The following is a 288,358-nucleotide window of genomic DNA, read 5'->3' as shown; positions in this document are numbered from 1 at the left end:
ATTTCTGCCTAATGATTCGGAAGTAATATTTGATAGTGAACCAAAATGTTGAGAAAGAGTGAACTTTAAAATCGAGAATTACATAATAATTTTCGGAAACTTAACACAACAAATATACAAATATGACTGGCGTAAGACAGCACTATATATAAAACCGACAGCGTTGTAGAGCTACACTTGCGGAGAAAAAAATAACTGCCAGTGTAACTATAGAGGAGAGGTTGCAGTACTGGTTATGGCAACGATCCCGAGGACTGGAAGAGGAACACTCTTAGGGCCTGTACTGTGACGGGGTGCATCTGTTAAGAATATCTCTGTTTTAGCGAACACGTATTGGAAGCTTAGTTAATTAATCACGAGCGCAACTAGACACATTTCACAAACGACCGAGACGATGGCTAGAAAATTACGAGCCATCGCAGTGCGCTTGAACGAGACGTGACAGCAGATCGGTTGTCTAAATGTTGCAGTGAGATAAAATGCTTAACTACACTTAGCCTAGTTCCACCTACGGATCCACTCAGTAGCTGGAACTTTTTGCGAAAAAGTTCCGTCTATAAAAACTGTAACTGAGAGCCACATATCCCTAAAATAAATCGAACAGTACTTTCGAGATTTCAGCTGGAACGGTGCTACACATATTATTGCTGGAACTATGTCCCGGATATTTCAAGTGGAACGCCATTTCGGTTAACTTTCGCGGCTACGTTGCTCTCTATCGAGTAGAGCTGACTTGTGGATATCTTATTCTCGCTTTCTAGTTTCGTATGGTGTTTTAAATTTATTCTTCGGAGTAAAGTGCGCGAACTGCATAACTTTAAAAAAAGGATCCGATCAACGTACAAGCAAACTTGAGCAGCAGGCGAACAAAGAAAGATTATATGGAACAATTTTTTTGCTGATCTTTGAATCAATTTGTTGTACCGATCATGCCCCACCGCCGCCCCCTACCTCCTTTTCAACCTAAAGAAAGATAGAAAAGTTGACAGACGGGAAGTTGGAAGGAAGTTCGCAGCTCGGTTGGTCTGCGGTTGAGCCCTTTGGTGAAATGCATAGCGCAAGTAGACGAGCCGTTGTCGTCACCGGTGGCCCCGTCAGAGAGAAGGGAAGGAAGGCGTCACGTTGGCGTTCAAGGAAGAGGGAAAGGGGGCGAAAAAATAATGAAGTAAACAAAGGAAAGAACAAAAAGGTAAAATCAAGCCACAAAAAAAAAGTCGAGAATAAATATTTTGCTAAAGGTACAAGCATACAGAGGAATGAACTTAAGTTCGTATATACACAGCGGCGTTTCCGGGCAAAGTTCGAGCGTGGTGCGTTGTCGGTGTATGTGCACGTCTGTATCGTCCGTATATACATTCGCTGACGTGCGCGTAGACGTCTGTCTTCCCGGCGAGCGGATTTCGGAAAAAGAGTGGAAATGTCCTGCATACGTAAAAAAAACCCGCCGCCATGACGGCGAGGGAGTGAAGGGGCCGACAAGATTTCAGTTTATTCTTTTCGTTTTTTTTACTCTTGCTTTTTTTGCCCGCCGCGACGGAGGAGCAGGGTTCGACAGCCGCGGGCGTTCTCTCACACTTCCTTCCCGTTTCCGACGTATTGACTTATTCACGTCCTTTCACACTTGTCGCGAAGCGCTCTGCGCGAACCGAGGTAAAAAAAAGCAAATAAAAACAGCGTAAAGTGCAAAACAACTTGCGCGTCGGTTTTTGATTGCATGCGGAGGTTACGATATGCTCATAGATGCGCCAGGTGCTTATATCCGCACCCCGCTCAGTTCAGCAGAAGTAAAGCGTTTCGCTATCAGGCGATTTTCTCCGCGACATGCGCTGTCGTCTTCGTATGACTTGCATGCTTGTCCATGACAGTATTACCCTGGTACGCCACAGGAAAAAAGTGAAACGGGATCAGGCTAGTGGTTGCTACCTAATATGCATAGAGTGGTCGAAGTCAGTCAATTCAGTCGAGTCGAATCAAGTCAGGTCAGTCAGTCACTCAAGTCAAGTCAGTCAAGTCAATTCAATGGAGTGAAGTAAGTCAACTCAGTCAAGTCAGTCAGTTCAGTCGAGTCAAGTCTGTCAAGTCAGTCAGTCAGTCAGTCAGTCAGTCAGTCAGTCAGTCAGTCAGTCAGTCAGTCAGTCAGTCAGTCAGTCAGTCAGTCAGTCAGTCAGTCAGTCAGTCAGTCAGTCAAGATTTAGTAAAGCGATCAGATGCTCATGTTGTCCATCCAAATGACTGTTAGCGAGACCACAGCGCCCTCCACATTGTTACTCTAGATACGCGACGGCTGCCACTCTGTTCGCGACGGCCTCGCTCCCTCGCTTGTTCGGCTATGTACCAGTCCGCTGTCCTTTACTTCTTGGGGAATCGTTATTTGTTTTTATTTTCTTCTTTTTTCCTTCTGTCTTCTCTTCCTTCTTTTTTCGTTTCTTCTTTCGTTCATACCTTCCTTCCTTCCTTCCTTCCTTTCTTTCTTCCTTCCTTCCTTCCTTCCTTCCTTCCTTCCTTCCTTCCTTCCTTCCTTCCTTCCTTCCTTCCTTCCTTCCTTCCTTCCTTCCTTCCTTCCTTCCATTCTTCCTTCCTTCCCTCCTTCATTCCTTCCTTCCTTTTTCATTTCTTGCTTTCTCTCTTTTCGTTGCATCCTTCTTGCTTTCTCCCTTTATTCATTTTCCCCTCCTTTTTATTTCTCTCCCTCTCACTTTCTTCTTTCTATCTTTTCTTGGCGCTACACCAAATTAATCGAGAAAGGAGGCTGTGGCGCAACCCATGCTCGGCTTGATCCAGTGGGCAGGCCTGTGCACTTTCCTTTTCTTTCTTCCTGGCAACAACAGACAGACAGACACAGTACATCCCACAGTAAGTGCACTGACATCGCTCAATCTGCTTAAAATTCTTTCCGACAGCTTCTTTGGCCTTTTTGTTATAAGTACCAATAAGCAATACGACGAAACCGCATTATCTGTCTGTCTGTTTGATATGTGGCCATTGTCTTTGAGGTAGCTCCCCACTCTTTTTTATGGGAGGTTTCTTTGCAGGCAGACCACATACAGTGCATTGCGGACAGCGCACTCCATTCCCGAAGACGCGCTTTTCTGAAACGCTCATCTACTCGTCGCACCAGCGCGGCAAGGTGAGAGCGTTTACGAGAGGGTTGGAAGGAGAACTTGAGGCGTTTTTTTCAGTATATGCTGTACGTATGCGGGCAGGGCCTCTTCAAGGACAGTCACCGCGCTACACGACGGGCCACCTCGACGTTTCTAAGGAAGAGCCAATCTCACAAACTGGCGCAAGAACTATGCGGCGTTCGAAGCTAGCTTCTGCACTCGACGAACCGAACGTAAGCGACGTATGCGTCTAGACTAGACTCTGGCGAAAATACGTGGAACCCGCCACGGTGGCTAAGTGGTTAAGGCGCTCGTCTACTGATCCGGAGTACCCGGGTTCGAACCAGGCCGCAGCGGCCGCCTTTCCATGGAGGCGAAACGCAAAAGGCGCTCGTATGCTGTGCGATGTCAGTGCACGTTGAAGATCCCCGGTGGCCGTTTTTTGTCCGCAGACCTCCACTACGGCACGTTTTTTTTCTCCTCACAGTCCCTCATTTGCCCCCTTCCCTTAGGGCGCGGTTCAGGTGTCCGCCGATATGTGAGACAGATACTGCACCATTTCCTTTCCCCCAAACCAATTTTCATTTTAACAACATGATCCGGAGTTCCCGGGTTCGAACCCGACCGCGGCGGCTGCGTTTTTATGAAGGAAAAACGCTAAGGCGCCCGTGTGCTGTGCGATGTCAGTGCACGTTAAAGATCCCCAGGTGGTCGAAAATATTCCGGAGCCCTCCACTACGGCACCTCATCCTTCCTTTCTTTCACTCCCTCATTTATCCCTTCCCTTATGGCGCGGTTCAGGTGTCCAACGATATATGAGACAGATACTGTGCCATTTCCTTTCCGCAGAAACCAATTATTATTATTATTTCTCAATACCTTTCATTCCCTCTCTTTCTTGCATTCTTCATTTTCGTCGTTCCTTTTTCTGTCGTTCTTCCTTCTTCCTGTCATTCTTTACCTTTTCTTTCTTTCTCCCTTCATTCTTCTCTTCAGTGCTTCCTTTCTTTCTTTCCTTTTGTCTTTCTGCCTTCTTTCCTTCTCCCTTTCTTTCTTTCTTTACTGCTTTCTTCCTTTTCTATTCTCTCTTTGCCTCTCAGCGAAGGCCTCGACGCAAGAATCCTCGGCAAGCCCTTTCGGTCGCGAACCGGCGAACGGGGACCCAGCCGTCCGACCCGAGGACATAAATCGGCGGCTCGCGATAAGCGCGCGCGCACCCGGGAGATGAGACGGCATCCGGAGACCCAGAGTGAGAAAGAGGGAGAGAGTGCGTCGTATAGTAGCGAGTGGCCTTCGCGCAGAGAAGCAGCGCGCATCCACGACGGGCCGCGGCCCCTGTTGCTGCTCGCCAAGACTCGAGGACCACGAACAAGTAGAGACTTTTCTCTCCTCGAGCGCTCTTCGCGGGATAGTTGGACTTGCGCCTCACGCAGACGCGTGGGCGCTTCCGAACCCGAAGGATGCCGCTGCCGCAGTGCGGGCCTGCTTACCATCTACCCCCCCCCCCCCCCCTCCTCTTACCTCTTTTTTCTCCTTCGACCACTGCCTTCCAGTCTCATTTTTCTATTACCCTTCTTATCTCTACTTTCTTAATTTTTATTTCCTTCTCTGTCTTAAGCGACGTTGCGGTTCTTTCTGTCGCGGTGGTGTCGGCAGTTACGCGAGGTATGTTGCTTCTTCGCTTTCGTTGCTTTCTGCTCTCCCCTTTGCGAAAGGCTTAGCATGGCCGCCTTAGTTGCTTGCATCGCTACGTACAGTGTGCGCGCTGCACCTTTGACTTCTCACTCTTTCCCGTGTGCAGCGTGCAGGGTTCGAACCCGACCGCGGCGGCTGCATTTTTATGGAGAAAAACGCTAAGGTGCCCGTGTGCTGTGCGATGTCAGTGCACGTTAAAGGCCCCCAGGTGGTCGAAATTATTCCGGAGCCCACCACTACGGCCCCTCTTCTTCCTTTCTTCTTTCACTCCCTCCTTTATTCCTTCCCTTACGGCGCAGTTCAGGTGTCCAACGATATATGAGACAGATACTGCGCCATTTCCTTTCCCCAAAAACCAATTATTATTATTATTATTATTATTATTATTATTATTATTATTATTATTATTATTATTATTATTATTATTATTATTATTATGTTCGGCTCGCGCTGCGCATGCGCATAGCGGCGCTGATGACGCAGCTATCACTGCACTGTGCAGCAGGTATCGGCCATGAACACGCTCCCGTGTCCCTGTCAACATCTGGAGAGAGAGAGAGAAACTTTATTGGCGCCAATAATTGGTCGATTCAGCGGGACCCGGGTGTCTTCATGTTGAAGTTCCGAGTCTTCCAAGGGTGGTGCCCTTATTCCAGGGCCCCATTGAGTCTTGCTACCTCATACGCATGCTGGACCAGTCCTTTTTGGACCGCCAGCACGCTGCTGGTGAGCAGGCTCTCCCACTGTTCCGCATTGGGCTCTTTTAGTTTATGGAATGAATAATTGTTTTTACACTCCCATGTAATATGGTATAAAGCTGAAGCTCTCAGCGTCGTTTCGTCAGTTAAAACGTGGAGGTCATGTGGCTCCCAGCGATTGTTTGCTGCTATGAGTGATAGCGCTTTCAGTCAGAAGCATGCCGCAAAAACAAAAAATAACATGAAAGCGTTTCAGTCGAGTTCCTATAAAAATATTAACATCAGGTTTAAAGTCAGGCAGAAGGAAGAGCGAAGTGTTTAAACTAATCTGAATTATGTTGTTTGCTAGTCACGACAAGGAATGCATGATATTTAAAAAGTTGATTCGTTCTTCTAGGTCAATCGGGCCTAATTGCAAATTTCAGAGGAGGAGGAGGAAACAGATCTTGAGTCATGTAGCTTCTGGGTCACGCCTAGAGTTTCGAGATATTTTAGAAAACGCGCTTTGTTCGTTTCTTTTTTTAAGAGGTACGGTTATAGGCGAATGCAAGGTATGAGAACGCATTGTGGTGGGGCGTATATAAAACGAATTCGAAGCGAAAGTGTGACAGAACAGCTAAAGCTGTTTGCCGCGGTCGGGTTCGAACCCGGAGTACAACACTGGGACCTTTAATGTGCACTGACATCGCACAGCATACGGGCGCCTTTTAGCGTTTCGCCTCCATCGAAACGCAGCCGCCGCGGTGGGGTTCGAACCCGGAGTACCCGGGTTCTAACCCGACCGCGGCGGGAGAAACGCTAAAAGTCACCTGTGTGCTGTGCGATGTCAGTGCCCATTAAAGATCCCCAGGTGGTCTAAGTTATTCCGGAGCCCTCCACTACGGCACCCCTAAGCTTTCTTCCTTTCGTCTCTTAGTACATCCTTTATCCCTTCTCTTAAGGCGCGGTTCAGGTGTCAAACGATACATGAGATAGATACTGCGCCATTTTCTTTCCTCAAAAACCAACTGTCGATTTTAAAGCGAGAAACAGCTTTAGCTGTTTTGTCGCACCTTTGCTTGCCGCTGTTTGTCGCTGTTGTGAACACTGTGTGCTGAGAGTGCCTTGAATCATATCACTGTAAAGTACGCATAGGAGGGGGCAGTAAATTACTTCTCACTCAAGAACCAATTTTATTTGTACTTCGTCAGACTTGAAAATGCATTATAGACGCATAGGACATGACTTCGGAGAAAGACTGTTTGCCTCTTCGTACTAATCAATCAGTGATCACTGAGTGCGGATTAATAATGTGTCTCTATTCGTGTTGCTTTGGGTTGTACGTAAGCGCAATAAATATCACATGAACGAACATCACCAACAATAATGCTGCGCTATATAATTGTGAGCTTGACTTTCGTACAGTACTCTCAAAAACGTATGTCGCTCACACACCAACCAGGCTGTGATCACTCAAGTTACTAACAACGAAGAATGGGGGTCGGGGGGGGTTTAGACTGGGAACTGTTCCAGCATTATCGTGCTTACCACGGTCATGAATTGCACAGCGTTGGCATCTCACGAATATTTGCCATCCAATTGCGGACAATTTCCCCTTTTGTTCACGGTCAGTGTATTAAATAGATACCGTGTTTGCAGAAGCGCAACCGCAAACGAACAAGATATGAACGCCCACCGACTCCGCAAACCTACATTTAGCTCAGTGAATTATTACTTCGCATTTTTAGAATCGAACATTCTCCACGTTGCGTTCGTGTATGCTGCTTTTCAATAACGCTTTACAGCGAAATGAGATGTCCCACACCACTAAGCAGCAGCGCAATGCTGACTTCCCAGCGTCAACAGCAACATTGAGAAGTGTGTCTTCCGCCCTGAGCTTTCGCACATTTTCCTACTAACAGCTCAGCTGTGGATATTTTCGTCACATCACTGCTATTGTCGTGCCCTTGTTGCTTTTGTCTACCAACGTCCATCGACCTACAGCCTCAGAAATTCTGCAGGTTCAGAAGTTCATTATGATCGCCCTTTCACATTTCAGCATCAGACTTAACATCCAGGAGAATTCTGACCTAAAAGAAACCTCGACAACATGACGTGAGTCATCGAATGTTGTTTTACCACCTCGGGAGATCAAAAAGACCCTCTCTGTCCGCGGTACCGACGCTGGCCACCAGCTCCCTTTCCCTCATTTTCCGGCACGCAGTATTCGTTACCCGCGCACTCAGTGACGTGTAGCGGTGACTACAGGGACGTATAGGGTTATCTAAAACCCCCCACAGCTCCCGTCTCTGCCTACCAACACCGAGATATAGTTCTAAGCGACAGTCTTTCACTCCCATGTGAGCAAGTAGGCACGCCACATGGGCCCTTGCCCTCAACAGTCAGTCTTTCCCGCATGACCTCAAACCGGAAACGGCGTTTCTCCGCGCACTGCACCTCCTCCCCATCCTCATAACCCAGCTGAAAAAAAAAGCAAAAAGTAGAAAGTAGTGAGAAAGGAGGGAAAGAAAATCATCGGTACGGACAGGACCGAAGCGATATCGGAGGGGGTAAGCGAGGGGAATAAAAAAGGAATAGAAATCAAGCAAAGTACATAGCTGGTTGCCTGAGGGGCGCCTGGATCGGCGCGCTTCCGACGTGGCCCAAGCCACCCGGGGGGTAAAATGTGGCGTGGTGGCGCGGCTACGCGCGTACACGCTGTACTCGCAACGATGGCTTGCCGCGATTCAGCAGAAGGTGGGGAGGAGGGTCAGAGAGGAGGTAGGCGACGCGCCGGTTTCATTCAGAAAAACGCAGCCGCAGCCACCGCTTCGCTCTGCCACGTAGTACGCTCGTACGCGGCCGCCTGTATATCGACTAGCACGGCCGTCGCCGGCTAGGCGGTCTTCTTGGTTGGGCAACCGCTCCTTGAGCGGCAAAGGCTTGCCAGACTAGGGACGCATTTATTTCATTCTCTCCTCGTTCTTTCATTTGCTCGTTTCTCCGCTGGCCTCGTTGTTGAATGAGGCAATCGGTATGCCTTGCTCCGTCGTAGAGCGCATGGACTGTGTGCGGAATGGATGGGGAATGGCGCGAGAAAAAAATGACTGAGTATTGAGTGAAGTTTTGGTGTAGGCTGGTTTGCACCTGGAAGGAACATTATAACAGTTGAAACTCGTTACAACGAAGTTAAGGGGGCCCGGCGATTACTTCGTTATAGCCGTAGCTTCGTTACAGTTCGTGCTGCCCATAATTTCCAAGGGGAATTGTCATTCCTTCGTTATATCTAATATTTCGTTATAAACCGCTTCTATATAACGGGTTCTGCTGTACTGAGAATCAATACGGAAATGAGGAGAAAGGTTCACAATCGAGGTACAACGTCCCATCATGGTTAAGCCGAGTCATCGATCACAGGAGAACTCCAATGTAGAAGAAATGTCTGCGAGTGAAATGCCGATATGGGCCTTGGTGGTATATGCAGCATGAGCGAAATGTTGACGTGCGCTGGTTGCTGTATACATGACTGGTATAATAGGAGTTTCAAGGCGAATAAAAGCGCAGAAAATAAATAAGACACACGTATACACAACACACGTACGGCGGCCGTGCATCGTACACTTGTCTGTTTAGTCGTCCGTACCTTTATTCTATCTGAACCACATATTTCATGAGGTTTTAAGTACGGCCATCGGGAATGACACGTGAATGGGTTAAGCGGCTAAGGACGATTGAAAAACAAAGCTACGGTACAATTTAACTTGACGTGTGATTAATTTCGGGCTTCATCTTACAACTCATCATGATAGAACCTTGGTAAGTGAACATCAAGCGCTCCGTCTACTGTGCGTTTCAAGGATTCCTAGAGCACCGGGATTGCAGCTGTACTATATAATGGAGGTCTGGCACTGCCCCTGTTGAGTACCTGCGATATGTACTATGCCGGAGACGCTGCCCTCCTAACGAAGGCTCTAAAAGGGGAAACAGGAAAATTATTCTGCCTCTCCAAACAAGTGTTCTTGCTGAACGTTTATCCACAGAGGAAGTCATATCCTAGATGCGCAGGACGTCGACAAAACCTAAAGAATAGTCACGTGATATGTTGATCACTGAGTGTAGCGAAATACAGGACTGCCACAAAGACGTTGAAAAAGAGGTCCAAATGACAGAGCTCGTGGTTGCCTTTTATACTGCATGTATATTTGCAGCCGCGCTGTTTTTCACAAGGGTACTTTCATACAATCCAGCTCTATACGAGACCTCAATGCTCTCTGTGATCAGCGCTTGTGTGGTAATGGCGACAATTATAAAGTCTGAATCACAGTCTGAATCAACAGTAAGCGAATGAAGTAAAAATACAAGGATAATTGCCGGGCAAGTTTCTCTAGGAAGGAAAATAACATCAGAATGCGACCAGTTTCATGAAGAGAGAGCTAGGACTTCGGTGCTTTCCTCATGGCCGTTTTGTCTGAGTATCGCGTTTTTTCCCTCCCCACTTCGCCTCCCGACTGTAGGCAGATATCCGTCAATTCCTTACTCTTGCACTTTGCCGCTGCAACCCCACGCATCATAGAAAGACTGCTGAGTTAAAGGGCCTTCCCATTTGTTGCCTGCGGCAACGTCTCTTGTGAGCATTGTGGCACACGAGAACGTCTAGACTTCTTCAGCTTCTTCGACGGCGAAGAACTAATAGTGACAACTGCTTCACACTCCCTCCGCCGTAGAAAGATCACTGTCGGCCAGACAGACCGCAGACCTGAATTACGTGACCAGACAGAAACAACATTATTGCAAAGAACTTGTTAACCCGGGCCGGCGCTGGGCTCAGTGGGACCTCCAAGGCCGAGCTAACCCGCGCTTCCAACAGAGAGGCGGCGTATATAGTCGCCTCCGCACGCAGACCTCAGAAAACACAGGCCAGGATTTTCAGAATGGTCGAAACCCGATCCATTCTAAGCCCCCACAGATTATCCTTAATCACAAATATGGCATATTATTTGGCGATGTGAGGGCAAGCCTCCACCACGTACGTTCCTGCCATTCCCTTCGAGGAAAGCGGGAACGGACAACGTGATCAGAAGCATCGCTTATCCTCACTGCCCGGCAGGCCGTCACGTGATCCCCACACTGGCGACGTCATTGAGTTCCGCTGTCACTACTACAACTACTACTAAGGCGCCAAGGATGACAATGACGAGTATACGCGCGGCAGGATTTAGCAAAACAGCTGCTTCCTCCAAATCAAAAAGCACACGAGCGCCCTCTGCCGGTCATTGTCCAGGGGCCGTTGGCCATGCACTCTGGAGTGAGCAACACAGCCAGGGAAAAAAAGGCGGGGGTGGCGTGGACCCATATAGTGCTCCTCGCGGCGAAACTAATTTGCGTCGGCGTGCGTTACTCTGCGGCCGAAAACCGAGCATGACGGCTCTATACTTCACACTAGCTTCTTCTAGGAAGCGGGGTGGCCAGCATCGCTAAATGAGAACGTCCTGCAGCGAGGGAGGAACAGCCGCACCCCCCCCCCCCTCCCCTCGCCGCCTTCCCTGCCATGAGCGAGCAACGAGTGCTGCGGAGCGGACAGCTACACAGCGCCTCCACTTTATAAAGCTTTCGCGGCACGCTCGCTGCTAATTCGCGCACATCCCGTATATGGCGGCATTCGTATTCTCGCGCCGCACACCCTGCCTTTTTTCTTTCTTTCCTTAATTGTTTTCCGCACGCCCGTTTCTGCCAGGCTTGTTTTCCTAGTATACATGCGAGCGGTATTGCACGCGTCGCTGAACTCCATGTGCGTCTTTGTGATACACGCCACTCCTCCTTAGGGATATCGTAGGCCGCGTAAGCCTATTGTTGCAGGCATCTGCGCATGCGCGTTTGCGTGGCTGTGTGTGTGTCTGGTCTTGGTTAACCACGTCCAGGCGGAAACTCGTCGCTATTGCGGTTTAGTATACAGGGCTGTTTCATGTCCCCCTTCTTTGTCGAGTACTCTCGAGCTTATTAGTGGCCAGCGCTTATTATTTTCACCGTCACACACACCTGGGAGGAATACGTGGAGTGGTCTGTCTTATTCCCCCTCTATCACAACCGCGTGAAGACTCATGCGAAGCGCGTTTCGAAGAGGCATGGCGCTGGGCGCGCGGTGAGGAGAGATTCGCCGCGGGGTATTAGGGGTGCGTGGGCAGAAGCCTCGCCGGTCGCCGAGCCTCCGCCGAGTTCTGCGCCGCGCCGCGGAGCTACGTGGTGCTATGCATTCTTTAGAGACGCCCTGGTCTTTTTGTCTTGGCGCACCGTTCATTCTTTGCTTCTTATTGTTCCCCCGCCGCAGGGGAGTAATTTGTCTCTTCTCGTTGTTTTGTGCGGCTTTCTCGCGAGGGCAGATTTATGGGAACTTCGCATCTTATTTATTCTTTAGGGGCAAGCGAATGGGGCGGGGGTGAGGGGGTGCTTTGGTTGAAGGTATAGCAAGGGGTGGCAGTCAATTTACATAATGCAGTGATGAATAAATTTATTTGAAAGGAAGACCTGAGGTCACTGATGATCGTCGCTAGTAGCGCTTGGGAGTGTGAAGCATGTTGGCTAAAGTTGCAAAAAGGAGGATCGAACAAGGGAGCAACTAAAGAAAACCCAGGATTTTTTACTTATATGTGTTACCCAAGTCATTTACTGATTTATACAGAATGACAGGCCTTCTTGTACACATGCACGCATAAACATCTTGCAACCGTTGTCTCCTCCGGCTGATATTATGCAGGCATTGAAAGAGACTAGACTGTCAAAGTCTGACGGTTGCTTCGTCTTATCGAATGAACTGTGCAAAGCAACGTGATTCGCTAAAAAAAATAGTGTTACTGTGTTGTCCCTTGCGTAAATTTCTAATTTAGTACGGAGCGGTTTCGCCAGCTTATAAAAAACTTTTTTAGACAGGCTGCAGATTGTCCATAGACTTCCGTCTATATAGTTTATGGACTTTCTATAGATGAATCCTATATACTAATTTATAGGCAATTCAAATCCTATAGACAGTCTACAGATGGTCTAGATTTATAGCCATACACTTTTAGTAAACTATTTTCTATAGGCAGTCTGCACACTATAAATAGACAAAAGGAAATACTTTTATGAAGACAGTAGAGTTTATAAGTCTATAGACTGTCTATAGACGCATTTTACATGTGCACGCTCGTTCTCTGAATTCAGCATGTTTGCTTCCGTGTGAGGTACGATGAAGGAAATGCGTTGACAGCGTTACAGCGATGATGAGGTTTCCGGCTTCGCGAAGGACGAACAAGTCGTAACTCGCAGCGGTGAGCAGTGAATAAGGCGTATCAAGAGTTAGTGCTAACGGCTGCACCTCACACTAAGGTGACTCCGTAACAGCCAAGAGTTTTGATGGGTTAGGGCACGGTGGCGTACGCAGTGACGTCAGTGCGAACATCTAATTTGTTCGACCACAAACAAAAGAGAAGACCACGGAGATAAAATGTTGTCCTTGAAAACTGTAATGCCCGTAACAACGAAGCGCCTGGACTCCATATGCTGCGTAACCCTGGGGCTTTCCCATAGTGGGTTCTCGTTGTCTTGGTTTTTTTTCTTTTTAGTAATGGACGATGGTGTTTTGGGGCTCCAGTAAATATTGTATGCAGAGCTGTACAAAACGTGTTGATGCTTGCGCTACCCGAATAGTGATTGTGTAAGGAGCCTTTTTGAGGAGACGCAAGGGAAGGAGGGAGATTACGCCCTCCTTCACACCTGGAAGCAAAAGATCTATGGGAGAACAGCACTGGACTTCCATTTTTTTCGACCGAAAATGTTAAACAATGGCGCTGTGAAAATTGGCCTTCCCCGCTTAAACCAGCCCACCAAGAGTTGCTGGTTACTCACTAGGATACGCGAATGCTGAGTCAGATGCGTGGCACAGTTCAATGGCTCTTTTACTTCCCCTAGCGCCCTGGTGTCGCGACACTTATAAGTAATGGTGACGTAGGGTCCTGCGCGTCTTCCACGCCTTTAATTAGTAACGAAGTAATCTTGGTGTAGGACCTTCTTACGACAGTGGTGGATTGTAGCCTGGCAGTCGGGGCTCTGTCGCGATGTCTACATCTTGTGGTTCGTCTCCATCTAGATACGAAGAGATGCGGGACCACAGCGGTGGTGCTGCTCTTAGGCGTTGCAATGATTGTTGCCGTCAACAAATATTTTACGGTGGCAGCTGTATGCGGAACGTTTAACAAAATAACGACGTCGTTGCCGTTGTTGCTTGCGTCATACCCTTACCCCACCTACTGCTACTAAGCACCCCGACTGAAATAGGTATTTCTCACCGCCTCAGTGTCGTTGAAATTAGCAATGCCACAAGAAAACACTTTGCCCAGACGAAGACAAGTACTCTTGTCGAAATGCTGGGCAAGAACCCTGATGCTCCCCCCTACGCCTCCCTTGTTCACTTTTTTTTTTCTGTAGTCAAAAAACCCATCTTCCTGCCCTATTTCCACAACGGCAAACGTCATGTAAATGTTCTTTAGTTCCTGCCAGCGGGCATGATGGATTGAAGCCAAATGAAATGCTTCGCGCTGTTTTCGGCTATGCTTCTATCATCCTACAGGTTTATGTAACTGGTGTAGGCATGGCTATGGTCCTCTATTCCGTCCATTAGAGTACTCTCTGCGGAGAAAGGTGTTAGCCGTTAATGTCACCGCTCAACACCTGGGCGGTCGTTTTTATGGAGGAAAAACGCTAAGGCGCCCGTGTGCTGTGCGATGTCAGTGCACGTTAAAGATCCCCAGGTGGTCGAAATTATTCCGGAGCCCTCCACTACGGCACCTCTCTCTTCCTTTCTTCTTTCACTCCCTCCTTTATCCCTTCCCTTACGGCGCGGTTCAGGTGTCCAACGATATATGAGACAGATACTGCGCCATTTCCTTTCCCCCAAAACCAATTATTATTATTATTATTATTATTATTATTATTAACACCTGGGGCATCAGTGAACTGTGACGGAAGATTTACAACCGCTGCTGTTATGAAGCCTTGTGCACAAAGGTTTGTTTGTTCAGTGTACTATACTTCGGTGACTCGCAGCTTCTAAAGTGCAATGAAAGCGGGTCCCATTAGTGATAGCCAGGATGCCGTACGGTGGGCGTTCTCAGTTTCAAATTCACAGACACTGCTCCGGGAGTGCCATGAGAAAGTAGAAAAAGCTCGGGAACAGCACAAGGCGCCACATAATGCGCTGCAGCTCAAATATGCTCGAAACGCTACTTTGTTAATACCAATTTCATTTGTTCGCCGCATTAAACACTTTAACTTAGTCCGCCCATGTACACCAAGCAAATAATTCTGCTGTTTGTGGGAAGCAGCGTAACAGCACTACCATGGCGAAAACCCAAATGACGGATGATAAAGGAATAATCGTATAAAACACGGTGTTTATAGAGCGCAGGGGTGCCTACACTGTCCAGTTCCCTTTTTCCACAGGTGCTTATGTTCTTTGACTGGTTCCATATTTAAGACGTATGTAAACTAGCCCGCTTAAACTTTCGTCTCAATCACCCACCATAACTGAGTCATCGACAGACACCAAAATAATCTACACCCGGGCCGTATACGCAAAGGGCGCCGTTGCTCTCTACTGAAAGGTCTGCAGAGCCAGAAACCGGAGCGGAAATCGTCGACAGTAATATGACCCAAGGAGAGCGCAAGGCATCGAACGAAGCCTTTTTTTTCCATCCGCTCCTGTCTGCGACAATGGATAACGTCCTTCGCCTTGCTGATGCTAATTACCCTGACCGTGCACCCTTTGCTTCTTCTAGAGCAGGGACACGCCCCTGGCTGCCGGCTGTGCAAGGCCACTTCTGCCTGTCCAGGAGGTCCGCTGCCGGACGAAGCACGGGAAAAGAAAGAACCACATCTCGCTACCAACGCGCCGTGCACCCGCGGCAGTCGTCCGGTAAAGCGCGGTCATCGCGGGCAGCAGCGAAGAAGGCAAGAAACAAAATGGCGCGGTTACTAAGTGCGTCCCGCCCCGCCCCCCTACCGGGCGGAAGCAACGGGGGGTCTCCGCTCGTTGTGAGGAGGGGGCGCCCTGAGATACATATGGCACGAAGAAAGAATGAAGGAAGGAGGACGTTTGTACCCGTAAAAGAAGGCCTCCGGCCCAGGCTGGAAGAAAAAGAACGTGGAGCGATGATGATGATGCACGTGCTCGCGCTGTAGGGTTACTGCGAGCGGAGCGCAGTGGTGCTACCACGTAGTCCGGAGTAGAAGGAGGAAGAATAGAGAGAGGAAGAAGAAAAGAGGTGTGCCATTTGCATATTTCAATTAGCGCGGCTGCTTATTGCCTAGCCGCAGCAGCGGTCAGGAGGAGGCGAGGCCCAGCTAATCACCGGGACGCCCACGCCAGCTACATGACGCTCCCTGCCCCTTTGTATCTTTCCTTTTTTTTCTGTCTTCTATCTCTCATGGCCTGCGGGGAGTTCTCGGCGGGCAGCCAGCGCTGGCTTCCTAGGTGTGGGAGTTTCCTCCCATTTCCCTCTTCTTTTCTGTACCTCTCTCTTTCTAGGCGATTCCCGGTTGCGCATTCAAGCAGCCAGACGTCGCTGTGAAGACCGGGAGGCGGCGAGAGGCCAGAAACGAGCTCGCGGCCGTCAATGAAATTCTCGCAATGCATGCTATGAATGAAGAATTGGGAATGAAGAATTGGGAGTGGCGAATAGATTGGCGAATGTAGTACATAGTAAAAGCCTATCGCCATCGTTGCGTAATACGAACGCACATGGCCGAACGCAGGCACGAAGCAGAGCGGATAGTGAGTTTCTAAATATGATCAAGAGCTAGTTGCTTAAGAGACTCGCGTATGGTTACGCATGCGCTGAAGAATGGGCGACAGGTTTTCTTACACAGTCAGAGAAACGACACAAGTTTTTTTTTTTCAGTCCGAAAGCCGCTTTATCCTTTAATTAAAACTACGTCCGAAGGGTACGATTAAGAGGCTGCAGCTGGCGGCATTTTCTGGAACGATGTGACCATTTAGAGAATCTCAGATTTCCTTGTTTACGGGTGGCGGAAGACCGCAGTTGTGAGTTTAGCATCCTGTTACGACGTAATGGGTGCTTTTGCAGACAGACAATGTATGCCTCTCCGTCCTGCTCATGTCTTGTTATCGAAGCGTTTCGTAGGCAGTGCCTCGAAGACAATCAGTTGACCTTCTTATAATGTTTGAGGGACGCTTCGGACAGCTCTATTAAATTGCTGCTCTCACTAAAAATTCCTTACCTGACTCTCAGTTCAGGCCATGATCTTGTTTTTCCGGGAGGAAAAGACGCATTTTTTTGTCGAGACGCAGAAGCGTAGAATGATGGGCCAGCTAGTGAATATTGCTGATATGTTTAGGGCAATCTCCCAATGTGGAGTAGGACAACCTCGATTTCTTCTCGGCGTCTCTTCAGACTTTTTCGCCGGCCTGTAACAATTTGGGCCAATAGAAGCACAGGTCTTTGCTCCCCCTGATAGTTTAACTTTGCCGTATCAACGTCGGCCGGACTATTCCGCATTCAACAGCAACAGGGAGGTCAAGTGGCCCGATGGCATGGCGCAGCGCAACCAATCACTGACATACAGTTATTGTTTGCCGTCATGGTGAGTAAGCACGGACAACGCTTTTCCCATACACCTCTGACAAATGAGGTGCAGTGGTCATAACTCGTTTCTCGGCTGCGCTTTGACCAGCGAAATAAACAGAAAAAAAAACACCCCACCGAGACGGAAGAGCAGGAAAAGAGCTCACAGTGCAGTCGTTTGTCACGCAGCGAATAATGTGATTTTCGGCGCACACGTCTGAGGTTCAACCGCTCTTCTAAGTTATATGGGGCAGATGCGAGTTACGTCGTGACCGCTTTCTTGTGCTTTCGTGGTTGTTGCATTGTTGTGGCGGGACTTTGGCGATTTTTTACGACGAACAGTAAACTCTAAACAGAAAGAACTAAAAAGGCAATAAGCCGTCCTCTTGCGCACTCTTTCAAAAGGACAGTTTACTCCGTTGCACATTTTTGTTTAAAGTGTAGGGGGCGGTGCGTCTATAACCATCTCAATCCGACAAATCGTTCGGCCGCACGTCGATGTGCCTCACCGTTTAGTGCGTTGCCCCCTCCGCGCTCGCTTCACACAGTCTTTAGTGTAGCTGGCGCTATCTACGGAGCCTTCTTGTAACAAGACGTGCCAAGCAAGAACGTTCAATTAAAAAAAAAAGTTTTTTTCTAAGGCGAATTTCTAACGTTGCAAGCGTGCATTTGTGCTAGAAATATGCCTACATAATATTAGCAATACACTTTGCTCTAAGAAAAATATTAGTAAGTGCAACTCGGGGAAATATTTCGCTGCTTCGGAATAGAAGGCATGTTTCGGTTCCGTAGCTTTCACTTCACTACCAGAAGAAGTTGTCACGGTGTATAGTTGGGGCCCTTCGTTCTCGGGTTTTTTTTTTTTCAGAAATTTTGGGGGGATAAAATTCGGCCATTTTTTTTAGTTCAAGTTATGGTACGAATCGAGTTATTCAGCACAAATTCCCATAGTTAGCTTTTCTTCGTGTCCTTTTATTTTTCAACAGCGCTTCTTTTTTGCACGCGACACGAAATGCCCTATCTTTTCCCTGAGGATTTCGTAAAAAAAGAACATGCAAATGACAGTTTGCGCAGAAAAAAGCTGTTCACCAAATTACGATTTTTTCATCTACTTCTATTATTTTCTCGCCTAAGATGTTAATCTCCTACGCAGCACTTCGCGCACATGCGAAACCTGCCTTCCTTGTACACTGCGCATGTAGTCATTAAACAACACAGCTAATGTTTTAAGCGGGCAGGAGTCCTGGAGCGGGACGTTGTTAGCGTGGGTAGCGCTTGATACGTGATACCCTAAAAATGCCTGGTCAGTACCCTTGTTCTGGCGTCTCGCGTCTAAGAGTTGCTTTTCTAACTTATCTTCAAATTAAGTCATGTCATGAATGGTAAGCGTTAAGAGATACACAAGATTAGCAGCTGGATTAACACACATCTGGAAAAAATAGACACACAATGTCACCTAATCTTCGAGTGGTGTCTTCAGCTTTGTTCAGGAAGACGTACTGTCGTGAGAAAACGTGGTATACTCCGCTCGGCGCGTGGCGAAGCGAGCGAAAACTGCATCCCAATGCCATCTACAGGTGACGTCTGTGGTCGAGACAGGCGATCAGGAACCCTTCCTAATCTGCAGGCATGTCGCCTGACTCGCTTGGTTGCAACGCCCTGCAGCACGCCGAAATGCCGAGCATCGCCGCTGTAGGAGCGATCCAGGGAGCAAAAATTTCGTGCAGTCATGGAGCGGCGCGCCAGCAGATATCTACCGAAAGTGCAACGAAAACAAAAAGAAAACTAAGCGGAAGATCCCTGGGTCGCTCCTACAGCGGCGATGCTCGGCATTTCGGCGTGCTGCAGGGCGTTGCAACCAAGCGAGTCAGGCGACATGCCTGCAGATTAGAAGGGTTCCTGATCGCCTGTCTCGACCACAGACGTCGCCTGTAGATGGCATTGCGATGCAGTCTTCGCTCGCTCCGCCACGCGCCGAGCGGAGTATACCACTTTTGCTCACGAGAGTACGTTCTCAATGCCCTTTCATATATACGTATATCTTTACGAGACGCTCAGTCCTTAGCGCCCAGTCCCTTGATTGACAGATTAGTCAGTCAAGTGCTGGAGCAAAGTTGCATCGGCTGACTTTGAAGTCATTCACCAGGTAGGTGACCAGTGCCTAGACGAGTGAGCTTAGCGCGCCTGTCTGGTTGTCTCACGGATAAAAAGAATTAAAAATATCATTACGAAGGAAGTGATATTATTTTTAATATTCTATCGAAAACCGCTGCACATAATTTGCGAGGTTAGTGTGTAGTGCTTAACAACGAAACGTCGCAAGCAAAACAGGTCTGACGGCACAGAGGATATCATCTCTCCATGCATGCCAGACAAGGACAAGACACAGCGCATTCCATTACATAGTTCACTGCCATAGATCCACCGAGGTCCGGTATGTTTGGGGCTGGAAAACAGCCTAGATGTATTTAATCCACTGAAACTTATACCAAGCAAGAAGAGGTCGGAGAATCAGTGGATAAAATCAAAAATTCGTTACGTTCGGTAGGGTGAGAAACTGAACAGTACTAAATACCAACCTCGGAGGATCAATGAGCTCTGTGTGCTGAACGAGAGTGAAGGGGTTCGATTTTGGTGTCATTTTAATCACGGCGAAATGCAAACGAAAAACACGCCCTTGCAGTGAGATTTTGGTGCACGATATGGAAATACATACGGCGCAAATTAATCCGCAGCCCTCCACTATGGCGATCCTCATGGCCGTAGTGTCTGTGAACAAAGAAATTATATTGGAAATTTGGGCTATAAGCTGTTAGACGTTCATGAAACAAAAGCAGTGCAAGGTGTGCACGTATAAGGCGAAGAAAATAAGAGGGAAGTTTAGCGTTGTCACGTTATTCTTCGCTTGCTTTTCTCTGGCTTTATTGTATGGGACGAGATGGAGCAGGAGGAGGAGAAAAGATTTATTGCTGCACTGTACTACATTGGGAATAGGAGGTTGGGATGGTTGTTGCGCTGGGTGGCAGTCCCTATTCCGGGACGCCGTTGGCTGACATAACCATAACCATAGCTCATAACCAGCACTGAAATTACTTTCTTCGTCCCATAATACACCGATACTAGTTATGGGACGAGAAAAGTAATTTCATTGCTGGTTATGACCAATTACTAGCATTGAGATTCACAGGTGACAAAGTGACGTCTGTCATCGGGTTTAATCGAATAGGAAGGTGAGAACTATTTGGTATAATGTTCAATGTTCAGGCGTACAGACTTTCACGCAGCGTTCCTCAACCTCAACGTCTGGTATGCAAGTATACTACTTAAAAAGTAATTCACGAAGCTTGGTGGGACAAGAGGGATATGTCAATGATGAGTGCTCTTGCGGTGCCAGAATCTTCTATCAGTCACCTGGGTTGTGACACTTGATGATTCTGGGGGAATATAGCAGCTCCAAGAAAAGCATTACATTGTTCTTAAGCACTTACGCCAAGTTTTTCACACCTACAACCTTACCCCTGGGACCATCGGCTCGCCCCACCTACCACCTGCCAACTACAGCTAACAGAACGAGCTTATAAGCTTAAAGCTTGGCAAGCTTCGCGAAAGAAACCCGGACACATCAACATGCGTACAAACGACAAGCACTATAAGCGTTGCCTTCTTCCTGACTCTCCTAAGCTAAGACTTTCAAGAACCTTTACTGCAGCTACAAACCCATCACGTCCATGATGTGCTCTAGAAACGCCCTTCCTTTGAGAATTCCAAAAGCTCTAGCCCCAGGTCGTAAGCCGGTGCGCCCGTTATACCAGGCAGAGGAGTCTACTACACGCGCTGTACCCAGCGTTTTTTTTTCTACCTTTTCCGCCGTCTCAACCCCGACTAAGGCCAAAGACGAATCAGCCTGAAACATAGGCAACTGAGTCCTACCAGCAGTCGTTAAAGAATAAAAACTAAACATGGAAATACAAGAAAGGATGACCACAGCAGCAAGCACAACTAGATGACATTTCGACTTTCAAGCGGCGGAGAACTTGTTTTACAATCACAGCCGTGCCAACCACAACTGGAACTGCATACATTTCCCACGTCATTAATCTTATCAATCCCGGCACCAAACAAGTATTTTTCCTGAACCCCCCTCTACTCGCCGTTTTCTTCACGTCTATCCCACACCACTATGTGTTACATGCGTACACTAAGGTGCAATTCGTTTTCAAACCGCTAGACGGCGCTGCAGTTCATTTCTGCTGCCTCGATGCGCGCGCCCCCTACGTCGGCTGCGCCGTGCTCAGCGCGATGCGAGGCGAATCGCGCAGCCTCGCGCGGAAGCACGCGCCCCCGGCCAACAGGGGGCGCGCGTGGGAGTGCGGGCAACGGTGGCCGGCCGCGTCGGGCTCCCCGCAGAGAGCCGCACCTGTGTCCAGCCTCCCTCGCAACGAGATGCGCTGCGTTGCGCTGAGCGGCGCGAAGATGACCCCAGCGCTCGCACCGCACTCTAGCTGAAGCGAGGGGGGAAGGGGGGGAGGGGGGGGGTCTGTACGACCATGCGTTAAGACGGACGGCAAGGCCGTCGCGGTTGCAGCAGCAGCCCGAGCAGTTTTGGTTGTGGTGGTGGTGGTGGCCCGTGTAGTATATGAACCAGACAAGAGGAAGGCAAACTGGTTTACGCAACCGCTGTGGTTGCTCTGCAGATGCGGTCGGGGGGTAGGCAGAGGCGCCCCCTTTTTGCTCGGTTCACGAGAAAATCCTTTCCGCGTGGACTGTTGTTCCTACGATGACTCACGCCACCGCCAGCACCTGTGTGCGAGCAGCGTCTGGTCGGCGGGAGACAGGTTGGCGCTGTTGTACAGGTGGAGAAGAATAGAAAGGAGACAGAAAAGCGCGCGCTTTCTTGTTGCGAGACGGCTTGGCGCCGGTTTCTGGCGAAGTCTACGCAGCTGCACGAAACGGAAGGATCTTGTCGATCTTGTCCGGCTGCCCGTACTCTAAATACTTTGTGTGTTCGAAGAGAGCAGCTCCGTGAACTGCCACATGCATGTTTTCAGCCCAGGCGAGCCCTCTTGCGGTAGGTAGGTAAACTCTTTTATTGCGCCCAAAAACAGGGGACCAGTCAAAGGACCGGTTGCGCTGACTGCTAATTCACTAGAAAAACTCCGCAAGCGAAATTCTTTTTGGAATTTTTGTTCTATCTTCGTTACGGCAGTAATCGCACAGCCCGCTTTTATTGCGCGAATGTGTTTGCTGCGTTATCTGCTGCAGCGTTTTAGTGTAGCGTCACCACATACCGTTATTGCATGCCGCTACCGCAGACGGCTGTGGTTGTGCCAACTGCACATCCGCGAATGAGCGCTTTGCGGCTTATGTAGACTAGTCACAGCTGAAACCCTAGCGCTTATAGGAAAGTAAGATTTCTGGCGTCGTGTGCAACTAGGGCCATTATTTTTGGAGCAAAATCCGGTTTTACCCCATTCCCGTGTACCCCAAACATGTCTCTTAATCATCGGGTTAAACACGATTTTATCCGAAAATGCGCCTTCTATAGAACGCATAATTTTCTCATGCACAAAACGGTAAATCCCGTGCGGAAATTGGCAGACATCTATCTTTTGCTTATTTATGAGGTCTCTTCCCAGTTAACTGATGATTTTAAATCGTTTATATTGCTTTATATTCAAGCACTCTAAGACGAATAAGCATGTATACAAGAGTAAAGAGAGAGTAGACTGTCCTCTAGAGCACTCCCTTAGGGAGTGGGCTAGGGTGTAGGGCCCAAGTTTCGAAGTAGATTTCGATCACTAAATATACGAAGTGCTAACTCTTACACGGATGGTGGAACCAGCTAAACTGACGCAGGGCAATAAAAAGAAGCACACATACAACTCTTGTCCTGCGACAGCTTCTCTGGTTTCACCATCTGTGAATTATGAACTAGGTGGCCCAGCAATTTACTATATTGGGCTAACTCTTAGTAACAAGGATTCATTCCTACTACAAAGCATAGTAACTTGACGCAGTTAGCAACGGGGGGAGGCTTTTAAACGCGGCACCAAAGGCCTGGAGGTTAGCGAATAGAGGACACTGAGACCTCGGTTAAAATCTTCGTAACTGCTAGAACTTCCCATGTTTTGAAGAGGGAATTTATTTCTGTTGCCAACCAAAAGATGGATTCTGTATTTTTAAGGATAGAAACTTACCCCAGGGCATTTTTTAATTTATTGAAGACAATCATTGTCTTTGGGGACGTGACTAAACGCAGGAAACTGCAGCCTGACGTGGTCACGCCACCCTGTGGGAAGCAGCGGTTGACACTCATGTACAGATAAATAAGAAACTCATAACCCCTTAAAGGAAGGGCGCTAAAGGACAGTACTCCCTCGTTGCCCCTTTCATGCTTACAGTGCTAGGTGGCTTAATTCGAGGTCAAGTTAGAAAAATATCCTCTAGCCGACCCATGAAAAATAGCCTTTAGAAAAATGCGATCCGCATTCGCGGGAATTCACTGCGCATGCGCAGGTCACCCTGACGCCACCAGATGGCGCCAGGGGCCGGCCAGCTGCGCGCATGCCGGCTACCGCTACCGGACCAATGAGCGCGTGCGCAGTGATGGCGCGGAAGCAGATTGCCCTACGCTAAACCTCTAAAATATACGACACTCAGTGAAAGAGAGCAGTGTGCTCCGTCTGACGTGACATTCCGCCCCATCCAACTGCATGATCTTAGTTCGGCCGGAGAAGAACGAAGAGTTTGACGCGGAGGATACTTGTAAAGTACAGCCGATGGAACGATGCGTTTTAAAAAAAAATCCATTGCATTTAGGTGATTTACAACGAATTTATTTGGGACGTTTTATATATTATAACTGCAATTGGAAAGGATAGTGTCTTTTTGTTTTGCCTACAGAGGCTATTCTACCCTACACAGCTAATCCCACTGGCCATCCCTACGACACAAGCTGCTACAACACCAAATCACGGTTGGTTTTACAGAGATTTATGTTTCTGTCCCTTTCCGCTGCAAACTTTGTTCATACTGTATTTTTTTATATACCCAGGCCGAGGGGCGCAAAGCACTGGGGTTCGTACACCTGAGGGCGTAGCGGTGGAACCAGTTTCGACGACACGTAGGAAATGGAGGGGGTGATTCACTCTGTCAGCTGGTAATTTGCCCAACGCCTTCCTCGCGCCGGGGTGACGCGTACGCGAACCGGCGAATTGTTTCTTCCCGAGCAGCTCCCTCGTCGTCGTCTTTGTGGCGTGGGCGAGGCACCGCCAACACCGGCCGCCCGGGCATGTCGGCTCCGAGACAGCCTCACAGCGCCGACCCTGATACGTCTCGCTGACGTCTCGGAGTGCGGGATCAGATTTCGATCAGTGAGAGCCCGGCTTTGTTACCTGCGCGCTCAAAGACAAAAGTGGGTAGAAACTGTACTAACTGCACCGTTTAGGTCTCGCGATGAATACTTAGTCTGTGCGGAGACCGTACCTGTTGCTTGGTCGTTCTTTGAGTGACTACTAGTTGTGTTTTATTGGACAAAGGCAGCTATGGCTATCATGCGCCAAGAACAAGGTATATACGAAAAGATCTTCAAGGAAATTTACACAACTGTGAAAAGTCATCGGTAGTGTAGAGGGTCGAAAAGCTTAGTACTAGCTACCTGGTGATCATATAAAAAAGAAATTTTAGAACTGGCCACTTGTAAAAACTTTAAAGAGGGTTGGGTGACCTCAGCAGCTATCCTTGGCTGTGCAAGAATCTCGAGGCCCCCAAAGAAACAAATAAATACCTCAGCCTTCTTCGAGAGACTACTAGTGTCCGTGCAGTTGGTAGTAGTAGTAGCTACAGTATCAGTAGCAGTAGTAGTAGCAGTAGTAGTAGTAGTAGTAGTAGTAGTAGACTTAATCCATATAAATGATGCCACGGTTAGTTCATGACTTTCAACTGCACTTAGGTGGCCAGAGTATGGGGCGTGCTCTAAAAAATCACGAAAAAAAATTTGCAGTGTAGCGAGCGCGCGTTGTGACGAATATGTAGGGACTTCCTTAAAAAACAACGTTTATTTTGCTAAATGCTGTGTTTAGCGGCAGGCCATTTCGTGAAAACGCTTTATCTGGTCTTGTAATTACCTCCCAGCGAAAGCTAGCGAGATGAAGGCACCGTGGGCTAGCGGAAGAAGCAGAAACAGCAGCAGAAGCAGAAGCAAGTAACAAGCTTCGCGCAACAACACGCTGCCGACGTTCCTTGGCCTAAATATTTCTCCGGGCTACGTTGCAGCTGCCCACCGTTCCGCTTCCGACCGTCAGGATGCCTGACAGCCCCCCCCCCCCCCCCCCCCCCCGCCATCCTTCTCCAGACAGCGCCAACCAACTTTCATACCGGGAACAATGGCTACGAAGCCGCGCCGCTGCCCGCTTCAACGCAATCAGCGCGGGCTATGGCGCTCGGTGTGTGACCTACAACTCGCGATACGTGGTCGCTGTTTGCCTCAGAAAGCTCTACTCTTAATTCGATGAGCAGTGCTCTGGCAGTGTCCCCGGATCAAGGGAGTAATAACGGTGAAATAATTCCTTTAATATGGGGACACCGAACATTACTCCGTAACTAGTTATTACGAAATCTTAAGTCTGACGAAAACTCGTCTGGTCGGGTAGAAGATTCATGACTGAAGAAAAAGGAACGCCGACCAAAAGGTTGTTGTTTAAAACGAAGACGTTTCGGCTTCCATACAGAAGCCTTCAAGGCTTCCGTATGGAAGCCGAAACGTCTTTGTTTTAAGCAACTACCTTTTGGTCGGCGTTCCTTTTTCTTCAGTCATCAACTAGTTATTACTCGTTACTATTCACCAGACCGTAGCTGTGTCTGTTCAAAGAAAAGCTAAACAGCCTTTTCAAACTCTTCGAATTTACAGAAATATTTGTCTTCTTCTGGGACTCCAACCCGACTCCGGGACTCGTGACCGGGCCAGTCGCTCTGCGAACAAGAACAGGACAGCTGCAGCCGATGGAAGGGGAGGTTGCATTAATTAGAAACTCGACGGAGGAACGCTATTGATTTCACAGTGGTGATGTTAGCAGGAGGGCAGTAATGAACAATTACCCCCTTTTATCAAACGGAGTGCTCTAGAGGACACCTTACTCCTTTTTTTATTCCTTTCTGTTTAGAGTGTGGGTTTCTTGTCAGGGGTTTTTTTTTTTCGTGGATTTTTCGCTCACTGTCAGCGACGCCGGCTTTTCTGCGACATGGGCTTCATAACGCTATCGCTTTAATATCTCGGGAGATCGGACAACTAAAAATGACGTCTGTTAAAGAACACAGAAAGCCACCTCCTCGCCGAGCACTGTGAACGCTCTGACCACAAGATCGCCTTCTAAGAAGCACGCACGTTGGCTGTGATACTTAATCCGTTTAAGAGACGTCATGTCGAGTCACGGCACATTCTACTCAGGCGACGGGAAACATGACTCCGGGAACACTCCCCTCGGCGCATGTTAATGGCCGTCGCCACGCACGTGATAAACAAAGGGAAAGCGTAGGCCGCTCACTGCTGCGACTTGCTCGCCTCCCGGCAACCCTTGAAGAGGGGAACGAGTTAGTCCCGAAACGTTGGGCTCAAAATAAAGCACTGGTTGATGTGACTATTTCTCAACCCTGCGAATCCGGAAATAAGCGCGAAAACACTCGTACAGGTGTGACGGTGGCGCTTCCAGAGTGAGGCCGCACTGACCACGCTTGGCGGGGGAAAATACACGACATCCCCGTCACGCGGCGAAGGAGGCTTTGTCCTAGCTCACAGTGCGACTTCCCGCACGTGGCGCTGTAAGGGTTCCCCAAAACAATTCCAAGGTGTGTGAAGACCATTGCATTCAGTTTCCTTTTGGAACTTGAGCAACACGCTTTACCTTCACCAAGGTCATCATTGATGGGACGAAATTTCAAAACACCGAAGACAAAGCTGAAGATTGGGAACGTAATCAGGGAGTGTGGCAGGCACAGACGAACTGTGGCGACGGTAAAGGCAGTTTGTCCGATCAGGATTTCGCCTAGTGATTTCGGGGCGGGAACCCAATCAGTCCCTACACCGGCACTGAGGACTGTAGACAGTCCTATAGGGCGAGGGCGACCTCGGCTAGACGGTTGATGGATATATTGCACAGTGCGCATCTTGAGAGAGGCTAATGAAGGTTTCACTACGATCGTCAATCGCCACTGCTTCTAAAACTTCTCGTGTTAGCCCGTCATTTTTTTTTTCGCTGGGTTTTTTTATATATATACAAGCAGGGGGCGCATCAGTTCGGCGCACAGTGCTTGCAATGTTGAGGCAAGTTTCTGCCCGAAACGTTACTGACCGATCTTGCGTGCTCAATTGAGCACATTGCAACATTACAGGCATTGTGTACTATTATGCACATTAAGCAATTGTCCCGTCTTCGATCTCCAAGTTAACTGGACCCCTTTCCTTCCCTCTTCCAATCTATCAGACTACATACTATTTCCACTGCTTTTCCCGTCAAAACTTTCCTGTATCCAGTAATTAACCGCTTGTGTCTTGGCCACTCCCCCGTAGTGGGTATGTGCCAGCAACGTCTGAGGCCTGCCTTCCTTCCTTCCTTCCTTCCTTCCTTCCTTCCTTCCTTCCTTCCTTCCTCCCTTCCTTCCTTCCTTCCTTCCTTCCTTCCTTCCTTCCTTCCTTCCTTCCTTCCTTCCTTCCTTCCTTCCTTCCTTCCTTCCTTCCTTCCTTCCTTCCTTCCTTCCTTCCTTCCTTCCTTCCTTCCTTCCTTCCTTCCTTCCTTCCTTCCTTCCTTCCTTCCTTCCTTCCTTCCTTCCTTCCTTCCTTCCTTCCTTCCTTCCTTCCTTCCTTCCTTCCTTCCTTCCTTCCTTCCTTCCTTCCTTCCTTCCTTCCTTCCTCATTAAAGCACCGACCCGTCTGCCAATTGCACACTCTCCAGCGCGACAAAAGGAAATTTCAAACCATGCCAACGTCGCACAAAGTGTATGGCCTTTGACGTCGCGTCTAACATTTGGGCATCGCACTTCCGTTGATACATTCGCACATATTGAAATAGCTTTCCGCCAAAACAAAAAAAAAATTGAGCGAACACTTAAACTGCGTCTTAAGGGTATAACGCGATAGCGTAATGAGTTTATTCCCATACATGCAGAAGGTCACTCTCTACTTCACATTCACAGGTCCCTGGGAGTCCTCATACCTCTCCTGGCGCAGTGGTGCAGCGGTTAAGCGACGCCCCACTGCCCTGCAATGGCAGGTGCTCCAAGCAATGGGTGGGCCTTGTGCGGACCAGGTTGATCTTGCCGAGTGACCAATCATTATTTTAAGTGCCACCGGCCACGGTAGGCAGTTTGCTCACTATCCGGTAGGCGAGTTGTGATGGCACCGCAAGGTCACCTGACCTAGGTGGCTCATCTACCGCCTAGGTTGCTCTCTATAGCACCACCTGCCAGAGTCATGCTCGGCATTTTTCGCACACCAGGCCGACAATTTCGACGCCGACGACGCCAACGCAGGATTTTCTGCGTAACCGGCATTTAACGCGGTCGCGTTAAAAATAGCGCAGAAACCCCACTCCTTGAGGCTATCTTTTTCAGATTGTGCCAAACCCATGTATTATGTTTTATATGTATGATGTTATGCCGTTGTATCTATCACAATGTTATATTTTTCAATGCTTTGTACAGCTTCTCTCAATTGGGCATTTATTTACCTTGCGACCACAGTGATGACGGTCGGAAATTTGTTGCTTGGAAGCAAATACAACACACAATAATGTGCTGCAGTATACCTATCCCATCTATAGCTTGACCATTTAAGTGCTTAATTCACCTTTACGGACCAAAGCAACACAGCTGAGGAATACCGCAGTGAGGTGAAGAGGGAAGTCGAATTAGTCCCGTATTAACGTAAATCAGCTCGAGTTCTTTAACCCGCACTAAAAAGTTATGGCGATGCTAGCGACCTTAAGAGTAGAATGTGGCAGCATTAGAAGAAAATTGGTGAAATTGGCTTTTGGGGTAAAGGAAATGGCGCAGTATCTGTCTCACATATCGGCGGACACATGAACCTCGTCGTAAGAGAAGGGATAAAGGAGGGAGTGAAATAATAAAGGAAGAAAGTGCTGCCGTGGTGGAGGTCTCCGGTATTAATTTCTACCACCTGGGGATCTTTAATGTGCACTGACATCGCACAGCACACGGGCGCCTTAGCGTTTTTCCTCCATAAAAACGCAGCCGCCGCGGTCGGGTTCGAACCCGGGAACTCCGGATCAGTAGTCGAGCGCCCTAACGACTGATCCAGGTTCCTCCTACATGCTTGTGTGCCTGTGTCAGTTCTTGCAGCGCATATACAATGTTGTCCCTGTCATCGTATTTTTATTTTCACACACGTAATAATGCCCTGAGTAAGTTAGCCGAAAACTTGTTGCAACCTGCTTGTCTCACCCGTTCCCCGCTGAACACTCGGTCCTTGTTTGTCAGCTTTAAATTTTCGCGCCGTGGTCACGGGACCTTGTGACGCACATCATCCCCTTGTGCAATCAGCGAATTTTCTGACAGACACAAGACACGAAATCGCATTATGTGAAGTGTCACGAAGGGAAGGTGGCAAGAGAATTTAATTTAACTGAATTAATCTAATTGCCAGCCGGCACGGTGGGCAGGTTGTGATGGCGTCAGGTCAAGTGACCACTCTCACCCAATCAGCGACTTTTGCGACAGACACAGGATACGAAATCGCATGATGTGAAGTCTATTGTTGAGGTAACCAAACTACCCGAGTTATTAGCGTAATTACTGGGCAACTCTCCGACTGAGTACAAATGGCGGAGGCATAACTAGTTCCCACTCAGCGACAAGCCTATCAATGTACTTCAACGGGGGCCAGCCACGCTCTAGACACGCGTCCATGCGTTCGCCGCTAGAGGCGCCAAACGACCGTCTAAACTTGCAGCGTGACTTCGCCTCCGAGCGTGTGGAGCGTTTAACTGCCTCTGCTGCGCCAAAGAGAACAACGGTGGTAGCTGTTCCCGCGCGGGACTTCTTCTTTCTCGTCAACTTATTGTTTTCCTTTGTTGTTGTTCCTACTATATGTGTGCGCGCACATGGAGGCTCGGACACATCCACGCACTGGCGGACACACGCGTGGCCGGCCCATTTGCAGGCGATGAAGAGCACTTTCCGCATGGCTGAGCTCCACCGCACACGCGCATTCTGATTCCGTACGCGCGCAGCCCGCTGTATTAGCGCCGCCTGTATGGCGTACCGTCCTCTCGGACGAGGTACGCTTGTGTTTAGCCGCCACTGCATCAAATGGAGTGGCAGTCGTCCGGTACGCACACTGGAGCTTATTAGGTGTTGGCTGACCTACGCGTCGTCGCGTACTGCTCTGCATGCGTTCTCCACATGGGGCGTAATAGTGGCCTGGTTTTCGTTGCCTGCACACCCGTTTGACTCAGTTGGAGCACTGCGATAGTTATTATATACGCTTTTCTTTGAATTCCAGAAACTGGAGATCTGTGTCTGTAAATCACGCAGCCATATGTCGCTTTTCGACACACTTTTTCACCCGGAAAAATCTATACCTTCATTTCCTCGGATACAATTATTATTACGTCACCTGCGACGTAATCTTGAAAATCGTTTTGAACGAGGTTTGGTTGGCTCTAAAATACAGAACACCTCTCATCTTCTCGGCTTGGCCATGGTAGCTTGGCTCGCGCTACAAGCCGCCAATTGAGCTAGCGTATTTGTGCAGGGGGCGGCAGAAAGTTAGGTGGGCGGATGAGATTAAGAATTTTGCGGGGATATGGCGGCCGCAGCTGGCAAAATACAGGGCTAATTGGAGAGGCATTGGAGAGGCCTGTGCCCTGCAGTGGGCGTAGTCAGGCTGATGATGATGATGATGATGAGTGACATGACGCCAGCTACGTACACAGATTATATTACTGGTACCAGCTGGCACGAGAACGATGCTGTCTGCAGAAGCCTTCTCTTTGTTTAAGCCTTATTGTAAACAACTCATTTAAAAAAAGGAGCAGTCTTACTAAAGACCTCTTTACTTTTCCTTTAAAGGGCCCCTGAGGACGGCTGCATGGAATTATTTTTCACAGCAAAACACAAATGTGTGGCTCTTTCTAGGTGTCCTAACGTTTGTCCGACATCAAAAGACGCATTTAGGATCGAGAAATTTGAATTTAAAAATTTTCTCGCCACTCGATTCAAACTTGTGACGTTTACAACAAGAAGGACTGGTGGCCGCCGGTTTGGAGTGGATGGTGGTGCAGCATGGCCTCTTGGATCCGCACTTAAATTCGGTGTCGAGGCACGTAGTTTACTTGCGAAATCGGCCGCTGATGACGCCGCCTGTGCTTGGCTGTTTAGTCTTTTCTACCGTAGCTCCATTTTCAGTGAGTGGCCTCTCTATTGTTAGCATGCATTAGTATTTCAACAGCGGCCAACTTCAACTCGTCTTCACTGTTCGTCTGACAAAAAATAATATTTCCCCACTGTGTGACGCTATCCACTAGAATTTGTGTGATGCGACGGGTGGGTAAAACGAAACATGTGACTTTCACTGCGCTTTGTGAAAGTTCCTCGTAAACGTACCCAGAAATTCTGGACAAGAGCATATTCCAACGTGAAATAGTTTATAAACGCAATTTTTTTCATATAAAAAAGAATTTGACTACAACAATCAATATATCTGCAGATCACCCCTCGGCCGGTATGCATTTTTTTGCTATTAATGCTTTTGCTATGGTCGAAAACGTTCCCCCGCGATTTTGTGGCAGACTTAACTACTCGACGCGAGCGATGAACAATCTTTAAAACAAAGATTTTTCTACGCGTCGTAAGAATGGACCATTATTTTCAATATCAAATATCACAGATTTATCAAAGATTTAACAAAGATTTCTCAAAGATTTGCTTCAAAATTAAAAACTGATGTGCAAGAATCTTCTACTTGTGGGGGAGAACAATACGTTTTAGGACCCTCGTTTTAGAGTTCTCTTAAAGTGAAAGCGTAGAGTTCGAGAGCAGGTACACTTGCAGTTCAGCTTGCCGTTGTGCGATGTGACGTATATAGCAGGGCCTCTATGAGACCATTCCAAATGCAGATGATGGATTTGGAGTGAAAACTGGTGTGAACATTAGCTGCAAAAAAACAGTGTTCGGCTGGACAGTAAAAAAACAAACAATGCAGGTAGAGCCTGACACTATCCTCCGAACCAAACCTTTGTGCAAGATAGCCCATACCCACCGCGGTGGCTCAGTGGTTAGCGCATTTGGCCGCTGAGCCAGAGGACGAATTATCAAGTCCCTGTCGCGGCGGTCGCGCGGTGACGGAGGTGAATTCCGTAAGACGCTCGTGTGTCCTGAGCGATGCCAGTGCAGGTTTCTTAAAGAACTCGGGGGGGGAGGGGGGTGAAATTAACCTGGAACTATCCACTCCTGTCTATACCTCGTGCCAGGACCCGGTTGCGGCATCGTCAGCTGAGCGTGAGGATGCGGATTAAAGCTCCCTGTGTGCTGCGCAACGTCAGAGCACAGTAATTATATCCAGGTGGTCGAAATTATTCCGCAGCTCTCCACCGCGGCATCTCTTCCTCTCTTCTTTTACTCGCACCTTCATCTCTTCCCTCACGACAGGGTTGGGGTGACCATTGAGTAGTGAGAAAGTTATCCCGCCTTTCATTCTTAATGAACTGTTATTAGCATACCAACAACCGCAAGGACCATCGGCTTCGGGATACGACAAAACGACAAACTAGGAAACAGTACGAATCACAACAGCACAGGAAACACCGCACAACAGCAAAACAGCAGAGGGACAAAAGGGTGCGGCAATAAAACAGCGCACAATAAAAATGACGCAGCCGTTTAATTATCACTATGCGATAGCAATGCTGAAGTATTAAGCCTTCTCTTATAATTCTTATCTTCTCCTGGTATTATATTATACACTTTCTCAAATACTACATTGCTCGTTACAGGTTCTTGGTTCGATTTTGCTAAGAAAAGTGCTGAGCAGTTTTGCTTTGATTTTGGCTGAATCATTTTTAGTAAGTTTAATTTATTCTGAGGCGTTCGCAGTCATTTTCGTTTTTGGTGAGCCATTATTAGCTACTGTTAGTTATTACTAGTGTTACAAAGTCTTTCTTCAACGATAATTTTTCTAAGGAATGAGGAGAAGGGTTACGCGGAAGCCGCTTTCCGTTCTATATTCCTCCACTTTACAAGTGTACGATGTTCCTCCCTTCACTATACCACCCGCCAGCCGTGGCAGATGGTGTGTGTACAACACTATACACCGGACGACGCCTCTTGTTTACGATGAGGCTTTAATGCTAGCGCATTAAAGCAGGCCGCACAGTAGAGCACAGTGAAAAACAACACAGGACTGCGCGTCTGCAGAACTGCACCGAAGACAAGACAGCAGTGCGACAAAATCTCCCAACACAGAAGAATAGTATTTTGGAACGAGTTCAGATGGTGAATGAACCACTACCAACGCGAGGATTCTCGCATTCAGCATCCGCCACAAAGATTTGCCTCTAACCGCCCGCCGATTGTTTGGAGGTTTTCTGAAAATTCAAGGGCACGGCATCAGGATGCTCAAAGTGTGCGTTCTGAATGGCGAGACTGGTTCCATTAGGACGCCTGTTCCTGCGACTAAAGCTTGCAGTTCCATCGAAGCAATACTTCACCATGCCAGGCAGATGGGCGCAGTTCGTAACCGCTGAGCTACCACCGTGAGCGCCGTGTAAAACCCAATTAAGGAAGGGCCAGTAAATGGGGAAGAAAGAGACATCACCGAACCTATCGCTTAAAGATATTTGTGAACAGGAGGGCGGCCTGCAGTTCATGCCACTCGAGAGGGCGGTCGCTGTGGAAAACGAATGACAACCAGGAATTACGCTCCGATAAATAAGGTTTGTAATAGGTTTTACAGCGAGAAGCAGTTATGGGGAAACCACCCGCGATGGACTTCACGCCCTCCTTGACAACACAGCTACAACACAACACGAGCGCTCCTCGCGCGCCCACCACTTCGTCTCATTTGTAGTTCACAAAGCAGGTCGCGCGGTGCTAGGCTGTTAATGCTCAGGTTGCCGGTTGAGCGTCGGTGCTGATACAGCAGGATCACGGTACTAGGCCCACAGCACCACCAACCAAGCATCATCGCCAGATGAACGCAGGTTATGTTCGGACGTCTCGCAAGCATAAGAGGGAAGCATACGGCCTAGTTGTCACCTTGTCCGTATGCCGACGTTTGCAGATAAGGGCAGTTGGAAAACAGCCGTGGCGCACTAGGCAGCGGCGCGGACCCACGCGATTTTTAACGCGATTGCCGCTAAGGCGGTGGTGCTGCGGTCGCTTTAGGATGGGCGCGGACGGTGGCTCGCTTGCGTACACAAATGTAGTTAAGGAATACAAATGTAGATTTCGCTTGATCTCGTTTGTACTAATGAAACAAGACGGCTTAGAAGCATTCATAACCATAACTTTAGACGGGCACGTTAAAGACGCGTTGGCAGATGGCTGCTCGTCTCGCCGTGAGTTTCTTGCTGTCCAAACTTTCAGGGAACCGATATAGTGAGGGAATGCTGTACTCCACTATGGAAGCTTAAAAGCTCGTTGTCCGGGCTTCTTTAATCCCATCTGGATGCATACCAAGGCAAGTTAGTTTCGTTAGCCTCCAAGCAGCCGGTTTTGCCGGCTTCTAAAGGTCACACTTAGTATTTAGCGCAGTGATTTTAAGAAGTAAATGGGAGTTTGCACACAGGTCGAGGCTGCCAAATTCAGTAGGTGCTTCAATTACTTCTGAGAATGTCAATCCTTGAATCATTTATTCATTAACACAACTGTTGAAGGAAGCCTAGGGAAAATATAATTTTCTGCTGCAGTCGGTGCTGCAAGGTGAGCACAAAATGGGCCCGCACTTCGCCAAATTTAGTGCTGTTACTGCAACTTCAGCCATGACGAAGCGGACCTGCAAACTACATTGCACAGCCGCATATTACCCACCGGAAGAATTTACTGAACCCAAACTTCACCGGGCCAAGCAGCACGTCGTGTTTCTTCGAGTTCACCATGTGGAACCACGGAAGAAAAGGCTTTCAGTTTCGGCCGAGATCTACACCCAAAAGCTGAGCGTCCTGCCCACTCGTACCACACGTGTAGAGCGCACGCGAACTTATCAATGCGTAGACGAAATGCAAGCAGTGAACAACAAAAGCAAGCGAGGCTAGAGGCAGCCGCAACCAGCGCAGACGATGCGAGGCGCGAGCCAGCGTAGACCAGTTATGCAGCGAATTGAACACGAGACCAAGCGCAGCCAACGGGCGCGGTATAACGGACGTGGTACTGACACAGCTTTAGCGATATCGCGCTCGCGTCTGAGATTAAAGCGGCAAAGGAAGTGGGGTCGCATCCCCGGAGCAAGTTTTCCAACTGTGCTTATCTAAAAACGTTGCCGCATACCAAAGGAAGTACGGAATCTCTACTCGTACTTGCCGCGTGCTGCTTGCTGACCATTATCAAACGCTGGCGTGAAAAGCGCGAGGGAACCTTAAATTCTGCTCTAACAGCCGAGGGCAGGTTGACGGACACATGCCATCCTTGCACTCACTTTCGATGCCGGTGGCCTGGCTCGGAGTTATAGCCCTACAGCAGTCGTCGGTCGGGTGCGAGTGTAACGGCTTCTAGGCGTCTGCAGGGGACTGCGAAGACGACCGCAACCTACTGGCAATGGGCATTCACGTCCAGAAGCACTGCCGCTAGTGCGGCGAAAATAAGACCTCGTCGCCGGCACCAAGAAAGACACACTGACCGCTGCGTTTTCCATGCGCAAAACATGGCCGCCTGTGCACGCGCGTTGCTATCGCCGAAAGGGAACTGCGGCGGGGAACGGTGACAGCGCATCTCGCCGCGCCGCTGCTTCCATGGGCAGACGGCGCGTCACCGTGTTTCCTGCGGCCAGACTTATCTCTTTTTGATTTCGTTGCCTGCCTCTGGCCCGGCTAGATGAAGTGATACGAGGCGTTTTTTTAGACGTGAAAGTTTCGCCGTGCATGCGTATGCTCGAGCTTGACGCTTTTAGTTCCTCTTGTCTCCTGCACTATATTATAAGCGGAATGAAAGCATATATGAATCATTTTCGCATCCATTTGTGTTAATTCAATTGGATAACAAGCTCTAAGTTACGTACAATGAACGAAGCGCCTTCAAAGACCATAGGAGACAGCTGGGCATAATGCACCAAACGGCGAGCCACTATATGTTCTATTTTTCAAAGTTCTTCTTCAGTGACACTGTAGACTGGCCGGGCTAAAAACTCTTCTCCCGTTTCTCTTATTTTCTTGACTTAGTGCTTTTGCTAACATCTCTGTAGCGGGTTCACCGTCCTAAATGCAGGTGGGTGGCTCTACGGCTGAGCTGTTCGCAACTGGTAGCAATCCCCGAGCAACAAGTCGGTGAGCACAAAGGAGTGTCTCACCTCTGAGCTCGCGAGGACATCAAAACCTTCTTTTGCTCAGAAGACATGAAGTACAGTGGTAGATACAGAGAGGCTGCACGTTAGCCGAGACCCAAAAAGGAGCCGACGATTACGCTTCTAGGCAATGCAATTTTTGAGCACAGTTGCTGCGGTATTTCAACCATAGGTGGTAGCAGGCGGAGCGCGCAGTGCCGAACGCAGGTGGACATGGGCTTCGGCAGCGCGCACAGCCCGTTTTCGAAATTGCTAATATTTAATTTTCAATCAGTTCGACCACCTGTAGATATTAAACGTGCACTAACATCGCACAGAACACGGATGTCTTTTATGTCTTGCCTGCATCGAAACGCAGCCGCTGCGGCCGGAACTGAACACGATTCTTCTCACTCAGTAGCCGAGCCACCGCGGTGAGTCAGTTCGTCAAAGGTGGTGTGCATGCCAAGAAAGCGGTGGATCGAGATACCTTACTGCCGCAGAGGAATTCTCCCGGCAAAGGTGGGGCCCTCAGTCCAGGGCCCCAGTGGCCTTTGCCGTCTTACGAGCTCCGTTGATCAGTTTGAGCTGTTCTTCATGCTTCAAGCAAGACAGCGCAGCCTCCCACTGCCCTGGTGTTGTGTTGCGTACTGACGCTGCCTCTGTTTTTTGACAGGCTCATGTAACATGGTAAAGCGTTGGTTGTTCCCCGCATAGCGGGAATTTATTGTCATATGTTGTCTGACAGAAGCGTTTGGCTACCCGCCGCGGTGGCTCACTAGTTACAGCGCTCAGCTGCTGACCCGAAAGACGCGGGTTCGATCCCGGCGGCGGCGGCGGATTTTCTATGAAGGCGGAATTCTAGAGGCCCGTGTACTGTTCGATGTCAGTGCACGTTAAAGAACCCCAGGTAGTCTAAATTTCCGGAACCCTTCACTACAGCGTCCCTCATAGCCTGAGTCGCTTTGGGACTTTAGACCCCAATAAACCAAACCAGAAGAGTTTGGCCATGAGGGCGTGAACAGATTAATAATAATAATAATAATAATAATAATAATAATAATAATTGGTTTTTGGGGAAAGGAAATGGCGCAGTATCTGTCTCATACATCGGCGGACACCTGAACCGCGCCGTAAGGGAAGGGATAAAGGAGGGAGTGAAAGAAGAAAGGAAGAAAGAGGAGCCGTAGTGCAGGGCTCCGGAATAATTTCGACCACCTGGGGATCTTTAACGTGCACTGACATCGCACAGCACACGGGCGCCTTAGCGTTTTGCCTCCATGAAAACGCAGCCGCCGCGGTCGGGTTCGAACTCGAGAACTCGGGATCAGTGAACAGATTCCCCAAACTCAGTTTTCGTTGCCTTGCAGACCAACGCACTCATTTTGCGGCGCGGATCTCTGGTGATTTTCTGGTTCAGAATATATTACAGAGGAGGCGCGAGGGATCCGAGATGCTTGTAAGTATAAGGATGTGTGTCTCACATAGTTCTCGTTGTCTGTTATATACTCGCCGCATCATGCTCTTGTCATCTAATGTACTTTATTTACCTTTATGTGAGCACCCAGAAGCGTACGCCCTGCTGCACCTTGCTCAAAGATTTCAGCCCACCTTTCTAATAGTTTGAACGAATGAAAACTTTAGTGGGTTCCGGAATTTAGTGGGTGGTCGTCCTTAGACTGGAATCGCAATAGCTTGGGCTGCCTCTCGGGCTTTAGTGAGCTGTTTTCGCTGCTCAGAGAGACTGCTACACTAGAGAATTGAGACTTAGTTTTGCGGAAAGGAATTAAGGGCACGTTAAAGATTCCCAGACGGTCCGGAGTCCTCCACTACGTCAACAACACGCAAAGGTAGAATAATGTTCAATCGATAGGCATGCAACAAGAACTAGCTACCAGATACCACAAGAAGGACGTACCACGAGAAATTCGGAAACAGGTAAATAGAGCACCACTACCTAGAAATCTGCACCCGGAACACCACGTAGAGAGAAGGAAATACAGGGCTAACTACCTACAAAAAGCGTATGGGAGCATACCACACGTCTTATAAACGGACGTCGCCGAGTATGAGAGAAAATATGCGATCGCAATAGCAAACATAGATAACGAGCAAGTACCACAATTTGGGAAACTCACGCAGAAGAAGCGGAGGAGGTAGTAATAGCTATAGCCACCAAGGCAAACAGTAGCAACCAGAAACCTAATAGTCATAACAGATTCACAATCGGCATGTAGGAATTACATTAGGGAAAGAATCTCGCGTAGAGCACCCAACATACTGCGGAGAGGAACACACCATTTGTCACAAAGAACAATAATATGAGCCTCTGGATACGACATTATCCGAGGAAACAATGGCGCACACTTCGCACCACGAGGAATGGCAAGCCGGGCAACGCCAGAGGGGCGAAAACCAGGGGCTGATTGATGCCGTACTACCATGTATTACAGTGTTAAAAATTAGCGAGAATGTACATATCTTTATAAGCTCTTTCCAAATATCATTATAAATATGCGGATTTAATTATTGTGCCTGGAGACATGAAGTTAGAGTTCACGAAATATGCCTCATCGTCACCCGCCTATTCAAATAATTCCAACTTCTGTTTTCTAAAGACCGCCTTCAGTGACAACAGACGCCTTTAGCTGATTTTTCGTCCCGAACAACGGCTCTGTCTTCCGAGAACTCATGGAATTACTTCACCACATTCTGTTGATTCTTAACATCACCGGAAACAGCTTAGGTAAGACTACCAATGGTCGCTGGTAGTCCGCCTCTTGCGTACATGGAGAGAGCTCATCACGGATTGGACGACGAATTTGGTTGGAATCTGTGTCGGCGCAGACATTTGTAAAATGTGCTACTCGATCGTGCGCTGGTGGAGCACTGTTAAGCCGGATGGGAGAGAGAAGCTGAAGGTTCAAAGTATATGTCAGTCCTCCCACCTATCGACTAACTTTGTAACTCACGTCCCAGTGGCGCGAGATGTATTCTTACTTTCCGGACATGCCTTGCGTGGTTTAAAGCAGTAATAAAAATCGGTGCATGCGTTGTGCAAGGTCCTCTCTCAATCCTTTCAGTATAGAGTGATGCTCGAGAGCAGAGCTCATCGCTGACTCATCGCAGAACACAATAAAATCAATCTAAATAGAGTTCAGAGCACGGCGAAATCCGCCGCGTGCAACGGAATACGGGTCTCGGATAAACTTTAAGGTCCTAATGTTTGGGTCCCCTAATATTTTGATGGAATACGTATAGGTAGACTTGGAGAGCACTTATATGCGTAGAGAAACAGGACAATGAACGACATAAGAACGATTGAATCAGTTTATTATAGAAAAGCAAGGCCTCAAGCCATTGTCTTCGAATATGAGATAGGGGTATGGCATTTGGGGAGCATTTACACTTGTGAATTTGTGAGTCGTTCCATGTATTGGAGTTTATAGGTCATAAGGCGGAGCTTCCATCGGTAAGCGAAGCTCCACACTTTCATTAAGGAGTCAACAGGATTTTTCGGGGAGGTACATTCCTATATTGACCAACATGTCAAAGTTCCGACCTGAACAGTAAATGTCGGAGTAGAGCGAATTAACGAACGAGGCAGATGAGGACAGATGACATCGGTCAAGTATAGGGGTTGTTATCCCATTCTTGTACTCGGTCCTTCGCGGTGCATATGCCGGGAAAACCATGACAAGGGCAAGGTACCCGAAGTCGTCGGAGACGACGCCGCTCCGTAGGATCAAACTGGGCGCACCGCCGGCTCGCAGCATGCAAGGCTGTCGGCGGTGGCCGAATGGCTTACACGACGGCAGCGCAACCGGCGGCCCTCTCATCAGGCTCCCCGAGCACGCCTCTGATCGACGATCGCACTTTGGGCCCAGATTGCGTCCAGAGAAGTCTGTCCCTTTCCCCTCTCTTCTCTTCTCTTCTCCCCACTCTTCCCTCCAACACCCTTCTTCCATTCAGTGCGGCAGCTTGCTGGAAACTCTCATTCGCGCTCTGTGCCATCGCAGGCGCAAGCGATGTCGTTGTCTCTTTTTGTTGTTTTCTTCACGTCTACGAAAGAACGGTACGGCGTATGCTCGTCCGCTTGACATTGCGAAATAAAGAAAATAAAAAAAGCAATACTAGCCTCAAAGGACAGCAAGACAAAATGCGCCGCACTGTTTTTTAGGTGCAAGAGAACTAAATAAACAGAAGGACCGGAGAGCAGCTATTCATGAGGGAAAAAATTTCGTCTTTCATCCTGTTAAACTGAAAACTATGCTTGTGGATATAGTTCGTTTCATTTGTGTTTGATTTCACCCAGCTTAGTTTTCTTGCCAGTGGGTTTGCTGCAGCGTATATAGATTTTCTCCTGACTTCATTTCGTTCCATCTCCTTTTGTTTCGTATACTTTGCACTGCACCATATATACTGGAGGCTCTGAGGCAATCTTCCCTTCCTATTGTTCTTTTTTCTCTTCATATCTTTTTTTCTTTTTAACATTATTTGCTTAGTTTGTTTCTCCGTTGCTGCCATGCACAGCCTTACACAATGCTCCTGTAGGTTTTGATGGATATACTGAATGAATAAAATGAAAGTGAAGTGTGGGAGGAGATCAACCGCTGGAAAGCGCAACCAGCAAAGTAAGATAAATATAAAGGCCTTATAATTAAGAAAATGCCTATTAAATAGAAAAAAGAAGCAAATAAAAAGATAGCGGAAATGACTTATTGCATATAACGGTGGTGTGAAGAAGAAAGGTAATTACTCGGGTGTAAGGTAAAATTGGGGCATAAATCACCGCACACGCGGATTCGAGGATGAGATACCACACCAACCGTGCGGAATATGGGTCAGGAGAAAAAATAACAAACCAGAAACAAAGCGCGGTGATTAGAGAACGGTTCCCCGCGTGAGTGGCATCGTTTTCATTCTCAACATGCACGCACGAAGTGCTCTGTTGAAACGCTATAAATCTGGGAGGGCAGCAAACTTGAAAACGAGAGAGAAAGAAAGAGGCAGATGAACTGCGCTGAAAAATGGCGTCATTCACGGAACGACACAGATTTCCATGAAATGAAAAGAGAAACAAAAAAAAAACAAGAGAAGGCAGGAACGTAAACACGGTAAGAACACTTCGCCAACCAACCCGCGAACGAGCGCAGCACTTCGGGTGGAGAGAACGAATAATGAATGAAAGAGGGGAGCGAAAGAAAGGACAAGGGAAGAAGCGACCGCGAGCTTCCTTACGGTCAGCGCAGGTATTGAGCTCGCGCATATGCACGGCCTGTTTCGCACGGCGGCGGAGGCGATGAGCGGCTGTCCCGGCGGGGGGCTGAGCGAAGCCTCTTCCGTATGCCGGTCACGAAAACGGCGAACGGCTGTGGTGCAGGTGTGCGCCACCGCCAAGTGCCGAGAAGTAGCGGGGACATGAACGTTGCGCTGCGACGTTCAGCGCCTTACTGCGGCGATGTGGTGAACTACATCGGCCGTGCACGAGGGAAGCATTGAAGTTAAGGGATGAGAGGAAAGGGGAGGGGAGAAAGGGGAAGGAGGGTTTACATTTTAGTATTATGCGGTGTGCTGTAGCAATACGCTAGGTTTTACGCTCTGAACATGCGCTATGAGAGACGCCGCATATTCGAGGGCTACGGTTAATTTCCGATCAAATGGGGCTTTATAGCGTACGCACATCGCGCAGCACACAGGCGTTCTTTCATTCTGGCTCGATCGAAGTGCTGGCTGCCGCTGCCGGGACTCCATTTCGTTCACTGTGCTGAGAAGGCGGACGCTGAAGGCACTGAGCCACCGCAGCGGCTCTAATCCTGAAAATTATATTTCCGAATAGCGGCGCTCCTAAACGACATATGCGCCGTAGCGAAAGCAGTCACGATATTTTCAGACGGTTGAAGAATAATAATAATATTAATTGGTTTTTTGGGGAAAAGAAATGGCGCAGTATCTGTCTCATATATCGTTGGACACCTGAACCGCGCCGTAAGGGAAGGGATAAAGGAGGGAGTGAAAGAAGAAAGGAAGAGAGAGGTGCCGTAGTGGAGGGCTCCGGAATAATTTCGACCACCTGGGGATCTTTAACGTGCACTGACATCGCACAGCACACGGGCGCCTTAGCGTTTTTCCTCCATAAAAACGCAGCCGCCGCGGTCGGGTTCGAACCCGGGAACTCCGGATCAGTAGTCGAGCGCACTAACCACTGAGCCACCGAGGCGGGGCTACGGTTGAATAAGAAATGAGCTTTGGAGTATTGGCAAAGATCGATTCATTTTAGATAGTTCGGACCCAAAAGCAACGCTAGTTCCGCATGTGAAACGCTTCGCGATAGCTTGCGAACTTATGCCTGCTAATAAATAACCAAGCTATATGTTTATTACAAGGCCTGATATTTTCATCGCCACTGGGCAGTAGCGACGTCACTGATTATTCACTAGATGACGTCACAGACGATAACAGTGCGGCAGCATCACATGCGTTAAAATGCACTCCATACTCTACTTGCCAGTTTGACAGAGGCCAGTGGTACTGTTTTTAGCGAGCGGTTCGTAACTGCATGTTCGCGCCCGTCTGTCAATTCAAGAAACTTCCTATGACGCCAGAGGTGACAGCTAGAAAGAATTTGACAGCCTTGTATTTGATCGCTCCAAAATATCCTGTTATTTCGTGGTCTTTGTTAGGTATAAAGACTACACTGACCAACAGATAGCTACTCTCGGGACCAGCGTCAGCACGGGCTTAGCGCCGCAAACCTATTAGCCAGACTGCTCGTGCTGGAGCAGAAACAGCTGATAAATGCTGCAAGGTGCGAAAGACTGTGAGTGGGCTTTTTGTTAGGTATAAAGACTACACTGACCAACAGATAGCTACTCTCGGGACCATCGTCAGCACAGGCTTAGCGCCGCAAACCTATTGGCCAGACTGCTCGTGCTGGAGCAGAAACAGCTGATAAATGCTTCAAGGTGCAAAAGTCTGAGTGGGCTTTTTTGCAGCTGTCCAGAATCGAGGCCCACAGCGGCGGCCAGACAACAAAGCCCGCAAGTGCTGAGCTGATATGGCTTCTTGCCTATGCGTCCTCAATGCGCATCCTATTATCCACGATTAAAAAAAATGCCCTCCTCAGCAAACACCCTCCGTGTCAACTGGAGAACGTTGCGGCGTTCGAAACACGCGAGAAACCGATCAGGTCGTCACGTGTTGTGTAACAAAGGGAACTAAAGCCGGCAATCGGGTTTTCCACATGTTGGGCGAAACGCATCGTTTCGCGCTCGGGATTTATGCACCCCTGTGCCTGCATCGCCGAAACGAGGTTTTGATTAGTTGGCGGAACAAGAAGCAAACAGCACGCAGGATATAGGGCGGAAGGGAAACAAGTCATTCAGATTCGTTTATTTAAGAGCTTGAGACTCACGCTCGAACCTCGTCGGTTATATTCATTCAAGCCGCTAATCATCACTTTGTCCTGGTCTGCCCTGCTTTTCTTCATGGGAGTGAAGGGACGCACGCTTACAAAAATTTATTTACACTGTCTACAGACTATACATATTCTTTTTGTGTAGAAAAACTATAGACTTTCTATAAACAAATTCTATAGACAGTCTATAGACGATATATAGATTTATGTCCATACACTTTTAGTAGACTTTCGTCTATAGGCAGTGTATAGACTAAGAGTAGATAAAAGGAAATATCTATAAGAAGGCAATAAAGGTCATATGTAGTCTATAGACCACTTTTATAATGGTCGAACGACTTGGCTTTGAACGTTTCAGGTTATTTGTGTACACTTGTGTGTCCTCACTCCGTGAAGTCTGCTTTCATAGCAAGCAAAGGAGACGGTGGTTAAAACTTATATGGTCACATGAAAACTGGACGTGAGCGACTGTTCTTACAGCCCAGCTGTTAAGGGCCCTGACCTTCTGTCGGGCGTCAGTGTCGGTGTAGCAGGCCGTCGGCGTGCATGGCGAGAACAACCACACGTGACAGGAAAGGGAGGAGGGTTAGCGTGGAAGGAGGAAGGTGTCTATGGCGGAGTGGAGAGCCGGAGCGGAGGGTAGAGCGGAGCGGAGTATGGTGGAAAGCGGAGCGGAGCCCTATCTGCGGCGACTGCTGCAGCAGTCGCCGCAGGCTTGTAGCGCCGGTTTGGAATGGAGTGCTATTCTAAAAATGAGTACGTGTGAAAAAATAAAGCTTTATATATAACTGTACACATATGCAGTGTGGGGGAAAGGGGGGGGGGGGCCTCTTCTCCTTTAGCCTCATCCTACTACCTTTAAACACATACAGGTCTCTCTGCAATTGTTTGTTTCACCATATCGCGAAATGAGAGTACTTCAACAGCCGCGGTAAAAAAAATCACATTACTAAGACTCGTAATCGTGCAGTGAGCATTTCCTGTTTCATTATTCATGCATCCCGCATGTCAGTCTATTATGAATACTTCCAGACAATGACATCGCGCATATACACACGCAAGAAGCAGACCAGAGACATGCGCTCCTAACAACTTATGTATGTGAGAAATAAACTTGTTTTAGTAGCACATGTATCTGGTCTCTTTCTCACGTAGATGTAAGTTTGCGGTTTCACTGTCTCGCAGTTAGGTACTACCATAGTCGTTCAATGAAACGCTGTGGTAAGACCCTCAAAATGTTTGCTCAAAACGTATTTTATATATGTTTGTGTTACTTGTTTATCAGTAGCTCTGTACGTGCTTTCGATCAATTATGTATGCTTAATCTACTGAGAATATTGTTCTGAATATACACTACTATTACAGCAGACATTCTTTCTACGATTCTTTTGTACTTTATAACTGTTCATAAAAGCTGTATAATTAGGTTCATTGTTTTAGGAAGCAAATGCGGAAGCATGTATTGAGGTGTGTAGCCCATCCTTGGGGTATAGTGCACAGGGGGTAACAACGACCCCGTCAAACCATTGAATGCCGTTTCTGCTTTGTTCTGCTCCCACATTGTCGCCTACCGCTCGAATCCTTGGGTTTCTAGCATGCTGCGGCAGCCGTGAAGCTGCAGTCGTTTCGTCTTAGTCTTTCGCGATGCCACATGAGATTCGTTAGCCCTCCTAGACGATTTCAAGGATATTTAAGGATTTGAGGAACTGCATTCGAAGGAGACAATAACGCGACAAACTCGATCATAAACGTGGCTAGGCGATGAGAACTATGCGAGCTTAAGTCACTACGCGACTGCTGCCGACTGCATATCGTGTGTATGACAACGCTGCTATTCGTCCTTTCTGCGTCCGAGTCTTACCAACCTAATGCGAAGAACGGACGATAATGTTCAAACAGCCTCATGATTCACATTCCAGGAAACATCGTGTAATTTTGCCATTATGCCTCCGCAGCACTATTATTATGTTCTATTTATCACACGCACTAGCCGTGCCCATGAAAGGGGTACACCAGAACGAGAGGGGAATTTGTTGGCTCCTGAAATTTTAAACCATATGTCACCTGCGACATCTGTTTTGCACTTGACAAGATACTTTGAAAATTCTTCGCGACAACATTGTCACTGTGATTGATTGAGCGTGCTTCTTCTCCGCTGTTTCTTTTTTTCTGTGCTGCTTCAATCCCATGTGAACTCGAACCTGTTATTGCCGCTAAGTGAGGCCAACAGTATGCATTAAATCAATAAAAAAAGTGATTACAGTAACTGAATTGAAATAAATAAATAAACTAACTAGTACTGTGTAAAGTCTTCTCTCCTGCTCTAGTCTTCGGCGCGTGCCATGAGATCGGACATCAGATGGAGAGGTGGCTGACTGCCCGAATAGCCGGCTATACCTTCTCTCTGTTGCATTAGCTGATAAGAAATTGGCTTGTGGAAGCATCGGGGTAGGAATTTCTGTACAGGTTCAACCAGGATTGCCGAAAAGTGTCTTTCTGCACGCTTTTTCACTGCTTTCAGCTTCACTCAAAGAGCGTGTGTTTTAGACTATGCTGCGCATGCACAGTGGATGCCTGATTGAAATATGCTAGCACAGCCCAGCAGAAATATCACTGCGCCCAAAAAGGCAAATGTGGAAAGGTCTATTCATGCCACCACAAACAAGAAGCGAGACTTGTCAAAAGATTTCAGAACAGGACTTCGGAGCTGCATCTCGCAGCCCATAAGTTCTGCGACTTTCTTTTTTATGATGACCTTTAAATTCTTATTTGAAACGCGCGAAGCAATGGAGACAACAGCGAAGACGTTACACAATGCAGGCGCTGACTGCCAACAGATTTTTTATTCAAAGAAAAGGAATGCAGATAGACGTCAGTCAGATAGACGTCAATTTACAAGGAAATTATTCCTTCTGGTTTTGCAGAGAAGACACTGTTATTTAATTTTACAAGGCACAATATATAAATGAGGAAAAGACCCGTTCCGATTCCTGCCGTGCAAGGCAAGGTTGAAAGACACCGTGCCTTTCAATGACATGAGGAGTTCTGCTAGCCACTCATTAATACGTGCATCAGCCGACGCATTTCGCGCCACATGAGAGGAGGACTTAGCACTCTATACCTGCTTACATTATGCAAGTTTTTTCTACGGACAGCTAATATGAACTGGTGGGCAAGTTGGTCAGACGTAATTCTTAGTAAACCATGCAGCGCAACGGCATGAGGCAAAAGAAGACGGAACGAGACACTGAGTTGAACTAACAACAAATAGCTTATTCAGGATGCCAATGCTTATATACAAGGCAGCATCCCCCCTGGAAAAAAGCACACAGAAAAGCATAGACGGAAGGCAAAACAATGGGCTCAGTGTTCTGCGTATTTTCGGTAATGCTGGCGTGTGCATAAGCAATGGCATCTTGAATAAACTACTGTATCTATTAGTTCAAAGCTGTGTCTGGTTCCGTCTTTTCTTCTTGGCATTGGGCCATTGCCTTGGTTCACTAAGAATTGTGGACACAAATGCAACCATTCCTGGCACTGTCATCTTCGCACTATAGCCTGCGGCTATTCGCTTCGAATTCGCTTATACCCTAAAATTCATTATTGCCCATATGTCTACCCTTCCAAGCGAGTGCGAGAATAAACACTGAGGACAGATTAAAGAGGGCCCGCATTAACAGATCATCGCATTCTAACCACAATGGTGATACTTTATTTAAAAATTAAGTTATTTTAAGCTAGAAAAACCTAACAAATAAAGAACAACTGCCGCCACAAGCGACCAATATCACAAGTAATTTCTCAGAGTTTTTTTGGGACCGGATCCTAGAGGCTAGGCTACTCCACCATTAACTTCAAAGCGAGCAGGGAGTCGTTTTTAGTATAGAGATCATAAGTTTAAACATACGGGCGGGGGATATTTAAATGCGCTTCTCTCGTCAATAAAGGCAAATGTTTTCCTACCGGACAAATATTTAGCATACGCATAAAGTGACAGAATCAAATTTGAGAACAAACAATGGTTGAAGTTATCCTCAGTTTCAGGACCCTTTAAAAAAAGAAAGATGGAAACCAAGAAGTAGGTCTCTACGGAACGAATAGATAGGCTAATATGCATAGCTTCCGCACCTGGGAAAGACTCAACCAGCAGCGGAGCACCTTTATGGGAAAATAATAAGGTGATGAAAGAAAAAAAGAGATCACCGTGAACCAGGAGACTAAATCCTCAATTTTCTGTGAATTCGCTTTCGAATACACACCCGCTTTCTAGTGCCCTTTGCTTCGGTGCTGTAGACGTATAACTACAAACCAAGAGAACAGCCATGGTGTACCAGGAGACGGCAAAGGAGGGGCAAGGGTGGCTTCGCAGCAAAGAGGGGGAATTCCCCCGTCCTGCATGCATGCAGCGGCCGCGGTTTTATACGAGAGAAGAATGGGACAGAGATGAAAGAGGGGATGACGCTGTTACGAGGTGAGGTAAGAGGTCGATCGAAGCGGAATGAGTGAGACCGCACCCAACCGTGATGGTATAGAAGAGCCGAAAAGGATGGTGAGGAGGACCTGGAAGGGGTTTGCAGAGGGAGGTTTGTGTGCGTCTGTGTGTGTACGGGGGGGTTCCATAATTTCAGTTAAATGGGAAAGAAAAGAGCGGAAAGAAGCGCTCCGTGGCGGCTCGATGGCTCGTGCCACGGCGGCCGGCAACACTCTTCTTCTCGGCTTGGCTCGCGTGCGTCGCGTGACACGCGAACGCCACGCGATGGGGGAGAAAGAGAGAGAGGAGGAAGAGCGAGGATCCCTCACGCACCCAAACGCTCTGCATCGCGAACCACTGCAGGCCACGCGCGCGGCTCACGAGGCGGCACAGCACACGCCGTCGTGTTTACACACATACTGAGAGCTCTGTGCCGGCGCTGTCACGCCGCCCCCCTCCCTCCCCTGTTGCGAAATTGAGGAGGAGAGAAACGCCGCACAATTGAAGGATGGAAAGAGAGTAAGAAAGGAGACGTGTTTTTTGGCCAAGTCACGACGGCAGCCCGGGTATACGATGTACCTTTCGGGTCTGCGATGTATCTCTGGAGGATGTCCTTACTGCTGCGATGCTTTGGTTAGGGGCTGTTTGGTTCCCATTTGAACACAAGACGTCGAAACTGGGAGACAAGGAGAGTATAAAGCACTGAGCAACAGAGCAGATCAATGTGCTTGGGTTTTCTGCAGTTTGGTGCTATAGTCGATCATAGGACGACGGCGTAACAAAAGTCAAGGACACGCAAACGCACAAATGAACTGTGGAGATTCTCGGGTTGCCTCTTAGCGAAGCATGTTGGAGAGATGCACCTAAAATTGTTCGAAAACTGCGAAGCTACAAGTCATTCTTTAATAATCTTCCTGCGTTTCCAAGCGCTTTCTCTGTGCTGAAGGAATCTTTCTTAGCAAAGGACCCCTCTTGGCAGTAGCAGTAACAGCAACCACAGCCGCATTGTCCCTTGGAAAATGCTCTCCTTTCAGGCTCTTGTTAAAGAAACCGAACAACTGAAAGCCCGACCGTGCGAGGTCAAGTACTATAAGGCTAGTGCATTAACAGTTCAAAGCTGCGGACTTTGATCGCTTCCGGTAATGGACATGCTGGGTGGCTGGGTATGGTAAGGGCGAGTCCTTGACGGTACTCGTGCTACGCAGCGGGTTCTGTGGACATTTAACGCTATCTTCTTTCTTAAACGGTTTGAGTGATACTCGTTAAAGCACGATATTGATTGGTTGCCTTTTCATGAGGCAGTCTACCTAGAAACTTTTCCGAGACTGAAGACAAAGGTCAAGACACTGCCTCGTCGTCACCCGGCCCTCACAACCGCGCAGCTTTGATCATCTTCTGCGCAAGACAGAGACAAAAACCGTAATATCCCGGGCTTGGAGGAGTGTCGCTATCTGTATCCCTTCGATTTCAATACCCGCGCCCCTCACAGGGAGCGCTGGCCATGTGTTGAATCCCTAGGAAGACTAGGATAGGATAGGATAGGACACACTTTATTGCTCTAACAAGGCCTTTCGGCCAGACAGAGGTCTTCATCTTCAAACAGATGTCTCCCTCCGTCTTGAAGATGTCGGCGCTACTATTCCAGGGCACCGCTGAGTTTGGCCGCTCTCTGGGCATGGATGACTAATCCTCTTTGGAGGATTGGGCTGCCGCTTGAGAGCACACTCTCCCACTGCTCCGCACTCGGATTTTCTTAGCCATGGAATGCCTTATTTCCGTCACATTGCCAAGTAATATGGTATAGGGTGGGTGTTGCACCGCACCATGGGCAGATGACCCTGTATCGGTTCGGGAACATTTTGCTAAGGATGTGTAAATTGGGAAGGTTCCGGTCTGCAGCTTCCGCCAGTAAACTGCTTCTTGTTGATTTAATTTTTTTGTTGCGAGGAGAATACTTTAGTCTCGTCCCTCTGTAATAATTTAGAATGTCAGAGTACGTCGGGATTACCGCCAAGAAGTCCTCCGGGTCTTCCTTCAAGAGTGCTCGGTTAGTGTACTCGCGATCGAGCGACTCTATCGACCCTTTGGTTGCCTTCTATCTCGGTATGTCCCGGTATCCAGAAAATGGTGTGTCTAATGTGATCTTTGGGTAGGCCTGCGCGGAGGAGGATTTGGAGCGCTTTATGACCTATTCTGACGTTAATGTAGTTACAGCATGCCTTTTTCGAACCTGTGAGAATTGTTAAGGACTTATTCGGGCGATAACCCTCCGCGGCCGCTAGAGCAACAGCCATTTTCTCTCCCTCGGTTACCGCGCAGTCCCGTGCCGACGCGCAAGTGATCTCCTTTTAGTCTGAGCCGATTACTGTCGCGACGACTTTTTGCTCCGTTGTTCCCCGTCTCCAGGGTACATCGCGGCGTCCGTGTAGACTGTGTTCGCGTTGACTGCCAAGTATTTTTCTACATATTTCGCTCAGGCGTTCCGCCTAGATGCATGCAATTTTGGATCCATATCCTTGGGGAGCGAGCTTATTTTGAATGTGCTGCAGAAATTATCAGGCAGGCTCGCTGTTCTCTGCTCTGCTCTTAGCGTTGCTTGATGTCCCAGTATTATGAGGAGCGCTCTGCCAGTGGTCGTCTGCTGGAGCCTGTCTCGTTGTGACTCTAGTTGCGCTTCTTTGAGTTCCTCAAACGAGTTTCAATCAATCAATCAATCAGGTTTATTTCACATCAAGGATGTGGGGAGCGGGGACAAAAAGCCTATAGAGGCTTGACGGAGGTCCCCGCCCCCTACAGCAACTACATTGTGCACAAAAACCCACAATCACACAACGGTACATTATATGTTATGCCTGTGACATTTAAAACAAAAGCACATTGCATCGAAAATAAAACACGTTCAGGGCATCAAAAAACACATAACCATCAAACATATCACGTAAAGAGGGAAGGCATAAAAGCAGGCTGAGTTAGTACACTAAAGAAAGAAACCATATGCTGTTACTCTTCACTAATTACAGTTTTTCACAAATTGTTTAAAATGGACGGGACATTATAGGACAGCATTTGTCTGCCGTAGTTAGTTCGCGTTCGCGGTAAATACCAGTTGTCTCCGATGCGCATATTGTAGGGACGTTCTCTGCATGTTAGTCGAGACAAATCAGCGAGAAATGCAGTTCCTTGATTATTATTTGATGTGTACTTTTTGCGGAGCATGACAGAGTACAATTGCACAATAGGTACAATGTGTAATGCCTCAAAGACAGGTTTGGTGTGTACATCATTTGGGATGTTGTTAATTGCACGAACTGCTTTTTTCTGTAGTGCATGGAGTTTTGTAATATTGGAGACAGTGGTTGTACCCCAGACTAAGAAACAATAAGTTATAACACTGGTGAACAAAGAGTCGTACAAAAGTTTTTTTATGCATTGTGGAAAGTAGTACCGAAACTTGGACAGGATACCTACTACTCTTGAAATTTTGGCAACTGTATTATCAACATGAACATCCCAAGATAAGTTCTCGTGGAATGTGACACCAAGGCTTTTAACGGAAGAGGAGACGTGTATTTTTGATGAACCGATCGATAACGTTAACTCAGAAACAGACTTATTACGGGGTCTAAAAAGCACAGCTTTTGTTTTGCTTATATTGATATTCAGCGAATTGGAAAGTGACCAGTGGTGTAGCGAACGTAGGCACCTCGTAGCATTTACTTCCAGACTCGATACACATGGTGCCCTGAAAAATAGGCTGGTGTCATCAGCGTAGATAACAAAAGTTGTGTTAGGGTCAATGTTTACAATATCATTAATGTAGAGATTAAAAAGTAGCGGTCCGAGTATGCTACCCTGGGGTACGCCGGCAGCAATATGCTTGGGGTCAGATAGTGTGTTATCAATCACAACCTGCTGAAAACGGGCCTCTAAATATGATTTAATGATACTATAAAAACAACCTCGGAAGCCATATCTGTCTAGTTTTAGTAATAAGGTTTCGTGATTAACGCGATCGAACGCCTTAGAAAAATCTATAAAAATGCCTAGTGTTAGTTCTTTGTGTTCGAAAGATTCTAAAATCTGCTCCTTCTGTGTTAGAAGAGCGGTCTCAGTGGAGTGTAATTTCCTAAATCCATGCTGACTGGGTGTGATCAACTTATGCTTTTCGCAAAAACCTAGAATCCTGCTATGTAACAGCTTTTCTAAACATTTGGAAAATAACGGGAGTATAGATATCGGACGGTAATTGGATAAATTGTTAGTATCCCCTCCTTTATGAATTACGATGACCCTTGCAGTTTGCATCCTACTAGGAAAGGTGCCCTGGGCGAAACAGCAGTTAAAGACATGGTCTAAGATAGGACAAAGGACATCAACTGCATGTTTGAACGGTAGGATCTGGAACCCATCCACGTCCTTCGAAGTCCGAGGGCCAGCAGCTTCTCCGTCGATGTGGTGGCTGGCAGGTGGAGAGCTGTCTTGTAGGCTTTCCTCACGATGGCGTCGGCTTGGTCTCTTTCGCCCTTGTTGGTGTTGTAGTACGGGAGGGAGTACGTGACTCGGCTGATCACGAGGCTTCTGACCAGCTTTATCGTGTCTCCCTCCCTCATACCGCTTCTTTGCGATTCTCGGGTGATCATTCGGGTGACCTGCGTTGTTTCTTGTTTGAGGAGGCCGATTGCGTGTGTACATCGCTGGTTGGTTTGCACCCGCATTCCCAACACACTAATTATTTCTTTCTCCGGTATTTTTTGCCCTTCGAGGATGACGTTGAGGTCTTCCTCCGATCGCCTTCCTCGGCTGATTCTCAAGAGCTCAGAGTTTTCCGCTGAACAGGTGAGGCGTCTTATGTTGACGTATTCTTCTACGCACGTTGCTGCTGCTTGTAGGCGTTCTTTTTTTTTTTTTGGCTAAGCGAGCCTTGGTTGGCCGAGACCGCGTTATATCGTCGGCATATATGGTGTGTTGTATGCCTTCGATGTTTTCCAGTTTACGGGCCAATCCTATCATTGCGATGTTAAACAAAATCGGTGAAATGAGAGATCCCTGCGGGGTTCCTTTGTTGGGGGCGTGGAACTGGTCACTTCGCAGGTCTCCTAATCCCACTGTTCTCGTGCGATTTGAGAGGAATGCCTTCACATAACTGTGTATTTTCTTGCCTATGTTTAGACCGTCCAGCCCTTCCAGGATGGCTGCGTGGCTAACGTTGACTAACTGTTCTTCATCTACCAGGTTCTGGTAATCATCGTTTTAGGCACTTCATTTACGCTGAAATACAGAGTTGTACTCCTTCTCCTCTTTATGACTTTTCTAGAAGATGCTGATGCTTTCGAAATATTCTCGCTGTGGAGGTCTAGAATGCTTTTCAAACTTTGTTGTTATTGGACACCAAGAACATAAGCCCGGGCGATGAGAAAAAAATAGGAATACCTAGGAAAATAATATTTCGCTCTTCGTATTGAAAACTACCTGGCCCAGCACGGGACTCTGGGTCATGTCTTATTGTTGAGAACTCCGGCGCGAAGATTGTGCTCAGACAGCGTTCTTATCAGCACTTCGAAGTTTTGACACTTCGATAATTGCATAGTTCCTCACGAAGTCAACAAGTAACGAACGCAGATAAGATGTGCAAAGTTTAAGAGGCGGTGGCGGGTAGAATTCTACTGCGAAAAAACCTCTCAACTGCAATGGCGCTCTTGTTGAACGGCTATAACTTTCGAAGATTGAAGTGAGTGTTGGCAATTAGGTTCAAGCGAATACCGCACACAATATACCTGTTAACTGCCCAATTATGCGAAAGAGCAACTACGCGTAAGTTAGCTTGTTCAGCAAACAAAGAGGTGCTCTCTTTGACATACATGACGGAAGCGAACAGTCACCGGAACCAAGCTGGAATACGGGATGTCTTTTTTCTAAAATTGTGGTTTTCATCAATAGGAGATTATTAAAAGAAGAAGAAAAAACAACTACTTGCCGCCGGCGGGATCCGAACCCACGACCTCAAAATTTCGGTCAGGTGCCCAAGTGAACTTGTGCACATGCTGGACGGTTTATTTGAACACCTCAAGCAGCGCGGCTCATCATGCTTCAAAGGTAACCTCTAACGCGCCATACATTAAAGACAGTGATGGCTTCGGAACTGTAACGTGTTGCTGAAAAGAATGTATTTAAGCAATGCACCGACAGCGGTCCCCAGACGAATGCTCCTGTTTAAAACTGCTCCTACGTTTGGGCCAGTGGAATATGAACTAGTTCATTATATCTAGAAATAATTCCTTCGTACATGAGTTAATGAAACGTGAAGGTAGAGAGGAGAGCAAAGACAAAGCCAATTCCTTATTCTCGGCGGACACTTGAACCATGCCAGCAGGTGAGGGCCAATGAGGTTGTACGGAGGTACGGAGGTAGAGGAAGGAGGTTCGAGATTTTAATCCAAATTTGAAGCCTAGGTACTAAGATGTGAAGTTTTTCGTTGCTTGTTTTATTTATTACGGGATCAGCGGCGGTGATGTGCGATATATGGGACTATGAAGGACGCCATAGTGGAGGGCTCCGGGTCACTTTAGACCATCTGCATTTTTCTAACGTTTTCTAACAGAGTTTTCGCACATCACATGGGCGTGTTTACCTTCCGCCTCCACTTTCACCTCGGCGGCCTGGATTCGATTGCGCGACCTTTGGATAAGCAACTGAACGCCAAAGCAAATGAGTCACCGCAGCCGGCCATTTCACGATTAGCATAGCAGGGAATGCAGTACTGGAATCGGCGAAAGAAGACACTTTAGCAAAGCGCTAGAGAGACACCGCGGAGCTATTATCGAAATCGATGTAGCACTCAAGGAGCCGATATGCAAGCAAAAAAGACTCAATCAGGGGACAATGACAAATCAAGAGATAATCCTGTCCTCCGTCAGTCGTTACAGATAGGGGGAGCTGCGTAAAGCACGCGAAGCAAATGCTAGTGTGCAGCGGCGATAAAAACTGAGGACTACATGGGCAGGATTCCGTGCCGTGGCAAAAAGAACGGCGAGGGCGAACAAGCACGTGGTGTCCGATAAACATAAAGTATGTCGAAAGAAAAGAACCAGAAAGTTCAAATCGCCACGAAGTTGCTTTGAAGCGCGGTTGACTCGTTTCTGCACTCATTGCATCTTTCGTCCGCTATACAAGAGCTGGCGCTAATGAATACCACCGCGAGACTAACAACGCTGAGCGGCCACCAGCACGTCTCAAACGCACTCGGTGTCCATTTCTTATTGTTTTTATATTTTCCTCCTTGCCCATCTCCAACGTCACGAGCACTGGATGGCCGCAGTGGGCCCCATCTCGGCGTCTCCAAGTGCACGCACGCACGCGCGACCGGACCTCAATCCTCTTTCGCCGCTGCCCCTGAGCGACCCGGCAATTATTGCTTCGGCGTATAGTGCGTTCCCTATTTTCCCCCTCTCTGTTCAGTACGTGACGACGCGGTCTGTTTTAGCGCATCGTTTCGGAGTCGCTGCGACCGAGTACCAGCCCGCTTGCAAAACAAGAGGATGCAAAAGGTAGAGGGGACGGTGACAAGGGTGGAAAGTCAGGGTTGCCTGGAGCCGCGATTCTGAGTGGGAAAAAAGCAAAGTAAGAATTGAGAAAGAAAGATAGAAAAAAGATGAAACTGGCGAATGTTGCATCGCTGTCGGGAAAGTGGGAATAGAGGGAGAGCAAGGGGATCGGGAACTCTACAGCGGCGGCGGCTGCGGTGTGCAGCTGGCCGCGGGCTGACGCTGGCGTCGGGAAAAAAAGGCAGACAGGGAGCGCGCGCGCCGCAGCTGGCGACTGCAGCTCCCCGCGCTCCGCTCGCGCGCCTACAACATTTAGTAGCTCGAGTCTCTCACCATTCTCCCCCCCTTTTTCCCCTCTTGTTCAGCGGCGGTGGCCTTTAATTTGGCTGATGGGTCGCCGCCACGCGGTCGGTGGCGAGCGTCATGCTAACCTCGCTCTCCTTCGCATCTCCACTGTGACTCCCAACTTTTCCTTCCTCCTCGCCAGTCTCCCGTTTTCCCTAACACAACGGCAGAGGCCGCAGCCACTTCGGCGGCGGTCGGCGGCTACAGGCTGACTTCGGCGGCGTGCAGTCGGCGAGAGACCACGTGGATCGCTTGCTCGCGCTTTTGGCGGCGCGTGCGCTGAGCACGCGCCACTGACGCGTCCAGCGCAGGTGATCGCCAGGGCCGCGTGGCATATGCCGGACGACAGGGATGACTTTCGGCTTAATAGAGGAGGGGATGATAGGAAGCGTGAGGTACGCGGCTAGGCTAGGGTGTGGGGTGGCGAGGAGAACGCGGGATCTGATGATGAGGTCCGGGGGAGAGAACTTGGGGAAAATAAACAGAAAGTGAAGGGAAGCAGAGCGTCGTGTTTTGCGGAGTGGGCGATGCGTGCCGAATGCGGGCATGCGTTGACTCGTTTCGACCACTCCGTCACGCTTGAGAGTTTCATTCCCAAATTGAGCTTTACAGTTTCCTGGTGTCACGAGAACGTAGCTATTGAACGCAGGCCTGAGAGGCATGCGGCAGCTAGCGCCACTGTGCCTCCTGTGGACTTATCTAGTTATAACTGGGCACGTCTTTATAAACAAAGGCGCTTACTTGGTCCGGTTGGTACATTTACAGCCATGATTCATAAGGAATGCAATTCTAATAACAATGTAATTTTTGTTCTTTTTTTTTCTAGCAGGAGTTTTAGGAACGTGTGCATTTGCTGAGAATTTTTGAATTTCCAGATATTGATAGCTAGCTGGAACAGCCTTATTTCTAGTCAGTCTTTTTGAGGCGCTTCAAGAAAAGGATCACGAGTTTTCTTCTTCGACTAATCTGAAACCAAAGTTTTTGTCCTTTGTTATAACAGATGCATGTCGTTTTTATTTGAATAGTGCGCAAGACCGCACAAGACGAAATCGGACATCATGCACCAACTCGCTAACCACTCAATACTTTCGTTGGTCGAGTATATTGGTCGACGAGTATGTAAATTAGGAAATACAATTATGTTATATATTGTACCGATCAAACGGTGCCCGCGTATGTGCACGGCTTAAGTTGGTTTATGGGGGTTTAACGTCCCAAAGCGACTCAGTCTTTGAGGGACGCCGTAGTGAAGGGCTCCAGAAATTTCGACCACCTGGGGTTCTTTTACGTGCACTGACATCGCACAGCACACGGGCCTCTAGAATTTCGCCTCCATCGAAATTCGACCGCCGCGGCCGGGATCGAACCCGCGTCTTTCGGGCCGGCAGCCGAGCGCCATAACCACTCAGCCACCGCGGCGGCTGTGCACGGCTTAAGAGTGTGCAAAGGTTCACTACAGTCACCACAATTAATGCGTAAAACTAGAAACTTACAAGATCAGCTTATCTATAGGCTTCAAAGTATGACCTAAATTAGGTCGCGTACAGCCCTAATGCATCTATAACGCCTAGATAAAAATTATGAAAGTGAATGGTAATAACTTCGTCTTTTTTGGCGATAAAACTAGAATGCGACAGAATCAGCCTTATATTAAACACCAATTACTCAATCGGTTAGATCCAGGGACATCATCGATTTTAATGCCGCGCGCCTTTTAACGTCATATATTTACGGCGACTAAACAGCATGCACTCCTATAAGCCTAGCAACGTTAAAAATCAAAAGCAATTTTATGATATTTAACGTTTCGCCGTTGAAACTCTGCGGCGGGGAAAGCTTAAAACAACGCGATAATTTAGTGCACCCTTCATTTACCGTTAACCGGATAAGCAGTAGTGAATCCACGAGAAATTGATTGTGAAGTGAGCAGTCACCGCACCGAGGACGTCGCTTTGTTATCTTACTCTTTCAGGCTTTAAGGGCTTGCGTCGGACACTGATCCCAAATCCAAAACGCTCTTTGGTATCTGCGCATGCGCGTTGGTGACCCGCCATTCCTTTGGTTCTCCAAAGCGATAAGGGCTATTTTAAATCTGTAGCGACCATTGACTGAACACTAATCCCCTTGCTGCACGGCATCCATTGTGAACTCTACTTTTCAAACTTTGTTTCGAAGCCTCCAGAGCTGTTTTTCACGATGTCAGTGATGTCGCACACATTTTAAATCACTGCTGGACACAATGGTAGAGCCATTTCGTGCCAAGAAATAAGAGCCACTTTTCAAAGGAAAAAATAAAAACGGACTTCTTGAAATTTTTTGGCGCGCCTAGGAAGCGCCATCTGGCGCTGTAACTTTTCTGTTATCACACAATATACGGTATTACTAAAACACACCATTGCTGATTTCACGTTGCGGAAACAGCTTCGGATCCTTAGGAAAGGAACTCGGTAGTCACAAATGTATATTTTTTAGAAATATGGCTGAAATTCCGTGAGCATGGAAGGTCACGGCGTGCGAGAATTCCTAAAGATTTTTAGCCATTCACGTTTGTGTTTTGAAAGCGGGTGTTCAAAATATACGCGGGCAAATTTTAAGGATTTTCTTGATAGATCATAATACTTAAGCGAAGGCGATAAGTTTCTTTTTACATCGGCCGTCAACATAAATGCTATTGGCGCCGTTGAAGAGTAGCCACTAAATGCGTAGTTCCGGATGCCGCTTTTTTGCTTTCCCTTTCAAATAAGCTGCTTGCCACCTGCCGCCGCCACCAGAAGCAATCGTTCGAAGCGTACAGTGCGCAACATCCAGTCTAAACAGTTCCCAAACGGATCGCTTCACAGACCCGGACCCCGCTGTGTACACGCACCGCAGTTTACACGCATGATCCTCGAGTAAACTGAACGCGTCGTCTTCAGACCCTTTTATACAGCATCGTCTCAAAGAAACCACGATGCTGATTTCGGGAACTGCACACGAACCGCGCTGCTGTCATTACATCGCGCATCATCGTTCAATAAACCAATCTGACGCGGGTATTACACAATTGCACGACACACAGGCAACTTCAGGCACAAAGCCGCCACTGCGGAGCTAACCTCGCTTGCACGCGCCCGCTGTCGATGCTACTGCCGGCGATCGCGAGAGTGCGTGTCTATAAAAGCTGACCGAAGGGGCGCTAGAGGGCGCGCGCACGCGCGTGAAGCTGCACTTTCCGGCCCATTGGCGTCTGTCAGCAGCGCGTGTTTCGACTGCGGATGAGGAGCGGCTCGCTCGCCTGAGCCGCTTACGGGGCATCGGCCCAGACTTGCACGCCGAGCGGGGCTCAAGCAACGATGGCTTCGCCGCTGCTTCTTCGCAGTACGCGTGTGAGATCCGCACATTCGCGCGGCAGCCCTCCTTTGTTCATTTTTTCGCAACGTTTGTTGCCTCTAGTAGTTTTATTTTTCGCTTCTCTCCGAATCCAGTTGTCTGGCGCACGCGACAGGACTGGCGCATGCGACAGGATTGGAGCTTTGGAGCTCGGCCTCGCGCAGGCGTTCGCGCTGATCGCGCTGCCATTGCGCATTATGAAAGGCATCGAAGCTGGGCCCCACCTACCGGAATGCCCACCTGGCAATACTATACGGCTCAGCTCAGTTAAAAGCTCGTTTCATGCAGAGACTGAAGTGGCAGAGGTAGATGACGTCCAGCTTGACTTCTTCGCAGAGTGCGGGACGAGAGGTGCTTGCCCTCACCTTAAGCAAGTGAAAGATAAAAAAGACGCCTATGCTCGTTGATGTCGCCCAAATGGACACACTACTTCCACTAAGACACATTTCTGAAGCTCCCGAAGCTATTCTCACCCTCGTTGTCAGTGCCGGCGCTGCGTTTTCAGAATCGCCGTTCGTGTTCTTGGTAGACGCGCCCGAGGCAACACGGCTTTTTGCCTGCCTTGAAGATGACGCTGAGGTCACGGGCATGGCGGTCGCTAGACTCATTTCCTTTCTGTTTTGCTGCTGTAGCTACATCACGCCCCCGCCTGCACCCATCAGGACACAATGACAACCCGCAAGTAATAATAACACAGCCGCGAATTCTCGAGACTGAATGTGCGTGTGTGTTGGGATGCGAGGAAGGGGGGTGGATGTCCCTGCAACGTCAGCTTCTAAGTGGAGCGTCGAGGCGCCCCAACAGAGCGACAGGTCGTCGTCACCGCAGCAGCAGCAGACACCGTCCTTCGGCCCCGCGAAAAAAAAAGCACGAGTAGGGGGCGCGGCGTTCCCGAAGGTGCGGCACGCGCGCACTCCGGTGGGCCACCGCAGTCATTGTCCTTGCCCTCGACCAACGCCGCTGCCATCGCCGCCCACGCGTCGGCAGGGTCGTACGTCGCCGACCGCTCGCGTTGCCGCGGCGCCCGGCAGCGACGTCGCGAGTCGTCAAGACGAATAGCGTAGTCCCATCAATTGCGTGCTGCACTGTGGAAAGCCCTCGCGGTCGGGGACCTGACCCAATCGTGTTGCGACGCCAACGACGATCGAATGTGTTGTGCTGCTTCGAAATGAAACAAGCAGTGGGATTCAACTTGTCTCTGTCTCCCGCTGTCCGATTAGCGCCGCTGCCGAGGCTTAACGTCACTCTCTCTGCGATTGGCACCGCCTGTCCGATTTGATTACGGATGAAGAAAAAGAAAGGGGCTTTGGCACCGCGGAGACACGTGGCAGCTATGCTATGAGGACCGAACTAGCAGCACCATGTGGCTCCCCACCTTCAGCCATGCTGCACCTAACTGTTCGGGGGACACGAAATCATGGGGCCAAGTGCAGCGCGCTGTGCAGTGGCGTATATTTACGTGTACGCGCGCCGCGGGCACAGCGACGGCAATCGGCTTAATGCGGGCCACGCGGCCGCCCCATCGTCGCCGCTATTAGGCGACCACCGCGTCGTGCGCCGTGAGCGTGGCATCTCTTTTCTGTCGGGAGCGCAAACACACACACGCATACACAGACACGTTCGTATTCACCCTTGCTCTTCTTTTTTCCCTCTCTCGTTTTAATGCGCGCCTCCAAAAGCGCGCTCTTCCGCGGTGACGGCGGTCGTGGCGCCTAATGGCGGCTGCAGCGTCTGTCTCGGGCGGGAACCGAGGGGGACCTCCGGAAATGCCGCTTCGCCGGTGGCCGCCCGCAGCGCCACCCCCCGATCGACGACGACGACCGCGTGGTCGACGACGTCTTCCGTTCTCGCCATCCCCCCGTGCCTTCCTCATCCTGCTCTTTCTCTTGCCCCCTCCCCTTTCTTTCTTTGCGCGCGCTCTCGGCAGCCCCAACGGCAACGCCATCAGAATCACATTACGTCGAGTGGCGAACGCACTGCCGCTGGAGCGCTGTCCCTCCCCCTCACCTTATCCGCCCCTACACCAACCCCTACCGCGCATTTCTTGTTCCCGCCTACCCTTTTGTCCCCATTGTTCGGCGCGTATCGTGCTGCCCTGGATGACCGAGGGCTTTGGTGGGCAACGCTTGCCTCCTCTATTTGAGCACTTAGCTTTGCTCTGCTTTGCCTCGCCACGTGTATAGACGGGAGAACCGCTTCTAAAGCTAGAGATATCTTGGAAAAGAAAAGAAAGCTCACTGGGCCCTCGTCAAAACAGGGTGTTTGTTTTAACGTGTTGGTTGGTTGGTTGGTAAACCTTTATTGAACAGTCGAGGGGCGGAAGGCTCGAGATCTAGAGGTCGCGGATGCGGCAGTTAAGAAAGGCTTTCGTTATTTATGCATTACCTCAAATTTGGCACAGATAAGTAACTTTCATGCTGATTTGAACACTGCAGAAGCACTGCTTTCGTTGTAAAAATTAAGCAAACGGTTAGAGCAGGTAAGGCTTATCTAAGCGACAGCTCCGGCGAATCTTTGCTCCTCAGTCGTTCTGCCTTGACAACAGCAGCAGCACGCAGTATATTTCGGCTCAATATACAGCTGGATCTTGACAAGTTCGGTTAGCCCGTTTGGGACGTCATGCCCGCTGCAAGGCTCCTGTTTAGGCAGGGTCCGGTATCTTCGTTGCGTCTGAGGCACTCAGTCTCGCTCACTGGCTTTGGTTTACTCAAGCGGCTTATTTTTTCTAGCTCGACACGTCAGTACAGCGAGCGATGCACTGCAGGCCAACCACACGCTCCTCAGAGAAAGACGAATAGGCTTGCGTCCGCAAGCGGTCTCCTACGAGCGGCGCCTTCCCCTCCGCAGAACCGAGACGAAGTGGAAGACGAAGAAGGTCGCGATTGCAGGCGCTTGCCGCAAACAATGAACCCTGGAGAATATAAAAACGAAGAGGTCCGTGCTTGCAGAACCAAACCCTGGCCAATCCCCCATCGTGGGTATGTGCCATGGCTTTTGAGGCAATAAAAACGACAACCCTGGTGTCCACTTATGTGCAGCGCCTTCTCCTACACGTACACAAATAGCGAATAAACTCGCGCTCACGGTGCTTGGCGCCATCCAGTGGGCACAGCCTTGACCACATCACCTCTTGCTCCCCTCCGCTATCAGCGCGTTCCCTTTTTCTTCCTTTTCTCTGCGGACACTGACAGACGCCGCACTGTCCGGAAATGAGGCATTAACAGTTGTCTCTGCAAACACCATTGCGGCCCGGTATGTTGATGGTTATGGATTTTTATGGCGCAAGGACATCTATGGCCAAAGAGCGCCATGACACAACGTGTTAATTCCAACTGCTCAAGGTGGGGTCAAAGACCCCTTTTCCAAGCATTTCACCCCAGATAAGCCGAGCACCAAGCCAGGGGAAAGCTTGTACCCATTGTATCACCGGTGAGTACCCGGTGGCACAGGGGATCGAATCCCGCACCTCCCGCATGCGAAGGACCCGGTCTGTTAACGGCGAAAAACGCACTACTGGAGAAATCGTTTCTGGCTCAGCGCGCTTTCCGCGAGACCCATGAATGCCCACAGCTTCCAGCTGCGTTGCACTGAAGAGGTCTCACTCGGTAGAAGTCCCTTCTTAACGCACTCCTATACGTGCGACGCCATTTATAAAATTACAGTTCCTCTTGCATTCAAAGAAATTCCAAAAGCCAGGGCATGACTTAGACTCGACGAAAAGTTTATGTGTGTGCCACACGGGGTCATCGCTTCGGAGCTGGGCTTAAGTGCGAGTCAGCTTTTACAAAGGTTGCTTAAACAGGTCGAAATTTTCAGATGTTCATACAAGCTACTCTAACCAAGCGTTTACGTCAAACAAAGAAGTCCCACATGCAAACCAAACAAGCAAGACAAACAAACCGGGAGGTACCGCCAACGATAGGTAGCCCGAAAATGTGCACCCTAAATCTGCAATTTACGCGTTGCTCAATACGCACTGAAAAGGATGCCGGCATTTCCATCACCTATCAGCCGCCAAGATGACGGCCGGTCAGAGCAGAACCTCAACTGCGGGACTTTATAATCATAAAGAATTATTTTGAGCGTTAATGATATTAGCGTTAGCGTTGAAGCGCAGTTACAATGGGTAAGAGTGAACCTTCTAGGTGTTTAATATTGTTCTTATCTGCATTCATTTGCTATTCGATGAACTTAATGTACAAAACAGACGTCTCGTGCTTTTCGACACCTTCTTTTACCTTCACCTACCTTTTTACCTTATGGAACAGCGCTGCCTTGTTTTAGTTTTTCCGTTTAATGCTATTTTATGTCAGGTGACTAAAACAAATTTCGCACGTCGCCAAAAGCGGAGTTTTCTTGTTTTTATTATACGTCAGTACTTCGTTGTACTTATTTTGGTCCCATATTCCCGCCTTTCGGTATACCGCCTGGTTTCGCAAAGTGTTTTATAAGATTGACTCAAACATTTCGGTTCTTCCACTTCGTCCTATTTGGTGCATGCTGTGTAGCAAGTTTCTCTATGTTAGTCTCATCTTGTTTTCCCCTGAAGTATAGGTGAAACGGAAGCGACTGTCGCCAGCCTCTACACATGACAAATGTATTGCTCGCCAAGGAGCTTCAACTAACGGCAGCCTCCGTTCAGCGGCTTCTTGATGAATGTGTCTTGCTGACATCAACATACTGAATTTGTAATCCAACACGGCGGTAGGAAACATCATATGCATGCCTTTGTCTAGCCAAATAAAACGTCAGCGCCAATATCCTTCCTTAGCGGCTGGAAAAGATGCGACTGGAGCGTCGTATTGTTCTCATGGTAACGGAACACGGCAGACAAAAACTTAATCCCCAAGCTCAATTCTACCCGCCGCCAGCGCACGCAAAGTAGCTTTGTTTCTCAACACCTTAGAAAATTCGGCCGTCACCGCCTCTCGTGCGGCGTGCATGTGCCGGAGTTATTCATATTTAAACATAACTTCTTTCCCAGTCACAAGGTGCGTTGAATTAGTTTAGAACGAAGCTACGAGGAGTTTCCAAATCCCTGTTCAAGACATGTTATAAATACCGAAAACACCGGGACGTAATGCGGGGACAAGAGCAGGGCAGTGACTTTAGAGTATATGTTGAGTGAGCTTTTAAACTGTTGTCTTTCTTCGTAATCTCTCGCAATCTTCGTAATCTCTTTGCTGTCGTGGAAAATTTCCGGAAGCCGAGCTGGTTTGCTTTATTGCATCAGGCTTGCGCCATCATTAAACACATGCACTGCTGAGAAAAGCGACATTACAATACATGCCATTTAGCATTTCATTTATGGCAGTGTTGCTTTCTTTGTTTAAACTTGCCGACTAGTTTTATAATTAAGGGCTTTTCAACGGTTGATGTTAACAGACATTTCGTAGATGGGGGCTCCTTAGTTATCTGAACCACTTTGTGTTATTTAAAGCAAGCCTAAATTTCAGTACGCGAGTGCTTTCTTTCGGCGCCGTGAAAAAGTATCATCCGCTGCCAGGGTACATCGAGCGGCCTTGTAATCAGTCGCAACGTTGTAACCACTGAACCAGCGCGGTGGCTTGAAGAATAATGCTGCACCCTCCGGGATATGCTAAGTTGGTACTCCACATCGATTGACATTGATTTGCTGAAGAGATCTACGCGAAATCAGACGCATTGCGATGGCCAGCTGATGACGGACTAGCCGGTGACTGGCTGCATCGGACGAAGCAGGCACGTTCTCATGTTCTCTTTCAGTTGCGAGTGCCCTACTGCTGATTTCCTGTTCTATCACAAGACCTCTGTTCTTCCATCATTCCATGGTCGAAACAGATGGAAAAGAATTTTGCGAAGAAACACTGAAGCAGGAGATGCTTCTTTGCTCGAATGCTGAGAGGACGTCGTTGCACTGCGTAAATTTGCTCTTGACTAGGATGGACACGTTGCTTGTTTTACAGCGCTAGCAGTATAGCCCACATCCAGGCATCCACAGGTAAAAATGCACCTTCGGCCTACAAGTCTCTACCTACCTTCACTCTCGAGAAAACACCCACACTCTACACAGAAAGGCGTAAAAAGAGGGCAAGCTGTCCTCTAGAGCACTCCCTTTCATAAAAGGGGATGCTCAAGAGGGCACCTTACTCCCTTTTAACTGCCATATGGGGGTATTGGTCTTTAGAGCGCATCCATCCCTCACCCATCCACATGCACCTTCGAAAGGCAAACTACCAGAAACCCACGCAGAACCGGAACGAAAAAGAGACGGCGAAGCCCAATTCGCAGGCGATGGTTTATGGGGGTTCAACGTCCCACTGCGACTCAGGCTATGAGAGACGCCGTAGTGAAAGGCTTCGGAAGTTTCGACCACCTGGGGTTCTTTAACGTGCACTGACACCGCACAGTACACGGGATTCTAGAATTTCGCCTTCATCGAAATGCAACCGCATCGGCCGGGATCGAACCCACGTGTAATGTGTTCCAACTCTGTTCAGCTGTTGTCTTCTCCGGAATACACCGTAAGATATTTCCGTGATATATATTTTTTCAGCATTTCTTCTGCCTATTACCTTTGGGAACGATTCGTAAAACCCGAATCGTTGGTCAATCTTTTTCGTAAAATCGAGATTGTTGATACACTGAAACCATCAGAGAACTGCCGCAGAATATGAAGCCTTTCATAAGACTGGGAAATTCGTAAGATATAGTTTCAGCTGAATCCTGCTGTCAACTGACTCATTCTATCACTTTTCGTTCTTATGCAATATGACTAAATAGAAACAGTGGCCACCGTCTTCGCTAGGATCTACTGGTCTGGCTGGCAAACGTTTTGAATAGTATAAAATGGAAAGAAGGGAGTCACTGCATTGCACCGACGAAGGTTTCAGATGACCCCCCAAAATATCGCATTCTAAACACAGCCCTGCTCGGACACTATTCCGGACCGGAGAATCAGGAACTGAAGACGTCTTCGAACATCACGAATTCAAAATAACCTTTTTGCACCGATGTCATTAGAATAACACAGAGTGATCTCGAATGAGAAAGGTATACTCCAGTGAATGTATTAATTTGCAGTGAATGCGCGAAGGTAAGCCGACCTTCGTGCTTCAATTTCGAGAAATTCTACGCTTAGCTGCACATCATGCAGAGTGATATACTATAAACTCACTGTAAGGTGTAGACTTTTATGCAAAGGCTATTAAGCATTCCGTGAGAAACTAAAACCTAATTTTTTCGTGATTTCAACCTCTTCTTCGTGTCGCGTATCTAGCTACGTTTATTTTTCTTTCTATTTCATCCATGTTTGCTGCCACTCCTGCTGTGTTTGATGTATTGTTCTTGATGTATTTTTACTACAGGCTGCCGTCGCAAACCAATCTGTCGCTCCTTATATTGCGCCTGCTGAAATAAAACTTTCTTGTATAACCAGTCATTCGCGTCATATTGAGCAACGAGAAATAGTAAGGCCAACGATTGGCATTCAACTGCTTTAAAAAGCGCTCGACTGCTCTATTTCATGAAGAGCGTGTCACTTTACTCGGCAACGCCCAGGCACGTCGCTCGCACAGAAGCCGCGAGTGATGAACGACAAATAGCAAGATTCTGCGAGACGTTGTCCTCTCGATATCCGCTATTCGAGAGTGACGCTTTCCATTTTCAGTTGTCTTTGGCCGCAAGCTCTGCACCGGCCAAATCTCGCTACGCGAATTTTAGAAAAATACTACTCTTTACTGACAAGCTTAATTATAGAGCCGAGCTAATTAGCTTGGTCTTTTTTTTATTACTGTGTATAGTAGACTGGTCAGCAAGTGTGGCACCCTGTGTAAGTTCAGCTTTCTCGGGCAAGAATTTTGAAAATCGGAAAATTGTAAGACACTGTTATGAAAATATTGAAGCTAATGGTCCATATTCTGATATGTTGCCAAATCTTCCTTTTATAGTGTTTCCATCGCTAGCATGGAGCTCTTAAGAGTGCCATAGAAAACCAATGGGGAACGCTTTTGACGATAGCAAGAACGTGAATAGAAAAAAAATACAAGACTGCCGTCGGGTGATCTGCGGATATATTGATTGTTATAGTGAAATCGTTCTTTATATGAAACAATTGCGTTCATAAACGGTTTCCCGCTCAAAAATGCTCTTGTCCAGAACTTGTGGGAATGGGTGCATCGATGGGAAGCAGGTTAATACCGTCGTTTTCCAGGATGTGTGTGTGTGTGTGCGGGGGGGGGGGGGGGGGGGTTAAGGGGAAAGCAATACATCCCTCTTCTTCTCAAGTCATATTTATTAATGAATGGACAGATAATCAAATTCAAGTTATTTTACGAAAGAAAAGACAAAGAAGTCCCGAACGCAAGACAAAGCGAAGGAGAACTTGTATTTCACTTAGTGCAAACTTTATTAACAAAACATACAATCAAACAAAAATAAGGATTAACCGGAAAATGGTATTGGGGTAACTGACAGTTGAATGAAGGATAATCACCGGTTGTTATCCTTAGGATTATTACCCCTACAGCCATCTGTTACGGTTCTCCTCTCTCTCCTTCTGTCTGTCTGTCTCTCTCTCTCTCAGCACTGTCTGCGCTTTCGAGGGCTCAGCTTCCATTGTTCGTATTTGACTTCGTTTTTACCGCTCTGCAGCACGCGCTAGCGCGAGCTCCGGCGCGAACAGATCGATGCACTCTCTTCCACACGGAACGCAGCGCCACTAAACGAGCAGTCCTACATGCTTTGCGTGATGGCAGCGCCATCTGTTGCTCATATTGAGAACCAACCTTTAGCGTCGATTCGCATCTGAGAGATGGCGATGGAGGCAGTGGTTCGCTACGGTTCGGACGCACGGATTGCCTGTCTCAAAATTAGAGCGCGAATTTCGCCGCACTATGCCCGAAGTTCTGAACTGTTTACTTACTGAATGGCCCACGTGGTCGACCACGTTTATTTTGAGCGAGAATGGATCGGACTTCAAGGTCGATTAAACCGCAAAAATGGACAGAGAAAACAAAATACACGCTTTGTGGTAAAAAAGAAATGAAGCCAACAGAGCAAAATGAAACTACACACGACCCTCTACTGAGACACACAAACGGGTCGCCGAGCCTCTATGGCCTTCCAAGGAAGTTTTTTTTTCAGTTTTTGTTTGGCAAACACTATAGCTTTGGAAACATGTCCTCGAGAGATGTATTGCAATGAAGGCCTAAAGACCCACCGCAGTGCTGTCACGTGGGTTGTATGTCTACATCACGCACTCTCCTGTTTTCTTCTCTAAGCACGTATTGATAGCCCAAAAAACAAGCCGGGAACCCTAGGGATAAACTATCCTGCTACAAATGGCCCGTTGTGAGCGCACAAGCTTGCGGTGGGCCCCTTTTGTGATATCATTGACGCAACTACACAAAATCTGTCGGATATTTCGCTCTATAGTTTGTGCAACAGTCATTCAACAAGCTAGGTGAAATTACTCAAAACTGCTCAGCCTTCTCTTCCCCCCCCACCCCCACCCCACCCCACCTGTCTGCGTCTTCGCACGCTGAGCACTGCTTATACAGAGTATCATGCAACGCAGCCTCAGAGGGTCACTGAGGACGGGGGCACAAGAACAGCAAACGACAAAACAGCATGCGTCAAAAGAGCACACAAAAACAGCACTAAAGAAAAGCAACGTGGCGACATTACAGCACAGGGGAAGACTGTTGCGTGCTGTTCTTTCATGGCGCCACTGAGGACAATTCCATACAGTTTTTGTTGTGAGTAAAAGTTTATTTGTGGTTATTTGTCACTTTGAAGATGCCTATTCGGCTGCGAAATACTCATTTATTGCGCAGAAAATTTTTTTTACGAATTGAGATTTTTAGACTGAGATTCAATTGATTCATAGACATTTGATTTCTTGTTGACACAGATTTAAATGAGACTCAGTTCACCTGTAAACAATTGGCTCCTGTTGACTAATATCAGTAGAGAGCGTTGTGACATCTTTATGATTGAGGTCAATAAAGTTTGAGTTTATTGAAATGTTATAGACTCTACAAAGACTAAATGGGCTGTCAATTAAATCTTTACGTGCATTTTTGTAAGGGATGCAGCCACTACAGACAGCACCTTCTGCAACGTTTTTAAGTTCAATGTGCTTCAAATTAAAAAAAAAGGATAATGGTCTCATTTAACTCATTGCAACGCTGTTCTGGAAGCGGATAATTGACTTTGTGTCTCTTCTTCTTCTTGGCAGTAGTATGATGACCTCGCAGAGAGTAAGCACGACCTCCTTTACCAGCGCTTTACCTCCGAGCAGTAAAAGGCTGTACTAATGCTATCCACTATACGTCTCCCGATCCAAATCCACTCCAATCAGCGCTCTTACCTCCGGACCTTACTCACGAACGAACAAATATTAGGAGATTAGTCGCGACGTGAAGGCTTCCTCGCAATGCGCTGTACTATACTCAACCGCAGAATTGTGCAGACCGAGCTGTTTCGTGCTGACAATAAATACACCCGCGGTAACTGACGGGTCGACGACGTCCGTGGCGTGACCAACGGCCGTTCGTTCGCGGTAGGCATCTTCTGCGGTGAAAGGAGGGTGAAAGGTCAACACAGACGCCCAGAAATACTCCTTAATCATCACCTAGCATGACCTGCCATGATGCGAAACAACAAAGCGAAAACTACGGACTCTCAACCTTAGCGCACTTCCACGTTCGCTTGCGCAGCCGTTTCACGCTCCCAGTCGTCGCAATTCAAATGAATCCTCGTCGTTCATAAACCACTATTATTTTCTTTACTCCGCTCTTTCACGCTATATGCCCTCCGCCCGTGCCGCTGTCCGTCTCGCACTATATACCCCGCGTGCGTGTTGGTGCACACAGCCGGCTAAGGTGGCGACCCCTGGGGGTCCGGTTTGTCGTTGTGAGTGCGGTGCGAGGCAAGAACGGATGTTTGCTCGGTGTTTTGAATCACACGGCACGTGTAGTCGAGCGGGTTATTAAGCGGTGGCTGTCACACGCATTGTACTACGAGGCAGTATTTATTCTTCTCTCTGCGGCCATACAAAATGTCCCGGTTGGTGTGTACACGAGTTTCCTGTTTTTTCCTGTTTTCCTCTCCCATTTCATTTTAGATGGAATGACGGAAGAGACGCGTGAGGCAGGTTGCGACAGTCGGGGCTGCTTGCGCGCTATCGCTAATGAACTTTGGCCCCACCGCGAGCAAGATGCGTGCGCGTTGAAGGCAGGCGCGTGGCAGTCGGGTTTTGATTCAACAATGCGTGCCGGAGAAACGTCGCCAAACGATGTTCGAACACGCTACGATGCGTGGATATGGGTTGCTCTTCTCGATGCAAAACACTGTTCGTGCTGAGTGGACTCTTCCGCAACCGGCTGCCTTGTTTGCAGTACTTTAGGAGACGAAAATAAGCCATATCGGCAGTGTATGGTATGCTTTATATATATATATATATATATATATATATATATATATATATATATATATATATATATATATATATATAGCAGACTAGGTAAAGGAAATGAGGGGCTCGTTTGACAAACTTATGAAAGGAGCCAACAGTCACCGAAACCAAGGTGCATAGGGGAAAGTTATTAATTTTTTTTTAATGCGTAGTGCTGATGAGTGGGATAAGAATACTTAGATTAATCTATCGCAAATCTAACACTCTCAAGGTTCGCTTACACCCAGTAAACATAAATACCCACGAGAGCCATAAATACCCCTAAAGCCGATTACATCCTCTGCGGTGACTTTAATTTCCCTGACATCGATTGGGGAAACTTGAGCACATCTTCTCGTCAAGCGAAAGATTTCCTTGACGTTGTCATGACATTTAACCTCACCCAAGCAGTAAACTTCCCTACACGTGGCAGTAACACCCTTGACTTAGTCTTTGCATCTAGCCCCGAACTCATCCAATACATATCGAGCACTGACGGTTTCAGTGACCACAACACAGTTATTTTCAACCTATCACTCCCGTTTCCCCAACGGCAGCGCTCTGTTAAGTTCATTCGCGATTATAAAAGGGGAGACTTCGCCTGTATCAACTCGGAGCTTGAGAACTTTTTTCTTCATTTCAAGCAGTCTGCATCTAATAGGTCTGTCGAAGAAAACTGGCTAACTTTCAAAAACAAACTTTCAAATCTGGTCGAAACCTATGTTCCGCTGATATGCATTCGCGGTGACTCCAACAAGCCCTGGTACTCTAACTCCTTAAGGAGGCTTTCTCAAAAGAAAAAGCGTCTTTTTCGTGAAGCTAACAGAACTGCACTGGCTTATAAATGGACAAAATATTTCTCGTGCCTGCAGGATTACACGCGTCTCCTAAGGTGTACAAAAAGAAAGTTTTTCCACAATGATCTGTATGGCATTCTACTAACAAACCCAAAGAAATTCTGGCGGATGTTATCACCCAAATCAGGCAACACTCATTGCATTACCCTTTTGTATCCTGATGGTTCACAGGTGCCTCCAGAACTTCGATCTGACGTCATGAACTCTTATTTTACATCAGTCTTCACACATGAACCTGCCTGGAATACATCACACAAAGATTTTTTAAACTTTTCTGCGATGGCACCTATCAACATCACTACTGCTGGCATTTGTGCTCTGATAGACAAACTAAAGTTATCCAGTGCTGCCGGGCCTGACAACCTCACTGCCAAAATATTAAAAGCTACAAAAAATGTATCTTCTCATTTTCTAAAAATAATCTTTGATCAATCTCTTGCGAACAGTTCCATACCTAGTGACTGGAAAATTAACAAAGTCATTCCTGTGTTCAAGGCTGGCAGCCGGAGCGACCCGTCGAATTATCGTCCTATTCCATTAACTTGCATACCATGTAAATTTCTTGAGCATATTATATACTCTCATATTGCATCCCACCTCAATTCCAACTCCTTTTTCTTCAAAAATCAGCATGGCTTTCGTCACGGCTATTCATGTGAATCACAGTTATTTGAGTTTACCATGGACCTTCACTTAAACCTTGATTCTTTGTTCCAAACCGATGTCATCTATCTTGATTTTTCCAAAGCATTCGACCGTGTCCCACATCAACGTCTTATGTTCAAACTTTCAGGTCTTCACCTTCATCCACTTGTTTTAGACTGGATTCACAATTTTCTCACAGCTCGCTCTCAGTTCACCGTAATAGGCGGACTTCCTTCAAATTCTACTTCCGTCTCCTCCGGAGTACCACAGGGGTCTGTGTTGGGTCCGCTTCTCTTCTTAATATTTATTAACGACCTCCCACACAACATCTCATCCACCATCCGTCTTTTCGCAGATGACTGCCTTATCTACCGCCGTATAAATACTAAAGACGATCAAGCTGCCCTCCAAAACGATCTGAAGCCCATCGAAAATTGGTGCTCTTTGTGGATGATGGAACTGAACATTAGGAAGTGCAGTTTTATGCAAATTTCTCGGAAACGCTCCAATTTAACTTATCCTTACTCTTTATTTTCTGAGGACCTATTGCAAGTTGAATCTTATCGTTACCTTGGCATCACAATCAATAGCAAATTAACTTGGGTTGATCCTATTACAAAAATCACGGCCGACGCTTCACGTACACTTGGTTTTATTAGAAGATCACTTCCCTCTTCCCCCGCTAACATACGTAAACTGGCATATGAAACTTTTGTCCGCAGTAGGCTGGAGTATGCATCCGCGATCTGGAGTCCTCATCAGTCCTACCTAATTAACATGCTCGAAGCCGTCCAGAACCGTGCAGCACGCTTCATATCGTCAACATACGACTTTCATTCCAGCGTAAGTTCCATTAAATCATCACTTGACCTCACTTCCTTAGCTCTCAGACGAAAAGTTGCACGCCTTTGCTTGTTCCATAAGTTATACTTCAATTTCCCCTATCTCCGTGGTTCCCTCATATCTCCTCCCTTTCGTACATCGTGCCGCCTTTTTAATTCAAATAGCGTCCAACGACTTCATGGCTCCACCAATGCTTTCAACAAGTCCTTCTTTCCGACCGCAATTGAAGAATGGAACCTTCTGCCCGACTCACTAACAAATGTGCACGATGCGACAAGGTTTAAGGCGATGTTGTTAGATCACCTGGGTTGACATGTTTTTTTTTTTTTGCCCTAACCTCTCGCCGACGTGTGTGGTGCTTGTGGCCTAAAGGCATTTTTTACATGCACCGTTCTAACTATTCGCGTTCCTTGCTTCTCTTTATGTTCCTATATTGCATTGTTATATTTTTGTGACCTTTGTTTTTCCACATCAACCTTGTATACGCTCCCCCCTTATGTAATACCCCGACAGGGGCCTTTAAGGGACAATAAATGATGATGATAAATGATGATGATGATGATTGGACAGCCGTAGCTCAGTTGGTAGAGCACCGCACGCGATATTCGGAGGTCGTGGGTTCGGATCCCACCGGCGGCATGGTTGTTTTTTCTGCTGCTTTGTAAGTAATTTTCTTTAAGCGATAGATTAATCCAAGTATTGTTATCCTACTCATCAGCACTACACATTAAAAAAAATTAAAAACTTTTTTCTATGCACCTTGGTTTCGGTGACTGTTGGCTCCCTTCATAAGTATATATATATATATAATATATATATATATATATATATATATATATATATATATATATATATATATGAAGGAAGCCAACAGTCATCGAAACCAAGGTGCATAGGGGAATTTTTCGATTTTTTAAATTTGTATGCCAATCAATTGGAAAATAATACTGCGACTAATACTATATATATATATATATATATATATATATATATATATATATATATATATATATATATATATAGTGTCTTTGTAGAAGTGCCCACTTCTCTTAAATCTATATATATATATATATATATATATATATATATATATATATATATATATATATATATATATATATATATATATATATATATATATATATATATATATATATATATATATATATATATATATATATATATATATATATATATATATATATATATATATATATATATATATATATATATATATATATATATATATATATATATATATATATATATATATATATATATATATATATATAAAGTTACTAGGGCAAGGTAGGGCTAGGAGGTTGAACTCGAGTTCATATCTCAACATCTCAACGAGTGTTTCATACGGCAACATTATCTCTTGTAATTGTCAAAAAAAAAGAAACAAAGCAAATATTGCAATGCTGCCCAGATAGTAGTGTTGCTTGAAAATAGGAAATGCTGATGATAGTAATTGTGCCTCAAGTACCCAGATAGGTCTCAAGGTAGTTTTGTTTTCTGTAAACCTATTCAGGGATTTAACTCTGCCTATCTTTAAGCAGCGATACAATAGAGAAGATGAAGACGACTGCCCGAGCAGCTGGCACGCACCCGAAGACCAGGTCGCGCGCGGGAACAGCCAGGCCTCGCTGATCCACGGCAGAACGTGTTCGAGCTAATTCCACAAAGGTAACCTATATATCTCGTTTCGAGGTCACCCACAGCGTTGGGCTTCTCAGCATCGTTCGAGGCGGGCTCTTCGACGCGCATCATGTCGGTGAGTGCCACCCATCACGCGTCCGCGGCCCCATCTAGGCAGTCTTAGAGCTGGAGGCGTCGTGAGGACTACCACGGTTTCTAAAAAGGCGCCAGAAACGAAAGAGCCGCACCCCTAACGTCATAAAAATTCCTGTATCACGCTGATTTTTTCTTCATTTGAGTGGCAAACGATTGTGTTTCCTGAGCGGGAAAGTGACATCAAAGTAACATATTCCATCAAGCATATTTCGCAGGAAATATTGTGAAAGCTATAGAGTTTCGGAGCCAACTGGTTAACAAAAATCGCCTGATATGTAGTTAATGTAATTCACGGAAACGCTGACAAGACGACGCTAGATCCGAAGTCACGTGAACAGCCAGAAGATCGTAAGGCTATCCCCAACGACTGGTTTTCGGTATTGGTATAGTCGGCGTGTGCGTGTTGTTTTCTGTTTGCAGTTCTTTTTAAATATAAACCAAACTGCAGGAAATGGTTGAACACTGCTTTTAATGCATTGTTTTCCGCGTCTCTTACAGGGAAGGTCTCAGACTCCAGGTACGTATACGTGTGCCACTCGGAAGCACAATTATTTGAGCGCTGTGCCCTTGCCTTTTGTATCCATAGCCGGTAATAATATTGGGGACATCTGCTGCGGCACGGATTTACTGAACTGTTAAATAATTACTTTCCCCGGGAAAGTGTTGGAGAGATACAAGCACATTGTACTGCACCGTGCTACTGGAATGTTTGTGTTTGGTTATTATCATCGCTTCTACTAACGTTGCTAACGCCAGAATTAATAACGAAGATGCCAATTTCGCAATAAACATAGGATGTCTATTATGGCTCTGTTTCAGTGCTTTAAGGGCATTAAAAAGCGCACAAATGTGATTTTCTGCCCACCGCTCTGCATAGTAGCACATAAAATAATTAACCAGTGAAAATTAAGCAACGCTTTCACTAAAACAAAAAAGCGGTATATATTTGGTGTGACAAATAAATAGAAAGGCAAAGAAACGTTTTCACTTAAATGGTGTCTTGCGTCAGCAAGCAGCGTATAAATAAATATAATATAATTGAAAGCACATTAATAATCTCGTTTCAACTCCCTGTACTGCAAATGTTCGCTCGTGTCTTGGATCACAGAGGACCAGCTATTGTGCCGTGTAGTGCTGTCTACATGTGGCATGCCATTTCTGAAGCGCTTGTGTGCTTGACTCGAAAGAAGAAGACTATTCTTTTTTTACTCTTACTTGCGCGATGTTTAATCGGCCTTATTCATAAGATATATTAGGTAGCTATGCGCTCCTGTGTAGCGATGAATTTCATCATGAAGTAATAATCACGCTTCGTCGGGCACAACATTGATTTTAGTCATAAGCACCACATGAAAGTAATGCTTGTGGTTAATAAGCGAGTGCTCTGGATAACACGCAGGTGGACCGGTAACCGTCCGTGTCGCTGGCAAAATCTTCGAAGTTGACCTGGAGCTGCTCAAGAAGCATAGCTGCTACTTCGCGAAATGCTTCCACAAGCTTCCGCAGGAAGCGTTGAAGATACCGGTAAGAGTAATTGCCTGCATCGTCAAATTCAGGAGATTCGCCGAGTGGTTGAACTCTTATTGAACGCATTTTTTTTTTGCTCAAATGGCCGCTTTTTGCCTGAAAAAGTAAGAAATGAGCTTAAACTGGCTTAAACAGTGCTCGTTTGAGTATGCCGTCATACATTTTTGTGTTTGCCATCAGATAGATAACTAGGATGCGTATTTATTCCTTTTTATCGCTGCTGCTGATAACGAGGAGCTGCGCCTGTATCCCTAATAGAAAAGTACCCGCTGTTGGTCTGAAAAAAAAAAACACCGTTTAAGAGTGCTCTTTCTTCGGCTGCGTGATGTTGTTTGCCTAGGGGAAAGGAATCATAAGTGACAAAGTGTACACCTCAGATCAAGATTTTTAGTACCAGATAGTTTCCTTAACTGAATAGTGCAGCACTCAAGCCATCCCTAAACAAGAATTTGTTGAAAGGCGAAAGTAGATTTTTAGACTTAGTGCCCCCTAAATGTTTTAGTGTGCTCTTTTTTCTGTTGCGTGATCCTGTTGTCTAGGGAAAAGGAATCCTAGGTGATAGTGTAAACCTTTGATCAAGATTTTTAGTACCGCATCGTTTCCGTAACTGAATAGTACAGCGCTAAATCCATCCCAAAACAGGAATTTATTGAAAGACGAAATTATATTTTTAGACTTTTAGTGCGCCACTAAAGGCTAAAAGCAAACCATATAATATGAAAAGGTTTGACTAAGACTGTATGTGATGTATTAAGAACAAATTTCTCTGTAAGCAAGCGGAAGAAAGTCTGAAAATCATTCACGATGAAAAGCTTAACATAAAAACTACCAGACTTGTCACTACCATTCGGTGGCGCAGAAGCGATGGTGAAATCTGCACCGCACCGTCAACGTCTTTTCTCTCCTCCATCGTAACGAAAGAACTCACTCAAGCAAAGAAGGAGCGCATGAGTGCAGAAGTCATATTTTCGAGAACGCCTGTATGTTCCCGCTTAGAGAACATTCTCATGCGACACCAGGCGAACGCAAGAGTTTTCAGTGACGGCATACCACGACGCTCACAACGCCGAAAATGAACCCGACAGATCACACAAAGAGACCCTTCTCATACAGTTGTCATTGGAAAAAATCATTCCGCGCAGTTGGCAATCCTGGGTGTTCCGTCATGAACGGAATCAACCATTGATGGGGACTTGCATTTGTGAAATCTAGTAGAATCAACACTGCCCTAGAAGCCTCAGGGTGCGCTCTCAATAGCTTTCGCCCTGCTATCCCCGCAGTTGGAGCTGCAAGATGTCAAGCCCGAAGTGTTCGAGGCTCTGGTGCTCTTCATGGAAACTGGCTTCCTGGACGCCGATCCGTATATGGCGTTGGACATCTACGAAGGAGCCATGTTCCTGGGGGTCCATCGAGCCATCAAGGAGATAAAGCGGGTATGAAGCTAACATACTTCAAGGGCAGTGTGCGTTGTGCAGTTCGAGGAAAAATTGACCGCAGAACTTCATAACCATGCAATCAACCTTTACTCTCGTATGACTGAAAACGCACCTTTTGTTCTGACACCTTTTATTGTATACGCATTGTTCGTTTACCGTTTCTCCTGAAATCAACCACTCATCGACGGTGTGTATGTCCACCGTGTTAATAGCAAGCCATGGTCCCCCGATGCATCCTCTCATTCTCAGAGATCGATATACATTTATTACTAACGCTAGACTTTACTCCTATCGGTCCCGTTCCTGTCCTTCCTGCTCCAACTGCGCCCCCTTCCCCCCTTTGCTAGACTTCGACCTCAACACAGCAGTCCTGCTAACACAGGACCTGTCTAGCGCCGGCCAATCTAGGGCACGAGCTTCCCTCGGAAGTCCACGGCATGGATATTTCGAAGGCTGAACAAGCGAGTTCTCGCTCCCTCTCTAATCATTGCATTCTTGCTGTCCGCAGATAACTCTTATCGGATCCAAGATGGAGCGTCTCCTCGTCTGGTACCGCACCGCCAACAAGGGCAACAACGCTCGCGACCGGCAGGCGGCGCTGCGGCTGGTGGCGTCACGCTTTGACGAAGTGGTGGCCGACGAGCGCTTCCTGCGGCTGTCAGTCGCCGAGGTGGTGCCCCTGTTCAGCTGCTCACGCCTGGGCACGTCAGGGTGAGCACACTCTCCCCCTCAGGAAAGCAATGAGAGGTGAAGGAATTGGTATCCTTCCATACCATGAACCTTTCCCGCATAAAAGAAGTCAATCGTTCAGTCAATGTCTTTTAACAATTGTATTACCGCAACGCTTTACATAGGTTGCATAAGAAAGCTTAGCCGGACAAGTCACTGACAGGCCGTTGGAGTTCTAAGCGAAGTTTATGCAGGAGGCTCCAGGCATCAAGTAATTACTTGGCGAAAATATATGAAAATGATATAATACTTTCTCAAAAGGCCTGCGAACGGGCCTTTTCATACAGTAGTTCCCAGAAGGAGGATAAATAAATTATATCAACAGTTAGGAGGCGTTTCCATGCATGAAGTAAAACTGGTCGCAACAAGGGGTACACGCACAAAAAAACACAGCAGAGACAAGCGCTCACTAGCAATTAGTGTTTCACGTTTCCCGCAAGACATTCTTATGAGGCTTCACCTAAAGAAGAATGTTCTCTGAGAAAACAATGAGATCTCGTTTTTTTTTCGCACAATAAACGTTCAAGATATGCACTTTGCCAATTAGACTGCCCCATCTCCGAGTTCCTCTTGAATCCGCCCTTGAAAGTATTAACTGTCGTGAACGTGCTGGCATCCTACATTCCAGTGAGCACCTCCCCCTATCTACACCTCTGACGCAGGGAGGTGTCCGTGTTCCTGGCTGCGCTGCGCTGGCTCAACCACGACTATGTCAAGCGGCAGCAGTACCTGGTGCAGCTGCTCAAATGCGTGCGTTTCTCGCTCATGAGCCGCGAGGAGATCGTGCACTGCTTCCACCCACCGCTGCTGAGCAACATCACTCGGTTCCCCTCCGTCGCCTTCATGGTGCTCGCCGCATTCGGGTACGGGTCCCTCATTCCTGTCCGATCCTACCGGTTCCTATCAATTCCCCGTAGGGCCCATACATCGAAATCCGGCAGTCTTTTTAATGCAAGACTCAGACGTTAGCAGACTGTCGCGCCACCTACTGCAGTCAGACGAACTATACTCGACGCTGCTCGGAACAATATTATTAAGGGGGGAGTTGCGAGATGCCGCCGATAACTGACTGTCCTGCCCTGAAGTGGCGCTTCCGTCTGTGCACCTCCAGGAAGTTTCCGCAATTCATTCTCGGGTTTTGATTAGGAACCCCGTGGATGCTGGGGCTGAAGAATTCTCTCCTATATCGGCTGGTAAACTGCATGAGTGCGAGGTTCTTTAACTGCACCTAATACTGCGTAGTAACACTTCATCATCCAACTGCCTTCCCTTGCTAGCTTACCGAATCTGTGTACGCACAAGCTATGCAGTTTCACCCACACAGGCGGCACGGTACATCTTTTGTGCAGCTTGGGGCAGATCATTCGGCTCCAGCATGTCAAGCGACAGTTTGCGGAGTTCATAACCTGGGACACTTCAGTGGGTTGTTTCCTTGACGCCGAGGTTTTTAGCTGTAGTTGCTCAGCTGATGTGAATGAGGTCGGTATGAGAGGTATGCTCGGCGTGCAGGAGCGCATACCTGATGAAGGCTCCCTGATAATCCTTTAGCAGCACGCTAATTTCCAGTATGTTTTGTGTTGTCCCCATTTGTGAGCGACAGAATTAGATTTCCAGGCATACTGCAGCGTGCACTACGAATAAATTGTTGGAAACATCTTCATTCAGACGAAGACCCTCCAGCCACATGTTACAAGTAGGGTTACCTGAAGTATGGCTGCTGAGTTTTTCTACCTCCATAGCCCACTGGGAGGATTAGGACATTTATGTGTGCATGTGTGCGTAATGCAAGCCTCCAATCTCCTCCAAGCCTTTTAACCAATTTTTATTACTCTGCTTTGTCTTGCCCCGCTCCGTACTCACACCGTTGCCTCATGTAGCCCTAACAGTCCGCTAGGTTTTGTCCTTAATCCTATTCAAGATGGGCGGTAGCTTCGAAAGTTACATGCGATAGCACTCTTCAGTACCTCAAGCTTGTTTAAGTAATACCTCTTAAAATGGACCTTCGAGAAAACAAAATAAAGGAAGAATGAGTGCGGTAATTTTAATGTGGTTGGAAACGTTGATTATTATTGTTGGACTCTCCACTATACTCAGTTCTAAAGCGGTGCATTAAAAATAACGCGAATTAAAGTGAGGTCTTTAAAGCAGACTATCTCTTCAAGGCTAGACTTTGTAAACCGATTGACAACTAACTAGTGCTTTGCGCCCAATATCTAGCGTCACACAAGAATAATAGATATGCACCACCTTGTGTATGCATGCAGATATGACATGAAGCATGTTTGCACATGAAGGCAGTCTTTTGATGTGCGACGAGTGGAGGACAGAAGAAGAGTTCAGAATCAAGCCTGTCGCCTTGGTATCTTGCACGAAACTCATTATCAAGGCATGTATTTCAGGCTGGTAAAGCCAACATCTACCTACAATATCACTAACTTCTCCATGGTGCCCTGCGACGTGCAGGGTAGTCTCCTTGCAGGAGGAAGGCAGGGAGCACCTGCTGTCCAGGTTCGCCAGTCAGCCACGGACCTTTCTCTGTCCCAAGCAGGATCCTCGGCAGCCAACTCCTTTGTGGGTGCGTATACATATATTAGTGTAGGCAGAAGAAAAAGAAAGGAAATAGTGTTTCCCAGCCCGCGGGTGCGTATACAGACTGAACTGGGCGGATAAGACTGGTTACCCCGTTTTATTGCACTGCTTGGCGATAGAGAGATTGGGCACCCAATGAACGCTGCGGCCTATTCTACCGCCCTCTATCGACGAATCGAAAAGTCAAAGGTCAAGTGGTGCGACATTATGGTGAGCCACATATGGCAAGGCCTATAGCCACACTTGACCTCTGGCTCACTTGAAGGTCAACCGGCAACGCACGGCGAAATCGGCTTTATCTTGCGTAGTGGAGCTTTCGCTTAAAAAAAACTATGTTCCGTAAACATACAGCGTCATAGAGAAATCGTGTGGCAAAACGCAAGAATGGGCTTCGTTGCTTTGTTATAGTACATGTTAACGCGCACAAAGCTTCACGTACTAAAGTAAACGAAGATTGCGGAAGATTCCTGAAACGATACTTCCATAAGCTGCGTAAGTTCTCTGCTGCCTCAACTAAATGAACTTTTTTTTTGTGTGTAGCACGATAACACCCTCTATTTGACTTCTGAGGCGAATAAAAACAAACGGCGAAAAACCGGGTTCTGGCTGGAATTATAAACAATTACACTACCTTAACTTGTGCAATATTTCGGGGGTGACATCTAATTCTACTACTTGGGACAGTTGTACTGTGGGTAAAGTCTCCAGGACGCGCAACTGCCTATCTCGGCGCATAGGCGCAAAGTGTGCCAATATTCCGCCCATTTCACTAGCACACTTTAGAGAACAGAAGAGCAACGTTCACATCCGCAAGTGTGACTTGGAACCACCGGCTTATAACAAAGCTACACGCATAGGTTGCCGGTTGCGTGTCTTGTTGAAATTTGTCCCCGATGGTACAAGAGGTCTGAAGGTAAATGCTATCAATCATCTAGAACACAACTTTTTTTAAATAAACGGAACATATCTTGAGTGTTTAGTTCTGCGCAATTTTAGCTCCGTAAAACGAAATTAATTGGCGATATAATTTGAGAGACTGCACAACGTTGTCAAACTACTCGTCGTACATTCTTGTGCATGCCGCAGCCTATTCCCGCTCCACCCGAAGGCAGCGTTGCCCAAAGGCGCCACCGAGCGGCCACCGTGCTGCAAACAGCCTGGAGGTCAAAGATGGCGCGCCGAGAGCTGGCCGCCAGGCGCTGCCGGGGAGAACGCTCTGGCATATCAGCTGGTAAGGCATCTACACGTAGAAAACTTGAGCTGTACGCATGCGGTACCTCTTCTGGTCTGCCAACCCTCGACGTCGTCATATGCAGCTCTATCCTCGTCCGATCCGATGAAAAGTTCAGCCTGTTAGCGTTGGTCCAAACACATATATCAACTTTCGGTGCTCCCGCGAATGTACACACAAAATCTGTCAGCCGTCAATCCATCTGTTCTTCCCAATTTCCCATGGTCTGTGCTACGTGCTACGATCAATTATTTATGCTGATAGTATGATTGTTTTTCAGCTAATTATTAGACTGAAGAGCAACAGTATTATCCATACTCGCTATACGTCTAAATTGCCTGAATGTGCACAAAAGATGCAAAAGCAAAGCCAGATAGTGCATAATACAACATCTAATACATAGTTTACATAAGAAGGATCAGCATCAGGCTGTGTCCACCCTTCTGCTCCGAGTTGCGTAAGCGTGTTTTTCACCGCTGAATCTGCATGCCCGGTAGTTAATTGGCCACCGCTTGCTTTTCGCGCACTTTCAGATGCTGTGGAGAAGGAGACGACAGCCGCGACGGTTCATGCGCAGCCGACGTCGGCTGAAGTGAGCCCCCTGAAGGGTGCCCGTGATCCCCATGGCTCGAAGGATTCGCAACTAGCCAAGTCGACCGGTAAGCGGATCTCGCTGAGAATGCGTTGCTCGCATGGAATAAGGACACGCAAGAGATGTCAGCGCTCGAAGGTTTAAGGAAACTCTTCACTGCTTCAAAAATGATACGCACCATGGTAGCCCCTGAAAGCTGAGCATTTCCTTTTAGGCGCAAGAAAAGCGATTCCAATCATACCAACCATGCATATCACATCTTGCAAGCGAAAACAAATGATATAGATGTATAAGAAATTAAAACACACTGCAGAATATGAATATGGGAAAGGAGGTCGACCAAAATAAAAGAAGCAGTGATAGCACATATAGGATAGAAAAAGTTCTTTAGTAGACAGCGAGAGGAACTCACATGTTTTGACTCCTGAGTTCCTAATAGCAAAGAGAATTTCGGATAATATTCAATGAGCAATACTAGAGTGACATGTCGTGTAATGGACCCGCACTGCAACGTAAATTGAAGACACAAAAGGTAGGATTTAGTGCCAGACGCGACTGGTCTGCAGGCGGGATCTCATAGCCTTATTATGCGCAATAAGCCTCTTGAGCACGAAAAAACAATCCAGAAACATGTAGCTGACGTGTCCTTATCTGTCTTAACTGGAGGGCTTTCACTCCTCGGACGAACGGATTCAGGAGCAGTTCAGAACTTTGTAAGGGCGGCTGAGTCGCTGATTCCATCATTGTAGCCGGAAATTCTTTTAATTGGAACCAAAATTTCCTGTGTCAGGCCCTTTTTCTTCGCAGCAACTTGTAAATACGTAAATTTAAAAACATATCCAGTAATTCTGGACAAAAGCATTTCCGAACGGGAAACCATTTATGAACGCAATTTTTTTCATATAACGTAAGATTTCAATTTAACAATATATATATCCGCAGATCACCCAATGGCAGTTTAGCATTCTTTATTAACGTTTTTGCTATCATCAAAAGCGTTGTCCATTGGTTTTTCTATGGCATCCTTAACTTTCTGATGCGACCGATGGAAACATTAAAAAAAAAGATTTCTCTACATATCAGAAGAACGGGCCATTACCTTCAATATTTCCATAACATTATATTACAATTTTTTAATATTCAAAATTTTTGTCCGAGAATGTTGGACATGCGTACGACAATTCCCACTCTTAAGGTTGCCTGAAATTCCGTAAAACTTTATTTTCGCGAGATTCAACCGCTCAGATTTTCTGAAGAAGAGAAAATTTCCCGAATGAACATTACCGGGCTGGATGAACTACATTGTTCCTCATGTGTGACTGTCAAGACAACGCATTGTATTATGTTTCCTTGTCCAGAGAGCATGAGCTCTGACTCTTCGACAAAGACGATGCCCAGTCCTGTCAGGGAGCCCTTCACGCCCATAATGAAGGTCGTCATCAAGGACGGTAGGTTCTTGCCTTTTGCTCCAAACGAATCTCACTTTTCTCGGTGTGCGTACTTTGGTCAGTTCGTTGCTTCCTAGAGAACCTTCCAGCGCACAATATGCTGTTACGTCCAGGGTGCTAGTCAAAGTAGGTTACTCCTGTTTCCAACCAGTTTTAAATGCTGGTCATAAGCTGCGCACTGCCGAGTAGAAACAGCACCACGTAGACAATAATATGTGAAGCTAAATTAAGCTACGGCTTTTTTGTGTGTGTGCGTGGATGCAGAGCGCAGCGTCAAGGACAAGCACGGGGATAAGGCGGAGGATCCACTGCGTTCACAGGCCAGCCTGCTCAAGTTGTCGCCACCGCCGAAGAAAGAAGACAAAGGTGAGCCCAGCAGTAGAAAGAGACGGCAAAAAAGCACGCACATAGCTAGCTCATCGCACCTTGTTGTGCTCCCCAAAATTGCAGAACTGTTGGGTGAAACAGCTGTCGATGAAAAGGCGTTATTTAAAGGTCACAACATTAGAAGCCCTATGGGGATAAAATGCTTCTTCGGTCATAAAATTCGCCCATTGGCTGGAGGGAAAATTGACGTCACCAGACCGCAGCATTTTGAACTGGTTGGATAGAAGTGAAGGCACTATACCGAGGCATTCCCATTCTCTAGAAGGAAGTGACGTCGCCGGACCGGAAGTGAAGTCACTAACGGCGAAGGCATCATCAGTTACTGCTAATGCTACCTCACTGCCAACACAAAATGGAATTAGGTGTCCCCGTGGATTTTCTTTATCTTGTCGCCAGTTGCTCGTCAGTATCTTGTCCCAGTTGCTTCTTCAGCAAAGAAGTACTAATGTCTTAAATCTGCGGTATTCACGTTGTCCAAAGTTTTTTCTCGACGGGAGGGTGGGGGGCAGGGGGAGCTGTAGTAACATCCGTGTCCCCCAATGTACAGCCCAGCCACGCTTTCAAGCGCTTGCGCTGGCTGGCTTATGCATCTAGTACATTGCTGCTGATGTGGTAATATTATGAGTATCCTTCCTATCAATCAATTAACTTCCTTAACTTAATTTTTTTCCTCATGCAGTGAGGAACCCAGAGAAGGCAGCCGCAGCGCTCACAAGACAAAGCTCTGGCACATTCGCCGTTGACTGGAACCAGGCTACAAGCCAGGCACCGACCAACTCTGCGCCCGTGGCGCCGCAGTCTCAGAACCCGCCGCAGCAGCCGCATCAAGACGGGCACCTGCAGCAGCAATCCAAACAGCAGACAGAATCCCAAGTCGGCGCATCGACAACGTCCGTGTTCACGGTGCAGATCCCGAGAGAAGCGCAGAGGGAGGTGGCGAGCACTGCGTCGATTGCCCAGGGCGAACCGCAACTTCGAGTACTGCTTCTCGGAAAAAGGTCCGCGCTCTGAAGCTTTCAGAGTCCTTGCTTACTGAAACGTGTATGTAGGTTTGAATGGGTCAGCAAATAGGATTATGGCCACTAGGCTTCGCCTTATAGGATTAACGCCCCAAAGCGACTCAGGTTGTGAAGGGCGCCGTAGTGGAGGGCTACGGACATTTTCGACCGCCTGGGGTTCTTAACGCGCAATGACACCGCACGGGACACGGGCCTCTTATCATCTTGCCTCCACCAAAATCCGACCGGCGCCGGTGGGATAGAACTCGCGACTTTATTGTACTTTGCGCTGTCAGTGAACGTTAATGAACCTCAGGTGGTAGACGTTATTCACAGCCCTCCACTACGACGTTCCTCAGTGCCTGAATCGCTTCAGGACATTATCTATAAAGCCGAATCAACTGTGCCATAATCCTATTTGCTGACCCATTCAAATCTGTACACATGTTTATACAAAATTTTCACTCAGCTGAGTTTACCTGTGCCAGTCCTCTGGCTTTCTCTCGCTTTTGTTGCAACTATAGGATACGGTATTGTGAGGCAGTGAGACGCCGGGCATACGCTATGTTGGAACATTTTCGCGAGGCAGCGCTGCCTCCTTCGGCCTTCGTCATTAGATATGTACGCATTCGCCTTCCACGAACGACTTCCCTCGGATGCCCCTTCCTGTTCGCTGGACTTCAATGCACCTTTCACAGACGAAAAAAAAGAAAACCTGCGAAGTCGTTTCAGTTTCCATCCTTTCGCAGTGGGATATGTCGTGTGAATAGCATGCGACATGATGAAGGGGTCAGGCTTGGTTAGTCCACCGAGAAGTCAGGCACGATTTATTTGGCGGGCTATAAGAAGGAGGAGGTGGGAGGGGGGGGGGGGGGGCGTTTTTGGTCCTCGTGTTCACCGGTTTCCTGCATATGTGGCCATAAAATTAAAAATAGAAGCAATGGAAAAGGCTTCGATGAATGACATTTAGGCTCCCGTCCCTGGCTTTCTCGTCACCGTCGTCGCCGTAACCGGTGGGTGCGTTACTGTCACGTGACCTCAATGTCCCATGACCTTCTGTCACGGCCAACCTGGGTCGCATAAGCCTACGGGTGGCTCTGTTCGGAACAGCCGCCTGCCAGAGCCCAAGCAGCACAGGTCATCGGCCCAATATTGCAACAGGATGGTCCCATCCTGGTCCTTTGTAGGGTCGACCTTTACCTATACGGTTCCAATGTTGGGCCAATTACTTGTGCTGCTTGGGTGCAGGGGTGCATCACTTGACCCCTACACCAGTGCGCCTGGAATATATCCCCAAAACTAACCGCCTAAACATCTATCGCTGAACATCGCGTTACACAGTCGTAACCGTCCTGTCAGTTTCTTTAGTTCCCCTTGAATTAAACAATGAGAGAAGAAAAGGAAATTACGGAGAAATACACGGCGAAGTAGTTCTCACTCTGGAAAGAGATTATAGGGGTCGATGGAGGGAGACAAGCGTAGGCGCACACTATGCATTGTCAAGGGCTCGTATGTGTGAAAATATGCAACCTCTTTTTGCTCCTATGCACGGTGTCTTAACACACCAAAAGCCTACATACTGCAGGTGTTTGTGTCGACCGTGAAAAGTGCAGTTTCGTCGCTATCCGAAGTGCCTTTGAACGCCAGGACAGCACTGAAGTTGCCAAATTAGCGCCGCCAGTTTATAATGCTGAATGTTTTTTTTTTCTTGCAGGGAACGTAACAGCGCCATTCCCATGCAACTTCGACAAGGAATTCGACATGAAGAGTAAGTTGCCGCATTTTTGTATTTTGGAAAACTTGCATCGGTCCCGAAGGCTGTAGGTACGAAGAAATGAAAGCTCACCACGCAATATTCCTTAAAAATCTTTCTCCACGTTCTTTCAAGCGCGTTCTCTACACCGCAGCGGTATTTTTTTAAGGCTGTCTTGTTGAGTGGACGTCGAAGGTGCTGACGCAGATCGGTCGCCTGCGCATAGTCAAACTCCGTTTTAGTAGCTTAGACCTGGGTACCCATTTCAGAATTTTCGCATATGTAGAAAATAAAAATCCCTGAGTCGAATTCAATCTATTGAGTAGAAACCGAACAATGAAATGCGAGTGTCAGAGCCTTTATTTAATTTTTGCATTGCACCTTTTATAATGTGTTAATAAATGACCACGAAAAGCAAGGCGCGCGTCTTTTGCGACGCCTACACAACCAATTTTCATTCGTGGTCCACAAGCTGTCTCCAACTATTTTGCGCTGAGTACATTGCACGTACACAAAGAAGAAGAAATAATAACAATTAGAATTATTTATGAGAAAAGGAAAGTCGCAAGGACCGTCTCCCTTCACGGCGGACACCTTAACCGCGTCATGAAGAAATGGATGCAGGTAGTGAAAGAAGGTGGAAAGAGGCAGAGTAGGAGATGGCTTCAAACAAGACCACCGACGGCGAGCGACTCTTAGCAGTATTACTCCATGCGCTTGACCGATGGGACCAATACGCCCCCTTTTATCACTGTGTCCGCATTGAAAGCCTGAATCCTACTTCAATCACGTCGTGAAGATACGGCGTAGATGATGTTGGTAGCGGAACTACCAGAATCCATGCCTGCGCGAATCAGAATGTGCACAATCGCAAGCACAATTCCGCAGCAACACTCGCTTTTTATTTACAAACATTTGTTTATGAACAAAACGTTTTGTTTACTAACTTGAAGATTTACAGGACGCACAGGGAGGCATTGCAAAGTTATGACGACACATGCACCGCGTCGCATTGGACGCAGGCTTCCAGGAGACCGCCTCGTCCGCGGGCGAGTTCCCATCTCGGGCACGATCCCCATCAATGAGGACAGCTCGTTTCAAGGCTCCGGAAAGGAACATCAGCAGCCCCACCAGCTACCAGACGGTGCAGACGCGAAGCGGTAGGCATCGGACAACTCCTGCTAGCCCGTGGTGCATCAGCGGAAAAATGTTGATTTCCGTGTGGTTGAGTTAACTGATTGTTTACACTCATCGGTACTGTGCAATTTAAAGCGTTTACGTACTGTCTAGAACAGTATATTGGTTATGTTCCGTGTGTGAGTAAAATGTAAACTTATGTTTGCCCTATCAAAGCATGGAACAATGTGAAAGCTGTGGCTTCGGCTTCAGGAAACAGGGACGTCCATTTAATGATTGTGTTCTTTCAACGCTCTCTCATGTGGATAATTGCATGAGCCCATGGGGCCTTTTAATGGAAAGCTATTGTCGTTCACTAAAAGGAATTTGGTCAAGTGTTAATAAAGTATTGTCAGCTTCATTTCAAACTTGCCTCAATCCTTCCCTCCTGGCTGCAAAGAACTTAGAGGCGCCATTTTATCAAAAGCCACTCACAGCGTCACTAATAATTCCTGTCTCTGTTGGGTACATAAAAAAAGAAACAAATGATGGACCAGAATTTGGCTTTGTTCATTTTTCCCGTCTCAAGAAGACACGTCTGTTTCGTGTGTAACGCAGCCTAATGTATACTCTGAGCCTAGCGATATGTTATGTCCCACTTGTGGTGTTCGGGCCAGTCAACAGTCTTAGGTTTTTAGACAACAAGACCAAAATAAACGAATGACGCGAAAAATTAGGCGAGAGACTTCAGCAATACGTCCCACTTGGGAAATAATTGCTGGATGTCAAGAGAGTCGCAGCGAAGCGCAGTGACTTTTGATTCGAGTCTGCTCTCACAAAACGGTTCATGGAAACAAGGTAGGCATGGTTCTGTGATGAATTTAGGGACTAAGTCTAAGAACTAAGGGACATTTATTTGTTCGTACAGAACAATTTGCGGCTCACAGCTTTTTTCTGGAATCCTCACTAAGAAGAAGCGGGACTGATCGAGTATGTCTATAGCTTATGGACGCTACTGACTAGATCCGTTCGTTATTTGCAGAAGCAGCGTGGGGCTTCCCGGATGAATTTGATCGCAAGTGTAAGTTACGTTCTGTGTGCATTTCTTGTATCTTCAGCACCTTTCTTAACCTCTGGTGCATTACTGAAATTCCTATCGTGATGTTCATGCCAGCCGCCATCATGTTTGAACTTTTGCCGGGAAAACGTCTGCGAAAATTTTTGAGCACACAGAAAATACCATACAAATTGTAGAAGGTGTTCCCCGTCACAACCAAGTTTCACAAATAGGAATCGATTTTTACTGTGCGCTGCTTTACTGGTTACTCTAGCTTACAAGGCTGACCTCTCTAAATCGCCCTATAATTTTGTCCCTCTGTCCACCCTGGCTCTCACTTGGAAGCAGAGCACGACCTTGCATACAGTGAGCACTGCAGCAACGATCAGTATTCAAACACAATACTGACAGATAGCAGCCACCATTTTTTTTACTATATTAAATCATCCAAAATACCATACCCAGTGAACTGTACCCAATTTTCGCGCATGCGAAAGGAACAACGAAAACTGCATTTGAAAGCAGCTACTGGAACATAGCACTAGTTACCCTGAAAGTAAAATTTACTCGCGTCTTCCACTCTCCTGAACCTCTTTTTGACTATTCGATGCTGATTTGTAAGTTTGTAATTACTACAACCAAACAGTTTCGGTTGTACCTGCTGCAAGTGGAGTGATAGGAAACTTTTGATTCGCTCGTAATCTTATGCCATTAACCCTGGTGACTTCCTGCGCTGTTATGACCGGAAAAATTCTTCGATGCAGCCCACAACCGGCATTGGACGTACGACGCCAAATCCATGTTCACGAATTTGTCGGGCTCCTTCGAAAGTCTGGATCCATTTGGGCGGCAGCAACACGGAAGTGAGTTTTGTGGATTATACGCAATGATATTTAGAAGGAAATTCAATGCGATTTTTTTAGAAACTAACGCTAGCCCTTTTTTTCCTTTTGTTTACTGTTCTGAAATGCCAGCTGTACAAAATTAGGTTAATATTGAGCGGCATGATGAATGTGGCTATTCTTGATGGACAAAAATGGCTGATGACGAGGAAGAGTTCGCAAAACAATCGCAAGACATAAATTAGCTCCGAGAGGATGAAAACCATCTTGCTGCGGCGCATATTTTTTAGCAAAATGGTGGTTTGAGCTAGTTGGTACATATTCACAATTTCACCAGCGCTGCGACTAGGAACAAGAACAGAGAAGGAAGACAAGGACAAGCGCATATTTTTTAGCATCCGATGTAGCTTCTTTAATTTTCGATGAAAGATCGACATTCATCTTCAATCGCTACGAAGATCTATGCACAACCTATGGTCGCAAAGAGACGGGGCATTAAGAACTGTGGTTCACAATGTGCTTTGTGTAGCAAAGAAGATAGCAAGGGATTGGATGAAGCTATGCCATTTGCGAGACACAAAAGATCATGTGATAAAAGCAGGCAATCGCATTTGGTCGTCCTTGTCGGCCACCACCCTCTTTACGCTGCGGCCTCGTTACGGACACACGCCTTTCATTGCCACGATTTATTGGAGACATTTTGAATAGGGAGACCCCATCGATTAGGAACATAGCGGAGTGCCATTGCGCATGCGCAGGAGGGGCGTTGTACTGCGCATGCGCTCCGGCACCCCGCTATGACCCTAATTGATAGGGTCCCCCTATTCTAAATGTCTATATGCACCCCTAGCTTCCGACGTTCAAAACCTTAGCGGGGTGAGTCCGTAGCTGCGGGGTGAGTCCGTAGCTGGCGGTCGGATGTTGTTTGCAGATGCATCGCGATGTGATTGCCGCTCCAGACGTCCTCAGTAGTCTGTTCTCTAAAGACTTCAGCAGTAGCTCGAGCTACAGTAATCTTCTCGGCCCTTGATCCCTCACCGAACACAATCCGAATGAGGCTGCTCATTGGCACATGCCGTTTTCGCAGGCTCCGTAGCAGTGTTTGATAATCATGACGTAGATACGGGCAGAGGCGATTGAAAGTTCGGCACGTCCCCCACTGCGACACAATTAGTTGTCAAAATTAAGTGGCTTCTTATATTGCACCCGGAACCCGCTTACGTGCGTCGATTCGCAGGTGACGCAGCTGCGCGGCTTTCCTTTGCTATGAACCTGTTATAATTTAAAGCGTGACAGAGAATCGGCGAAGCGAAGTCTATATCCCTTCAGTGAACGTGCGGTACTTTGCAGCGATAAAATCGGCAGTCGTGATGGCGACAAGAACGGTAACAGTTACGACTGCGGTCGAGCTCATCTATATAAAAGAAGTCGCATGCTTTTTTGCACGTGATGTGACTTCCACTCTCTCGTGCATGTCGGCAGCAGGGGAGGCGCAGTTATGAAATGCTGCACCCCGCATTGAACTAACGCCCTCTATCGCACGGCGAGCAGACTTCGCCCTCCCGCCGAGTATGGCCAAGCGCATGGGCCAGACGGAGCTCGCGCCGGCCATTGAGCAGCCCAGCATCCTGGTCACGGGAGGCCTGAACCTGGACACTGGCATCAGTGAGTAGCGCGTCGTAGCAGTGTGTGTGCAAGGGCTGATAATCATGCCAATAATAATATGTCTCTGAGAACCGCTTCATGACCAGGTTAGTTCATACTTGACGGCATCTTGCATAATATACAGAGCACAGAAGGGAGGATGGAAAAGGCACCATAATACTGTTACGGATTCTGCAATCGCGAACTGCCCGCAACTGCATGCGTCTTGGCAAATGTTCCCCGGGGCACACCGATTGCTACAGGGACAGCCACAAGACAAGCAAGATGCTTTCACTATTTGAATCCGCACTATTTGGCCACAGTTGTATCTTCAACATCAGTGGCGACAAAGTCAAAAAGAATTCAAGTCCTCACTTCTATATAACCGCTATTCAAGAACTTGCTAGCACAGTTCAGGAGCTGGCACGTTTTTGTACTTAGCAGTAGCAGCTCTCGATTGGACGGCGCTCGCTGGCAAACCGTTCAGGGACGGCCATTTAGAAGATATATGAGACGCGTACATCACAACTGCCGTTATGCTAGCCAGTCAGTGGCCAATGACAGGATAGCAAACGCTCATGAGCACCGATTCGATCTCAAGTGTGAAAACTTGGGAATCCATCTGTGAGGCTGAAATCCAGATCGAAACTGAAGGCCGACGGCATCGCCTGCGCAGTTTACTGGATAGCTGCCCTAGAGATCACTTTCACTCGAGTGCTTGCGACCATATATGCTAACGCATAAGGACGAATGGCTAGTGAGTAGGCGTTCATCATCCTTACATGTCTGTCGGGTCGTGCAGGTGCGTCCGTGCTGGCCTTCGACCCGTCCTTCAACACGGTGCAGCAGTGCAGCGTCCTGCCTACACCGCTGCACCACCACCGGACCGTGCTCGTCGGCTCTGACGTGATAGTCGTCGGTGAGTGCTGCGGGAGAAACGGAAGGAGCGTTATTAGGCAGAAGCCAGAAACCCCTCGTACAATGCCCGCTTAAGTGATACGTCCAGTGTTCCCTCAGCTCAGCCCAAGGTCACCGAGCTCAACTTATTCTGGTGATGTACCCTGGAGTTGCCCGCCAAACACCCGAAATATAAGGGGTTTTTAATGTTCCCGCTGTAAAAAAAAACAGAGGTGGAGACCATCTTTAGTTCTTAGCAAATCAAGGTCCTTGAGACAATAGTTCCACGGTGCATGCTGCGCAGGCGGCATGCTGGAGTCCGCGGATGGTCCGTATCTGTGCACGCGACGCTGCTACCGACTCAACGTGGCTAAAATGCAATGGAGCCGCGTGGCCGACCTGAAGACTGAAAGGGCCCATCATGGCCTGGTGCACTGCGACGGACGCATCCTGGCCCTGGGGGGACTCACCATCGGACGCAAGTAGGCCCACGAAATTAATACTTTAGTCTGAGCTAGTGGGTTAATTTTTGTAATGTGCTGTCGTAGACAAGAATCTTGAGGACGCATGAAGAGCAGTCTAGGTGTACGAAGTGCCGTGCTTTCCGGTGATCACCTCATCTGATTAGCAGAAATTGCCGCACGTGAGCCCAACATTCGCCTCCACAAATATAGGTTGGAGCTACCGCCTAAATACAAAGCTTTCAGCTTCAGTTGCCACTCATACACGTTGGATATCTTCAGTAGTGCATGCACATCTCACACAAAAGGGAAAGGGACGACACTCATGAGTTGGTTGTAGCGGAGCATGGCCGCTCTCACATGGTAGTTAGAGAGCAAAACAGAACAAGATCGAGGCAGCAGATCGACAGTGAGGAACACCGGCCCTTCAGTCCGTGCAGTTAGTCGAGAAGGGGGATTTATGTTATCTCTCATTTAATACCACTAGACCAAGAACCAACACAGGATGACAGTTCAGCGCCACTGCCATGGGTTCGTGGGCATGGAAATCTTAGTATATAAGATTTTTTTTAGGGCGAATGTTCTTTATGGGAGGTTTTCCGTGGTCATATCAGATCGTTTCAGGTGGACACAGGGGCGCAACAAAAACACACGGACATAGAAGTAGACAGGGACAAGCGCTCGTCCCTGTCTACTTCTATGTCCGTGTGTTTTTGTTGCGCCCCTGTGTCCACCTGAAAAGATATGAACCAACACGCCCAAATACAAGTACTTCTGAGTTATATCAGATCGACCCCGTAACGCGTTTTTTTTAAAGCTTTCGTGATGCAAAACTAGCCAATCTGCACGGCCCAGGTGGCGCATATTTTTTGGCAAACACTGTGGCGCAGCTGTTAATTATTGCCAGCATGAAAACTCTTAATAGATATTCATAGGGCCGTATGCAAGGATCAGTTTTCCGTTTTGCATTTAGTATTCATTTAGTCCTTTGACGACTGTTGATCGGTGACGTAGCCGCGACTTTAGGAAGCGACCGCACCACTAGCTCATTGGCGACCCATTGGCAGCAACCGGAGTGTGCTGCGAGTGGTGAAGGCTATCGTCGACGCGGTTATGTGCTAACTTCTGTCCTTTGTGACCACTTGCTGCTTTCGTCTGAAGATGTCGTCACGCTGATGTCACGCCAAATGAAATGGACAATAGATTACCGATCCTAAGAAAATATGACCCCTGAAATGACTTGCAGGCGGTTTCTGGAGGCTAGCACGTGGTGGCGCCACCTATAAGCCTAGAAATCAGCTATGCGTCTCGCATATTTTTTTTTTCACCATATCCATATATCGGCAGCGCTGTGCAGTTCACCCCAGTGCCATAAGTGATGCGACAGTCAGCCAACCTTCGAGCTGTGGACCTGCTGGAGTGCCATATTTCGATCCATGAGGCTTATCGTGAGTTTCGCGACGGGTAACATAATCCCGCTGGTGACGCTTGGTGCCGCCGATTGCGCAGGCTGGTGTCCAGCATGGAGTACTACGACATGAAGCGCAACAAGTGGACCAAGATGAAAGGGTCCCTCCCTCAGCCCATGATGGCCATGGGAGTGGCGCTTTTCTGCTCGCTCGTATGGATTGCTGGCGGCGTCGTGGGAAGCTCTGAGGACGACCTGGCTTGCACCGCGGCCGTCCACTGTTACGACCCCAGGACCAAGACGTAAGCGGTGGCAAGCACCACTGTGCTATCTGTAGGTTTACCATACGTATACGAATCATCCGAATCGATCGCCAGCACTCTACTGAATGGAAACTGACGCGTAGTGATTTGTGAGCATAGGTCAAGCATGGGTCTACTGAGATTTCAGGAAATACGATAAACGCCCTCAGGATTACATCATACGTAACATTAGATCCCTGCAAAGCCGTGCTGTTCGCTTCATTTTTTCGGACTATTCCCCGTACACCAGTGTTACATCTTTAAAAAATTGTGCCGGATTTGATCCACTATCACTACGACGAAAACACGGTCGACTACCTCTGTTTAACAAGCTTTATCACCACGACGTTTTTCATGACGCCTTCTTTCAGCCACCTTGCCACATCTTCCTCGCCGTGACCATCCTTTCAAAGTCAATCGCCCAGTCTGTCAGTCATCACTTTACGCACAATCATTCATACCTAGAACCATAAGTGACTGGAATAACGTACCATCAGATATTGCTGTCGAAGTTCACCCAGACAAATTTCACAAAATGCTGCATACTCACATCAGAATGTGACGCACCTGTGCACCACTTTACTTTTATAGAGTTAGTAATCCTTCTTTTGTGCTCCCTCGAATACCACTACCTTCTTCCAGATGTTTCTTTTCCATCCTTTTTTTTTCTTTCTGCTTTGTTTTTGTATTCTTAATCCCAGATGTTTGAATTTTAACGCATTCTATTTGCGCTATAGTGTTGCTGTTATTGTTTATTACTGTACTTCAAAATGTCTGTATTTTTCTCTCTTTTCTGTTTCGAGCAGAGTGTTGTCAAAGTGCTTCGTGTGTCCCCTCTATTTAATACCCTCCCCGGAGGGCCTTTAGGGTATTTGAAAAAATAAATAAATAAATAAATAAATAAATAAATAAATAAATAAATAAATAAATAAATAAATAAATAAATCCCTTAGCGATCAGACAACGGAAACGTCATATTCGTATTTAAAACATAGAGTACTGGGAATAGAAGCAGGCACGTAACCAAGCTTTGTTCCCCAGGGATGCACAGACTCACCAGTGAACGACAAAGGCAACACAGCCCTGCAGCCAAACACAACCATGACACTCATGGCACTTTTAGGGCGCGAGAGTGCACTCTCCCAGGACCATCCCCTTTCGGCAGCCTTTTCTTTGGATGCCCCGAATATGTTCGTTGTTTAGCCCCAAGCTGAGGCACACACGAAAGCAACCTTGGCAATTGAGAGTTCCTGTGACTGACTGCTGTAGCACAACGGTGTTGTAGCGCTGCCGCCGGCAACCAGATCTGCACCGTGATAGCACAGCCTTCCGCTCCTGGTGCACAAGTTCGTTTGGAGTTCACTAAGCTGATAAGTTTTCAGATGGAAAGTTTTGGAAAGTTCGCTTCATTTTCTACCTCCGGTTCGCCTCCATGTTCGCCTGAGTTTGTCCAGAACAAGACTGAAACATTCCATGCTGAGCCCATTGCAGCACGACGTCTACTATTGCGCATGCGGATTTTCAAGTTTTTCCCGAAGCGTAAAGAGTTGTCTTCACGAAGTCATTGGTGCTGCCTATCTTTTATATCCGTGCAGGATATAATTGTTGGGCCACTTCGGGCTTACGAAAAAGGATTGCTTTTCAAACACTAGAAATAAAGATAGACGTCGCGAAGTTCTACGATGTGCCTTGGATGTACAGTCTGATGCTGAAACTTTTTCTTCTCTCACGCCTTGCAATATTGTAATAAAGGACATTGTAGCTTAGTTTTCATTGCCGTAACAGCTACAGATTATAACTGTAACATTAATCACGATTCAATGCATTTTTTTTGTCGAAGTACAGGGCTCCAATAGCGTGAACGTAGAAGCATGCCGCGTGCGTGAATTCCAAAAGTTTTTCAGCCATTCATGTTATTTTTGTTACATGCAGGGCTTTAAATATGCACGCACAAGTTTTAGCCTTTTCTCAATAGTAAAACATTATGCTTCTCTGAAAGGGATAGTGTTGGTCTGAAATTCCAGCAATCGCTGGCGCCGCACATTTGTTCAGTGTGCGCGCTATATGTACTCAAGTGCTGTCCGCATTTCGAGCCTCTATATGCCTTCATGTGTGTGGCGCAGTTGGACGTCCACCATGCCCCCGCTGCCCAGAGCTCGCGCCTACCTGGGCCTGCTGTGCACTTCGGGCAGCCTGGTGGCACTGGGCGGCTCCCTCTCCCTCGACCAGTTGCAGCACGGCAGCGTGGCCGACGTGCTGCGCCTGTCTTCAGACCAGCGCGCCTGGGAGCCGCTGCCATCGATGCCCAAGGCGTGCCACAGCGTGGACGCCGTTGCCTTCGGTAATAGCATATGAAGCGTGCTTTGTAAGTGCATGCTCGTGCCTGTACGAAAATGTAAAGCTAGGCTATAGTAGGTTAAGTGTACTTCTAGGATTTGTGAAGCGCCACAAATGCGTTGGCAAAGGACATGCCACACACGGGCACTTGTGGGTTCATGTCCTGCCCATGTGTGTCCCGACAAACATGGGCAGAAGGACACTCACGGACACACGTGTACTGCCCTGGGATGGCATGTGGCCACAGCGGTCGTCCTTGTGCGGCCCAGGTTGCTCTTCCCAAGCGACCAATCATTAATTTCTGACACCTGCTACGTTGGGCAGTTTTCTCACTATCCGGTGGGCATGTTGTGATGACGCCGCAAGACCACGTGATCTACTTAGGTGGCCGACCTGCCTCATATAGGTCACTCTCGGGGGCCACCTGCCAGAGCCATGCGCATAATCTTTCGCTCACAACGACGATGCCGACAACACCTACACCAGATTTTCTGGTGAAGAGGGCCTCTAACGCTATCACGGTAAAATAGAGCTGCAGCACTTATGCTCACTCGAGGTCCTATACTCGCTCTGGGAATGCAATGATGTTTGTGTATGATTGTCCCTCTCCCGTGGTCGTGGTCAGGCGAGTCGCTGTACGTGTTCGGCGGCATCAGCGACGGACACGTGCTGGCCGACGTGCGGCTTCTGCGCGACGGCCGCTGGTCCCTGTGCGCCCACCTGCCGGCTTCAGTGCTGGGACCCAGCGTGGTGGCCCTGCCTGGACCCCAGCACACCCCTCAACAGGGCGGCGATGGCTCTGCTGCGGCCGCCGAGTCCGCAGAGGCCAGGTGAGGACGAAGATATGTGCTTCTGAGAGCTGAAGGAACTGGCTGTGTTTCGTGGCCCGCTGAAGCGCTCGAGATATTAAGCATTTATAGTCCCCCCAGGACTTGCAGCTCTAGAAAAACATTAAGATGTGCAAGAGGCACATTGGGCATCCTCGGCATGCAGCACCAGATGTTCTATGGATAGATCATTTTCTCTGACGACGATCATATTTTCATGATAGGTTAAACGCGATGGACCACTGAGGTTTAAAAGCTGAGCCATGTGAGTTCAAGAATCGAAAACGCCTATATATATATATATATATATATATATATATATATATATATATATATATATATATATATATATATATATATATATATATATATATATATATATATATATATATATATATATATATATATACCACATATGCAGGAGGAGGTACAGATACCAGTCTACATTGAATGCTTGGAATATCGTTAGCTCAGGACAGGCATACGTCGGCTATATGCGCAGAGCAAGGAACTAAAGCTTCTTAACTTATGGCACAAAGTGTAAACTGCATTCAAACGCCTCAAAAATTGTTCGTATCACATACAAATCACCATTCAAATTTGTTCAATTTGTGAAATAATTACAAGTGATACATAAAACGTATGCTAGCTCAGAGATAAAACGAGCATTTTGCCTTCTCTAAAACGCAGGGCGAGCCGCAAAGATGAAGACCTCATCATGTGGAGCTGGCACAACTTCTGACCCCCCCTGACCAGACTGAACGAGGAGGCTCTAGCCTTATTCGTCTATGTAGTTAAATACAGTTTTGATAAATTAGCATCAGTATATAAACATGTTTCTCTAGATGCCTTCCAGGCGAACCACATTATTATGAAAAAAGTTTCTTTTTTTCAGTTTAAAATGCCTAAACAAATTTTCACCTTTGAATACGGCACTGGCGACCGGGAATGCCATTTTGGGATGCCGCAAAAATTATTTATGACCCTTTGACGCCGGAGTTTTAAAATAAGGACTCTTTTCTTAACCAATTCTATACTCTCATCCACTGAGTAATTGGTACTCCAAGCAAGTATATACGCACACACAGCATGGAAGACATGGCTTAGTGTCCGCTGAACGAATACCGAAATAGCGGCAAAAATATGGCGGAAAAACTAAGGATTCACGTTACGTAATGATTCATTTAGATTTAATGTTCTTTAACCATTAGCCATTGGTGGCTGCTCTCGGTGACGTAGACGGTGGGAGAAGACGTTACTCTGATCGTGACTCCATCTCATAAATGCGTTGCATGCCCACGTCCCACTAGCTACACTGCGCCGACGCTGATGAATAGTAAAGCATAATGATGTGTTTAACTTTGACACACCTTTGTGTTATCTAATGCCTCTATCCTTTGTCTTTTGGTTCCTCGTCCCTGTTGTGCATTTAAGCGCAATGCGAAAGTAAGCCTGCGAGCAAGTGCCGCTGTCCTGAAGATTTTAACCCTGATGTGCCTCCCAACGGTTAGAGACCACAGAACGCGTTGAGCGAGCGAGAGAGAGTATACGGGTGTTCGACGACGGGAGAGAGAGGATGTGAGAATAGAGGACACAATTCATCTGGTCCTCACTGCCATGAACGCGCTCCCACAACAAAAATATCGATTCTAGCGCCATCTCGCGCCAAGCCTGCTGACTAAAGGAACCGCAAGTGTCGCTGCGGCCGTCAAGCGGCAGCACAGGACCCGTCCGCGCACGTTTGGGGGGGGGGGGGGGGGGGGGCGAAGTTGGGCAGCGTGGCATGACGGCGCGCTCAGGGAAATACTCAAACATCCCCACTAGCGTCAGTGAAACTTGAGCGAATAGAATTCCCCTTAACACGCGGAAAACACCTCCGCAATAGCTGATGCAAAAGGGCTACATAAATTAGCACGGGTTACGTGGGACGGTGAATTTCTCGACACCGGGAGGAGTTTTCTCCTTTGGAAGAGGTAGCAACATTATGATGTTTACTGTCTCTCTGAAATTTGTTTAACTGTTAGCGTTTATTAATACAACGAGCGCTACGAAAGTATTCATATGAAAAGAAATTATGCAGCGCAAAGTAGTTTCGCACAGTTCAATTTCTGTGCATCCGCTATGATTTCCTGTATGCCTTTATTAATTCTCCATGACTTCCTTGACAAGATCCATTCCGAAAACAACATTCTTCTCCATGACAACATTCTTTCCGGTAACTTAATTCTGTAGCCTCAGGCTCTCACCCTCAGGATACGGCATCGGGGCCCATATCATGCAAGAATTCTTTTGCTTTTAGATTATTTTGCCATTTTATTGCTGGCAAAGCCCAGCACAAGATACCAATGCCGCCGAACGACCTTCTATGAAGAGTGTCAACCTTTACCTTACAGCTGGCAGCTGCAAAGGGCGATAGCATATATCACGAAACTGATCTCTCCAAAGTACTACCCAGGTCTGTTTTATTTTTTACCTAAAATAGACTTCTTGATACTAATAAAAAGCTATTTCGGCGGTTACAAATTCATTGCCCCTACCGCGGTAACGTAGTGGTTACAACGTTACAACGTGCTACGCCTGCAGCTAGAGGTTGTTTCGATTCCGGGTTTGGTGGCCGCATATTTTGATGCAAGTGAAAAGGAAAACTTCGGTGTACGTTAGACGCACTCATGTGGTAGACATTGTTGCGGAGCCGTCCACTATGCCTTATTTTGACTCGCAAATATGCATGAATAAATGAAATTGCTTTGATCGCAATGCGCAGTCAATGCAGCGATTCTGTATAGGTATAACCAGTGTTCATACGTTACCAGTATATTCTTTTAGATTGCGAAGATGCCCATTTTCTTACTGGAATCACAGCTTCTCCGTTTTTCACACACCGCTAGATAACAGCGGCGACTCCTTCGTCTTCCAGAAAATATACTATGCAGTAAACCAATCGAAGAAATTCAGTAGAAATAGGCTGTCCATAAACTGTGCTCACTAAAAGCGAGGATTTGGGTAGTCTGTGACAGACTATCATCTTGGTACGCTTGACTATCAATCGTATTCGTTCTTTTGATCACCACTTTCACGCTTTCGCTTTGTATAAAATGTGAAGTTGGTGCCCAAACAGTCGCGAGGAACGGCCTTAACGATGGCAGCACCATCCTGGCCACAAACTTCCTTCTCTCAGGTCATAATCATCATTACCATCATCAGCCTGAATACGTCCACTCCATGATAAAAGCATCTCCCATGTCTCTGCAACTAACCCTGTTCTTTGCCAGCTGCGGCCACCATTCCCCGCAAACTTCTTAATCTCATCCGCCCACCTAACTTTCTGCCGCCCCTTGCTATGCTTGCCTTCTCTTGGAATCCACTCCGTTACCCTCAAGGACTAGCGGTTATCTTGCTTCGCATTGCATGTTCTGCCCTAGACCATTTCTTCCTCCTGATTTCGACTAGGATGTCATTCACTCGTGTTTGTTCCCTTACTAACTCTGCCCGCTTCCGGTTTCTTAACGTTACACCTATCATTTTCCTTTCCATGGCTCGCTGTGCTGTGTTTAACTTAAGCTGAACCCTATTCGTTAGCCTCCACGTTTCTGCCCCGTAGGTGAGTACCGGTAATATACAGCTGTTGTACACTTTCCTCTTGAGGGATATTGGTAAACTGCCATTAATGATCTGATAGAACCTGCCGTATTAATGCCGTATTAATTTAATAATCTTAGCCAGAATTTAGATTGTAGTTTCCTTTGGGAAGTTTCAAGAATAAGCTGGAATGCCTCATTTATCACTATATCCCATCCAAAAGTCTTTCTGGAAAGCGCCGCCGCGACAAACCGTGGATCACGCGGCAGACCAGTCGTTTTATCAGGAAGAAACATATGGCCTTCTAGAGTCATGAAAAAAAAAAAAAGATCGGTGCCCTGCAGTATAGCAGCCCATTCGTGCTCTTGGCAGTACACAAAAAACCGAAATCAAAGCTCTTAAGGATAGCATTTTAAACGACTTGGGATCGAAACTGCGTAATAATTCCAAGGAACTGTGGACGTTTTTAAAGCACAACGGACGTGAACCTATTGGAATCTTGAGTTTAGACCTCGATGGTGAAGTTATTACTAATGATAGCGGTAAGGCATGCTGCTCTAATGCTTTTTTTTTTTTTCAATATGCTTTTGCGCCAAGGAACATCGGATAATTTCCGTTAATTCTGAATCTGACACTTAAACCATGTTTGAATTGATTTTCACTCACAAAGGCGTGTTAAAATTGCTTAGTGACATCACTCCATCTTCTGCCGGTGGTCCTGATGGTGTTCCTATTTTTGTTTTAAAGTCATGCGTGAATGAAATCTCTCATTACTTAGTGATCTTGTTCCGAGCATCTCTTAATTCGGCGTCTCTGTCAAATGACTGGAAAAATGCTAATGTGGTGCCAGTGCATAAAAGTGGTCCAAAAAGATCTGTTGTTAATTATCGACCGATATCTTTAACCAGTGTGTGCCGTAAAATGTTGGAGCACATAATATATAGCGCAGTCATAAAACACCTTGACTCTCATGAGTAGTTTACAGAAGTTCAGCATGGCTTTAGGGTCAGGTTTTCCCTGTACTATTAAGCTGCTTGAGTTTAGTAATGACCTGTTTTCTTCCTATGACCGTGGCTCTCAAACAGATTGCGTATTTCTAGATTTTAAGAAAGCCTTTGACTCTGTACCTCATTTACTACTATTGCGTAAGTTAAGTTGTCTTCGTCTGCACCCCACTGTCATCTATTGGCTTCATTCGTATCTTCAGGGCCACATGCAATGTGTTTTTGATTAATGGTTCGCACTCAGATTATGTAAATGTTTCCTCAAGTGTACCGCAGGGGTCTCTTCTTGGAGCCCTTCTTTTTCTGATTTATATCAATGATATTGTCTTGGATCTTACCTGCAAAGCTAGGCTATGTGCTGACGACTGTGTCATTTACCATGTTGTGGAAAGTTCCTCTGATGCGTTAAAACTTCAGCAAAACTTGAACTCCATCCAGTGCTGGTGCTCAAAATGGCAAATGTCTTTGAACGCTGAAAATGCCAATTTATTTTCTTCACTTGAAAGCGTTTCCCTTTACAAACAAGTTACTCATCACAATGTTCCCTAGCAAAAACTACTTGAATATAAGTATCTCGATGTTTATTTTACATCTAACCTAATGTGGACGAGACAAGTTGAGTATATCACATCCAAGGCCTGCAGAATGCTTAATTTCTTAAAACGAAATTTCAGTAAAGTGCCGTCTAATGTCAAACAACTCCTGTATTTCGCTCACATACGACCAATTCTTTTAAAATGTCTGCTCTGTATGGGACCGCCAGTTTGCTTACTTATGTGACATGCTCGAGCGCATCCAGAATAATGCTGCGAGATTTGTGTCCAGTAATTACAGCTTCGCAACTAGTGTCAGGTCTCTTAAAAACCAGCTTGATTGGGGATCCTTAGCTAACCGCAGGAAACATTTGAGGCTGCAAATCATGCATCGCATCTATTTTGGAAGATTGAGCATTGAGAAAGACCGGTACCTGCTTCAACCTCACTTTTTTCTAGACGACTTGATCATCAGTGGAAGATCCGAGAGATTAAATGTAAGACAGATATTTACAAAGCCTCGTACTTTCCACGGACGATCAATGAGTGGAACAGGCGGCCGGCCGGCGTCACTGAGTGCTGCACGGATGGTCAATTACGCGCATTCTTATCTAGTGCGTTACGTGGCGCGCCGTTTTTTTTGCGTGTGTCTTTTCATTTCATTAGTGTTTTTTTTTTGGAGCGCGTTTGTTCTCCTTCACTGCATGCTTTTCCTCATCTATTATTAGTTTTATTTTGTATTTTTTGTATTTGTATTTTTGTAGTTGTATCTGTATTGCATTTTTGTTGCCCTCTGTAATAATCCCTCCGGGAGCTGCAGGTATATGTAATAAATAAATAAATAAATAAATAAATAAATAAATAAATAAAAGTATGTGCTCCACACCATTCTTATTCTTCTAGTTATCTCCCTCTCATGATCCGGATCAGCGGATCAGGAGAAGAGAGCTTAATTAGTGGTCAATATTTTGGCTAGTTAGGAAATTTCTACAGCGAAACACCTCCCGTGGTTGACGTTGGAATACACAATGCCAGGAAATGTTCTCATGGTGTGGAACTCACATAGCATGTGCTTGTGGAAGAGCGCAGAATTCTGCGCAAAGTATAATTATGCGCCCAGAGCTGACAATAAGCAAGCTCTTTTTACAATCCTCACGCTATAAGCACCATCCTATAGTGCTTGTTGAGTGGATGTGGTCAAGAAATTGTAAGAACTTTCAAATACGGTGTAAGTTTTCTGTCTATTTAAAATTTCACTTAGCTACTTACGTTTTTTGTATTATTCTGTCTTACCGATTTACAGGTCACTGTTCAGTAATCATGGCCTTTAATATCACACACGAACAAGATTTTATAGAAATAGACTGTTCAGTTTATTCACTGTGGTTGCAGAATTCACTTCATGTTGGCAGGTTTATTCTGAAGTCCGATTTCGCGTTGGAAAGAAATGTAGTAAACTGAGGCGGTGGTTATGAGGAGAGGAAATTTAGGGAATTAACATAACTGTCAATGTCACATTATAGTTCGGTCGATATAAAATTTACCGCTTGTACGAGGTATGTGGCAGCTAGCACATGCGATGTTTTGTAAATCTAAGCGCAGGTTGTCTTGGACAGTCGCTTTTTATTTTTTTTTGCATCGCAGCAATGTGTAAGCACAGGGTAGAAAGTTTGCAGGGATCATAAAAATTTGTTCACACGGTGGCTCTGAGCCTCCTTCTTTGCGCCGTGCGAAATTCTGTGAAATAAGAAAACATTTAACATTCTTTTCGTCAATTTTTTTTTCTGGGCCTCTCAATTACCTCCTGATATTTTGTTGTAATTGTACTGCTCCTTCAGTTGGTGAAGCTCTACATACAGTATCCTGTGTGTGTCACTGATTAAGGGATGGGTCGTGTCAGGGCAAGCATATTAAAAGTGGAATAGCGATTTCATGCTTTCGGAGCACCCCCCCCCCCCCCTCACCCTAAAATAATAAAAAACTCCTTTAATTTTCTAGTGAGAGTGACAGATCACTCTGCCTGTTTGGCTTAGCGGGTGCACAACTTCCTCAACACTGCGGCAAATATGGGCGCCCCATATTTTTTGACAGCATTTCATTTATCTGCAGCTAGAGCAGGTGTGAATATGAGGTACTAGGTGCCTACTTTATTAAACACTGCAATATGAAATACGTTATTTCGCCTTTGCTTGTCCTATCTATGAAGGAATCGGCGTTTTTGATTCACCGTTGTGTGGCCAAGATATGACATGCTATGTTGCACTCTCTGCACACATTTTTTCGCTCATGACTTTTAGTTTGCTGGGTGGACCATTTTCTTACCAAACTGTAGTAAGTTCGGCTTTAATTCGCCCTCCCTTTTTCATTTTTGTTAATATTTTTTCGGCTAGTGCTCAATTTCAGTTTGAGCCGCCGCGGTGGCTGAGTGGTTATGGCGCTCGGCTGCTGGCCCGAAAAACGCGGGTTCGATCTCGGCCGCGGCGGTCGAATTTCGATGGAGGCGAAATTCTAGAGGCCCGTGTACTGTGCGATATCAGTGCACGTTAAAGAACCCCAGGTGGTCGAAATTTCCGGAGCCCGTCACTACGGCGTCCCTCATAGCCTGAGTCGCTTTGGGAGGTTAAACCCCCTTAAACGAAACGAAACGAATTTCTGTTTAAAAATGTTTTCTAATGTACCGTATCCTTAGATACGGTACATTTCTCACAGAGAGAAAATGTTACATTTACTTAATAGACGTTCTCCTAACATGGGCAAACATGGGGTAATATTAAATGTTATCCTAACATGGGGATAGCAATGTGGTGGAAACTTTTTTTATGAACACGTGGCAAACGTTATTGTTCTGACGTTATAGTAAAGTAAGGCTTTAGTTGCATAACGTTGCTCAAAAATTTCAGCAGTCAATGAGCATTGAATCAAGAGTATGCGTAACTTAGGCCTACACTAGTAAGTAGGACCAATCGTATATTTTGGTGCGTTTCCCACCATTACCTCCTTTAGAAAAATAGTTGTCCTCACCACTTACTATCACCCGTGCCGCCGCCGTGGCTCAGTGGTTATGGCACTCGGTTGCTGACCCGAAAGACTCGGGTTTGAACCCGGCCGCTGCGGTCGAATTTCGGTGGAGGCGAAATTCTGGAGGCCCGTGTGCTGTACAATGCCAGTGCGCGTTAAAGAACCCCAGGTGGTCGAAATTTCCGGAGCCCTTCACTACGGTGTCCCTCATAGTCGTCGCTTTGGGACGTAAAATCTCCATAAACCAAACTAGACCAAACTTACTGTCATCCAGAATAAGGCTTTTGTAACATAACGTTGCTCAAAAATTTTAGCTGTCACTCAACATTGAATCAACAGTATGCGTCACTTGGGCATGCAAAAGTAAGATAAATAGTATGATTTGGAGCGTTTGCCACTAGCACCGCGTTTACAAAAATGGTTGCCCTCGCCACTTACTATCATCCAGAGAAGGGCAGCAATGTCGCACGATCGCGTCACACAGGTTATCCTCGCAGTCGACGAAGGCTGCCGATCCCAGCGCCGCCGCTCCGCAGTCGCAGTAATGACAGCCCGGTTACACTTGGCAAAGATATCAGCTGTCTTGTGACTTTCCACATCAAGGCGACTGTACACTATCGGCATCAAATGAAATGCCAAACAGCAGAGCCCGTGCCTAAAAGCCGAATTTACGCAGTCTCCCGTCGCCATTAGAGATAAATGCGGCCATCCGGTCTGCGATAGTTTTGCTTCTGTTTTTCTCACGTTCGTCTTTTCGCTTTGTCACTGCAGCGCAAAGCGCATTCTTTCCATCTATCGCAACTTGTGCAGTGCGGTATCACTGGCCTGCATGGGTGAAGCGAGTGCTCTTATCTCACTGGCCCGCCACGCTCAGATTATGCTGCCATCCTCAGCGTGCTATCAGGGTCGACCGGTTGCGTTAAGAAAAGGACGAAGGATCTCCTCTCGTTACAATACTAATTACGATAACCACTGAAGTAAAGCAAACTTACGTCACATATGGCAGGGTCGACATTGCCCATATGACAGGGAGGACGCACCTGGTGTTGCCGGCTCTTCAATTTCGCTTACGCATGGTCCCAATGTGTAGAAAACGTTGACTCGTTAGAGAACACTACGCAGCGCCAGCTCCCCGTTGTGCATGATGCACGGTCTTGAGCAAACACAAGCCTTGATTTTCTATTTACTTCGGAGTCCGCTGGTTTCTGCGACGTATACGGCTTCGCAGTATGGCCTCGTGTCGACGACGTATAATTATTGACGTGCTGGAACACAACCGAAAAGCGTCCATTACCTCACGAGCCATAATGTTGGACGTGTCTGCTACCGAGGTCACAACCAATAGGGCTTGATCCTTTCCTCTAACCCGCTGTGCGCGCCCACAGCTCAAGTTTCCGACCCGTCCTTCGCCACAGAATGCCTGGAAAATTCTGTTGATTGCAGTGAGTGGACGGCCCGTTTCCTTTGCAATGACGTATTGCTGCACACTGCGACGGTAAAAAGAAACGATTCGCGCTTTCTTTTTGGGCTGTACTCCGACGCGTGAATGCTGGATTCCAGGGTATGTCAGGTTTTCTGGTGGCGATAAAGGCGGGCTCACTACGAGAACCAAGCGGTTCAGGAACTGCTGCGTTGTGCACCGACCGCAACCCGATCGTTTTTCACTGTTCGCATCTCAGCCGGACGCTGATAACACGACGATGATGGCAGCGAAATCAAAGCGCTGCAGACCAAAGAGATAAGAGCGCTCGCTTCATCCACGCGGGCCACAGCCGGTGCCGCCAACACAAACCGCCCTGAGCAAGTTGCGATGGGTGGAAAGTGTGAATGTGGCGGTCAAGTGGTCAAGCGAAAAAAATGTCCGTCAAGGAAAAAAGAAGCAAAACTATTGCGAACCGGAAGAGCGCGCCTAACTCTGATGGCGACAGGCGGACGGCGTACAATGGACCTTTTGCCACGCGCTTCGCTGCTAGGATTTTATTTGACGCCGATAGTGCATCATAAGCTTCAAATCATTCGAGATGAATAGAAGTGGAGACAGGTGGCAGACCCTTTTGTCCGTCGTGCGGGGCTGAAAACCTGCATAGTTGCGTGTCCTTACCTGAAATCCGTGTCAAGCTTTGTAGGACATTCAGCAGCTAGCGCCATCTGTTGGCCGGCAAGAGCGAGCATCGCGTTAAAGAGAATATTTTAAAGTTGCACTTTTGACAAAACCAGAGAGTCCCGTGAGATTCTGATCGATCATGATGATTATCATGGCTGACACTTACTCTATGCTGCAAAATCTTACCTTTAATATGCTTCTTGCAATGCGCTCACTCCAAGTGACTCCGATGACCATAGAAAATCAATGAGATAACCTAAAATTCAATATTCCCGCGATGATTTAGAGCGTTCAATGCCACGAGGAACGTGGTGGCAGTTGTGTAAACTACAAGTGTTCGTACACATTTCCGGGGCTTGAGGTATGCTTGAGCGCTCATACCCAGCCCTACATGTCCCAGATCTGCCACGATTACACTACAGCGTGTGAAGCATTTTTTTGTTGCATTAAGGGCATTATTCGAATACATTTACGCTTTCCCCTGTCCGTTCTTTCGGGCCTGCTCATTTCTGTGCATCTGCTCACAGATGCAGCCATGAGCTCGTCAGTGGGAGCCCACGTCACACATTCAGGTCTAAGCTAACCTGGATAAATGAGGAGAACCGCTGTATTAGGAAGCTTAGATGGTAGCCTCGAGGAATGCGTGGTCCTCTGCGCTAAGAAAAAAGCAACTAAAAAGCAACTCCTGCATAATATACACCCAGTGTTCCAGCTAAATTTAACCATGATTTTGATCCTGGAGTGGCCTACGGGTGTGAAGCTAATTGCGTGCTGTTGAGCGTCGCATGACCTTGTCAGCAGTATTCTTCGTTCTTGAACCTCAGCTAATCAGTAGATAGTAGTTAGCTAAATTTTAAAGATTGCCTTCTGGAATAACGTGTCAGTGCTAAAGTTGTAGATCGCTTTAAAAAAAAAAGCCGGCTGAAATTTTTTCACCAAGTACCATTTACGTACGGGTGCCCACAAAACTATTCGGAACACGAAAATCGCCACAAACCCTAATTACTGTGCAACGTAAGCATGCAGCCATGAGCTGAAGGGTGTGCTTTGTAGTTCTCAGCGTGACCTGCACAATACACGCCTCAGTGCCTGGATGCGCTTCTAGCCAGCGAGGAAATCGACGGTTTTCGTGATTTTTGTGTTCCGAAAACTTTTCTGGGCACCTGCACCTCTTTTTTTACTAGCTTTAAAAGGAAGCCCACAAAATGAAAAGCTGTCACGTGATAGCATCTGCGCCTCTAATGGGCGAGTGGTATGCGCCAGTTGTTGTCATAGGGTAGCTTTTGTATTTCGTGGGCTTTTTTCGAAAGCCAGCAACCGCAGCTATGTTAATGGTACTTTGGCGCCAACAGTTCAGCCAGCTTTCTTACAGCCGCGCTGTTAAGCGCCCTTTCCTCGGTTTAGCGGCGTCTGGATTAGATGGTGTAAACGAGAGGGACTGCTGGAGGTGTTTGGCTGGAGACCCACTGCCGGGCATCCCTCGGTGAAAAGGAGTACAAGCGACCCAGGCCGCCTCCCGACTTTCTCAGATGTGTGCGCATGGGAGAAGCCCCGTGCACCTCGCTGCTATGCCACTCGTGCACCAAGCCGTTTCCAACAACCTCGCAGCCTCCTCGATGAGTGGATAAGCAGCCTTTTCGCAGCTGCAGAGAAAGTGGCTCCCGCAGTGGAAGTCGGGGAATGTGCGTGTGCAAAAAAAAAAATTAACTGTGGCCTACAAACTGCGAACATAAATATGTTTATCTCAAATTCTTGGCGGAAGTGTACCGAAAAAATTAAATGCCTTAAAAGCTACGCTTAAAATTCGCGATGCTGAGATCGTAATCAACCAGTGACTTTATTAAGATGTCCTACAACTTTTTGACACTTTATTCCTGAAGCCAGTATTTTAAAAAGTTACCTAATTAGTATTTGTTTAGCGATTAGATTACCTTCGCAGAACGAAAAGCACTGCAGACTACCACACGCGACTCAAAAGAGCACTCAGTTGATTTCGCTCGACTAGGAAGGTACTTCTCTTTTTATTTTCTTGATTACCGTCAGCCGAGGCAACAGGTATTGCTGTAGTACCTGGAGTACCCTACTAGAGTATCCTACCACATTCATTTATTTATTTACCCAATAATGCTGTCAACCTTCATTACAGGGTCATTACAGAATAAAGATTGAAAAATACAACAATAAACATCACACACATGCAGTGCGTAATACAGAATAGGGAAAAAATTATTTAACTTCAAAAATTTTATTTCAAGTAAATGTATGGTACTCCAGGCGTAGCAAGCATTATCCTGAAAGCTTTTCTTTTAGAGAACACAAGCCTGGATGACATTCATTGTCAGGAGTGGAATGCGACAGGCTAATCTCATAAGCCTTTAAAATCCACAAAGCAACCCTATACAGCCGCCGCAATTGAAGACACACACACACCAATGCACAGATGAGACACGGCGTTTCTTTAATAGGGCGACCTGTCAAAGAACCGAAGGGCCATCAAACATTCCTGAACAGAGGAAAAAAAAAGGAAGTTTAAGGCGCAAAAGAGGGCAATGAGTCCAGGGGGACAAAACAGGGAACGCATAGTGAGTGTGCACTTGCAATGAACGGGCCACACCATCATCATCATCATCATCATCATCATCTAACGGGGACTGCCCGGACACACACACACACATATTCGAGTGCACATACGACAGGCAGCCCCCCTCTGCACATGGTCTTTTTTTTTTCTGAAAACGGAATGCGTTGCATCATCAAGATGAACACACCTAGGACAGGAGACGCGCATACACACTCCGAAAGAGTTAACATTCACCACGAACGTGCACAGCTTCCCATAGGCGACAACGTTAAAAAAGAAACCTCTAACGCGGCCACGCAGGCATAGAGTTACAGCTTTTATCGAGGCCTTACCGTATCGCTAGACACGATCTGAGGAACCACATATCAATCAGCTGCTGATCGACTACTATGTCACATCAGGCATAATAGTAGTGCAGGCGCGTGGGCACTCACTGGCGATTGTGCTCTACAGCTCCGGTGCACATAAAGAAGCCGTCAGTTATGGCAGCTTTCTATGTGAACCATTTCTGCTTCTGCGTACGGGCCAAGCCATCTAGATGATTATGAGCTGTTTATGCAAATGTTTTTCACTGATTTCTTTGAACATTGACCCCATAAATGTGGTGAATGTTCAAACTTCGACCTACCAATTGCAGACCGACCAAGTATGCCACAAACTTTGTCATTTGGCAGCTGTGAGGTTCTGTGGTATCAACGGGCACAGTGTCGTGTGCAACACGCATTGTGCCACGTACATCGTGCCATGTGCCACGTGCACCGTTTGGTGAGACACTCAGGCACCACGCTTTGGGTGGCGCACCGTCATAAAGTCTTTCATAACAGAGCAATACCGTACGACGGCCATTGGCAGAGACTCATGGTCCTTAATAGCACACTTCGCTTATTGAAAAACCAGGTAAGTTCGCTACCACAACCGATGCCTTCATACACACAAAAAGCATCTGTTTTCGCGAAGACTGCACTCACAGCACGGCATCCACAATGGCGCACCACTCACGGGAATCTGGTAAATTCGTGGCGTGTGCTAACAGCTTAAGTGCGCGACATAAGGAAGAGAGAACACCTTCTCGCGCTCTCTTGTGTATCATTTTTTTCTCCTGTGGCTAAGCTGCTGACTCTAGTTAGAAAATAACGTCTCAGTGCTGCTACCCCCCCGCGGGAAGCGGCTTGCATAACTTGACTGGCAGCTATAAGTCCCGGCTGCTAGTCTGGGAGATAGACAGTAGTTGCTATTTACAGAAGGATCCCAGGACAGTCGCGGAACTCAGACCGGGGAGCATGTGATTGTTGGGGACAGGGAACAAATGGTTGTTGGCGGGGAGGGAGCTGTGAAGAAAAATCTATGGAGACAGTGCGCGGGAGTTACAGCGACATCATCGGGTGTTTGCCTCTCGTACGCGTAGCCATTGCACTTTTTGTCTGTACGAGCCCGCATAGAAACTACAAGTGTCTTCCGGGTGCCGAAGTTATGAGTGGCTAAGCCGGCCTACGCCACGCAACGCACTAAAGAGCAGCTTACTCGCCAAAGGGATCACTTTTCCCGCCGTAATTGTTGGTAGAAATTTGTTCAGAATGGTTATTTGAATGCCCTTTTTCGTGTTGTTCGGCAAGACTGAAGTGGCCGCTATTAAGCCGCACTTAATAGCGCAGATCGAAGGCTCATCTCGTTGGCTAAAGAACTGAGAGAATAAAAAAGCAATTTATAAGTTTTCAGCCGCAAGCTTTTTTTACCTGTATTCTTAAGCTCCTGCCTTCTTGTTCCAGTAAATATATATTTTTAAACAGTTGGTCTTGGTTTCACACAGGCGCATCAAGCTGTTTTGCTGATATCTTTAGTTCACTAAGTTCCATAGCAATAGCCAAAACGGTTTGTCCTCGTGCCTAGGCAATACCTTCCCTTCGCTTTGTACTGAGCCAGTCAACGTTCCAAATCAATTTCTTTCTAATGAAAGGCCCGAAATGCTACCTTTGGTTTTCCGTCTTATAAACTGACCGCCCTCTCTGTACACAGGAACAGCCCGGTGTTGTAATTAAACAGAAATAATTTTGTTCAGCTTGTTTTAGCTGGCAAGCTGTAAAGCTCCTAATCGCAGGTTAACAACATCAATTTAAAAAGTTGCCCAAAACAACAGACACAAATAAGAAATGTGTAACAAATCGGGATCTGATGCAACTTGCGGATCTGAAAGCAATGCTGCATTCAACGCCTTTCTTTCATTTGGAGTAAACACACAAAATCTAACAATGCCTGACAAAAAATTCATTCTGCTTGAACACCCGAACGCAAAAAACACATTCAAAATACAAAGACACTACACATTTTCTCTTTACAAAGAAACGGAGTGACTTAAGCCGCCAGCCGCTTCAAAAACACTGAAGTGTCGCCATAAAAAAAAAAAACTGCACAGAAAAGGCATCTTAAGATAAGGTCATGTCATGATATTCTACGCGATGGTAGTGACAAGGCGGCACTATTTTGTACAAATGAGGGTTCGTGGAGCAAATTGGCCACACCATCATCGAAATACACAACTGGTACCAGTCAACTCAGCAGCACAAATCTACAAAGCGTTGATGAACGCACGAAAAATAGAATCACTGTGCAACAGATAGCGGGAACCGGTGCCGTGTCAGAGGTAGAGTGAGCCCCTTATCATTTATCCATAACTTCCCCCGCGGTCACGTCGTACACAAATAAATAATACTTGTCAAAGAACATGCTCAAACACTCGTTATAAAGTGGAATTACATAAAAGTACGGCAAGCAACATGAAGATGCTAAGAATAAATAGCATAAACACTAAACCTGTCTGAAATGACAACAAAACACGATTTTGAATATCTACAGCAAGCTTCTTTCACACAAGATAAAGAAAAATGCAGACGGTATATCAACCGCTACAGTGCTTCAGTTGTGAGAAAAAGCCGGAGTACTTTATTCGCTTGGGAGGTGGTACAGGCTTCCCCCACAAAGAAGCATTCGCGAAAATTAGGACTGCTTTCAGCAAAATAAAAGAAATAAATTATCCCGACATCACAGAGTAACGCAAATCCATGGGAACGATTCAGTACACTAAAAAAAAACAAGACAACAAGAACAGACATTAAAACTCTCTATTTAAGCAGGAAATGCACTGAGGAAGGAAACAGTATATAATATCAAAAAATAAATAGGCATCTCGCGTGGTGACCCAAGAAATCTGGTGGGCGAGAAAAAATGAAAACTCTGCGACACGAAGGTATGTACAGCCGCTCCTTAAGTATACCGCCGTGGAATGTTGTAGACCAGAACAGCGGAATCGCACACACTATCTGACTAGAAACAAGACCTGGTAGTTCAAGCAAAACAACTTCATACAGAGAGAAATGAAAGACAATATTTGTTCTTCAGTCAACATACATAAACTTCATTCTTGTGAAATAGTTTCACCTTTTCGGGCTATGAGCTCTTGGAGAAGGCGCAGGTTGTATTTGGCTCCAATTAAAGTAGACAACAGTCATCAAATGATCTTGCGAAATACCCAAATTACCAAAAAGGAGTCCATTTCCAAATGACCTTGAAAGCAATTTGAGTACAAAAAAATAGATGATTTACTTAATGTATAACACTTTTACCTCTCATTACATAACAGCAGCATGCCAAAAGTAGGACTAGACGTGTCTGTTATGCTTTCAGCAATAGACGAAACAACCATAAGAAGATGAACTGAAGAAGCAGTAAGTTAAGCTTCATACAGACACTGGTTATATTAGGGTAAAACTGTAAACATTGACCACAAGATCACCTATGCGTGTATAATGACCAATTTATTGTAAAACGCGGACCTATAAATAAATAATAAATATATACATATCTCGAAAACAGCATAAAACTTAAGGTGTCCGTAGGAATGCGAAATGAGCCTAGTTTTAAGCCTATTTTATGTGAACTTGGAATGTAGCGACCGAAGCGCCGCTTCATGAGACACGCTTGCAAAATGACTTACCAGGTGGCTCTCAAGGCAAAACTCGAATGCATTGTCTAGGCTGTTAGTATAGTCACTCCTCATCGTAAAGTTCATGTCACCGGTATATAATTGGGCTAGTAATAAATAAAGAACCGAACCATAAATAAATTCACAGTCAACAAAACGCGACCAACTGCAGCTCGCCTCTCAAACTAATGTACAAACAAAATAAGAATAATAAATTAGTATGAATAAATATCTTCACTCACAAGCTGTAGCACTGCCAACTGAAGGCATGCTGTCGTAGCGCTTCCACTATGCGTTCGTTTCAAACGTTTTTTTTTTCTGATAGCAGCGTATGATGGCGTAATATTACCGCCCTGCTTTCTTATTTGTTTCATCAGCCAACCAAATCCCCGAAAATTGCCTTCTTCAATTCCAACCCAAGTACTGCTAGCCTCGCCTAAAGCAAAAGGGTGACTAGGTGAGTCGCAGTTTTGTTGCCTGGCGGTCGCAGAAGCGACAAATGCTGAAAGCTGGCAGGCCCTAAAACGTCAAGCCACGGCTGAACGGCCAGATTTCGACTTGAGGATAATCCCTCACCCGTATGGCGTCTGGTGGGGATGTAACGCATCACGAAAGTCGTCTAAAGTCACCTGGCATTTCTTGCATTTAGATGTTACTGTGCGTCCCCTGGACGTCCCATGGACGTCACCTCGACGTCAGCGGAGCGGTCTTCCATGTGAAGAACGGGCGCAGAGAGACGCGGTGCTCGAGTCGATAGTTACGTAACCAGTCACTGGGCGGCACTCCGGAGGACGGGCTCGTTGTTACCTCAGCGTGCGACTCAGCAGGAGTGTGCAACGGCGGTCGCGAAAAAAACGCTCCTCTCTTCTCAATGCCAAGAGTTAGAAACGCGATATTGCTTTGGAAGCGTGCAGCGGTCGGTGAACCCTCAGAAGTGGGCCTTGCCCAGCCGCCCAGGCCGATCTGTACACGAAACTCAGAAGCTCCTGGACGGAACAGCGCTGTATGCAATTGCCAGACCTAGCCACAAACAGAAGACAAAAAAAAAATGATTTATCGATCGTAAAGGCTACTGTGTGCTAGCCGACTTGTTTTCAGTTGAGTGGGCGTTCCTCAATAGCGCTTCCCTTGTTAACATTACATGGATATCGCATGACCACAAGATGAGACTTCAAAGACCGATATTCACTCGACTTGCTACTTTGTTTACGAAGTCAGCCGACATTCTTTCTGGTCATTACAGTTTATGTTTATGTCATAGAAGCCGTGTGTTTCTCTCTTTGCTCGTCCGAGCCCTTGAGCTGTTTTCACGTTGTTTAATGATGAACCAACCAGCCCGCCTTAGTGTTATTCCAGTCTGTATGTGTGCCCCGTTTGATGCACCACCAAGTCACAACGAGCAGCCCACTCGAGCATTGGACTTCTTGTTGCCAACCTTGCGTTATTCAGGAAAGTAACTGGATACTACCGGTCAGCCCCATTTCCACTATAAAAGCTGTAAGGTACCGTAGTCCAAAGGTTCCTAATCACAGTCTTCCTCAAGCGCTCTTGGTTTGAGCTGGAGCATTAAAATCAAGAGAAGTAACGTTCCATTGCGGTACAGAGAAAGCTATACCCGGAAAAAGGAGAATACGTGCCCCTGTGCTCCTTAGAAGACGCTCGCGTAACCTGCAAAAAAAAGAGATCACATTTAAACGCAACGCGTACTCCCAAGGACAGCCCACCCGCCTCTTCAGCCATCCCGTTTCCGGAAACACCATCACCCAACCGCGTTCCCAGGAGTTCTCTTGGCGGAAGAAATGCGCGAGCATGCAGTATAAAGCTGGGTGAAAAACTAACTAAAACGGAGTAAGGAAATACACAACAGCTGACTTGCTCTTCCGCTTCCACCGCTGGCCGGTGACCCGAGTAATGAGAGCTAATTAATGGAGCAGCGCCGATCAGCTGCCGCGCACCGCACGCCATCGCGCACGGACAAGCTCTTTGCCCGCCGCACTGGTGTTTCCGCTCCCTGCTTACTTTCTTACCACGCATGCTTGGACGAGATGAGGTTGCCTGTCGTTCCGCTGGGTTACGCCCTTACGAACGGAACGTTTGGCCGCTGGGCCCGAACTATAACAACGATCGCGCTGCTGCCACAACGATACCCCCGATACCCTGCCACTGTCGGCAAACAAAGCAGTAGCGCAAGATCCCACAGGCTGACAGCTATGGTCGAGCCGCGTTCCATGGCGCTGAATCGCAGGTTCTCCTCCGGATGGTCCAAAAAAAAAAAAACCCAGGAAGGAGGGTGAAAGGATGTGTTAGAGGTAGATGGGGGGGGATGCGCACCCCGTCTGATTGGCTCCGTACTGATTGCGCGGATTTTCGGGCGCTTGAAGGCTCATTTTTTTCTGCTGGACGAAAACGGTGGGCTGAGAATGGAGGGGGGGTGAGACGGAAGAAGGCCTGGGAGGCACAGCAGACAGCGCGTTTGAAGAGCCCGGGGTTTTTACGAGTAATTAAGTCTCCGGTGTTTCGTTTCCGAGGTCTTGGATATGCCCGCTCCCCTTTCCTAATTGTAATCTCGACACGCGAGCCTTCCTTTCGTGCAGACCAAGAAAGTACAGGGACAAGGAGGAAAGAGGCAGAGTGGGTGCCGGAGGTACTCTAGGTATCTTTTTTTTTTTGTCCGTTTAAGACGCGCGTGTATCCTTTTCGACAAGCTGTACGCTCTACCCTTTGTCTCTAAGCGCTTTTCCATCTTTTTTTTTTCTGGTCGATGCGCTTTGTTTTCAGGTTCCTTGCTTGTTTCTGGAAGCAACCTGGTACGGCTCATCGGACTGTTCACTAGCGCGTTCAGCACGGGGTCGTTGTTGACAGGAAGCTGTCAGTCACGAAATATTCGATTCACTGATTTTTCTTGCAGTGTGTGTTTGTGTGCGTGTGCATGTATGCATGTGTGCGTGTCCCTGTGCATGTGTGTGTGTGCGTCTGTTTGCACATATGCGTGCTTTTATGTGTTTTAGAGAATCCATATTGTACCGGTATGAGTATTTCTTCTGTCATCAGCACCTCGCGCCTAATGAACTGGTGGCGTCATCCGACCAAGAGAGAAAAGACAGAATGGCCATGCTCCGTGGGCACTTCTTGCAGCAGCACATTTAGCTACGCTTCGCACCCTATACGGTTCTGGTTATCTACTTTGGCGAGCCATTGACGTGAGACATAAGCCCATGCTGATCTCGGCACTAACGCATGGCCGTGCATAAGCTCCTCTGTACTTGTCTTTCTCGAGTTGAGCACTGTTCTCTCTTCGCGCATTCAAAGTCCAGGAATGTGATGTTGGCGCAGCATATTCTGTACCATGCATAGAGCGTCAAGCTCAGCCACTGCAAGAAGACTGAAGCACACAGTAGCTTTGAAAACAAAATAACTATCTGACTGTAGTTACAACTCCAGTATCTCAATTTGTACGTTAACTTTGCGGCTCTTTGAAACAATAATTTCTAAAGGCATCGTGCACAGTTCGATGCATCTTCCTTCTTTGAAAATTCCTGGAAATTGACTTCAGCACAGCAAAGACACTACGCGCGTTCTGTCCAGGAGGGTCCGGAGCGTTAAGCAAAAGTATACACTGCATCTTCGTGGTACATGGCTTTGAACTTTTTTTTCTTCGCGCCTTCTAAGAGGCAAGCAGCTTCACGCCATTCCTCACACGCGGTTCTAGCAATATATGTATATATTTATATATAAGCATAACGAAACGGTGCCCTCAAAACTGGTTTCGCTGTGCACTTCGCGTCTGAATAAACTGACCAACAATGTTGAAGAAAGGAACAGCGAAAGGAATACCATGAATGTTTCGAGCCGCCCAATGTACAAGCCCGGTGTAAACTGCCTCCTGTTGTTTTATTTATTTTGCTTTTTCGATAAAAGTTACCGGACTGCTGCGACACAGAAGCTTAGATCTCGCTTTTAAACGTTCCCTTGATAGCGACATAGTGCAACAACATCGTGGACTTCTCGTGAGTCCGATCGCATAAAGTCACGGGGCTGAAATGCAAAGGCATCAACACAGGCAAACTGAAAGGAGCAGCAAGGTGACCTTTTGACCTTAAGAATGTGAAACTCTTGCATGCTGTTATGCCAGATAGTTACGTTTTCTGTCGACAAACATGTAAGCTCTTACTAAATATCTATCGGCGAACATTACATTGAACCTGGCAAACGAAAGTACGGTAAAGAAAAAATTTCCCTCTTGGATGACCCACAGAAACGCAATCTGAAGTACATGGTTATAATTTCGCACCCTCACATTTTTTTGCCATAAGAAGTAATCCTTCATAAGCGAGATCACACAAGTTCTATGACTAGGTCTCGATATTGTTTTGTTTCTCTGCTCTTTTTTTACTTTAATTCGTATTCTTTACTCTGGACTATAGGGACTTCCTGGCATCAGCCGAGTTTTTCAAAGCCCCACATTTGTACAATGATTCGGCAGGCAGCTGAAAACAAAAACGAAAACCTCTCCGCAAATATTCAAAGGGAACAGCTGAATAATCACCGACTAGAATTTGAGCATGTACGTAAGCAGCCCTGCGATAATTTTCTGACAGAGGTGTTGCAGGGCTTTTGCATGGTAGGTAGCATTGCCTCCATATATGCCGACACATTAAAGCATAACAGCATGAGACATTTTTCGATGCCTTCGCCTTTCCTGAAGAAGATGATGCCTGTGGCTCACTTATGCATCTTACATGAGACAGCTAGTTCGTCTTTGACATCAAAATGCATCGCGTGTTGCTCGTCTATTACACAAAAGAAAGGACAAACAAACAAGGGGAAAGTAGGAAAAACTCACAAGAGTAGTACACAACCAAGAAATATGTTGCACTTGAATCGACGCGTCATACGCAAGTGGCATACACACGCAAGCACACAAGCACTCACAAAGCACTGGGCTCACGGTTCACGATGCAGAGTGCCACCTAGGGCTAAGGGTGCGAACCACCGGCCTCTAAGAGAGACATCAACAACAGGTCATCGAACCTAAACGACACGCACACACGCACATTTGGGATACCGGCCAACCCCGCCTAACCATTTTCCTCCATTATTTTGTTGGGTGAGAAGGAAAAGGGACCAAGGCGGCAGCAACGCGTGGGTTAGACCGGGCGTTCGACGAGTATCACCAGGGAGCTTAAGCCTAACGACGCCGGAGCGGGCACCGCGCCCGGGCAGGGTGGCGTCGCCGCACGTGCTTCGTCGCCGAGTGACGCGGTACGCGCTTAAGGTGTAACTCAGTGGGCAGGCGCACCACGCGTCTACGCGACGGAGCGCCTCTGCGTCCGAGACATGCGTGCGGATGGCAAACTCCACGAGCAGGAGCATCACGCGCCTACGCGTCTACATGCCTGCGTCTACCTGAGGCGCGCGCCGCCTACTGCGCACCCAACACGGACGCCGATATGTTTCGGCGCGTAGAGGCGTGGTGCACCTGCTCACGGAGTTAGGAAATTAGGCTATATATTCCTGTCTAGCCTGCCTTCTGGTGCCGGTTTCGGGTTGTCGAAGCAGGCCGTTCATTGAAAGGATTAGTAAGGCAGCGTGAAGTGTGTTTGGGCTAAGGCATCTGCCATGCGGCTTCTCTTCGAGGGGAATGTTTCAATGTGGGAGACGCGTTACTTCATGACTCGGAGCTGTGGTTCATTCCACAACTAGCCCAAGTCATCCTTCCCGTTGCCGATACCAAAGCTAGTATTCCCGTTCTTTTGAACAAAAATATGAAATGTTAGCATAAATCTGCGGTACGTCGAAGTGTATTTTTTTCGCTCAGAAATTATCGTCGGAGCGAATATGATTAGTGCGACGAAATTCGAAGAAAAGGCTCTTCTCGCATAGCAGGGTGCCTAAAATAGCACATTTTTTTTTGCAATGTTTAAGGAACGTATAACCCATTTAAGGAAAACCAGGGAGAATTGAAGCAACCAGCAATACAAAAGAGGACAGGCTATCATTATGCCAAGCATTGTGCTTCTTCATTCTTCCGCCAAGAAGGTAGGACACACTGCCACAGCGACTTGTACAGCTGGCTAGTCGGCCTTTGAACTTTTGATATCTTCTGTCCACCCTAAGCGTGCAGCACGTGCGGCGAGGCCTATAGCCACTGGCACTGACAGTGCACGGGTCTCCACCCGCCCAGCGACCTTGCTCAGGACACGTTGTAGCAGCTGTGCGGACAACTGCAACGCGTCAGCAAGCACTAGCAGAAAAAAGTAGCGCGACAGCCGGCAGCTGACGCTGCTCACTACCCACAAGCGAGTACACTGCTGCTCTGTTCTCCAGGTGCCAACTGTTTCCTCGCTTCCCGGAGCATGAATTGGCAGAACCGAGTCCACAGACCCGCCACGTACCGGGCAGCGACGGCAGCAAATTTATGCGTCAGGCGCGCGCGCGCGCGCTGCGCGCAACCCAGGTGGCGCTGCATACCATAGAGAAGCAGGGTGGAGAGGAGGCGCTTGATTCGTACATGTCCTCTACTGCTGCTCCCCCACGAGAGAAAGAGCGCCAAAGGAGACTGTTCAGTCCAGGGAGCGGTGTCGCTCTCTAAGCACGACGGGGGGCGTGTGCGTGTATCACCGTGGCGCGTTAATGTCCAGAGCGCATGCGCGCAGGTTACGCGACGGCTCCAGTGCACATCATCATATTGCTGCGCGCGCGGCTTCCCTGCCCTGTCCGTGGTAGTCGTCGCAGTGGTGCAGAGTGCCGGAGACGCGGACGAAGAGAGGTTCGGGAGGTTTCGGGTCGGTGCTTCAGCGGCGGCTGAGGCTGCACGGCGGCGCGGTCACGACCGGGAGTTAAGGTGAGGGCGAGGAGGAAGGGGGCGCTGCTGCTACGTGGAGGTTCCCTTGGCGCTCTTATCCGCCTCGTCCTGCCACTTGTCCTGCGAGCGGCGGCGCGCGTTCATGAAGAAGTTCCCCACGGTGCTGAGTTCGAGTCCCAGCTGCTGCGAGATGGTGATCTGCATCTCCTTGGAGGGCCGTTTGGTCTCCTTAAAAATGGCCTGCAGGGTGCGTCGCTGCAGGTCGGTAAAGACGAGCCGCGGCTTCTTGGGCTGGCTCTTGGCCGCCGGCCCGGCCGCACCCGCTCCACCAGGCGCATCCTCTTTCCGCTTGCAGGCTGCGCCAGTGGGGAGACGAGGCAAAAGAAAAAGCCACAGTTAGGGGACACAGTTCGGCCAATGCTAGCTCAAGACTACCTCTTGCCCAGCTAGTCTGTGACTATTCGGGCCGGGTGTACAGCAAGGGATACATTCTATACGGACAGGAGTAAAAAGGGGGTAAGCTGTCCTGTAGCACACACCCTTTTATAAAAGGGTATGAAATAGAGGACAGCTGACACCATTTTTACTCCGATGTAGACGTATTGTGTTTAGAGTATATAACACAACAACCAAAAAACTGATGAGATAATGGGCATAGTCCCAAATGTATTTCTTTTCTTTCTTCTGGTCCCAGCACATCTGCCAATAATACTAGCTATCATGAATTAAGCGGCAAAGAATAGCCGAATGCGTAATTGCAACATTTGGCCAGTCCGCTCTCTTTCATGACCGTCGCATGTTCGAACTTGCTTTTGCTTTTACTGTGCACTAACTTGCCCCGCACTCTGCGCTATTCTATTTTTGGACCAGCGTCAGAGTTTTACGGTAAACGCTCCAAAGCCGTTTCAATGTGTAGGCAGTCGTTCCCTGCCACTTTAACTGTTTTTATGAGACACGGTTTGGCAGGAATTACTATTAGGAGCTACTGTAGCTCAAAACACAGCCACAGAAACACGCTTTTAACTGACACTGCAGTTTACGAGTCAGGCATGCATTATAAAACTTACGCCAATACTGGTAATGCACACAATAACGATGCTTAACCGCAGCAATGATTAATTGCTATACAATTAACTAGCTCAAAATCAGCAAGGGTTGGCACGGGGGACTCAGTCCACTAGCCAACGTCTGGACAAGAGGACAAAGACAAATCATCTCTTAGAAACGTTTGCTAATGGGCTAAGGCTTCCCTCTCCCACCTTGCTCATCTTGTGTTTATCCTCCGTTATCTTGTGTGCTTTATCTTGGTAGTCTTCTTTGCCCTTTACCTAATGGGTACCATAGTATGGGCTTGCGATACGAGTGCTTGTGCTGTCGTATTTTGTTCATATCTTCGATTTGTGGGCGGTGTTACTTTTTACCCATCAATATAGCACACAAAAGCCCAGCAACAGGTTATGGTCTTAATGGGATGCCTATCGAAAAGGCTCTTAATGTTTTAACTTCAGGCGACTTAAGTTCGGTTGTCCAGAAGGAAATGCCACGACTGGCATAAAACCCCTAACACAGGCTGTTCTCAACACCAAGTCTAAGAAACTACGGCTACTGTGGATTCTACTGGGTTCTGAAGGAAGGGGATGTCTGCAGGCAATGCATGCACACCCAGGCAGCTTGTCTGTGAGGAATGCGTGCACAAATCCGCCACAATGAAGCATGCAAGCCCAGCTTTTCTGGCTATCACCAGATGGTGCCAACTGTCTGCCGCCAATTGCTAACACCGCGTAACAAAATGATATTTTCAAAAGTATTTTCGCAATTTTAAGATTAATATAGAGGCAGCTATGATGCTGCACGAACGTAGTGCTAATGATAGCCTACTCTATCTACGGGCGGAAAACCTGACTTCTAAATTGGTTCCTGCTCTCTCATGGAGTAGTTCTCGTGGCCATAAAAACCAATACGGTGTACCCAAACTTCGAAATTACAACGTTTATTCAAGATTTTCAGAGCCATACGGCACGTGATAGCAACAGCGTTAAATAGTTGTCCAGGTTTTCTGGGCTTGTAAGGAGGTCATCCATTAGCTCTTTATATCTGAATCCGGGTGACGAATATGACGGAGAGTTGCAATCTGAGTCAGTTGGTACATAGCCTTGATTAAATAAAGCAGTCAAAAGACGGACAAAGAAGACACAAAGCGTCGTCTCTTCTCTCGTCCCTTCTCTGTCATATGTCTTTTGACTGGTTCATTTATTCACGAATAAACCGGGCGTCCCAGTGAAGACTTTCAGTAATACTTAAATAAAAAAGGCTTGAAAGTTTTGAAGGCAATGTAGTGGCAGATGTGGCGGACGTCAGAACACAGGCGAATCGGATTCGATAGTCAGCTGGTTAGCTAAACTGAACCATTAACACCTTTTACAGTTATTTGCAAGACAGTAATTAGATATTTGTAGCTGGCCCACCCTTGCTAGGTGGTGTAGAGCAGTGAGCAGTCACCTGGGTGAAACAGAGAAGACTCCGTGTTACGTGTGCTCCCAAGTGACGTGCGCTTGTGGGTGTGGACACGTGTGTTCTAATGCCACACATTTTCCATTTAGCCTGCCCAGAAAGCCTGGATGTGTTGCGCCACAGTGCCTAGTGGAATAATATTTTCAGAAGCCTTAAAACTGATATGGTTATTATCGAGGCGCATAAATGTAACAGTTAATAGATTTAGTTATCCAGTTAATATTTACAATTTTGGTTAAACACGTTCTAGTTAGTACGATTTGCCAGGTTTCTGGATTCTGTCTACTCTAGCAGTAGAAATGACTATCTTTGTACATCGAATTGCGTATCTTCAAATATTACTGCGATCGCTCGTTGAACAACCTGGTTTAAAAAAAAAACGCGGCAAGCGGATCATTTGGCTTCACAATTGCTACACAGCGCTTATCTGAGCTAGCCTAAATAGCACCTATCTCAAATACCAATTAGAAAGCTTCGCTTAATAATTTTCCGCTCAATTTTTCTTAAAATTCAATTTTATCACATTCAAATTACTGTCATGTTGTAGAGAGCATGTTCCTTCCGTGAAAAGAATTTCGTCTTCTCAAATCCAAAATATCGTCTTCACACAGAACGGATGCTACATGAGCAAAAGAAATTTCATCCTCTGAACCTACAGAATTTTATCGTCTGCCCTCAAAAACTTCTTGCCTCTGAGCGGGTGTTACTTCCATGAAGGAATGCGCAGCGCCACTCGTTATAAAAAAAAACTTAGTCTCGGAAATTATGCTACATTACTTAAGGATAAAGACTAAGAACTACAAAAAAAAACAGATCTGCAGCTGGCCCCGAAACATCGCGTGACCGATCCCTTCCGCGCACAAATGCAAGCTCGTGAGTAGCCTGTCAATGCGTGTTCCAGAGACAAGAACGTAAGGAGGCGGCAGGCAGGTGCCTGAAAGGAGAAAACAGGGCGTGACGGGCTGTCGGAGGCGGTTGCCTCGTCCTCAGACCCACTGTAGACTACTCACATCTCGTGGGATACGTCGCACCTGGAATGCAAAAGCCCGTCACCACTTCAATCACTGAGTCCCTTTGGATCGCCATATTCTCCGTCTTTTGCAAATACCTTCTTATTCAGCGGTGTGAATGTTGGAGCAGGTCTCAGCGAATCCGCGCTCAAGTTCAGCAATACCGTTGGCACTTGCGAGAGTGTTAGTAATATCACGTTGTGCGTTAGAGAAGCCCAGGTAGTCGATATTAGGTCCGCAGCCCTCCGTTACGGAACCTTTGACAGCCGACAGTGTTGTTTATTATCAGTAGTATTCGTTTGATGGAGCATAGAATTGAAGATTAGAGAACGAAGGCGCCGTTACTACCTCATATAAGGTTAAAAATTTGACTATCCCGCGGCCACCAAAGAAGAAAAAAAAAACAGTCGAGATATGACTTGAGAGGAAGTGGTAGATAGCGTAAAGGAATAGCCATGCAGTGAACTGATGAGGATGGCGGTCAGATGAGACGGAACGATCAAGGTGGTAAAAGTAGACGACATGGGCAAGGCTGTCCTGTGCACGCCGACGCGCTGTACACCTCGTGCACCCTGCCCACCCTGTGCATCCTGTACACCTCCTACAATGGTGTACAAGGGTTCGACCTTGTGCACTATGTTCACAATAGTGCACAGAAGGCGCAAATTTTGCCCGTGTAAGTGAACAGAGAAAGAAGAAAATCATCACATCAACAAAAGAACAGCTCAGACAAAAAAAAAATCATAGCTAGCAGGTATACCCTTTTCATCTGCAGCTAGCCCGTGATAAATCCGCAATGTCGAATGCAGAGGAGTGAATAGGCTGCCGTTCTGCACAGGGCACAACAAAGGATATCAAAACCTGGCGACTCTGGAAAAGCAATACGCAAGAATGCATATTTGATGCAAGCTTGCTTATATCTATATACATATATATTATAAACCACATCCGTGCTATCCGCGGGTGGTGTAATCTGCAGCTTCACACCCGGTGAACTCGAAATGCGGAAATAAATGTGAAGCTTTCAGATTCTCACATAAAAACTCAAGGCTTTTATTTCGAGCCGCGACATGGGGGGAGAACCTCCACTGTCCGGCAACCATAGACAAATAAGAGGATAGAAATGCACACCGGCATTCTCATTCACACCAAGTCAACTTGCTGTTCCCTCCTTTTTTTTTTTACTATCGAACGCAGAGTCAGCAAGCGCGAAATCCCCGGATCATCCTCACAGAGGACTCGTCACCGTCTGCCTTCTCCATTTCTTGTGTCTACTTTCTGTGTCTATTTTTTAGCAGTATTCCACTGCTGAAGGTTTTCGTATGGACGTATTGGCAGCGCGTGGTGAAAAAAAATTCCTTCCGTCCAGTTCTTTGTCGAATGCGCACTTAATTCGTGGTATAGCTTTGAACGAATATTCAACTCAGAAAAGGCCTGAGCGAAACACGGAACACGTCTGAAGCGTAATTTTTGCTACAACATAAAAAACTGCTTCCCTGAGCTGCCTTGATATGTACGAGTGCTACTTTTTTTATTCTGCCTTAGAAACTCGCGTATTGACTAAATGCAGTTTGGATGGAAACTTTCGGGGATGATATGGCTGCTTACATGGAAGGGGTTCATATTACAGGCTGAAAAATGCTGATTTTTCTTGTTACGTTGGCAACATTTTTTTTTCTTTCTAATATGACCAAGAGTGCACCATCAATAACCAGGGTAGAGAGTATTATACGACATCCGAGTACTTTCTCACCTATCACTTCTTTGTTCTCTCACAAGTTGGCTTTCTCTCATAATAAAATTAATTGCGGAAAAGCACGCTCTACAAGCTTTGCAGGCAGAAAGGAACGGAAAATGCGTATGTAGCAGCCGAAATTCATTCAAGAGGGTTCCTGGTCCTCGACGCGAGGTAATGTCAATTTATTACAGTTTGAATTCCTCCGCTTCTGTAGAGATGAACTCGGTAAATCATGTTTAATGTTCGATAGTCGTTTTACTCAATTTTTAAGAACGTTCGCAAGCAAACCATATGCGTCGGCACAACTTAAACAACAGGGCGAGTACGCACAAAAACAAGTCTTAATTTTAATATATCTGATTGAAGCAGAAGAACTATTATTATACTTTATTGGGCCTTCTCATTTCCATATGAAATTTCCATAGGAAATTTACGGTACCTTCTCACCTATCCCTTCTTTGTTCTTTAACAAGTTGGCTTTCTCACATAATAAATTACACTGCGGCAAAGCACGCTCTACAGGCTGCTCAAGCAGCCAGGAACGGAAAATGCGTATGTAGCAGCCGAACTAAATTCAAGACCGTTCATGGTCCTCCACGCGAGATAATTTCAGTTTATTCTAGTTTGCATTCCTCCACTTCTATTGAGATCAACTCGATAAATCATCTTCAATGTTCTATAGTTGTTTCACTCAATCTCCTTTAAGAACGTTCGCAAGCAGACTATATGCATCAAAACAACAGGACGAGTACGCACGAAAACAAGTCTTAATTTCAATATATCTGGTTGAAACAGAAGTATCTTTGTTCTCTACTGGGTCTTCTCGTTTGAATATGGAAGCATTGATGCAATTTACGGCACAAACATGTGCGATCGTTCACAGCAACAAATACACACGAACCTCTTGGATAAGTTAACACCGTTTCTGAGTCTTCAATTTAACATTTAGAAAAGGCGTATTCTTTTGTCCATCTATTGATTCCCTTGACTATTTATTTATTAGACATACGACTTTCGTACTCCCTTTCTGCGGTGGACTGGGATTATATTAAAGCGTCAGTAAAGGGCGCGAACATAGTGAAAATTTGTGAGCAGCTTTCTCACATTTTCTGGCTGAACGTTCGCAAAACGCGGTAATTGTCACGTGAACCACGTTGCTCGCGCAGGATGGCATCGTGCCGCAGGGGGTGCGAAGTAATAAGTGTGTCTCTCAGATCAAAATACACGAGAACTGCCAAACCTATATAACTATTCCAGTCAATCAATTCAGAGAAAGCGTTATATCCGGCGAACCGGTTTCTCTTAAAGGAAATTTTAAACAATGATGATACTGCTACTAATAATATTAACAGTAATATTAAAATGACCACACATGTCAAGACGACCTGCAGGTCGGAATAAAGGTTCGAATCAGTGTTCTGATTTATGGCCGCGTCAGAACGCTTGCATAAATTAATTCTTGCTAACACCGCCCATGAAGGTCGGTGCAGATTGCACATACAACAAAATAAAAGCAACCAACCACATTGAACCGAACTCGGACTTAATTCAACGCCAAGCTTCTCTACAGCCACACAACAAACCTAATGAAGGGAAGCCAACACAAGCATAAAAAATCGGTAATGGTTAGAGCCCTGCCGGCAGCCCGAAAAATTTCATGCTCCAAACAAAAAAAGAAAGAAAGAAAGCAAGAAAAAACAAAATCAAGGACGCGAACTATGGTCAGAAAGTCACGTCGTGGGTGTTTCAGTTGACACTGGGCCCGCCGCGTCGTTTCGCCGTCTAACGAGGGTCTCCCGCCGGGCGCTCTAACGCAATTACGAATTCCTCACGAACACCCCAAGGGAGTGTTCGCTGGACAGTGGAATTCGTGCGGGAAAGGAAGGTTGGGGGAGAAGGGGGGGGGGGGGGGGGCACTGCGGTCAGACCGCATCGGCGCTGGTCAGTGCACGGGAAGGTCTCCAGGCCGAAGCCACCGCAGGTATTGCCTCGGCTTCGTTCGGAGCAATGCATAGAACGACATTGGAAGCGTTGCTGTCGTATCGACACGCGCAAGCACGGCGGTGCGTTTTCTTAATCTCTACATCAGAGGCACTCATGAAGTAGAAAGAAACATGAGAAATTTAACAGCTATCTCCGCTAGAAAATAAATAAATCAAACAAAGAAAAGCGCATTGCACAAAAATGGCAGTCACTGCTGGTTAGGAGAGCTCTTAATTTGTTTATTGCTTTTTCTATACGGTCGTCCTTCCTGTAATTATGACGTGAAGGAGACGTGCTACCGTGGGCCGTCATCATATTCAAGTATAACGCTTCTCGTCATTGCTCCAAGCGTCCGACGGTGATTAACCGGTACCGGCCCAAGCCCCGAGTGAGGGGGCTCGCCAGCTCACCGTAACGCCGCTGATTTCAGTGGACAAAGGACTAGACGCCGGATCCGTGCGCCGAGTTAAAATTAATGAAGACAGTAATGATCCCCCGAAGCACGGCCTCTCCTAAGACCGGTATACACAGCAATTAGGGACGATCACTAAATACACACTCATAAAAAAAAGATAAGCGCTCAATTCACAGGCTGCCTCTCTGGGTTGGCAGCTGCGAGGACTTATCGCAGCAGCAGGGACGTGCGATCGCTTGCTTTTTTTCTTTTTTGAACTTTTTATTCCTTTTCATTAAACAAATTAAGCGGTAGTAGCAGGTACGGAAGCGACAGTCTTGCCTGTTATGCGTCTTTCCCGCTGATGAATACGAATTTGACGTCCGCTTGCGGACTTGTGGACGGCCTGTTTTCTGTGTTTAAATAAGCTTACTCTTGAAGTATCATGAGTTCCTTACTTAGGGCTGCGTTGGTTATCAAGGCAGAGAAATCCGCATCCTCATATACCATAATAGCTCTCTTTGTCGAAATGCCCTTCTATCTTCGCCGAAATACCCTTCTATGGGTAGTCAATAGTTCATGTTTTTATTGGCGAGCTGTAACAAGATACTTTGCGGATTCAAATTTGTTCCGGACAATTTTAACTTGAATAGGTATTTTTCGCTATACACGAGGGTAACAGTACGACTGAGCACACTGAACCTGAAAGAGGGATGCATTGCCCTCCTCACATCACGGACTCTATGAAAACATCTCAAAAATTTGGACCATACGGATACCCTCCGCATGTTTAGCAGAACAAGGTAAGGTAACCGAAATATATCATCAATTCCTGAACAGAAATCACAGTAGCCCGTTTTTTGGACGTTCTCTCTGAAATTTACGCAGGAGCCTTTCCAATGCGACCGCAGTTACGTGCAGTTGGCTGATGTATAGAATATTTGCTTGGTCCTTGGAAAAAAAAAGAAACAGCGGCCAAATATCTTCAGGAAAAAAAATTACAGTTACCTTCAACAGATTTGCTTAAGGAAAGAAACGTCACTCACGAGTGCTTAAGCTGATTGAATATTTTGTAGTTTCAACATGACAGCGGTTCTTTTTGCACAAGTGAAAAAAAGAGCAAGAAAGAGAACACCAGGCAGAGTTGTTTCGAATGTGAGGTTTTCCGAAGTGACCCACCGGTATAATGACTTGCAGTGGTGTCCTTCAGTGCAGTTGTCAGGAATCAAACCCCACTGTTTAACCCCCCCAAACAGAGCGTTTTGCTGCCATGATTTGAGCGTCGGACGAAATCTCGCCGACTTGTAGGCGGGAATCTTGCTGACCGCATGTTCAAACAGCCTTTCCCATTGCTTTACCATCAAGAACACGTTTCCTTTAGTTAGCTAAACTCATTATTGTCGCCCCGTTTAAATCTCACTACAAGCATCCCACGAGCCTCTGGAAATTTTTGTGACTACAGAAAGCAAAAGTTGGAGCGCATATCTCGGGCAATTGTGGTAAGTAATAAATGCAGCCTTAATTTCTATCAGGGATCCCAGAGCTGCATGCAACGTAAATTGCAAAAAGAAAAATTTAAGGATGAGTAAACGTCAACTGTTTTCTATTAAACCTTTCTGTTTATTTTCTCTCTCATAGTCCCAAGTTCTTCATTTCTTCCTCCTTTCTTTTCTTTTTCCATTCTTTGTTTCTTTCCTTCCTTCGCTCACTTTGACAGAGTTTACTTACGAATAGTATATGCAGAGATTCATTGGACCTTATTTACTTTTTGTTTGATTTCTTTTGCGAGCAACAAAGATTTACGAACCCCTCAACATATTTTATCTAAAGCACAAGCAAAAATGCCGCGTTACGCAAGGTAGCCAAACCAAAGAAGAAGCTGACTGAAGTCCTGATTTCCACGCCTGCTTTTCGACCTCACCATCTTTTCTGTTTTCAGCTCTGCCACAAAAGCAAACAGCAAATCGCGACGAGCGCGTTGCGGTGGTTTTCCATTCCACAGAGTACCCAACAAACCTAAAGCCGTTATTCTTTCCGTTAAAGAAAGCCAGTCAGACTACACCAAGAAAGCCTCACCCCTATCGTCGCTTGCCTTTGGGCGCCAGTGCTGTTGCGTTCGTTCTTCACGCTACTTTTATCAAGCCCCCTCCTCTCCCGCCCCACCCCACCCCCCATTCTCACAAGCGAACCATCAAAGACACCACCAGCACCATCCGTAAGGCAACGCTCCGGCCATGCGCGCTATATGCGATATAACGTGGTTTCCCTTTCTTGGATAGTGTATATACTCAAGCACCTCTGAAAGCGCGCCCGCTCACTGACGCTAATTATTAATCCGATTTGGCACACCGCACGGCCAGCGCTTTCCACAGAGCTGCCACCTCGTTCGAGGTGACGCGGACGACGCTACCGCCGCTCCGACCATCCTCTCCATACCGCGGTATCGCGGGGACTGCCATATCTGCCGCTATACGCACATGAGTGAGCAGAGGGAATCTAATTACGACACCTCCTGTCTCTCTCTCGCTCTCTCATTCTCCCCGCGTTCCGCAACGCCCTGCGTTCGAGCGAACTCTTGGTTCGTATCCCGCGCACTGTGTGCGGTTCTGCTCGCGAGCGTACGCGTGTCGACAATGGTAACGGAGCAAGCTCCAGTTGTCAGTGCTGACGCGAGAAGACGTCAAAATAACGAGCTGGCTAGCTCGACGTCCACTTCGTTTTGACATCCACTCGAGCGCCCTCTAGACAGAGCGAACCTACGGTGGGCTCGTCTTATCACTGCGCGTAGCACAGCTTCGTCGCCGCCATCGCCGCCACAGTCGAGACCCCGACTCGGCTCTACAGCAGGGTGTAACGTCGGCAGCTCCAGCAGAGACGAGAAGCCAGGAGAGCAGCAGCGTTTCGCTCGGCACGGCAGACGACGTCGCCGGGCCGCAAGCAGCGCGGTGCGCGCAGAAAGAGAAGTCCAAATGGAAACAAATTCGCGCGCCACGGCGAACGCTGCATTAAAAGGCTTTTAGGCAAATAGCGACGGCACGACGCCTTCTTCCAAGCTACGCTCATCGTTTAGCTGCCGCTCGCTGTGACACGCTGATTCGAGCCTCTTTTCATTTTTTTTTTCTTGTACAGCAGCGCGGTAGGCGACGAGATGGCTATTGGGTCTGACGTCCCCCGATTCCCCGCCGCGCTTGCCCTAACACGGAGGGCAACCTACTGTGCGCCCCCCTCCCCTTGACGGCCCCATCATCAAAAGCCCATCGCATCGCGAACTCTGCCACGCTGGAATACGCACGCTCTAGCCTCTGCGCGATGGGCGAACGACGCGAGCAGGTTTTCAAACAGGCAGCGTCCAAACTCCTTGTTGCAGGTGACGCGAGTTTTCGTTGCGGTGCTCCTGAAATAAGGACAGCAGCCAGGGTTTTGAGTTGGGACGATTGGCGACTGCCGGACAAACGTAACTTTAAGCCAGCGTCCGTTGTTTGTTTCGGCGGCTGCGATATGAGAGATGTTATCAGGAGGAAACTAGACGGGGGGGGGGGGGGGGTGTATGTCGTAAGGGCCTACTTCCGTGTTCAACTGTTTGCTAAAAAAAATTGGGCAACACCGCCATGAGACGAGAAGAAGTTGCTTGTGCGAGTGTCCCGTCTCTGTTCGTGTGATCCATGCGAGACTAGGTGTACGTGCAATCATATAGAAGAGAGTAGGATGAGCCACACAGTTATCGCGATCGGTGCAGCTGGAGGAAGGAAAGCCTGCTGGAATCCTTCTAATAATCGCAATGGTCCTATAACTTAATCGAGAAGTTACTGCCCTGCATGAACAGGATATTTCAGCAAGCCTCAGTTCAGATACCTGCAGAACATGTCACATTACATGTAACGGCTGTGTTGTTGACTAAAGTTTCACGATGAAGTTATATGAAGATAAAATGCGACCTCCAGCACTGTTTTTAACACCTGTCAACAGTTGCGAGCGTAGTAAGATCGGCGACAAGAAGACAGGACAGGACGTAAAAACAGACTCACAGTGAGTAACTCTGCGCTATTGTTAGCTCATTCAGAGCGTATGTACAGTCATGAGCAATATGAGAGGCAACAAGGTCTTCGCACAAAATTGCGAATATTCTTATTATTTCTCCACTAAATTTGAAAATATATTCTCGTATTATGCGCAAAGGAAAAAATTAGAAAAAGATAAAACTATGCTTGTTGCACATGATTGCGGAGTAATCAACAAATGGATGTTCTAATCTTGTTCCCTCTCGCATTGCTCACGACTGTACAGTGAGAAATCCTAAAACGCTATTACATCTGGAAAGCAAAGATGCGGGCGCAAAATAAGCCGAAGTATACATAAGAAAAGCGTTGCTATGTCTTGTTATGACGCAGTGAGACTGCTGTTCATGACATTTCAGTGAAAAGGATATTAAGGATTCTTTATCATGCTGGCGAATTGTGAGCGACATCGGTAAGCTTTACCCGCGCTACTATGGATGCTCACGAGGTGAATGAAACAATCTTGGGTTCCCCCCCCCCCCCCCCCCCCCAAAAAAAAAAAATCATGAACAACGATTTTTAACGCAGAAATGCCTTTCACGGTTCGCGCGTCAGACTTACAACCACTTTTTACGTCCCAACTTAACAATGACATTTCTTACTCAACCCTGCAGATTTCCCCTTTATAATATTGTGTAAGTAGCATCCCAGACTCACGCCGAAGGTGTCTGGTGTCCACAAAATTATTAAGAAAACTCGTTCAGCCTGGAGGAAGCGTAGCTGCCGGCAAACCGAGAAGGCACAGTGCCAACATCCGATCGCGAAGCCGTCGAATTCTGATCTGTTGTTGTTTTTGTTAGCCTATCAAAAGATGGCACATACCAATAATGGGAGATCGGCCAAGAATCGGGTGACTATTCACCTGTATTCTGGTAATTAAAATGAAAAGCACGTGGGAAAGCAACACCGGAGGATTCTTCTTCATGAAGATCTGCTCGCACCCGCCAGGCATGCTGGGGTATGTCTTCTGCAGCCGGGCACAGCGCTGCGCGCTACAATATTAAAGGCCACCCATGCCTTTACAAGCGCGCACTGAATGTATGCTCCCGCGTATTTTACGCCGCAACACACAGTCAAGTGGGCAAGAAGATACGTTATCCGTATTATTCATGAGAGTTTTGAAGAATTGGAAGATAAAAAATGGAAAGAAGTATAGTAGAGAATGCACTACGTAGCCTCGATAGAACACAGAGGCTTTCACGGGCGATAGACCTACACCGATCTGTGACGAAAGCAAGATGTGACCGCGTTGCTGTCGCCGGCTCTTGATAGCTGCTTGGGGTACGACCCATAGAAATGCATGCAAAAAAAAAGTTTTCCAACTAGTTTTCTGATTTTGCAAGACACCTCCAAAGTCGTGGGTATGTTAACAGAAGCCGAGTACATCTGAGAACACAATATTCAAGTATGCTAAGCCAATATATGCCAATATGCAAAGCCGAAGTAATTTTACAACACCGCAATGCGTGCCGGGATTACTCTGGTGCGGGGTACCGGGCGTGAGCGCAGCCCCATAGAAACAGACGTTAAGGAAACTTACCAATATTATTTTATCATTGCACAATGCACCTATTAATGTCGTTTGACGTTCGCTAACAGTTGCCTAGTGATTTTAAGAACATGACAAAGAATGCAACATAGTTTAGAAGACGATATCGTCTTAAAATATCACGATAAATGTATGTTGTGATGGTGGGCATACCTACAACGTCTAGGCTCTGTTCAGCTAGATGTTGCTCTGATAATCGCACAAGCTTCTCCTTAAGTCAGACATGCTGTCGTGCTCTACATTTTCTCTAAAATACAGTACTTCAAACTAGGTAACCTAAACACTTCTAGATGGAAGGCAGTTCTCAAAAGGCACGACAAGAGAAGCGCGCACCGTCGCAGACGACGGAGCAGGTAACAACCCCGCTTCCACTGACGTCCGTAAATGGTCCGTATGTTTGTCAACACAGTGTTAGTCCATAGGCAGTAATGTATTTCTGAAGTAGCTGGAGCGAGTGTTACGCGCCTGTATCAGCGATTCTTTAAACAGAAAATATTTTAACCATCATTTCCGCAGAGAGAGGGCCGTCCCCTGTCCAAAAGGTCTGCTTGCACGTACGAGTAAGCAAACCTAGTAAGTAGCAAACCATGCAGCCTACTTACGCTACACAAAGACGGTAGAATCTAGCGAAATTTTCAACTTTCATTAAGCAACGACCACGCACGATGTTACAATGTGGCTTCTTACAGCTGTTGGACGCTCTCGCCACAGATTACATACTCTTAGCAGCAATTTACGAAGCAATTGAAAGTTAGTAAAAGTTATGTAAGAGAGACTCCGTTGGTTATCACGTTTTATCCTAAAACTTACGTTAACCTATCTCCAAATGCAGATATTTGAGCGCCTGCGTAAGATTTCGCGACCGTATTAAGTACTAGAGATAGAATGGCTCTGAATTGAGAGCCGTGACGACAGCCGAGCCTCCTAAAACCATCCCTACGACGAGTTCCAAATGAAGGAAACATAATACCACCGTTTTCATTTGGACCGTAGCTCCGAATGATGCGCAGAGTTTGTTCCAGAAAAAGAATACCTCGCGTAAGTTCGCAAGAAAAAGAAGAGACGTCTCCGGGAGGGGAAAGGCACATATTTCCAATTCCAGACAGATTTCACTCGTTGTTGTTCCTATCTCTCAGCGCAGGGACGCGTATTCAACTTTGCTACGGCAAAGCTCCTCACTCGCCTCAGGCTGCATAGCGTACTGAACTTCCTCCGCGTTTCCGCGCCGACTGCGTCCAAACAGAAAACAGCCAGTTCCAAATTTGCGTTCCAGCAAAGCCTGCAGAAACGAGGAACTCGACGCATCGCGCAGAAGCCCTTCCATTTCGTCGCAGCGACAGGTCGCTCATTGTCTCGGCAAGCGATAGGGTTTCGGACGGGGAGGACAGCAGAGAGGCGGGCAATGCGCGCGTCCTAGGTTCGAATCTCATTCCCTAACTTCCTCTCCTAGGTCTCTCTCCCTAAAACAGTCTCTACCCCTTTCCTTCCCTCTATCCCTATTTCAGCCCTCCCTAAAACGGGGACACGTGGTCGGTGCCTGCGAGACGCTTGCTCGCAGGCACCGCAGTGAGGCAGGGCTTTGCAGTGGGGTACGTATCCACGCCCGCTTTCTAGGGCTGGGCCAATGAGCGACGCGATACGGTGACGGCCTCTCGAAAGCGCTGCTGACGAAGGCGACGGTCGGTAGGCAGCGGCAAATAGCTCCGGCAGCGCGCCCGCCCTGTATGCGGCAAACACGAGGCCGGGTACATCGGAAACGCGATAGCGAGTTTGGCTTCCCTCTCCCATCTGTCCTCGCACCATATCCCTCACCCTCTTTCTGCCGTATACTCGGTGACACGAACGAACACGCACACACGCACACACGCACGCGCTTAATATTTTGCAGTATTTCATTATTTTCCACGGTCCTCTTTTGTCTAGCGCAGCCGTAGCTTTTAATCAAGCGTCGTCGCACATTTTTTCTCACTCGCCCTGAGCACTTTTTTTTATCTCTGTCCTCTTAGAATCTTTCTTTTCTCTGCGTTTTTTTTTTGTCCTTTCTTGGCGAAACATTTTTACGCTTTACTTTGTTTGCGGGTGATCAATGTGGCCCCGTCGTTTCTCGGGACCAAAACCCACCGACGACTGACGTGCGAGACGAGTGGGAAGGGTGACGGGAGGGTGTGTGTGTGTGTGTGTGTGTGTGTGTGTGTGCGTGTGTCCGTGGGGGGGGGGGGGTGGAAGGAGCAAAAACAGAATTAAGTCGGTTCGATTTTCTATCGACCCGTAATAATGCAAATCATCGATCTCGCCAGCCCCTCGGCACGATCGAAAAATCCATGAGAGCCCGCGCCGAAGCCTGCTAGCCCGGCCGCGCCAAAGTTTGTCAGTGGGAGGCAGGAGAGAGAATGGTGGGGAAGAGGGGGGGGGGAGCAGTCCGGAGTCTCCGTGTGCGTTTGTGTCTATCTGTGTGAGGCGCCTCGTGTTGTGGGTTCCGGGAAAGATTTTCGCCTCCTCTCCTGCCGCCGTACGTTCGATGAGAGAGCGCGAGAGAGGTTGAGTACTCCTCGCAGAGGCAGAAGTGGAGTTGTTCCGATATCGGGTGAGAAGGAAACAGCGCGGGCCGCTTTCGCACCCGACGCCGAGGAACTATCGAGCGCGCGCGCGCGTGTGTCTCGGAGCCGGCCGTCCGCTCACATACAACGCGAAGCGCGGCAAAGCTGCAACAGGCTCCGCCCATTCGAGTCGGCACTGCGAACGTACGGACCAATGGGAGGCCCCGCATGGTTCCCCAAGAACGATTTCCGATTGGTCCGTACAAAGCGGGCAGAACAGTCTCTTCAGCACATACGAGAATGGGGATGGAAGGGGGAAGGAAAGCTATGGGCAAAGTAAATATCGAAATGAGGGAAAGGGATCAGTTTTCCGAGGGTGGGTATTGGTCACGTGACCAGGGTACAGTAGCGCCTTCGTCAGAAGCGGCGGACGCGCGACAGTAGGGCGGAACAATCGCGCGGAACGGTCGCAGCTTTGCAGACCGTACAGTTTCGGAGGTAGCCTAGTCCTCAGCAACCTGCTGCCGGGACAGGCATCAGCTTCTCCCGTCCACATAACGGGCACCGACCGCGACTCAGCGTCTACAAGCGTTCACGCACGGTAGCAGGGGACAGTGTTCTTCTTTCAACTGCATCTCATCTAACAAGGCCCGGCCAATAAAGACATGCCTTTGCGCGCATGCTACCGCCATCATCAGAGGCCAGACATCAAGGGCCCGTGCAGTAGTAGCAGTAATAGTACAGACGCGCCCAGAGCGTTCCTTTCAAGGCGGGACTGGTAGGCATGGGTTCAAGAGGTTGGGTGAGTTGGGGAACAGGGGAGGGATTTTCGGTTGCGAGTAGGAGCCTGTTTCCGGTCGACTCACAGGGCGGGAGCGGCGCATCGCAGCATGGGCCTCTCATTGCGTCTGTGAGTGTCTGCAATGAGAGAACGAAGACAGCACGGGTCTGAGCGTCTTTGGGCCAACGGCTTCACGGAGGCTGCGCGCAGAGAGTCATTCTCTTTCGTATACTACACCCCGGGAACCCCCAAGGCGGGGTGGGGTCCAACACCCCTCTGAGAAACACCCCTCGGGTTGCTGTTTGCCGCTGCCGCGCACGCGTGCGCTCCTTCGCTCGCGTTCGTCTCTCTCTGTTTTTTTTTTCTCGGTCGATCGGGTCGTTAGAGGAAAGCTCGCAAAAAGCAAGCGCCGGGAAGAGGGGATTAGTCGATGCAACGAGCGACGGCGGGAGAAAACCCCCCCGCGCGCACACACACCAAAATCGAAATGATTGATCATGTGATATCGAATTCGGATACGTGCATCTGCGGGGTGGCTTGCTGGGGCCGGCACACAGCAGGAGCGGCCCCTCCAGCCCACAAAAGCCTTCTCCCGTTGTCGCTGGCGCGCCAGTTGCCACACTAGCAGCGCGCCGTTGCCGACACAACCTCCCAGGAGAACGACCAACGACTGCAACGCGAGACTTCTTCGCCACCGCGCGAGAGAGAGCCCCGGACCCGGCGATGTGCTCTACACTGAAGTCCGTGAAGCCCGGACTGCCACCGACGAGGAGAATCGGCAGGATTTCTGACCCAAGACCTCTCTCTCCGGCGCTAAACCGCGCTCTTGAATACAAGGAGCCGACTACAGAGCCTTAGAATGCTCCTGGGAGAAGACTGTGGTTGGATCGACTTGTCAATGCAATAGACGCCAAGCAGAACCGTCGACGGCAAAGTCGGTGACCACCACGACGGAGAGGCTGTTCCAAGACGAGCACGTCATCTCCCTTTCATGTGCCGGCGGTACGAGCTCCAACTACTCGCCGGTGGCAGCTCCAAGAACTAAAAGCGATCTTCCATCATCCGACTCGCCTCTAGGTTCGGTCATTGAAAACTACCAGTTTCACTTCCAAGGCCCCGGCCTCCTCGATGACAGGAAAAGGATTTGCGGCGATGCTTCCGCCGACGTGCAAAGAAGACTCAGACTAAGACAACATCGCCTAAGCGGTGAGCCATCAAAGACAGGTGTTCTTGTGACCAACTTATACAAGAATGTTCAGCTTCCATGTGGAATGCATCATGGTGGTGCGGCACGCAACAGCGGTGTAATCTATGCTTGACGCTTTTCAAGACGTGCATCGCTTCCACAATGGATAGCGCGCTGAGAGCGTACTTCCGTGGGAATGGCATGTTCTCGTCGACTTCTTGGCGGAGTACGGCCAACATCGTTCTCGCCATAGTGGTATCCGAATCTCAGTGTGGATACAGCGTTGAGTTTTCTTTTTCCACGCTGTTATAAAGGTGTAACTCCAGAAGAACTCGAGAGAAAGGAAAACAGAGAAGGAGAGAGCCCGTGCTAAAGCGCCAAACCGCTGCGGTAAGTGGCTTCCGCCGTGATACGGCGTTTAAATTTAAACATCGCTGCTGCTTGCCTCGACCGTCGCTTAATCCTGTCGCAGCTCCTCGGGCGAGACGCGCATCGCTGAGCAGCTCGTCCATCACGCGGTGGCCAATCTCCGTCGCCCTCCGAACATTCTCCCCCGCTTCTAACGTCGCCGGCGGCTGGTGGAGGCGATCCGACACCCCGCTTCTTCGCTGGTAGCTTCCGGGAATTCTCCCTGTTTTCCCGTCTCAATAGCTCGTTGGTGTGACCGAGACCTTCTTTTGGGGTGCAATGAAGTCAAGCTCTTCTCAAGTGTTGTCTTAATCCGTAGAGGGGACGAAAAAGACGAGAGGAAAAGAGAGGGAAAAAAGAACAGCTTACGATCTCTTCTCCCTCTTTTTGCGTACTTTGGAGCAAGAAGCCGTTTTCTTAGAGTTTCTTCTTTCGTGATTTTTGAAGAGAATCCCTCTGGTAGGTGGCGAATACACTGCGAGGAAGCCAGCTTTGCGGAGTAAAGGCTTCAGTGTAGTCAGAAAGCGGCTCTTGAAAGTACTTAACGGTGATGAGGGCCTTAAACCGCATTTAAGCAACTTGAAGAACCTCGCTACCCAGAAGGAAAGAAAAGTAATTTTTCTTGAAATGCAGAAAATTCAGATCAAATATGGCGAAGCGAAATGCACGTTCCCTGCCTTAAGGGGCGTCAGTTTTCGTTCTTTTGAAGTTTTTCTTTGGCTGCCAACCACGGTGACAAGCGCCTTCCGCTGGAGGCGCCTGCATTTAATTCGAGACACCTGAGTTTGTCAAAGTCTGTAGCAGATTTTCCTCGGACACTAAGCGCAACCATTTTGATCCCTGATTATGCTTTATTCAGGCTTCAAAATCACGTTCATAGCTATCTGTCATTTCAGCAGAATGCTTCACTTGGATCTTGAGGTGTAATTGTTCTCTGCAGTAAAAACGTGATTAAACACAGTTCTGCTTCACTCGTTATCGCTCTAATGGTTACAGGATATTCCTCAATAAGACTTTGAGGTGTCGGTCTTTTCTTCCCGTACTGATAACTTGTCCCCTCCTGTGCGTTCAGTACAAGGCAGCTTCATCGCTTAACCACGTACGACTTAACCAAACAGCCTCGCTTCTGTGTCACATGGAAATTGGGAACTCGAATTCTGTTTTTCGCCCAAGTTGAACAGCTCAACTAGCCTACTGAGGCTTTGCAGAGCACCTGCTTTCAGCTACGAGCGACTAGGAGTTCACCTAGAACAGGTGCTGCTTCTAACCAAAATATGTTGCCCGAAACGGTAACGGAGGCGTGCAGGATCCGTGTTGCAGTCGCAGGCATGCAACACTGGAAGATAAGACTAGCACGGTTGGAAAACTTCACCGCGCATTCAGTGCAGTATGCCATATCCGGTCCATTGATTCTGGTGCGGCTGTGAATAATAGCGACATAAATGAACGCAAAAACTTGTCATTTGTTTTTTTCTCCTTTTCATTATGTTTGTTTCTCCTCATAAACACCCTTTCTAAGGCAAAGCACGCTTTACAGGCATTCGGCAACATCGTCTTGCGACTATTTCCTATGTTGCCAGGAACGGCTTCAGTGATTTCGTGTCATAATGGTTGACTACTGCGTCTTCAGGATGAACTCTTCAACAGAGAGTGCGGAGTCATTGCGCAGTCATCGCTTGCAAAGCCTTCTTGGTTAAGTTTGGGCGCACCGTCTCCTTAGCCATGGAGCTGATGCCTCCTCAATTTGGAAGCTCTTGTAGGCTTACGCTCGACTGAATAGTCGCAATTAGGAGCATAGTCGGCGAGATGATTCCGCTGCACCGACCCGAAGAGCTGAGTCTGTCTTCGCGACATTGCGTTCATCGGTGGAGATAAGCCGAGCCGTCGCTCTTAACCCGCCTCACTCCATTCATAGAGAAAACATCGCTGGCTACGCCACCCAGCGATAAACACGAAAGGAATCGGCCACAACATTGGCACAGCTTTACACGGCGATTAGAGTTGTTTTTGCAGAAGAACCGCTGCGCTGACTCCATGAGTGTGGAGTTGGTTTATTGATCACGATATCCCGGCTTCGATGTCACTCGGCAAGCACATTTTGACGCAGGCAAAATTCTAAACCGCTAAAGCCCCCTGACTGAAGGCCACATTAAAGAACCCCATGATGGTGAAAATCATTTGGATCCTTCTGATAAACCATGCCTCACAGCCACATCTGCGACTTTGGCATGTATTTATAGAGCATAATTCTAATTATTTTTTTGGTCAAGTATCGTATTACTCATAAATGATACTTTTAAGGAATTAGGGTTTTATTGAAGATTTCTTGATCGCAGTGCGGGCGCACGATCGCCACATTGGAGAAATCTTTTGGTTGTGCCCATAAAATACGTCCTTGACGCGAACATGACAACGCCAGACTAAAAAATACAAGTGTCATTAACGACAGGCGTTATAACTTTTTGGAGAGATGTGTCATTTTCAAACATAGCTTACCTCCAAGTATAGTGTTACAAGTCTTAGTTTGATCGCCTTATCGCACACCATATGATGATTAAGTGAGCAATGGCTGACCTTCTGTTCAATGAATCTGGATATAAGGATTCACAGCTTTGCGCCTTCATGATTCTGGTGGCACGTAGACTCGTAGCGCCACCTTGCAGCGGCCATAGCTGCACGCGCGAAGAGAACCAAGAATATTAAGCGCGAGCCGATCAGAACGCTGGAGGCACCTTGCTGGCACGGCAGCCTACGCTACGCTCTGGGGCACTCTCAAATAAATGTGGCCGCACCACATCTGGATCCTTTGAGCGCCACAGACTCGTGTGGCAGTTTTATCTGCTTGAAGTGCGCGACATCAGCGATATCGTTCTCAAGGGGGCATAACACCACACAGATTGAATGCCATGCATTTCCAGGAGGCATACTGATACTCAAGTTACTAAGCTTGATTCCATCGCTTACAGAAATCTACAGGATTCTCACTCTTGATACATTCATACGTTTATCATTTTGCGTCTTGATATATCGTAATCTCTCACGGGAATGAAGCTAAATTGTCTTTCGAACTTATTTTTGCTAATGATTACGTTTTTCCTTTTGCATCATGCAATATCGAAGTAACGGTAATAAAGCCAACTTGTCTTTCGAACTTATTTTTGCTAATCATTATTCAGTGGTTTTTCTTTTTTTTCGTGAAGCTGTGCAGCCACTGTTCTGCTGTTAACAACCGAATACATATGGCTTCGAATTTTTCACACATGTCGTAAGGTCAACATTCTCTCAGCACAATAGCACTCTGCAGTTAAATGTTTTTTCCTTGGCTCTGAAATATGCGCGGCTGCTTTCCTAAAGAATCGCACAGTCGCAGACAGTTGACTACTCTAATATTAATCTACCATGCTGGAGTTGTCCCCAAACTTGTATCTATCCTGGCTTTCGCAAGCAGAGTTTTTTGAGCAAGATTTACGCGGCCTTGATCTGTAGTTCTGCAACATACCCACCACTCCTCTCCGGAAAATTGCCACATGGAAAACTTTTCAATACTACAACTACGTTCCAAACAAACCACGCTAAAGGTTATACCCCGACGTAGTGTGCTTGTAAATGGAATCGCCCCTCTTGGGAATGGAGTGTTACGATCAGATAGAAATGGTATCATTAGAAACCATAAAGATATGCCTGATAGTTCTGTTATGCAAACAAACTGAATGCAAATTCTGCGCAAAGTTAAGAAATGCGTGCGCATAACGTAAACTTCGTGACATCAAAAAGTTCGAGCTGCTCACGCAGTGAAACCAATTATTACCACAACCACCACAACAGTACACCAATTTTCCATTCTATACAGGATAGCACGCGCTTTCGGATTACCAGCTGCCCGAATTATGTCGTAGAGAAATGACAATGTTTACAGTTACGAACCTTCTTGACGAACGCAGTTGTTACAGGCTCTTTCTTGACTCTCCGCTCAGCTGTTTGCATGAAATAACTTTTTGTTTCTTGTTTTTATCGCAGTCATCGGCTGTTTTCTGCGTGGAGACCAAATCACAACGCACAGAAGCTCACGACGTGGTAGGTGAGTTCACATTTTACTTTCCTTATTTTTTATGCATTTTTACAAGTTGCAGAACTACGAGCGTCAAATACAGAAATGGTTGACAGTAGCAGCATGCACAGCGCTTGATTGCGCAATGCGGTCACTAATTGCACGTGGAAATATTTAAAAAAACTTGCAGCAACGTTGGTTTAGTGCCGAGGGTACACCATCTTAAAGAAATTGTAACTAGAACGAAACAACACAAACGTATGCCGTGATTGGCCTAAAGACATTTTCCTTCCTTTCCTTTAATTTTTACTCTCTGTTAAAGTATAAGTAAACATTTGGGTGCCTATACGTTTAACGTACTGTTTCAGCGATTTGCGAAGGTAACAGGGGAAAAAGTGATGCGTTGTCAGTGAAGCGACTGTCCATTTTCTACGAGGTCAGAGTAGACCTAATTAACCTGTACTCATTCTCAGAAGCGGTATACCGTAATCGTTGCTTCTCAGCAGGTGCGTTATAGAGGGAACTTTTCTTAACACACCGAGTGTAAAAGGCAATTCAATTTAAACACGAGCTTGCGCTCCGGTCAACAGCATACACGATATAGTCTTATTGCAAAAAACTACCGGTATACATGTGCGTTAGGTCAATACTTTTTGTTTTGATAGTGGGTGGCTCGTGAACCTTGGACACTAATGCACTATGGAGCCAAAAGCGAGAGGCATCTAGCGCAATATAATGTTGAAAGCCAACCCAATTAATCATAGCGAGTTATTTACCCCCGCTAAAATTATTATCAAAACAATCAAATAGCCGTGTTCTACAGCTGTGCTCACATAATGCATAAGCGCTAAAAACGTGCGGGATTTGGCATAGCCGCGCCTAGCTCATGACCTCAATTTTATTTCACGTTCTTACTAGCCCCATATTAAATGACACGCAGTAAAGGCCCGTCGAAGAGAGGGAAATCGTTGTGATAGTTTAGTAGCTTATCATCTAACTTTCGTTTCGATAAAAGTAAAAAAATTAGTTAACGCTGGCATCACCCACGCAAGCTGGAAGTAGCCCTAAATTCTTACACTCAAAACTCGCCAACATCCTACTACCTCCCATCCCTAGCAATCTCATCGCAATTCTTGCGGACAGCGTCGCGTCGCATCCAGTCCTGCTTCATGTTAGCGTCGTGTCAGCCATGATTCGCGCTTGTCCATTTCACGGACCGAAAGGCTGCAGCGCCGAACGCGCAACCCAAAACATAGGACGTGCACCAGGGCTGTGGGCGCGGGTGTGTGACAGCGCATCCATCAGGCCGGACCACGCTTGACCCTCAAGTGCTCGAAAGGGCTCGCCAGAATGGGCCCGCAAAAACGTCACTCGTGATGGTGCTTTAATTGGCCGCGAGATGGCGGCCGCGAAAGCTTACAGCTACGGCCATACACGCGCAAGAGGGGATGAGAGAAGCAAGTGCAGCTATGTATGGCAAGCTAGACGACAACGAACGGCCATGGCATCAGGGTTCGCGTATGATTTCTTTGTATTTTCGTCGTCACCGCCAGTCGCGACCGATCCAGATGGCCTCTCCATTAGCCGCGGCAAGCAATGTCACCACGTCGTTGCCGAAACCCGCGTCCCCGGCATCGTGCGAGCATTCCAGCAAAGGAAAAAAAAAGTTGTACTTTCGGACTGAGTTCTATGCCGTCTCGTGCCCTTAAACGATGCGAAGACCGCCATGGCAGCTGCAGAAGCAATGTCTGGGTGATTGCTGTCTGATACGTCTGTTCTGCTGCCTCCCCGCTTTTTTTTTTGGTTCTTGGCCGGATTTTCTTGGGGACTGTGCAACGCGAATGTCATTTCTTCGGCATCACACGAACTCCAGCACAAGAGATGGGGCTAAACGAGATAAAGAACGCTAGTGGAGAAGTTGCGACGTAGCTTCAAATGCGTATTGAAATTCATATGAGAGCTCGCACCATGTCGATGGGCTGAACGTGCTAAGATGGTATGCTACGCTCGTAACACAGGCCAAATCCGCCGCTAGAATTGTGCGCCTCGTTAGAGGTGTCTGGACGGTAAAGCTTAGTCAGCTTGCAAATATTAGTCTGATGCCTTTGCTTAGGCGAACGCATTCGTTTGGAGCTCAGTGCATATTTTGGGGAAAGTTAGAAGAGCTGGCTCTGCATATTGCTGATACTCTGTAGAGATACAGACTTTCTGAAGACTGTCTCGACAACTCAGTTAAATTAGCAACCGGCGTGTGGAGGTTTGCACAGCGAAGTTTTCATTGTGCAGTTTGGTTAAATCAAGCACTCTACTGTTTGAGAAATTCTCGCAGCTATATCCGGCGAGCAGGATTCTCAATTTGGGGCATTCTTGTGAAAACATATTTCCTGGCTTCCAAAAATAGCACGCTCATTTCAAGCGAAGTCGCGAATCACGTAGATCTCGCCAAAAATTAGTAGCGCGACTGATTCAGGCAAAATGACAGTAAAAGATCCTATCACTTTTGCTTGGCGAAATTTAGTGCTCGCGCTCGCTTTGTGTGCGGTCCACTTCGTCAAGTACCGCCCAGTACGTGTGGAAGTTAGCACGCTTGTCTAGAACGCTCGAGTGGTGTGCTGCAGGGCGTATAAGTTAAATCTCAACGCAGGTGCTTAGATGAAAGCAAGGTGCTTGGGCTTCAGCAGTTTCTATGTCTATTCGGCTCGGGTCCAGCGCGAATATGACCGGTGAAACTCAGTACTTGCTTTAAAATTGCGCTTTCTTTTGTTTCTAACTGAACGGCTCCAGCATGCTAGACAAGTATACTCAGCTCTGTGGGTGTATCTTGCCATCAGTATCACCCAACTACGGTTAACGGCTCGTTCTAGTTGCTAAAGGTTACACAAAAACCCAGGAACGGGCTCTTAAGAGCTGCGCTATAAAATAATTTCATTTACACCAAGCACCGCATTAGTGTGCATTCCAGACCTCTCAGTTGTCAGTTATGACATCGCATTTAAAAGGTAACAGCTCCGTGGCACTTAGCGCATGTTGCGCGACCTATCGTCGTGTGCAATGCCGACGAGGGTATGGAAGACGGATGAATATTTATTTGGACAACAAACTCTCAGCAGACAAACTAGAGCTCTCCATCAAAAGGAAGTGTCTCGGTGGCGACGATACCATCCCGGTCATGTGGCCGTTGTTGGGAGCGGAATTACCGTGGGTGTCAGCCGCGCTCTATTCAGACACGACACCGAAGTTTCCGGAACGCGCATAAGTCTTTGAGAACTTTTCCAACCAAAGTGTAACATGCTGCATATTAGCGTAACAATTCCGGTGTGATCTACAGTAGCGCTTCTAGGAAACTTATGCAAGCTGGCTCTCCGCACGTGGCGAGCAGAAAAATGAAAATGCCGTTAGCCGGAGACGATAAGCAGCGATTAAATTCTTAATGGTTCGCTGAACAAAAAAAAAACAGCGATAACATCCACATCGTCCGTCCCGACCAATCGGTTTGCACAGTACAAAACGATATTTAAAGCCACAGAGTTCCTAAAAGCTAAAATTTTATCTTTTTTTCTATGGCCTGCCCTCGGCCTTCCTGTGAATAAATCTGCAACTCAAATTCAAATGAATTTTAACAAAATTTATTCGCAGGTTAATTGTATCAAAATATAATCGCACGAATAGGTAACGCCTCTTTCTACATGTGACGAATGATCAGGTTTGCGCAGGTGATGAATGTCGCGCAGTTTCTCAACGCGCCTAACGAGCCATTTTTTTTCTGCTTCATCTGTCTTGGACGAATTAGGACGTTTAAGCATTATTTCTCAACTAGACTCAAGCTTTTGCTGGTAGAGTGATGTGTTCTTCGATCAAGTCAAGCTGTGGTGACAACGTTTTGTCAGGAAGGCCATCAACATTGCACAAAGGTTGAAAATAAATCTTATTTTATTTCATTTGACGGATTCCTAGACCTACCGGGATGGAAATTTTCAAAAATTTTAGGCATTTTTCTGAAATAAGTCACGTTTCCACTTCGTTACCAGCCTCGTCTTCGTATTCCGCAATACAAAGTTATGCAGTTAATGTTAAGGAGAAGTCAGTGACCTATTTTGCCATTAATATGATACAAATCCGTGTGTGCCAAGGGTGAAGGCAGCTCGCTTCGATCATGGGTATGACCAAAATTGTTACAGTGACTGCTTTCTACTCGAGCACAGAGCAAAAGAAAGACAGGACAAGAAATGTTTTTACTCTGAACTTTATTTCAGTTGCGTGTAACGTTGGCCCCGCCGCAAGCGCCAGCTGTTTATTGGCTAACTTGAGCCTGACTAATAGTCATAAACGTGCAATCTTTTACTAAACCATGCAATATGCTACACGTTTCTAGTACAAGCAGCACAAGGGGAAAAAAGATGAGTCGGAAGGGTGAGTGTATGTCGTTGGTTGGTCGAGCCCTCTGTGTAGTTTAAAAGTCGGTATAATAATGGAGGAAAAAATCTATAATGTAAGGACGTTCTAGAATGAGAACCTTTATAGCATGAACACAGTTGACGTTAATATTTTATATAAATAAATAACTTCATTAATCGGCACCCACGAACAACTAACGTGAATAGACAAGTACGTTTGCATGTCGGTGACAGGATGTGACCACGTCCATAGCGTATAGAATGCACGCGTTCCATGTGCTTCTTGTAAATTTATATATAATCATTCGTTATTGCTTCTTTTCTTTTCAGCTCACTCCGGGATCAAAATGGGCGAAATCATCGATTTACACTGAGAGGAAAAATTACGCGGTTAAATGCATGAACAAAAATCACCGTAGTAGAAAATGTGAATTCCAAGCATACAACCCCCATCAATTAAGAAAAAAAAAAGATATTGCCGCCCGGCATCATTGCTGCATACTATGCATCACCACAGCTTGTCGCAACTGGGGGACGCCTAAAATAAAACATTTCTTTCTTCCTTCTCCTCTCCTTGTGTGTCCTGTGACTTACTATGCAATCAATCAAATAGTAACCGTGATTATAGGTGCTATTCTCTCCCTTCCTAAATAAAGGAAATACTCGGAATCATGAGCACTCTGAAGCGGAGTCCACCGTTTTGTGTCTATGAAAAATCTGCTAACCGTCGCCTCCAAACACTCCAGGTACAGCCGCCAGCAACTTCTCCGCGGAATGCTCAGGTGAATTCAGCCTCTTTGCTCCTCATCACATAAGTAGCGAGGGCTTCCCTCTCCCCTTTCTTTAAAAGTATATTTCTAAGGAGACACTGCTATGAAATAATCCAAGAGGGATTCTAAACGCCTAAATCGATAAGTGGAGAATTTGGTGATTGCTCTACGAACCCAACAAACTAGTTTATATCAGGCTTCATTTTAAAGCAGGGCTTTTTTTATGCCTCAGCTCATGAAGGGAAAGACGCTGTAGTGAGAGGAGTCATTCAGCGGTGGTGTAGAGGTAGAACACCGCCCTATGTGTAATAGGAACGCGGTTTGAATCTAGGTTCCGCAACAACTCTCCACCGGATAAAAAAAAAAAGCATGCGAGTGTGTGGCTAGAAATTAATAACTAGGCCTGGGGTGCTGCCTGATCCCGGCGACCAGAACCGACAAGGCACCCACTCATCAGAACAGGGCTCGAACACCCTGGAGCAGTTCTTAAACCATCAATATGTTAAGCGGGAAGGTAGCCGCAAGTGGCACAGGACAGGGTTAATATAATAACCGTAATGTAGTGAGAAGCTGCTATTTGTTTTTTCACCACCCAAACGTGCTCCGTGATACCAGTACACAAGAAAGCTACCAATCTCGTTCTCATTATGGCACAATGCCTTAAGTGGTGAGCCACCGCGGCGTACTTTAGAGCTAAATAGTCGAGCAATTAAAGTATAATGGCACAGTAATAAACCAGAAACTTAGCGAACATTTGCGCCTAGCGAACACACACAGAATCGCCAGAAATAGTTTCTTTAAATGCCAGAATTCAAATGCCGCAGTGGAAGATGGCGAAACCGAGGACGCAGGAAACATGACATCAACGCGGGTGGCGGAAATAGAGGCACAGTTGACTGAGCTGTGCGACGCCTTACGTCTTGTTCGTGGTGATATCTTCAGAAAAGCTGTGAGCCACATTGAACAGCTGGAATGAATAAAATTTGCTCGCGTCTGTGTTTCCCCAATCTTCGCGCAGCACGAAATTAGCTTTCGAATCAAAAATAAAAAATACTTCACGGTTCACATCGCTCTCTACTAAAAATGACCGAGCAATTTCTTTCAGCTACGCTCCTAGTGATTATAGCTCTTGTTCTATTACCTATATTTTGTAGGTATTAAGTATTGCCACTCTAATATTAATCCGGCTAATGCGACACTTTCCCAAAACATAAGGGAATAAAGTGCACCCTGCATATTCTCCTCTTTGGTTCAATGTCCTCTATTCATTGTAACCGTTACAACCCCTCCACTCCTATGTCTCCTTCAAAGAGGTGACAAAGTGGCCTCTTCCCCGTCGGACAAATCGGTCGGGCCGAGCACGACATGACGCGTGGTGCCTCAGAACAAAGCAGGGACCGCGCACCAGCGCCTACGCTTCCTATAGCACGGCACCACGAGCTCGCCGCCGCTCGCAGCGCGCACTGGCGAACACGACTCCTCCCGCTTGTCTTCTTCGCAAGGTTCAAGCTCCCCTTCCCGTCTATGCTAGCCTAAATGAAAGAATGGAAGAACAGGGCGAGAGGCGTAAAAAAAATAATAAGCTTGAGGCACGAAAGTAAGCCCAGCAAAGCGATGCCGAGTACGTAGAAGAGGGCCCACCACCTCAAGGAGCAAGCTGCTTCGCAAGGCGCGCTGATTGATGGGCTCAATCTGGTGCAGCCCGGCTCTGTGTGTGTGCGTGTGTGGTCCCAGCTGAGCTGAGCCCTTCGTAGAGACGAACAGCGAAGGAAAGAAGCCGGTCGGGTCTAGCGAGGAAAAGCTGAAGGGTCAAGTGGGTTCCTGATTCCATATTGCTCTCTCTGTTGCCACTCTGTTTCATTTATACGGCGCAGACACTTCTTCGCTTTCTGTCTCTCGCCTTTTGTTGTCTACCTCGTGACTCGACAACTGATGTTTTCTTCTGCGAATTCCTTTAGCCAAATTCTTTGTTTACGTAGAACGAGAAACGAAAGAAAATCTTGACCGTTTTTTTTTTAGTTCACGTTCCTTGTATACGCTTGGTCTTCAAAACAACCAAGCCTGCATTACGGAAGTTCGTGTTTTGTCTTTTCGCCTTTACATTCTGTCAGCGCCCCTGACATAATACACACTGCCCGCAACGTGATTTTTCCGTAATAAGGGTTCTTTTTCAATCACAGACGTGCAGCTTGTGAACACCTCAATTTCTGAACAATTCCCTCTCTGAACTGTTTCGCTTATGATAGGTGTCTCTCATTTCACATATCTCCTTCTTCAGTGAGACTAACCAGCCAATGGTAGATGACACACCGTTTTCTATTTCTTCATCAATGAGTTCGATTCACGTTGAAGAAAAGCTAATCCAAGCCATTCCGCGCTAATCCCAGCCAAGGCTACCAAGACACTATTCACTTTACTATCCCTAAGAAAAAACACCGGGCTCTTCAAAATGAATCCAGAGGAGAATGAGACCAGCCGCGACGGCTCAGTGGGTTCACCATTCAGGTGCTGATCCCAAAGTCGTGGGTTCGATCTCAGAAGCACGGCAGCTGAATTTCGATGGAGGCGAAACGAAAGAACACCCAATGTCAGCGCACGTTTAAGAGCCCCAGCCCAAGCATAACAAGAAATTGACCTAATATTGGAAATGTATTGGCAAAGCCTGGCCCTCCAAAGCAACAAAGCGAAAGCAATAATTTCCAATAATGGGCCAATTACCTGTGCCGCTTGGAAGGTACTCTAAATTAACCCGGAGCCTTCCAGTACAGCATTCCTCGTAGCATGATTCGCTCCGGCACGTTAAAACCCCACAATCGACAAGAAATAGAAATGGAAAAATAAAGCCCTTTTGTTCCATTCTTTCGTCGCTAAGGGGCGCCGTTTGTCGCCGCTTCCGAGCTGACTGCGACTCATTACTCTTGTATTTCGTGCCATTTTTCTTTCCTCCAGCGGCGCTCACGGGCGGTGTCGCAGCACGACCAAGAAAAGGCAGCGGGAACAGCACACCCAGAGGTGGGGCGTATGTCGGCTGTAGGTTTTTGATGACGAGTCGCTCGCCAACGGCAAGCTGTCCGCGCGGCAGCTCTCGAACGAGTGCCGGGAAGACAAATGGATGCAGGCGTGTGTCGTGCTTCCCGCTTTTCCCTTTGTACAACCATTATGTCTACGGGACCGTTGTTGCGGAATGTATGCAGCGTGACTGCCCGGGAGACAAAGCTAAGGACAAGGGTGAAAGGAGGGATCTTTTCATTGGTCTTTTCCTTTATTTTTCGCCTGCTTTTAGCTACGGTAACTCCCCACTAGCGTTAACGACGTCCCAGCGGGAATGGAGTGGGCTTGGTCCGGGCATATATGCAAATAACGGACTGCCACCGGCGGTTCGCGTACCAACAAACATCGCATTGTTCTTTTGCACGTGTAGGATCTCCCACAAAAGTACGTACTTCTAACAGCGAGTGTCCGTTGAAGAGTAGCGTTAAGTAGCGGTTAGCTCGGTTTGACAGTCTGCAGTGTAGCCACTAGCGCTATGGTAAAACTATTGTCACGAAGACACCACGCAGGTAAGCGATTTTCGGAAAAGTAAAATAGGTTCGAGAAAATAATCCGCTCGCCAGGAGCCATTTCCCATCTTTTTTTTTTCTTTTACTCGTTCACAAAGCACAACAGCCACCACATTGAAGGTGCAATGACGGTAGTTCTGTTAACGAAATTCGAAAGAGCCAGGAGGCAATACAGATCAGTATTACAGATATTGAGAAGAGGCTGTATGCCGGCGAAACTAAATGTATGTCGCTGAGCAAGAATTACGGAACCTACCCAAGCAGGCAGCTCGTTTACAAAGAAGCCTATTATAGATAAATAGATTACACCAAGCTGTCTTGATCGATCTCGTCTCAAAATACCTTAAATCTCATAACGTATAAATGCGAGTGTACCACACGAATCGGTGCCTTCATGCCAAGCCCATCTGCCCGGGCTTCCAGCGTTGCGAAAAAGCTGCGTTTCAGGAAGATCAACAGATGCACCATTTGTTTGTCCACACGTCAAAATAACAAATTGTTTGATTGCCAAAACCGGGTCACCAAAGAGACTCAAAAACGAAATAATAGCAACCAAATAGTCAAAACGACAACAATGCTGTACGAATGACGGTCAGGCAGCGCCTGCTTCCTGTGGCAGTGTCGCGCAAAAGACCCCTGATCCAATTTTTCACCTCCACACGATCGCAAATAAATGGTCTTCGCGTGTAGTAGTACACCTCATTTCGTTCACTGCAACGTACGCGACAAATTACACGCTCCAATAGAGCGCTCCGCACGCCACCACACGACAGTGCGAACAGACACAAAGCGAGCAGGAACCGGCGAAGTGGCAGCGCCGATCCGCCGCTGTCGTCTGGTTCCCAAACCGTGAGGGGCGCCAAAGGAGTCACGGCGGCTCTACGCGCAGATTTATTGCGCCTCCCAAGCGAGAGCGACCGTGGTGTCTGTCCTGTCCTTCGGTTCGTCCTCGCGGCATCAACAGCCGCGGTGGTGCGTACAGCCTTCGTGTTCCGGAAACGACACGAACATCCCGACTGGCTCCGCGCCGCTCACTGTCGACGAGACGCCGTCGACGCCACTGTTAGCGAGAGCGCGCAGAAACCTGCCGCCTTCCGCTGCGCTGTCGCCGCCGCCTTCCCACAAGGATCCCTCGGCTGACAAACGGTGCCAGCAGCGGAGACGGCGAAGCGGCCGAGGAAGACCCGGGCCTCTGTTTCGCTCCCTCTAAATCAATGAACTTCTCCGCTTCGTCGCCAAGAAGAATGGTGCCCAGACCTGCTCTCGAAGAGGGCGGACACGCTTTTGTTTCCGTAGCGGGGAAAGAGGAGGGGCTTTCGGATTAGTGGCCCATTAGCGGCTCCGTGTCTGCGTCTGCACCAAGCATGGATTTGACGATCGACCTGGCGGCGCGTCGTGGCGTCGGGAGCTCGCTCGCCGCTTTCAGATGGGAATCGACGGAGAAGCGAGTCGTCCCTTAGGTTCATAAGAGTAATAACAACAGACGAGGCTTCAGGCGGGGGCCGGGTTTCTTCGATGAACGATGGCTCAGAATTGGTCTAGGGGGCAGGGTCGACGTGTCTCATCCGAGGAAGCTTGGCGGTTAGCGGAGGACGAGACTTGAAAGCGGAAGGCATATCTCCCCGTTACTCTGGTTCCCAGGGCGTGCTGAACGCGCCGTCGTACCGAGCTTCGAAATAACCCGCGCTCTCTAGAGGCTGATCATCAATGTGTCATGGCTGCTACGTTGTACAGGAGGTATAAATGGCGCAGAATTCGAGCGGATCTTCGATCACCAAGAACCATCTGTAGGGACTGTTCGCGTTCATAAGACCGTGACAATGTAAATGATCAGTTGTACTGAACGAATACCGTTATTGGCTCATCGATTCATGACCGCCACACAGTATGTGCCCAGATATACGCCTGTACTCTCGACCATAACACTGAATATTCGTAGTTATCCTTTCTGCGTAGCTATATATGACGTTACCGGATCTAGAATTGGATACAGGATATATGGGCTCATTATTCTTTCATTATTCTCATTACTCTGCGCTTAGACGTTTTGATGACTTTCGTCTACACCTCGTCAGAAAAAGAGCCGCTCTTGCTAATACGCAAGTGTCAAGAGTGAATAATCGCTCTGCCTGTTAGAGTAGCACTTATCAGACAAGTACTAGTAAGTGTGACTTGTTAGTGGTTAGTGACTCAAAGTCAATGCTGGTTTCTTACGGTATTCTGTGCGGTGCCTCGAAGACCCAGTCACCGTGCGTGCCACCAACTGAAAGAAAAAAGAACAAAAGAAAAACCAAGGAAAGAAAAATGCAACAGGAAACTTAGAAAATAGTAACCAAACGGAAAATAATTGAAAAGTAAGAGTGGAATAGACAGGACGAACTGAAGCTTGCCGTTAAAACAAGAGGCAAACTTCTTGCAAATCGTAGTTGCACTTTTTAAAAATTCCTTGTGTTTTTAACGAAATTAGGAAAACTAAAATCAGAAAGAAATTTAAATGAACACAACAACGGTAAAGAAAAATTAAAGAAATGCGAAAGCAGGCAAACATTAAAATGTGTAAAAAATACACACAGAAACATTTATTCTGAGAAAACAAGAAAAAGAAAAAAGCAAGCCGCAGAGTGTTAATCAAATCTGAAAGAGTCGAACCTGTCGTCCCGTGGGTCCCGGCACCGGATGAAGTTGTTTTGCTTCCCACAGCATCTTCCACCTCTCCCTAAATCTCGCGACCACATTACACACGCGCGCGCGGTGGAATGCAAAACACCCGGATGATTGTGACCGAGCCTCCCACGTACTTACATGCCTTCGCCGCCCCCCTCCCCACTTCCTTCTCCTCTTATCCCACCCCTCCCTAACTTCCCCACGCCACCGAAACGACGCCGCGGAATTGCGTGGCAGCAATTGAAATGTACGAAGAAAACAAGCCGGGGTTGTCATTGACAAACTGACTGCTTCTTCCTGCCGCCGCTGCAGGGCGGCAAGCGCTCCCGCCACCCCGAGGCCTTTAATCTGCGCTGCTTAAGCCCCGAGCGCCACCGCGAGCGGTTAAAAGAAAATGAAGGAAAAAATTACTTTTGCCGAGTTTCTTGCGAGATTGAAACGGCGCCGTAGAAGGCTTGATTCAACAAGTCCGTCTGCCACTCTCTTGCTCTGCCGTTTTTTCTTTTCAGTTGTTTGGCAGCAGAGATTGATTTAGAGCATGTGGCGCTTGCAAGCGAAATGACGGAGACATGTCTCACACCTACCTCTAATACTTTGAGGGTTTCTACTCATTTCTTGTTGTTTCTTTGCAAGGTTTCTTTTTGGTCACGTTTTCTTAAACAAAACTTACACGAAAGGCGTTTTTCCTGATTTTAATGCTCAAAACCTGGCAGAACAGCCTAAACTAGTTGATACTGGAGCGAATAATGAGCTGTTTTTTTATTAGCATATGAATCACCGCAACAGTAAAAAGGGAATTGCATGGCGCATTGTGAAATCTTCGCGAGTACAACGCTGTCACACTCTATGATAGCAGACGTAGGTATGCCTTTCCTTTGTAGTATTGATGTCAACACCCTCCGACAATCTTAGTTTCATGAGGTTCGATTGATGTGCAAACGAAAATTAATGCCTTCCGTTTCCTTACCATAACTCTCATCAAATGCTCCTGTCGAGGGCGTCCTGCCTTATTTGGCATCTCCTTAAAAATTTGTGTTTCCATGCACTCATTTTTCTTTAGTCAAATTGGCTTTTTATCTCAATTTCCCGCATTTGGCAGATTAAAGCCTCGGTGTTCTTTTCAATTTCATTTGCTTCCGGACGCGACAACTCCGTGAAGTGCAGGCTCCCTCCATGTTTATTTGTGATATTTCATTGGTTCTCCGAGAGCGCTAAACGCTCCATGAAGTACATTGTAAAATTTGGGTTCCGTGGCGTTTTTGCCAAGCCGCCATTACGCCAAGTAAAAAATTTAATCATCATAACCGGATTCCTTAAAACACTGCTAGCATTCTTTAGCCCTTCCTTTAGTACTAGAACAGACAGGATATAGCAAGAGTCCCCACGGTCAGGAGACCAGAAGGCATGCGGCTAAGTAAGTGGCGTCCAGTCAAAAGACAGAAACGACTACAAGAACAAAAACACGGCGATTGGAAGCTTAGAGGTATGCCTTTACGTCCGAAGATTTAGGAGGTCCAGACTTGGCAAAGCAGAACACCTCGCGTTCCAGCAAGCAGGATGAAAAAACACAAACAAAAAAGAACCGGCGATCTCAAGACACACAAGGGACAAAAAAGGAACACTGTACGACGAAGAAAGGGGAACACAAAAAAAGAAGAGGTTGCGCTGGGCTTGTTTGCCCTCCGTATTTGCTCAGGTTTCCACCTCCGATTCCCCCTTCGTGCCTGGTTCCCCTGAACTCGGCTAGTTTTCCTTTCTCGTACAGAAGAGTACGTATACGGGTCCGTGCCTTTTGTTTCTCGACGTGGGGAAAAAGGGTGAGGGGAGAAGTTGCGGCACTGGGGCCATGCCATCGCTGTTTGCCTTATCAAAAAGGGTTTGATCCGGACAGGGATCGAGGTGCCGCGTCTAATTGGATCAGAAGCCCGGGCTCGGAGCCCCCCTCCCTGAGTGGGGAAAGACATTCCGCTCAACTTCTTCCCCGACGATCCCTCTCATTCGCCTCGCCACAGCTGCGCGCCGCAGACCGACCAGAGTATAACCGAGTGGCCGGCTCCGGGAAAGCGGAAACCACGAGACAGTTTGTGTCCCGTACTTCCATACACGCGTGTGTTTATATGTATACGTAGGAATGAGGTGTAGAGACGGGAGCCGTGTGGGGGAGGTTTTCGTTTGCCCCGCATCCCTTTTCTAGTTTTACGAAACATGCCACCAGACCCCAGCTTCTGTCCTTTCTCTTTTCGTGGATATGTATGCATGAACCAAATACAGGAAGCGAAAAAGCGGGGAGACAGTCGCAGCTTAAACTTGCTTCGCTTCAGTACCTCGCCGTTAGCAGTTGTGTGCAGAAGCTCAGAACGCTCGAACAAAGCGCGCCGTGTTCGCGTGAGACATGAATTGGCTGCGTCGAAACATAACGCAACAGGTCGAAGGAATAAAGACGACTATGTTGTTACTGAATTCGGCACATTTAATTCAGAACTGCAAATCTAGTGTAATGATTACGATGCTTAGGCTAAGATCGCCTGCACGCGATGACTATTCTCGAAATTAATTGCTGTCATCAAGATAGCGCTGCAGAGGTAATATATCGCCTTAAATCTCTTCGAGTTTCTGAAAATGGTGATCCTTTTATGTTGCCCTACTTAGTTTCCTCAGTTACAGTAGTGAGGCGTGTTCAGTTGGTCTTACGGCTCAAAACTTTCTATAAACGCACTAGGCTACAGCTAGCGCACGACGCGAGCAGTGAACTAAGATGGGAAAGAGAAGCGTACGCAGTCTTCAGCTATCCTTCCGTATTAGTGTCGCTGTATGGCTTTGTGCCGACACTCACAACCACTGCATACACGAGCCTGGCCTATACTTAGACGATTTTGCGCGTTTTAGAGCAGCGTTTAGCGACCACCTCCGGTTGCCGCTTGATATTTATTTATTATAAGACTATCCTAACTCGACATGACTTCAACATACAAGTAGCGAGTCTGCATTGTTTCCAGCAACTAAAGACAGCAGCGCCACAGACGAGGACGAAGGAAAGGACAACTAGTGCGCTGAATCATCTCACTGACCTTATGACAGCCGGAGTGCCGAAACCTTGGCTAGTTAGTGGCGCACAGCAGCTAAATTTCAAAAAACACTGCGCTTGGAGGAGTGTAGGGGATGGAAAGGGCAAGCTAACGCAACGACAAAACATAATGCTTGCTTTAAAGCATGCGTCCCGTCACACCTCTTTCGTGTACCGCCGTCTGCCTTCATCGTTCAGGTCCTACAAAAGATCAACCACCTTAAATCTAAAATGAATGCTCAATGCTCAATACTTCAGAAGCACACTTCAGCGTGCATGTCACATTGGGAACGCTCATTTCAGGCTTCACATCGATGCACACAACTGTCCGGCATTGCGGGAATAAAACCCACCGCGACGTCAGCTGAGCGCACGGAGGGAGTGAGGCAGCGCGGACGGGAAGACATCGGCTACCCTCACTGCCACTAGGGGCTGGCTGTACGTTGCTGCGTATGCGTGTGTGTTCTTCACATTAGAAATGGATATTCCGAGCCACAAAAGCAAGGCATCAAGAAAAAAGAACAACAGGGTGCAAGCGCGTTTATTTTTCATTTAGTTCTCTCTATTGTTACTTATTTTATTCTTTCCCTGTGTGTTCACAAGCCTCTCAGTTTGAAGAGAGCCGAACCGTCGGCCGCCACTCTCGGAGGGGCTGCGGGACCGCGCTGTCCGCACGATCTCGGCACAGCGCGAGCGGAATGAAGAAGCAGTGACCCGACATCTCTCGCACAAGTGGCAGCTACAGCTTTCTTTCTTTCCTTGACCTTGTTTTCTATTTTATTTTGTTTTACTTCACTGCGGTAGATGCCTAGCTTGCTTTCCGTTCAGCCTACCGGACACTCGTCTCAGCCAGCAAAACTCATGCCTACTTCCTTCTTTCCTTTTGATGGCGTTTTATACGGTCGGGTTCAATGCAGAATAGGCAGAGCGAGGAAAAAGAGCAAAGCAAAGGCTGAAAACTTGAGGCGAAGAAAGGTGGTATGCTGCAAATTTGAGAGTTTGGGAAGAAAGAGAAATTGCGGATAGTTGAAAAAATGCCCCCCCAAAGAAAATATTAAGAAGTTATGGCTAAAGACAACGTCGACCCAAGCAGACAGCGCCACACGATTCAGATCTCGAAACGACGCCTGGAGCGAGAAGGTTCTGGACGGCGGGCGACGGAGAAAAATGTGGCGAATAAGCGTAGATTGCAAAGGAAACCTGTTCCTTTTATACGTTGTTTCTGATGCGCAAAAACCTAGAGTGTACCATATTTATACACACTTCTTTTCAACTCTCCCTTTCTCAACAAATAAAGGCAAATCAATTCGTTTTATTTCTGCGTTTATTGAGCGATATCAACTACTGTGCTTTTTTCACTGTCCGCTGTCAAAGCGCGCTGACCGCACGTTTTTTTGGACAATCTGAAACAGGAGCACTTTTTGTTTTTCTTTTTTAAGGCGTGAATGAAGACCGCTTTACGCTTCAACTCGCGGTGCGTTGTCCATCAGTATACAAAAAGAAAGAGTTCAAAAAATTCGTAAAACATATCCCCTGGCCTTTCCAAAAGCGCTAGTTGTAGCTTTGTTCCCCAAAGTTCTCTAGACGTGGCCTGGATGTCTCAGCCACTTGCACTAAAATAACCCCCCTCTATAATCGACCAAAATTCGCCTCACCAAACAACTTCTCGTCTTGCTTACTCCATTCTCATTTTTCTCCCAGCCAGAACGTTTAGAACTATTTAGAACCATTACTTTTTTGTTGTTGTGCTTTGTAGAGCCCTTATCAAGTGCGCTTAAAAACGTTGTACACACCGTGGACCCATTAGAGTCCAAAACTGACCGACATGCTCTGTTGCGCAGTGTTCCGCAAACCAGCGCAGCCCTGGCTTGCCGGCGCAGTGTTTGGACTTCCTTTTGTCGGCGCCACCGAACCGAGTAGCCAAGGAAGACACTGCTTTCAGCCGCTTTCTTCTTACTCTGCGACTCACCCGTCCGTTCGATTGGTCTGGCCCGCCTTGACAGCCCCGGCGCTACCGTCCTGATCCAAGCTGGCGCGCTTTTGTACTCCGCTAGAAGCGATCTCGATAGAAGTAGAGGTACTAGTAAACAGCAGCAACAACCACATTCATACTCGCCGACAAGCAACCAATCATACACACATGCGCGGATACCCGGATGTCTCCATCTCGGGGAGGAGAATGCAGGACAGTGCGTTCCTTCTACTGCAGAATAGGTGAGACAAACGGGCCGTTTCGGGAGCGAAGCACCGTTCAGATCGGGAAAGAAGGCTGCGGCGGTGGATCGGCGATGCGCGAGGCACAATGGGGACCATCCGGCGCCAGGAGACCGGACTCAGCGTGGCGATCACTTAAGGGGCCTGCCCTCACCCCTAGGAGGAACTGGCCGTGCGTGCCCTGAGTGAGAGAAGGGTGTCGCCGGCGCTACCATTACGGACAAACGGCGCGCGTCTTAGTCGGCAGCGTCGTCGGAAACCACGGCTTTTGTCGCACGGCGTCTCGGGCAGTTTGTGGCTCAAAGGAGACTCCTTCGCTCACCGGTCGTATGAGGACGCGTGGAGCTGGGTCGGAGAATGAGACTGCAGCCGGACTCAGCCTGTCTTTCGCAAGGTCTATAGACCTGCGTCTATATTTGTGAACGGTTTGTTGCTACATTAGCCTATATAAAACGGCGTGAACTGGCCAGGACCATTTGAATAGATAGATTTGCCAAGTACCGAAGATGACGATAGAAGGCAAGATACTCTATCAGTGTACGCTCTTGAATCAAGGACTTAGAGCAATCTGCGATATGAGAAGATACGTTAGACCTTCACAATGAGTTCAGAATGTATTTTGGTGAGGCAGTAGCAACGGTAAACTCTTCCTTAGGAGTCGTTGTTCTGCAGTGTCTTGTCTTTTAACGTGGCAGCCGTTCTACGACTCGTTCGGCATGATGTCGTGCTCGGCTTGCGGCCAATTAACATTTCGAGCGCTGCGGACCCCTCAGCCCATCGCAGATCTTTCTTATGGTAAAGAGGTACAACAGGCTTGACCCACCACTGCATTCGTTCCTGTCATGGTGTCACTTTGCGAGCACACAAAGGGCACTGCCACCGAACCCCCCCCCCCCTCCGCACGGAATTCTGCCGTACATTTATATACAAACAAATGGAAAAGTGCGGTTGGAGTATTGCCGAAGATTTAATCCACAGAACTATGTTTATGAGCGTGTTAAACCACTGTGATCTTGAAGCCCACAGAAAAATGCACGTCTCAGAGATAACTGTGCACTAGAGGATGAACAGTACAAGAAAAATAGAAATAACCAGCTTTATCTTAAATCCTGAACATACCTAGGTTTAAACAGGAAAACACTACGCTCGGTCAACTGCCTCTGTACAACAAAGAGCAAATGCTCCTTATTTCAAATTTCCCGCTTCCCAAAAACCGCGAAACGAATGAAGTACAAGACATAAGGAGAGCAAAGTTTTCATCCGTACTAGTCACTGTCAAGCCCTTGGAATCCGGGCTTCGCTCTCCTAAGTGCGGGAACCAACCCTGGCCCTCCAGAGCCAAGCACTTTTTACCAGGGCGCAACTCATTAAGCACTAGACCTGCCAGCCTAATCTGCTCTCGCGTGACGATGAAGCAAAGTTTCTTGAACGGTCCATTTAGTGGCAGCTCAGGCCGGTGCGCAAGCGAAGCCAACAGGAAAGAAAAAAGAAAGATTAGCTCGAAAAAGGTCGCTGAGGGGCGCTTAAAGACAAATCAGAAGGCGAGGTTCACAGGGCACCCCTCTAATGGGCTACAACGGGGCTACGGTAGGCCGGTGCGTATGAATATTTCTGCTTGAGTCTGCGTCAGCCGTCCAGCCACCACAGCTTGTGGGGCGAAAAAATAGAGCGAATAAATCAGGAAAGAATTCATTTCACAAAAAAAAGGAAGGAAAATATAAAATATACGATCACGAAGCATTGGGCTTCTCCGCACCGTATCTTCAGCTCCCTTCTGCTTTATAGCGTACCTAAAAAGAAATTAGAAACACGAAAGGCTTCAAGCTTCGCACGGGAGGGTGTATCCTATGCTTGTAGCAAAGCTAGAAAAAGTGGGAAGGAAGACAAAGCAGGCGCAAATACCATTACACAAAATAAATGAATAACCATACCAGCCCCGCTGCGTGGCAGAAGGGGAAAGAAAAACATCATCGTGAAGGCAGAAGCGGGAAATGATGACACGGGAAATGAACAATTAGCAAGCAAAGATAACGCCTGGAAGAAGAAAAAAAATCCTGAAATGATACAAGAAGTATGTAGATCGAGAATGAGCTGTTACCCGACCCCTGAAGTATATCGCATATACTCCACTGAAGCAGAAACGTGTGATGCTGGATAAGGAAACGAGTAGAAAGGAAAATTAAACAAAGCATTAAAGGGTAGGTAGTATGCTATCAAGCGCCACCATTGCTTAAAGGAGTACGGTAAAAAAAAAAACACGAAAATCGCCAGCAAGAAGCACATTTACACAAAATAACGTTACTAGTTATCAAAAACAGCATACGAAGCAAATGGCAATAAACAAATCTGCCCGTAATTATGGTACATAACTATTACTTCTTCGAATGGGCTGAGAAACAGACAATGACTGAGAGGCGATCATACAGCGAAAAAAAAAAAGGTGAAGGAGGCAGTTAACGGCGATTTAGATGTGACTTCCCATCATCGGTCGCGAGCGCCAAACAAAAAAAAATCTGGCACCTAAGCTTCTCGGCACCGTGCCACACTTTGGGGCGGAGTTAATAATAAAAAGTGCCTGCCGGAGTGCTTTATTAACTGCAAACGTTTTCCTGAACGACACTACGCCACAGTGCACGAAAGTCCGACGGCGAAGCCGCAGAACGCAAGAGAAACTCTCGCGGTTTGTCGCCCGATGAGAAACAAAGCATCGTGGCGCGTTATGGGGAAGGGTCTCGGCACGTGCGAGCAAGAAGAGGAAGAGAGGAGCTTTGGGAAAGTGAAGACGAGACGATAGCGGCAAAAAGAGAGGGAGGAAGAAAGACATGGGGGCAAAGCGGTAGCCTTTCGTCAAACTCTGCTTTTGGGGGACACCGCGGTCATTAGGTTGTATCAGCACACACACGAGCCACTGTGGCTGGAACGAGGAGACGGCTTCGGGTTTTTCAAGCGCCCCCGCCGCACGCCCTGTCTCAACAAATGATGTCATTAAAGGTGCGGCTGCCAGTGCGGTCGCCGCTACCGCGCACGAGGCGAGGCAGGGTGGAGACAGAGAGAGGCTGGTAGTGGTGGGAGAGGTAAAAAGACCCGGGGCGTCATTAAGGCGTCGCAAACCGCGCGGCAGCTTACCGCGCGCCTGAAAGCAGGCAAGGGGGGAAGAGAAGGTCGACCCTCGGACGCACACAATACACGCTTATCGGCCAAGAGCCAAGATTTCCGGTCGGCAGCGGCGGTGGTGCCATCCCACACTTTCTCCGTCGCTCCCTAAAACGGGACGTGGGCGGTGGGAACGAAGGGAAGGAGGGGAGCAGGGATCATAAAAAACAATAAAACTGCCCTTCTCGCTTTTCCCGTGCCTATTGTTTCGTCCCAGACCGGCAAGATCGTTCGTTCCGAGAAAGAAAAATTAAAAAATGAGGAATCAAAGAATATCATCTCGCGAAAGACGCCAACAACCAAAACGCAAGGAATAGGGAGCGAAGGTTAAAGGGAAAGTTAGTGGGGAAGAGAAGAAAAAGGCTAGGATTGTAGATTGAAAGGAGAGGCCCATCTTCTCGCCTCCTCGCCAAAACCTGAAGCCGATAAGCGGGTAATGAGAGAAAAGAACAACAAAAAAATAGAACAAAAGGCCAGAGGCGAATGGCGAAAGGCAAGCACGGGCAGCAGCAGAGCGTCCCGTCGGAGGCGCGGTTCAGACACGGCGTAACACCCGCGGGAGCTTAATTGGCGTTCAGAACCACAGATAAAACAAAGGACATCCCCGTCCCTGCTTGCTTCCCCTCCTGCACCCGCAAGAAGAATTAAAAAAAAACGGTTGCGGTTCGTCTTATTGCCGCCGCTGGGAGATTAGCGAGTCAAAGCCGAAACAGGGACATTCAGATCTGTGAGGTCCGATTGTTTAGTCTCCTGATCTCGTAAAACGGTAAATTGCGAGAATGGTGAGTCGGAGCGGAACCTCGTAACGCTGGACGAAGTAGAGCGCGGGCCCGAAAAAAATGTTATGAAAAACAAATTATCCTTTGATCTTCTCTAAAATCTCGCCCCAAAAAAAAGTTGGTCCGCAGCATGGACGACCCTGAATCAAATCTCTGGTAGTTGTGCATTTTGACGACCTCCTCTCTGCGACCGTTTCGACATTGGCGCCAAACAAAACGTTATAATGCGCATGTCCGTGGTAATTTATGCTGTTAAATTAATTTATTAAAAAGTAATGCATCACTCAAAACTCCCTCTCTCTTCTCCCGAATGCATATGCTCTCGTGTATGTCTTCACTATGCGATCACAAGTGTCAAAAACGATTTAGCAACTTACGGTGCACAAAACCTCCCATGCAAAACCGACACAAAGCAAAAAAAAAATCAGCGAGATATACGTTGACTGAGCCATTAGAGACATACCTGCCTTAAAACAGCATTGCTTCTGCAAAAAGCGAATCTGCAATCTTAAGGCTGAAGCTTTGCTTTTCGACAGCTCTCGGAAAATACACCGCAGTAGCCTTCCGTTAACGTATGTGCCAGACATAACATTACAGCTGATGCTATCGCACGTGAAGCATAAGGTATCATTCGGATCAGTGGCCGTAACAGGAGTAGCAGAATGCAAGAACACTTCAGATGTAACGTGATTAAAATTAAATAAGCCCAGGTACTACATGACAGAAATATACCAACAGCACCCGAATACTAGTTTCTTCTGCAAGCTTCAATTTGATTCACCTTTTTTTATTCATGCACTTAAGATGACAGCAATTCAAAAAATACATAGACAGCCATTCATGTCGATATGTTGCGCAGCGCTCTGCACTCTGCCGTCACAACCGAATTTCGCGCTGAACAACGAAAATCAATCTGTTCTCGTGGTTTTAAAAACATCCAAACGAAAAACGCCGCAGAAATACGCAAACCACGACGCCACGCCGTAATCTTTTCTACAAAGCATCCAGGCGCGCGTCTGCATGTTTAATTCCAACAGTGACGCCCCCGGCTACGGGATATAGAAAACACGACGGCTGGACTTCTTTCCTCTTTTTGGCATTTCTCTGTTTATACGTAAAACAAATTCACAACGCCAAATCCTCGTCTCTCTCCGCGTCTTTCAGGCAGTAAGAAGAAGCCAGAACGGCAGAAACGTATCCGTGTACCCCCTTTCCTGCTCACATCTGGATATGAAAAGAAGAAAAAAAGTGGAATGGCAAACGACGTCAAACGACTGGAAGATGCCAATGCCTTCTCCGTCAACAGGAGGCACAGGCATCGCATATCTAGCGTCTTGTCAAAATTCGATACCTTCACCCCCCCCCCCCCTCTATCCCCTTTCTCCAGTGGAGGGAAGCTGGTCGAACCTCCCCTCTATGATCGACGCATACGGGAGCCCACGAACGAAGAATCTTGCATCACGCGATGCTCGAATAAGGGAGAAACAGAGCACAAGAAAAAGTCAGAAAGACGGGCCTTTTTTTCCCTTCTGTGTTTTTTCCCTATCTCCGCGTGCATATAGATGCATGGCGCGTCGTCAGACGCAGCGCAAAAAAGTGACAAAAAAAAGAATAGGCACAACGTATGAGCACGAATGCTTTCGAAGTACCGCGGCTGGAGCATTAGGCCTGAAAATGAAAAAGTAAATAAGGAAGACAGAAAGAAAGTAAACAATCGAGGCCAACGCAAGTCAACTCCAGCCTGCTTCATAGAAAGAAAGACAACCCGCGATGCCGACGGAGGATTGCGAACGGAAAGGAAGCGTTGTCTGTCTCCTCGCGGTTTGTGAAAACAAAGAAATGCTTAGATACAGAAAATACCGGCCAGTAAGAAGAGGCGGGGTTCACTGGCATGTCGCGGAGTAAAAAGGGAAAAGACACACACGCTGAGATACGGACTCGATGACAACTGGAACACGATAGGCGCACCCAAAACGAAAACTTTAGCTTTTTAAAAAGTGAAATTCCGGGACACTGAGTGTAAACGGGTGACGCGAAGGAGTGAATAGACGAGGCGGGCAAGCGGCAGAAAGGGGATCAGCAGCGACGCGGTCCCGAAATCTGGGGAAAGGGGTTGGGCGGGCCAGATACAGGGAGTGTTTCAGCAGCAGGCGGGAACGACTCGAAGAAGTGAGACGTCGCGATCCAGATCAGGGAATCCCCAGCTCCCCACTTCCCCACCAACTCCCTCCGTCTTTTGTGTCAACGGGTGGGGAAGAACAACAGCTCACTCTCCCCATAAGCGGGACAAAAATTGGGAGTTGAGGGGAGAGATCTGAACCCTTTGACGCACAGATTAGCCACGCTGTTTGTCTGAGTAGGGCGGCTCGCTCCCTATTCGGGATAAAAAGAAGAAGAAAAGGGAAACTACAACCTCTGAAAAACAAACCGATGGCTCCTAGACACCCGGCTGCTTGCCTTAAGAGGTTACTGAGCGTGTGCCAGGACAGAGAAAAGTAAAGGAACCATGGGGAAGCTGATAAGGAAAACAAAAACGGGAAGTTGGCGTATTTTCCTCTTCCCCCTTCTCCAAGTGGCAGATGGCGTATACTTCCACATCTTAAAACGGTGCAGCGCTGTGGGAAGTCAGGGACTGGCTTTAAGTAATCAATTGCTGAATTTACTGCGCTGTTTGAGCACAGTACACTGCCAACTTACAGGAAGCACCCTTTTTTATCTAAAGCAATGTAACTGAAGCTTTCATTCAAATTTATTGTGGAAAACAAGAACTGTAGGACATGACAGACGGTTATCCATTAAAGAGAGTCAGTCAGGACTGCTTATCAAATCCGAACTACAATATTTAAGCGTTTCGTCGAAGTCTGGAGAGTGCTGAAATACACCGGTCCGCTATTCGAACTGGTGCCCGGACCCGGCCAATCTAGTTGCTCTTGCACTATACGTTTTCGCAGTCCGACCTTTCACTTGCTCACAACAATTTAGTTTTTCATGACGATGCACTTTCCTAGGAAATCTCGGGCAGTCAAGATGCCAGAAAATCGCTGACCATTCTCACTTGAGAAATAATCTGTCCGTTCGATTCCTCAATGAATCGCGGCAATTTCTACATTCCCCTATTCTTCATCGTTTTTAGGGAAGCAAGGCATTAAACACTGCAGTTTTATGGTTAGTTCTGGGAATGAATGCGCCACAGACTCTCTAAACACTCTCACGCGACTGCAATAACTGGGAATTTGATTCCTAAATGAATCACGTTAGTCCCTACATTCCCCATCACTGCACACATTTTGGGGAAAACGGGGCATACTAGCGCCTCCGTTGCTCCGACCGACGGCGGAGACGACTCATTTGTCTCTTCGCCGAGACCCGCGTGCGTCGTCGTAGCGCCGGGGCCGCCCGAGGCGTGCCGTGAAAATGCGGAAATCAAAGATTGGGGAAACGGGAGTCTCTCCTTTTTTTCCCTCTTTGTTGCCTGTAGCTCTTACGACTCAAGACCGGCTGCTGCTGATGGCCTGCTCCTTATTTCCCTGACGACTGGGATGAGCCGCGCTCCTGCGTAGTTTGTGTTTTTGCGGAATTCTGGGGCTGCTCGCACAAAATGCGTCGTTTGTAGATGTGGAGAAAGCAGGTTTAAGGAATAAAATATAGCGGCGTAGAAAGCACTTTTCGGGTCTTTTATGCGGTTCTTTGTAAACGACGACGTCGTCTTAATATCTCGCTATTTTTCATCCAATAGTAAAGCAATTTCGGGATATGCGTCCAAAGAACGTTCTTTAAGTTTAAGGGCGCTTAACTGAATAAAATAATTGCAAGCAGTGGGACGAAATGAAGTTATCAATTTCTGAGGTTGAAAAAGCTATCGTGAAATTTCTCGGGACATGTGATCTCCCTCTTGCGAAGTCAGATTTTTTGTCTGATTTATCTTATTGGTAGCACTTCTGTTGAGCATGGCAGTTACCTGCCTGCGCTCCGGCGTTTAATATGAGACATTATAAGGAATTCAGGACAGCGGCCATGCAGTGCCGCTAAACCTAGCAGCCTGTAGCGCTTCAGTTGCAGACGAGATTTCTCGTTTCTCAATACCTAATGTTAGTCACAACGGCTTGGATTTTGGATTGTTGAATAATGAAAGCCATGCACCACGTGGTGGTGGCCAAGGGAACTAGAAGCGCTTGTCCCGAGGTCCTGGTAATACAACGCAAGGTAGCCGGCTTTCAATGGACTGCTCGAGGCGACGGCCGAATGGATCTGTGTCGCGCACGCAACCACATGTTACCATGTCCCCTACCTTTCTAATGTACTCCACTTGTGCATAAACGCTTGCGTTACTGCGTCCCGTTTTGCATTTTTATGAGCGTGATGACGTTTCATCAGCCACTGCGAGTGAATGGAGTTCCTAGCAGCAGACTCAGTTCCCGGTCCTTTTTCTCACTTAGGTCCTCTTGTTAACGCGATGTCGTGAGCGTTGCCCGTTGAAATTACGCTGCCCACTATAAGCTCGTTGTGTTCTCATTCAGCGGGAGAGGGCAGCACTGCGTGTACTGCGCGTGCGATGGAATCTAAACCAGCGGCCGATCCACAAAATTTTCATTTCCTGCTTCCTTTTTGTTTATTTTTTTGTCCTATTTCACAGGAAAGTACAGATCAATGTGGCTTAAGCAAAACAAGGATATTCGCAAAGGGAAAAGACGCAAGCCTTTATTTTTACGTTCAGTTTTTCATGTTTGCATTTTTTTTCATCTTCCTATGTAATGCCCTCGTAGTGAAGGCCTTTAGGGCTTTCTGCAAAAAAACTAGCCCCCAAAACAAAAAAAAATGCAACCTACCTTAGCCAACTAATAGTGTTTAAAGCATCACCACTGACGTACAAAAATGCATGACCTTCTTTACTTTTCCAATCTATAGCCACCCGAGTTATCTATGCCAAACGCTTAATTCGTAAACAAAATTATAAGACTATACACCACAGTAACGTTCCCAACAGTGCCAGCAGCCTTGAAATGAAACATGCCGTAAAAAAAAAAACTTCGTCATTTCTGAAATCTAAAGCAACACATGCATCTCTAAGTGGAAAAAGGAGTAGTTATCAATGATCGGCAGAAAACAAGCATCGGCTCGTACGAAAACGACCCCCTACACAGCTGCACTGGAATAATCGGCGCTGCAGAAAAAGAACTAAGGATCTGGAGCAAAACACGAAGTAACGCCGCAACAGCATAGCGGCAAGAGTAGCAGCAGCACGTGCTAAGACGCATAACCTCGCGGTCTTGCCGCCGTCATCCCCTCGATCCTTCCTAAGTTGCCACCGTTCGCAACCAACACGAAAGTGCGTGCGATGACGACCGGGACGATCGCTGCTACCGCGCGATGCATATGCGAGCGTTGATGCTCAAGCGGGCGCGCTTGATGGCCGCCCTTGCCTGCAGGCCGTTCTCTGCGTATGTACGGGACCGACCCTGCAAGACGGCAAAGACGCAAACAGCCGCCGCCTAAATTAGCGTCTCTCGCCGTAGCAAGTGGTGCCACGTGCCTACGCCACTTAGGCTTATGGGGTTCCGGGCGTCCCACATAAGGGCTAGGCTCGGGGAGACATCTACGCCATTGTTCCGCTTCAGTGGCGACGTACGCTTTTGTTATGGTTTCTCCACGACTGGTGGCACCCGCCGTAGTGGGTTCCTTTGTAGGACATGGCTCCCTGGTGATAAGAAAATGTTAGAAATGGTAAACTGTGAACTGTAAATTGTGCGGTTCAACGTCACAAAGCGTACCGGGGAAGCCGTAGAGGTGACATCGGATTAATTTAGACATCCTGGAGTTCTTTAACATGCGCACGCGAACAGCACACGGGCGTTTTTGTATTTAGTCTCCATCGAGACGCCGCCACAGCAGCCTGGATCGGCCTCGCGACCATGGGATAAGCAACCGAATGGCAAAACCACTGAGCCACTGCGGTGGGTGGTATGATTAGAGGCACGGACGCAACCTCAATGGAAGTGAAAGGTACGAACGCCAGCATACTGAGACTGATTTTGATCGATCGTAAGGAACTCCAAATGAACAGATTTATTCAGGCGTCATCTAATTTACGGCACATTGCACATATCCCAGGCGTACATTTGGGACGTCAAGTTATGATGTCGGTTATTCGATTCTTTCGGATCGAGTAATGGTATCTTTGTTTTTATTAAGGGCTCTGAGGTGCAGATAATCCACTACACCTAGTTCCGTGTATTCGCATCCTGAAATGCTAGCGGTGACAAACCTATGAAATCTGGACAAGCGCGATAAGTTCTTGCGGTTGTCACCACGGGCTGCGTGGCGCTGGGGATCAAAAATTTTGGGGGGAATTTTTAATGTTTGGTACGCCCGACTGATTTCTTTTTGCTGTCAGGACTATTCTGTGCGAGCGCAAGAAGCATTTTATTACTCATGTTCTGCAGCGCGTAGGAAGAGCAAGCCATCAGTGTCAACATCTCGAAGAGCCATTTAACGGGAAGCTTTAGTTTTCTCTCAGTTACAAATAATATTATCCCCATTAGGTTACACAGTGTTCGCTGTTGGAGGCCAACAGATGGAGCCAGTTGGTGATGCGCAGAAAATCTGCGCATTAGTTACTGAGTTTCGAATCGTTGGTGCAGGCGTTTGCGCTACTTTAATTCGAGAAAAGCAGTAAAGAGCTAACAAAACGATTACTTCACGAACGTGCTTTATCACTAACCTCTAAAGTTCTCATCGAAGTGCATAGGACCTTAGATATTTTTTCTTCTCTCTCTTTTTCAGACGTTCAAGATGACAGCCACCTCCCACAGAACCCGCATCCAAAGAGACGGTCAGTGACCGCGGTCGAGCACAATTGGGGCCGAACTCGATTTATTTCAAAGTGTCGACAATCGCCGACAACTTCGAGAACATGTCCACTGTTGGGAGTTCCCTGGACATAGCCTAGTGGCTTCTTCCTGTTTGCAGCACTACGCGGCGGTCGCGGCGGAAAGAGACAGAGGTGCCGTAGAAACAGAACAGCAAAATATTCCCATAGATAGAGGTCGGATGAAACGGCAGAGCTGGGTAGGAGAGACAGGCGGGACACAGGGAAGAGGAGCCGTGGACAAAAGAGATCGCTCCAGCTGCTGTCGTCCCAGTCCTTTCAAATGGAGCGCCATGAAGACATTATTAGTACGAAAGCACCATTCCGATGGGTAAACCCCGAGCAAGATCTTGTGACGTTTGTATGCTTGCGATGTTTGTGCAAAATGAAATAAATAAATAAAAATAAATCAAAGAAATATCCGCGACCGCGAATCGAACACACAGCGCTGCGAACAGATTCGCGCATAACTGAGACGCGCATAACTGGATCCCTGGGTCAGTGGACACCTCAATCGCGCTTTCCGATACGTGGCGGTGGTGTCCACCTGCAAAAAAAGAGCGCTTTCGAGCAATATTTTGTATTTAGAAATGCTAAACCGCCAGCCATTTCTTTTCTTTTCTGATATATTCAAATTATCCCCTTCAGTTACGACCAGCTCTGTACCTTCTACGTAAGAAGAGAACACGGAAACAACCATGAAATGTACCAAAACATTATGAGGCTTTATCTACACACTGCAATCAAATGACTAATATTTTCGTAAATAAATTAAGATATATGTAATACGTCGTTTCACCACACAGTACTAGCTTGTGTTTCGATTATCCTTTGCTCATTTCTCTCTTTCTCTTCTGGGGAGTTTATTATCATTGTCATCTCTCAGAGTTCTCATAATATTGTTGCTCGAATGCTGGTTTTATGTATATGTAATATTGATGCATGAAACATTATCCACCTCCTGCGTGAAGATGGCATGTGCTGCTAATAGTTCCCACTTTTACTGAACTGTTTTAAAGCGGTGCTACAAAATGTGCCGTGTAAATGGCGTGGGGAGCCAGTCAAGTTTGCCAAAAAGCAGCTTTTTGTCCCCCCCCCCCCCCCGCCTGCATTTTTATCTCTGTAAAAATGCAAACACGCATTGAATTCAACTTAATAGAATTTAACCAGTCTTCGAGTCTTGTGCACGAGAGGAACCAAATCCTGACTGACAGTTTGAACTGCAGTGATTCAACTATTACAGACTAACTATGTACCAACTGGAAGCAATGCCTCGGAGGCCACAAAAGAAAGTCCGTGCTTGCCCTCATTTCCGCCTTTAACTGACCTAACATCTGCTGATATAGCTTCAAGAGAGGAAAACTGAAGAATTAAGGCGCAGCAAGGGTTTGTTGCCTCTCGCACATTTGCATCCTCGTGACGCAAATAGCTATCATCCTTCTTTCCAGCTGTCATCCTTTGTCGCACAAAGACATCCACTGCCAAAGCGCACTAACAAAAGAAGCCGGTAATTGCATGCCCTTTCTCGATTCTCTGTTTGCATACGTTTTGCCGCAGATACTCAAGATACACATGTACTCGCTAGCTTCTCACCACATATGCACCGAAGAGAATAAATTAACAGATGAAAATATTGTACTTATTTTACACATGCAAGCACACTCTCTTTGAGTTTTCGGTCAGGTTTAAGAAAGTAAGAATAAATCCGGCCACGCAGGAAACAACAGGCTTTTCCCAGGCCTGGTCTTCAGATTCAAAGCAGCGGTCGACAGACCTGCGAAGGCACGCTACGCCCATAGCGGCACAACAGTAAACAAAAAATCGAAGAAGCAAGACTATCAAGGAAAGAGGGGGCTGCAAAAATGCAGAAAAAAAACGTCCTAAACTGCATATCCCATTTCTCAACCTCTCCCATCATTGTCTGCCGTCGACCACAACGCTGTCATTCAAAGGGTGGCAGCCTTGTACAAAACACGCCGCTCGCGCGCGCTTTAAAACTCATGCCTACAGCGGGCTGCGTGAGTGTCAGTCACTATTTTGTTGCTCATCTTGTCGCCACAACTCGCTTCCCTAAGATAGAGCGGAACGCCGCGAGCCTGTAGCTGCAGCAACATGACAGCTTGGCCCCCTTCAATTTTATTCTTCAGCTGAGCGTGTGCTTTGTTGCTTTCTGTATTTCCCTCTTTTTCCACATCCACGCGGAAAACGATGCTCCCGCACGGACATCCCCCGATCTTTCCTTTTTTTTCCCCATTCTGAAGACCTCGCGTTTCTGTAGACACCGACCTCCGCTTCAAGATACCCGCTGTTCGTCACCGGGATACAAGGTGGGTTGTCCAGGGGCAGGCACAATCCGAGATACGCGTGAATAAAAAAAAAGAGTGCAGGCGATGTAGAGGAGAAAACCAAAAAGGGCAGGGAAAGGAAAAAAAGCGGGAAAAAAGGTGCCGACATCTGACATGCCGCGAGGAACCCCGAAGGAGTACAAGGAGGACGAGGAGCCAACACTCTGCTCTTAGCTCCCCCTCGGGTTTCCGGGAGTGATGCGCGCACAGCTGTTGCTGACGTATTCGCCTCCATCCAGGAGAGGCTAGGGAGGCTCGCAACAAAGAAAATTGGGGAAGCAGAGAGAGACTGGAAACGGAGAAGGGGAAGGGCGGAGGCTGGTTGTCCGATGCGCTGGTTCTTGAACGCAGCAGAGACACCAGGTCGCTTGTACTCGATGCTTGCTCTCTTCCCATTCCTTTTTCACCTCATTGTCATGTTTATAACCTCCTTTTACAAGTAGAAACTTTCGTCTGGAGTAAGGCACATCCTTTGTCAGAAGTTTAGATCCCTGGGTGTAAGTCCTGTAGTGGTCTTTCTGTAACATTTCTGGGAGTCCAACCCATCGGAGGGGGCACTATAGGAAATATTCTTATTTTCGAGCGATTTTGAACGCTGCGGATGCATTGCGAGCCGCACTGTGTGGCTCGGAAGCAAACCTCCTGGGCTGCAAACTTCAGACAAACGTAACATCGCTTCCAGGATATTTGGTTAAAACGAAGCCCACGTCTCAAAAGGTGTTTTGTGCGAACAGGCAATGAGATTTGTCAGTCAGTAGAAATGGACTGACAGTTTCTAGCATTTATTGCGTATTGCTTCCGTGATTCATTGTGCACCTGCATATAACACATGTATTAGGTGCACTTCTGATGAAAGTACCCCATAGCCGCTTTTAACAAGGGTTAAACGATACTTTCAGCATCTTTGTTAAAAATTCTAGGCTATATGTAGACTGCGGGGGTTCGGAGATTATCATTTGGCCTTCTTTATGATGAGTTTCCTTGCTATCCAAAGCAGATTCGAGTCGACTGACTGCTGAAGATATGACGAGCGCAGATTAAGGTGCCACAGATAGGAACACGGAGAAACGATTCGTCATTCATCAAAAATCTCTATAGGTGCGCCTTGCGACACATGTCGATCACTGACGCCTCTTCACGATTGCGTACGCCACACGACGCGTCTTAATCCACGTCTGACTCAATTATTGAACAAGCTGTCAGCTGCAACGGTTATATCAACAGCCCTCGACCTCGCGGAGCGATGATCCCCGAAATAACTACAGAACAATTCTTACATGCCAGAGAACTAAAGTGTGTTATGGGGAACGTATTAGCAGAGGGCTCTGTATTAATCTCGACCGGCTGAGGCTCTTGATCGTGCACTGACATCGCATCACACACGGGTGTGTGCGAATTTATGCTTCATAGGAATAAAGGCGTCGCGGCCAATTACGCAGAAAATTTTTTTTTCAGCTAATCGCTACTGTTCCTTGTTCAGCCGAATCAACAATCAGTTATTGCTAGTTTACGGCCCACATTCTCGCTCCGAGCAACTCGTTCAATTCACGGAACACGCCAGGACGCATAAATCAAACACACGACTACTCGAGCTTTATTTCAACGAAGGTATATCGACATAGAGCAGCGGCTCCAAAAGTGCCATATGTTCGTATGGCAAAGTTAATAACAGAGGTCCCGACATGCTGCAGAATGCAGACCCCGAAAAACTCGCGGCTTTCTCGGATAATAAGGACGCAAGAAATAAATAAAATTAATAGTAGGTCCCTGATCCTCATCTCCCTAGCGACGACTCGCGCGACATCTAAACCCCAATCCTGACAGTCTTTCCTGCATCAAGCGCTCGTCAGTTTCGGACGCGACACCACGATGCGCATGGGGCCCCACGCCGAGTGGCCGGGGCTGACCGAGACCAGCCGTGGCCCCAAGCGTTGCCCCGCGTCTTGTCTGGTCCGGGCAACACCCCCCGTCGCGGCTGCAGCCACGCTGCTCTCCTCCAGACGTGGCCATCAAAGAGCCATCCATCACATCAACTTTTATTAAGGCGGACCCGCTTCCTGGACTATCCCGGCGCGGGCTTTTGCTTCGCCGTTCCCTCTTCGTATATATAAAACACAACGCAGTCCCCTTCCCCAGGCCCTCTTTCTTTCCAGGCAGCAAATTGGCCACCGCCAGCACCCAGCAGCAGAAAGAGCACGGCGCCAGATGGAGCCACCTACTCTCCTACTTCATACTGCCCTTCTCTCTCCACCGTTGGCTCAACCTCTGAACCTCACTCACGCGTGCCAGTCTATACGTTTACTTCGTTCCTTCCTACTACGTGCACATACAGCTCATGCGTTTGCAGTACGTAGCTGAAGTTCGGGAGTTCTCTGTTATTTTATGCGAACATTTTTTTATTTCATATTTCTAGCGCCATACAATAACGCAGTCCCCACAGTAGTCGGCACAAGTAAAGCCACAAGCCACACAAAAAAGCCTAATGCTTCCCACTCTGCGAACCTAGCTTCCTTGAATTATACTGCCTGGTGGCAATGAAACCTCAGCAGCGTTTTCGCCTCAGCGCTGTTATTTACAAGTAAGCGATTCCCGGGTTTTCAATTACCTTTAAGTGATTAAGCCTTGAAAGCTTGAATTCGCGAGAGAGCTTGGCGAATTCCGTGCGTAGCACAGAATGCCGCTTTGAACTTTGCTGACAGGGCACTAGAAAAAAAACCTAGGCACTAGAAAAAAAACAGAAATCGTTCGTTAAAGTAATCATAACCTTGATTAACAAAGTTCACTATAGCTTATAGAGCGCCTATTAACATTTCACTCTCTGAACTGACAACGCGCATAATTTAGTCTGAACTGTCTGGGACCTGTCTACTCCAAGCCTGTCACAAATGTACTATGTGCCGTAGCAGTAACGTACACGTAACCGATTGCATGTGCGTATCGCGTGTGTGCTTGCGTGGTAACGGTAATATTAGTTACATGTGTAATTACCAGCAACCACTGCGACGAAAATCGCTTCTGTGTCGCACTGTTGCCGTGGTTATTGTTTTGCCTCGTCATGCAGCCCCAACATGCAATCATTTCTTTATTTACACTTCGGTTCTATTTTTTTTTAAGAGTTACAGCAGAGTTTCCTGATCGCTGTGAAGAATTGCGTAACATAATCCCTACCACAACAACAGGTGATCGCTGAGGTAGTCGCAAAACGCAAGAATCTGGACAGAGGTACCAATCAATTTAGAGCACACCGTCGATCCAGATAGCAGAGCATCTGCGATGATCCACCCTGTGCACACCAGTTTTATAGGTGCTGAACCCGAAATATGTAATTTTGATACCGAGTAATAACCATCCCTATTAAACTCAAATTACTACATGGCATGTTCAGCCTGTATACAGTGACGGTATTCACGCACTCAAATTTTTTTTCAGCTATTAGAGAATATACGTGCAATTATCCTACGTGAATGTGTGTGCTTGTCGATATTTCTGAATATTATATTCCTTCTGAACCACTGCTGACTTGCTAACACTGCGTACACAACTTCAAGAAGTACACCTACACAGCATATTGCGTACTGAATGTTTACAAAGTTTTTTTTTTTTAAGAAATATAAACAGTCCCTCTGAAAAACTCTTGCCATGACACTGAATTCATGAGCTCCTCTAATTAGTTTCTTACTATTTTCCTCCGCTGTCCAATAAACCGCAAATCTCAAAATTATCCAGGCCCGCAAGTAACTATCCTAAACATCTAACATTGGTAGTGTTTTCACAACACCCAGCGCGCCGAATATAGAATACACAATAAAATCGTTAACGTTCCACCTTGTTTTACTCGTGCGCAGGTTATTGCGCGTAGGTCCTGAATAGAGCATCTTGAAGCATCTGAGAATAAAACAACCCAGAAACTGAAAACATAAAACGAAACTAACAAGTTGAGTGAACCTCTAGAACCAAACTCTGCATGGAGCTGCATTTTCGTTTTCTGCGTCTCGCTCGCTCGACTGCGTCTGCCCGTTTAGTAGGCGCAGCACGGCAGCCGCGCCTTTGAGGGTTCACGTACTGTGCAGAGAGGAGGAAGTGAACAGCAGAAGGGCGCAACCGAGGCCTGTAAACAAGCGTTCGTCGACAGACTCGTACGCCCCTGGTTCAAGTTCCCTGCCTCCAAGTCGCATCTATGCCTACCTGTCGAAGTGCGCGTTCCAGGAGCGCGTCGCCCGAAGGGACGAAGAAAATCCCGTAATGATGGTCTTGTTAGGCGGCCACGCACCGTGTCGGTGGGTTTGAGAGCGGCTCAACAAAACAAAAGGGGAAAATATTCGGTAGCAGTGCCTCTGAGAGTTGGGCTACGCCGCAGCACACTTATGCTCCAAGGTCGAGACAGCGTGCGGCTGAGGTATTCTGGTTGAGTGGAGTCGGGGATTGTCATGATGTTGGAGGGGGAGTGCCACTCAACAACGGGGCACGTCGGGCGCGATCGCAGGAATAAAAAGCTTCATACCTGAAGAAGGTATCGCTATTGCACGCACTCACACGCGTGAAGCACGGATGAAAGAAAGGTGAAGACGCGAGACAAGGAAGGTCCTGAGATCGCCTCCTTACTCGGATAACACTCAAGAAGGATGCATCAAGCACCCCTGAAGGGAGGCCCTCCAGCCAGCGGCGCCACGTCTGATTTCCGAGCGTGACATAGCAAGTGGCTGGAAGGAGCCTCCGTGAAATGGGATTAACAGTGACCTCACGACAGTCGGTCGACGCCATTGGCTGGAGGCCTTCCTTAAGGGGTGCTTGTCGCTTCTTTCTTGATTTGTATCTGGTTGTAGCAATACTGATGCAATGCTGGAAAGCGCATGGTTTGTTTCACATGCAAACTATGGTAAAAAAAAAACTATGTAAAAAAAAGACAAGCACTGTGGCAATGCGGACAGACCAGTCGTTCTGTTTATTTTTTTATTTTTGATAACAAGTCTACTAACTGGCGCCGGCACTGCATGAAGAGGACATGACACGCTTAACATATTGACGGCTAATTTCAATAGTCTGAAATTTTAAGTGTCGCGTAATATGGCGCGGCTGGTGCCATTATCCTCGCATGCCTTAAAGCCGAAACGTAATGAGGCGTCAAAAGGGTGCACAATTCTTTACGATGCACTACTGTCGCCTTTTCGTACAATGCTAATGAGAAGAAAACGTCAACATTGCGCTGAGAGGACTGTCATTTCAAGCGGCCATGTGAGGATGGAGCGGGATGGTGTTTACGTCAGCAACAGCCAGGCAAAATATGCTCATGCAAAGCGCTGTTGACGTAATTATTTACACTTCTTCTTGTTCACTGCTCTGTGTAAGTACCTCCATGGTTTACTTTTGTACGTGCGTTACGTTGAAGCGTTCATTCTCTAATATGGAATGTTTGTGTTGACTGAACAAGGTTTCCCTTCTTCACAAGTACCTTTCCAGCAGCCGAATTTTTGTTCTAGTCATACGTTTAAACCGTACCGACAAGATAAAGTCCCGCCGGCAGATATACCAGGCACTCCTGCCTCTTCTGGTGTCATTAATATTATCTCGAATCATATAATGTAATGAGGCACTGCACTAATGTTCAATAAAAAGAAAATGGTGTTTCGATGATTGATTCCGAAAAAAATATGTCGATGTTCAGTGGAATCGCCACCAGCAACCAAGACTAGAAAACGCTTCACGCATCAGAGTTTTACCGGGTCGGTGACTCATAACCAACGCATGCGTGCAGAGGCTATCGAAAACGTGTCCGACAAAAATAAAATAAAGAAGGCAGACAGGTGAGACCTGCCAATGACGCCCACCAACTGCGCCTTGGTGGGAAATTTCGTGTCAGAAAAAGGCGGGGCTCGATGCAGGGTTGTACTTCACTATAAAAAAAAAGAACAGCACAAAAACCGAGGAAACAAAAGAAACATAAAACCAGGGAAAGAGAAACGCAGAATCGAGACTTTAACGAAGCCGAATTCCAGATAGCTGCTTGTGAGGCTTTTCAAAACGACGTAGGAACACACAGAAACGAAAGGACAAGAATACCCTAAAGCCTTTGGAACAAAAATAACAGTAGAAAACACAGTGCTTAAAGAAATATGTCTTTAAGTTACCCATTAAATTTATCTTAACAGGATTTGGAAGCCTTAAAACCCGAGGAAATCCTCAGGTTACGAACGGCGTCAAGCCAAGCTGAGGAATAACCCGGCTTAACGCAGTGCGTGTCGAAGTTCACCATTGCGTGTTGGATGACCTATTCCAGTGCCTTGTTGAGGCGCTTCTTGGCGCATAAGTCACTAGATCCGGCAAAGTAGACATGGAAGAGAAATATACACTGTTTACTAGTTTCTCTGTCTCCTCCCTTCTGATATACACATAAATATAGGGTTTGGTGTACATTTCCTGACCACTGGGTTTTCACGTTTTCACGACTGTGCAGGCAAAATATATCCATCAAATAATCGATTTGTGCCTACAAAAATCCGGCAGTGGCGAAACTTTACGAAACCCGACTTTGGTAAATTGAAAAACCACGAAGTACAAATACGAAATCTGCCGAGCGGTTATAATTCAGCACGTGTAGAACACACAGTTACGACCAATAAGGACCGGAAGATGAATTTCGTTTTAAGAACAAGATTTAGTTATTTATTTATTCGACAAATATATTTTTATTCTGCGTAGAACATGAAAATAAGCGGATGGTGCGTCCAGAGCAAAAGTGCTCATAAAAAAAAAAACAGGCCTCGCATTCATGCTCGCCGACTGGGCGCTGACTTCATGCTAATAAGCTATTCAACTTTCTCATTGCTGCTGCCTGTATACGCCGCTTATAACAGCAACACGTGACAAAGAGGGCCCCTGGGAAACACTAGCTGCATAGAGGCAGCGAAGGGGAGTCGCCGCTTTGCACCTGTCACACGCCGCGGTGGCAGCTCTCGCTAAAAGACCAGCAACGGAGGACGATGTGCTGCAGTCACGGCAAAAGCTTGTCAATCAATACCCGAGGGACCGCTTCGCATTGCATTTGGTTCCTCGCATACGGCAGCTGTTGGCTCCGGTGCTGCGGCCACTTTATTTTTTTGCGCACTTTTCCCTTCCTGTTTTGTCTCAAACGATTGCTCGTCGAGTAATTGTATACGCTGTAAACAGCATCGACGTCATCATATGGCATAACCTAGAACTGTCGTTTTCACTAGCTTGTCAACTATAACTTTAATGCTGCTCTAAATCACAATAAACCAGGCGAATCCTGTAGTGGGTTTCCTGACGTGACGCGACCTACGTGATGGCGTCATCCAAGTAGGCTTAGGCTTTGTGGATTTATTTCCGTGCTGGGAATTGGAGGGGCACGACTCCAATTCTCACACATTCACCATTCCCTCTGGGTGCTCTTTTTCTTTCATTCACTTGTTTTACTTTCGGGCCCTTCTGTTAATCTCACTTGGCATTAGGTGAGGTTCTGAACGCAGAGAGCCACACGACAGGGCCCCCCGAGAACGCGACGGAATACTTTGCTCCGGTTTAGGCACCAATAAACACGCATTTGAACCCACAAAACTTGCACTTCTTGGCACTCACGCTGCATTTAGGGGTCTCGAGATATGGCACATGCCTAAACCTGGCTGAGTTCTGTTGTCAGAGTGATGTCTAAAATTCCACTAATGAACCCTTGATCGAAGGAATGTTCTTTCCGGGTGCGAGAATAATTGTATCGAAGGCTGGAAAGCGAGAGATACTGAAAGATGGCTACAGCTTTTACAACAGGCGCTCACAAATTTTGTGACTCAAGTAAGACAAGAAGCAGCCACATCATCGACGTTTTCTATCATTTGTGAACAAAAGGAAAATAGCCCACATAATGCGACGAAAATTATGTTGCGATCACGATTGGAATTTTTAATTCCAAAAATGCAGGCGTACCTTGAAGGTCAATACTGCTACATTTTGAATCAGTTAACACCAAACTTCTGCAAACTGTCGCCTAATCGTTAAAACTTGTAATCAACACCCCATAGCATTAGAATTAAACAATAAACTTGAAACGCACACGCTTCAATTCGCAAAGAGCACAATGTAAAATTTTGAGTGTCGCTGTGCCAGAATGACCGGCCTCTTATCTGAAGACCCAAAACGCCAGACCCGTCTTTTCTACATGTAGTGAAGCTGCGGGTATAGGGTGTTTCTGTCTGTTTGTTTTAAAGTAAGCTGTTGCGGTCTTCCCTATGCATCTGTATTCCTTCCAGCACTGTATCTGATTTCGCCTGGCTATCTGCGTGCTCACCGTATTAGTAATCCCCACACTATTTTACTCAATTTTCCAGCAGGTACCATTCCCAGCCGTTGAAATCAAAAATAAAAATCACGTCCCTTCTTCCGCGAGCGCGTAAACTTAACGCAAGATCGATTTCTTCTGAAAGTCAAACTCGGCGTTATTTTCGAAACGTCTCCCGATATGCGAACGTAAGCGTCCGAATGACTGAAACAGCGATGCTGTTATACCTTAGGACGCATCGGAAAAATTATCGAAAGAAAGAGATGTTTTCCATTAGCAAAAAAAAAAGTACAGAAAGGTTCAAGTCATATAACCTAAAGCTCCACGAGCTCTTGTAGGGAGAGAGCCGAACACAGCGGAGGCAAGTGCATAGACACCTGCAAAACAACGGAAAAACGGGTTCGGGTTTCTGCGGAGCGACATTGACAACAAAAAAAGCGTTTTTTTATGCATCTATAGAATGCGGGAACCGAAGGCGTACTGCCGGTCTGAGAACTTGAGCAACCCGTCAAAACACAGACCACGCGTTGTAGATAGACCACACAGGTGTCAGGGCGTTCCTTGAATGAAAGTCACGTTTCCAAGTCAAGCTGCTTCCAGGCACGGGGGAAATACGAACGACACATTCTGGAACGAGGAAACGTCCTCTGTTTTGACGTACCCTGCGTCGTGGTAAAAGCCCCTCCTCCTCTAATTCCTACTCGATGCTCGTTTTCAATTCTCTTTTCGACTTTTTTTTCTTCTCTATAGCGAGCTAAGCGAAACAAGCGTGTTTCCCAGAAAGACATGCAAGCGAGCGAAGGAGAAAGCGGGCAATCGTTTCTGTTCAAACAACCAGGAACGCGGCTGGGCAAACTGTTGCCATGACGACGACGACACCACCACCGCAAACGCTCGAGCGACAACGTTCTCGCTACGTCACGGCACGCCGGTTTGAAGGAAAAAAGATAGAAAAGCAAACACGCGACAACGCGATAAAGCAAAAAAAAAAGAAGTGTAAAACTGACAGAAAGATCATGGAGGATGGACAGAACAAGGGATGGCGAGAGAAAGAGAGAGACAGAAAAACTCAGACAAACCATTGTTCTTTCGTACAAAAGGTAGCGCGTCAGAGCGGGGCTAAGCGCGCAAAAAGCAATACCGATTCCTGGGCTGACTAATCTTTGTTGAGGCAGTGATAATTTCGTTCATTTCACTGCTTACGCGGAATACAGAAGAAAAAAGAGAGAAGAATCATAAAATGGTTGACACTTGGGTGCACCGAATCGGGAGATCCAGTTTTACGGTTCTATACTTTCTCGTTCTTTCTTTATTATTGAAAAGGGGGGAAAAGAAAAGCGCTTCGCGCGGATAGCCGAAAGCAGCAACAGATGTAAAAATGACAGTCTTATAAGGAAGGGCATATTAGACTGCAACGAAAAACTGAGATATGCCTGAGGGGAACTATGGGAGTGAGGGAGAGGGGTCACATCCAGAGAGAACAATTCTTCGTGTTCGCCTCCGTTACATGTCTCTCCCTCTCCCACTCCCCTTTTATTTCCCCTGCATCCGCACTGACGCCACCATTGTGTCCCCAGTGTCCCGAACGCAAAAGAGGCGCCCGCGGAGAAAGCTAACCGAGCGCAGAGCGACAAACGGCATTCGTACCACAAACACAATTCCCCTTTCCTCCTCTTCTGTTTCTCGTTTCCAAGCTACAAACAACCTTTATTTTTCCTCTCCTCGGTTGCGGAGGAAAAAACGTATCCCGGGGCAACCGCGGGACACAACACGAACGGGCGTCGCGTCCCAAACGTTCACGCCCCCCACGCGCGCACCTGGCCGAGCCGGCCGGACAGCCGGGAAAGCAGAGCGGGCCCGAGGGCACGGCGCCGCGAACGGGACGAGGGGTAGAAGGAAGGGAGAAAGGGGTGGGGAGGAAAGGGAAACGACAGCGGCCAACGGGCGACGAAAGCGACGGACGAGAGAAGGGAGTAGGGAAGAGAAATGGGGAGACGAGGACAGGGAAGGGAACGACAAACTTCCGTCGATGCGAGAAAAGGGGAAGATACGGAGGAAGTAGGGAAGAGAAGGGATACGTCCGACCTGTCGGTCCCTCGCTAGCAGCCGCGAGGGGAAGCTGAGGGAAGAAAGGAGCGGGACTAAGGTAGGCCGGTCCCTATTTGCATGGCTAGTGAGCGGAGAGAGCTCTAGTACCACGACCAGGATGGAAACGAGAGAGCGGAGGCTCACTCTGTGGTGATGGTGAAGGTACCACTGCTACCTGCTGCTGCCGCTGGTTGCCTCGCTTGTGGAGAAAGGATTCCCCGGCCCCTGTGTAATAGGCTCTGCTCCCCCCTTCCCCGTTTGTTCAAGCCTGGTCATTGATTCAGCAAGGCGGGCCCGGGGCGGGGCTAGCTAGAGGGGCCGGGTTTCGCGGCGCCTGCGCGCATTCCGAGCCCGGGGCCGTACAGACGTCGGAGCGCCCAACAGTCCGGGCGCGGGACTGGTGCCCGCGCGGTCGCTTGAAGAGCGCGGCGCTCTGCCTGTAAATATTTCTTTGCTGCAGTACCGCGTGACATGTAACAAAGCTTTCCTTACGGAACACGCTCAACGTTCTCGCGTTTTAAGTACACCTGAGCGCGCTTTTCGAGAAAGGCGATTCTGCCCCGAGCCGCAGCGTGCAGAAACAATCGTTCTTGGTATTCGAGCGCCGCGCTACATCAGACGATTTTTGAACGCCGGTGAAAAATTGCCTGGAAACAAAAGTGATGTCATCGAACAAATATTTAGATGTCTTAACTGCAAGATTCTTTGCTGTTTTTTTTTTCATAAGCGCAGCGAAGGTAGGCATAACGATGCATCACAAATGGCTGATCAGAGCGCGGAGTCGGCGGAGATGCGGCGCTGAGGGAATCATGCAGAGTTCTCACCGACGCTAATCTGTTTACGCTGTTTTTTTTTAATGTTAGATTAAAACGCGTGTCATGCTTCGCCGTAGCAGTCAAGCTTATAAATTTGCACGCTTATTAAAAGATTCTCCGGTTAATGCCTGCGCCGCCACGAAAGCGTCCGCGTGCCCGCGAAGGGTGAAATGAAAGATCGTCGGCGTACGTCGACTATCAGACCCTAAGATTAGTTTTCTACTTTCAACAAAACGCAGAACCGCGTTTTAAAGCGCTGCCTGCTGCCCCTTCTGAATAGTTGGCAGAAGCTCACGATATTTCATTTGCGGTGAGGCATTATCCACCTTACAGGCACCTAACTTGTCAGATGGTGGCGCTTTGCGCCGCCTCGTCAGACGTTTTCAACTGATACATCTCTATTTCTTTTCCAACGTTTTATTCGTTTCCTTGACACTGCCTTACCCTGTCAAAATCATTCGCTCGCTTCACTCTTTACACAGATCAGTTAAAATCACACGCGAAGAAATCATCTCGCCTCTGCTTGTCCTCTACTGACGGTGCCACCGCAATGCAGGTCGCCCGCATTCACAATAACCGTTCTACGGTTATTACGAACGACGTTGTAGCACGCATCTCCCTTCAAGGCCACATACCTGATTTCGTCCCCTCTGTTACGCAAGAAAGCTCCAGTCAAACCGCAGACACACATTTTTCAGGTCATAATTCAGTTCAAAAATCGAGCAGCCGTGATCTGTGCGGTGATCCGCTGCAGCATGCGTGCTGTGTGCGTTTTCGTCTGCATCATCGGCAAGGCACACTACTAAACCAGTGCGTACATGTGCGTTTTATCATTCTTTCTATTCTCATTGCTGCGGGCAACACTGGTGCCAAGTGTAGTAAGCAGTGTACAGCAGCAGCAGCAGCATGACTGGAACACGGGGGTGCGGGCTCTGTGGTGCATTGGGCAGGCGCATGCGGTGAGTCACGTGACTGCTACGAGGTGCTACCGAGCGATATGCAGGTATATAGATAGAGAGAGAGGTAGAGAGATGTCGTCCTTCTCACCAAAGGGTAAGGAGTTAAACGGCAAATGAACGTCGCTCATGTACGTACCTAGAAGGCAAGCAGAGAAGAAGACAGACAAACGGAGATACGGTTAGCACAGTGAGATCGCGCGAGGCAAGCCCTACTTGCTAGAAACATAAACAACACGCCTCGCTTTGGGCTTAGAAGAATAATAAGAAAGCGGCCTATCGGCTGTAGTTCTTCCATAATTGCGACGTAAAGATCGGAGGGTACACTCAAGCTCCGCCTTAAGCATATGACGGGATAGCGTTAATGAGTAAATGCCCATATATGCGGAATTCGTCATTCTCTACTTAACGTTCACAGATCGCGGCGAGTCCTCATACCACTACCAGAGCTGTGGCGTAACCCTTAAGCGATGCACCACTGCATTGGCAGGTGGCTGTTTGCATGACAACCACTGGTAGGAATTGTGCCACAAACGTTGATCTTCCCGAACAACCTTTCACGACCAATCATTAATTTAACTGGCATCTGCCACCTGCCTACCATTGGCTATAACTGGCACGACGCTACTCCGCGATCTGCGTGCTAACTTCGTGAAGGCAGTCGCCGCCGCACCGCGGCCCGCGCTCCGCCTTAAGGGTATGACGCGATGGCTAATCGGTTAATGCCTATATATACAAAATTTGTTTTTCTCTTCTTAACTTTCATAGGTCCCTGAGTGTCCTCACATCACTCCTTCCGCAATGGAGCAGCGGTTAAGGAATGCGCCCTCTGGGTCACCCTACGGCACCCTATTTTTCGCTGACAACGTCGTCAACGTCCACACGAAATGTTGTAGGCATTGGGGCCTTTAATGCTGTCGCGTTAAAACTGTAACAGATGTAAAACTAGAGAAAAATGGTTAAGTTAATTAAACAATTTATACGGTCAGTATCACGTGTGGCTGAATCATCTTCCTGTGTGTTGTCAGCTCAAAAACTTCATCGCTATTAGTGTCATCACTTTTAGTCACCATAATCACCATTCCGATTACGCCCACTGCAGGACAAAGGTCCCTCCTATATCTCTCCGGTTAACCCTGTCCTGGGCCAGCTGCGGCGACCCTATCCCCGCAGTCTTCTTAACCTTATCACCAACCTAACTCTCTGCAGTCCACTGCTACGCATGCCCTCTCTTGGAATTCAGTCCGTTACCGTTAACAAGCATCACTTTCAACGTGTACTTATTGACGTTGCCGTTGCCTTCATCATTGAGAAGACAGAGCCTGTTTCTTGAATTCTTTAAATGTCCTTCAAAAAGAAGCACCGCCTGCCAGAAGCATTGGTTTCTTTACATCTCTTATTGGAGCTGGTCTGTTAGTCACAACATTAGTGCGCTACCTGTTTGGATTGGGGAGGTCGCCAAGTTTTGAGCAAGTGGCGCGATGTCTTATTACCTGGGCGAAGGGGTGGACAATTGTACTTTCGCTGTGTTCTGCGGCGAAAACTTTGCGCGTGCCTAGCTCTGCTCATTGGCTCTTCGAGATTTAAGGATTCGATAATAGTGGCTGCCGGTTTGGTTTCCATGCGTATACAGTTCGTGAACTGAATATCCTGTCATTATTCGTAAAAACATCGAAGTTAAACTTGTCTGTGAAAAGGCCACTATTTTTTCTATAAATATTGTTGCAATTCTTTGCTTTTTTGCGCTCATTTAGTCTGAGAGCTGCATACCTGGGGCAGAATTGTTCGCATTATCAGAAAAATTAACAGGAAGGTTACCATTGCGAAACACGAGATTCAGCGACAGCTGTTAAGCTTCTTACAGTTCACGGTATGGTGAGGTAGAGAATATGAGCGCAACTTCATATCTGTATAGCTCTAGACACTGTTTCCAGCTTTCTCCACATACTTGCTTTTCGACTAGCTGTCCTCTCCAGACCGCTGCTCTAGGCGCATGGCGCCACCGCCGACCACTTTGGGCGGCGCGTTTTTAGCAGCTGCCGCAGGTGAACTGACCTTCGTTCCTCCATTTTCTCCATACCCTCCCTCCGCCTTCTACGGTACACGCCTTCCTGGTGGTTCCTGTGATAACCACCTTCAATTAGGCATTCCTACGCTCTGGTCGTGCCCTCCTCCTACAAGAGTAAAACCCTCAGAATGGTTGCCGCAACATCCACCTCCAGTAAAGCGTTCCCCTCTGGCCATACCTTCCTTCCTCCTTCACATGACAGCCACCCTCAGGCTAAGCTTTCCTGCGCTTTCGCCATACCCTCCCCCTTCCACGGTAACCCACTTCCGGACAGTTCCCATGGCAAAAGCCCTCCGGTTACGCCTTCCTATGCGGTCGCGATACCCCCCCCCCCCCCTTTTCAATGTAACTTTCCTCGTCCTTCCAGGGTAACTGCCCTCCGGCTGACTGCTGTGGAAACCACCCAACGGTTGCACTTCTTATGCTCTTGCCATACCCTCCTCCTTCTATTGTAACCATCCTGCGGTCGGGAGTCCTCTAATCTTGCCACCAACCACCTTCAAAGTGGTTCCAATGGCAATGCACCTACCGGTTACGCCGACGGCTACAACTCACTACTACGACGATGACGACAACGCGAAGCCCAGGACGGGCGCTTAACAGCTCTCGCGGTAAAAAGAAATCAGGGGTACGTTGAAAGTTGTAACCATAGAGTCTTCTCTCAGGATATGCAAGTGAAGGCGCGATTTGTCGTCTGCGTTTGCTTTCCATTATGGGTTAAGGCTCATTACATGGCTTAATCCTGCGTGGACATAACGAACGTGCGTCAGATGTGCGTAAGGCGCGTTCTGTCCAAGGAACCACATGTGATGCTTCCTTTTCTACCGCTTATATTAAAATAGATTTCGCGACATACTGATCATTAGATCAGTAAGTCGCGCACTGGCGTTGTTGATATGTGACTACTGTAATCGAATATGACAATTAGAAAGTTTACAGCTTAATTTGTTACACCGTCATGTCCAATCTATTACTTTGTTCGCGTCGACATTGTCGCGTATACGGTAAAATATCAATAACTGCAAGGTACCACAATGACCTGTCTAACCAGTAAGGTGCACACGGTTTCAGCCCCGCTTGTAGCCACGATCGAAGTTCATGGGCAAAATTTTTGCCTTTAAGTGACGTCGTCATTCGCTCTGATATTGAATTTATGGTAGGTGCTAAATAGCAGATATGTCGAAAAGATAGCACACGAATTAATTTAAATTTAATGAAGAGCCAGGAGATTTACGCAAACACCACCGTACACACCTGCCACGAAAATTCTTCCGAGATATTTGCGAGAAACAAACTCAAAACTCATCTTAAAGAACCCGCGGTAACAAAACCCAACTTAACAGGAACTACAAGGAAAGTTACTGGTGCTTTATGAAATGCATGCGCTTGGCGTACTAAAGAACCTATAGGCATATGAAATGTTCACACTATCATTACTTCTGTTGACGAAGAAGAAGGAGCGCCGACCAAAGAAAACAAAAACAAAAACATACGTTTCGGCTCCCGTACGGGAGCCTTGTTCACATTGAAATGAAGCAAGCAGCTCAGTGGCCTGCGCCCTCTTTTCAAGCATATGTAATGCCACTGAGCTGCTTGCTTCATTTCAATGTGAACAAGGCTCCCGTACGGGAGCCGAAACGTCTGTTTTTGTTTTTGTTTTCTTTGGTCGACGCTCCTTCTTCTTCGTCAACATGTTTGTCCCCGACCAGACGAGTTTTCGTCGAACTCTTGACTTCATTACTTCTGTCACAGTGGTCATTTCAGAGCTGAATAAAGATTACACATGTCATTTTTTTCAATCCAAACGACACGCAGCCTTGCTACAGCTCGAAGCGACTGAACTGGTTTAATATCAACTGGTAAGGACGACATTTTTACTGGTTAAGTTTACTACCACAGAGAACAAGTGGCGCAAACAAAAATTAGACACACTCATCCGAGTTTGCAATGAGTGTCATAAGAAAGATCTATATTTTTGGCACCCAGTATTGTCTTCTTTTCGATTGCGCCTAGAGATAGATTTGAATTGTATGTGATCACGGGCTCGGATAGCACCCTTCCAATCACACTTCCAACGGAGGAGATAAAACCAATAATGACGATATTGAGAAGTGAAAAAGCATGGCGAACATCCTTTGCGCACAATATAGATTTAAATATACACTTAAGCCGATCCTTCATGTCAATAAAGCAGAGAATGTTCAGTGACGTTGCGCCGTGCGCGAAACGCAGGGTCCAGAGAGCGCGTGCGTAGGGCGCTGTCGCGCACGGTACTGGGACATCGCCTCCCTTATTTAAATGAAAAAAAAAAAACATCTGTTCGCTTCGGAATTAAATCCATTTTGACTCCGCTGTTTGCTTACTGGTCACGATGGAGCGCCACTTGTAGGGAGCGGTGGCTGCAGCGGAAGGGCGAGCTGCTGCCATAGCTTACGAATATTCTCCTATTGCGCGCTGCCTCACGGGGAAAATTAGAACAAAATTTTGTTTATCTGTTTCCCAGGGCAGCTCTTTAGCCATTTGATCCTTTATCTATAGAGACCAGCTCATCTCGTTAGCACCGCTGCGTACGGACACACTTTGTGCAAGCTCGTAAGGCAGGTTTTAGCGTGGAAACAAAAATGCCATTCAGCAAGCGACAGTCGTCCGCTTCAGATCGACGACACGGTCATCACGGTTTAAATCGGCGTACTGCCAAATACAAGCAAAAAGTCAACTTGGCTTTCACTATGACTCGCCTCTATCATGTGTACGCCATGACCACGGAGCAAGAATATATAGTCTTCCTCCGTGGCCATGACTGAACATTTCTCTTTGATATGCTCTCGATTCTGGCGCTAACAGGCCTAGAGTACACACTAAACAGAAAGGAGTAAAAATGAAGTAATCTGCCCCCTAGATTACTCTCTTTTATAAAAGGTAGTGAGCTAGACGACAGATTACTCCCTTTTTTACTTTACTCCCTTATAAGCGTATTTGTGTTTAGAGTGTAGGACGCGGCTTTAGGCCACTATGGCTTAAACACTGGGAGCTACTGCACCACAACGATATTTACCGCTTGATCGCGGCGTTTTACGTAAGAAAATATTACTTTTGTTCATAAGATTTCTCAAAGGCACTGCAAGTATTGCACAGCATGCTCAGGAAGGCATTCTTCCTCCGACGCTCGCTTTATTTGTATACTATGTAATAGATGACGTCACAGCCTCCATCGTTAAGCGCCGCTAAGCGTTGCATTTAGGCTATCACTAAGAGAACCTAGGAGTCGAGTTAAATGTTCGCGAGAAGCCACTCAATGCTTCGAACACGATGCCGAAGCTATCTAGTTAAAGTTAATGCCTTGACGGATTGCGCAAACCGTGGTCCTACGTACTCCCAAGAAATATTGGAACATTGACCACCACCGCCAACTTGCCATGCGAATGTCGCTTCTACCGAGGGTAAAGAAAGGCAGCTCAACAACGCACAAAACATACTAACATCCGGTGCATCATATGCTCAAGGTAAACACCTTGCGCTTAGTACGAGACGTACCGCCTTTGCGAGAAGTAACCAGGCAGCACGCTTTGCTTCCCACACGTATACTGGGACCCTTACGGTTTCACTAAAGGCATAAGTTGTTGGTGAAAAAATGGTTCTGCTTACATTACTGAGATTTAGACCTCTATGGGTTCCATGAGTGCTCCACTCTAGCGCTTTAAACAAAAAGGGGTAAAAAGGGAGTTAGCTGTACTCTATAGCACAGACCCTTTTATAAAAGGGACTGCGCTAGAAGACAGCTGACTCCATTTTTACACCCATATAGGCGTATTTACGTTTACAGCATAAAAATGAGAAGGAAACCATGCAGCCATGGTTATGGTTCTGAGTTTGGAGGCACGCACACTGCGACAAAGCAAGGACAAGTGGATAATAGACGAGCGCTCGATTTATGTCGCACTCTTGTACGTGTTTTGTCGCGCTAAGCCTCTTTTCAAAATCATGCCTACGCGGAGAATCATGGCAAAGACGGTACGCTCGAATGCCGCGGCGAGACGTACAAGACAAACTTCCATGTTTCGGTATCTCGACATCCGCACTAAATTTAAGTCCAGGGTCTACGATGTAGAAGACGGTTATTTGAGCCACTTTGTCGAGCAACGCGGTAGATGATTCTTCCACACTTGCACTGCGTTGTAAGTGAAGCGCTTTACTGCACCGTGCAATGTCCGTGTTTCATTTTGGTTTGTTTTCAACAGAAAGGGCACCTATCACATCAATGAGTGGGCAAACCAACACAAATTTGGCGGCGACGCTACACTGATATGATTAGCAGGTCGGAAAGGAGCAGGGGGGAGTACTTTTTCACGTCAAAAAACGGGTGTATATTTTTGTTGTGAACTCCTAAGCCAACAGGCTCAGCAGCAATAAACTGCGTCAAGCTCGGACCGTATGACAAAAATATTACAGAGCGAAAGTGACTTGTCATAGCACACAAAACGTTCGGAAGCATAGTCAAGCAGCGGAATATGCCTGTTGACAGAAATTTTAACGATTGTAAAACGTACAGGCTTGCCTCCAGATCTAAATGCCGCCGTAGTTTATGATAAGCTGGAATAAACAAAAGTCACCTCAGACAACAAGCCTACCTCACTCGTTATGCGGACTTTGAGTTATCATCGAAAAGCCCCGCTTTAAATTACTAAAAACGCATTTGTAGTAATTAATATGTTTTCGCTAAGTAATCACTGCCCACACCATATTTAAATGCGCGCAAAATTATTTTAAGTCCAGCTTGTCCCCTACCACCACTGACAACGTCAAGTTGCAAAAGTTTTGACACCTGATTGCCGCATTGTCATCGCAGGTCTGATTCCTTCCATCGTCGTTAAATGCTGAACGCAACTGGACACCACCAGGATGAGATAATGGCTGATTCTCGCACGCGGATAGTTGCAATAATCGCACTGAACATTACTGCACCAACAAAACCGGCTCCGTCTTTTCACTCAGCTGTGCAGCCCTTGCACTCTATGTGGAAATCTTCATTGTTTAAATATAAATGTAATTTTTTGCTCCACCTAATCTCTTTGTTGCAAAGTGATAAAAAGATGGGAATTTTTTTGTACAGTGTTGGATGGCGCCGCAGCGGTAGCCTAGTCGTTTGAGGATCCAACTCACATGCAGGGAGTAAGGGTTCGATCCCAGTGCCGCCGAGTATGCATGCACCGGTGATGCAATGGGTCGAAGCTTTCCCCTGGCCTAGTGCTCGACTTATCTGGGGTCACAAAGCTTAGAAAATAGGCCTTTGACCCCCCTTGTGTAAAAAAAGAAAACGCCTCGTGTCATGGTGCTCTTCGGCCAAAGATTCCCTAGCGCCATTAAAAATCATAATCGTCATTTTAGTAGGGTATTGGATACATTTCGACAAAATAGGTGTGGCAGCCTCACGTGGCCTTCACTCGCATTCGCCACCGTTCGCCTGCGTTCACTGCGGTAGTTTGGTTTAGTTTATAGGGGTTTAACGTCCCAAAGCAACTCAGACTATGAGGGACGCCGCAGAGAAGGAATTCGGAAATTTCAAACACCTGGGGTTCTTTAACGTGCCCCGACGTCTCACAGTCGACGGGGTTCTAGAATTTCGCCTCGATCTAAATTCGACCGCCGCGGCCAGGATCGAACCCGCGTCTTTCGGGCCAGCAGCCTAGCGCCATAACCACTCTGCCACCGCGGCGGCTACGGCGGTAGTGAGTGCACACAACCGACGCCTGTATCGTGCCTATAGGCGTCGAATCAGTACGATATCTAGGAAGCGGATCGCAAAGCTTACCATATCCGGCCCTTTTTGCAAATCTTTTCTTCTGAAATTATGGCAACAACAATTAAAATAGAATATTACATAAAGAGACGTGGCAAAAATAACCTAGCTCTGAAAAAAGCTGACAACAAATTCACCCACTTTTTATGTTCGCTGCGTTTAGTTTAGTTTATGGGGGTTTAACGTCCCAAAGCGACTCAGACTATGAGAGACGCCGTAGTGAAGTGCTCCGGGAATTTCGACCACGTGGGGTCCTTTAACGCGCACTGACATCGCACAGCACACGGGCCTCTAGAATTTTGCCTCCATCGAAATTCAACCGCCGCGGCCGGGATCGAACCCGCGTCTTTCGGGCCAGCAGCCGAGCACCATAACTACTCAGCCACCGCGGCGGCCCATGTTCGCTGCGTTTGTTGTTTCGTCTACTCCAAGGCGACGAAATCTGTCGACCCCTGGACCAACGATCGCGAGGCGTCATCACCGTCGCACACGCTCAAAGCGCCTTGCGCAGCACTCTCGTCTATCCCAAGCGCAGAAAGCTCTCTCCACCGCTATATATTAATTCACGGTGGCTACGTAGCTATAGAAAGAACGCCACGCATACATAAGCGCCAACGAGACTGAGTTAACAAAAAAAAGTGAAATACAGATAAATATGCATCAGGTCTCCGAAAGAAATCGCAGGCGCTCGTTTGGAAATAAATGGACTGCTGATGAGCGCGACCCTTCAAAGCACACTCCCTCTTTCGTTCTACATCCGCCCCCCACCCCCTGCGCTCCTCTGCATTCCCTTGCGTTGAAGGAAGCCCTTTACTCCCCATCATCCCATCAACTTTACACCTATTTCTCCCTATTTTATTTATTTCTTCTGACGTCGCTTAACGCTCTCTTTTTTTCTCAACCTCCCAACCCCGACAAAACTGACGACTGCGCGCCGATCGAGAAACACTGAAAATAAAAAAAATAAAAATAAACGGAAATCTTTGGATCGGGGGCAACGAGTCTTCTTTTCCACAGCACGCACTCCACCACAGCGACGTAGATCGCGTCGGTGTCAACGAGATGGCGCGCGCGCGGGCATTTAGGGAATAGGGAAGAAAAGAGGGGAAGAAGTATCCCCCGGTATTAAAGAAAGACAAATAAACAGTGCAGTAAAGCGGAAGATATGAGGCAGACACAGAGCGAACGGATTGAACGAAACAGGGAGGAAAGAGAGAGAGGGTTTCGCTAGAGGAAAAGTTTTTCCTCGGCGCCTATTCTAATTCCCTTTTCAAAGCGGCGAAAAGACGCACCATATTTCTTAACCGGTCACCCTCTTCCCAACCCTCCTGAACCCTCTAACCCTACTCATGCCCTCTGAAGGCCCCTTCCTTCTCTGACCCTTCCACTTCAACCGTACTTTCATATTATGATGTAAACACACGCATAGACAAATAAAATTTTAAAAAGCCAGAGTAGCAAATGAGCGTGAAAAAGCAATGAGCTTTTTCACTTCATTTCTTTTTCTTGCTTTCTTTCCATCCTTTCCGGAGTTGAGCCTCTCGCCGAAGTCCGTTCATTGTTCGCGCTGCGAACGTGTAAGAGATGGATAGTCCTAATTGCGCCCGCCACTCTGTCGGCATGAAGGGGGGGGGGGGGGGGGGGGGGGGACTCGTTCCCCGAGAGCTGAGAACGGATTCAGGTGGCAGCTCCGTTTGAGATACTCACCGCGTTCCACGGAATGACAGTGCACCAGCGCGATTCCGTTGAACCTCCCTAGTAACACCCAGCATTGATAAAGTGAAAAAAAAGGAAAGAAGTTTCAATAGAAATAAAAATCGGCGACCGAAACTCGTATGTGAAAAAGTGTTCTCCACAAGAAGCGTAAGCTCACTTAGTTCCCCTGGAGTCCAGCTTGCTGTATAGCATACACCAGAAAGAGGATTTTATGAGTAAGCGAATGGCTGGTTGTGAACAAAAGGTTCGTAGACCTTTTGTTCTGTCCGCTCCCATTGAGTCCTGCCACTTTAGAAAGGGAAGCTAGCGATACTTGCTCCGCGAGAAGACACGTGGCCAGAGTAGTTAACGTCAGTTAATCGAACAAAGAAAAAAAAACGGTAGACTGACGCTGACAGGTGAGCTTTTAGCGGAACTGCATTAGCTTTACAATTGCAGCACAGAAAGGAACAAAGGATTAATCATACAGGTATAGCTAAAAGAAAGAAAAACAAAGCCTGACGACGTGTCTTTATATCGAAAGAATTACAGGCAAACATTCGTGCCGGTATAGTATATAGCCTCAGAGTCATTTGCTTTAGAAAGCACAGATAGAAAGAGCCGCTAGAGTAGTGTTCAGTTTTCTTACGACTCACCTAGACGTAAAACATGAACCATAGCACGTTTCCGCATTCTTATGATGCGTGTAAGCATGATCCCGTTGTAAAAATGGGTATGCATCTTTTGCATAGCGATAAGGATAAAACTGCGATTTCTAGAGCATAAACACCTTCGATACAGTGTTCCAGAAATTAATGATTTGTGATTTATGGGTGTTTAACGTCCCAAAGCGACTCAGGTTATGAGGGACGCCATAGTGAAGGTCTCCGGAAATTTCGACCACCTGGGGTTCTTTAACGTGCACTGATATCGCACAACACACGGGCCTCTAGAATTTCACCTCCATTGAATTTCGACCGCCCCGGCCGGGATCAAACCCGCGTCTTTCGGGTCAGCATCTTAGCGCCATAAGCACTGAGACACAGCGGCGGGTCCAGAAATTAATGAAAGACACCACCACTCAATCGACCAATTAATCATTCAATCAGTCCATCAACCACAATTTACAGGGACTGCTAATTACAATGTGTCCGAAATGTGACACCAATACAAGCTGTTTATATATACCTTTACCGGAAGTGAAGTCGCTTCCGTTCTAGCGACATCACTTCCCTCCAGCTAAAGCGAGAATTTTATGACTGATGACGCATTTTGACGCCATGAGCCAATGAATGCATGAAACATTCGATCGATCGATCAGTCAATCAATGTAGCATGATCTATGCATCGCAGGGTGCTTAAGTCCCGCCAACGTACTAAAGCTACTATCCTCTCCTCGCCATCTTAGTACGCCTCCTTCCCGAACATGGCCTCCCATGTGCATTATTATCTGCCCAGTGTTCACGCACTACATGGCCAAGTTCTCGACAACTCCGAAGAGTTTCACAGCCCGGGGCTAACTGTCCAACTACAGCCGCGCTCTGTGAAATCACTCCAAAGCGGCGGCTCTCTCTCTCTCTCTCTCGGTTTCGAACGACAGAAACGGGGGCAAAGAGTGAACAACCATGGCGAAAGCCAGGAGGGGAGATCAAGAATCAAGGATCGCCGTCAACGCTTTCGGCGCGCGATTCGCACGACGCGGCCTGCGTGTTGATCTTTTACTCAGCTCCAGCAACCCTGCTCCAAACCTTTCCCAGCACCCGCAGCGCCCCCTACTCCCGATATCCTCGCTGTCTTTCTTACGAACAGTGCGTATAAATACTCCTTTGCTCCAGCTCTCCGTCACTTCAGCAATCGGCTGCTGCGATATAAATGTACACACGTACGCACACACGAACAGGGGTGCAGTATAGGGTGTCGTTTATACACCGCCAGGCGGCGCAGGAGCGCTGGAGCGGCGGCTGTTAATCCGGTTAGCCGCGGCGCCAGTTCTCGCTTTCCGGTCGAGGGCGCTGCGAACGTTTCTTCGTTGCCGCCTCTGTTACCTTCTCTCCGTTTGTGGAATACTTTCTCTCTGGCTCCGCGACTGATGCAACCCGCCCCGGCAGACGGAGGCCCCTAGCGCCACTGGTTCAGCCCGTCGAACGGCGGCGACGGTCCTGACTCCTTACACACAGCCTTCAGGGAGTTCGTTAGCGCCGGCGGCCGCGTGCCGATTGAGAAGGCGCTGCACTTTTCGCGCCTTTTCGGGGCACAAAGGGAGGAGGTCGTGCTGGCAAGAGCCACGACAGGAGTTAGTTCCCTCTGCAAATTTTTTCTTTTTTTGTCGAGAAAAAAGGGTGCAGTACACCAGGCTTAACCCTCTAGGAGTTTCACATTTGTATTTCGTCCTCCTGCCTGTCTTGTAGTTTGGTGTAACATATTTAGTGAGCAAGGCGGCTCAGGGAAAGTCCGCGAACCTTATAGAATTAACGTATGCAAAGAGTCACTCAAAAACACGCCCATCGTCATGTACAGAAGTAGACATTACAATATTTATAGGTTTAATTCGGATCACAATCGCCTTGCAGTGCATCGGTCCCGCAAAGACGGGGAGGAGGAGGTTGAGGAGTTACTCGTTGATGAAAGCTGCAGAGGTTAACCTGGTAATCTATCTGGCAGGCTGTTCCGAGTGATGCTAAGGGTGAAGTGTACACACGCTGAAAGAGCCAAGAGCACACTCGCTCACGGGATGCAGTACATTCATGAAGTTGACTGCAATAGCTCGGTGCACCTGACTGCCTGAATTCAGTGTACACAAGCGTTGTTCTCGTGTATTACCTGCTACTAGTGAACGAGTGACATTATGCGTTACCGAATCCACCACCTGCCACTCGCAAGCAATGGAGAGCGCGTCAAATATTGCGGTGTTGAGAAAAGTACGGGCACCAGAAGACGTCACTGCAATAACCGCTCCAGCCCTGGGCTGATATACATGAGTGGCAGACACTGGTTAATTACAGCCGCAAAAGCAACTTGCAAGTCTTGTTTCGAGGTGCTTGGAAAGCTTGTTTTGTCTTCTAGCTTGTAACAAAATTATTTTTTTAGAGCTAGCCCTTTAGCATCCGCTGGACTAAGCAACTAATTCATGCTTTCATCTTTTTGTCAGCAACACTTCAGTAGTCAGGAAGCTGCTGCCCCACTTGTCATGATATGCCGTTACAGCTGCTTTTCGTTGCTCAATAATTATAGCTTGAATCAAGCTATTGTTTGATATGGTACGAGGAGCTAATTTCTCCGCCCTCAATGCTCATGGAAACGACGTCAAAGTCTTGTTTCAAACGTCCAGACTTTCAGACTGTGGTTTATCATTACCTAGCATGTGCATTGCTACGGATACTTTCTAAGGCTGCCGAAGAGGAATGCTGTCGAGATATCCTAAGCACGGCAAAACAGCTCTGGCGGTCTCGTGGCAGGTTTCTGAGCTTCTATATCTAGGTTCCGTCCCTCACAAAGAAAAAAAACAATTCAAGACACACAAGCAAGCCCCTTACTCGTGCGTAGACCCAACGCTTTAGAGGCAAAAAACTTTCGTCCGCCCTATGCCGTAACGCAACACCATCCATCCAACTTTCTCCGAACATTCAGCGACGCCACGACGAAACCCTGTCGCAGTCTTCCCTGGGAAGAGAAGAAATAGAGACACGGAAGTGGAATTCAGGGGACCCCGAAGACGATGTATAGACAGGCCATCTTCCTGGTCCTTGCTTTCAACGGAGAGAGCAACTTCTGCCGGCGCGGGGAACACTGTGAGAACTGGCACACCTGAGAGAGGTGAGTCGATGTCAGACCTTGCTGTCGGTGGCACCGAATGAGGAGGGGAGGACATATAAGCACGAAGCAGGACGGTATGAAAGGAACAAAAAATAAAAACGCAGCAGACATGCATGGATTGCTGCTGCCGAAAGACTATGGAAACGTCGCGATGTCTGAGTGCGACCCGCACAGCACAACTCCTGGCGTCCTAACACTCCCACACGCCCCTCTGCTTCCTTTTGAACCTCCCACACTGCAAATGGAGAGAGCAGAGACACGAAAAACACCTCAACACTCACCCGCCGTCATGCGCTGAAAGACATGAAGGAATAAACGCATAGAACTAAATACGGCATCCAGCATGGATGGTGTCTGGATCTACGAGAAAGGTGTTTCGGCATAACAGATGCATCGTGGCGGGAAACGTGCTCCACGTCAGTGAAGTTTCTTTCAAGCGAGATGTCAATGCGTATGTATCTGAGGCTAGGTGGCGCCGTTTTTCGTCGCCATTTGCAAATATAACACATGCGCCCGAACCGTGGAAGCACGAGTGCGCGAACATAATATCTAGGTGCGAAGAGTGCGACAACACTAACATAATGCCCGTGACAACTTAAAAAAAAAATCGGTTACAAAAGTTACCTTGATGAAGAATATGCGCTAATGTAGAGGGAGTAGAAGTATAACCACAGTTCCTGTCGACAAGGCACCTTTCCCGCGTCCCATCTCTGTCACGGCATTCTATGCAGAGCAACGCCCTCGATCAGGAAGATGGGCGTAACGGCGCATTATATCAGTAATGAAAAGGCGGGATATTCAAACACTTGCATTATTCTGACTTGGGGGAGTGCGCCGAGGACGGGGGAAGAATGTTGTCGTGAATGACGATTCTGGGCAGGGCGCAAGGGCCAGTATAACCTTGCACGTGAATAACTCAGACCTTCACAGTCCCAAGGCTACACCCCACCATTGGAAAGAAAAAAATAGTTGATATTACCTCTGTCAGTATTTTCCTATTTTTGAAGCGAAAAGCTTCACTACGCTAGGTAAAGCAGTCGTCGCGTAGGCTGGATAATGACTTTGAATGACGTTCAGACCCCCCAAAACGTTAGCCGTGTATGACCATATGTGATACAGTTATGGTGTCGTACTCTTGACCCCTTCCCTTGACTCATGACCTTTAGTTGACCTTTTACCTCTGACCTTGAGTTCACCTTTGACCTTTGGCATTGGGTGACCTTTGGGTTGACCTTTGACCTTAAAACCATCCGATGAGGTGATGTGAAGCCACGTAATGACATCCGTTGGGGGTGTAGTAAGACCATGTGATACCACGTCAAAGCCACGTGGTCGTGTTGGTATATATACATAGAACAGCTGTCGCGAGCGTGTAGCGGAGCTGCCATGGAGGAGCCTAGCGTGCTTGCTTTTCGCTGAATTCCAGGTTTAGCCGAGTTAAGCCGCTGCCAATTTTTTTTTCTTCTGGCGGGGAAGAGGGAAACATGCTTTATGATGGCGACACCTCACTACACGCGAGCTATATTACGTACAACCGTTATCGATAACGGGTCACGTCGCTGTGACGCAATGACTGACAAGAAACACCTCCCGTGAAACATGACCGAGTGGTCGACTGGTCATCCTCTCATTAGCATCACACACAATCTATATATATATATATATATATATATATATATATATATATATATATATATATATATATATATATATATATATATATATATATATATATAGAAAGATAAACGTATTTGGTTGCTAGAGGCAAAAATTCAAAGTTGAAAACGTTTCATTTAGCCATAGATTTATTTTGAGTCCACGTTTCGGACAGAGCCTGTCCTTTCTCAAGAGTCTTGAGAAAGGACAGGCTCTGTCCGAAACGTGGACTCAAAATAAATCTATGGCTAAATGAAGCGTTTTCAACTTTGAATTATATATATATATATATTAGTGTACTCTGATGTCACGCGAAGACAAGCGCATCGGACCGACGTGTCATGCAAGGTAACGGCCTTCGCTCCGCCGAATACCTGCATCGACCGTGCGCCAGGTTTTTCAACTCAGGTTTCATTCAACTCAGGCTGCAAAGTTCCCGAACACCACTGAACGTTTCTTTGCCCAAAATTAGATTCACATCGGTAGCTTTAAAAGGTAATGTAAACTTCACTCTCTATCTCGTCTATTTTCTAAGCCATTCCAATCACTCGGACTTGATACTTCGCGCAAGTCCTACATCGATTAGTCAGTAGGATTCATGTGATTGAAAGTTAACAGAAGGAAAACCGAAAAACATTAACCTTCGTCCCATAAAAACGTTTTAATCGCTACATCTGACATCTGCCGTTGATCGACACTACTTCAGAAGCAAGCTCATTTGAAGTTCCTTACTGGCAACCCAAAAATTACCGCCTTTAAGCTAAGGTTTTATGAAATTCCGGCATACCTAAAAGCCATTGATAATCGTCGAGAAAGAACTAATGCGGATAAAAACTTAAACCGGAGCAAGGATCACGTCTGGCTCGTATCCTTAGCACTTTGTTTCGTTTTTCAGCTCAAGAAAGAGCTGTGCACCCGTGTAGCTAAGTAAAACGGTGTGACGGCAATCCCTGCCTCGGGCCATGTCTCCGACTGAGGTCTACTTGGAAAACTCCCATCTCTAGCGGGCACCTGACCGCTAATCCAGTACGCGAGACACGTAGCTAGAAATCTCTGTTTGCTCTGAAAGCGAACCTTCCTCTCCCCGAGGCGGGGACGGAAATAAAGTAAGCGGTGCAAAAATTAAGGCGGGCCACCACGAAATGAACTCACTTCCCAGTTCGAACAGCACTGCGCAGGCTCTTGAGTATGTTTAAAGCGTATCTACTGGAGTTCACCCAGCAAGAAGTTTTCCGCAGTTGCTTAGAAATTTTCCTTGCAGATGGGTCACCGATGATGAAATAGGTTGCCCTTCTGATCCCAGCGCGCAACGAGGACCGACTGCTTGGGAATATCAGTACCATTGCTAGGAATCACGGGACAGCATTTAAGTCAGCGGCGTTTTCCTAAGTCAGAAGATGCTGCATGCATCATGTGCGGCGGCTTAGCTTGACGCCGCACGTGCTCCCTGCAGACATTATTGATGCCACTCTGAAGGCTAAGTCACAACAGAATCGTCAACATCTTAATAGTTATTATTCAATACCACCATATGCACACACAGGAAAGCTTACAAGCAGTCATCATCATCAATACCATCATCAGCCCGACTGCGCCCACTGCAAGACAAAGGCCTCTCCCATACCTCTCCAATTAAACCTGTCCTGTGACAGCTGCGGCCACCCTATCCCCGCTAATCTCATCGGCCTGATGGCAGAGCCGCACACGTGTTCAGAGGAGATCGTCGGTTCGAATCCTGCTAGGCACGCCTTGTCTTTTCTATTATTTTTTGTGCTTTGTCTACAGCAAATGAAAAAAAAACAGCTGCCTCCAAACAACTCTCGATTGTTCACTGCATTTTTGGTATTTTTGGATTCAAAAACACGCCCCGCTTATGATTAAAAAGTAAAAAGTGTGAAATAAGTCACCGTGGCAGCCGTAACTGAATTAGTTGACGGATCTCCTGTCGTATGCGAGCCACTTTCCTTTTTTTTTTGGATTAACTTCGACTGTACGTGGCTCCTTCGGCCATCACCTGGCTTTACCGGTGTTGCTGATGTCGACAGTAAAGACAGTCACTGAACCGTGCACGTAGTCACGAGTGTGGGCTGTGCCCTCCCTGCTGAACGCATTCTATCGCCAGTCGTATCATACTGCTCCCCCAAGTGAGAGACAAGCAAGGAATGACCAAGAAAAAAATGTGCGGCCGTTGAACTAACTGCATGAGGGATCTGTGTTCGCATAAAAATAAAGATGTGGAGCAATATATAAATACGTAACAGTCGCCGGAACGGAAGCGCCACCTGAGAAAAAAAAAAGAGCCGTAACAAACCAAGATCTTCTTGCCGGGTTGGGGGCGCCCCACTGTAGAGTCAGCGGAAGTTGCGTAGATGACGCCGAAAATCACCGCGTTTGGACCAACGGAAGAACAGATGACGCGGGTTGGGGGTTAAGGTGAGCGTGCGTTCCGCCCCGGCCGACGATTTGGAGCCTTCTGCTGTCCTTTTCTTAGCCACGCTCCCGCACACACACACAAGGAGAGATTGGCCTTCATGGCACAAAAATAGTTCCTTCTTGCTCTTTCGTTTTTTCCGCCGCTAGACGGAGCCACGCGACCCACCAAAACAACCCACCGCTGGACAGCCCGCTGGACTGCAATGATGGGTTTCTCCTCAACTAGATTGATCGCACTCGCCTCTATATGTAACAGCAAATTCTCCCTCCCTTCTTATATCCGCGTCCTCTTTTCAGTTCTTTGTTTATTTGTCTGTTTTTTTTACCTACATTTCATATAATCTCTCTCTCAAATCGCGAATGCACTCTGAAAAGTAAAGCCATGGCGTCATTCCTGGTCTTTTCCTCCTGATTGAAGCCAAGCAGTCGCCGACACTGGAAAAAGACCGTTCTTAGACGATTCTCGGAGTCACTTGTTTTCATTTTCGAGGAGAAAAACTAGATGTCGCTCTTTGCGAAGAAGTGGTGCGCCCTGTGCTCCACGACGGTACCAATTTTCTTTCGGGTCGAGCAAGGGTGAGCAGGTGTCTCCCTTTATTTTTTTCGGTCACGCCCCTGCCTCTCGTACACTTGTAATGGGCGAAAGATGTAACCCGTGTGCCCCTGTTGACGCAGTGGACTGAGATGTCATCTGCCCCTTCTTCGAATGTGAGCAAATGCGGTTCAAGGGAGATGAACGATTTTATGCTTTAACTTTTTTTTAGTATTAAGCCTTAAAAAAGATTTCAGCTCTAATGTATTGGCAGTTGTCGCTGCCATTTCTTCCTGCAAGCTACGTCGAAAAACACTAAAGAAGACAGAAAACGAAATTTAAGAGAGAGGTCAAGTGAAACGCTTGAAAGGTCGAGCACGCGCTGTCCAGGCAGTACAAACGACATTAACGTTTAACAACGACACAGCGTGGAAGAGCAAACAACACACCGAGAACATTTATCTGTGGATTTCTGTCGCTAGTAAAACATTACCTGCACCTCATTAACAACTGACCTGTCAAAAACCTTCAAGGTTCACGTGAAGAACCTGTGACGAAATTAAATTTAAGAGGGTTCACTAGTGCGGTTGGCGCATTTTCGGAATCTCTAATACACCTCAACCTAATTTCAATGGCGCCTGCGGAAACCTGGTTGTTCATCTTTAAAGTGAGGAAATATTGCCAACAGATTTTTTTACTGAAGCTGCAATTTTTTCCGAAAAAATAATCGCAAACATTCTGAAAAAAAAAAACGCGCTTTTGAATGACGGTTTCGTTCTTTACGCCTCGTAAATAATTATAAGTAAATGTCGAAATTTCGTCCGCACAATTATCCCCCTTTTTCCCTTGTTCTTGATGTATAGCGTTCATCCATGTAAAACCCGCAGTTTTTGTTTGACCGGCTCTCGATCTGCCTTGCAGCTGAAAAGAGTCCAAGGGACTCAGCATAAGCTTTGAGGAAGAGCTTGTATCACGACAAGTATATGCATTTAGGCCGCGAGTACGAGTAATATCATTAAACGCAAAGTATGGTGCATTACTCGCCTCATAAAACAATGTACGTTGGTTTCAGAAGCTGGGTTTAAGCGGCCCTCGAACTGGAGCCTGAATTCGCTAAGCTCGCGGCGAAAGGCCGACAAGCGGCAGGGAAATCATTCCCAGCTCTCGCACACGTATTTGTGGTCGCGTTAAGGGCCCTCATTAGTTTGCGTCAACTACGACTCCAACAGCGAGATTATAACAGCATGCACACCATATTGGTGACGCAACGGCTGAACCCGTTAAGAGTTTGGCGACTCACGTATTGAGGTCGACTCCTTTCGTAGTGAAGCCCACGAGACTATGCATGCGAATTGTCGTAGGTTCCACAAAACTGCAAAACGGACAGAGTGCTGCTTATACCACAACGATTTCTGAAAACTTCTTTTTTGTTTGCTAAGCGTCGCCGTGCTGGACTTCGGTGTCCTCAGGCGGTGTCCTGAGGTGTATTTCCATGCAGGATACATAAATCACAAGCTTGTAAGCACTGCTCGCCTAAACAGAGATATGAGTGTCAAAACTGCACCGCCTGACCATTCCCTGCAGAGTCCAGCGAAAAATGCTCTCTCCTTACTTCATTTGCGTGGAAATCCCTTTCTACTTTTCTCTCTCTCATGCGCCCTTCCCGAGAGCCTCCCCTTTGTCCGGTCACGTGCTTAGCCGGAGAGATATGGACGTGGATGATAAGCGCGACGCACGTCCTTATGCCCACCCGTCGCTCCTTGCAACCGGGCGCAGCTTCGAGCGCTGTGACTGCGGTAACTCGATTACCGCGACTCCTGCCCCTGGGCGCGCCGCCGCCTAGTTCGCGTCCACGCCGATCCTGTAACGTGATTATAACGCGGATCTCTACCGGCGCCTCGAGGCATCTGTCGCGAGATAAAAATATATCGCATAGTAATAAAACAAGCACCACTGCGCCCTCCCCCTTTACTCAGAGTTCCAAGATTAGGGGGACACTACGTCCGTTCCTGGGACCGGACAATACGTGAAGAGTCGGCAACTCTGTCCTCACTGAAAGTGTTGACCATTGCGGAAGCTGTGTGTGCCAGCTGCCCAGGGGCCAAATTCAAGAAGCTGTTCGCTTAACAGAATCACTGACACTAGGGCCACCTTCTGGACATCCTTTTCTTTGTGTGTGTGTGTGACCACCCGTGAATAAAATGAATTTCTTCTTCTAACTGGCCAACACATTTGTCGTCCTGTCTTCGGCTACAGCGACTGTCTTGTACTTGCGCGATGGCAGCCAGTTACAAATAGTCCTCGAGTCCGGCCAGCCTTTTCTGTGACCGGTACTTGGTTAGTAACGACAAAGTACCACTTCGATACGAATTCATGATTTTAACAGCAAAATTGCTGAAAACTGTGACGAGACTGGACACTGATACGAATTCGTGCCTCCCGTGTTGCTCGGCATCAAGAGGCTGATTTGTTAGCAATACTTGAATTGTATGTGTGTGTGTGGGAGGGGAGAGAAAGAAAGAAAGAAAGAAAGAAAGAAAGAAAGAAAGAAAGAAAGAAAGAAAGAAAGAAAGAAAGAAAGGAAGAAAGAAAGAAAGAGAGAAAGAATGGAGGAAAGAAAGAAAGAAAGAAAGAATGAAGAAAGAAGAAAGAAAGAAAGAAAGAAAGAAAGAAAGAAAGAAAGAAAGAAAGAAAGAAAGAAAGAAAGAAAGAAAGAAAGAAAGAAAGAAAGAAAGAAAGAAAGAAAGAAAGAAAGAAAGAAGCAAATATAGGTTGCTGCAAAAGGAGAACCAAAGAAAGATAACTAGTGGAGGAAATACAGAATACAGAAAGACGTCGCTCCCGCAGCCAGGGCTGGGAGGTCTCGTGCGATGGGGTCTGCACAGCATCCACGCCTGTCTGAAACCGAAGGATCTTCTCTGGCATACGCGCGGCACCGCTGAGCTGAAAGGGCCACCTTCTCCACTCCTCTTCGTGCCGCTGTATATGCTTGTAAGCACTCGCATAAGAAGTGGACTCCGAAGAACAGAAGAGCTCAGAAAGATTCGGAGCGCACTAGACCGGGCATTGCGCCCAATCGAACAAGCAATCCTATTTTCATCAAATTTACTTCTATTTCTTTCATTTTCGGTGTGTTATTCTGGTCTCTATGTCGTGGCATGAGAAGAGAGAAGAACCCTCGAAAGATGGCCAGCCGGGTAAATGTCGCCACATGTCTGTTCGGTCGCACTTGTGAGTCTCAGAACACAAGAGGTTATAAATGCGGAAGCGACCAACTAAGAAGTTGCTGTAGTGATGCATAAGCGCTAGGCATCATCGAAAAAAAATTAAACGTATCGATGCACTGAAGATTTTTCGAATAGAAAATTTTGGAGTGCCTCCAAGAAGTGAAAATTTTTAAGTAATATACTTAATGACTCTTTTCCTGCCCTATGCTCCCCTTGTTAGGCAGCACATTTCGTAAGTGCAATACATTGAATCTAGGATACTTGGTTACGCATCATATTTTGCTGCGGGCGTTGATGCCATCAACAAAACGTAAAATCTTAGTTTCTGTGAGCCTCTTGATGTTTTTAAAGACATGAGCCAACCTCATCAGTGAACAAACTATACAGGACGACGTGGAATGCATAGTTGTTTTTTGTTCGCTTTTGTTGTGCCTTCCTTGGCGCAGTGTTCATAGTCCAATGCTTGCCAAATTTCACAGCACTGCTTTTGTCAGTCGGATAAGTCCTTTTTTTGTGGAAATGCAACTTATACTACAGGGGCTTAGTACAACAAACTAAGCCCCTTACTTTTTCCGTCACCACAAAGTACGTATAAGAAAAAAAAGTAATGTTTTGTACTGCGCGGTCCCGGGATACATTGTGGCAAAGACCTCTCGCGATTTTCAGAAAACCATTCTTTCACAGTCAAAAGGCATACGTTACGGTCTCGGCATGCGCCGTACCGGCAACGCTAATAGCTACGCTTTCTCAAAGAGCATCTAGCACTGGCCGCCAGGGTGCAGTCTACGCTCCGCGAATCCTCGTGAACATGTCTCTGGCGTCGACTCCGAAACTAAGTGGCTCTCCGGAATGCAAGCGTACACAACTCTACCAAAGAGAAAAGAACGGGAGAATACGATGGAAGGAGTGAGTGTGGGGACAAGCTCGCAGCAGCGAGCATCAACATCGGCCAGATGGAACCGAGAGGGACCCGGGGAACGCCCCGACCCTGCGTCGTCGAGTGCTCTTCGCCGAAGCATCCGTCCGCGCGTCCGTCCGAAAAACGGAACAAGAAGCCGCTCGTGCATGAAATTGGTCGCTACCTCCCCTCCCCCCTCCCCTCGTCAACACGATTCCTTTCCCCTCTATCCTTCCTCTGCATCTTCGCGGACCACAGTCCCTCGTCCCTACGGGGACATAAGAGAGGCTCCGGCCAGTCCTTCCCTCTCCTAACTGAAGAACGGCGTAGAAGATTAGACGGAACTTCATGAGCGTATGGCCCACACTTCATCGGCCGAGACCGGATAGACGAGTGACCGGAGGACGTACGCGATGTTTGCGCAAACACGCACTGGTCCACTGAGTTATTGAGTGTTATACCCCCAAGTCCGCTTCTAACTCTCGGCCTGTAGTTGTCGCAAGCGTGTCCTGGAGAGTCCCCGGGAGTGGGCTGTTTGTGTAAGGCCACCTTTGGCGCCCACAGGCGTAAATACGCGTCATTGTTGGGTATTACGTCATGATGCCTCCTTTCACGATAGACCACCACCTGACCACCAACCCCTCCACCGTTCCTCGGACTTTTTTCTGTAATGGAGGCTACGACACGAGGAAAATAATGGTTTTATGCAATATCACCAGTTTCACTATGCATATCGAAGTCACTTTTCATACGGTAGAAACTCTAGTTTTAAACACACACACACACACACACACACACACACACACACACACACACACACACACACACACACACACACACACACACACACACACACACACACATATATATATATATATATATATATATATATATATATATATATATATATATATATATATATATATATATAACCTTCTTATGGCCACATTCAAGATACCCACAACATTAACTTTTACGTAGCCTCCGGACACGATGTGACCAATAAGTCTGGGAGGTTTTTAGAGTGGATTTTCATATTTCTAAGTGTGGGCTACTGTGCCTACGTGAACTGAATAGGAAAAATAGTAATGGGACTCAACCTTCATTAACATTTCTTTAGCTTTTTTTTAAGTACAATCACGCTGTAAAGTCTGAGCGATCAGGAGACTCTCCCTATTTTCTCTAATGTGCCAAACTAGAAGCTTCTAGTTTTCCTCAGCCAAGGATTCGGTGCATTTTTTTTATCTTAAAGAACCTACTTACAGCACCTTTATAATTATTTCGTTGACCAAGGTAGTCATTGAGCGATATGCAAGAATCCAAAATCGATTTCTTTAGGCCTGTTCGATTCGCAGAGTTCGACTCTATGGTCAATGAGGAAACTAGTGGGTTATCGCGCAATCTGGTTCAATACGGGCGGCTTGTCGTTCATTTGTAAGCCCACGTGACTGATAGAGATCAAGCCATTGACAGACGGCACCATCGAAACTGCCAACGCCACCCTGTAGGTGAAATATGAAGCGCAGAAGTAAAAAGGACTTTTCACGTGAAGAAAGAAAGCTTAAATTAATTTTTATTTGAGATAGCATCTCAGAAACTACCAAGCAGAGAGCAAGCAGTGAGCATTTCTTTATTCAGTTGCTCTGCCTCGGCACAATGGTGCTTCTGCTGTAAGGCAGTCAATGATAGCTTACCCTCTGACATTATTTTCTTTATTTTTCCACCCAAGAAGACCAGCAGGCTACGAATGTAGAAGTCGTATTCGAAAAGTTACCATTATAATCCCAAAACGTGTTTTTTTTTTCAGCGATGACGATATATTCAGTTCTTTTTTGTGACAAATGACGCGGCCGTCGTGAATGTCGTAATCGAAAGCTCCCGCCTTAACCTGCAGGCTAATAATAATGTTATGCTCATTAGGCTGGTTGTTATTCCCCGTTCTCAGAATATTATCATCACGCCCCAGGTCGGAAGAATTGTGCACTAGTGTTGTCTGGGCTCAGAGTGGATGCACTCCAAGTGCATTCTTCTTCCTTCCCTTTAAGGAAACAGAGAAGCGAATGGTGCGCCCATCCCTATCACTTCTTCGCCTGAAAGACTGGCAGTTTTTAGCGGTTACCGAAGAGCGCTGCAAATAAAGGCTCTGTGAGCAGTAGGAGAACGTTCCAAAACGGGAATGGAGCCCTCATTTTTTATGTTTTGCAGCTTCTGGTCATGCATGCTCGCTAAATCAGAACGTAGCACAAATTGCTTTTGGTGTCGCTGTTGTCGTCGCTGTTGAAAATTGAAAATTTTTTATTGGAGGGAGGGGGGGGGCGGACACCTGAACCGCGCCGTAAGGGAAGGGATAAAGGAGAGAGTGAAGGAAGAAAGAGGTGCCGTAGTGGAGGTCTCCGGAATAATTTCGATGACCTTGGGATATTTAACGTTGACGCTGATGTTCTACGGGGGGGTTTTAACGTCCCGATGCAACATGGGAGGCTATATGAGGCGCCGTTGTAGAGCTCTCCGGATTAATGCTGACTGCCTGGGGCTCTTTAGCGAACACTAAAAAGCACAGCACACGAGCGCCTTTTGCATTTGCCGCCATCGAAGTACGGCCGCCACGGACGGAGTGTCTCTGCTTTTGGCCCCAGTAGGTACACACCGAAGTCAGTACGCTTTCGCGACGGTTACATTATGTTGTTGATGACAATAGTGACGACGACGATGACAAAGTTCATGTTACTATGTGTTTAAATGGGTGTGCATTCAAGTGGCCCGTACTCACGACAGAAGACTGAACACAATTTAGCCTAGTATTTTCAAACGTAGATCAAGAATTCCGACATACAAATAGGGTATACAAACTTGAACGCAATATAATAATAATAATAATTGGTTTGGGGGAAAAGGAAAGGGCGCAGTATCTGTCTCATATATCGTTTGACACCTGAACCACGCCGTGATGGAAGGGATAAAGGAGGGAGTGAAAGAAGAAAGCAAGAAACAGGTGCCGTAGTGGAGGGCTCCGGAATAATTTCGACCACATGGGGATCTTTAACGTGCACTGACATAATATTAATAGAGAGTTTTAGTCTCACGTACGTAGAGGGTTTACGTACGCAAACGTGAGAAGTCTACGTAGCCTGCACGCAGGTGGTTTGAAACTCTTATAGTTACACGTACGCGAAACACGCCGCGCGTTACGCCTAGCGCCATCTGCTACGAAACACAGACACTGGTTGTAGCCTAAATCATCCAAGACAAGTCTTTAAGCCAAGCCATTCATAGCGAGACCGTCGCTATGACGACGACCAACGCTACTTCGTCAGGCTTAGCAGCTGAAAAATCGCCCTTCTGTCTGAAAAACAAAAACTATTTGTCGCTTGAAACTTTATGCGAGGGTAAGAATGGGCAAATCGAAGGCGAATACAGCAGTTTAGAACACCATATCGCCTCGAGGGATTAGCGACGAAGCTGTTATCGCCGTGAAGCGGCGGTCAGGGTGCCGCCATGTTTGTCAACGCTACGTACGCAAGCAACGCAAAGACGGCAACGTAAAAATCCGAACCTCACGTACGTACGTGAGACTCGCTCATACCCTTTGCGTTCTGCGCATGCGCACTGGTCACCCGTAAGAGCTCTACGTACGTGAAGCCTCTACGTACGTGAAACTAAAACTCTCTAATAATCGGTTTTTGTGGAAAGGAAATGGCGCAGTATCTGTCTCATATATCGGCGGACACCTGAACCGCGCCGGAAGGGAAAAAGGAGGAATTGAAAGAAGAAAAAAAGAGGTGCCGTAGTGGAGGGCACCGGAATAATTTCGACCACCTGGGGATCTTTAACGTGCACTGACATCGCACAGCACACGGGCGCCTTAGCGTTTTTCCTCCATAAAAACGCAGCCGCCGCGTTTTTATGGAGGAAAAACGCTAAGGCGCCCGTGTGCTGTGAAGACTCCGTGTGCGATCCCCCGTGTGCGATGTGCACTGACATCGCACAGCACATGGCCGCCTCAGCGTTTTGCCCCCAATTTTTTTTCCGGTCCCCGTTCTTTCAAAAATCGGCAACAGTAGCGCCGCTCTTAGCGTCGACGTAGAAAATCCCAAATCAACGTTAATAGACACGGTTCCTCTTACACCTTCGAAAGTTCGCGGAAAAAAATTAAGTGAAAATAATTTTTATGGCCTAGTTTTTATACGCGGAACGAGTTTTAAAACTTCGAGACATGTTTTCAGTAGAGCGCTCTGCATTTATTACACGAACGGTAAACAGATGCGGCCGCTGCGCTCCTGTGGCCGTGGTACTAGTGAAGCGAGCGAGATTTCTCGTGGTCGAGTTTTGATGCGTGTGAACATGCCACCCTGTATACAAATAGATGCCCAAGGACCAGCCAAGACTAAATCTAATAATCACATATAAAGTAGCCAGCTCTCGTTTTAGGCGACGCGCAAAAGTACTCCAAAATTGCAATCGCGCGCGGTCTATAATAATAATAATAATTGGTTTTTTTGGTGGAAAGGAAATGGCGCAGTATCTGTCTCATATATCGTTGGACACCTGAACCGCGCCGTAAGGGAAGGGATAAAGGAGGGAGTGAAAGAAGAGAGGAACAAATAGGTCCGTAGTGGAGGGCTCCGGAATAATTTCGACCACCTGGGGATCTTTAACGTGCACTGACATCGCACAGCACACGGGCGCCTTAGCGTTTTTCCTCCATAAAAAAGAAGCCAAATAGCCAAGATATATTTCTTCGAATCCGGCGCGGGTGAAGCAGTCAGAAAGAAACGCATACAAGGTGAAAAAGTGTTTCACTTTCTCACTCCCCATGAGGCCACACTACATTCTCAAAAAGCGCCCTCACCTGGTCTTTGAAGTCGCTGTTTTCCTTCCCTTTCCTTTAACTTCTTGGCTCGCTCACACGGGCCAGTGAGGACGAGAAGCTGCCAGCTTTCGGCGTCCCCAGAGATCATCGAACCCCACTGAAGGTGGCATACAAAGTCTCTCTGTATCGGCCGCTCTGTCGCCCTTTACAAATGAGGCAACCACTGCGGGCTGCCGATAAAGCGGGCAGCGCAACTCTCCCTATGGGTACTTTTTGCCTCCCTCCACCCTCCTCCCCCACCTTACACTCGCACTTCACTTCGCACGCATTCTCTGCCGATGGCGCATCCCTGGGCTCCCAAACGGCCGAGACGACAGATCGAACACGCATCAGGAGCAGACTGACGCGAGCTGCGAGCAGCGGCTGCTATAGGCGATGCGGCTCATTGAAATGGACGTCCGCTCTTCATCTCCTATCGCTAAGCCTAAACCGCCTTGTGGCCCTCCTCGCACCCCTCTCTATTTTTCCCTGGTTGCACATACACACATACGCACACTACTTTTGCGTTGTCTCCGTCTTATCAACTCGAGAGTCGAAGGTATATGCACATACAGAGACAAACACTACACAATGTACACTGGGGTCCACGAGTTCCATGAAACGCAAAAGCCGGTGCCAACCCGCCTTCTACGTGAATGTGGGCATCGACAGTGAAGAGGACTGGACCAAGGCAGCGAAGATCAGTCCGCTCTTCATAGAGTTTGCGTCTGTCGTTGCAGCGATGGAACCCCGGGTGAAAATGCGCCTGTATTTAGAGGGAAGGAGATGCAACTTTTTTCTGTTTTGTTATTCTGTGTATGATCTGTCACATGTCACAGGAGGCTGACGCTTAGTCAAGCATAGTACTGCCTTTTCTTCAACCTCTTTGATCCCTACCCTCTTGCCAAAACAAAGCTCAACTTAGCAACTTCTCGTGGTTGTTGTCAAGTCCCCTCACGAGCGCAGGACGGGCAGGCAAGACAAAAATGATATCGCCGAACCAAATTAGGTTCCTGAACCACGTACAGACTTGCGCCTCGCAGGCACAGAGATATTTGTTATAGTTTTTTTTTTACACGGTTCAATTCAATTTGCCTTCTTTCTATCTATCTCCGTATTCCAGCTGAGCGCGGTATCAGTTCGGTATCACAATGTCTGCACATGCGCGAACATACCGAAGACAGATAGATGCCAAACGCAAACCTTACGAAAGCAGAGACAAAGCGATGACGGCGTCGCACAAACAAAAAGTATGACGTCATGAAAAGAAGAATAAGTGACCAGAAAGTGACGTCAGCTTCGCATAAGAAGCTGTTACTGCAGACGTAAATTAATAAAAAAAAGTGATGACAGCACAAGAAAGAACGAAAAAGGATACCCGGGCACACGGTGATCAGTAGCAGTAAAAAAAAATTGAATAAAAGCGTGGGGCATTTAATCGGACGCTAATTACCCGAACGTGCGTGAATGCATGCCGGGAAGCGAGAAAATAATGATCAGCAACAATGCGCCAGCAAAGCGAAAACACAAAAGATGATGATAGATCTGCGCTGCTCACCCGTGCATCGCACAAAGTGCGAAGGCAAAAAAAAAAACGTGGAGACTGATCGAAGCGCTGCGTTTTTTATCGTCTGCTTCTGCTGCCATCCGTGAAACAGTTGAAGATAAAGCTAGCGTAAAGTGTTGATAAGAAAGCAATAAGCAAAACTGGTACCGATAAAGCGTTTAAACACTAAAAAAACCAACACAAGTTACAGCCAACCACGCTGGCTCTCGTACAAAAAAAAGTTTCTACATGAACGTCGCGCTAGTTACAAAAAAAAAGAAAAACTGTCGAACAAACAAAACTAAGCTGGACGCACTGTGAGGCGGGATCCAATATTGACTTTCTTTGTATCTGTGTGTGTCAAAGCAAAAAGGTGGCTCTGAATGCCAGAGGATCAGATCGTTAGATAAAAAGACTATGCGTCTCTATAATAAGGCTCCGGGCGTTGTAAAACTCGTGCAAGAAACAACGCCATCACATTGGGTAAAAAAGTCGACGCGGAGAAAAACGAATATGAAAACCAAAGCAAATAAAAAGCTTAAGGCGCGCGTAGTGGCGGAGAAGTGAAGCGTCCTGACAGGCGCGATTCGAGTGGAAACGGAAAAGGCGGCGGGAAACGTATCGAGCGTAACAAACGACGGAGAGACAGTTTCCGGGGGAAAAGACACTCGGTTAGTGAACAAGCGCCGCTCGAGCCTATAGTCAGTCCACCAGCTCGCTAAGCAAAAACCGACCGAGAAGGACGAATAGAAAAAATACAAGAAAAAAAAACAGAGGAGAGGGAAACAACGAGAAAGCACGTGGCGCCGCCGGAAATTGATTAACGAATTAATTAATTTGCGGGCGAGGAGGAAGGTGTCGGAGGTTAGTGTGGAAGGCGCGAGTTTTAATTAACTGCGGTCGCCGGCGCAGCCCAAACGTGCCGCTTGCTGCAAGGGAGGCAGCGCTAGCGAGCATGAAACCGTAATCCCCATCGCTTTCCCCAACGACCTCTCTTCCCGCCGGCCGCCAAGCCTTTCCCGTTTTCCTCCCCAAAGCGTGGGACCGGTCGCGCCATCTCTCAACGCTCAGTGGAACTCGTTTCTGTCATTTTTTTTTTCTTTACGTCTTTGCTGTAGTTTCATTCAGGGCCAGCGGGCGCCACGACGGGTTCGTTTTCGCTTGACTTCTGTAGGGGTTCAAACGCGACACCGCGAAACTAGCGCGCAGTGTATAAAAATACACGCCGCTGCATCGCAGCTGACGCGCGTTCGAAGACAAATTGCGTAAGGTCTTAGTAGAAAGGGGGGGGGGGGGGGGGTTGTCGTTCGCGTGCTGCGGTTTTGGGAAACTCGTCGAAATGAGCTCGTACTACGCGAGACGCCGATGGTGGGAGCAGTGATTGAAGCCCGTGGTGGGAAACCTTTGGACTCAACTTTGATTAAAACGAACTCGGTGAGACGAAAAATAAAACAACACTAAGCCATTTGAAGCTGTTTGTGAGGTAGTATTTCTGATAGAAGATTGGACGACGGCAGGTTTAATCTAACTGGAATAATCGGCACCAAACTGAAGCCGCGCGTCGTCAAAGAACGAAGAATATGTAAACTGAAACGCGAGAAGGGTATGAATTCATTTCACCAAATGAAACAATATACAAACACTTTTGTCGGGACCATATTTACTCGATTTAGCTCTTGTCAATTTACAACAAGACGCTCTGCGTTGATGTTTAGGGCCACGGGTGCCACCACGATCCTCCATATACGTACTTTTGCAAGCAGTGAGAACGATGTGCACTTCAGTTTAAACATTGAGCACAGCGGTAAAAAATATAGGGGGGGGGGGGGGGGGGACATCTGAGAGCCTTACAGTTGACAACATTGTATTCACGGAGTATGCTCTCGAGCGGCTTTCTCCCAGATACGATGAGCATCTGTACACTTCAGAAAGTTTTTTTATTATTTTTTCACAAACACAGCCAAAGAACACCAGTGGGTGGCCTCCGAGATGTGAGCGAAATATTTTGAACTGCCGCGTGCCTAAATAAAGGCGGACCGCCCAGCAGGCGTTTAACATTCTGACACAGCGTAAGTACTCAACATCTTCTCCAAGTCGATAAATAGAAAAGAGTCCCTTCTATAAAGAGCAGGCAGGAGGCATAAAGACACCTCAAAGCCATTTTTAAACGCATATAGAACATTTTGTATTTGAAAAATTTGTTTTTGTTCGTTCGTTGTCTTGAATAACCTCAATGTATTTCTCTTTCATAATTTTCAATCTTTTCAAGAGATCAAAACAGAGTCGATGAATCTCTAATGAAGACATTCGGTTTAATAACAGTTTATGCACATCTTGCTTCTCTCAGTGTCATAGAGAGTCTCAACTGAACCCACTAGCTTTTTTAAAAAAAAGCAAGTTTATCCAAATTTTATGCGAAAGGCACAAAACTCATTGTCGAAAGTATGCTCTGACGATTCCAAGGTATTGGAGTGCATCAAGTCTGCTCCCTCTTAATTGCCTGCCCGCAATCAAATAGTTACCCCCGAAAACCGCAAAACGTTTCTGCGCTGACCAGTGGTCGAACCAACCGGACACTCTCTCCTCTAATAGCCCTCTCCACTAGCTTCCCTCCCCCGTCACCACTAATCTGTCACTTCCTTCTCATTGACCTCGCCTTACCCTGAAAGCTCACAATGCCCACCGATGGCGCTTAAACTTAAACAGAGCAAGCTAGAATTAAGCGCAATTGAACCGTCAACCTAGCTTTAGGCATGTAGAGAACTGAACGGTCAGTCCGGACTCACCCCTCATACTAGCGTGCTTGGTCAAGCGCAGTAGCCATTTCAGAGTGGACTGCAACCAACCGCGCTGCACGTCTACGTAGCATACAACAAAAGCCAAACAAAAAACACTTTCATTAAGAGCTAGCCAATGCTCGCATGCCCGGGAGCGTGGGGACAAGTGGGGAAAAGGGGAACTGTCCCGGAAAAAGTTTCCCTAAAATCTAGCGAGCCAGCTTGAAAACCGCTGCGCCGCACACGGAACCAAGCACGCAGAGAACGCAGCCCGCCCACTCCAAAACCAGAGGCCTCCCGCGTTCCACATCGATTCCTCAGCAGGCCTCTTTGTTGGGCCTCGCGCTCATTCAGCCTAAAGCTAACAAATAACCCACCCCTTAACCACCCGTACCCAGCTGCCCCCCAACTTCCGGCCCCCCATCGCTACTCCCTGCATCGTGAACTCTGATCCAGCGGCGCACTTCAACGCGGCAGAAATCGCTCTTTTTTCCCGAAAACACGCTATCGACGCTTGACGTTCGACACAAACGGGAAAGGGAAGTTGGAAAGAGGGAAATGAAAAGAATTCCAAGCTCTTTTTCTCACTCTCTCTCAATTGGCTTTCACGTCGACCTTTTCTCCATCCACCTTTTATATATTTTTTTTCTTGACCGTGCTCATTGGCGACAAAAACGCGTGAGGACCCATTAATTGAGATTCCACGGGCCCGCGTGTGGAGAGACGCAACTTACGCAGCGTGCGCCGGCGAAGAGGTGTGCGGCATTAGGGAGTTTAGAGTTACGAGGGAAGGGGCAGTTTTTAATTGCTTTTCGATGACTCGCTATCCTTCCACGAGAGTCAGGTATGCGCGACAACGAAAACGGTTGGCCCATCCCCCTGCGGGACACCTTCCTCCGCTTCTGCATGCTCGAGCTGCAAGTGCGTAGACCATTACGCCCCCTGAAAACCAACCTCACAACCTATTTCAAGGGGTCTGAAAAAAATTCGACGGGGAGGGGGGCGCACAGGGAGTGAGCAAATTCGGTTCGACGCCCCAGTTCAAGTGAGCTAGACACTCCGTAATGAAAGTGAACGCTCCAGCGAATCCGAGAATGCTGACGGAGCAGAATTGTCAATGAAATCTCTCACTGCGTCGTTCGGGTGGAAGGGTCCGGCTGGTAAGGCCAAGAGAGTTAAAGAAGTGAGCAACTTCACAGCTATGCGTACCTAAGTGCGGCGCTGATGAAGTCCGGCCTATAAAACGTATCTGTGCGAACAGGTGCGCGTTGGTTTGCGCTGTTACGATTTGTCAAGCATCCGTTAATCATCGTCCCGTACTTATTCACGTGCCTCCAACAACATGGTTCTACGCACGATTGTGGCAGAGTGCAAAATACGCGGAGTATGCACTCCACACTCAACGACCGCCATTTTGGTGGACATAACAGTATGGCCAAAGGCAGAGCGCATGTCTAATCGGTGTATCGGCACCTGCTCCGTCCTGCACTGCTCAAGCTGCGCACTCTGCAACAAAATGGCGCCTGTAGCATCCCGCGAATACTCTATATCCAAGAATCCAAGAGCGCTAGCTAACACAATTGTGCACAATAGTTGCACTTACAGCAAAATGTCGACGCGGAAGTGCGAAGTTAAAGCTAGGCATGAAGAGAGAGATATTGCAAAGCGATCGCTGCCCAAACTACTGCCTACGTCAACGTCTTCTCTCTTATGGGCAAAGCGAAGCCTAAGTCTATCTCAAGCTCTGATTCAAAGACAGCCATTTGCAATTTTGCGAAACGAAAAATCTGAGCCCCTGTCGCTAGCATCCTCCAACATGCTCCCCCTCTCAATCGCCACATCACCCTCCTCTGGGTTCCAGCGCACTGCGGACACCCGTACAACACGGCCGTCTACTAGCAAGCCCGAGCTCTCGTCAACCGGGCAGTGGAGGGCCTGCCTTCGTTCCGAAGTGCGAGAGACCGCCTCCTCATCTATCACGACATTACTCTGCATTATAGCAACTCTCGCCAAATCTACCTCCGTTCTCATCCTTCCCTGACCAAAACCGAGCAGTTGGCATGGCGTCGACTAAAAGACGCCACCATGTCATCCCCTTCCCTCCTGTCCCTCATACATGGAGGAGACAAATTTTCAACCTGTTATCATCACCATCATCATCAGCTTGACGACGAACAGCCCACTGCAGGGCAAAGGCCTCTTCCATGTCTCTCCATTTAGCCCTGCCCTTTGCCTTCTCAACTTCTCAATCTCATCCGCCCGCCTAACTTTCTGCGGCCCCCTGCTGCGCTTGCCTTCTCTTGGAATCCACTCCGGCACCTGTCAGTTATGCCCAAGCACCAGAGCAGATTTTAAGCACACTTACCAAACTTGCCCTAATAAACTGGAAGCCTCCCTTTCAAGGGATGGAATCACAGGAGCGATGGGAGGCTGCTCTGCGCAGCTCAAAACCGGAGCTACAGTTTCGTATCGTGGGCTGGGCCTTGAATGTCGCCGCGGCCCAACAGTCCCCGGTCATCTAGAGCGGCCTAAGGACCCGTCGCCATCCGCTCATCCCCATTCCCCACCTTATCTGACCCACTGCAGTGGCTCAAATAAAGCTATTTCCAACCAACCAACCAAGTCCAGGATTCTTGGACGTCATTTCTAACTGTGAGGTAAGTGTCGAATATTGTAAGGTACTGTTATGAAAATACTGAAGGCAATGGTTCATTCCTCCAATGCGTAGCAAAATCTTTCTTTTACAGTTTCTCCGTCGATATAAGACTGTCATCGAAAACCAAAGGGGAGCGTTTCTGAGGGCAGTAAAAACGTTAACAGCGGAAAGTGCAAGCCTGTCGACTGAAGATGCGTGAATATATTGAATGTTATAGTGGAATCTTACGATATATGAAAACACAGCGTTCATAGACAACTTCCTACTGAAAAATACGCTTTTCCAGAAGTTCTGTGTACAAACTGCAATGAACTAAAACTTGATCACATGTTAGTTTGACGCGCTGCCTTTGCAACTGCCCCTGCAGAGGAATGGGACGTACCATAGTCTTCTAAATGAGACTCGTTCTGTTCAAAAGCAACAACACCAGCTTCAACGACACGTTTATGGTGATACGAGGTCTGTTCACGTACTAACTGCTGTATTAGCGTAGGCTTCACGTCCACCATTACGCTCGTTCAAGTTAGGCATAGATAACGGAGAGTCCCAAAATTTGCGCGAACGTGGTCGACGCAAAGGCCGAAGCAGCGCGCCGCAAAGCGTCGAGAAAACGCGCCGTAAGCCGAACGACGTCGACGCGTTTCGCGCGTCCACCGCCAGATGCCGTCAGTGCCGCGTCTCGAAAAAGAAGATCCGCGTCGTCGCTATCCCGCGGGGGCTTCCCGCGTGTTCGCCCACCGCTATGCTACTACAGCGCCGCTGACGAGCTTCCTCTTTTCCCTCTAACCTTCGGTTCTCCTCAGAACCTAAAAAAGCACCTGCCGCACGCAGCATACGTACGGCAAGCGCCTTACCAGCGATATATACTCGGCAACCTGCGTACTTGCTGCGGGGGCAACGGCGGCTTCAAGCCGCATGGACTAGAAATGATTTTAGCGTCTAAAGCTCTAAGTTAGCCCTCACCCAGAGTAAAGGGTACTCGGGGAACGCGTTGTCGTTCGGCTTACCCTCAGATTCTTAAATGCTAGCTAAAGTGAACCACTTTAGAGGTCGCACAAGGACTTTTATTTTTTAACAGAACGCATACTTAGCATCGTTTGATTAGAACACTGTAGCCACCCCCTCCCCTTCCCATGTTTTCCCTTCGTTTCCCGTTTCCTTTTCTTTTTGTTCTCCTTACGTTAGAGGAGCTATTTTGACGTCTTTTACGCTTCTCGAAGAACCAACCTCCTTTCTCGAGTAAGTTTTGTAGTAGGTTCGATCACGTGAGTCGTATGAGGAACAGACTCACTCAACGTTCCTTTTAACCGTGACAACCCCTCGGCTTTCTTTACTTATCCATGCAGCACAAGCGCAATAAGCGAGCGGACAGCGAGAGCAGCGCCACCTATCGGCGGCTAGGGAAAAATGAGGGCACCAAGGCTGCGAACAGGCGCTCATGAAAGGGAATCCCCAGGAATAGCTCTCCCCAACGGTAACGATAGGAGAGCGGGAAGGCGGTGGGAGAGAGTTGAGGAGGACAGCACGTTCTCCTTTACTTCTCCCCCATCGGAAGGTAAGTGAGAAGCCAGTTTCCGCGCCCGAAAGGGCGCACGCAAACACGATGGAAGAACGCTGAGCGACGGTGGTCGGCTCAGCATGCTTCCATTCGGCCAATGTACAGTTTATGATACTGGCGCGAGTCGGTGCAAGGGGACGGGGACGCCAATGATGGACCTGCTCTCAAGTATTTCCTGGTGGTGGCGAATCCCCCCCGCCCCCCTTTCAACCGTCATCCTCGCCTCTTTCACGAGCTAGCGAGGTTTTCTGGGGAGTGGCGCTCCCGCGACTGACTCGCGTCGTAGATGCAGTGGCGAAGGCGAAGACGTGACTAAGCCTCCTGACGTCACCGCGCACGTGACGTGAGCGCGGGAAAAAACAGAGCTCGAGCATTTTGTGCATCGTGACTGAGATTTACTGAGTCGGGTTAGAAAGGTAGAGGAAGGTTAGCTACGCGTGCGAGCGCTATTGTTCAAACGCGTCGCAAATGAAAACACAAACGCCGATTTCGTCATGTTATTGAACGCGTCTGGTTAGAGACTAGAGGAACTTATACTCGGTGAATACCATATGAAATTTAAATTTTGGGCGCTAGGAATTTTCCAACTCAGCAAACCTTGCAAACTTATTTGCTTTTACCCGTATACCTTCATCAAAATAAAAAGCGCAGCTACATTTTGTTTTGCCTCAAATTTTCCTCGTTATGTATATTTTAGTTTGAATATGATTTAATCCGACCGAGACACATGAGAAAGAGGCACTATGATTAAAGATGGACGGCAGTTGCCGAATCCTAAAGTGTCATCAACGAGAAGCTCACCACCCCAAAGGCAATAACACTGTGGCAAAGGTGAACTTGTGAACGATAATACTCTGCGGTTTAATATTTGGTTTCACGTATGAGGCTGCTGTCAAAGGCATTTTATCATGTTCGTTTTAATTCGGTCTGTACCCCGTTCGTTTGTTCCCATATCTTACGTTTGCTTTTTCGCTCCTCCGTTTCATCGTTACCGTTTTTTTTTTCGGCATATTTTAGCATTAATGATGTCGTGACCCACTGCGTTGCTTGTTTGTTTACCAGTTGCTAAGTGCCGCGTTACTCAACTCGCGCTTAGGTTGATGGGCTGACGCAACAAAAATCTATATGTCGTCCAACTGACCCTTGTGAAGTTTCGTGCATAAGAGAAACCTTACGCGTCGTGTTATTTCGTTCAGCATTCACAAATAGGCGCTCCACATACCGTCTTGCACGAGAATTATTTGGCGTTCTGCTTACGTTCGTTACGTCATAGTAGCCTCCTATCAAGATGGCTAGTCGTTTCTCTTCGCTTCGCTTCCGGAAGAGGATGCGCACTAATGTATAATGTAGTAGATACGCGTGGCGCCTCTTATTAACAATAGAACACATCGCTGTGCCTCCGCAGCGTCATCCAAGAGTTGTGCTGTGTTGTTTGCCTGCTCATCGAGAGATGGCAGAACAATCCGTAAAGCGCTAAATTACGCACCAATCAGTCTACGCCAAATAAAGGACTCTCCGGGGGAATAAAACAAACGGTAATGAAAGTACGTGTCAACTTCTCGGAAGTAGACAACAGACTAAAAATTCGTACTGATGAAGACTGTCAGATGTCTTGATTTTGTAAATAACATTTCTTTAAAATTAAATATTCTACACCAGCGAAACTTACGCACAAAGAGCAATGGCATAGTCAAGTGTACCGCAGTCGAAGAACGAATTAAACTCGGTAAAACGATCCCATGCAGCTTCAGTTATATGCTGAACCGCAGTAGACCACATGTATCTGAGGACACTGACGAAGACGAGAGGATCATGAGTATTTTAACCGGTTTTTGGGACAAACCTTCCAAGGACAATCCTTGCTGCACTTTAAACTGCAGCAAGTACGCCTAGGACAGCACTTTCTGATTATCATATCTCATTAGTGGAAGACCGCGCTCTGAGCATCAAGGCATCTTTTCTTGCTAGAAAGTTTATCCTGGGACAAAAACTTCTTCGAGACGTCGCTACAAGATTTACTCAAGACCAGCCATGCAACGAAGCCTTACATTTTGTGGACACCAGGTGACAGTGGCGAAACCGAGGCCACAATCTCGCGTTCTGCGGTTTCTATCGATGCGAGTTGTCAATCTTTCGCCTTTTTTCATTTCGCCTTTGCCGGTTCGGCACATGGCGGCAAAGTTAAAGCGAAGATAATGAACCAGCTATAGTATTTGTTACTTGTTTGTTTTTGTTATTCGTTATGAAGATATTTTTTTCATTTGCAACGCGCAGGTCTTCGCTTGACAGTGATTCACAAAGAGAACTAATCACGAGTACTTACAGACGGTGAAATGTTTTACGAATATTTTTTTTTTCAAGTTTATCCTCATAGCGTGGTAGAGAGCCACGTCATCGTTGGGGTTTCAACAGAGCACATTTACAGTTGATTTAGAGGCTACAACTCTTAAGGCGACTGAAATTAGGAGCCAAACCACCTGGAGCGTGTGGCGTTTCAGATGGATTTATACTTAATTTTCATTTATTCTTACATTATCTGAATGAAATTTCCGAATATACGACTGAGCCGCTGAGTCTATCAGCTCTCGGTAGGGCGACAACTCTTAAAGAGCTGAAGCCCTTAATGTTTGGGCCAACTGTCGAACTTCTGTCCAACACGAAGCCTCCACGAATGCGGGCATCGATTTAGGCGCAACTTCTAATGCAATATACAATGGCGGCATCCTTTCACGCATGTCTTAACTAGGCGCAGCGTAAGTTAGCCTGACGCAACTTAAACGCAGAGTTCTACGCAGAAGGCCTCCCACTTCGCATGTCTCCCCTTACCTTAATGCAGCGTGTGGATTTTATTTGTTACTGTGTCCATATAAATGACGGTACGTCTGCTGACAAAATTCACCGCCTTGCGGAAAGACCATTAATGAAAGTTATCTAACTTTCGTGAGTTTCATACAGTCATAGCAACTGCCATTTCCTTTACGATCGAGATTGGCTCCAGGGTCATTGCTTCGGCAAGCTCTCTCAGATTATTTTTGCAAAGAAAAGCTTCTCGATACGAGCTATAGACAATTATCAAACGTTGATATGCAGTTCTTAGACTCGAAGGTCGTCTATGTCCAGGATACGAAATTCGCTTTTAAGAAGAAAAAAAGGTCTTCAGGTGCATCCCTAATGAAACGTCCTATGAGCCGAAAAAGGGATTATGGAAATACAAAGTCTAAGAATATACGAAAGTATGTAAGCTTTCCATACGTTTTCCGCAAAGTTTCCGTATCATATCCATACGGTTCCCTCGTAATTTCTGTATGGTGTTCACGACGTCGCACGGGGTCCTATGAATTTCGACTCTCCTCCATGTATTGTCGGTATAGACCGTATAATATAAAATGTGCACGTTTTATGCGGATTCCATATAAGGCTTGCGGAAAACATATTGACTTACAGCGCTTGTCAAGTGAAACGTTTCCGCACAGACTTATTTAGAGCTCAAGCTATCGGTGGTACCCATAACTTTAATGCTACAGCCATAATTTCCATACTGGACCCAACAAACAGTGTATGTGACTCCGGTGACACTCAGAAATAGAATCCAGGTACACGTCGTGCCTGCACGTGCAGCGCTCGACAACCCTCTCGTATTTATTGTGCAGTGTTTACAACCGTAGCCTGTAACCACTGCGCAGTAAGCATAGTAAGCATACAGTAAGTATTTACCTCTTTTTTTTCTTTTATGTACTACGTCATTGCCTTTAAGTAAACTCTCTTCCTCTTACCGGGGTTAGTTTATATCTCATTGAATTCAAACCTGAACATCGCCAGCGTCGACGCACCGTTACGATGTTTTTGCGCTGTCGATCTCGAAAATGGCTTCGATGGTTTCATTAGAGGAGCTACGAAACAAAGCTCCCAGGGTGGGAATTTAGGTGTCCCCTATATAATTTTTAGTCATTATGAGAAATTCCGAGCTCAGACAAAGCGTGTGCTGTCTTCAGACTGCTTCGTCAAGTAGCTAAACCACTCTGCTAAGTCTTCAAACTGTGCGCGACCCCATGCTTCTGTCATGAACAAAGCAAAAGGCTTCAATACCTACCCCAACTCTTTGCTTCACTTTTCTAATCATAAAGTATGCGCCCTTACAGATTTCCTAGTGGTAAAAACGGTCAAGAGGAAGGCTACGATGACAGCATAAAATATACAAAAGTGAAGTGACTATTTCACAGCATCCCTATACGCTCCAGGTGAGTTGGCACCAGCGGGGCGGGCGAATACAACTTGGAAGGAGTTCGTTCTCGCGCCGCTCTGTTATGCCGCGATCCGGGTGGGCTTACGAAAGCGAGTTGTTAGCGCTTTCGCAGCCCCTTGTGTGGTGTACGCAGCTGCCGAGTCGTTGCGCATAGGCAGCAGCGGCAGTAGCAACCAGAGGGGCCGTAGAGTTTCGTGCAGTCAACGCGGCTCAGCAGGGCTCTCCGTTTCACGCCTAGCCGCGGTGCAGTCATTCACGCGGAGGGGCGGCTGACTCGCAGGCAAAGCATTGGATACCGTCTCGTAATAGCGGTATTTACGCCCTGGTTAATGCTGTGCTGAATAAAAAAGAGCATTACCTAAGTGTGCAGCGGCATCAATAAGGTAGTTACACGCGCAGAGGATATAAGGAGTGTAATTTGCAGTAATAGACTGGCAGTATGGTATGGTATGGTATGGTATGGTATGGTATGGTATGGTATGGTATGGTATGGTATGGTATGGTATGGTATGGTGTGGTGTGGTATGGTGTACTAAGGTGTGCTATGGTGTGGCATGGTATGGTATGGTATGTTATGGTATGGTACGGTACGGTGCGGTATGTGTTGTAGTGCGGTGTGGCATTACATTGGCCTGCCGAGCAGTTTTTTTTTTGTAATTAACTTGTTATTCAAAAATACAGTATACGTAAACCACATTGGTATTGTGCGGCGTGACGTGGCGTAGTATCGTTTGCTATAACAATGTATGATATGACTTGGTGTTAATTTCAGAACTGGAGTTTGCTTATATTGTTTTTTGTTGTTGTTGCATCTGCTGTGCAGACAAAGAGGACTGAGCTTCTGTGCCACTCCGGAACTTAAGAATAGCTGCAAGTGAAGGTTGGGAGTTCCTTACATTCCCATGCTTCAGGCTTCAAGACCGGCAGGGCAGGTAGGAAAATCAGATATTCTGCTCGAATGAGTCATAAAAATCGAACGACAGAGTTAGCCTATTACTGTTCGTTGGCCGTAGAGTTGCGAAGCTGATTTTAGACGTTTTAATGAGCGAATATTATGTCAGATGCATTATCGCTGACAGGTACCCTTTAATTATTCGACAAGGAGGAATCAGGATTTGTTGTGAATGTAACCTGTTGTACGTAATCAACAGAATCAAATTCAATCAAAGAATTCTAAAAGCTACCCTAACTGTGCTCGTTATATAATGCTCATCATATATTGCAACACACCTTCACTTGGTACTCAGGATTGAGTGCCAGTAAAACCTGCGCGCGCCACTGAAGTGCATTCCCACACAAGCCTCCAGCTTAATGCACTGGCAGAATTCGTGGGCAGATAAGAGAGACTGCACCGCAGCAAAACGGGAAACGGCGTGCGAAGATACAATACTGTCTCTTTGCAACTAACCAGCGCGCATGTCTTAAGAGCTGTGTTCAACACTGTTCAGTTCACATGAAAGCAGCTGGCAGGCAGCGTACGTCGACATTCAATCTATCCGACTTAAAACAAAGCACAGTATTAGGCTTGGAACAGTCTCCTTGGCCTTTTTCGAGCTGAATTGTTTGTTGCTCATACATACCGGTCAAATTCACTGCAGTCTTTTTTGTGTCCTGCGATTTTTTTTACGTAATTGAATATTGCGATGCCTCCTTCTCTAAGTTATAAAATGAAGCTTCCTGTGTGCGTGTGTATGCACGTTGCTGCCTCTTGCGCCAGCGAGAAACGCTATCTGCGTACGTAATCTTTTCCCGTAAGGATTCTCCGTACCTTCATGCTCCTTGCCCCAACTTTAAGTTGGCCAGTGCATAGCGTAAAAAGCAACCATCGCCATAGCCGGGTGACCTTTATCGTTGGCCTAGAGAACGAATACGACGAACACAATTCATGCGAGCTTAATTTGGAGTGTTTAAGTGACTGAGATAAAGCAATCCTAGCCCAGAAGCACACGTTATTGTTTTTTTTTTGTTATTTTTCGTTTTATAATTGAACATTCTTAATGTCAGCCGTCTTTTTCTGTTCTTCACGTTACCCTTACGAACGAATTCCGCAAGGAAACTTTGCACAAGGCTTTTTCTAACGTAAATGCTAGGTTTATCGGGCCATCAGTCTCTTTTTTAATATTTCTTCTAATTTCTCTTCAATTTTGGTGTCGTGTTCTCTTTTTCCGCTGCTCTGTCGAGGTTGCATACTTCGCTCCTTTTTTCCCCTGTTAATTTACAACATTATTGCTGTTGTGACCTTCTGGAAGTAATTTAAATATTCTTGCTCACTTTTCCCACATGTAATACGAAACTGGGAAGTTCTCAATAAAGGAATTTGATGAGTGCGGAAACCGATTCTCTGAAGTTTTATCCGCCTTTCATCAAGCTTGGGACCTCCTTTAACGAGCCAGACGTTGTCCACTACGTCTGACTCGAGTTTCTGTGCTTGTTTGCATCGTGCTCGGTCACTCTATCTAGGCATTAAAACCTTTTCAGTGTCGTGCCAGGTTCTAACACAGGCCAATTTTCAATATCGTGAGCATGAGCGTTTTTATATATTTATTTAGTTTTCGTTTATAACACGTTTTAATTTTTATTTTATTTTTGTCTTGCTTTGTTTTGCATTGCTCTGCTTTTACAAGAGAATTCTCACAGAGTGGGCTGAGCGAATCAACTTGTGGTAATCCTTCTGATGGTCAAACCCAAACCATATAAGCTGAACCTGATGCTCAATGCTTTTTTTCTTGCATTTTTTTCGTACACACTTGTTTTTCAATAGGTACTACCACACCGTTAAGACACATCGGAAGCTGGTCCCGCGCCTGCTGCACATCGATCCTGTTTTTCCTTAGAGTTTTATTCGTAAATTTCAATTTTAAACTTGAGGACTACCAAAGAGCGAGAAGCCTAATCCAAGGACAGCACAGCGAAGCCTATGTGTATTTCCCTCACGGTATACCTGAAGGAACATCTGAAGGCGCATCTGAAGGCACCCTTGGAGGCACACTTGAAGGCTGTCAACAGCGCAGAACACCACGCCTCCCGCATATCTATAGCGCCGGTGACTGCACGAAACTCTACCACGGCATAGACAGTACACAAAATACAGGCACACTGATGAACAGGAGACGAAACACAAGAAAAACATGGTAATTAAATAAACATGGGGTAGTAGGGAAGGCAGCGCAATGCTAGAGGGAGGTTGTACAGAAATAGAGAGGAAGAGCGCATGCGCAGAGTGCATCGAGGTGAGGTGGGGCTGCAACTCACTTGAGTGTGCTGTGTACAAACTGCTGGTGCGGGCAGGGCAAGCGGCGTCCAGCTTGGGGCTCTGAGCGTTCATTTTCACTGCACGGAGGAGAAGAAAGAACGCAAAAATAAGTGCGGTGCGGGCGAACAGCGACAAAAAAAGAATGAAAGGCCAAAAACCAAAACAGCAGGGGTGTATGCGCCACTGAAGCGGGGAGTCCGCTGCACTACATAGGGTCGCAGAAAATTGGCACCGGTGCTGTATAGTGGAACCCCTGAGCTCGCGTCAGGCTATAGAACGTGTCGAGTTTCGTAAACAGCCGGGGTACTTACATCCCTGGGGGAAACCACGGATACATGTGCGGCCATTGCATGCGGTCGTTACACCTAAGGATACCATTTATTGCTAGTACTACTACTACTGCTACCAGTAGTAGTAGTCGTTGTAGTAGTAGAAGAGAGTTAATGGTGCAGCAACAAATCGGGCCATAACACGTTAAACGCAAGATGATATGGGATAGTTTCGGTTATGGCATTGCAAGCTCGTCCATATAACCAAGAAAGGTACGAGGTGTTCGCCCCTGTCGGTTCCTTAAGGTGTAAATGATTCGACCTTTAACAGTGTTGGTCGTTTTGAACGGAACAGCGTTAAAGGCACCGTTGCGCAGGAAATCCGGCGTCGGCGTTGTGACCGATAAATAGGATGGCTTTAGGTGACCCAGGCAGCCACCCCCAGAGAAGCAACCTAGGGGCACAACCTTGGTCACGAGACCTTGTAGATTCATCACAACCTACCCACCGGATTATGAGAAAACTAACCACCCTGGCAGGTGGCTGTTAAATTAACGGTTGACCGCGAGAGGTCGCTCGGGAAGAGCACCTTGGATCGCACAAGGCCCACCGGTGGCAGCGCCTGCCATTGAAGGGCAGTGGTGCATCCCTTAGCCGGTGCACCATAGCGCAAGGAGTGGTGTGAGGACCCCCAGGTGCATATGCATATGATCAATTCCGCATATATATGGGCTTGAACTCATTAACGCTATTGCGCCGTATCCATAAGGCGGAGCTAAAGTGTCCCCTCCCATTTTTTTTTACTTATCAAAGTTCTTTAATCGTGGCAACTTGGAAACTCCAAATCGAAGTACCGGCATGACCGGAGGGGCAGCTCCTCGGGAATAGCAAGCCTACGGCAGTCAGATACCCTCTGCGGTGTGCAGCATTTCTTTTTATACTTTTACCTTGTCTTTAAGAAATTTGTAATAATGCCGCAAGGGGGCGTGACAGTCACTTAAGCTGCCAGTTATGACTCGATCTGGGTACTGCCGCGTCATATTTACGGGGTGTTTCGCAAACGGACTGATTAAAACAATCTGACGACTAAACACTCGTGATGCGTCCTTCAAAGCTTTGGCGAACAAGTACAGATTATTAATGGCTGACGATCAAGCGCTATTCTTCACAAAACTTTCTTTACACAGTCTGGAGACTGTTCATAAACCTGTCTATAAGGTCTATAGACTGCCTATATACCAATCCAAGAGAACAGTCTATAGACAATAAAAATCCTGAAGGAAGTCTACAGATAAGCTATAGATTTATGACCATACACTTTTAGTAGACTTTTGTCTATAGACAGTCAATAGACTGAACAGACAAGAAAAAATATCTACCTAAAGGCCATAGAGTGTGTAAGAAATCTATAAATTACCTAGTGACCATTTTTGTAGGCATAAAGCGAATCGCTATGCGCGGCGGTACTACAGCTAGTGAAACGGACAACGACTAAGCGCCTTTATAAATTGGAAATTATATGAACTAGGCCTGAGACTAGCTGATTGCAGCTCTAGCATGCGCATGTGGACACAAATTTAATGCCACCCAGTGCGTGCGCAGCTACATGTGGCGGCAGCGCTCGGGCAAAGGGCACATACTAAAAAAACTAATAATAATAAAAACAATGCATGTAAAAACCGGGGATATTCACTGCAATCGGGAATTCGGGACACTGAGGAGGATCGCCGGAGCAGATGGGGAGGCAGCCGTCAAGGCTGCGCGGGGATTGGGAAGGGAATAAGGGAGGGGGTAAGAGGCACAAGTAACAGCATGAGCAACTCTGGCGACGCGATTATTAATAAATGTCGCGAGGAACCGAGACTGTGACATCCGGCATTAAACGAAAGCGGGATGTCGTACGGTGTACGGTTGCTTCAGCAAGAGCGACGAAGATTCGTAGCATTCCAACGGCGACAACCGGAGCAGCGATTATGAGGCTCGGTCTTGGCGTTTGCTTTCCACACCAAGGATGCCCACAGTGGGCTGCGGTTGTGTCCGGGAGAACCAGGAGGAGGCGTTAATAAGAGAACCTGACAGCTGACGGTCGTAAAGACAGACTTCGATGACGCCGCTGTGATACAGATTGGTGCGACCTGTCCTGGTTGGGCAGGAATCGTCTTGGGTAGCAGAAGCCCGTCGCTATGCATCTGCGTGCCTATGTGCAACGTCACTGGCTCGGTGTTCGTGGAGACGCACCGTCTCGCACACCCCGGGATCGGCGGAATGCGAACCGTCTTTTCATTGTCATCGGACGCGTCTGACTACCCGCTTCTACGAAGGAAACGGGATGCCCCGGACGCCGGGGCATGTGACACCCGGACTGCCAGCGAACGAATCAAAACGGTTGGAGTAATGCAGATTGGCCGCGTTTTCTTCTTTTTCTTTTCATATACTCTTTTTCTACTTGTTTTCTGGGATTGCAGAAAGTGATGTTTTCTATTAATTTCACTCACTGACGGCCAATTTAATGAATGCACGCCCCTTGTCAAAAGACTACCGCCTATCAGGTTTGCTACCAGGCCACTTAGTGTGGCCCTAGAAGGCCCCGCGGACACCTGAACACTATAGAACGCACAGGACAACAGTTCGCATCCTACTTAGGAGATCTGGAGAGTTGTAGGCGCAGTGAGAGCTGCGGAGCATGACCGAGAGGAAAACTCCCTAGACTGTCCATTTTGAAAAAAAGACTGTGCGCTCAAAGCATGACGCGCCCTTAGGCCAGTTGATCCGTCTTGATCTACGCGTCACCAGCCAGTTATGGTCAGTTTAATAACACAGTTATAGACTAAGAACGGCTTTCTAAGCTATTTGATGTCTGTGGAAATTTGGGGTAGCTTTTTTTTCCTTTTTTTACTCGTGGACTTGAGGGAAGCTGGAGACGAAGGCACATCGCGAGCCGAATCGAGCCAGGAACAGGATCTCAGAACTTCAACTCGAGAATCTCGCATTCGTTTTCTCACTATCATCACGGCATTTAAAGGACCACTACTGGCCGCGAGATTCCTACCACTCCTCAGGAAGCCCAGCGCAGACGATTCTCATTGTACACTTTCCCCACGCTCCATACTTGGACTTTGCTTTTCCTGCTCTCAATAGACCGCAGCACTGCCCTAGTGGTTTAAGCGCCCGTCTCCCACGTGGAAGGTGCGGGGTTCGATCCCCAGTGCCTCCAGGTGCCCACAGGTAATACAATGGGTACAAGCTTTACCCTGGCCTGGCACTCAGCTTCCCTGTGGTGAAATGCTTGGAAAGTGTCTTTGACCACCACCTTGCGCAAAAGAAAAATACCTTACGCCATGGTGTTAAGGAGCCCTTGGGCCATTAAAATTCATTACCATCATCATAATGTATTTTCTTACAACGAGTTTTCACCGTCATCGCCATCATCGAGCGTTCTGGTTTCGTAACAGCAGGCTAGACAGTCGATGGTAGCCTAGAAACAGACACGTTTCTGAAGTTTAAAAAAAAGGGGGCAAGGCGCGACGCTATGCAGAATAAAACGTGATTCAAACGCAAAACAGTGGCCTGAAGAAGACCAGCTGGTCGAAGTTTCATCACGCGCCTATAAGGAAACAGCTTCTACGTAACCAAAACATCGCATGTACTTCGCCCTTACAGAAAACAGTGTCCATGACGCATGGCAGTTAGCACGTCCATTCCGATCATATGACACTGGTGTCATGCCGCAACTAGATCTCTATCTCCCTGTATATAAGCACTCAATCAGTTTGATAAATTTATTTCATTCCTTCTACCGAAACAAAACATGCCCAATTTTCGATGAATACGCCAATGACCGTAGGTGGTTGAAAGACGGTGAAGCTGTATGTCATCAACGCATGCACTAAGCTCATCTAACGCCTAATACTAAATCACATCAACTGGTTCCTTTCTGGCCTTAATTACAAGCGCCTCCCTTCCTCTAAACACCGCCTTACACATAACGGCACAGATTAGTGCGGCCCTGGACCACACACAAAAGACAGCCCTCGTGTTCTAGTCGTGTCTTAAAGCTGTCTTATATTACTCGTCTGTTATAACTGCGCGCCTTTAGCGCTCAGTCATAGGAGTCCGCGTACACGTCTTGAAGCCCTCTTCACGCTAACACGTCCGGTCTGACGACCATGGTCATGGCGACTGAGTCAGCGCCAGCTTGGCGACTTTGGCTCGTCTTGACTTAAGTGCAGCGCGCGTGCAACGTGGTCTCGACCGTGAGCCAACACAATCCCGGCACAGCCTCCAGCGCTCTCTATTCCAGATACCGCACGCGGTATTCAGGGACACGTGCTTCGTGTAACCCGTGCCCGACCCCGTTCCCCCACAGCGGAGAGCAAAACCAGCGGGATCCGAGAGAGCAGAAACGTGCAGCGTGGCTCCCTTTCCACACGACCGTTACGACTGGCGCGCGTTGCCGGGGGAACGGCGTGCATATCCAACACATCATAGCGCACAGGAACACGCACGCGATGCGGACCGGGGACGAAACAGACGAAACATAGACGAAACTCCACCCGCACACGCACGAAGATGACAGCACTTGAGTGTTTCTCTCGCTTTTTTTTTTCTCGCGTCCTCTCTACTGCCTGCTCCAGAACGGCGAAAAAATCAAATTCGAATTAGTGGATTTTAATGACCACCGTCGAACAAGAGCGTCGGTATCATACGCACAGCGCGTAGTTGCTTGGTTGCGTGCGTGCTCAGGCTTTACCAGGCTGCCGCATCTTTTGTCTTTGTTGTCATGGATACGTCGGTTTTTGGAATGGTTGTAGGCGATTTAAACGGGAAAGGGAAGAGGTGCACAGCGGCCAGATTTCAGAGCAAGGTGGATTTCCCTGTTATTTTAAACCGAAAGTGGAGTTACGAAAGGGGAGTAATATACTTCAGTAAAAACGGTGCGAATGCGGGCGTGATCAAAAAAGACCACACCAGCGACGACCGTGCTGTCCGTTTCATTAGAATATTTCGTCCGGCAGCGTTGCAAATTCGGTCGCCGTCAGCGTCACAGTCTAGCAAGGGAACAGCTGTCTACAAGTGGTAGCGAGGTGCTGCAAGTGATAAGGGATACTTAGGACAGGTAGTTACCGCAGATCCGGATCACGAGAGTGAAATAACCATAAGAATAAGAAATGGGTGGAGCGCATATGGCAAGTTTTCTCAGATCATGAAGAGCAGTTTACCAATATCTCTCAAGAGAAAAGTATACAACAGCTGTATCTTCCCGGTACTCACCTATGGGGCAGAAACATGGAGACTAACGATAAAGGTTCAGCTTAAGTTCAGGACAACGCATCGAGCTACGGAAAGAAAAATGATAGGCGTAACGTTCAGACACCGGAAGCGGGCAGAGTACACGGGCGAGGGAACAAACACGGGTTAATGACATCCTAGTCAAAATCAAGAGAAAGAAATGGCCTTGGGCAGGACATGTAATGCGAAGGCAAGATAATGGCTGGTCTTTAAGGGTAACGGAGTGGATTCAAAGGGAAAGGAAGCGTAGCAAGGGGCGACAGAAAGTTAGCTGGACGGATGAGATTAAGAAGTTTGCGGGGGTAGGGCGGCCTCAGCTGGCAAAGGACAGGGTTAATTAGAGAGATGCCGGAGAGGCCCTTGTCCTGCAGTGGGCGTAGTCAGGCTGATGATGATGAGCGTCATCCGCTCATACACATCGGTATAAATGCACACGCATCTATACCGATGTGAACGGAAAAGTGAATGGAGAAGGAGATTGTTTATGGTCCAGTAGGCGTCAAAACAATAACGTCTGAACTAGCGCACACCGTAGTGAAGGGCTTAAGAATGATTTTACCGAAATACGGTTCCCTAACTTGCATGGAAAGGTTATCATATCGCCTCTGTGAAAAAGTAGCCTCCGTATCACGCACCAGATCTGCGAACGAAGGTTCAACAACCGTAAGGGTCGACAGCCTTAAACTCAACTGTCATTTCCAATGAGCCATGGAATCGGGTGAAGCGAGAAAAGAGAATTGATATATGCATGGTGTACACCAGCTTTAACCTTTCAGCAGGCAAATATTTCGTTCAGGTGGTTCGTTGACTACCACCAAGATCATTTTGAAAGGAGGTGTCCAAACTGCGGCAAGAACCGCACAAGTGTTCGTGTCCGCATGCGGTGCTGCTAACTGACAAACCACGGAAAAACTTTTCGCCACAGTTGAAGAAACCAAAAAGAGTCTTTTCGGAAGCCTTACTATGCAGTACTTACAGTCTGTGACAAAAAGGAAAGCAAAAATTGCGTAGCTTGTGAGTGCCAGCGCTGTGAAACCCTTAATACGTTTCGCCGTCAACTAGCTCCACGAGAGCGTCAAAACGCGTTTCCTGACCTATACAGAGCGGCGAGACTACGAAGCCGCCGTGTTCCCACGCAGACGGTACGTGTGCGCACGGACGTGGCGTGAGGGAGCCTGGATCACGAAACGAACCTCCGGCAACGGTAGTTCCCCCCGCCGTAGTACACCAGCTGCGCTGGAGCAGGCTGCCAGTAGGTCGTCGTCGCAGCTATTTCAGCTCTTTCCGAAACGGCTCACGCTATACAGCCGCCCAGGCTGGGCGATATTGCCTCCACTTTCTCTATTCTGCTCTTTTCTACTGCGAGAAAGAGGGAGAGAGAGCGGCCAGTGCGATCCGCTCCCAAGGCGACGCAAGCCACCGGACACAAAGGCTCACCTCCGCACAGACGAGTGTGCGTACTACGGGCACAGATACACAATGTTGTGTACGCGCCACGAATAATGCCTTGCCGCTGCCTTTCTCCCTCTTGAAGGCAGCGAGCGCTCACTTAGCCCGTGACATTTCCACGGCAGACGCGCCTCTTCACTGCCGGGGCTGCAGTGGTTGCACGTCGGAGACGAGCTACTACAGTTAAGTTAGGTTTGGTTTTGAAGAACGAGAAAAAAAAGATCATATGGCGATTACGCATTCGCCGTAACGCGGATGATCCCTAAACTTTAGTGTGTAGACTTTCTTTAGACAAGTCCTATGGATAGTCCCTAGAAGATATTTAGATTTCTGGCTTACACTTTCAGCATACTTTTTTCTATAAACAGTCAGTAGAATTGACAAGAGGAAATATATATGGGAACAATAGAGTCTATATGAATTCTATAGACATTCTATAGACCATTTTCATAAAGCAAGAGCGCTAGCAGTTTTTTATTACTGCTTTTGCGAACACTTAATTTCCGGTTTGTTCTTTTGGGGTTTGTGGTGTAGCTAGTCGATCTGGTGCGGTTATGATGGATGCACTATTACCGCAGGCAGATGAACGTGAGGGTCCCGATGTCTTTAATGGCTGCGTTCTACTCGGCAAGCCCGTACATGATGATCTTGCCGTCTATCACGGGCAGCTTGGAGCTCGTGCACTCGCCTTACGTTTTGTCCCGAACCATTTCACCGGCGACGACCGCTTACGCTGACGTGATGTCCACTGCTGCGAGCCCTGGTCATTCGTTTACGCGCCCCGAAGTTCGCCCGAGCTTCCGCACGACGTTGTTCCTCCCTGCGACTGACACGAGCTTCGCCTGCACACGGAAGCTCCGGGATTGCCAGCGAGACGTCAGCGCTATCGGGCAATAAAATTTCTCAAGCCGACAGTAGCGCCCTAACGTACAGCCTAGCGACTGAAAGAAGCAACATTTAGGATGCTCCAGAGCTGTGTTGCGACGCCACCAGTCATAGTATAGGTCGAGACACGAGCGTCCTTATTCTACAGACGCTGCATCCGTTCACTTAAAGCAGCGAGACATGCTCAAGTCACGAAACACACGTCTGCGTCTGAGTTAGTAGTAGGGTCGGACACAATTCAAAAAGGAAGCGGCCTTTCCCCGTCAAGGGACCCCCTTCCAGCCAATGGCGTCGGCCGATTCTCATGACCCCGCTAGCGTGACAATGTCGGGAGCGGCGCGACAACGCAGCGAGTGTACTATCCCTGACCATGGAGGGGGGGGGGGGGGAGTTATACTCCCTCCATTGCCACGCTTCAGGGTCCTGAGAATCGGCCGGCGCCACTGGACGGAAGGGGGTCCTTTGATGGGGAAAAGCCGTTTAGTTCTTGAGTTGTATCCGACTATAGTTGTTAAGGAAATCAAACATCTAGTAGCTGTCTTAAACTACTGAAGGAAGTAGTGAAAGGGGCACCCCATGATGGAGAACGATGCGTAAGCGATGGATTCTTTGTGATTTTCCCATTGCACTCTACTTAAGCAGTTCAATTCTTCTATGCTCACTTACATAACCTACAATACTCCTCGTTGTACTCAATATGCCAACAATCACCCACATCACTACTGAACCACTAAAAATGCAAACGCTCAACGATCAAACAGAAAGAAACAATCCCGCCGCAATAAAGTTGCCCGAGACATATGCAATCGGAACACCCCAAACGCGATGCACGATCGACAAGAGGCCAAGCAGGGCCCGACATTGTCATGCGCGATGATGGATCAACACAACGCAGACGTCTCCTACACTGCGAACGTGACCGAGACAATCTCGGCGAAGGTCGTCGTGACGTCATAGAAAGGAGCGTGCGGCACGGGCGCGTACACGAACCGATCTACGCAAGATCTCGCGACACACGACTGATTGCGTCACCGGCACTGCGGCTGAATTCGGACAAGCAGCGTTTAGCCCCGCCAGCAAAGTGCAGTGCTCAATCTTCCTATAAAACCGTTCAGCGCCGCGCAAGCTAAGCATCTTTTTTTTTCTTTATTATATGCCAGACAATGCACAGGTGTAGCCCATGATGCAGGTCCGAAAAAGGGAATCGGCTTCCTGACTGGATATGGACATCAAGGTTGCTCGGCTATTTAGTATACTTTCGATACTAATGGATCCACATTAAGACGAAAGCGTTTCAAAACCTATTTGCTGCCGCGGTGTCCTATACTGCGTCCTTGGATGCCGTGATTGGATGCTCTTACGTTGGTTCCGGCCAATAGGAGCCGCTCTAACGGTGCATGCTTTTATTGAAGGGAGCACTGGTGGAATAATGCATATTTGAACGCGGAATGTGGTCCTCGTGCTCGTTACGGGATTGCCATACAAGGTGACCAAACCTAAATGATCACAGAAATTGCTAATGAGCGATGCGTAGAAGAGATCAGGAGCGCCTGTCTCGACTATCAAATATACCCCGACCAAACTACCCCCCCCCCCCACCCCGTCAGTTTCGTTAGCCTATCCCGCGTTAGAGCTCATCATCATGCATACCGATAATTCAGTGCATGCGTCATCTGGTTACTGGCAGGTTAGCTCTTCAAACTGTTTTCTTATTCACTTTATCTACCAATCTTGCTCTTAAAGAACAATGATATCCAGAAAAAAAATGCAAGTGCGGCTTCTTGGTTCTTATCTTTCGATGCACCCATGAACCTTAGTTTTTCTTTTTGTATATTTATTTGAATTTTGCTACTACGCTTGCCTCGTTCCTAAGGCTGTAAATCTTGTAACGAAAACTTGATCGACCATATCGGGTGGCCCAAAACAAGCCGCAACGAATAAACGTACAACAATGTATAGTAACATCAGACCATTTTTTTATATACCGTACGGGCATATATAGTTAGAACGATGTGGGACATGATATGTTGGGGGATATTTTGCGCAAAGCCTTCCTGCAACTTTATACAGACCTGATAAGTGACGACAGTCTTCAAGATTCCTAAAAAAAAAACCTGGTTAGCAGTGGCCTTATTTCTAGCAGCAGCAGTGATCTACGCTACATGTGACCGAAAGTTCCCCCGTATGGACCCGGAAATCCCTATTTCAGGTTCCTCTTCCTTACAGCTGCGTGAAAACTCCAGCAACTTGGAAAAGTGCACCGCTTTGGGTCTTAAATTTCGAATAGCTGAAACTGCGTCAAAAACTCCGTTCTCAGTGGTTAAGGCGCTCGTCTACTGAGCCGGATTACCCGGGTTCGAACCCGCCCGGCGGCCGCATTTTGATGGAGGCGAAACGCTAAGGCGTCCGTGTGCTGTGCGATGTCAGTGCACGTTAAAGATCTCCAGGTGGATGAAATTATTCCGGAGCTTTCCACTACGGCACCTCTTTCTTCCTATCTTCTTTCACTCCCTCATTTATCCCTTCCCTTACGGCGCGGTTCGGGTGTCCGCCGAGTTATGAGAGACAGCTACTGCGTAGCGTGGGAACGCTCACTAGGCCTAGCAACACTTTCGAACAATTTGGATTGACATCGCCACTTTTCTCCGAATACAAGCTTAATTTAGCCATTCTTTATATTTATCTAACCGCTGTTATTCTGCGGGTAACAGATCTAATGTTCAAAAAGAATCACGCTATTCCATGTTTCTTCCGGCATCCAATGTACAGATGCCCGTAAAGATTTTCGGAACGCCAAAACCACGAAAAGCATTAATTTCCTCGCTGGCTAGAAGCGCAGCCAGGCACTGAGGGGTGCACTGTGCAGGTCCTGCTCAGAACTACAAAGTGCACCATTCGGTTCATGGCTGCATGCTTACACTGCACAGTAATTAGGCTTTGTGACGATTTTTGTGTCCCGAAAACTTTTGTGGGCACCTTTACGGTCTGCATTGTTTACCTTTGTACTAAATCACACAATTTTTCCGTGCCGTGATCCTAGTAGGGCTTAGCACTGAGGATATTATGGACGTTTATGTGTTATTATTTCTGAAAAGCACTGCAGTCTTGTTTTGTTTTGTTTTTCAAAGTTCGCACCTTTTTTAAATTTTATCCGCTTACGCCCTTCCATTCTGTATACAGTTAACTATCGACACGATCCCCTAGAAATATGTGGTGCTGAACACGGAGTACAGAAAAAGCGTGGTGTGTATTTTTTTTTTATAATCCTACACAGGCTACGTAGGCTAGGTTTTCACTCCAACTGAGGATGAAGAATAAATGGCTCCTAACAATGTGTCATAATGTAATGATGCTAGCTGACCAGATAAACCAGATTTCGGTCAAGCCCCATTAACGACAGTAAACGAGATGTCTCTTGGTACATGAAGTCATAATTTGCTTGTTTACGCATATAGTTCCGCCGATCTATAAAGACTGCCCTGTAGCAGTAACGCAACTTCCGCGAATGAACTTGCTAGGAGGATTTCAACGATCCCCATTGATCGTCAGACCAAAGTTAGCTAGTGTCGTAGCCATTACATTGTGATTTTACCGCCCCGTACTGGAGCCTTGACAAATTCTGTCCCAGTCAGTAGGACTCCATTGAGAAAATGAACAGAGAAAAGCTTGTTCTCTGTTCTTTCAACGCCACCTGTTTGCTTCTCGTATAACTACTCTGAAAGGAGGACATTGATTTTGATGGACGATTTTTTTGCCCCTAGTTTTGCTTATGGAGCACAGGTGCACAATGTACACTACAATTAAACCCCTAAAACCAAGACTGGGTCGAAAAACCACATCATAAATGAAGCGGCGCCGGTTAATAAATCGTACATTTTCTCCCCAATATTCATCTTTCAGTTTCTTCCGCCTCACATTTAGTAGATAAATCAGAGCTGTAAAAGGAACAAGGGGAATGCGCTACTTTCTATGTATAGTGTAGCAGCTAGCCTGTATTGATAGGGTACAACGTTGCAAAAGCAAGGAGGCTGCTCTACCGAAAATGAAGCTTTCATAAGCGAGAAAACATCGAGAAACGAAATACTGGTGGCGCCATCACCGGCCTATTTAGGAAGTAAAATGCGTACGTCGACACCGATTTCTGGGTGCGCATCCCGGAGGCTATTAACACCGCCATTCACTTTAAAATGGTTGACGCCCCTCACTTTGCGGTATGGACGTCACGAGTCTGATCTACTGTAGGGACGACTCATATCCAACTCTCTTCATGATAAATGCGTCATTTGTTACCGGACAAACGTCAACGTAGCCAGAAACAGCCAGAAAATCATTTTTTTTCTCACAAGACGGAAAAAAGGCAAGACATCTTGGCTTTGTCCCGCCTTTGTTCCTTTGTTGCGCTGTTCACTCAACAAGAATGCTTACCAATTCGAGCTTTACTCAATGATTTAATTTCATTCAATAGGAATAGAAACTCTTCACAGTTGGTAGGAAGCTGGCTTTGAGAACCAATTAACACACAGAAAAGAACCCTCTTTCGCCCCAGCTGCAGAAAAAAAGTGACAGTCACGCGAATAAGCGCCTTAACAGAAAAGATTTTTTTTTTCATGAAGCTTGTCAAATTACAGCCAGCATTCACGGAGCTGAAAGTCCGGCCTCAAGCAATTTGCATCAAAACATCTGTAAAATTCAAACTGCCACCTCATTTTTATCCTTCTTTTTCTTCAATTGAAGGCCCATTAAAGTTAACTTTCTTCTCCACAACTGCGGCGAAGGCAAGAGCTGCGTTCACCTCCACTTCAGGAGGTGGACCTCCGTTAGGGGTGTCAGGCAGCGCCACCCACCCAAGGCCTCATTTTTTTGAAAGCGTGTTGGCGTAAGGTAGAAACGAAAAAAAAGCAGAAAAAGTAAAACAGGAAGACAAGACAGGACGGCGTCTTCGAGGAAGCGACCATGAAGATAAAAAACAAAACACAATAGCGGGAGAGGAGGAACCCATTAAAGAGAAGCAGGCCTGAAAGGCTGCGAGCCCCGTTAGAACTTGTAAAGATGGGGAAAGGGGTGAATGACGAGAAGCCGAGAGGAGAGAGAGAGAGATGGGTGGGAAAGAGCCGCGCGCACACAAGGGGCGCAACCAGCAGCAGCGCCGGTGTGGAAATGAAGGAACGAGTGCGGAGGTGGCGAGGAGGAAAAAACAGCGCCTGGGAAGCGGCAGCTGCTGAGTCAGCCTGTGTTTTCGCATCGCCATGGCAACGGCATCGCGTGCAGCAGCTTCGCTCTTTCACCCTCCCGCCAGCTCACTGCGAGGCGCATAGTCGCAGAAGAGCAGCTCCCCTCCCGCCGCCAGACGACGACGGTGGTTGTAGTATCCCCCAACCTCCTCCTCCCCCCCTTCACCCTTCACAACGTCTTCCCTTCCTCCCCACCGCACCTCTCCCGACGGTCCTCAACTACCCCCTCTCCCGATAAAGAATAAACCATTCAAATGGCAGAGTACAGCACGCGCGAGCTCCAAAAGCCGCCGCCGCTTCTCTCACCGCGCAGTCGCCGTACTCTTGCATAAAGCGGGGTTCGTCGCCCACTTTTGGGCGCATGGTCGGCGCGGCGCGCGAGGTCCGTGCTTGGAACGGTGGTGGTGGTGGCGAGTGTATAGCGGCGGGTGTCTGCGTAGTGTTTGTCTTGTTTTGGGGGAAACGCCACCGGCTGACGAGTGCCGCCGGGCGCGTGCTACGCCTACCCCCCCCCACCCCCCCCCCCCCCCCCAACGACTCTACTCCCTTTTGTAAAGGGAAAGGCGGGCAATGGAAAGGGGCCCTCAGCATTTGAAATAAAGATTTAAAACAACCGCGCGCGCGACTTGGAAGGCACGCGGCCGTGCAGATGTGGACGGTGGATTCACAAACAGCGTACGCATGTTCACGTGAAAGGCAGAAGAATAAAAAAAAACTGGCAGCAACAGAAAGAAGAGGCATGTGGCAAGTTTGCGTGTAACGCCAGAAAATTTTTTTTTCTTCATGAATAGAAAAAAAGCTTCATTTAGGAAAAAAAAAAACGAGAAACAGATAAAAAGCGATCGCGAGAAGTAAGGAGTGTTGGGCTCCTCCCACCTGGGCGGAGAGTATGGAGGAAACGTGCTCTTATTTCTGCAGTGATGTGGGACGCCTTGACGTGATGATGAAAACTAAAAGAAAAAATTTCGGAAAGAGGAAAACTAAAAGAAAGCAATGGAACAGCAAAAGCCCACTGGACGCAGCGCACCTATTTTTGTTTCACTTGTTTTCATCATTTCTTTTCTCTTTTCACCGAAATGAATAATTGTTTCCATAGTATTACCGTAACAAGCAAAATAAGGAGCTTTTTCTTCAAAGTGAAGACAGGAAGACGTATTGAGAGCGTGCTGCGCTTTAGTCTGCCCCCACTTCGTTCTTGTTATTCCTCTGCGTTTTGTTTTGGAGTGTTTTAAAACAGAAATGCATTCGGTGAATTGAACATCAGATTTTTGCCAACTTTTGCGTCTTCACTCAGTGGCACCGCGTTTTTGGTTGCACTTCAGAGACCACATGGATAACAATAAGGACGACCGAGTGAATTTGGAAACGTACACTCTTTGCTGAAAGTAACCAGGCTAGACGGTTTGCTTCTCAGTTGCATACTGAAGCTAGCTATGCCAGCTCTCAAGCTTTAAATTTCTGTACGGTAAGGATAACCCTTGTCCTCACATTCCGAGAACTTTTTGATCTTTAGGGAAGCCGTCAGGGCTCTGCTATTTGAAAGAGAAGCAAACTATGCAGCCTGGTTACTTTCGGCAAATGCTGCACGCTGTAACTACAAGGCCACGCATAGCGTACGCTGGCTACATAAATGCGTACATAAGAGAATACGTTACGCCTATTATTCTTTAGAGTTTTGACGAATATAAACACGAAGAAGAGAAAGTGCAGGTACACGAAGAAGATGAAGTTTGCTTTGATAGGTGCCATATTACTTGAGAAGAAGAAGAACAAGAAGAAGAAGAAGAAGAAGAAGTAGAGTACAGGCGTCTTCTGCGGGCAAAATCGGCAGGAGTGCATTTCTCCAGCACCTGAACGCTACGTTTCAAGCGTGTACCAGCAAATCTGTTCGCGAGATTATACCCGGAACCCATGTTGATCCAAACCGCGCAGCGGTTTAAAGGACATCAACCGGGATAATCGTCGACGTAATTAGTCGCTCGGTAAGAATGAGAGGAAGAAAATAAATAAAAAGGAAAAAGAAAAAGGCGAGAAGCCACTTGTATTTATCAACAGTATACGCGTCGCTCATCTAACACAAAAGCCGAACAACTGCCAAAGCTGATGCCAGGCTTAGATCCCTACCTACGACAGCTTCTCGCCGAGTTAACAACGTCAAGAGATAGCTTAACCGGGCATATTTCTTTCGTTTTTTTTTTCCTTTAACGAGACAGCTCGTGTGTTTTACAACCCCGAAACCACTGCATGAAAGTTTCTAGAGGTCGCACTTAGTACCGTTGTTTCTGAGCTAAAACAAGTGCGCACATTACAAAAAATGCTTTTAGCGACATTAACTTAAACACAAAAGTTAGCAGGTGCTTTAACCGCACAGCTCATGTTTCTATGCAGGCGGCACTAGCGCGACATAGCAGGATTCTATCCGGACAGCAAAGAATGCAGTAGAATTAGCAACCGCCCGCATGCGTTTGCAAAACAGAGTACTTGAGCAGCGCGCTGGTTTCCACGATTATGCCGCACATATATGTCGACTGAAGTGGCGGGCGCTGGTTACGATCAACTAAAGATGATGATGACTATTTTAAGCGGAAGAGGCGCTGCTGCCTTCTCCCTCTAATTCTGCGACGAACTGCTTGAGAAAGATATGAGAAACGTAAAGACGCCACTAGCGCTGCATTTCGCTTCAAGCCGAATTTTCTCGAATTATCAACTGGCGCCATCTGTCGGCCGCTAGTAGCGAATGTTGTGCAACTCAATATGGATATTTTCACTCGTGGTTGTGAAAACCTATGAAGCGCGGTGAGACATAATCGAACACGTTTATAGTGGTGGCTTGCACTTTCTACGCGGTGTAAAATCGGGCCGACTAATCTGGCGACCATATAAAATCAGTGGGGTGTAACGCACATTCAAAACACCCGCGGTAAATTCCAACGTTCCGGCCCATGCGGCACATGGTGGTAGCCGCCCGAACTAAACGCGCTTCTTCGCACTTTCAGGGCTTGTAAAATAATAATAATAATAATAATAATAATAATAATAATAATAATAATAATAATAATAATAATTGGTTTTTGGTGGAAAGGAAATGGCGCAGTATCTGTCTCATATATCGTTGGACACCTGAACCGCGCCGTAAGGGAAGGGATAAAGGAGGGAGTGAAAGAAGAGAGGAACAAATAGGTCCGTAGTGGAGGGCTCCGGAATAATTTCGACCACTTGGGGATCTTTAACGTGCACTGACATCGCACAGCACACGGGCGCCTTAGCGTTTTTCCTCCATAAAAACGCAGCCGCCGCGGTCGGGTTCGAACCCGGGAACTGAATCGCTTGAAGAAAATTCAATTTTCAAAATGCATTCCGTAGCGAATGCATTGTACAAAGAAAATCAAATAGTGCTATCCAGCTGCGACAAAAAGTTTGCTTTGTGGGCTACCTAATCTGCAAACAAAGTGGAAAATTTTGCACTGATTACCACAGCCAAGTGTCCGAGAACAGCGAGGAGTCCATGAAGACGTCGATGCTTACTATGACAGCTGCCTCTGGTACTCCCGTAACACCCTCAGCATGGACAAGGACAAAGACGTACTTGGGGCCGATCGATGGGTCTTCGCAAAGAGCACGAGACTTGTCTACGGGCTATGTGTTCGGGTTTTGTTACGAACCGGCAATAATCCTTCGTCGTCAGTGACACCCCTGCGATCCCATTTCTCTATAGCCACTAGCGTAGACAGTATCAGGTTAGAACGATGTGCCTATTGCAGCCATCCTCGCCTATTCATTCAGCAAGAGCCATGTCACTCCGAACGAAGTTATTGTTTTTGATATCTCCAAAGGCGTTCTGAGGGCTTAGCATGCCTATGGCCTCCGGTATATCTACATCTATAAAAAAAAAAACTACGAGGTGGGCGTTAAGGAACACGTGGGTACAATTTTACCCGTACTCCGCATCGGTGATAATCGCGCACTGGGTGAGACAGACAGTGAGTCTGAAGTGCCTTAACCGCGCAGCAAGAGCACGTGCTCAATTTTTCATCTCCTCTTCCAGCGGCAGCGGATCTACAAAGCTCTACACGCATGCTCAACATTTGAAACAGTTTTGAATATCCGCCTTGGCAGTCGAGTCCATTTTTCAAGATAACAATGAGGCTGGGCTGATTGAACTTGTGCTTTTGTTGATGTTTCTATTCCTGCAGAAAACAAAAAAATAAAAACTCCAGCGGTAGACGAAACGTAACGCGCCAGCTCCCAACTAGAGGTTCCATGTTAAGATTGCCCGCCCAAAAGGTCATTACTTTTTCTAGACACGTCGGCTACCGCTTAATGGACGCGTATACAACAAAAAAGTGGTTGTTTCTCTCAGAATGCCCAGCCTTTGAAACGCGAACGCGGGGACCGCCGCTCGATCCTGGCCCGGCCGGGGATGCGGTTGCCACCTGACGGAGTGCGTGCCACTCGTTGCCCCGGTTCCAAAATCAAGTCAGTTGGACCCCCCACACTGCGTGCGTGTACACGGAGAGATCGAACAGAGCGCGCTCTCCCCATGCGCACGCGTGCGAAGAGTCCCTAGCCGATCGATGGGTAAACATCGGGTCCGCGTGGAGCCGCCAGCCACGTGCTCTCGCTGTCTACTGGCGCGCCGATACGTTCGCTACCGTATACCGAGGGGCGACGTGAAGGTCATCGTCCGGGGCGTTGGCCCGGGTCATCGAGGGAGTCATTACAGGGGTAGTACACTCTAAGTGTAGTTACACAGCCTCAAAGAATAGGTTGTACGGAGTTAATTGACATTTCTGACTTTAAAAAAATACTTCCCAGAGTTCCACTTTCGTCCGAGGCGTAGAAGTGAACAATAAGGACAGCTTTAGCGCACCCCGAACAAGAGCGCACACTACAAAACCCACCTTAGTCACGTGACGACCGACTGCACATCCTAAGGGCGCTCCCCTCAGCTTTTCTACACATGCCCTCCAAGCTAACATTCCCGCCACCGAGAACATAAATTCTATAATCTGAACCTTCTCCGCTGATAAAGCCCAGTGTCATCACTCGACCATGGCAGCGCCTTTAACAACACAGTTAACCACGAATGTTAGCGAATTTGACGCCGAAGCTGAATGAGTCAGCGCCACATAGCGGGGAAGATGCGAGTGTAAGATGCGGTTTGGAATGGTTTGGTTTGGTTTGGTTTAACGTGCACTGACATTGCACAGTACACAGGCCTCTCGCATTTCGCCTCCATCGAAAGGTGACCGCCGCGGCCGGTATCGAACTCGCGTCAGCAGCCGAGTACCATAACCATACCATAAGTATAAGTTGTATTGGCTGGATGCTTCGAAACATTATTGTGGGCAGTTCAGCACCATTCAATAACTGGGTACCCTGAAGTGAACAGATTGAAAGGGGAGTTGTCTCTTATGCATGTAGTTCCACCATGAGAGGACGTCACAAGAATTTTGGAGCACCGAGAAATATGATCCAAACATACCAAAACATGTCCATTCGCGAGAAAAAAAAAACGGAATTCTTCGAAGTACTTACACATTACGGCGTACCGGTGGGCTCGAGGTCAGCACTTTTGTTCGCATTTGAGACTGAGCATCTTGTGATGTATAGTACGTTTAGCATCGCTGAGCAAAAAAGAGGAAACTTGTTTCGAATTACAGGTACTATCGGGGACAGAAGCGCCCAGGACGTGTGAGCGCTCACAAAAAGCACACAGCTCGCAACGATACGTTTTTAACGCCGTATCCACTCCTGCTACAAGGGCGGTCGTCCGGCGATGTTTCCAGAATGGTGTTTCAGTCTTTCGGCTTGATACGCGAAGCAACGTTACGGCAGGCCGCAACAGCGAGCTGCTGGCAAAATTCAATAAGAAATGTAGCCCGTCGGCGCCTTATCAAAGTGTCGGCACACGCCGTGACGCACGCCAGCTTGTCTCGCACCGAGCGGAAGGAAGGCAGAGCAGACGCTTTCAGACGAGCCCCCCTTGGCGCGCAAAATGGGCGAGCCATTTTCGAACAACTAGGTGACTCTAGTGACACAGCAATGCATCTGAGCCAGCGGGGGCGCGCTCTGCGCATATCTGTCCCCGATAGCAGCTTACCGCCATTTTGTTCCCACGCTAGAAGTCTGATTAAAAGCTCAGCACGAATTTTCATGCCCAGGAAATCTTGTGCTCTTTGTTTGCTGTTTTCTTATCTTCCTTTTATTATTTTTCTTGGTTAATTATTTTCCCTTTTCGGGCACTCTACAGCGCAGGAAATTTTCCAACCAGTAGCAATTTGCCGGGAGAATTCAGCGCCCAATTGAGGGCAGTAAGGAAAACACTGAAAAAGTGGGGGCGGGGGGTTTGCTCAACGGGACAGGTACTGAAAACAACTGAATTGCAAACACTTCAGCAAAAAGACTTGCAGTGTCGCGGCCAATTTACTGAACGCTTTGAAAGCTTTAGGAATATAGCGATGGAACCCGCGTGTACTTAGATCTAGTCCAGAGCATTCAGCAAATGACTAAAATCTCTGAACTAAAAAAAAAAATAACCAAACATCCTAACCGGCAGTGAATTAAAACTAAAAAAAAAAGATTACTGTCTTGAGAAAATTTTTCTACACTTCTTCCAGAAGGCATCATGCGACTCTTGTCCTAGCGGCATGATTACACAGTAAACACGTTCTTTCCCCTTTAGTTTCGAAGACTAAGGCTCCCGGCCAGGGTGCAAATTAACGTCATTTCGTTACTTTTACACGAGCTAGGTCAGCGTTGCTTGCTGGGCCAGCTGGCTAAGAGCTCACAGAAAATAGCAAATCAAAACGAAAGCACTCACGAGAAAATAAATACACAAGGACTACACGATGCTCCTAAATCATCCGTGCGTATTTCTTGCCTTGCAAACGCTATCCTCTCCTTCTGGTGCTTTCTGTCTAGTAGTTCCTCCGCAAAAAACTTCTGACAGCTCACATCACTCAGCCCGCCTACTTAATTCCAGACATGGTACGTTTAATGAGAGTTTTTCTCTTTCACGCACACGCATCAATCAGCAACGCGACACCAGAGGTCCTCTGTCACGTCGTACACGGACAACCTAACGTTTTGGTTTGCGTCGTAATACAACTCAGAGCACACGCAGCAGCCTTGCGCGAGGCTTAGAATCCGAATAGCTGCAAAAACATTTTTTACTCCATCGCCACGTGCTGAAAACCGATTCACTTGGCTTTGTCCCCAGCGACGCAGTTAAACAGAGCCTCGTGCGCTGGCTCGAGTGCTTTGCCCGCAAAAGCGTAAAGGTGACACCACTCCATACTAACCCATTTTTCACCCGGCAGACCGGCTTCCATGAAAGGATATGGCACGTGTCAACTATCAACTCTCTTTTTTTGTTTTGTTTTGTTTCTTGCGGGGAGGGGTAGGCCATGCACAAAAGCCAGCCGTCTATGCGACTTTTGTCACTGCCCAGCCTTTGTTGTTTCTAGGCGAGTCAAGCAACCGGCCACCGTGGACAGATGCTCAACTAGAAATTATAACGGCTTTCGAGTTCGTCTAGTGGGACAGTCCAGTCGTACACAGATTGTCATGCAAACACACGATGCTCACTAATCATCATCATCATCATCCATACTACGCCCACTGCAGGACAAAGTCCTCTTCCGTGTCTCTCATATTAACCCTGTCATAGGCCAGCTACGCCAACCATGTCCCCGCAAACTAAACCTCTTAATCTCATCCGCCCACTTAACTTTCTGCCGCCCTCTGCTACGCTTACCTTCTCTTTGCATCTAGTCCGTTACCCTTAAGGACCAGTGGTTGTCTTGCCTTCACAATGCATGCCCTGCCCAAGCCCATTTCTTCCTCTTGATTTCGACTAGGATATCATTAACCCGCGTTTGTTGCCTCGCCCAATCTGCCCACTTCCGATCTCTTAACGTTGCACCTATCATTTTGATTTCCATAGCTCGCTGCGTTGTCCTTAACTTAAGCTGAACCCTTTTCGTTAGCCTCCACGTTTCTGCCCCGTAGGTCAGTACCGGTAAGATACAGCTATTTTAAACATTTCTCTCGAAGGATGTTGGTCGACTGCCATTCATGAACTGACCTAATGCGTTTCGCATATACCGCATTTTATTCTTTGGGTCAAAAGCACCAACGACGCTTCATAGTATGGGCGCAAAAAAAAGAACAGCAATAAAAGGAGACACAGCAGCGACCACCGCGAAGTGCTCGAATTAAGGCCGAGTCCCCGATGAATAAGTCGCGCATGAAGGACGGGCGAAGCCGCAGAAGCGCTGCTGTCTTTGATGCGCGCCGGTTATACGTTTGGGCCGCGACCAGCTCGATGGTCCCTATTCCTGGATAGGGGAAGAGGGAAGAAATTGGAAGAGCCTTTCCTGGCGTCACTATATGCAGTTAGCCTTTCGAGGGGGACGGCGCCTCCGTCGTGTCACTCCCTAAATCCCTATGTGTTCTGAAGGAAAAGAAGGGTAAGTGGGAGTTTCGATTTAGAGCTCGAGTGGCTCCTGACGTTTCTTCACTTAAGTGTTGTACAGCCCGTTTTCGTTTTTGACATTCATTTCTCATTTCCCTTCTTTTTTTTTCTGAATAGTTCACGGTGCTTGTTGATGATACGAAGCCTACACGACTAGTGGACTACGGCACTCGTAGTTTAGCCACATTATGGATATGTATAACAGGGCGCTCCCGGCCGTCGAAAAGCCCTTTATCCAGGCCGCAGCGAACGTCCCGCCCGCTTCGGGGAGTACGTCATGCGTCTTATTGAAATTTCTGTCCAAACATGCGGATGTGACAGGACCACGTCTGATAAGTGTGAAGTACAATTGTGACGTCTTGTTTTGTGTCCTTCCTCGAATATGTTCGTTTGACAAGTTCCGAAACAGCACGCAGCTCTCCTGCAGTTCTCGCCAGTCCGATCATGCTCACAACGAGCTGCTTAACTATGAAGCTCATGTAAATTTAATCAACATTCTGAACGCCAGCGCCACTTGGACATGGGCATGCAGTGCCTGAATGCAGAGCTGTTTACTAGTATACTAGCATTCTATTTGGTGATTGATTCATTGATTGATTAGTTGATTGATTGATTGATTGATTGATTGATTGATTGATTGATTGATTGATTGATTGATTGATTGATTGATTGATTGATTGACTGACTGACTTTGCAGCGATACACGAGCCATAAAACCACGACGTCACTGCACTTAATACTGAGCAAGCTACTTACGAGCTCTTGATCTATACGGTCCTCGCGTGAAAAAGCAAACAGTTAAAATGGCCTCCCGCACAGATGAACTGTTTACAAAAACACTGCCCTATTTATCTAAATTATGAATGCGTCCGCATGGGGCAAGAAAATCACCGATTCACGGCCACTCAATCTATGACGATGGTTCATAGCCGCTGGCTGCGAACAAACACCACGCAGAACTGACCACAGCTGCCCCACGGAACGATGCCATCATTAGCCACGAGTGCCTTACTTTGACAACTATTTTGTTTTCCAAAAGGGTCCGGCCGAAACGGCCGCGGCGTATGCCGGGCCACGCGTCCGCGCATGCCATATCGCAGAATGCAAGCGTCTTTCTGAGTCCGCAGTGAGCAGGCATAATGAAGCGATTTCTCTTTCAAAACCGACAGTGCTTGTGTTCAGCGCGGTAGCGACTGACAAATGGCCAGCGGGAACCATTTCGGACGACCGCGGGCAACGGCATAGGCGCAGATCCATAAACAGGTGGAAGTGAATTGGGAGGGGCGGCGAGGATGAAATCGATGTGAACGGCTCTGTGCCACTGGTCTACGCTCCGAGGCAACAGCAATGGAACTTAGCGAGAACGCGGGATATATTCAACGTGGTCGATGATATTCGATCCACGATATAAAGAATGCCGGTGGAATACGTACAAAGGTCAGAATTCTTAATTCTCCATGAAACAGGAGCCAGTGTCCCAGGTACAAGCGGCGACGCGTTGACTACAGACCAGCACGTTGCAGCCTGCGAGCCTGCCCCCCCCCCCCCCAAAAAAAAAAGCTGCGCGCTAATATTATCTTGTGACCAAGTGCAATCAGAGACCCCAGTCCATCGTATCCACGTAATTTATTCGCATTTCTAGATGCTAGTGTACTGTCCAGGAGAATCGTAATGAAAATCAGCCTGTTCGGCATTGAACTTAATAAAAACTGTGCTTTATTACACTAGCCTGCACGATACTAAAGCCGCACTGACAAATTATTATCAACTGCAACACATCATGCCAGCTTGTCAACTTCCGGACACCAAACATGATGTCAAAGCCAAATAAAATGCCGTCTGCAGGACTAAGGCGTTCCCATCTTTCGCGAGAACTGCTCCATTCTCACGTAAGCGTGAAGCACCCCGGGCCTCCGAATGTTCTCATTTCTGTCTCCACCTTTGCTCAGTCACACAGTTCGCTTTCACTTGGCAGCTACGAGGCGGACGACAGCTTTAGAAACTATACGCAAGAGCAGAATAATGCCGATTAAGAACTTTTTGTACAGCACGCATTTCATTGTTTTCGTGTTTACTCAGATTATATTGTAATATAATAATTTAGTGGCTCAAGTGTATTAGTTTTTACGCCTGATGGTGCTCTGGCACGGTGGATGATTTTACGCATGGATTGATAGCACGAGGATGAAGGCGCCCCTCAATAAGTGGCGGGAGCTGTCTTATCCATCTAGCGCTAATAAACTGCATGGAGATTTATAGGTATTCGCTCTTCATTGTTCTTCAATCCATCAGTACATAAACTCGCTAGGAGCTTTCACATCTTGTTGTCTACCCTGCGGTTTAGATGTTCGCGTAACCAGTAGAAGTACAAATGTAAATGCAATAACAAGAGCTTATTTAGGAATAAAAATCAGGTACAAGGTCACATGTTGTGCTTCGTAACACTTATTATGTGTTATTCCTAGTTACGCAAAAGCTTTCACGATATAACCACGTCGGACAACTTCCTCGCTCAACAAACAGCACTCCCAGATGAAGCTCTGCTGCTACTTCCACCCGGTCACTAGAACTGGCGATCGGGATTATCCTGATAACTTACTTTTGCGCCAACTTCTTCCCCTGCTATAGCGTCACGTATATACACTGAATACAAAACTTTCTAGGAACACACAATAACAAGTTTGGCGTTGTCCACGTACATTCAAGGGACACCTGCACCGCCCTTTCCCCAAATGTTCCCATCGCGGCATTTTCACTAAAACCGGTGTGAAACCACCCTTGGTAACGCTTGCATTCCGTTTACTAAACAAGGCAGCCAATGCGAAAACAGCGGAGGGTGGCCAAACTTTCCCACTTGTCGCTGAAGAACTCAGTTCTTCTGTAGCTGCACTTCAAAAATTCCCCCTCACACATTTTCAACGCGTTCGTGGCTTCAAACAGAAAAATGCGAGCAAATAAAAGCAGTGCGCCGGGAAGCTACTGTCCAGAATCCCTAGTTCAAGCAGGAGGCAATGAAACAAACGTGAAGGAAATGTGTGTCCAGAAATATTAACAAAGATGAGCTACGTTCACGTCCGCATTCCTGTATATGTATATAGAGACTGGGCAACGTAGCGCAGAGCATCTAAATCGCCGCAGCGCACCCCCCTCTTTTCCCGACCCTCGGATCCCTACTCCCTACTATCCCTGTCCAGGCAGTTCCCCGTGTCCGCCTTCTTTGCTCCTGTCTGGTCAGGCGGCAAAAGAGAAAAATAAAAGGGAAAGAAGGGAGAGGTGGGGAGGCGTCCAGTGGCAGGTGCCCTGACGGTGCCGGCCGGATTAGGGAGCAGCGCGCCCTTTTTCCCGTTCGTCCTCCACTTAATCCCGCGAGCTCCTTCAGCACCGCAGCTCTTCCCTTCAACTCGCCGCTTCCCCCACAGCACCGCTCGCACCCCGGGTCTCACATAGCAGGCGCCGATTGTCGCCGCCGACAACCCTCCCCTCCGGCCTCACCTTTCCCGCTCCTTTTTTTATATCCCGTTTCGGGAAAGACAGCTGAGCGTCGCCGAGACTGCGCCAACTCTGCGAAGAGGGCGGGCGCAAAACAAAATGAAGGCAGACTGAAGCGGTAATAGTAGGGAATACAGGGAAAGGGGACAAGTCGTCTTCGCGACTGGGCGCATTTCTGCACTGGAAGAGAAGAGGGAGTTAGGGAGAAGCTCTCTCAACTTAAAAAAAAAACTGGAAATTCGCACTCGTGGTCCGCGGCTATAGGCTCACCCTGGTCGCGTCTTTTACAGAGTACAGTACTCACGGATTGAAATAGGACATTCGGAGCGCTAGCCTTGCGGTGCCACGCAGGCATGTGGTAAACCACAGGCCGGCTGATTGGCTACTGGAAGGAACAATTCTGCTTTGTAGATGTTCTCCCTCTCACGCCATACCACAATGCACCACCTTGGTTCCATGAGCGTCTACGGGCGGCGCTCCATGAAGCGACGGCCACGCGCTCCGAATGTCCTATTTCAATCCGTGAGTACTGTACATCGTACACCAATGCGTAGTTATTCTTTTCGTGTCACTTGAGAGAAGGTGCGAGGCTGTGAGAAAAGTGAGTCAAGTTTCTTCGGAGAGAGAAAGAGGTCGGATAATAAATTTTATTCGGAAGAATTTGTTTCCGTGAGCAACGTGCAAAATGAAGCGAGCTCGTTTTGCAGACTCCGCGAGTAACTGTCAGGATTGCCATTAATAATAATAATAATAATAATAATAATAATAATAATAATAATTGGTTTTTGGGGAAAGGAAATGGCGCAGTATCTGTCTCATATATCGTTGGACACCTGCACCGCGCTGTAAGGGAAGGGATAAAGGAGGGAGTGAAAGAAGAAAGGAAGGAAGAGGTGTCGTTGTGGAGGGCTCCGGAATAATTTCCACCACCTGGGGATCTTTAACATGCACTGACATCGCACAGCAAACGGGCACCTTAGCGTTTTTCCTCCATAAAAACGCAGCCGCCGCGGTCGGGGTCGAAACCGGGAACACCGGATCGGTAGCCAAGCGCCCTAACCACTGAGCCACTGCGGCAGGATTGCCATTCACGACGGCGGTTTCTTCACAGCTGTTCAACAATCTTTTCGATTTGTTATTCGCGTTCCTGTTTCTAATAGTTCTGCTATGAACCCTTAGTCTCCTCATTATTGTACCTGCATGTTTTGTTATTTCGTTCACTTTGCGCTAAACCCTATTCAATGTCAGCGTGTCTATAGGAGCAACGAAAACAGGAAGGCAGTCATTTTATTTATGCTATATTTCGTGTTCTTAAAACGATGTCACTCAGTATGCTACGTGTACTGCGCAACCCAATTATTTGAACAAGGCAGGTCTATACTGCTAAACAATTTATATGGGCTCACCGATACAAAGTCGCGCTCTCAGACAAGCTAATGAAACAATCCATGCGCGTAAGCATTTGATTCTGGTAATGCAGCTTACTCTTTCTCTCTCCTTTTTTTCTTTCCCCGGGGACCAAACATTTGTTTGTTTGTTTTTTTGTGAACGCATACGTACTGCGACAAACAGTTGATTTAGGTTAGTTAGGTGGTTCATTTCAGAGAACCGCGCAAACACCGCACTACAGGAAGCAAACGACTACCCGAAATGGTTTCCGTCAAAGTATGCGTCGTTTCTTTCCCGAGTTAACGACCGGGCGATGAAAACGCGGCGACAGTTCTTTCGCGCATCAAAACATATATAGCGCTAATTGCAAAGGTGAGAATATCGCGTGCGCGGAGAGCGCCCTCCAAACACGCTATTGGCGCTGTCTTTTAGAAGAGCACCACTGTTTCTTCGTGAGCCGCGCTCACGCCGAACGAAAGGAAGGATGTCAATGCACGCTCAACGCACTTGACGAGCTTCTGTCGCATGCACGCAAGGCTCCAAGACGCTGCGGAAAGTAGACGTGTTTTCGGCGAGTTGTATTTTTAAAAATTGGTAAAAGCACGGTAAACTCGCTTCACTTTTCTTCTTAACCACCTTTGGCATGCGTGCCTGCGTAAGGGGTAAGTGCGTATGCTTATTCGCTTATTGGCACGCATTTGGTAAGCGAAATCCGCTGTACCAAACGACCAAGTACTTTAAGCTATACGTGAAAACACGAAAAAAAAAAGAAACTGAGGCACTGCCCCGAAATTTTCAAGGTGTACGTTCGCTCGTTACCACCGCAATTCGGCTCTGCAGCCGTGAAACGAAGTTATCGCCAACCTAGCTTTTGTGGTGCAGTCACGAACTGAGTAACATGCGTTATATTGGTCTGGTCACCGCTTGTTGCGATGGCTCAGTTGCTATGGCGTCTTCATAGCTGAGTTAATGCAAAGGCCGCGGGATCGAATCCTGGCTTTTTTTTTTTTAAATTGGTTTTGGGGGAAAGGAAATGGCGCAGTATCTGTCTCATATATCGTTGGACACCTGAACCGCGCCGTAAGGGAAGGAATAAAGGAGGGAGTGAAAGAAGAAAGGAAGAAGAGGTGCCGTAGTGGAGGGCTCCGGAATAATTTCGACCACCTGGGGATCTTTAACGTGCACTGACATCGCACAGCACACGGGCGCCCGTGACCGCATTTCGATGCTGGCAAAATACAACAAAAAAATCATGTTTCCTCTGCGATGTAAGGAGGACGAAATTAATCTGGAGCCCTCCAATACGGTGTCTCTAAGGACTCATCTGCAGGTCAGGGACGTTGAACACCGCATACCGTACTATATACTTCAGGTACTTCAGGTGGTATCACTTTCGCAAAGCTCTAATTTCCACGGCTTGCGTAGCAGTATAATATTTCATACTAGCCCCGATAAACGCTTCTAGACTCGGACTCGGACCGTATACGATGAGAGCCTATGTGGAGCTGAGCTTGCAATGAATGAATGAATGACATAATAACCCGTGCATATCGTTGAGACTACTATAGAGACAGGCGAGGCTACAGAGGAAGGCGCTCACAGCTGGAAACGCCAGCCACCCACGTGCGCCACATTCTCGCAACCAGGGCAGCTGCTCTTGTGAAAGTCAGGAAAGCGTGACGCATGTGGCTGCCCGTCCGCGTAATTTCAGGGTCCGGTGCTCACGTTGCTCTTGCCACTTTGCTCCCAACGATTCTGCCCCCCCCCCCCCATCACCCCCTTGTCCTTGCCAACAGGCCTGCCTGCGAGACTGCTTAACAACCGAAAACAGTCGGCAACATATATACAACCAGAGAACACAGATTTCCTTCTGCCAGCACGACGCACTGCCTGACCGCCGTCATCTGCGACACCAACGCCGGAAGGCGGACGAATCTGATTCGAGCGCTGTCTGTCGAGGCACGCGCAAGTCTGCACGAGTTTAAACGACCGCGGTTCACGCTCAATGGCGCCTTCCTTCTCAGCTGGGCCCGTATCCTGTGGTTAGCTTGGGGGGGGGGGGGGGGGGGGGGGGGGGCGTAAGCGGGTGCGCTGTGGTGAAACTTGGCTTTCCTAATGGAGAAGCCCGCGCACGCCTATGAACATAAGCATTTTTCACACTGCGTACCATAGCAGTAAAATGAAACTCGAACGGGGCAGCTCAAACACGAAGACAAAAGCGCAAAATCATTAGCGGATGGAGAGGAAATACAGACGAGTAAACGGTTCCGAAAACGCTCTTCGCGCCTTCAATATGGGATATATCGCTAGTGTAAAGTCTCCGTGAACTAATATTGTCTCCTTTTGATCTTCGCGTTTCATTTGTCTCGTCCGCATTCGTTTCATTTGAGCTTGTACTACACCGCGTACACTACGCAACTTAAAACGCACAATAACACCAGACAGAGTGCTGAAAGCTCATTGCTCTCGGCTGCCCGCACGATCGCCACGTTTAGGAAGAGGGAGGGGGGAGACGCAATTGCGCAATAAAGAAAACGGCATGCACGGAGGGATTCCCGGAGATAAAAAAAAAAAAGAAAGAATGCTCACACCACCCCTTCACCGGCACTTTCAACAACCGGGCCCCGTACCCTCTTCCCCGAGCCGGCCAACACGTAAACCCGCGAGGGGTGTGCCCCCAACTGGCGACACGGACGACAGCGCCTCGCCGGGCAGCTGCGTCTGTCTGCCGGGGTCCGCCGCCACGGCACACCTGGCGTACCCTGGACGGGGAGGAGGTAAAGGAGGCCGGCCGGCCGAGTAGCGTTCAGCGCGCGATACCCTCGTCGACGCAATCGGCAGCTCCGGCTTCGCGAAACTCGACGCGAGGGCATCGTCGCCGTGCGCCGGCATCGCGTCCGTGTTTCTGTGTGCACTGCGAGCGGTGGCCCGGCTGTTAACGAGCTCGGGAGTAACCATCTCGTGGTGTTAGTATAGGCATCGTGACATCGCTCGCGCGTAGCACAGCGCAGATTGTGTTTGTCTAGCCGTCGCGTAAGACGTGATGGGGCGTAGACGAGAGATATACAGGGAGGATGGAGCTGGGCCAACAACCTTGGCTCTTCAATGGTGGATTAAAAGGGGCCGGGAGCGACCGCTCTTCCTGAATGAAAATTGCCCTTTGAAAAAGCACACCGGAACACCCTTGCCCCTCATTTTCTTTCTCCGAATAAATGTCAGAAACTTCAAGCGCACATTTTTGTAACCAGAGTTACTTCTTGTCAACACTTACGGTGGTTATAAGTGCGCATATTTTAAACGGGCACTGAGGATAAACTGAAGTTTGCCGGCACCGAATAATTACCGCCTTATAAGGACGAAAAAGGTACTATCAATCAAAATTCAGGTTTCATAATCGAACAAAAGTCGGAACATGAAATAAGCCGGTTTCACAAGAAAACCGCGATAACGTCAGTACCTTTTAATTTTTGTTTTTTTTTTCGAATCTACACCACCGTTCACTGCGAAACGGGGATCGCAGAGTCCTTTTTTGCTATTGAAGCCACGAGCTTGAATCGAGCGGCGGCAAAATTTTCGGGCTTTTTGACGGCGGAAGTTGTGACGGCGAACTACATATTTGCAAAGCAAGCATGAAGCTATCATTGCGCTTAAAAGGCTGAACCTGCCGAGGTGATTCAGTGGTTAGCGCTTTCTCCTATACTGTGCCCGAGTAAACCGGTACTCGGTACTCATTTCCGCATTACTGCCCCATTTACTAGATGCTAGAGCCCTTGTCAAGCTGCTTCTAGAGCTTTTAGTCCCGGTTCCTTCTTTGCGGACATAAAAATAAACTGAAAAAGAAATAAAATTGGCTGGTGGTTTAGCATTGCTAAGCACGAAATATTGTTCGAAAGCAGTTTTTTGCAGGAGGACACCAGCGCCACGTACCTGAAAGCACGATTGAGGTGTCCACTGACCGGGGAGCCAGTTACGCGTTTCCGCAGCAGTGCTGTCAACGCCGTCGCATATTGCTCCAGTGCCGTGTTTCTGCCACAACGTTGCCCACGCCAACGCATGCAGCGCGCGTCTCTCTCTGTCATTACAGACACATAGCTCCAAGCGCGAATATTAGTTTGGTAGTAGTATTAGTTGATGGAGAAGACGATGTGCAAGGGACAGCACGAGTGTGTTGCAGCTTAACACGAGGCGTGTTCGGCTGCGGCGACATATCCTCGTACTCTCGCGCAGTGGCCAGCGAAGCTCATCTGTTCGCGCCTCCGCGGGTTCGAATCCCAGTCGCGGATATTTATTTCATTTATTTTTATTTACTTATTTCACTTAGCACAAGCCCACAAACACCGTAAGCATACAAACGTCGTCGCAAGATCTTGCTCGGGGTTGACCCATCGGAATAGTGTTTTCGCACCAAAAACCGGCCCTGGCAGCTGCGTTGCGATGTAGGCGAAAGGCAAAGCGCCGGTATGCTGCGTGATGTCAGCGGATGTTAGTTCCCCCCCCCCCTTCACTGCGGTACCTCTCTCTCTCTTCCCTCTCTCACTCCCTTCCCTCACGGCCTTTCCTTTCTCGATAACCAATTTCATTATTACGCTAGACAAACGTTTCGGGCTTGAGCTACCCCACTTGACTTGAGTCGCAGAACCCAGCCTGCACTACAGATATCAGCAAGGAATCCGAACGAGATCGTCAAGCAGCACTACTGAATTATATCATATGAAAATGTCATATTACTATATTCGGTGCTCAGGCAGACAATTCATATGAAAATGAAACTGAGAGGCTGCGAAACGTTTGTCAGGCCAAACGCAGTCGGCATGCCACCTACAATCACTGCAAATTGCGAAGTGTGCAGCAAACTCCACAAGTTTTATTCCTTGGTTAACAGAATAACCAGGAAATGCGAGCTTGTTTTGGCAAAGCCAAGACTACTCCTTGCTACCTTCTCTACAGTGAAGTCTGATCTTCTCACTTAAGTTCTCGCAAGGTGTGAAAACCCATCGCTCTATCGGTTTCATATTCATTAAAAATCACTTCACCCAGTTTGCGCTGACTGCGTGGCATCACCGGTGGCGGTGATGACTGCCATGACAAAAAGAGACTTTAATGACCGTGTCCGCAAAAACACGTCTGTTGACCTGCGGTACATTGTTAACAGACGCTTTGCTGAACATGGACAAGGGATTCATCAACGAAGAATATGGCAACATCACCAGTGCCTGCCCTGTATTCACTCAGGGCAGCATATACACAGAGTATAACAGAGGAGCACGCACCCGTGACTTCCACACATAGATATCCGTTAATCTACTCGACCTATATACTAACGAGCTGGATTAGAATGTGAAACCGAATTTACTCTGTTCCTATGGTGTTAGGCTCGACACCGATGTCCAACCGGTATGTAAATGTGACCTCCGCAGGAATTTTATGCGTAGAACGATGAGCAAGGTAGCTAAATAACACCTGAACGTAAAGAGCCAAAATATTACGTTTTGCTTACGGGTGGTGTTGGGCTTTGAAGCGACCACATGCTTGTCACTAAATCTTATAGGCATTCAAGCCAGGCGAGAGCTTTCAAGAACTCTTAATCTCGCACACGACGAAAGTCAGCTCCCTCCCCCTTCTTTATGGCACTGTCTGCACTGCGTAATGTGAACATCGCGATGTTAAGTCACGTACACGGTTCCCTGGTATCACAGTGACTGCACTGCACACACGCAACTGTTAATTTCCCGCGCTTTTTTTTTTTTTGCCTTGAACCCCCTTTAGACGCTGTCCTGAAGATCGCCGCAATTTAGGTCCCGTAAATGCTCCGCAGGTAGTCGCAAAATACATCGGCGTCGGTTAATTTCCAACGGATGATTTACTAAATGGTTGCGTCAAGGCAATGTAAGCACGATAGGAAAAGCACAGCAATCAGAGTGTGTCTGTATGCGGTAAAATCAAAGATTGCCCACTCGGCCTGCTGCACTGAAGTGCGATAATGAACACAAATCCGACCAAATCTCGCTGAGTGGGATCGGCGCGAAGCTAGCGACAAAATGAAAACATCGATTTCGTACACGAGTTGAGTCCATGCAGGCGTATTTGCATCCTCAGAGTCTGAACGCCTGCCAAATGTAACTGTGTCATATCTCACATATGAGCGACATGCCGTGTCCGGTACCTTCCTACACGAAACCAGTACGGCGTTCTCACGGAGCTGACCGCTTTCGGGACGCTCTGTGGTTGCTCTCTGCGAAATTTGCAGTGCTTTGTAAGCACTGCGTGACTGCCGATCAGTGTACTCCAGACAAATGCGAAGCCCTTGTATTTCGTGGACGTTCGCACGGAGCTTACGGAAAGTGCATTCAAGAAATTGGCAACTAATTAAGAACCGGTCAGCAAAGAGCATTTGATTTAGTAAAGCGTAAACTAGCCTACCACATCTTACAAATGCTCTAGAAGCAGTACAAAATAAAGCCGTCAGATTCATACTGTCATCCTACTCACGTCATCAAAGCGTATCAGCAATGAAGCAAGCCATGAATCTTCAACCTCTTGCTACTCGTAGAAAGTTCGCCCGGTTGTCATTATTTCACACCTTATACTATAGCGAAACGCCATTCTCCCGAAATCATATCTTTCCTGCGCCTCATTCAGCTCGCCTGGATCATGCGCATAAGGTACGTCCGATTTTCGCTCGCACACTAAAATATCAGAAGTCGCCACTGGTTTTGTCAATAAATGAATGGAACTCATTGCCACCCAGCATTGTCGGCCATACTGAATTATCATCTTTTCAAACAGCTTTACTAACATCTCTGAACACGGAAAATGCGTCATAGAGTGCTGAATGATTTACCTTGTCCGTGAATTTTTAGCGGTCCTTTTTTGCTTTGCCATTTCTTGTGTGCTGAACAGCTCCGGAGCCTCTTTTATGTGTCATTGTATTTTTAGTTACTTATTTTGCCCTAATTATTACTCACTTGTTTGAACGTGTTGAATTTTGTAGTTTCAATATGTTATACTGCACTTAACCAAATGTTACCCAAACTTTGCCCTCTGTATATTTACCATCATTTGTTATGAGTTGATTTGTTATGTGTGCTTTCTTTTCATCATTCCCCCCCCCCCCCCCCCCCTATGTAATGCCCTCTTCTGAGTTTTTAGGGTAAATAAATAAATAAATTACTCACCGAGAGCGAACGAGTTTAAGGTGACTAAACGAGCTGCGGTACCTTCATACTCGGGCATTGAAAGCACCAGAACTGTAAGACACCGTTATTAAGATCCTACAGATAGTGTTCCAACTAAATCAAGTGGTCTTCGTGTCAAACTACACTTTCGCGTGGTGGCCGCCAAATTACACGCTTCTTGAAACGCACCAGGCACTAGAAGCATTATCATTTCAAGATATTAAATGTCATTTGAGCGAGAAAATGAAATATGAGACACCAGCCGATAATAATCGCTCGTGTGTCATGACTTACTGTCACTGATCACGACTTCCAGCTAAGAAACATAACCTCCTCACGGAACTGAACCTTCGACGCTGTACTTTAGTCATAATGTTCAGTTTAGGCACTGAGCTAACCCGTTGTGGACGCATTTACCTTACGTTGCGCTTAACAACGTCTAAGTCAGCGTATTTATTTATCATGCACGCACCTTAAAACGCACAGTGCGAATGTTTACAAGGCTGAAAAATGAGCAGCTCCGATTAATAACGACTAAGGTTCCGCTTATCCGCGATGAAAGAAAAGGTTTGAGCTTGAAAGCGCCATCAGTAGGAGTATATTCCTTCAGTAATTCCCCCACACACAAAACTTCAGCGATACTTGACAGTTAAAACACACAAACTACTCCGTGAAGCTAAGTATGCCCGAGATTTGTCGTTTAGCAAAACACTCTTTCTGCACCCCAACCTTTCGGTCGCACGGGCCGGGCGGTACAAAGCCACGCAGCAACGCCAAGGAAGAACCGATGTTAAACTTCATAGAGCGCTCGTTTTACACGCAAGCCAAAGAGCCAGCTTCATCACAGCAGCTCGCAGTGTCGCTCGTGAGACAACATACGTTTCGCTACCCTTCTGGCCTCTTTATATCGTGGCACCACCATTCGAGTGCCCACTTAACGCGTCAGATGCGCACCCTGCTGGGCTGCCGAGCCGAACACAGCAAAGCAAAGGGGGGTGCACTTCCTTCTCACGAATCCCTTTGTCCCTAATTTTGCACTACTTCTTCGTTATATGGTTATAACGACATAACTAACCCTCCTCATTAATAATTGCACTGTTTCGCTACACACGAAACTAGGCAAAAGGCAGGTGTAAAAGAAGAACGTAACACCCTCTCCCGAATCCCTATATCGCGTTCTATTTTTTTTTTCGGTATATGCCCACAATGACACCGCGAACGCTCCTGACCCCCAATTGCGCTGCTTCACTAAGCACTGAACTGGATAAAGGGCAGAAGTAATGGAAGAACGGCACACCTTCTCGCGAGTCCCTATATCCCTATATTTTGTCCTTTCTTTCGGTACACGGCCACAACATCGCGAGTGCCCCCGGTTTATAATTGCACTGTTTTGCTACATACGTAGCCGGGAAAAGGGCGAAATAACCGAAGAACGGCGCGCATTCTTCGCGGAACTCTTTGCACCCCTATATTTTGTCCTAGTTTCCGAGTATGCGGCTACAATGACTTCGCGAACGCTCCTTGTTGCTAAAGGCACTGTTTCGCTAAGCACAAAGCTGGGCAAATGGCAGGAGTAACAGACGAACAGAACACCTTCTTCCGAGTCCCTTATCCCTATATTTTTCCTATTTTTTTCTGGTATACGGCTATAACGACACCGCGAACGTTCCTGGTCCCTAATTGCACTGTTTCGCTACACACGGAGCTGGGCAAATGGCGGGAATGTCGAAAGAACAGCACACCTTCTCCTCGCTAGTCCCTGTATCCCTATATTTTGTCCTATTTTACCGCCACATCTAGAACAACATCGCAAGCGCTCCCTACGCGCAGCAGCACTGTACTGTTTTTCCTCGCCGACGCGACGGCGAGTGTGGGTCGAGCCTGCGCGGGAGCGTTAGCGACTAGCGGGCACGGCGGGGAAAAAGGGAAGAAATCCCGCGCGCTCCCGTTGGCGTCGGAGGGAGCTCCCGCATCTGAGTCACGGGGGCGATGCGCGGCGCTCCAGTGTCCCTAGCTGGAGAGTGCGGCGGCGCCTCTGCGCGCAGGGGCATCCCCGGAAAACGGCTTTCTCCGCACCACAGCGCCTCGGGCCTGATCGGCCGCCGCCGAAGGCAGGAAGGAAGGAAGACGACGCGCGGCGCGGTGGCGGCACAGAAAAAAACAATTGGGGAAGAAAACGGGAAACGCGTCCGCGCGCGCACTCCCGGCAGTTCGCGCGCGGATATATATACGCTAGAAGAAAACCACGTGGGACGCGCGCGGACGCGCGCGCGTTTCAAGTGCGGTTAGTTCTCTGCTGTCGAGAAAAGTTTCAGGTTTCGCGCACGAAAATCTAGAGGAATGTTGCAACCTATTTCTTGGAGAAAAGATTAGCAAGCGGAATAAATTTTCCCAATTAAATAATATGGATACTGATGACAAGTCTCAAGTCATGGCAGCTGCTTTGACTGAAGGGAGCAAATCAATGTGCAATTTACGATGCCGTTTACGTCTAATGTAGTAGGCGATGATCCTGTTGCCAGCTTAGTATCGATGAAAGAGCAAGGCGGACGCTGTCGCCATACGAACCACGGAAAACCACACCGACGTATGCACAATACTGAGAGGTCGACAGTTTTAGAAATTTCCATCCGACGTACAACGGGATTGAGATCGGTGCAATGGACGGAGCAAGTCACGCCTTCCGCAGTTGCACGACTGTGACTTCGCCCTCACTCACTGCGAAAAAACGACAAAGAACTCATATCTCCTTTTCAAACCGATCTCCCAGCTGTTCCCGCGTTACGCGTCGAAAGCAGGAGAGTCCGTGCGAGCCCTTCGGAAGTGCCCGGTGGCACGTCATACACCACTGCGGGTCCAGGGGGGTTTCCGGAGGATGGGTGAGGAAAGAAATGCGGAAGCTAAATAAAGGACGGGGAATCATCGACGAGTTCGACCAGAGGGCAGGACTCACGCCGAGGGGAGGTCACGCCCGCACGTGCAAATCAATGATGGATTGATTCCCGCCTGGTGTGCGGCCCCGCGGTTCGCCCTCGGCCACAGTCCACGTGCTTCTCTCGGAGTACGGTGCGAATACGGCGGCAGAGCTCGGAGGTGTTTGTGCAAATTCCGCAGTGAAAGCTTGAAGTGAAAAGCGCGTGTTTTCTGTGACGTCTTCAAGTACGAGACGCTGTGTGAGGTGATTCACCTCTAAAGACCCGCGCACCCTCTCTGGACTTTCATGTGAAGCTCGACATATCAACATTTTGAAGGCAGCAGTGAGTTACATAGCTACACAAGGCTGATTTGCGTCCTCAGTTAGTGCGTGTCAATCGACGGTCAAGCAAGTGTTCAGCTCCGGCAATGTGATCCGCAGCCGTAAGGTTCTAGCTTGTTTTCGAAAACACGGGGTTTTCTCTCGAGAGCGTTTAGGCGCGCAGAGGTCTGGCGAAGAGCTGCTGCAAGAAATATCCTTGCCAGGGTCGGTACGCTTGTGACAGCAGCTGTGTCAAGCGGTGTATCGGGCATGTACCGCGGCAGTCAACAAAGCAGGGCACGCTATGAAACGGTGTACGATGCACAAGGCAGCCAAAAACGGCATGTCATTTTCATCACCGAAGCGCGAGGCGGAGCAAATAGCGATCTTCAGATAAAGTGTCCAGAGTACAGCACCTAAAAAAATTCAACTATCGGCCGGTTAAGACGAGTTGAACAGAATCCGTGCTTCCAGAACAGTGCCAAGACATTTGCAAGAGCAGGCGCGTCAACAGCACTGGGCCAACGTCGTCACGAGCAGAAAAACGGCCTTCAGAGACGTCCAAAGCACGCCGCTCGTAGGGGCAAGCAGAGGTGAAAGCCGAAGCGACAAGCAGCCAGCCGCACACTATGGGCCACCACTCACCTGCGAGCCTGAGCGCCGACATCCTCTGGAACTCGGGTTCCTCGAGCCACTTGTACATGCGACGGAAGGTCTCCCTGCCCGACTTGAGCTTGCTCCAGGGCTTCGGGTTGCGAAGCAAGTCCGACAGCGTCCCCTGAGAGCGGCACAACACACGCTGAGCGAAGATGGCCTGCGGAATGCTGTAGCGCTTCAGCTCGGCGCTGATGCGCTGCGCCAGTTCCTTGGTGTTGATCTCCTCCGCCTCGTCGGCGGGACTGGACGCACCACCCGCTTGGGCTTGCTGGGCTGCCTGGTGCTGCTGTTGCTGCTGCTGTTGCTGCTGCTGCTGCTGCTGCTGTTGCGGGTGCGAGGCCTGCTGGGTGACCACCGCCGGGTGGATGGCCTTGGCCGGACTCAGCACCAGGCTGGACGACACCACGGACGCCTTGGCGCCGCACACGACGACCTGTCCCAGCGCGTTGCTGACCACGGGGAGAAGGACCCGCGCCGGCTTCGGCTCCGGCTGCGGCGGCGGGGGCGGTTGCGGCGGCGTGGCCGGCGCGGCCAGGTGTGCCTGAGGGGGCGTGTGCGGCGACAGGCCGTTCAGGGCCGGCAGCATGGGCGAGTGCAGGCTGGTCGGCGACTGGGGCGAGCCCAGCCGCGTGAGCTCGCGCTGCGGGGCGGACCCGCCGTAGGACGTGGGCTCGTAGCCGTTGAGGCCCTTGTCGACGCTCAGGCCGTTCTGCGAGTAAGGAGGAGGCGACGGCAGAGCGCTGCCCGCGCCCAGCATGGGCGCCGTGCCGTGCGGCGGGCTCATGTTCATCGCTCCCGACATGGCACCGAGCTTGTCGTACTGCGAGTAGCCGCCCATGCCCATGGCGAGCGGTGCGAAGCCGCCGTTGGCTCCCGGGTGGTGCTGGTGGTGGTGGCCGTAGTGGGAGAACTTGTCCGACATGGTCGAGATGGGCGGCAGCGGCTGCAGCGGCGTCAGCGTGGCATAGCTGCTGCTCGAGAATCCGCCGGGGGACATGCGACCCGGGTAGGAACCCGGGTCGAGCCCCCGGAACTCGGAAGCGTCGATCATGCCCGTCGACGAGGCGGGACTCACGGGCTCGTCGAGGTCGTCTTCGTCGGCGCCAACTTCGCCGACTTCGCCACACGGCGAGTCGTCGCGCACCGAGAGGTCGGCCGCCTGCAGCAGCTCGGGCGACTGCTCGGAGCCGGCGTCGAGCGGCGAGCGGACCGCATGCCGCTCCTCCTCCTCGATGTCGTCGTCCTCCTCCTCGACCGCCGTGGCCACGGGGGACGCGGCGGGAGAGGGAGAGCGCACTTCCTCCTCCTCCTCGCGCACCTCCTCCTCCTCCTCGGCGCCAGCCGCGGCGGCCGCCTCCTCCGGCGACAGGCAACCGCCGCTGTTTTCGTCCATGCTCTTCGCCTCTCGGGGCCCCGGGGCCGCTGCCAATCAGACCGCCATCGACGCGGGGCCTCACTCGCTGCGTGGCCCTCCCACGGTGCCCGTCGCTGGCCCGCGGTAAGCGATTACGGAACGTCTTACTTGTGTCTCCGGACGACGGGTGCCCTGAGCGCCGGCGCCATCTTGCCTCTGTGTCCGCCGCGACGCCGAGCGCAGCGCCGCGGCGCAGCGCCCCTCTGCGCATGCGCCGCGGGGGCCACCCGTGCGGGGCTGCTGCTGGCATCGCCGGCCCCGAACGCGGGCGCCAGCACCCCACCGACGCCACGGTACGTCCTGTCCCCAGCGCGCGCTGTCCGGGACCCCCGAACGCCGTGTTTACACGCGACACGCGGTCTTCCGAAACCACGCGGTCGCCGATCCCTCCTACTCTTCGAACGGCCATCGATCTCCTAATTATGAGCGCACCGCGCCGCCGCCGATCTCGCGCGGACAACCTCCCCCACTTCGAACCCCCCGCCGCCACTCGGCCTGAGGCAAGGTCAGGGACGCACGTCAATACACGGAGAGCCGCCCCTGTAAAGCGTGCACCGCCGCAGAGCGACCTGAGCAGCGGGCGAGGCGACTTCTCAAGACGCGGAGCGAAGCCCAGCCGGGAGAAGCCCGCTTTCCGGAGCCCGAAGACAGCGGAGTCGCCGCGAGGGCAGCGCGCCCGGAGGCCCAAGGCTAAGCCGCCCCAGAAATACTCCGGCACCGCGACCGCAAGTTTTTCCGTCCTCGCTTAAACTTTTTTTCTCGCCTTTTGTCCTGCCCTGTGCTGCATTCGAGTCTACGTTGGCTGAAGCTTTCCTGGTCACCTCCTGTTACACGTCGGACACAGCGTATGACCTTTCCATTCCTTTAGTTTTTTTTCTCGACTGTTTTTTTATTTCTCCTGTGTATGGCCTCTATACTTAAAGAGAGGCGATTTCTTTGCTCAGGAAGTGACCAACAGAACTTGTTCCGCTCGCACTAGTGTGGGGCTAGAACGACGGTGGCGGCGCCTGCCGTCACAGACTCAAACCAGAGCCGAGTCGCTTCATACTATGGCGCCATCTACGCGCGGCAAAGCTAACCAGAGGGACAAAAAGAGGAAACCGCTTTCCCTACTCACCCTTCTTGCCTGTTCGCCCCACCCGGCCTCTCCCTTCCTTGTCTCGGGATCCGCCTGGCCGGGTTACCGGAGCGACGGCCTTTGAAACCCAAACAATGAATGTCACTCCCTCCTTCTCTTCTTCGCCCTCCTCTTGAAAAAATAAAAAAGAATCCAAGCTGTGGGCATAAGGACGCCTGCTGGCTGAAGCGTCATTTCCTTCCCACCGGCTTTCTCTTGAACGGCGCAGCGCCGAGTAGTCGCGCTGGCTTTTCTCTGCTGGGCGCGGCACTGCGGTTTCTTTTCCCTGGAAAAGGCCCGCGGTAATTTCGCTTTGCCCCGCTCGGTTAGGGCCACCGCGCGCTCCACTCTGACTCACCGCTGTAAACTAACTGACATGAGATAAAGAACATACTGAACCGGAGTTCCCGGGTTCGAACCCGACCGCGGCGGCTGCGTTTTTATGGAGGAAAAACGCTAAGGCGCCCGTGTGCTGTGCGATGTCAGTGCACGTTAAAGATCCCCAGGTGGTCGAAATTATTCCGGAGCCCTCCACTACGGCACCTATTTGTTCCTCTCTTCTTTCACTCGCTCCTTTATCCCTTCCCTTACGGCGCGGTTCAGGTGTCCAACGATATATGAGACAGATACTGCGCCATTTCCTTTCCACCAAAAACCAATTATTATTATTATTATAAAGAACACGAGGCTTTGACTGAATAAAAAAACAATAAATCAGCAACGTGGAGAGAAATTTACCGTGTAATACTGTCTCAATATTATTCTCCGCGGCCCACTTGAGCTGTTTAAGCTTCGTGCTGAAAGCATTTGATGGCAACTAGTCACGCTATGCGCATGGAGGAATCCGGTTTCGCGAAGAGTGTTTATACGCGGATTCCCCTCTATACGGGGTTCAATTACACGCCATCAATGCGCATTTCTCGTTCACGCCGATTATTCGTTCCAACTCCTTTCACTCTCTCCAAAATATCTGTTTTAGCGGTTTCGTCCGCGTGCAGGCTCATAACCCAGTAAGTGCATCGCAATCAATTATAAACGAGGAGCTTCTTCCGGTTTCCCCCTTCTAAATGAATAGAAAATAGAATGCTTGGCACGAAGCCCGTACGCAAGCTTCGCTAGAAAGCCCCATCACCATGCTCTGATTTTATTAATGGGGAAGGAATGCTGCAGCTATTTTAGGTGAACCCCTGCAGCGCTGTATCACTGAAAATGCCGGATAAAATTCCTTTTGCAACGCTTCATTCTGGTCGGCCGTTGAGTACAATTAAAATGCTTAAATTAGCTTGTAAGCTCTCTGAACACATAAAAGTGACAAAGCTGCGCACACAGTAAATTAATAAATTTGAAATAATTCAGTAACCTGCTTATGTAGTAGTACACCCCTTGACAGGTTTAGTTGTTTTGCAAAGATGCCTAGCTTTTACAGTGAATAATCGTAGCGGAGGTCTTGTACATATCCGACAACTGACACTTTGAATTCAACTCGAAAAATATCTTGTAAAATGCTGCTTGTAAAATGGTGAGGGGATTTTATATTCATTTGTGTGCACAGTCCGTATCATAAGCAATACGTGTACATTGAACATACCAGTGCCAATTCCACGTCAGCGGGTCAACCAACGAGACGGACAATGTGTAAATTGCACGATTTTGATACAGTACACCACCAAGAGTACAAAAATGCGCTCATGCGGCACGGCACTTGCCAGAGCACAAACCTACGACTGAGTGCAACACGACAGCAGGAGCTGTAGTCGTCCTGCCGACCAACAAGCCTACGCCGTGTTCTTCGGGAGCGGTCCGTCGATGAGCTCTCATCTGAAGCCGTTGCCCTCTAAGACCTGTACTACCGATTCGATGCGCCAGCATTGAAAATGTCGAAGTGTACCACTATTTGCTCTCGCTTTCAGTTGTTACGAATGAGGACAACCTCACGACGACACCTGATGCAGTGTTTTTCAGGTTAAGCTATCAAATTCTATAGGATCTCAACTTATGTTTAGTTGCGCGCCCGAATAACAAAAAAAAGTCCCCATGAGGTCTCTTCAACTCTGCCATTCTCTGAAGAGGCACGCAGGCAATGAAGCTATGGTACTGCACGGCAGAGGGGCGACAAAGGCGACTTCAAACAGACTGTGCCTTCCTTACAAGGGTGGCAGGTTCGTATAGCACAGAGTCCCTCGCCGACAGAGACGAAGCACAGGCCTACAGGCTTTAGAAAATACCAAACAATGTTCGGAAAGTTTAGGCCACTAAGCTCATTTCATTTGTTTTACAGCTTTAGCTGTTACTAGCTTCGCTTACCCCTGCTTTGCGGCGTCGCTGGCGTCCGCAGTGCAAGCAATTTAATAATAATTGAAGAAGCTGAAAAAAAATCGCGTTACTCACTTGTAACAGTCCTGTGCATTGTTTTCTTGTTACTTGACTCGCCGTCGGCACACGGCTTTATCCCTTCGTATTTACTATGCGAGACGCAACCATAGTACTAAGGAACTCTAACAGAAAGTAGTTTGAGCAACAAAAATAAATAAAAATAAAGTGCCCTGCCCGCTGACACGCGAAATTCTCTACGGTGTTCCAGATTGTTGTCAATATTTTATGTGCCTTAGCTGGAAACTTCGCAGTCACCTTTAAATTGAGCGCAGCCGAGAAAGGAAAGGCGTTCTGATCTTTGACGCTTGACGAATGCACTTGCTGCTGTGGGCCTCACCGAGTTTGTGTGTGTGTTTGCGGGCACCATTTCGGTGCCATACCTTCTCCATTGCTAATTATCTTTCCCGCGCGACCCACGTAGGAACACTGCAAGGCGGCACTAAATAGGCGATGTTGTTGCTGCCGGTGCATGGGGCGTAAACGTCTCTCGCTCTACGAGCTAAAACTCAATTAAAAACGCTCCTGCATGCTTGGCACGCTTCACTGCTGCTAACAACGCAACCATTTCCGACGTCGGTGCTGCCTAATGCGCAGTAGAGTTTCATCTCAAAGGACCCTGAAGACATTTTGCCAACCATATACGAATAAAAACATTAATCATGCTCTCCTTTTTACAACTTTCACGGAAAGAACAATGTTGGTCTCCTTCCTTTCAAGGTGCTAATCACGAACACGCTCCTAATACCACGAAAGCCTCTCCCGTGGGACCTAGAAGCAACCCCCTCCCCTTACCCCCGCCATCCTTCTCCTCTGTTCTCATCAAGAGTTGATTTTTCCCCACCACCGTAGATTCCCCCTGAATCCACAATTTCACGACTGTTCCCCTCTGTTGCTGCTTTCCTTCGTTTCGGCAAAAAGGAAAAACAAAACATTAAACCGGATCCCTCGTTGCACGACGTCAGTATGGTAGCGCGTACATCACTCCCCAGCTGCTTATTTTTGTGGAACTCAGTTCGGCATAATCTATTCTGAACTGCGCGGAATCATCGCAACCGGAGACTGCCGCTAATCAGCCGACCTCGTGCGCTGTTCGTAGTTCTATCCACGCGCTGCCACTTGTACACAGGAGTCGCGTATATCCTGTTAATCGCGCAGAGACGCCTCTCGGTGTCCCAATTCAATCACAATGTGCGATCCCGTGAGATTGTTTCCCACCTCGACTCATTGAAACGTTTTAGTGCTCGAGGCCTTTAACTAACCTTGTTGTTTTTCGTTGCGTAAGAAAGAGCGCACCATGCATAGCTTTAGAGCTGTTTGCTTTTTACCGTCTTTCGCCCACTCCAAGACTCGAGACAAAAATCTCTCGCATTTTACTTACCAGTCGAGCAATAAGAAAGGCAGCAGCCGCCATGGCTCGGTGGATACGGCGTTATATTGCTGAACAAGAGGTCAAGGGTTAGAGCCCGGTTTGCCGCTACAGTGTGCTTATATGAGGCGAAATGCGCAAACGCCCGTCTGCTGTGCGATGTGAGTAGACGTCGAAGACGCGCACGTGTTAGAAATTAACCCGAAGCTCTCCACTACGGCGCCTCTTTCTCTATTCTTTCGCTCCTTCCTTCTTTCACACCTTCCTTGTTTCGTTCCTTCCTTCAACAACTTCCTCAAGGCGCGGTTCACCTGTCCACCAAGAGTGCAACAATTACTGAGCCTTCACTTTCCCCATAAAATATTCCCATTTGTATATCCCGTGTGGGGACTCGACAGGCGACCTTCCCCTGGAGTCGACGTTCCCAGCACAACCCTCCCACAACAGCCGCCGTCATGCTTCCTTAGTTACGTTAGCTATCAACACAAGGCGCCTGTGCCGGCGTAGTAAGCGCCATGTACGATGCGGACACAACGCGGACACAGCGAAAACCGTAGATTCGCTGGTGAGTCGGACGTCCTCGGCTCTCTAGCGTAGCACTCCCTAAGAGCGTCTCCTCGTCTGTTGCTGGCCGGCGTTATCATTTCAGCAGCAATAAATGCCGCTTGTGTCAGCAGATTGTTGCATTCCTTCGTTCCCAAGAGCACGGCCCGCCGTGGTCGGCTTGCTCGCTGTAGCGGTTGCGATCGCACTATGGGGTGGAGTTTGACGTTTGACTGTCAGCCGTGGACGGAAAATACATATGCCTCCCCCATTAGCGACCCCGCACCCAATAAAGGCTGAATTCAAGAACTCCCGTGTAGTAAGTTTCTGGTGCACATTAAAGAAACTCTGGTAGCAAATATTATTCCGAACCACCTCCACTGTGATGTACCCCGTAGCCTACAGTGAAATTCTGACACTAAAAAAAACCGTTGTATTCATTTCAAGGCGGTTCGGGAAATATATAGGTAATTTACTTGTTTTCTTTTTCTCTATTTTTTTACTTTGTTGGGCTCGACTATTTTGTTGTATTGATGCGCGTGTTTCATCTTAGGACACTATATTTTTTAATTTACAGTACTGTTATTCAGATTGTATTATCTTCCAAGTACCTCTTTTCTCTTGTTTGTCGTTATATCAGTAATGTAGCAGCGCCAGGATAGACTTGCAAAAAATTAAATACTATTAATCAAGTTAAGGACAACGCAGCGAGCCATGGAAAGAAAAATGATAGGTGTAACGTTAAGAGATCGGAAGCGGGCAGAGTGGGTGAGGGAACAAACACGGGTTAATGACATCCTAGTCGAAATCAAGAGAAAGAAATGGGCTTGGGCAGGGCATGTGATGCGAAGGCAAGATAACCGCTGGTCTTTAAGGGTAACGGAGTGGGTTCCAAGAGAAAGTAAGCGTAGCAGGGGGCGGCAGAAGGTTAGATGGGCGGATGAGATTAAGAAGTTTGCAGGCAAAGGGTGGATGCAGCTGGCAAAGGATAGGGTTAATTGGAGAGACATGGGAGAGGCCTTTGCCCTGCAGTGGGTGTAGTAAGGCTGATGATGATGATGATGATGAATCAAGTAATTTAAAGAAGAACCGTTTTTAGAATATATTTTGTAGGAATCCGGATTGCATGACATCTCTACGCAGGAGAGCACTCCTCAATTTATATCGCAATTAAATTTACGTGGACAAAGAAAAGTTAACAAATCAACTCATTCTGAAACACATGACCCGAGGCAGCCCAGCCGATACCAAGTTTCCCGCCACACCCTCCCTCCCCAACACCCACGCACGTCTAGCATCGTTCTAAACATCCCCTCCAGAAAAAAAAATATGACTAAGTGACTGTTCCACGTTCTGCTGAATAAGAGATTCGACTGCGTTACAACGTAAGCAAAGTTGATTCATGTCGTAATTTTGTACTAAAAAACTACGCCAATAAATACTCAACGTCTGCTCCAGAGGATCTCCGCAAGTCGCCTCTCCGCCTTATTAGTCCCGATTCCTCTTTTCTCACATTTTACTGTAGCCTAACAAAAAAAAATGCAACATAAATGTTTGTTAAATACGATGTCACTGAAATGTAGAAGACAAAACTATCGTTACCAAGTCAGTTGGTGAAGCAGCACGGAGCCAAAGATCAGAAAATAAAACAACTGGATGTGAAAGACTGAAAACTGTCCCCTGAAGGGCTACGGTGTCTGCCTGCATGAACGCATCAGACCCAACAATTCTGAACAAAAGCATTTTTGAGTGGGAAACCATTGATGAACGAAATGTTTTTATATAATGTAAGATTTCATTATAACAATCCATATACCCATAGGTCACTCGACGGCAGTCTTGCTTTTTTCTGTTAACGGCTTTTTTTCTGTTAATGCTATCGTCAAAAGCATTCCCCATTGGGTTTATATGAGAATCTTAACTGTTCAATGCGATCGATGTAAACACTTTAAATGAAAGATTTTGTTGCATATCAGAAGAATGGACGATTACCTTCAGTGTTTCCATAACACTATCTTAGTTCTTCAATTTTCACAATTTTTGTGCGAGAGTGTTGGACATGAGGGGAGAGAATTGGGACACAAGAAGAAGAAAAGATACAGGGGAAAAAATAACTTCAAGGCGCTTTCATACAATGTGGCGAAAGCTCAGCGTCAGCTGGCAGGAAGGATATGTTGCGCAAGAGGGACACTGAGGTCTTGTGTAAGGAGGTCGAGGTTATCGTTTAGAGTTTTAATTGATGAGGTTTTCCCTCTCTTCGAATTCAAGCCTCCTTCTGGCAAAACATTTTGGTCCTACAGTGGCTAACCGTCATATGTAGCCCGGCAATCCTCCCTCTCTGAATTTCGAGTGATGCATGGGGCATCTCCTGACGCGACAGCGGAAACTCCCGCGTCATCATCGGCGTGAGCGAAAAATTCCCCACGGAAGCAACCTAAATGGGCCGCCCAGGTGGCTAGTGGACCATCTAGGTCCTGTGGCTGTGTGACATCGTCACAAGCTGCCCACAGTGGCAGGTGGTGGTTAATGGGTGATCACAAGAGGTTGTTCGGGAAGAGAAACCTGGGTCTCACAAGCCCCATCGCTGGCAGCATCTGCCGTCGCAGGGCAGTAGCCCGATTCTGCATATATGGGCTTTAACGTTTTATGTACCTTCAAGTTAAAACAAATTTGAAATAGTTACCACACTCATTTCTGTTCGAAAAGTTAAGCAATTTATGCGGTTATTTGTGCAGTCGAATGAAACCATATGCTTTTCCTATGCTGCCCAACTGATAAAATATTCACCGGCGAAGTGCTCTTGCTTTATAGTAGCGTTAAAAGATAATTCATCATTAAAAATGTCTTCTCCCGTTTTTTAATGTAGAATGAACGTCAGGCGCACATTCCTTTTTAACTAAATGGAATGCTTAAGTGAAAGGGCAAGCGAAAGAGCAGCACACAGATTAGGACGTACGTACTTAGCTGCCGGAAGTAAACTGTTGAAATAAACAGAACGTCTGCCGATTTTTCAAGCTCAAAGCATGTTCTTACGCAACACTATACTTATTTTTCCGACAATTAACTGCGCGCGGCGCAATCAGTGCTGTAGTTTTTTATTCGCGCTTATGAGCACCCCCTCCCCCACAATTTACATATAAGCCAGGCATCAAGCGCAGCCTATGCAATACGCACCAAGCAAAGCAATATTTAGAATTCCAAAGAATACGAGGGGTGAAGTAGTGAAAGCTATCGCTATCGCTTTCGCACTTTCTCGCACTACCGTGCGTTCGCCGGTGATCCTGGCATTACGGCTGAATGGTTTCCTGTGACATCGGACGGATGATTTTTAGTTTCGAATAACTTCGTTGCTGCAAGTTTTAAACCACGCTTTGAGAATAAATCTGGCCTAAAAACACCGGCAGACAAGAGGCTGCCGCTGCTACAATTTATTTTTGCTTTTAAATGTTTATGTAGGCAATACTGATGAGGAGGTGCACTGGAAAATCATTTCCTGCAACAGAGCTGACCTAGAAATAATCGGAAAGTCAAGCAAGTCTTTCATCCTGTACTGCTTCGTCGAATGCAGCGCACATTCTTCGCTGAAGATAGTGTACACATAATTCATTGCACGTTAATTAGACGCTATCTTTTCTATGACTCACCTAAGTCGACATCATCGCACAGAGAATCGTTGCACATTTCTAGTGCACGAAAATATCACATCGCACAAACGTCGAGCATGTTCCGATACCAACACCCGAGGATTCCGTCTATGAGCCAAGTGCTGTCGACTCGAGAAAGGTCCCGAGACGACCGAAAAGCTTGGAGGCCCGGAAAATATATGCCAGTCCTCCCTTGAGACCACTCTGTTAGCGCTCTTCAGGTTGCTTTAACCCAAACATGACAACAAAAAACAATTAACTTGGGCCGGAAACACGTGTATGCAAAATAAAAAAGAGGGGAAAATAGCCCCATAGCGGCGAGGCCAAGCTAGCTGAAGTAACCGCACTTCATCGACGGGTTCATGGGCGAATCCTTCTGGCAACGGTACGCCACGGCGAAGTCGCGAGAGTTCTTCAGTATAGCATTGCAATCGGCAGCCGCTCGTCCCCACGGCGGGTTGGCGCACACCACGCGGCAAAGGGTCATGAAGAAAGCCTTTACTTCGTTCAGGTCGTCGGTGACCTCCAGGCGGTAGTCCGACGTCTCCGTGTCTTCGAAGAAGGCCTTCCTTACGACCTCCAGAGCAGGCAGGTACGGAAGCAGCGCCTCGTTTGGCACTCCCGCCGTGGGGCAGCTCAGCCTGCTTTCCATGACCTGCCGAGTGGCATTGGACATCCAGGAGGGCGACACTATGTGACCGTTAGCGCCGATCTGAAGACCGGTCCAGTCCAGAGCCCGCATCGCTTCCGCGGTGAAGTAGAAGCCGATCCCGCCATAAAACATGGCGGGAGTGGCGTTTAAGTAGTACAGCGGACTGGTTAGGGAAGCAGCGGCGACGTTCACGGCGTTGTCCGCGTAGTCGTAGGCGATCATGAGCGGGGACAGCGTCGGACCGAACCGCGCCACCCCGTCTCTGACGCGCTGAGACGCGAGCCGACTGAACGCTCCGCGGGTCTTCAGCCACGACTTCACAAAGGATTCTTCCGAGTCTGTGCCATTGGGGAAGTCATGGTACATGCGCTCGAGTTCTAGTTCCACTTGTTCCGACGGCCGCATACGTACTCTCAGGGTTCGAAGCTTCTCAGTGGCCGCGCGCTTCTCCTTAGAGTCAAGCCACCAGAGGGACTGCATCATCTCAGTCGCCCTCTGCACTAGGCGTTCAAGCTTGCCGTCTATGTACCGCCTCTCACCACGGGTAACTTGAAGCCTCCAATGCAACATCTCTGTAACAGGAGCGTAGACCAGTTCGACTTGCCCGGCGCAGAATAACTTGTCCCCATTGTCCTTGTACAGTCCTTCCAGTGTGGGGTCGACAACCGCACTGAATTCCTGGACGAACTGCCACGACAGATGAGCGACAATCTCGCGGTCTTTGAAGGTGCCGAATATCTTCTCGACGGCCTCCAGGACGGACACGTCGGTCACCAGAACTCGCTCGTCCTCCGTGAACGGCATCGCAGACTCGTCCACGACGTTGGCGTTTATCTTGTCCAGCCAGTCCTTCGAAGACACGTTGCCCGTGTAGTTACCGATGTCCGAGAGCGGTACCTCTATCGGCTCCCAGGTGCCCTTCGCTACGGTATTGTAGAGTGCGGTGGCGATGACGTGTTCGGCCTTCACGAAGCGCTCGATGTCTTCTCGAACAGCGGGAGGCCGCGAAGACATCGACACGTCTTGCAGCAGCGCGTCGAGATGGCCCGTCCAGTAGGCAACGTAGTTACCCTTCAACACCACGTAGGTATGTCTAGCCGCGAAGCGCTCTACGAAAGCCCTGGGGCCAGGATAGACAGTCAGGCGACGTCCGCTCCCGTTGAGCTCGGAGTCCCGCAGCACGCGGAGGCGCAACCAGAAGCACAAGTCCCACCTGCGACGCGCGGAACGGCGGCGCCGTGGACTCAACATCGAAAAAATAAACCTCTTGTACAGAGTAATGACAAGCGAAAGAAACTAACTCAGTAAAGAAAACACTGTCCTGTAGTTGGCGTTATAAGAGACCATACGTCCAAGGTCCAAGAAAGTATCTATTCGACAAAGTAGGCTAGGTTTAAGAGCCTTCGTGACAAATAACTGTTCTCGGCGCTTCTGAAAATGATTCATCTGAAATTTGTTGCCCAAGTGAAATTGGGTTCGGTGGTAAGCGCGACGTATACCTTTCCGACAGAATTAGCAAAAATATCATGTTTTTATCTTCTGCTCGTGCCTAACGCGAATCTAAACATACACATATGACCATAATTGCCGAAAAATAAATTTGAGTGTTTGTCGACCGCTCCAGCGTAGGAAAGTGAATCGCGTAATTTAAAAAAGAATGACAGGAAGGCACTAAACGCCACTTCTGCTATACCAACAGCACGCTGATACCTGTATACAAGGCCCAACAGGACGCCTAAGGCGCTCACGTCGCAGCAGGTGTCATGCGGCCAGCACAGGCCCAGCAAGCTCATGAACTCCCGGAAGTCTTCTAGGTCGACGCCCGTGGCCCGACGTCGCACGCGACAGCTGCGGAGCAGAGCGAGCGGCTTCACCGCCACTTTCACCTCATCGACGCCCGCGATCAAGAGGTCTTCCAGACCCTTGAGCCAAGAGGTCACGACGTCATTCAGCTGCGAGTTGAAGTCGTTGGAATAGCCTTCCGTAGAGCGGCTCCTGGGTTTCCAGGCCGAGCAGACATAGGCGCCAAAGTCGTGGCACGGATCTAGGCTTCGGTTGAGACCGCCGATGAGCAGGCGGGCGTGGCGCTGGCATTCCTGGGAAGGGCAGGCCTTATGCTTCACAGCGACCAGCTGGCTCGCGGACTGCAGGTGGATGACATTGACGATGTACATGGTGGCGAGAGCGAGTGCCAGAAGCAACAGTACGGCGCAGGTGGCCGCAAAGAAGAAACTCTCGATTGTGTCCGGTGGCGCGCGGGTTGTTCCCTGCGATGTAGACAGTCGAGTGTCATGGAGGGCCACAAACCGCCCCAGATGCTACACTTGTCCACAGTTCGGTACTTCCTGATGGCACATCAATGAAGTCTGTAGCTCTTCGCCGTGTTTGGAGTTACTATGATCGTGATGACGTCGTTACGCCTTACTATTAGTTTCAATAAAATTTGTCGGGCTCTCTGCTTCATTTAGACGCAATATTTCTGCTGTGCAAAGAGGACGCAAAGGATATAGCATTTACAACTCGCACAAGCGCAGCTGCCTGTCGCTTGCGCTTGTCTTAAGTGCGCTCTTCTTCGTCTATTCTCGTTTGCGTAGTAGAAACAGAAGTTTTAGGCACCGAGCAACGAGACTCTATATAGCTAGGCAAATCCATGGCTACTGGACGTTAGCGCTTACCGAACCGCAAGTGCTTCGATCTCACTGCCACGCTATGCACGCTAAAAACTTTAGCAGGAACAAAATTCGAAAATAGAAAAGCTTTCAGGACGCTGCACTGCATTCCAGTGCATTCGAAGTTGCAATGCCTCTTTCGAAAAGAAAGGCGAAGAATGGGCCTCACGTGTTCACACTTTCACTGTGTCTGAGTACCCGGTGGGTCACGTCTTGCAGGCAAGCTGCGCGGCAACGAATACTTAGTCGCGCCATAAATCCATGGGTCAGTTCAGATGTACATTGTAGATGTGCATTTTGGCGACACACCCAGGAAAATTAAGGGTGGGCCACCGGTGGGCCATGCTGCAAAGGGATTAGGGCTAAAGAAATCGCTGCCGCAGTGAACGTATTGAGCATTTTGCGCCGCTTTGAAAGAGGTCGCCACTGGGCTGTAACAAGCTGAAGGGCTCGTTGCGTGAGAGTACCGCGCGTGCACTGACCTGCGTCGAGCGGGCGGCCGAGAATCCCGGCGACAGCTTGGACGATCCGGCCGACTCGACCAGGGCGTCTGGGGCCGGAAACGGCGAGGGCGAGCCGGGCTGCGCAGCGGGCGACGGCGGCAACGCGTCGCGTGGCCACTGCGAGTAGCCCAGCACCTCGGACGAGCAGCCCCCACTCTCTGGAAGTAGCATTTCCTCGACGACCTTCCTCTCGTCTCTGGGCCTGGAAGCAACTCTGCCGCCCTCACCTGCTGTCCTCTTCTTCTGCAGCGGAGCGCGAGGATCGCGTGGGCCACGCGGTGTGCGGTAGTTTGCACGTGGCGGTGATGAAAAAGCTCAACTTTTATTGACACGAGCGCGAAATTCAATGATGTTTATTAAGTGAAGTCTTTTTCCACTTTATACGTATTTTATATAAATTAGAAAAGGACATCGAAATATCGGCGGACAAGCTCTCCCGAGCGGGAGGAGGCGTGGTGCAGTCCGCACTGCGCCTTCTGCGGTGAAGTGGCTCACTTATATCATATGGTGTGGGCACGTCAGAAAAACCCAGCTGTACCAAGAATCAATAACCCAACAACTGAGGACTGGGAGGTGGCGCTGTCCAGCTCACATTCGAAGGACCAGCTTTCTCTGGTGAAGCGGGCAAGAGCGACGGCAAAAGTCAATGGGCTCCTGGAATCAGGGCCCACAGAAACATTCTACGCATTAAACGTTTTTTCTCTCTCTCTCTCTTTCGTTTCGGCAATGGCGGAACCTCGGCATGTTCCCTTCATATCTCTCCGCGCCTGCACCTCGTAGCAGCTCACCTCTACAGAGAATATATTTGTAAATCATGCAGCTTCCGTAACGCTTGAAGAAACCGCTTCGCTCAAGAGAATACTGCCGGAAATGCTTTCGTCGTTGTCTGCTGCTGCAACTACCGGTCTACGTGAAAGAAAAATCACTTGAAGTCGCCACAACGAAAGAGCGCTAAAACAGGATGACAGCAAAAAAACGAACGAGGCGTAGTTCTGACTTTAGAAAATGCGCCAAGCGACCCGAAGGAAGCATCTTAAAGAAGAAAAACATCTTCATCACCGCTGGGCGCTAACCGACCTGCACTTCTACTCGGGTACAAAGCCGCGGTTAAATATGATGTCGGAAGTGGATTTGCTGCATCAGCCTAGCCAGGATCGGAATGCGCGGTACGGCTAGGTACACACTTTTCCAAAAAAACACAACTTCTTCAGATAGCTATATAAACAGCAACGATGCACGCTGAGAGATCTTTATGCCTGTGCGCTGTTCAAAACGAGCTCGCAGCGTTTGTCGGCTCGGTGAGTCAAAACAAAAGAAGGCTATAGATGCCAGAGGCGACAAATTCCGACAGTTAACAGGCGAGGAAGAAAAATATCAGACTAAGACATTCCTTCTTTTCTTCCAGTAGCGGACATTGCGTTGCTCACGTGCTTGTTTGGTACAGCTGGCAGCCACCGCTCTCAGAGAGAAACAGCGCAGCAGGCGCCAGTTTGAGCGGTTGATTTGACTAACTGCCACAGGCATCGCGACTATTGGGAGAAATTCAAAATTTCGTGTAAATCAGCATGGCGGTTTTTAATGTGTTGGTTCTGAGGAAAGTTTCGCAACAGGGTGAGGAGAGCAAACATTTCTCCGAATTGCTGTGCGATGTCTGCTTGTGAACGGTTGCTGGGAGAAGCAGCAGTTACGCGGCCACATTATATGAAGACAGCCTCGTGAATTAAAACATGAAGATAAAAAAAGCTTGACGACAGGGTGAACGCGAAGCATCGCAGTTCTGCTAAGCTCTGAGTAGTCCTATGTTGCTCTCTTCGCGTTCAATGCAGAAGACGTCTAACGTCGCCATTAAGCGCCCGACAGGTGACGCTTTAATGGCCACCCTCTTTTTGCGCTCTACAGAAATAAGTGTCTATGTTTTTCAAATACCGGCGTCACGTTTTCAAGGTGAAGGTGTGATTGCGACAGCTCAACCTCACATTTATCGAGAAAAACCCAGTCACGTGATCACGCCCGGATCACATGCACATTCCCGCCAACCCGCACTCTCAGGTCCACATGAACAACATTTGCATGATCTAGGAGGTTAACAGTGGAGTTTTCGGTTAAAATACACAACGCATATAACCGAACCGCTTTGTTCGGTGAAAGCGTAGCACGCGACAATGGCCATAAGAAAATATAAATGTTTGCGGAAACAGGTACGAGGACGAAGCACTGTCGCTGGTCATTCATATGCATAGGCTCTTCATTCGGATGAAGTGACGATGAACACCACGTCTGCTGCTCGCCATCGACAGAACTTAACTCTGGCGTTTCTATTTTTCTTTTTTAATTATCTCCTCTGTGAACTTCTTGCTGTAGTACGGCCTAGTTCCCGCAAATCCGGCACCCTTTCTCATTCGGCACACTCCAGTTGCACCACACGGAGGCCTTCCAACGGCTGGCCTCACTCACAGCAATTCATCTTCACTGTGCACTATACCGCTCGGCGTTATGCACACAAAAGAACCAGCGCCGCCAGATGGAACCATATAGTACGCTTGCAGAGGACTGACTCGAGCCAGGCCGCTAGGCGTCGCTACCTTCTCTTTCTTCGCTCTGTGCATTCAGTCAGAAGCGAAATACTCACTTTCGTCTCTTTGCTGTCCCTCACAGTCGCGTATGAAACACACGCGCTTCAAGCAAAACCGAATCGCGAGTATCTGCATGTACAGCGCGCTTTTCAAACAGCCTTATCTCCATCGCTGCTCGCCGCCCACTGCACAAAGCAACGGCCCATCCCGCAGTGTATGCTGTACACACCGCAGTGAGGCGTTGTTGTTTCGCCTAACCGGAAGCTTCGTTTTGTTTATCGTCTGCTGTTGACGTTCCCTACCAGACAGCTAAAGGCAGAAGCTACGGAGCCGTTAGTAAATTAAAGCCGCGCTCGGGAAACGCTCGGTTCTTCCGGAGAGTCGGGAGTGGGAAAGAAGAGGAGAAGGGGGGGGGGGGGGGGGGGGTTTGTTCTTTGCAGTAAACAGGGAGTATAAAACGATATGAGAAGGAATGAACAGAAGGGGAGGGGGAGGGGGCAACTCGGTCTAATTGTATGCGCAATCTGCGCTTTGAGGGTTCGCAACGGCCAAAACGCGGCTCTATGGGTATAGAGATTAGAATAGCGGTGAAAACAAAACTGAACACCCCTCTCCCCACCCTTTATCCCCCTTCTACGAACCTCTCGTTCACAAACTAGCACTTCGAGTCGATGCTTACGCACGAGAAGCGGCCAGAAGAAGTAGCAGGGTAATCTTCCACCCGCCCTCTAGTGAGGGCGAAGCCAGATTGAGAACCGACAACTAGCAGCAGGCTTGTCAAAAGCGAAACAAAACCACCTAATGGCGCTACAGTAGCAGAAGCAGTGGCGCCCCCAAACGAGGTTCTCTCTCTCTTTTCTCTGCAAGCGCTCGCGCTTGGCGGGCGTATCATTTGCGTAGTCCACAGAGAGAGTGGGGGATCTCGCCTCTCCTTTGTGTTTGTGCGCTTCCGCTGACGTGGGAGTTCGGCGCTGTAATTAGAGCCGCGCGCAAAACACGCCGATTATCGCTTGCTAGTTTGCGCCGGCCACGGGTGTCGGGCATGCAGTGGTGGAGAGCAGCTTCCTTCCTTGCGCCGTGGCCGGATTTGTTGATTCAACTCTTGTCTATGCCTTTTTCTTATTCGTATTGTTGATGACGCATCCTAATACGGCAATTGAGTTGCATCTCACAGCCTCAACTGGTGCTTACAGCCCTGCAAAAAAGCCCTCCCCTCATTCATGTGGTGTTTATACAGACGATGCATGAACGGATATCAACCGAATAAGGGCCGCCAACCCCGAGCGGTCATCCGTGTAAACCGTCGTGTAAAAGAAAGTCGTTCGGAAGTTTCTACTCCACTGGCTTTTGAGTGGCGCTACAGAGCAAGAAAAGTCACATGTCTTCTTACTCTAGCCGAAAAAGACAGCAAAAAGAAACACAATCTGTGTAGATTTCTCGAGCGTTTTGCGTCTTCATGTTTCTTTTGGAAATGCGGGAATAAGGGAAGTCATGCGTGTTGATTATATCATGGCAGAAATTAAAAGCGGGAAAATGAGCTGCAAGTTATGCGCTTGACAGACAGTGGGTCTGTACAAATTGTGCGGTGAATAACCAAGGAAAACAAAAATGCGAGGCAAGGATGGTAGAGACCCAGGTTGAGTGATGAGGTTATCAAATATCTGCTGGGACGACGGAGACAACGCGGCTTGCGCAAGGCATCGATGATTGCAGGGAGGTGCACTGAACGTGACATGCACTTCCCCCATATGGTGCTGCGTGCACGTGGTGAATTCTCCTTTCGCACGAGCTAGTGTACACTGCCGAAGATGGCATCTAATACACATACCGGTTCTGCTTTGTGGCTTAGTACTGATCGCATTATTCACTCTAACGCCAGCCTGCGACCCACAAGAAAGGCATAGAAGAATAACTTGTCAGAAGTACTAATTACTGATGTTTTTCAAGGAAATAATTTTGACTTACGACTTTCTCGGCCGGTAGAGACGAAATTCCTAAGTCCGGCGATGATTTTCTGATCGACTTTACAGCCTCGCCAGGCAACAACGACTGGACGAGCGTGCCAAGAATACCAATAATTGTTGGGCGCATCTAGAGATGCAATGGGTGTTCAAAATGTTTTGCCTCTGGCCTGTAAGCATGGAGTAGCAGAGCTATACCAAACCACGTCCTAATCTAATGGACCGGCCTCCGCTTTTACTGGTTGTCTTCGGCTGCTGATCCCAAGGTCGCAGGAGTCAATCCTGGCCGCGCTGGCCTTGTTTGGATGGAGGCGAAATATTAGGAAAAAAAGGCGCCTGCGTGTGCTGTCCGATGTCAGCGCACGTTAAAGAAGTCGAGGTGGTCTGAATTAATCCAGAGCCCTCCCCTACGACGTCCCTCATAACCCATACATGTATATATCGCTTCGGGACGTGAAGTCCCACAATTTGCAGTTTTGTATTTGTTCTTTTTCCCTCTAAATTTCTCCAGCCGTATCCTGACCGCTCAGACGCACGCCATTTCTGTGCTGCACAAAGCAGGTAGCAGCAGATCACTGCCACGGCTCTAACACGTGCACAGAAACCCATACGACGCAACCCACGTTTCATGCTGCTTCCGACGCCTCCCTACAAGACGTTCTTCACACCTGGGGCCTGGGAATCCTGCATCGCTCTCCCCCTCGCACCGACCAAAAGCGCGACTGCTTCGATGTCGCCATCTAGTGTCTGATAACGGCCCCATCGCCCCCTACCGGAGTCTCAGCACCCTTCGTACCTTGGTGTGAAGGGGCGACCCTCTTAAATCAAACTCTAACCGACTCTGAGAGGGAGACGCCCATTCCATACGAGCGGGAATGCAGCTAGCTAGGGAAAATCCCGATGCCGACGTTCCCTTATCTCAACCTTGAGTCCAGCCACGCCCACTGCAGACGTGTGCGTCTGATACTCTACGCAAGCGGAGTCATCTGCATACATTCAAATCGCAGATACGCTGCATACACGCGTCGACCGACACACACGAGCTATACGGAAGGCAAATGATGAAATAAATAAAAAAAAATACGCACTGCAGCAGCCTTATGCCCCACAGATAGAAAGGAAACCGTGGATTAGTCACATCTCGTTTCTTTTGTCCGATTCGTCTCCCGTGCGAACGCGTGCGGGCAGAAACGCGTGCAAGTATGCGTGCTCGATGAGGACAGCGAGGGCTTGCTTCACTCGGCTCTGTGTACCGCATGAACGCGCGTTTAAGAACCTCCTGAACGCTCATCCGCCTTGCGTAAGCCCGACCACGCGTCGTCAGTAAACCTCTGCACCGCTGCGTGGTTCTCCCCTCAGATCTCTCCAGTGTTTGGTTCTCCAAGTGGCGGGAATCAAACGCGTCACTGTGTGAGAGGCCAAATGCCCTCTCGCTCCTAATGCGACACCCGTTTCTGGGCTCTGTCATTACCCGGAAATCAAGACAAGCGCTTCTAGTTCCCTTAGCTGCCACCATATGGCGCATGGCCTTGAATATTAAAAATTAGTGCGCTGACGTCATCCGTGACAAAGTGGCTTTCCTTGAAATGCTATAGGGCGCTAGGCTTAGCGAAACTGGCTGGCCGCTGTTCCTGTATAGTTCCTCATAATGAATACCCTGGCAGCTCGAGGTGCATCTGTCTCTTTACTGCTGCTTCTTCAGTTTTTTTAGTGCGAAACCACTATTTAACACGGTCCCAACCAAATCTTGTGTGAAGCTCGGAGTAACTCGGGAAAGCGCGGGTAAGTTCGGGGAAGCGTTCGGACACACTCTTGCGCTGTGCATTGTACATCTTCGCCACCACCAACCTCTAACCAGTTTCGACCACTGGTTAAGTCAACCAGGTTAAACACATGCTTTCGCACGTTTATTCCGCTTAACTATGCCAAAGCAGTACCACTTTTTTTTTAAACCCTGCAGTTTACTCTCGCAATTTCAAATAAAACATTCATATGCTCTACAGGGCGAGTAGTCCAAACTTTTAGCCTGTTTTTCCCGAATGCACCCATCAAAGGCTTGGTGGGGCGTTGAATTTACATAATCAAAGCGCGCTCGTTATATTCGCGCTAATACGGCATGTATGGACGTTGAGCTCTTTCTGCGTCGACAGCGGGTGCTGCGCGGTGGCAGAGTAGGTGTTCCCGTTGGCTTTTGTGCGTGGACACGCCCACACCGTCGTCACTCCGAACCGATGCCAGATGAGAAAATCGATGATAGCCGTGGGGACACACCGGCGGCACCTTCATCAGCGACGGGTACGCTTCGTGCGAGTGGTAAAAAAAAAAAAACAGGTCGTATACCCGCATCCGCCTTTAGTCAGCATACCT

At 47.8% G+C, this 288,358-nt stretch overlaps 3 protein-coding genes across 5 annotated transcripts; 1 reads left to right on the top strand and 2 right to left on the bottom strand.

Annotated features, from left to right (window-relative positions):
• The first annotated feature begins 86,200 nt into the window (after nucleotides 1-86,200).
• On the top strand, nucleotides 86,201-99,661 carry LOC144109912 (beta-scruin-like). Its single transcript, XM_077642679.1, has 12 exons — nucleotides 86,201-86,230; nucleotides 87,945-87,998; nucleotides 89,006-89,143; nucleotides 90,142-90,180; nucleotides 90,921-91,019; nucleotides 92,550-92,663; nucleotides 93,445-93,561; nucleotides 93,844-94,021; nucleotides 95,510-95,710; nucleotides 97,834-98,051; nucleotides 98,673-98,877; nucleotides 99,565-99,661. The coding sequence occupies exons 2-12, from the start codon at nucleotides 87,992-87,994 to the stop codon at nucleotides 99,614-99,616; spliced, it is 1,368 nt and encodes a 455-aa protein (XP_077498805.1). The 5' UTR covers nucleotides 86,201-86,230; nucleotides 87,945-87,991; the 3' UTR covers nucleotides 99,617-99,661.
• An 18,677-nt stretch (nucleotides 99,662-118,338) lies between these two features.
• Nucleotides 118,339-268,748, bottom strand: LOC144109932 (uncharacterized). Of its 3 annotated transcripts, none has more exons than XM_077642699.1 (4): nucleotides 267,165-268,709; nucleotides 229,629-229,706; nucleotides 186,720-186,767; nucleotides 118,427-122,830 (listed from the first exon to the last, which is right to left on the bottom strand). In XM_077642699.1, the coding sequence occupies exons 1-4, from the start codon at nucleotides 268,567-268,569 to the stop codon at nucleotides 122,544-122,546; spliced, it is 1,818 nt and encodes a 605-aa protein (XP_077498825.1). In that variant the 5' UTR covers nucleotides 268,570-268,709; the 3' UTR covers nucleotides 118,427-122,543. The 3 variants fall into 3 exon arrangements, with proteins under 3 accessions (XP_077498826.1, XP_077498825.1, XP_077498827.1); XM_077642701.1 differs by lacking the exon at nucleotides 186,720-186,767 and adding an exon at nucleotides 155,613-155,661 and having other exon boundaries at nucleotides 122,577-122,830; XM_077642700.1 differs by lacking the exon at nucleotides 186,720-186,767 and having other exon boundaries at nucleotides 118,339-122,830; nucleotides 267,165-268,748.
• Nucleotides 268,749-277,814: 9,066 nt separating this feature from the next.
• Nucleotides 277,815-281,650, bottom strand: LOC144110927 (endothelin-converting enzyme 2-like). Its single transcript, XM_077643994.1, has 3 exons — nucleotides 281,437-281,650; nucleotides 279,996-280,552; nucleotides 277,815-279,498 (listed from the first exon to the last, which is right to left on the bottom strand). Exons 1-3 carry the CDS (start codon nucleotides 281,626-281,628, stop codon nucleotides 277,962-277,964), a joined length of 2,286 nt encoding a protein of 761 aa, XP_077500120.1. The 5' UTR covers nucleotides 281,629-281,650; the 3' UTR covers nucleotides 277,815-277,961.
• Between the last annotated feature and the right edge of the window lie 6,708 nt (nucleotides 281,651-288,358).

This window comes from Amblyomma americanum, chromosome 11, assembly GCF_052857255.1.
Source record: "Amblyomma americanum isolate KBUSLIRL-KWMA chromosome 11, ASM5285725v1, whole genome shotgun sequence".
In the NCBI taxonomy this organism is placed as follows: Eukaryota; Metazoa; Arthropoda; class Arachnida; order Ixodida; family Ixodidae; genus Amblyomma; species Amblyomma americanum.
Note: the sequence above shows the minus strand (reverse complement) of the source record. Positions and strands in the feature narration are given on the sequence as shown.

Coding starts and splice junctions, on each gene's coding strand:
- LOC144109912 (XM_077642679.1), top strand. Junction 93,562..93,843: donor CTCTGACGTGATAGTCGTCG/GTGAGTGCTGCG, acceptor CATGCTGCGCAG/GCGGCATGCTGGAGTCCGCG. Junction 98,878..99,564: donor GCCGAGTCCGCAGAGGCCAG/GTGAGGACGAAG, acceptor TCTAAAACGCAG/GGCGAGCCGCAAAGATGAAG.
- LOC144109932 (XM_077642699.1), bottom strand. CDS start 268,569: ATGGACGAAAACAGCGGCGGTTGCCTGTCGCCGGAGGAGGCGGCCGCC. Junction 229,707..267,164: donor GTCGGCGCTCAGGCTCGCAG/GTGAGTGGTGGC, acceptor TCCTCCGTGCAG/TGAAAATGAACGCTCAGAGC. Junction 186,768..229,628: donor TTTGTACACAGCACACTCAA/GTGAGTTGCAGC, acceptor CTTGCCTTCTAG/GTACGTACATGAGCGACGTT.
- LOC144110927 (XM_077643994.1), bottom strand. CDS start 281,628: ATGCTACTTCCAGAGAGTGGGGGCTGCTCGTCCGAGGTGCTGGGCTAC. Junction 280,553..281,436: donor CGGCCGCCCGCTCGACGCAG/GTCAGTGCACGC, acceptor TCTACATCGCAG/GGAACAACCCGCGCGCCACC. Junction 279,499..279,995: donor CTGTTGGGCCTTGTATACAG/GTATCAGCGTGC, acceptor CGCGCGTCGCAG/GTGGGACTTGTGCTTCTGGT.